The sequence below is a fragment of the Nerophis ophidion genome, linkage group LG04, assembly GCF_033978795.1.
Source record: "Nerophis ophidion isolate RoL-2023_Sa linkage group LG04, RoL_Noph_v1.0, whole genome shotgun sequence".
NCBI lineage: Eukaryota > Metazoa > Chordata > Actinopteri > Syngnathiformes > Syngnathidae > Nerophis > Nerophis ophidion.
Window position 1 is genome coordinate 56,972,515 of NC_084614.1, and position 288,358 is coordinate 57,260,872.

A 288,358-nucleotide genomic window follows, 5' to 3' on the forward strand; every position below is an offset into this window, starting at 1 on the left:
GTGATGGGTCAAATGATTTGATTTGTGCAGTCCTTTGAGACATTTGTGATTTGGGGCTATATAAATAAACATTGATTGATTGATTGAAATGCAGAGAATAATTTCGCCACACCAAGAGTGTGTGTGACAATCATTGGTACTTTAACTTTAACTTTAAATGAAAGAAAGCAAATGTGAGTAAAACCCAAACAAATCAAGTTTTGACCAGCAATCATAAATGAAGCTTTCAGTACATAAACAACGTTCAAATCTATATACAATCTGATAAAGACAGAGGAAAATGTGCATACTCGTAAATTTTCCTGAAGGAATCAATAAAGTACTATCTATCTATCTTTGGCACGTGCAACAACAACAACAACAACAACAAAGCAGCAAACCTGGCTGTAGACGCGATGTTAAATCAGGAAATGCAACCTTACTCCAGCAAAAACAATGCATATTTATCTGGGAGTCTTGACACCAATTTCCTCAACGCCGCCACACATAAAGGAGTTGTAGACCTCCATGCTTTTCCAAGTTTTCATTAGTTTGGCCGTGTAGAATGATATCTAGAGCAACAGATAATTCGACATGTCTGGGAACGCGACCAACGTTTAAGCTTTCAAATCACTCGACAAATCTTATTCTTATAACATATGGACATATACTCCATTGCGTAGTTTGCATTCTTTGCTCGTATCTGCTTTTATCTGGATAGTTTGCACTGTGTTTGCTGCAAAGTAGCCCACCACCTCGTTGACTTCAAAATTCACATGTCCGAATACAATCTTGCCTTGTTCCAAATTTCCTCCAAACAAGGTGTTCGGAATATTGAGACTTTCGTGACATATTTTACGCCAGCAGATATCTCCATATATGGTAGAGGTTTACCCGAAGAGCTTTGCACAAGTTTGCTCATTCGTAATTGTAGTCACTAAGTTCCTTATTTTTCTCCATCCTTTTGCTTTGGGGCGGACTGGCTCGTACATACACATGCATGTTAAAATCAATTTCCAACAAAAAGTAGCGTATAGTTCTGTCAGTAGACTCGCTTTGGAAGTTGAAGGGCGCTTGGCCTGGAGGAAGCCCACAAAACAACGCATCATGAAGAGACTATCAAAAAGTGGATTAAAGATGGTCTGTAAAACATAAATAAATTTGGACCAAAGCACCCCAATTACATGCTATGTAAACCGCAAGGAAGTGCTCTAAATGTAGGGGTAAACAATCTGATATGATCCCTTTAGGGTTACAAGGATCACTTATAACAGGGGCGTCAAACGTAATGATCAGGTTTTATACGGCCAGCGGGATGAGTTTGCTAACTATAGAAATGATCCGAAGTTTTGAATGAAAGAAACTGCTGTTCTAAATGTGTCCACTAGATGTCACAATAGCAATTATTTGTATCTATGTAGATTATGCTACATATGTAGAAGAAAAAAATAAACCATATGACGTTAGTGCATCACTCAAGGAAAATGATCAAACTACATAAATAACACCCTGTAATTTGATTTGGATATAATTTTTTTTATCTTGATAAATTGAAAATTAACACCAATGAGTTGACAGATGAACAATATCACATAATTTATTCAGAAAGTATAAATAATGACAAATTAAGGTAGAATACTATACCCACAACGTGTAAGTGTTAAAAAAGAAACATTTTTAGACTGTGCTTGTTCTATTTTTTAACAAGGAAAACAATCTGAAGTTGTCTTTATTTTTAAGTTATCGTGCTGTGATTTTACCAGTCCGGCCCACTTGGGAGTAGATTTTTCTTCATGTGGCCCCCCATCTAAAATGAGTTTGAAACCCCTGACTTAAAACATTGACAACACATTCGTAAAATCCCAAGTTGATTCAATGTTATTGAAAAATATGTCTCAACTAAAACTTCATCTTTCTGAAAAAGCTGCCGCAAATTCAGACATTTTAGGCCATAAATATCACAACAACAAAAAAATCCTGGAGGGACTGATGAAGGTTTAAAAAAAACTTGCAAAATGAGTAGTGATATTTTGGAAATAACACTCCATCTATTTTGTTCTGGCATCTTGAGTAAATAAGATGAAATTAGAGCACTTACCTCCATGTGTGGAGTTAGGGGGTGAAGGGACAGCGGACTTCTCTGGCAAGATTAAAACAGTCAACAAGGAAGCACATTGAAATAATTGGAATGTTGTCGCCTGTGAGGTTGTACCTGCGATGTATTTGCAGATAAAGTTGTGCTTAGTTTCACAGTTGTCGTCATTCCACTGGAACATGTAGAGACCTCCCATCCCAGGCGGTGCAGACGGCTGGTGATACATCACCACGCACACCTCATAGCCGCATGATGGCTCATCCCAGTGCCAGTTCCTGCACACATGGAGCCACAGTCATTTATCTCAATGCTGCCTCCACTACATATACACGCCCGTTTATTGAGTTTGCTTAAAAAAAAAACAATGTGGCCCTGTAATAAATCTTTCTATCGCGAGGATTCTAATGTTCACTTTTACTGTAATTGTTTAAGAGAGAGCGGCATTGATCTTTTTCTAAAGCATTTTGGAGGCTAGCCTTTTTACAGTAAGTAGCACAGTGTCATAATAACTTATAGTGAGAAGTCTGTATAAAAGTAGGTTTTGCAATTCCCTGAGGCCCTGGAAAAATAAATTAATTTAGGACTTTAACATCATTGAATTCATCACAACAAATCATAGCTAACTACAGAGAGGGCAATAACATAAGTAGAAGATTTTGTCCAGGCCATAGCTTGTTCTCACCATTTTGCTTGTGGAAAAGGCAAACTATAATGGAATTATGCATTATAAGTAGGGCTGTCAAAAATAAAGAGTGATTAATCACAACAAACTGACACATTCATCATGTTTATATACAGATAAATCACATCATTTATTCTGGCTCCTTTACCTTTACCGCGAATGGTTGCCTGAAAGATGTGTGTTATTCGATCAGTGATCAGGGCAATTCATACGTCAGTGCAAAGATGAGTGAGGAGACTTCCAAATATAACCTGATGGGACTGTAGATAAAAGTGTTACCAACATTTTCAGCAATTAGATACGGTGCATTCAAGTAACACATTTGGAAAATGTTTCTGTATGACATTCTGACAATGGCACAATTGCCTCCCTGCTTGGCACTCAAGGGTTGTAATTGGGGCTTAAATCACCAAATGGTTCCCGAGCGTGGCCACCGCTGCTGCCCACTGCTCCCCTCCTCTTCCAGGGGGTGAACATGGGGATGGGTCAAATGCAGGGGATCATTTCATTACACATAGTGTGTGTGTGACTCGTTGGGATTTTAACTTAACTTTAAATATCGGGGTCTTTTAGTTATTTTAAATTATGCAAGTGATTAATAACCTATGATTAATCATTTAAAAAGGTATCATTTGACAGCGCTACTTGTAAGCATCATATTTCCCAAAATTGTGGCCTCTACTCCTCTGCTTGAATGAACTAAAAGAGTTCTGATGCTAATTTTAAAAACATTTAACATAGCCCTCGTCCACTTTTGGGGACAAAACTACTGCTGTTGTTTTTAGTATAAAATTAGACTATTTCAACTTTTACTTGATTGATTGTATTTTTCTGGGCCAAGCTTTGGATCACAAAAGACTGTACTGTATATCCTTGTGATATTCAGTGTGCCTTCTAGAAGGTATTGTCTATACGTGACGTCAGGGGCGCCAAAAAGGGGGGGCAAAGGAGACGGATTCTAGGGGCCCATGATGATGAAATTTTAATGAAAGTATGTGTTGGGGGCCCTGTAAAGATTCTTTTCATGGGGCCCAAAATCCCTAGCGGCGCCTCTGCGTGACGTGATCCCACCACCACCCACCTAAAAGTGGACTTGCTGCCATCCAGCCAGCGGTACTGCGATGAGCATTCACTGCTGCTGCTGCTGCTGTCCTCGTCTCCGTGGTTACGCTTCAGCCCGATCCAGAAGTCGCCATCGGTCGGCCGCAACTCCGTGATGAGCTGCTCGATGATCTTCTGCTCGGACGCCGACTCCACGCTCAGCAGCTGCCCGCCGTCCCGGCGACACGCAAGCTCAGCCTCCCCGAAGTTCAATCTCCGCCGCACCTCGGAGAAATAGGCCAGCTTGTAACACGGCCTGCCTTTGCCCGCCTTGCACACACGCTGACCTGCGCACAAGTGCACAATTGATCTCTGGGTGTATGATGAAGCTCACTATAAAATAGTATGTTTTTCCAAATGAAAAATTATGTCAGCTTCCAAAAAATGCCTGTAAATAAATTAGTGTCTACAGTTTAGTATTCATATTAGAACAACACACAAGCCTGCAGCTAGGTGGCAGCAGTGATCCATATGACCAATAGTTCTACTCAGTAGAAGTAGGAAGTACAAAGGACCACGTGTAGAGGGGTAAAAGACGCAAAGAGATGGATTAGTTTGAAAGGAAAAGAGGAGCCCTTGTCAGCGGCACTCATAAAGAATGTAACTTGCACGGCGCGTTGTACAGATAAAGTAATACATGTCACAAGTTCTCAATAGTAATCAAATTTAGGGGGGTTGTTCGAAAATAATCTGTCCCCCCTGAGGGGAAAAATATTGATCATAGTTTTTTACCACTTTAAACTTGTCAGTCTTTGAAAACATATTTACCCTCATTTTGTTAGCCTTTTAAAGATTAATATGCTGTAGTGCTCCGTTGTTTTTGTCATATCCATCCATTTATCTATTTTCTACCGCTTGTCCCTGTCGGGATTGCGGGGGTGCTGGAGCTTATCCCAGCTGCATTCAGGCAGAAGGCGGCGTACACCCTGGACAAGTCGCTACCTCAATACAGGGCCAACACAGATAGATAACATTCACCCTCACATTATATATATATTAGGGGTGTAACGGTACACAAAAATTTCAGTTCGGTACGTACCTCGGTTTAGAGGTCACGGTTCGGTTCATTTTCGGTACAGTAAGAAAACAACCAAATATACATTTTTTGCTTATTTATTTACCAAATTTGTAAACGATGGCTTTATCCTTTTAACATTGGGAACACTATAATAATTCTGCCCATGTTAATCCACATTAAACTGCCTTAAGTTGTTGCTTTGATTAAATAAAATTACAAAACCTTTCTTCTACATATAAAAAGTGCAACATTAAACAGTTTCAAGTCAACTCATCATGCTTAATTTATTACAGCGTTTGGGAAGCCTGTAGTTGACTTTTATTATGTAAATGTTATATTTTTGTCAACATGTGGTAGCAGGCACCCTGCCATTCAAAACTAGGCTGCTACATTACTAATGATTAATGTAACTATTGCTGAAAAATAGTACAATTGCAATAGGAGAGACCCTGAAATCTATGGAGTTCATGTTAGTTCATGTGAAATAACAGACAGACAGGGCTTTGCTGCCCCTAACACACACACACACACACACACACACGCACGCACGCACGCACACACACAGCAAAATGAGCTAACGTAACGTTAAAAGCTAATTAGCCTTCACATCACCTCAAGCCAGAACTGTGAGCGAGCTGAACTGCAGTTTAAGTTTCTAGAATGTCAAAGGACTCATAGTGATGTTTGTAATAGTTGTGACTGGAAAGTGTTTTTTTATAATTTGAGGAGGGTACGATGTCCGCTGCTAAACACATGTCTGATCGACAATGAAGCATTTATGCGTTCTGAATACGCACTGCTGATTGGCTGTTACATCGCTCTGAATACGCACTGCTGATTGGCTGTTTCTTCGCTCTGAATACGCACTGCTGATTGGCTTTGTATGTAACCAATCAGATGGTTGTGTGGGCGGGACAATGCTGGGTGCTCACTGCTCAGACAGGCAGAAAGCAGAGCAGCTTGTTAAGACTTTAGATAACAAACTCGTTCGATACACCCTCGTACCGAACCAAAATCCCCGTACCGAAACGGTTCAATGCAAATACACGTACCGTTACACCCCTAATAAATATATGTGTGTATATATGTATATATATATATATATATATATATATATATATATACATATATATATATATATATATATATATATATATATATATATATATAATGCAGACACTTGTTACTTTTTTCAAACAAAAAATCCAACATTAATAACAACACATACTTAATATTTCAAAAGACAGTTTAAAAAAATGCTGCATGCTTTGAATGTATATATATATATATATATATATATATATATATATATATATATATATATATATATATTTATTTATGTCTATCTGTGTTGGCCCTGCGATGAGGTGGCGACTTGTCCAGGGTGTACACGCCTTCCGCCCGGTTGTGTGTGTGTGTGTGTGTGTGTGTGTGTGTGTGTGTGTGTGTGTGTGTGTGTGTGTGTGTGCTTGTGCGGGTGCGTTTGTGCGTGTGTGTGTGTTTATGTGTGTATATATATATGAATATATATGTACCCGGCCTACCACTGGAATGCAGCTCAACCCCCGCGACCCTGAAAGGGACAAGCGGTAGTAAATGGATGGATGGATGTATATACAGTATACTGTCTTTACACGTTAGTATTTGAAAACCAATAGTTAAATCGAAATCTTCACATAAATTACTGCTTTGTTTAATGTTAAGTCAAAAAATAATATTATGATCAAATATCAAATAAATAGATCTCATCAAGTTTTTCGACTGTAATTCAATTCGAGGGGCTGGCAGCAATTTCTGTCCCCTGGGATACTTCAGAAGCACTGTACTAAGAGTGGTTTTAAAACATGTCAATCTAACAAATATTAAATATGGTTTAGCCCAGTATGTTCACATTGCTCCACTGTTTTTTTTCATTGGAAAAAAATAAAATATACAGTATAAATATATATATATATTATGCACGGTGCAGACACTTATTACTTTTTAACATACAGTCCATATCTAAAATTAAGAACGACACATACTTAGAATTTCAGTCAGAAAACAGTAGAGCAAATTATGCATGCTTTGAATTGGCAAACATAGCACCACACACTGGACATGTATTTACATCATTCATCACCAAACGGCACTTCAAACGTGGCTTCACCATTTTATAATTTTTTCAAGCAGATTATACAATACTTTTGCCCTAAATAAATTTTTCTTTTAACATAAAAATGGCTTAATGAGCTAAAAATATCAGTGCTACAGTAGTATTGGCAACGAAATGAGACCAAACCAGTCAAATCCCACTGTTCAGTATGGTGGCCACTGATTGGCTCAGCCTCGGTTAACGGTACTAATTTGGATTAAATGGTGTAGAGGTGACTAAAGAGAATTTTATTTCAAGTGTGAAAGGTTTTCTCCATGTTGAAAAATGTATTTAGAAGGTAGGTTTCATGCTCTAGCAATGAAAATAGTTGATTTATAATTAATGATTCCTACTTTTTGGAGACGTATATATATTAAAGTTAAAGTTAAAGTACCAATGATTGTCACACACACTCTAGGTGTGGCGAAATTATTCTCTGCATTTGACCCATCACCCTTGATCACCCCCTGGGAAGTGAGGGGAGCAGTAGGCAGCAGCGGTGCCGCGCCCGGGAATCATTTATGTTGATTTAACGCCCAATTCCAAACCTTGATGCTGAGTGCCAAGCAGGGAGGCAATGGGTCCCATTTTTGTATAGTCTTTGGTATGACTCGGCCGGGGTTTGAACTCACAACCTACCTATCTCAGGGAGGACACTCTAACCACTAGGCCACTGAGTAGGTGCGATAGATTGCGATATATATATATTGCGATAATTGAATAATTACTGTAAATAAAAAAAATCACTAGTGCATTAGTTTATGTAAATTTTGAGAAGGTTAATGAACGAAGGATTTAAAAAGAATTCTGAAAAATATACTCTGGTAAATTAGACCTAATATTTTCAACACAGCGTAAAATCACCTGAAAGTTAAAAACTGAACGGCACAAAATGTTCCTAAGGGCTTTAATGATTCTCGGACAGAGTCAAACCAAACTCATTTAAAAATCTATATGACATTATAATACCAGTGCATAACAGCACATAGTCACACTTACCTTTAGCTTCAAATACATCTGCTTTAGGTGTGTGAGCCCGGCAGCCAAGAAGAAGTCCCAAAAAGAGATCCACAATCAGTTGTAGTAGAAGCGGGTGTAGTTTTTGAAAGTGTGTGTGTGTGTTGAGGCTTACCTGTCAAGATGCTGGTGGCTGCCGTTGGATGAAAACATAAAAACAGGAGCTGACAAAAGATGGCAAGGCGGTCCATCACTGTCAGGTGAGTGACTTTTACTAGAGTTTTAGTTGTTCATGTCACCTCCAGTGAAAGTTGATGAAAATGTATTTCAAATGATGGAATAAAAAGCTGCTTCTTGTGTGTGTTGCACACAGAAAAAAAATGTGTGTGTGAGAGAGAGCGATGGAAGGAGGAGCAAGAAGAAAAGAAGGTGGGGAATGGGCCACGTGTTTAGGAGGGGGCCTGTAATCTGTTAAGAGCAAGTCTTTAATGATCGGCAGAAGAGGCGGCATTGATCGCAGAGACATCTAATCACGCAAGTGCTTCTCATTGTAAACGCTGACACCGGGCAGATTTCCCTCCTGCCTGTATAACAGGCGTTTTAGAGGATTATCATTATAAAGGTGTTACATGAAAATGATCTGCTGTAACCTAATCAGGATTTTTTTTTTCAGGTGGTGTTCTTCCCGTAATGTGTTATAGTCCTTATTGTCACACAGTTTGGACAGTTTGTTAAGTTTTCTGTTTGAACGTGCTTTGCATGAGTGCTGCCGGCGCAAGGGAACTGCGGTTCAGTGAGTTGAAACATGATTCCCATGGGAAACGGCAAAATGTCAGTTTCATATAATGATAACATTAGAACCTACATTTTCAGGGTTTAGTTCAGTTCAGTTTCAGTTTATTTCAAACATGCATACACGTACGAATTGTGTGATACATACACATTTCAAACTTGTTTCATTACAGCATGTACGAAAAGGAGTAAGAAGAAGCAGAGCTTATTTAATCCTACCGCTTTTCATACCATAGCAATTTTATCCAATTTCCTTGTTCTCTGTAACAGAACAGTGAACACAAATAAATAATAAATACATAATATACCATAGTAAGCAAAAAAATATTAAATACATAAATAATCTTTGTCTCAATAAAAAAAAGGGGAAAAAAAGGGTCCAAGATGTTCATCATAATTCTTGTTCTGTATACTTTGTGAACACATGTAGTTTGAACTTAAACTGAATCATATTGGTGCTTTGTTTGATTTCTTTAGTTAATCCATTCCATAATTTCATTCCACATACTGATATGCGAAAAGTTTTAAGTGTTGTACAAGCATACACATGTTTTAAATGAGATTTTCCTCTAAGGTACTATTTCTCCTCTTTTGTTGAGAAGAATTGTAGTACATTCTTGGGTAGCAGGTTAGAGTTTGCTTTATACATAATTTTAGCTGTTTGCAAATGCACAAAATCGTCAAATTTCAATAATTGTGAATGTGAGTGTGAATGTGAATGTTGCCTGTCTATCTGTGTTGGCCCTGTGATGAGGTGGCGGCTTGTCCAGGGTGTACGTCACCTTCCGCACGATTGTAACTGAGATAGGCTCCAGCGCCCCCCGCAATGTCGAAGGGAAGAAGCAGTAGAAAATGGATGGATGCATCATTTAATAAATAATAAGGGTCTCAATGGGTTATGGAGAAAAATAATAATAACAATTGTAATATTTTGACAAATTAATTCCTAATTTTACTGGGTATTATTACCTTTTTTTAAATGCTGGTTTTTATACAACTCCTATATTGTTTGTTACAGCCTTACATTTTCTTCATATCATTTTAATGTGCTATTTCTCTTCATTGAAAAACATTTAAATGTTCTAGCTTTGAATTCGGCCACATGCAATAGGGGTCTGACCCATAATTATCAAAATCAGTGTAATAATAATATTTTTTTTATATTAAAAATAACTTAGATTTATTTATAGAACCACCCAAATACACTACAAATTACATGTATGAAAGACAGCCTTATTTAAATTATTCATAATTTAAATAACGTTAATTATCTAGTGATATTTTTTTAAATATAAGTTTAAAGGCACACCTTTTTAATCAAGAGATTGCTATTAGTACTACTTTTTGACTCACTATTTCATGTTTTTATTTATTTATTAATGTATTGTTTGTCAGCCTTCCCGGTAAGGTTTATTCAGGTGTACTGGAGAGGAGGCTTCGCCGGATAGTCGAACCTCGGATTCAGGAGGAACAGTGTGGTTTTCGTCCTGGTCGTGGAACTGTGGACCAGCTCTATACTCTCGGCAGGGTTCTTGAGGGTGCATGGGAGTTTGCCCAACCAGTCTACATGTGCTTTGTGGACTTGGAGAAGGCATTCGACCGTGTCCCTCGGGAAGTCCTGTGGGGAGTGCTCAGAGAGTATGGGGTATCGGAATGTCTTATTGTGGCAGTCCGCTCCCTGTATGATCAGTGTCAGAGCTTGGTCCGCATTGCTGGCAGTAAGTCGGACACGTTTCCAGTGAAGGTTGGACTCCGCCAAGGCTGTCCTTTGTCACCGATTCTGTTCATAACTTTTATGGACAGAATTTCTAGGCGCAGTCAAGGCGTTGAGGGGTTCCGGTTTGGTGGCCACGGGATTAGGTCTCTGCTTTTTGCAGATGATGTAGTCCTGATGGCTTCATCTGGCCGGGATCTTCAGCTCTCACTGGATCGGTTCGCAGCCGAGTGTGAAGCGACTGGAATGAGAATCAGCACCTCCAAGTCCGAGTCCATGGTTCTCGCCCGGAAAAGGGTGGAGTGCCATCTCCGGGTTGGGGAGGAGACCCTGCCCCAAGTGGAGGAGTTCAAGTACCTAGGAGTCTTGTTCACGAGTGGGGGAAGAGTGGATCGTGAGATCGACAGGCGGATCGGTGCGGCGTCTTCAGTAATGCGGACGTTGTATCGATCCGTTGTGGTGAAGAAGGAGCTGAGCCGGAAGGCAAAGCTCTCAATTTACCGGTCGATCTACGTTCCCATCCTCACCTATGGTCATGAGCTTTGGGTCATGACCGAAAGGATAAGATCATGGGTACAAGCGGCCGAAATGAGTTTCCTCCGCCGGGTGGCGGGGCTCTCCCTTAGAGATAGGGTGAGAAGCTCTGCCATCCGGGAGGAGCTCAACGTAAAGCCGCTGCTCCTCCACATCGAGAGGAGCCAGATGAGGTGGTTCGGGCATCTGGTCAGGATGCCATCCGAACGCCTCCCTAGGGATGTGTTTAGGGCACGTCCAGCTGGTAGGAGGCCACGGGGAAGACCCAGGAACCGTTGGAAAGACTATGTCTCCCGGCTGGCCTGGGAACGCCTCGGGATCCCCCGGGAAGAGCTAGACGAAGTGGCTGGAGATAGGGAAGTCTGGGCTTCCCTGCTTAGGCTGCTGCCCCCGCGACCCGACCTCGGATAAGCGGAAGATGATGGATGGATGGATGGATGGTATTGTTTGTATTACATTTTTGCGGACGTTCTCCCGAAATGTGTTTGTCATTCTTGTTTGGTGTGGTTTCACAGTGTGACGCATATTTGTAACAGTGTTAAAGTTGTTTATACGGCCACCCTCAGTGTGACCTGTATGGCTGTTGATCAAGTATGCCTTGCATTCACTTGTGTGTGTGAAAAGCCATGGATATTATGTGATTGGGTTGGCACACAAAGGCAGCACCTCTAAGGTTTATTAGCGCTCTGTACTTCTCCCTATGCCCGTGTACCACTCCGTACAGCGGTGTTTAAAAGGTCATACATTTTACTTTTTGAAACCAATACAGATAATTTCCGGTATTACATTTTAAAGCATTTATCGGCTGATAATATCGTCAGTCCGATATTATCGGACATCTCTAGTTTTTATTCTAATTCGACGTTGTCGTCAATCAGCTCCTTCATTACCTCCTCTTTTTGTGGGGCAAACAAGCTCGTACATGCACATGCATCCTTCACTGTTGCCATTTTGTAACGTATAGTTCGAACTTATATCTGCCAGTATACTCCAAATGGAAGCGCTAAAAAGTACAAGATGGCTGACGGGGAGAAGACGACAGCCGCACAAAACGGCACATCCTGAAGAGACGGTCAGAAAGTGGCTTGAAAACTGTGTAACATAATCTGTGCAGAATTTTGACCAAATAACCGTCCATACATGTAATGTAGACCACAAGGAAGTGTTGTGATTACATGGCCCCTTTAATTTTGAGAGAATTCCCTAAAAACTGTCAATGTTAACAATGCTAACATGCTTATAGCAAACACACTATCAACTGCTGTAGCAATGAGTGGCAAGGTTTTTCTTTTTCGTCTTGAAGAAAATTGTGTTTTGTCTGGGTCTTTTGTCCTGTTAATACAATTTTAGGCCTTTTGGCAATATCTGTAAGTCAGATGTTGTGAAAACAAAAAGCTAACCCGCTAATGAACATGTTACATTAGAGCAGGGGTGTCAAACTCAGGGGCCACATGGAGGAAAATCTGTGCACATGCGAGCCGGACTATTAAAATCCATCCATCAATTAATTTTTTTACCGCTTGTCACTTTTAGGGTCGCAGGGGGTCCTGGAGCCTATCTTAGCTGCATTCAGGCGGAAGGTGGTGTACACCTTGGACAAATCATGGCATTAAAAATATAAAAACAACTTCAGTTTGTTTTCTTTGTCTTGTTTTGGCCAAAAATAGAACAAACACATTCTGAAAATGTTACAATAAAAATATAGAAAACAATACCGGCAGTGGTAAAATTTAGACCCGTGAAGGAGAGAAGAAAGTAAATTAATGTTTATAACTGAATACATTTACATATGCATAAAAATGTGTTTTTTTCGTATTATTTTTTTTAAATGAATTAAGTAACGTTCATGACAACCTTTTTCCAAAACACAATATAGAATGTCATTCATTCATTCATTCATTTTCTACCGCTTATTCCCTTTTGGGGTCGCGGGGGGCGCTGGCGCCTATCTCAGCTACAATCGGGCGGAAGGCGGGGTACACACTGGACAAGTCGCCACCTCATCGCAGGGCCAACACAGATAGACGGACAACATTCACACTCACATTCACACACTAGGGCCAATTTAGTGTTGCCAATCAACCTATCCCCAGGTGCATGATATTGTGACAGCCTTCTGTCATGGGGTTCTTCTCAGGACTAACAAACTGCGCCAGGCGTTTTGCCAAGTGTACAATTTTTAATTTGGAACGTGCAAACAGTTTTTTCTTTCGTCTTTTTCCGCCACTGGTTTCCTCCTGGCTTTTCAGCCCCGTTTGTGGTCACCAACGCTGCTAATAAAGAGACAGTTGATTAGATAACTCGTTCCAGATGAGGTATCCACTCACCTGTCATCTGCTTCCAGCCGGCTCCTGCGCATGTCCTGCCCACAGATATATAGGGCGGTATAGCTTGGTTGGTAGAGTGGACGTGCCAGCAACTTGAGGGTTCCAGGTTTGGTCCCCGCTTCCGCCGTCCCAGTCACTGCCGTTGTGTCCTTGGGCAAGACACTTTACCCACCTGCTCCCAGTGCCACCCACACTGGTTTAAATTCAACTTAGATATTGGGTTTCACTATGTAAAGCGCTTTGAGTCACTAGAGAAAAGCGCTATATAAATATAATTCACTTCACTTCACATATAACAGGATAATGCATACATATATCATTTGTTTTAAAAATGGCTACAAATAAGTGGGACCCCATTTTTATTTTTATGGATTTTGAAAATTCCCAGCGCCAACACTGATGGAGTATTGGTGCGTGCAAAACAGCAGCAGGCGGCTGTGGCCTGCGGGCCGGTTCCAATACTAATCAAATATCATCCCGGGGGCCATAGATAATTCATTCGCAGGCCGGATCTGGCCCGCGGGCCTTGACTTTGACACATAGGCAATCAGAGATTTCAAATGGCATATCCAGCCACTATACAGAAGTTCATGGGCTCAATAAAAAATTTACGCAAGCGCAATCTTCCTTTTCTTTTAAGACTTTAAGCTCATAAACTTCCATCCATCATTCCGATTTTGCCAGTTTCCTCTCTATTCCATCTGTACATTGATGTCCGATAATAACCAGAATCAGCAGCTACAGCGATGCACACTCACACTATCAGTAACGGCACAAGTGGAGAAAAAGTGAGCGTGTGCACTTCCTGATGGTAGTAATTTCTAAAATGGCCTATAAGGTTGATTTAAGACTCGCAAAGAGACAGATCAGGGAGTTTAGTCAGTCGGATGCCTCATCAGGAATTATGCGCTACAGCAAGGAATATAGGGAGTGAGTGTGGTCTAATCCTGTAATGTTCCATTGATTGATTGGGATTTAGCTGGGGTTTACATAGGAGGTGTAATTTTGAGGTTAGCAGGTGGACAAGGAGGGGTAACTGAATCCTCTTTGTTTACAGCAGCTGAGAGCAGGAAGAGCTTTCATTCAATTAGGACTCTCATTGGTCCTGCTTTGTCTCGGCCATCCCGCTGACCCCCTTCCTCCATCACAATCAGTTGAAGGGAATCCAGATGAATGCCCCCATGGGCCGGCCGTACCTCACAAACACCCGTAGCAGGTGGGTGTGGCAGAGTGTCAAAATAACTCAGAAGTACTACATGGTCCGCATGGAAAATTGATAAGTGGACTTTTCCCCCTCAGCATGACAGAGGAGTGGTCAGCTGATCAAGTCAAATAAGCTCATCTGGAGCCATAAATTGGCCCTTGGCAACCGTCATGCATCCTTTTGTAATCGACAAGACAGAACTTTATGGCGCACTTTCCTCTAAATTGGATTTGAATAATGTGAGCTGGCTCGCCACCAGATGCGCTAGTCCGCATTGCGCCGTTAAGCTGGAACTGAGGCGCCACTCGGTGACGCCGAAGGAGAGTCACAGCGCTCCATCAGCAGACGTTAAAAGGCTTTTAATCGAGATTTCTTAGTAACTCTACAAAGCATTTGGCGTGTGACCAACGATCAAGGGAAATTGTCGAATATGATGACCACAGTATGTTGCAGTGCACACCACAGGTGTCGAACTCAAAGCCCAGGGGCCAGATATGGCCCCCCACGTCGTTTTATGTGACCCCAGAACAGTGTGGAAAATAAGGGCTTTAATCAAGCAATTCGTCTTTTTTACTAAGCAAGACGAATTGCTTGATTAAAGCCCTTATTTTCCTCAGGGGTATCCAAACTTTCTCCCCCCCAAAAAAATAAAAAAATGTAAACTTTTGAATGTACTGTGTACATGTGGTGTTCCTCAAGGGTCTATTTTAGGTCCTATTATTTTTACTATTTACATGATTCTTATTGGCATCACGAAACATGGAATTCATTTCCACAATTATGATGATGACACATCATACCCATGTCTCCTGATGACACAAAACTAATTGCTACTCTTTAAATGCATTTTCAATATTCAACCTAAGATAGCAGATAACTTTTTACAGCCGAAACAGGACAAAACTGAAGTTTTAGTCGTTGGTCCAGAGGCTCTGAGAAACACATATCTTAACTACAAGAATTGTCTTGGACACCATTACTACGAGTAAAAAATGGCCCCCAGGCCACACTTTCGGTACCTATGTAATTTTTCTTTTAATTTTGACAGAGACAATGTATGTACTGCATGCAGTTAAATACCTTCTAACTGTAACATTATCTGATCGTGCAACAAACATTATATTATCATATGCCAAACATCTTCTTGTTAAAAACAAAAAAAACAAAAAAAAAACATAATTATCTCCTTGTGACCCTGACTTATGATTTCAAAGCAAGTTATGTATCAATTTGTACAAAAATAGAATCAAATGCATACTGTTACAATGAAACAAACATTAGACCGCCCTGTTCTTCAGTGTAAAAAGATTGTGGATGCGTATGTCTTTAAAAAGGACTGTACAGTATTAACCCAACTTACCAGCTTAATTTAATTTGTGCATGTAACATGCCTTATAAAAAGCAATGCTGAGTTTTAGAGAATATATTTGTATACAAATAATTCAATAACAATTACAATAGATTTATGAAGTACTGTAATAATAATATTATACAGCATTTACCATGGAGGGTGGACTTATACTGTATGTCCTTAATAAACGAAGGTGATATTGTGAACCAAATATTAGACACAGCTCTTAGTATGATGCATCACATTTCTACACAGCTAAGTGTGCGTTAAATGAACTGTCATCTGTGTCTGTAATCCTGTGACAAGTCGCTAAACTCCACACCTTAGACCACAGGTGTCAATCTCAAGGCCTGGGGCCCAGATCTGGCCCGGGGCCCTCGAACACTTGGAAATAATATGTGTCAATAAAGTACCTTATCTTATCTTAATAAATGTGTTCATTCTTTCCATTGTGACAGAAAAAAATATATGTATTGCTTGAAGTTGCATACATTTTAAACTTTGATTTTACCCAATATTGCAAGAAATAACAATTAAAATGTGTTCTAGTTGAAATACAAATATATAAATATCTGCCTGACTTATGATTTCAAGTTATCCATCAAATTTTAAAAAATACATGTATTTGTGTTATTTTATTGCAAATTACTTTAAATATTTAATCTACATAATTATTAATATATATATATAAAAAATATATATTAAAAAAGTCTACTACTACTGCCAGTTTTTTTTTACCGTAAAATCTACTGTTGTTATTTTTACAGCGTATTGGAAAAACAGTACCCCAGTTGTGTTTTTACAGTAAACTGACAGCTCAGTTGCCAGATTTTTTAAAAATGTGGTACCATTTTCCCACTTCTAGTAATATGTTGTAAAAACCACTGTAAATTTTACGTTAAATTTTGGTGACTAAGCTGCCTTTTTTTTACTGTAAAAAACTGTAGTACTGCTTTTTCATTTAATTACACACACACGCACACACACACACACACACACACACACGCACACAGACACACACAGACACACACACACACACACACACGCACGCACGCACGCACGCACGCACACACACACACACACACACACACACATACACACACACACACACACTTTTTATAGGTAAAATTCCGGTGACTGAGTTTCTAGTTTTTTAACTGGAATCTACAGATAATGTGTTTTACAGTGACGTAAAAATATATACAGGAAATGCATAGGCAAATGTACTATTCGCTGTTTCAAACGGCCCTCAAAGGACAGCCATAACTGTGATGTGGCCCTTAATTATAACGAGTTTGACACAAATGCCTTAGACCCTCGACTCCACCCAAAACTAATAATCTACGCTTATTCGACAGCTAAAAATGGAAGTGTAGGAGAGCATGTCTATTGACACAAAGATCAAAACCACCATTTTCACTTTAAGACCTTCTTCAGCTTCATGTTAAAAAAATACATGCAAAGGTGTATTGTTTCTGATTATGGTAGCATTCCATTCATAGTACAGGCTTTTAGTTGTTCAAGAACTGCAGTGGTGCATATATATTCTGTGTGTTGTTTCCGAGTATGGATTCAAGGAAAGGCATGACCCTGAAGAGGTTGATGTGGAAATCTCGGGAGTCCTTCGCAGACTCTACGACACCGCCGCCTTGGCACAAATTTTTGCTACCCCAGCTGACCACACCAATCTAGAGGAGAGAAAAAAGTCGCTTTAAACACTTAGCTCATATTACTAACTGTGTTCATATATTCATAAACAGTGGGACCTCTAATGGACACTGATCCGCCTGCAGTCTTATATATATATATATTTTAAATTGTAGATAAAATGCTTTAAGTAACATTTCAACATTCTAAATTCTGTAAAAAAGGAATTACCGTATTTCCTTGGATTGCCGCCGGGCATATAGTATGCGCCCGCCTTGAATTACTGCCGGGTCAAACTCGCTTTGCAAAATAATTAGCGCATGCCTGGTATTACCGCCGGGTCAAACTCGTTACGTCACGAGTAACACTTCCCCTGTCATCATTTTCAAAATGGAGGAGGCTGATTTCAATAATTTGAAATCGCATAAAGGGAAGAAGATTAAGAGCTTTTCAGTAGGATTTAAGGTCCAAGCTACTGAATACCGGTATGCTAAAAAGAACAGTAAGCAGCTATATTTTATTAATATACCTGTGGAGCCGACGGTCCGACAGACAGGCAGGGCATGCTGTAGCCCGGCCCAAGATGGCGGCGAGGAGACGCCGAGCGAGCGGAGAGGAGGAGCGAAAGAGCGACCTGGACTGAGGTTTTATTGAAAAATAAACAAAGTCAAACTGCTCAAGCCATGTCCTTCCTTTGTGGTCCTGGGAACCCGTATGACGACGGCTTGAGACAGTAACAATACCGTAGGTGCGTCTGTTAAATATGAGTCATTAAATGACTCCCGCCTCCTGGTGGTAGAGGGCGCTAGTGATCTTTCTTGTGACTATTCGGCTGCAGAAGAAGTGAAATGAGTGATGTGATTGTGCTGGGACAGATATGACGTGGCGGGTGCACGACGGACCTTTGCTGGCTATGTAAGCAACCGGGCTGAAATAAAGCATGTTCAAGTCCTAAATACCCAGTGTTATTTATACAATAACACTTCATGGTGGCAGCGGTGGGATAAAGAGATCACCCACAGATCAGAACGGGGGGGGGGAATTGTCAGAGGATAATTCTGTCGTCGCCCGCACTCGAGGAGCCAAGCTAACTGATAGCAGCGGTCTGATAGCAGTTTTCTAAACTGGACTTTCAATCGAAGCAGGAGGTAATAATGGAAGATCTCCATCGAGACAGAGACACTTTTAAAACTGAAGAACGATAAGGAAGACTTCTATAAATAAGTTGTCGATGCTTTTGATCAGAAGCAGCTGGCATGGACTTCATTTATAAGTAAAGGTAAGACCATAATAACGTTTTTTTTTTTTATTAAATGTGCTTTTCATGATGGTATCCTTACATCACACTCAATTTTTTACTACATACCTTTGGTAAGTGCCAGAGTGAGAAGAGGTTTTAAAATAAATAGTGCATGCTTACTTTTACGGCATGCCTTTGGTAAGCGCAGGAGTGAGAAGAGGTTTCAAATTAATTAGCGCCCCGGCGGCAATTCAAAGAAATACGGTAACCACAAATGTCCCGTAAAAAGCAACAAGGACATGCCTTGGATACTGTGTTTTAATGCATATAGCAGCAGGTATTAGGAGGTATGTATTAGGGTGGCGCAATATAGACGATGTACGATATAAATATTATACATCTATAGAGCTTTTAATACGACCGTTATAGTGTTGTGTATTGATGACACATCCTACCTGTATCCCCCAAATTTGACAGCGACAAGCAAACTGCCGCGTCTTTAGACTTAGAAAAACTTGTATTATTGATTCACAAGGGAAATTGTTTAACGTGTCTAACGCAATGTAGCGTCCTCGTTACCGAACTAGCGGCTGACATCCTTCCCAAAGCAAAGCCAGCAATCCTCGGTGGCCAATAAACTATGTTTCACTGGAAGAAGAACGCTAACCAAACATGCTACACCACATACTGTAGGAGGATACAATTAGCTGTGCTAACTGGCGCTAACAGCTAAGCTAGAGCGCATCGATAACAATATTAACAATAACTATACCAAGTATAGAATCAGTATATGGTCATTACCACAATGGTTAAATACATTTTTTTATTAGCACAAAATATTTTATAGTTTTTTGTTTTTTTTTAATAATAATTGATATTTTATCACCCGTTGTGTTTTTAATAGAATTGTAGATAGAACCATGTTACAACAGGGAGAAACCAGATATTACCAATAAATTATCAAGTAGATTAATAATAGTTTAGAAAAAATAATACAACTGGAAATGACACAAAATGGTACTGCATACGTCAACAGCCATATTGGGAGCTGTTTTAACACATTTAGAAATGTATATCATTTATATACCAAATAATAAATTGTGACATTTGTTGTTATCGCCGTAGGCTGCAATATATATTGCGATATAGATTTTAGCCCATATCATCCATCCCTACTCTGAAGGCACATTTTTTCCCCCAAAAAATTTATTGTGTTTTTTTTTCTTTAATTGGAAGACCTTTGAAGAGTTGAGCTTCTGTATTAGAAAAACAGGAAAGTTCACCTGCACTGTGCGGTTCTCGTAGTTTTTGAACACAGCTCCTCCAGAGTCACCTGTCATCCCCCCAAAAACACACCTCTGTGAAAATTGCAGCTTGGGAAAATTATTTTTGATAATGAGAAAAGTGGAGGGGTGAACCAACCTGTACAGGCAATATGATCTCTGAAAGGAATCAGACCACCTGTGCACAGAAAGTTGTCAGTCACAGCAACTTTGGGATCCTTTGTGGTAATTCCCGGGGCCGTTAGTGCATGTTGAATGCATTCATCCCTCTGTGTCACATCATCAGAAAGGTGACCAACAGCTTAGTGGGTTAAACAAGAGGGTGAATCCAATGCAACTTACGTTATTGCCAAGCTTAGCGTAGACTTCTTTCTTATCCACCAAGTTGTCTGTCTGAGTCAAGAATTTAAGGCTCTCCATATGAGTTTTTAACAGGCGCTCCTCTGTTATTTGAAGTGAGGGAAACGTTAGTCCTACAACAACAATTATGTTCACGTCTTCACGTCATTTGTGACACCATTTTTGGCGTTACTGGTACCGTTCTTTGACGGCAACCCGAAGAACACTAACCATGACTTTAAGTCTCATGAGAGTTAACATGTATTGTTTGTTTGACATTTGACAAGAACATACACCTTTTTATTCAGTTATTTATTGTCAAACACTGTAAATGCTCCAATTAAAGATTCTATACAATTAACTGCTGAGGCTTGAGGTTCGTGCACTACAAAAGTCTGTCTCTAATTAGTACTGTGTCGTAAAATACTGTAATGATGGCGACAGCTTTGGCTGTAAGCAACTTCTTGATGCAGCTTGTACAACTCCACAAGATGGCAGTAGCTGCATTAGAAGTACCCATGCGGATGTCACATTTGTACTTTGCTGCAAGTTTTTTCTTGAAATCAAGTGTGCTAAGAGTTAGCTTATATGTATGTCAAGTACCAAGTTGAGTCTGAGGTGCAAAAATTCAAAATTTGAATAAATATGTGTAAAAATGTGCATAAAAAAGGTGCCATGCTAACACTTAGTATGTATCAAGTGCAATGTTATATGATTTTGAGGTTAACGGCTAAAAAATTAGCAGAGAAAAAGTGTAAAATTTGCTAAAAGAAATGTTAGCATGCTAACATAGTATTTGTCAAGTATAAAGTTTCTCTGAGGTGTACTCCAGCAAAATTAACTAAAAAAAGTTAGCATGTTAACGTTAGCTTGCTAGCATTGTAACTTTTACCACGTTTGAAGCAAGTTGTACAGTATGACTTAGGTGTATGCCTCCAGAAATTATCTTAAAAAGTACAAATTTGTGCAAAAGAGGATAGCAAGCTAATGTTAGCAGGCTAACAGTCAACATGTATCAATCACCAAGTCTGAGGTTTATGCTTTCAAAATTAACTTGAAAAGTTAGCATGCTAACGTTAGCAAATTTTAGTACAAAATACTATGTTGTGTGAATATTGCTTTTCAGAATTCACACAATTAGCGCATTTATGACAACAATAGTAATCACAGGTTGTCACTGAATCTTCACAGTAGAATAAAAATGTAAAAAAAAAGAAAAACAAGTAATAATAACTAATCCAAAATCATTTAGGGCAGGAGAGTTAGTCACCTTGTTTCTGGCATGTGGATTCACCAACCAGTTTTAGAGCATTGTTGGTCTCCTCGGTGCATGGTATGCAAATTGGTCTAAACAAGACAAGAGCAGCACAATGTTCTTGTTGATATTTTAACCAGATTAAGTTGAATGTGATTGTGGTGGAGTACCTGACAAAAGTGGATATTTTCACATAGTCCATCAGTTGAATTAGAGCTACATCGTAGTCATAGAACTCCTCTACGCCCAAGTCGACTTTAGCCTTGACGTTAAATTGTGGATGTAAAAAGAAATTTCGGACCTTTTTTGCTGTCGGACAACGTTTGTCAAAGTGAGTTATCAAGTGAACCCAAACAATCATACAGGACAGTATTGCACTCTGGCAAATTTTACTTCTTCTGCCGTTCTGGTCGTCGATGTCGACTGTGACGTGCTGGGGTAGATCTCCAAAGGTGAAGCAGTGAGCCGCAGTCAGGACGAACATGGGTGTCACCAGAGAGCCCAGACACTTCATGACTCTGTTTTTGTTCTTAAGAAGTCCATGGGAAACAAATTATTTATTTACAAAAAAAGAATGCCATGACAAGCATAGAAAAAAATTACATATATTAAGTATTCACCTGAATGACAATAAATGCCACCCAGGGATAGTTTTCCCTTCTATCTGTGGTCTTGTAGTCCTTGTGAAGACCACATAAGCCTTTGACTTCGTCTTCATCTGCAAGAAAAACGCCACAAAACAGCATTAATAGTAATAGTAGTAGGTAAAATACCCCAACCTTGGGGTCCCCAAACTACGGCCTGCGGGCCAGATCCGTTATACTCAATCATGACATTCTAGCTGTGTCCCACACATTTGACAGGGACCATCATTTCTCACAAGTATCATCAATGGCGGAAGAGGAAGCACTTTTTTTTAATCAGCCTCCTAAGGCTGCTATCAGCTAGAAAATTATAAAAGGATGTTGCTGAATAGACAATATGTGTAATATTTTTTACTTCTGACCGTCCAAAATGTTGACACACACCCACACACGCAAGTAAGACGTAGGATTCTCGTTTGTCCATTGTCTGTCCTTGCAGCGTGAGCGCTGATCCTGAAGCCATGTGTGGAACCCTGTCAGTTTGCAAATCTTCTCACAGGTGCTTTATAAATAGTGCGATAAGTGTTGATAAATCACATTGTGTGCCTTCAAAAAAATATTTGCTAAAATATATTTGCATCTTTTCCTCCCAAGATTGTTGGCGTTTTGATGATCAGTTTATAATTTGCATATTAATGAAGAATGGATTGCGTATGGAGCCAGAACACTGCCGGTAAGATTAGGTATCCCAAAAAAAAAGAAGTAGTATTGGCAATGAAACAAGTTTTGAGAACAAATAAATACAAACATTTTAAAAATACAATATTTTTGGTGGATGTTTTTGATGCCAATATTCATATTTTTGTTCACTTTTATTGTTTTTTTGTGTTACAAAAGTTTTCATGATCGCTTCTCTTTTTTATGATTTTGTTTGTTCTTTTTCAAGCTCTCTTCTGTTTTTTACATTATGAAAATAATGGCAGTGTTTTAGGTGGTACAAACATTGTTTATGTATTTTCAAATTACCGTATTTCCTTGAATTGCCGCTGGGGCGCTAATTAATTTAAAACCTCTTCTCACTCCTGCGCTTACCAAAGGCATGCAGTAAAAGCAAGCATGCGCTTATTATGTTAAAACCTCTTCTCACTCTGGCACTTACCAAAGGCATGCAGTAAAAAAATTAGTGTGATGTAAGGATAAAATCATGAAAAGCGCATTTAATAAAAAAAAACGTTAATATGGTCTTACCTTTACTTATAAATGAAGTCCATGCCAGCTCCTTCTGAACAAAAGCATCGATGACTTTTTTTTATACAAGTCTACCTTATCTTTCTTCAGTTTTAAAAGTCTCTCTGTCTCGATGGAGAGCTTCCTTTATTACCTCCTGCTTCGATTGAAAGTCCAGTTTAGAAAACTGCTATCAGACCACTGCTATCAGTTAGCATGGCTCCTCAAGTGCGGGCGACGACATAATTACCCTCGGACAACTCCCCCTCCCGTTCTGCTCCGTGGGTGATCTCTTTATCCCACCGCTGCCACCATGAAGTGTTATTGTATAAATAATACACTGAGTATTTAGGACTGGAACTTGCTTTATTTTAGCTCGGATGTTTACTTAGCCAGCATAGGAGTGTTACATCCTAAAAGGTCCGTCGTGCACACCCCACGTCATATCCGTCCCAGCACATATCACGTCACTCATTGTCACTTCTTCTGCAGCCAAGTAGTCGCAAGAAGAAATCACTAGCGCCCTCTACCACCAGGAGGCGGGAGCCATTTAATGACTCATATTTGACACACACAGCTACGGTATATTAATAAAACATAGCTGCTTACTGTTCTTTTTAGCTAGGACCTTAAATCCTACTGAATAGCTCTTAATCTTCTTCCCTTTATGCAATATCAAATTACCGGTATTGAAATCAGCCTCCTCCATTTTGAAAATGATGACAGGGGAAATGTCACTCGTGACGTCACGAGTTTGACCCGGCGGTAATACTAAGCATGCGCTAATTATTTTGCGAAGCGAATTTGACTCGGCAGTAATTCAAGGCAGGTGCATACTATATGCCCGGCGGCAATTCAAAGAAATACGGTATCCATGTTTGTCTTGATACAGCCGTGATATCTGGTGAAACTCCGTATGGAACATACGTTGTTACATTTCCACACGGAGAGAAAAGAGCAACTTTAAAATTTATGTGCAGCTGTATTTATTTATTTAAAACATTTCACACCAGACATGTAAAACTTGGTGTGACATGAGTAACCAATTTGTGTTAAAATACGAGACTTCGACTATTGTAATGTTGAGCGACCTCCGGCGGTTCTTCCTCTTGTTCCCCCGGGAGTGAGCCAATCATATCCAGACTATGGAGATTACTTCATGCACGGAACTTTTTCAGCGTTTGGAAGTTAAACACTGTCTACGGGGGGACGGCATGGCGCAGTTGGGAGAGTGGCTGTGCCAGCAATCCTAGGGTTACTGGTTCAATCCCCACCTTTTCCCATCCTAGTCATGTCCATTGTGTCCTTGAGCAGTGTGTGAATGGGTGAATGTGGAAATATTGTCAAAGTGCTTTGAGTTCCTTGAAAAAAAAGGTAGATAAGCGCTGTACAAGTACAACCCATTTACCATTCTATCTTTGCCTTTCTATGTTTACACCTAAATAGGTGGACTTATGTGTTTTTGTGTTTCTTACTGTATTGTATTGTCAAGTATTATTTTAACTTTTACAAACAATGTGCTGAAAAGTATATCGCAGTTTCATTTCTATAGTCTTATATCATTGCTAAAGTGTGAGATATCGCCTCTAAGTCCAATGACATGTTTGAGTTAGAGTGTATTTTGAACATGCAAGCATACAACATGATACATCACAATTTACAGTTTCTCTATTCAACATGTTCGAAAAGGAGTAGGAAGAAGTCTTTTCCTTTACATAGCAGTTGCTAACCATTACTATGAATTGATTAACGTGGACCCCGACTTAAACAAGTTGAAAAACCTTTTTGGGTGCTACCATTTAGTGGTCAATTGTAAGGAATATGTACTGTATTGTGCAATCTACTTATAAAAGTTTTAATCAATCAATCAAAAAATACTTTTGTTCACTTTCTGTTCTCAATTTATTAACAATATACTCCATAAGCAATAATATTAAAAATAAATAATAATTAGTGAAGTAAGTTATATTTCATATGGTGGGATAAATAGGAGTATCTAGAAAATGAATGGATGGATAAAATAAATTCAGAATGTCTATCATGGTTCTTCTTCTTTGTACTTTGTAGACATTTTAGGTTTGAAGAGTTTCTTGACTTGGATCATGTTAGTACATTGTTTGATTTATTTGCTTAATCCATTCCATAATTTAATTACACATACTGATATACAGAAGGTTTTAATTGTTGTACATGCGTACAAATGTTTAAAATTATATTTTTCTCTAAAATTATATTGTTGGGAAAAATTGTATATTTCTGGCCAAAAGATAGTGCATAATTTTAGCTGTTTGCAAATACACTATGTTGTGGAATTTCAGTATTTCAACATTATTTACTACTGTTACTGATCTTTCTTTCTTTTCTTAGTTTATTTCAAACATGACATACCTACATACCTGTAACACGGTTGGAGATGAACTGTTGGGTCAACAAATCTTTTAATGGCAGTCTTTTTAAAGTTAAAGTACCACTGATAGTCACATACACACTAGGTGTGGTGAAATTTCCCCTCTGCGTTTGACCCACCCCCCTGTTCCACCCCCTGGGAAGTGATGGCTGTGCTTGGGAATCATTTTGGTGATTTTAGCCCCAATTCCAACCCTTGATGCTGAGTGCCAAGCACGGAGGTAATGGGTCTCATTTTTATAGTCTTTGGTATGACTCTGCCGGTGTTTGGACTCACGACCTACGACACTCTAACCACGAGGGCACTGAGCAGGTTATGTAGAAGGGGAAATGTGAAAAACTCACCAATAATATCATCAAATGTCTTCTGCAAAGTACGAATCGTATTCATCCTGAAATAATGTTCGCCGCCCGTGCCCACTACAAGAGGCAATAAGTCATCGTCGAAGATCTGGGCGCCAATAGCAAAAATGTAAATGTCTGAAATGAAGAAGCAACAGGAAAGGGGAGCTTATTCGTTTGGACTGTGGTTGAATTCAATAGACTCACCTAGATAATCTTCTCTTATTGGTTTTTGGTTCCTGGCAGTTTGGTCAATGTAGACCATGTTTTTAATTTTTTCCACTGTTGGCTCAGGTGTACCACCCATGTTGTAAGCACCTGCAATCAAAGAAGACAGAAACAAAAGCACTTTACGCTTTAGATAAATGATAAATGGGTTGTACTTGTATAGCGCTTTTCTACCTTCAAGGTACTCAAAGCGCTTTGACACTACTTCCACATTCACCCATTCACACACACATTCACACACTGATGGAGGGAGCTGCCATGCAAGGCGCTAACCAGCACCCATCAGGAGCAAGGGTGAAGTGTCTTGCTCAGGACACAACGGACGTGACGAGGTTGGTTCTAGGTGGGATTTGAACCAGTGATCCTCGGGTTGCGCACGGCCACTATCCCACTGCGCCACGCCGTCCCTATAGACATGTTCTGCCTCCAAAGTAGCTCCTAATGTCAATTAAGACAGCATTCATATACTGTACTCAATCATCATTATCATCAAAATAGTATTAGAAGCGTAACACTTTTTCCAGCAGTGAGCGAGGCACTGTGTCACTAAGACACATGACTTCACCACAACAAATGCTGCAAAAACTAAAATCCAAGCAAAATTAAATCAATTGAAGCTGTTTTACTTGTTAGACCGATTTGCACGTATCGTATGAACTCTACAAAAACTTAAGATGGACTAGAATAATCTATTTATTTTCAATATATTGATATTTTTGATCAGACTTGGTTCAAGTGGCAAATCATTTTTTCTGTTATTATTTTGTTTATTCTAAGTCATATACCTCCAATTTTAGATATTAATTTATATGAGCAAATATTACTAACATAATAAGAAAAAGTATGTGTTTTTGATATTGTTTATTATTTTTATTTTGATTATTATCTGATTATTGGTTATAAATATTGTCTTGCCATTTTTTTGCACCTCGCAATTTCAAAGCTGTCTGTTTGTTTAATTAAAGGTAATATATTTAAACAGATTTTTTTATTTTTATTGATGCCATTCTAAAAGTCATATGCCATATCAGTAAGGATGCTTAAAAAAATTAATAACATCCGAATTACAATTAATTTTGATTCCAAAGCGATTAATAATTTTCATGAATCCAATAAACAGTTTAAACATTTTTTGGGAGACCAGGTTAATAATTTAATTGGCCATCTCACATCATTAATCAGCTGCCAAGAGGAGATTTTGTCACCTGTAACCTGTTTGAAAATGTTTTATTATAAATTTTAGAGGTTTCTGCGATTCAGCAATTTTTCTCTTTGTCTTTATGTGCTTCACTTGTTAAAAAAAAAAATCAAATAAATAATGATAATTATATTGGTCTAGGGTAGGAGTCAGCAACCTGCGGCTCTAGAGCCGCATGTGGCTCTGTAGCGCTGCCCAGTGGCTCCCTGGATCTATTTCAGAAATGTGTGAAATTGGAAAAAGATGAAGAAAAAAAAAAATTTTTTGTTTTAATATATTTTCTGTAGGACAAACATGACACGAACCTTCCTAACTGTTAGAAATACCACTGTTTACAATGATCATGCTTCACTGATGGGAGTATTTCAGCAATCCTGGAACTCATCGTAGTTTGTTTACGTGTACAACTTTCTCAGACGCTGCCACAAAAAGATGTATTCTATGCCATTTCCTCTTTGTCTCATTTTGTTCACCGAATGTTTTATTCTGTGCTTGAATGCACAAAGGTGCGCTTTGTTGATATTGTTGACTTGTGTGGAGTGCTAATCAGGCATATTTGGTCAATCCATAACTGTAAGCTAATCGATGCTAACATGCTATTTAGGCTGGCTGTATGTACACATTGCATCATTATGCCTCGTTTGTAGGTATATTTGAGCTAATTTAATTTCCTTTATGTCCTGTGTGTATTCAATCTAAATTTGCATGTCTCATGACACATTATCTGTATGTAATATTGGCTGCATTTCTCATAGTTGTTTGTGTGCCATGTTGTTCCAGACCACAGCAAACGTTACCCAGCTCGCAAAGATTGTAAAAAAAAAAACATTAAAAGAAGACAGCCTGCCGTTACCTTTAGCTTGGACACACACATCTATACATTTGACCATTCTAAGACAGTCATTACCAGGAGGTATCTCACCCCCTGAGAAGTTTTAAAAATGTTTTCCAATGTTGAAAAAATCGATCCATCCATCAATTTTTTACCGCTTGTCCCTTTCGGGGTCGGGGGGGGGCTGGAGCCTAGCTCAGGTGTAGAATAAATATTAAATTTCTGTTAACAAAGATTTACTTCAGCCTGCAACACAGTCACTTTGATAGTAGGCTACTATAGCTAGTTAGCCACTTACATCATGTGTTTCCATCATTATAGCACGTATATAAGTCTTTTAATTGTTTGCGGCTCCAGACCGAATAATCTTTTGTATTTGTGGTCCGATATGGCTCTTTAAACATTTTGGGTTTCTGACCGCTAGTCTAGGATTACATTACAGTTACCAAAAAACAACTGGATGCGATTGTAGTTACTCCAGTAAGTGAAATTTGTGAATTTGATAGATTATACAGATTGAAGGACATTTCTGACGCACATCAGACATGAATTGAAGTTACCGTCTGTAAAAAGAATGATGGCGTGACGATGCTCCTTAAATTTCTCCTGCCCTATCCGTTGCTTTATCAACGCCATGCGCTCCAAGATGGTCATAAAGACACGGTTGAGGTCAGTTCCGGCGGTGTCTCGGTCTGCCAGGGCATGGAACGCAACACTTTCAAGTAATTTAGGATCCAAATCAACCAGCATTTCCAGCAATATGACTCACAGCCTATTTGAAAATTCTCCAGTTCAGTTTTCACTGTGCTCAGTTGGGTCTTGCCGTCCAGGAAATCGACAATGTTGACGACTTCAAATACATCCGAAGAGAAAAACAGGACCTCATAGTTTGGAGAGACAGAAAAGGATGAAATCTGTGGAGAGAAAGGGGGCAGGGGGGTGCACTTAAGTTCTGTAATGAGCAGACAAGCACATGCAAATTGCAGTGAAAAGGCTGCTCAGACTTATTTCATGCGACTTATTTTTGAAATGACACATTTATCATCCAAAACAACATCAGGCCGCCTGCTTTAAAAACATGCCAAGGGACTCGGGCCAACTAAAGAGCATCAGTCAAGACTATGATGTGTAATTCATAATGAAATGCACTTGTAATAGGACGCTATCCTGACAGCTAAATGGTATGAGACCATTAACTTTAAGCTAAATGTGCTCCTAAAGGTGAACCAAACACTTCAATGCTGCACACCAAACATACTGTAAAATATAACTGCATATACACTTCACTGTAAGTATTAAATTGCTTCAATTTTAACATATTTCCAAGGCACTGGTCATTGATAGAAAATACACTTTTGTATTTTGTTCACATTAAGACCTTTAAAAATGTGTCTAGATACTGTCACTTATTTGTCTGTAATAACAAAAAAGCTGCTGTAAAAATGTGTTTTTTATATTTTTTTTATTATTATTAATATTATTGTTATCATTATCATTAGGCATTAAGAAGTGAATGATAGGCACCGTGATTGATTTGCCACGCCTTGTTTCTTTTTCTACAATGTCCGATTTAAAACGAAAACTCACACATAGGTACAAATTACAAAACATGTTTGCTTCCCAAAAGCTGCTGTAAAAATATTACTTGGCATTACTATTAATATTGTTATTATTATTATTGTTAATATTATTATTGATATCATCATCATCATTATTCAAAGTTTCATTCAAAGTTTATTTATATAGCCCTTAATCACATGTGTCTCAAAGGGCTGCACAAGCCACAACGAGGCATTAAGAAGTAAAAGAGTGGCATCAAGATTGATTTGCACCCTGTTTCTTTTTCGACAATGTCCGATTTAAAACAAAAATATACTTTATGTACAAATGGCAAAAAAGTCCCATTTCCCAAACCTGCTGTAAAAATATTACTTATTATTTTTCAAATTGTTATTGTTATCATTATTGTTAGGCATTAGGAAGAAAATGAGAGGCACCAAGATTAGAACCAAAACTCACACGAGGTACAAAGTACAAAAAAATGACAGCTTCCCCAAAACTGCGACAGATATTTTATGCAGTATCCATCCATCCATTTTCTACCGCTTATTCCCTTTGGGGTCGCGGGGGGCGCTGGTGCCTATCTCAGCTACAATCGGGCGGGTACACCCTGGACAAGTGGCCACCTCATCGCAGGGCCAACACAGATAGACAGACAACATTCACACTCACATTCACACACTAGGGCCAATTGAGTGTTGCCAATCAACCTATCCCCAGGTGCATGTTTTTGGAAGTGGGAAGAATCCGGAGTCCCCGTAGGGAACCCACGCAGTCACGGGGAGAACATGCAAACTCCACAAAGAATGATCCCGAGCCCGGCATTGAACCCAGGACTACTCAGGACCTTTGTATTTTGAGGCAGACGCACTAACCCCTCTTCTACCGTGCTGCCCATTTTATGCAGTATATTAGTCTTTTTTCTTTTCATAAAATAGTAAATCTTTTAAAATTACTTACAACATATGATTTGTAGTTTCATATTTAACCTTTTAGAGACCGGTATGTTTCATAACAACACTGTTTTATTGATAATAAAATAAATGTCATAAAATACATTAAGGAGTATTTGCTTTGTTTAAAAAATATTATTATCAATATTATTATTAATCTCACTCGAGATCCCATAGGACGAAAAATTTCATCTTCTGAAAAATGTATACAAATATTTTAGATAGCAACATTTGTTTCGACTTAAAAAAACTCCTTTTTTAAAAGCTATTCATGTATACAAGTAGTAAACACTGTATATTTTGGGGATTTTAGTACAGTATGTATATAGGAACACAAACTTTACAGGACTGCGTATGGCACCCTTGCAGAAAACAAAAGAAGATGTGAAATTTTGGTGCATGCTTTGAATGGGTGAAAGTTGAAATCCTACTAAGAATTGCACTAGTTTAAAACAATCGGGAATGTGTCACATTTTGAGTTGCTTTGACATTTTAGGCTAATGTAGGGAATTATCATTTATTGTGATCTACAGGCTACATAAGAAAGTCATCCATCTATCGATTTTCTTCCGCTTATCCCCTTTTTTGGGGTCGCGGGGGGCGCTGGCGCCCATCTCAGCTAATATCGGGAAGAAGGCGGGGTACACCCCGGACAAGTCGCCACCTCATCGCAGGGCCAACACAGATAGACAGACAACATTCACACTCACATTCAAACACTAGGGCCAATTTAGTGTTGCCAATCAACCTATCCCCAGGTGCATGTCTTTGGAGGTGGGAGGGAGCCGGAGTACCCGGAGGGAACCCACGCATTCACGGGGAGAACATGAAAACTCCACACTGAAAGATCCCGAGCCTGGATTTGAACCCAGGACTGCAGGAAATTCATATTGTGAGGCAGACGCGCCAACCCCTCTTCCACCGTGAAGCCCGCCATAAGAAAGTCAATTATACAAAATATCCTTAGAATGGTGTTGAAGGTAGACAATTATTAATCTTCTAATTGTTTCACATCACAAATTCCTGGAAGAGGAAAGTTCCCGAGTAAATGAGGAGGAGATGTCATGACCAATACGAGTCAAAGGTAAAATTGTAGTCTTCGTAACGTGGACTCATCGATTAAATGTGGTCACTAAATCATTTTGTAAGTCAGCATATTTGGGGCCAACAACATCCATAAGCAGAAGCATCTCCATGTCAACAACAATTGGCCAAGCGAGTCAGTCCAACTTGCATCTCAGCACATTTGCTGACTCTTCAAGTTAAAAAAAAAGAAACTGTGAATCTCCATCAAGGAAAATCAGTGGTCTTCAATTTAAGAGTGCCCCAACTTAAGTGCCTCAGCGAGATAACAGCTGTCTCACGTCTAATTGTTAGAAGTTGCAAGCCAAAATCTGAGTTACAAGCACCAGCATCCCTATATATATATATATAAATATATATATATAATATATATATATATATATATATATATATATATATATATATATATATATATATATATATATAGATATGTATATATATATATATGTATATATATATACATATATATATATATATATATATATATATATATATATATATATATATGTGTGTGTATTTATACATACACATTTATGTGTGTGTGTATTTATATATACACAGTTATGTGTGTGTATATATACATGCAGTATGTGTATATATATATATATATATATATATATATGAGGTGGCGACTTGTCCAGGGTGTACCCCGCCTTCCGCCCGATTGTAGCTGAGATAGGCGCCAGCGCCCCCCGCGACCCCGAAAGGGAATAAGCGGTAGAAAATGGATGGGATGGATATATATATATATATATATATATATATATATATATATATATATATATACATATACATGTAAATATAGTTCCTATATACTTCTATTTTCTAAGAAAGCACAGCTTGTAGTTTCAATGTGCTCAATGTAATATATCCGGTGTTCATACAGCAATGTATTTATATAGGTTTAGATAAGTGTATGACGTTAATCTGTCTTGTATTTATGTTAAACATCAAAGCTACCTAGTGATTAGCCTGTTAGCTTCTTCTCTATAAAATGAGCAATATCACAGTAAGTTTATCAAAATGCGGTAATCAATCACGGTTTTTATATTTTAAATGTTTAACTGGAATGCTAACCATACTTTTGATGTTAATCCCTCGTTTTCAGAGCAGCACCAGGCAAAATGTATTCTATTTGGAGCACCCCCACACCCTCTTTCACATTACTAAATTTTTTCACACATATTTATTTGGCACTATGTGCTTTTAATAGTTTTCTAATCAAACGTAATTTTAATTTGATGCTTGTTTTGTACCAAAATGAATTAATGGGAACATTCATGGTATATACATTGTTCAATAATGATTTTTTTTGTGTGAAAAATAACAATTATAACATTGTTGAAACATGAATTTATAGACATTGCTGCCTCATATCCGACCGTGATCGAAACCCATTACTTTCTACCTTTGTGTGCGCCATGAGGGCCTCTACATATATGAGGGGAAATCTGACATTATATTATGTTTTTTGTAGAAAAAAAAAAAAAAAAGGAATATTTTCATATTAATTGCCCTGTTCTTCATTATTTGACATTTTACAGGCACTTTTTCGCGCAAACTGTGGCCCCCATTCGGATCTTGGGGCCCATCGCACAGCACGTGTTTTGGCGTCTCTGTCCGGTGGAAGAGCATTCAATTGTTCTTCCTGTCACTGCACGTTGCTGGCATTGACAGGTGCACAAATATTACATAAACATTAATCATAGCAAATAAATAATCTTCAGACGAATCAAGTGAAATTGGATGATTTGCAGATGCTCTCCCATGGCACACTTAAGGTATGTGACGCAGTGTTACCTTGGTGATGAGTTGTAATACGGCAGATTTGGCGCCAAGGAAATGTTCCTCTTCAATACTCTCAGAAATGTCCACTGCAATGTAGAGGTTGAGTGTGTCGGTTTTGGAAATTTTGATTTTCCTCCCCTCCTGTGTGTCATCTGTTTAATTGACAGGAAAAAAAAAACATTAACAAAGCATTTTGAGCAGGGCCGCTCACACTTTTTCTGCAGGCGAGCTACTTTTCAATTGACCAAGTCGAGGAGATCTACCTCATTCCTATTTATAATTTATATTTATTTATTTATAAAAGAGACATTTTTGTTAACAAGTTAATGGTGTTTAATTATAATACAAGCATGTTTAACACACATAGATTCCTTTCTTTCATGAAGACAAGAATATAAGTTGGTGTATTTGATTCTGATGACTTGCATTGATTGGAATCAGACAGTGGTGCTGATAACGTCCGCATTTTCAAATGGAGGGAAAAAAAAGTCCTCCTTTCTGTCCAATACCATATAAAAGTGGTTGGATTTGGCATCTCATTTGTCCAACTTGCATACTCGTTTTTAAACACTTTGTTATGAGAGTAGCATATGTGTGTGGCCCTTTAATGTCTGGCAGCAGGTGAGTGACGTCAGTGACAGTGCGGGTGGGCAAGCAAGTGAGAAAGCGGTCGCTGAGGGCGGGGGAGAAATACATTGGCATCAAACTCCATAGCTTGCTAGCTTGTGCACGCTAGCTTTCTGAGACTCTTATTTTGTTAGCACAGGCAGGATGAAACAGGTCTTTTATGGTGAAGACAGGAACTGTGCTGTCGGTCTTTAGAGTTTTGACAGTAGGTACGGAGTCTCTAGAAATAAAATGTGTTTCTCTGCGTCCGCCCTGTTAGTGATTTTTTTCTTAAATATGAGCTCGCAGCAGCCAGCGTCATCTCACAAGATCCTCGGGTGCCGAAAATGTCAAACAACTGACGAAAGTGAAGTCTTGGTATGATTGATGATTGCTCATTTTTATGTCTATTTTTTAATGCCTGGCTTGAGATCGACTGACACACTCTCCGAGATCGACGTAATGGGCACCCCTGATTTTGAGGGTGTAATTGCCACATTTCAGTTTGAGGATGATGATGATAACTTAGCAATATAGTTAATTATTACAGCACATCCAGAAAGTAATTAAGCGCTTCACTTTTTCCATATTTTATTATATTACAGCCTTATTTCAAAATGGAATATATTCATTTTTGGCCTCCAAATACTACACACAACACCCCATAGTGACATTGGAAAAACATTGTTTAGAATTTTTTGTAATTGTATTAAAAATGAAAAAATAAAACATCACATGTACATACTGCAAGTATTCACAGACTTCGCTCAATACTTTGTTGATGCGCCTTTGGCAGAAATTACAGCCTCAAATATTTTTGAATAAGATGCCACAAGCTTGGCAACACCTATATTTGGGCAGTCTCACCCATTTCTCTTTGCAGCACCTTTTAACCGCATCAGGTTGGATGGGAAGCATTGGTGAACAGTCATTTTCAGATCGCTCCAGAGATGTTCAATCTTATTCATGTCTGGGCTCTGGCTGGGTCAATCAAGGACATTTACAGAGTTGTCCTGAAGCCATTTTTTGATATCTTGGCTGTGTGCTTAGGATCGCTGTCCTGCTGAAAGATTAACCGTTGCCCGAGCCTGAATTCAAGAGCGCTCTTGAGCATGTTTTTATCCAGGATGTCCCTGTACATTGCTGTATTAATATGTTCCTCTATCCTGACGAGTTTCCTAGTTCCTGCAGCTAAAAAACATCCCCACAGCATGATGCTGCCACCACTGTGCTTCACTGTAGGGATATGGTATTGGCCCGGTGATTAGCAGTGCCTGGTTTCATCCAATTTTGATGCCAGGCATTCACACCAAAGAGTTCAATCTTCGTCTCATCAGACCAGGAAATTTTGTTTCTCATGGTCTGAGAGTCTTTCGTGTACATTTTGGCAAACTTTTACAAAGGGAATGTCTTCCATCTGGCCACTCTGCAGTGATGGTTGTCCTTCTGGAAGATTCTGTTCTCTCCACAGAGGAATGCTGTAGCTCTGACAGAGTGACCATCGGGTTCTTGGTTACCTACCTGATTAGGGCCCTTCTCCCCAGATCGCTCAGCTTAGACGGTCGGCCAGTTCGAGGAAGAGTCCTGGTGATTCCAAACGTCTTCCATTTACAAATGAGCACAGTGGTCTCACAAATGTGTGCCTTGAAACAATTCTGTCTTGGAGGTCTACAGACAATTAATTTTACTTCATGCTTAGTATGTGCTCTGCCATACACTGTCAAATGTGGGACCTTATACTTTATATAGAAAGGTGTGTGCATTTTCAAATCAGGTCTATTCAACTTAATTTACAACAGGTGGACTCCTATTAAACTGTAGGAACATGTTAAGGATGGTCAGTTGAAACAGGATGCCTATGAGCTCTCTTTTGAGCTTCAAGACAAAGGCTGGGAATATGTATGTACCGGTACATGTCATTTCTTAGTTTTTTAATTTGAATACATTTGCAAAAATCTTTAAAAAAAAACTAAATTTTCACTTGTGGGTAAAAAATAAAGGACAAAATGTATATATTCCATTTTGGAATAAGGCTGTAATGTAACAGAATGTGGAAAAAGTGAAGCACCTTGGATCTTTCTGGATGCATTGTATTTAATAAGCTATCTCTTTATCTATTTATTTATCTATGCATTTATTCATAAACAATACAATTTTTAGGGCAGTTTTTTTAAAAGTTTATTACAATTGTCTGTATTTTATTTAATTTTTTTCTTTTAACTCTTTTTTTTCTTTTTCTGTCATAAGTGTATAGTCTATTGCCACTCCGGATGGTCCAACACGGCACTCGGTATTGGTACGGGTCCAACACTGACACATTTAGTAGATGGTGTGAAGTAAACCCTGGAAATTGAATTATTTTGTCATTTGTTTTATGACAGAGATTTCATATTTTGTCGAAAGTTTCACTTAATTCAAGTGTATTTTCAATTTTTAAAAGGTGCTGCTTGGTCTGGTGACCAATCAAAAAATATTGGGAAATAATAGAGATACAATTATTTTTTGATGCAATACCGCATTGCATAACTAGAGTCATGCTGTGTTCAAAGCCTATCTTTTAAACTTGATAATTATCTAATATTGCAACACATATTACATCGTCATACATTCCGAACATGTTTTGTTAAAGGCAATAAAGACTTGACTTATTATTCCAAAGCAAGTTATCTTAAAAATTGTATACTGTAAAAATGACAATACATTTTACAGTAAAAAAAAACCTGGTAGCTCAGTTGCCAGAATTTTTGGGTTAAAAAAACGGTATTGTTTTCCCTATTATAAGTAATACACTCTAAAGACATAAACTGTATATTTAACGATTTAAAAAATTGGCACAATTTCATTGTAAAAAACAGTAGTATTGTTTTTCAATTGACAGTAAATCGCGGTAAAAAAAACAGCGTAAATTCTTCGCCAAAATCCTGACGACTGAGCTGCCAGTTTTTAACTGCAAAATTAGTAGATTTTTTTTTTTTTTTTACATTATACATAAAACATACATTATATAATGAGCAAATGCATAGGCAAATGTGTAATAATATCATGAGGCGAATCCTTATATATGTAAATTCTTATATTATTCACTGTTGGCAACCATAACTGCAATGTGGCCCTCAATGAAAATGAGTTTGACACTCCTACTATGGCCAATTAGAACACTTTATTAAGCTAATCACATGAAGTGAAAAAAATATTGGTAATTTCTAAGACATGAAATAACGGGTAGCGTTACCATAAATAAGTTCTTTTTTTTCGTACTCCTTTTGGGACATGTAGTTCCAGTGACTTACCTGTAGGCTCCAAAGGGGTGAGGCTGGCTTTGATTGCGCTGCCAAAGGCCTCGGAAACCTCCACTGGAGTGTCATACGTGTATTTGTCTGACGGTGCAAACAAAGACCACATTATTGACAACATTATATAGCCAAGTTAAGCCAAAATAAAATTCACACAAATACTAATAGATCTAACTAAGTAGCTGATGACTCACTGGCTTGATGACTTGTTTACTTATTAAGCACATGGATGAGGTCATTATCAAGTTCCTGGTGAAGCAAGCTTACTCAGAATGTCTTCATGTGTCATTAAGTCTCACACAAAGACATAATGTGAAAACATTGTGTGCTCCCTAAAGTAAACATACATATGACTGGAAAAGCAAAGGCCTGTCGACATTAACCATTTGGATTATTTGTGGCCCCTTTAACTGTTTACAAAACTTTAATCCTGCCATTTTTATGAAGAAAACAGGGAAAATATTACCTTTTAGCACTCACCAGTCTTGGGTTACAGTTATTTTGTATTTGTTAAATGGCTGGGAAAAACACAATACTGTAAGATGTCTTAATAATAACAAAAATAAGTATTATCATTAAATTTATTGCTAATTTAAAAAGTTTAATTATAGGCCAAAGTGTTTGTTTTTTTTGACTCATCTGCAAAAAGGACTGAGTTACAGTCGACCCTCATCTATCGTTGACCCTGGTAAATATATTTCTTCAAAGTAGGAATTCAATCCATTTTATACCGCATGGACAACACATTCACACTCGCATTACGGCCAATTTAGTGGTGCCAATCGAATACGAATTATTCATTATATATCATATATTTTTATATCTAAAGAATAAAAAAAATATATATATATTACGGCCTTCTAAACATGTTTATTACATAGCCCTCTAGAGATGAAATAACACCCTAAAGTCACCTTTACACTCTTGTAATCCAATTTAGTAGACATAATAATAGACAATGAGACATTTTCTGTACCGACGGTGCCATGGTCGAAACTACTGTAGTGTTGATATTGCTTTCTCCATTTAGTCATTTTGTAAAAAAAAAAAGAAGCTTATTTTAGGCCAATAATACGGAGACTATGCTTTAAAACATTTAAAAAAAATCAGCGATAGAATGAAGTGGGCAAGTTCAAAGAGTGATGTGGCGGGAGACGACTGTTATTTCCCAAATGTGAAAACTCATACTATATGTAAAAAAAAAAACATATTTTATTTGAATTTAAAGTTTTCGAGGATTTTTTTCCCATTGAATTGAATATGAGAATCATTAAACTTTCATATTTCTACATTTCTCAACCAATTAAAATCATTCCACCATCAACTCACTCCAGTCGTTTTGGACATTCAAACTATTTATTTATAAACCCTGTTTCCATATGAGTTGAGAAATTATGTTAGATGTAAATATAAACGAATACAATGATTTGCAAATCATTTTCAACCCATATTCAGTTGAATATGCTACAAAGACAACATATTTAATGTTAAAACTGATAAAAAAAAATTTTTTTTTGCAAATAATACTTAACTTTAGAACTTGATTAAGTTGAGGAATGCTCATCAAACACTTATTTGGAAAATTCCACAGGTGTGCAGTCTAATTGGGAACAGGTGGGTGCCATGATTGGGTATAAAAGCAGCTTCCATGAAATGTTAAGTAATTCAAAAACAAGGATGGGGTGAGGGTCACCAATTTGTAAGCAAATTGTCAAACAGTTTTAGAACAACATTTCTCAACGAGCTATTGCAAGGAATTAAGGGATTTCACCATCTACGCTCCGTAAAATCATCAAAAGGTTCAGAGAATCTGGAGAAATCACTGCACGTAAGTGATGATATAACGGACCTTTGATCCCTCAGGCGGTACTGCATCAAAAACCGACATCAGTGTGTAAAGGATATCACCACATGGGCTCAGGAACACTTCATGAAACCACTGTCAGTAACTACAGTTGGTCGCTACATCTGTAAGTGCAAGTTAAAACTTTACTATGCCAAGCGAAAGCCATTTATCAACAACACCTAGGAACGCCGCCAGCTTCGCTGGGCCCGAGATCATCTAAGATGGACTGATGCAAAGTGGAAAAGTGTTCTGTGGTCTGATGAGTCCATATTTCAAATTATATTTGGAAACTGTGGACGTGGTGTCCTCAGGAACAAAGAGGAAAATAACCATTCGGATTGTTATAGGCGCAAAGTTCAAAAGCCAGCATCTGTGATGGTATGGGGGTGTATTAGTGCCCAAGGCATGGGTAACTTACACATCTGTGAAGGCACCATTAATGCTGAATGGTCCATTCAGGTTTTGGAGCAACATTTGTTGTCATCCAAGCAACGTTATCATGGACGCTCCTGCTTATTTCAGCAAAACAATGCCAAGCCACGTGTTACAACAGTGTGGCTTTGTAGTAAAAGAGTGCGGGTACTTTCCTGGCCCGCCTGCAGTACAGACATGTCTCCCATCGAAAATGCGTGGCGCATTATGAAGCGTAAAATACGACAACAAGACTATTGAACAACTTAAGCTGTACATCAAGAAAGAATGGTAAAGAATTCCACTTTCAAAGCCTCAACAAATAGTTTCCTCAGTCCCCAAACGTTTATTGAGTGTTGTTAAAAGAAAATGTGATGTAACACAGTGGTGAACATGCCCTTTCCCAACTACTTTGGCACGTGTTGCAGCCATGAAATTTTAAGTTAATTATTATTTGCAAAAAAAAACAAAGTTTATGAGTTTGAACATCAAATATCTTGTCTTTGTAGTGCATTCAATTGAATATGGGTTGAAAAGGATGTTCAAATCATTGTATTTCGTTTATATTTACATCCAACACAATTTCCCAACTCATGTGGGAACGGGGTTTGTATATAGCTCCTATTGACAAGTGTCTCAAAGGGATTCACAAACTCACAACAACGTCCCCTGATCGAAACCCAAATCAGGGCAAGGAATTAGTCAAAACTATTAGCATGCTTACTGTTAGCATTTAAGCATGTTATGTATTTTAACCGACTTTACAGGTGTACACCTCAGTCATATAACTTGGTACTTGACGCATGCTAACTGTTTGCATGCTTATTTGATGTCATTTGGCTATCGTGCTCCCTGTAAGCATTTCAGTTCAGCTTCAGCTTTTTCGCATTCACATGCAATTTCTCCTGACGTTGCACATTCTAGTTAATGATTTTGAGAGCATGAGAAAGTGTATAGGAAATCGTACCTCCAAATAGTTGTTGAATTTATAGGACATTATTACACGTATTTTGCGAAACACGTGCACAAACGGAACCCATCCATCCATCCATTTTCTACCGCTTATTCCCTTTTGGGGTCGCGGGGGGTGCTGGCGCCTATCTCAGCTACAATCGGGCGGAAGGCGGGGTACACCCTGGACAAGTCGCCACCTCATCGCAGGGCCAACACAGATAGACAGACAACATTCACACTCACATTCACACACTAGGGCCAATTTAGTGTTGCCAATCAATCTATCCCCAGGTGCATGTCTTTGGAAGTGGGAGGAAGCCGGAGTACCCGGAGGGAACCCACGCATTCACGGGGAGAACATGCAAACTCCACACAGAAAGATCCCGAGCCTGGATTTGAACCCAGGACTGCAGGAACTTCGTATTGTGAGGCAGATGCACTAACCCCTCTGCCACCGTGAAGCCCCAATTTGAACCAATGTCATAATGGTGAGGAGCAAACTTCTCAGTCAGCATTAATACCGTTGATGAGTTTTACGACAAGTCTAACATGCGTGATTTTCACAGCAACGGCTAAGTAGCGCAACCACAATTTTGGAGCATGTGTTGAGATAGATAAAGCTGATGGATACTTCAAATGCAGCTACTGCCATCATGGGGTGTAAATAAAAACTACATCAGGAGGTTGCCTACAGCCACAACCGGCAATGCCAATGTTTGTTATGGTAAAATTCCTATTTCAATTGTATCTTTTTAAACTACAAACACACAAATCTAAGTGCTTCAGTGTGTTGCGTCGTCTTGTCTACATCGGCCTGTTTTATTGTTGAAGATAAGACGCTTTTATGGCCCTGTTAATTCCTGAAGTGTGGTGGAGATGTCTCCAAACCTCCACTTTCTCAAAATATAGAACTAAGAGTGCTTTGATGTTCAAAGATGACTAGTTCATAATTATATCTTTTGGTGAAAGGCAACTTTTTAAAAGGGTCTCTTTAGTGATTATTACCTTTCCATGTTTCACCAAAACATTCCTGTTTTTGCTGATTTCACAATCAGATTAAGTGTGTTTTGCTCATCTACCTCTCTGTTCTTCCACCTCGCAGGAGACATACTATTTATTTCACCCCAATACCTCTTTTCTCATTCCCAAAAGGTATGAAGATCTGGAAGATTTCTTTGGGTGTCTCTCCCTCTCTCACTACCTCGCTTGCTTTTTTCTTTCTTTCTCTTAGCAGCATAAAACATTCTTTTATATAAGTTGATTTTACCTCAAGCTCAAATGATTATTTAAAAAACATTAGCTTTTTTTGTACATTTCTTTGTTGAATAGGAAAAATTCCAAAACAGTAGACTGTTAGTTGCTATTGTAGACCACACATGCGGTATTATTAGACAATTTTGAGGTAAGGCATCTCTTTTGCACCATTTTATAGCTTCCTACTAAGTTATTTTCTGTATTAATGAGTTAATTAAGTGTGAGTGGTGTACGGGTGGTTACTGGCTTACAGTAGCATGCTGGTTCTGTGCCAGTCCACTGGCCGTTCTCCAGGCACGTTCTCTCGCTGGAGCCCACCAGAAAAAGGCCGTTTTTGCAGCTGTATTTCACTTTGTCGTCCATTCGGAATGAATTCCCCCTTCTAGAGGCGCCAGCTGGGATGCCGGGATCAGCACAATCGTTTCCTGCTGTGGTAAGTTTAGATACAAAAAGTCATTAGAAAGAAAATAAAGGGGAAAAGCAAACATTGATCAATTAAATACTGTAAAGAGTGGACTCACAGTCCCGGCTGCAGATGGGAGTGGATCCACTCCACTTGCCATTGGGATAGCAGACTCTCCTGGATGAGCCTCGCATCAGGTACCCAGAGTAGCACTCGTATGTCGTCACATTGTCAACAAAGTATCTCAGCTGAGCAGGGATGACAATTCCGTTCATCAGCACATTGGGGTCGGGGCATTCAACCACTATTAAGACAAGAAACGTGGAATGTATCATGCAGCAGTGGAGGATAACGGGGGTGAAAGGTCCCCGTCATTATGACTCGACTCACTCCTGCATGTCTGAGGTTTAGAGCTTGTGGAGTCTTGGCTCCATCTGTCGTTGAGCTGGCACACACGCTTCTGGACCGGGTAGGGATAGTAACCCTCAATACAGTGGTAGGTCAGAAGGCTGCCTGTCTGAAGACCCTTGGTCAGATTGTAATAACCCCCCTCGATTTGCACATTGTCCTCTGGACAGTCACACCACACTTCTCCAGCTTGAAAGAGAAAGTGACGCAGGTTAGCTTTCAGTACAAACAAGTAAAGCAGCAGCAACTTGCAAAACATGAGCCTTTTTTTACAGTAAATATGGGAAGAACGGTTAAACAAGCCTTATTTAAATAAGCCGTATTTTAAATATCTGCACTCATTTGTACCAAATGACAAAAACTATATACATCTTGGTATAAATTCCATTATTGTTATCACAAACATTGTATACAGTAATATATTATAAAATATATATTATATACTTTCATATAATATAAACAAAAATATCTCAAATGTTATATGACTTTAAGTGAGTCACTCTTCAAGCAGCTTTAAATGATCACAATAGTTTATGTGGTTTTTTTGATATACAATTTTATTAAGTATGCTTACATGATTCCATATTTTATTTAAAAAGATTTAATTTCCATAATATGTTGTACATGTATTAGGGATGTGAATCTTACAACAACTCTCGATTTGATTCCGATTCTTGAGGTGAAGATTCGATTCAAACATGATTCTCCTAATATATTATTTGATATAAAAATCGTACTAGTACCTTTCAAAACAGGTCATTGGTTATAAAAACCCCTCTTGGCTGCTGACGTATGACGTAAACAGGCAGCGAGTAAGTTGTTGTTTGCCTAAAAATACAAATTTTCAGAAATATATTCTTTAAATTAAAATAGAAAAATGTTTTATCTATTTTTTTAAATTGTGAAGTGTAATAAATAAGAACATCCCTAATATATAATATTGTAGTATAATGCATTGTTTTTTTTTTACAAGAACATAATTAAAACCAAAAATTTCACCTTTCCCAAAACGGCTGTTAATATTAAATATATTTTTTTTTTTACATTTTATTTCGAAATTACTTTTGACTGTAATGTTCCCCTTCAAATGCCAGTTTCTTTACGCACAATCTTGCTTGTTTTGGATTTCCAATTATTTCCAGTAGCCAAAATCCAAAGCTGCGTGCTTGATTAAAAAAAGTAGCACTCTCTGGTGTACAAATGCGGTAAATTTGATCATTTTGTTTGTGATGAGATCAATTTGAGATAAAAAAAAATACATAAATAAATAAACACAATTTCACTGGTTTTAAATTGGAAATGTGTTAATTGGAACAAGTGTATCATTTTTTGTGCAGCTTTGCCAGTTTGAACTAGTTTAAAGAAAAACAATGACACTTTAAAACATGTGTAGGAAATAATATATTCTTTTCAATTCTACCTATTTTCAACACAGTCAAAATTACTTAAAAACAAACAACCATCTGCTCCCAGTGACAACCACTCTGGTTTAAATGTAGCTTAAAGATGTAGATAATGAGTTTCACCATGTAAAGCACTTTGAATCTCCAGAGAAAAGGCGCTATATGAATATATTCCCCTTTACTTCTTTCCTACAAAGGCAATTTGTAATTAAAAATATGAGCTCACCCATTAGGAGACATGAAAGGGCAGCTGCCAGCCCAATCCAGTGGACAGAAAGTCGCATGTTTGGAACTTCAGCTAAGACAACAAATCAACTGAGATGTTTTACAGGAAAATTACTTTTATCAACTCAGACAATGATGCTCACCAAGAGGCATTGGACAGCCCTAAATCAAGTTATTTATTAACTTCTGGACAAATAAAAAAAAGATCAATAGTATGAGTCAGAGAAAACACCTAAAATATTGAAATACCTCTTATGATTAGGTTACAGTGGGCAAAACTGAAATGAAAGAGAAAGTTTTCAGTAATTTTTGATGGGATAGTGATCAATCGAATAGTGTTGCTCTCTTAAGCATAAACATAAGGTACAGTATATTCCAGTATTCAAAATACACCGTTGAATGGTGCAAGACGTAATATTATAGTGGTCATGATTATCATATTAGTAAGGTGAATTTCCCAAAATGTGATTACTTTCCCAAGCAAGTCAAAAGTACACTTGCCTCGTCATTTCCCAAAAACGGACGCACAATTGTTGACATTTTGCTGTGGGTATTGATCGTCCACCACACGGGTTCAACTAACCTTTCAGGGGACTTCCCACGCCACTCCTCCTAAAGTGGGCTGTAAAATAAAACATGTACACTGCAAAAAAAGAGCTGATAATATGTGAACGAAAAAGACTAGATCCTAGGAAAAAAAATAGTAAAAACCTGTGAAATTATCTTTCCATGCAGTCTGTTGATTTTACATGATAATAAATCCTTAATCAAAATGTGTTTATCTCAAAATTAGCATGACTTTTGAGATCAAAATAAGTATTTTATTCTGAAAACAAGCATTATTCAACTTGCAACTCTTAGATTAAGCATCCTCGAGATGTTGCAGAATCTTTAAACAAGATTTTCTATGTGAGTGAAAGACCAAAATACCTTAATTGAATATATATTTTCTCAGTTTTATTTTTTTTTAACTAAAATAGACATCATATAGGTATGAATGCAAAAATGAAGGTTATAATGTTATGTCAATGACTAAAAATAAGTAACTATCTCTAAAAACTACAGACATTTCTAGAAATAAATGTTTTAATCTTGGCAAGTGGCAAATAAATTGCAGTGTACAAAACACTGACTGACCTGTTCAAAAAACAAACAGAAATGACGGGCGAGAAGTCTAGAGGTTTTGGTATCAATCCAATACTAAGTACTGTATTGTCGATATTTGTATTTATGTTCAATATTGAAAAGATAATCAATTACAGTGAAACATCACCCAATTATTGTAAATCACGTGATTTTGACCTTAAATTTTGTTGATCATGATTATAATCTGAATTTTTCCCCAAAATTACCACAATTCCTATCCATCCCTTTATTTCATGAGATTGTAGACAATATCACAATGTTTTGAACAATTCAAGAAAAAACACACAGGGGTTTATGAAAATATATTGATGTCATCAAAATAGTATTGATCAGATCATACCAATACTAAACTGCTATCGATAATATCCATATTTGGATACATTGCACTCACCTTCGAAGTTCAAAGATCAGGTCCATACTAAAGCTGTGACGTTGGCAAACGAACCGAGTGATTTGAACAGTTCTTTAAGTGAACAATGAGAAAATGATTGTCAACAATAATTCCTACCATTAGAGTAATATTGGTATGAATTGAAATTATTTTGATCCACATCCTATCTGATAACTTCTACAAGCGATTGTTACCGTAGTAAAAAAATAAAGTAACAAAAAAAACATAAATGTATACAGTGTTTTCCTAAGCATAGGCCTGGGCCTGTTGTTGGGCCACGACAGCCACATTGAGAACCGCCTAAAAATATTTATTTCTCAGCTGCGGTCCATATGGGCGGCAGCAGTACTCAAATGTAATAAACTTTTCCATCAACTGTGGCAGTAAATAAATCTAAAACAAACAGAAGAAGTCTGGAGCTAAAGTCATAGAGAAGTTTCTTAAGCGCCAAAATTATGACTAAAGTGGTTAAGCTTCTTTTTTTTTTTTTGCACTTAATTTTTAGTGACAGTTTTTTTAAGAAACATACTTATCATTCTTATTGATTACTAATTCAGTTAGAATGTATTCATTTTGACACTCTGTAATTGTACACAAATACATTTTTCTCCAGTTTTTTTTTATGAGTCTCTTTTTTTGGAGCATATTTGATTAGTATCTATTTGTAACCAGGCTGAAATAAGCCTTGATAGTATTTTTTGTTCACGAGTGGGGGAAGAGTGGATCGTGAGATCGACAGGCGGATCGGTGCGGCGTCTTCAGTAATGCGGACGTTGTATCGATCCGTTGTGGTGAAGAAGGAGCTGAGCCGGAAGGCAAAGCTCTCAATTTACCGGTTGATCTACGTTCCCATCCTCACTTATGGTCATGAGCTTTGGGTCATGACCGAAAGGATAAGATCACGGGTACAAGCAGTCGAAATGAGATTCCTCCGCCGGGTGGCGGGGCTCTCCCTTAGCGATAGGGTGAGAAGCTCTGCCATCCAGGAGGAGCTCAAAATAAAGCCGCTGCTCCTCCACATCGAGAGGAGCCAGATGAGGTGGCTCGGGCATCTGGTCAGGATGCCACCCGAATGCCTCCCTAGGGAGGTGTTTAGGGCACGTCCAACCGGTAGGCAGCCACGGGGAAGACCCAGGACACGTTGGGAAGACTATGTCTCCCGGCTGGCCTGGGAATGACTAGGGATCCCCCGGGAAGAGCTAGACGAAGTGTCTGGGGAGAGGGAAGTCTGGGCTTCCCTGCTTAGGCTGCTGCCCCCGTGACCCGACCTCGGATGAGCGGAAGATGATGGATGGATGGATGGATGGATGGATAGATGGATGGATGGATGGATGGATGGATAGTATTTTTTACATTAACACATGCTTTCATAACTGAAAAGGTTTATCCTATTAAACTGTAAGTAAGTTAGAAATAATGATTGAATACCATTAAAATCCAGAGTGAGATAACTAATTCAGTGTTATTTTTTCTGTTAGCCTTGAGTCCCTCTGTAGAGGAAAAGTTGGGCTCTGAGGTAAAAAAGGTCAAGAACCACGGAACCATAATAACGAGCCAGTCTTTTGAACCGTTCTTTGAAAGGAAATGCTCCTCAAGATTCGGGTAAGCCATAAATATAATATGGACGATATTATACTGCTACTGTGTGTAAATGGCTTTAAAACTATTTTAGTTAAATTTGAATGTGGACTAATGTTATTTTTTCAAACATGTTGATAGGAATTGTAATGTATAGTGTCACTGTTATTTCGGTCTGAAATTAAGGTAAAACCTCACAAATACATTAGGTTGTTGTATTCATACGACAACTTTAATATAAAATATAACTGGTTTTCGCTGTGATTCTAAACAAATTAGTTCTCATTTTCAAAACGTTTGACAAACAAATGCGACGTCAGATGTATAAACCGGAAGTACGCCGGAAAGAGAAAACACGGAAAAGGAAGTGACACTGAACCGGAAGTTGGCGCAAAAAAACAGCGCGCCAATTTCATGCATACTTCGCTACTGTCTTTGTGTCAGTCACTTTGGCAAAACTATTTTAGCTTTGGAGAAAACTGCTGCTAAGGAGGATTTGCAGGTACGTGGCTACTATTAACAGAGCACTTTGGTTGTCATTTGGAATTACTGAACATTTGCACGTTGCTGGCCAGGCTGCGTTGACAAAGAGGATTAGAGAAGAGATTGATTGATTGAAACTTTTATTAGTAGATTGCACAGTACAGTACATATTTCGTACAATTGATCACTAAATGGTAACACCCGAATAAGTTTTACAACTTGTTTAAGTCTGGGTCCACGTTAATCAATTCATGGTACAAATATATATTATCAGCATAATATTGTCATCAAACAAGTTAATCATCATAGTATATATATTGAATTATTTACATTATTTACAATCCGGGGGGTGGGATGAGGAGCTTTGGTTGATATCAGTACTTCAGTCATCAACAATTGCATCAACAGAGAAATGGACATTGAAACAGTGTAGGTCTGACTTAGTCGGAAATGTACAGTGAGCAGAGAACATATTGAGTTCAGATAGCATAAGAACAAGTATATACCTTAGAAATACATTTGATTATTTACATTAGGTTATTTACAATCCGGGGAGATGGAATGTGAATGGAGGAGGGTAATAGTAAAGGGTTGAAGTTGCCTGAAGGTGTTATTTTAGAGCGGTTTTGAAAGAGGATAGAATAGCTGAAAGTATGTTATAATTTGTGCGTCTGTTTTTTTTTAAGCATGGCAGTGCCCTTTGTGGAGGACTGGGACCTCGTTCAGACACTTGGTGAAGGAGCTTATGGAGAGTATGAGTTCTTTATTATTTTCACATCTACAATATATAACAATACATATGCTGGGACTCGATTGTGTTTATTGTTTGCAGGATTAACAATAGTCGTGCATGTACATTAAAACCTATGCACATAAGTCTTCCTATTTATTACATAATTATCTTTGTAAAGTCTCAGCAGTCAAGTCAGCCAGCCATAATAAATCAGACAAACAGTATACAAATATGTTTTCACTGGACAACATAAATCTTTTTTTTTTTCATTTTGATTGTCTATATGTTCTTCCTATATGTTTTAACCTTCCCCAATGTGCTCAGAGTGAGGCTGCTGGTGAACAGACAGACTGAGGAGGCGGTTGCAGTCAAAGTGATTGACACCTCTCAAGCCAAAGAATGTGCAGAGAATGTCAAGAAGGAAATCTGCGTACACAAGGCAAGATGCCGTCTTTAATTTGAAAACTGATGTGCGGAAGATTACTTTAAGTAAATAAAGAATAATCGAGTACTCAACTTGGATACACTTTAGTAGTCAGTCTACAGTTTATACTATAGAAGTACAAGTAAGTCAACACACGGCCTTTTTTTATCTAAGTAACTTGGAATACAACTGTGTTATTATTTAGTACGAGTACCTTTTTATTACCGAGCACTGCCAAAACCCAAATGGTTGTTGAAATGTAAGGTTTGTAGTCACCTTTGTGAGAAACTGTAAATAGTGATTTGCACTATTTCGTTTAGATCTTGAACCACGAAAACATTGTGCGTTTTTTCGGCCATCGTAAGGAAGGACCTACTGTGTATCTTTTTTTGGAGTACTGCACGGGAGGAGAGCTGTTCGATCGAATTGGTGAGACATACATGCTCATTTATTAAGATCCAATACTAGAATTGTGTAAAAATAGATTTTTCTAAAGATAACAGTGCCCACTTTGGAATAATTGAATATTTGGTAGCAGTTTGCAGTGGTGTAAGACTGCACCAATATGTGTTCCTAATATTTACTTGTTTTGAATTGGATGCCACTGATTTCTACACGTGTACCTAATAAATACGATTTAAGAAATGTTTTTCCGTAGAGCCTGACTTGGGGATGGCGGAGAACGATGCTCACAAATTTTTCCAGCAGCTTATAGCCGCAGTGGTGAGATAAAAAAAGTTAAGATTTTGTACTTGCTTATATTCGATTAGTCACTGCATGCCTCTTACAGGAGTACCTCCACAATCTGGGCATCACTCACAGAGACATAAAGCCAGAGAACATTTTGCTGGACAACAATGGTGAGAAGATTTTGGCAACGACATACTGTAAACATGTCGCGTATCTAAACTTTTAGTCAGCTGCCCTTTCACTTTCCAGACAACCTCAAGCTGACGGATTTTGGCCTTGCGACCATGTTTCGCTTCAAAGGACGAGAGAGACCAATGTACCGACTCTGCGGGACTCTTCCTTATGTTGCCCCTGAGCTGTTGAACCAGACTGAGTACAATGCTCAGCCGGCAGATATCTGGGCTTGTGGGATTGTGCTGACTGCAATGCTGGCTGGAGGTAAATAAACACTGGTCAAGATCCTATCCTGGTCTGCACTTTTGACATACATTTATCATTTACTGTCAAGAAAAAAAAAACAGGACAGTGTTTCAGTCTATTTGATGTTAGAGTCTCTTAAAGTGTCTAGGACCAGAAAGTCGCCATTCCCATCGTAATGTGTTTGGAGGACCAATAGGCAGGGCCAAACCTATTTGTGGATGGCTTCTGGAAAAGGTTTTTATCAAATTAGCCAAAAACAGCTAATATTAAGATAATGGTGATCAATAAAGCAGAGCAAAACTGTTAAGTGGCTTAAAAAAATTGGTCTTGGAAAAAGAGCGATTGTGTTATTCGCTAGTCGTGTCAACTATTGATTATTTTAGTAATCTATTGATAATTTTGTTTGATTAATCAAGTAATCAGATAAAACACACAACAGTTTTTTTCAATGCATATTTTAGGATAAATAGTTAAAATAAACATTACCATTTACTTTTTTTTTTTTTTTTTTTGATAAATGCACATCACCAGCATTCAAATTGCACTTTTAAAATCTGTGCATTAAGAAAAAAATTCTCCACTGTTTGCTGCCACGCCGATTACTTTACCCACACACCCAAGCTCTCTTCTGTTCTTTTGCAGCTGCTGTGTGGAAACTGTTAGAGTATTTAAACTTCCAGGTTGTCGCAGATTTTTTTAGTTTTAATAGTCACTCATTAAACTAAAAATAAAAAGCAACAGAATATAAATAAAAAAAAAAATTCTAATCTATTAATTGCTGCAGCCCTAATATTTGCCACAGTCTAGTAAAAATCGTCTCCACTTTTTTCCACATTTAAAACATTTCCTTGTAGTCTACATAACATGTAATGGTGGTTCTTTGGTCAGCATTTTGCATAGATTATGTTTTACAGACCATCTTCAAGCTGCTTTCTAACTGTCTATTCAGGATGCAGTTTTGTGGACGTTCTTATTTACGTGCCTCCACTGCGACTGCGTCTTCCCCGTCATCCATGTTGTTGTTTTTAGCGCTTCCATATGGAGTCTATTGACAGATATAGGTTAGAACGATATCCATCTTTTGTATTATAAATAGAAACAGCGGAAGATGCCACTGCATGTACGACCCAGTCTGCCCCACAACAAGAGGATAGAAAAAATAATATTATCATTGACTACAGCTACAACGGCGGACTTGGCAAAGGTCTTCGGGTAAATTTTGACCATAGCTGGAGATACCCGCTGACATCACAATTGGGAAAACATCATAAATTTAGGCAACTTCCAAACAGCTCGTTTGGAGGAATTAATGTAAGCAAGATTGTTTTATAAATGATGCCAATGGTTGGATTTCAAATTTTTGGGACTAATGCACATCCCAAATACACAAAAAACAGGAAGCAATAGGTAAAAAAAGTTGGTTTTGCATTATTGGTCCCCTTTAAAAACACCTCAGTTTTACTAAATGCATCAGTGCTGAAAATGTTGATTATTTTAGTAATTGTGTAATCTACCGGTGAGTTTGTTTGATTTATCGAGTAATCGGATAAAACACATTTTATAGACTAAATGCATATTTTAGGGGAAAATTTAAGTAAATAAAAATATTTGTTTGCCATAACCATCTTTCTTTTAAAAATGAAATGTAAATAATCAACATTTTGTCTACCTGTGTTGGCCCTGCGATGAAGTGGCGACTTTTTCCTTATGAATGCAGCTGGGATAGGCTCCAGCTAACCCCGCAACCCCGAGAGGGACAAGCAGTACAAAATGGATGGATGGATGGATAGATTGATGAAATAAAGTAAAAAAAAACACCATTTACTATTTGTCACCACACTGATCACCAGCACCCACATACCACCACTCTGGATAAACTGGATTTAATTATTTTTTATTTACTCTCATTCAACAAATAATCAAAGCAACAGAATATATACAAACATTTTTTTAATCGATTAATCATTGCAGCCCAAAAAAATGCGTGGTGCTGTCTGCAATTGAGTTAAATACCGTCAAGAAAGAGTGTTTGAGGTAATTTGCTGACATGCGATGTTGAGTCATTATTTTACATCAAATATGCCACCACCTTTTAACTTTAACTTTTGTCAAGTACGCAACTGAGTTTATCGGCAATCATTCATATGATTGCCGGTATGGCGTAGTGGGTAGAGCGCCCGGCCAGAAACCTGAGGGTTGCAGGTTTGCTTCCCACCTATTGACATCCAAAAAATTGCTGCTGTTGTATTCTTGGGCAGGACACTTCACCCTTTGCCCCCGGTGCCGCTCACACTGGTGAATAAATGATGGATGAATGATAGGTGGTGGTCGGAGGGGCCATTGGCACAAACTGGCAGCCACGCTTCCGTCAATCTACTCAAGGGCAGCTGTGGCTACTGATGTAGCTTACCACCACCAGGTGTGAATGAATGTTGAGTCCCACTTCTCTGTGAGCGCTTTGAGTGTTTAGAAATGCGCGATATAAATCTAAGTTATTATTATTATTATTATTCACTCAGCCTACACAGTTTGAAAGATGCCAAGTCATGTTTGCGTAACCCAAATCAGCCATGGGCTTTTTTAAATGTTCTAGCAGGTTTTGTTCCAAGCGTGTGTCTCGTGTGACTTTTCCAGAGTTGCCGTGGGACCAGCCTTCTGAAATCTGTCAGGAATATTCAGATTGGCTTCAGAGGAAAACCTACCTGGCTCCTTGGAAGAAAATACAACCAATGCCTCTTTGTAAGTTTTCAATGCGTAAATAGTGTGAATGTCTCTCTTTGTGTTTATTTACTTCATGTTTTTGGCAGGTTTGTTGTCCAAGTTATTGCTGGCAAATCCTGATGCACGAATCACCATTGCAGACATTCAGAAAGACCGCTGGTTTGCTCAAGGAAAGTCGTCATAGCAGTGCACATGAGCGTTGTGTAATTATTGATAAAGGTGTTTTTGTGCAGGTGTGAAGCAACCATCAGGTTCCCTAAACTGCGGTTCTATAAAACACCTTCGAGCTGATGGTGCAGTGATATCTCGAGCCAACAGGTAGTTCTAATGTTATTTGTTTTTTTTTGTGTAATGAGATCATTACATGTTTGCCTCTCTCCCTGCAGTGATGACAAAATGGAGTTCTCCAGCTCCCAACCGGACCTGGCAGTAGGAGGCTGGGAAGCCATGCTGCTCATCAGCCAGATGAACGGTCAGGTCAGCTTCTCCCAGCCGGCCAAACCTGAGCACATGCTACTGGGGAGTCAGCTGTTCGGCACGCCGGGAACCAGTCAGGTCACACACTCGGTTTTTCCTTCTTTGAACGTCTGAACAAAGTGGATGATGTTAACAATCTCTCCTCACTGTTTGGACACAGACGCCGTTGCAGAGATTGGTGCGCAGAATGACACGCTTCTTCACCACCGTCAGCGCTGAAGCCTCGCTGGCTTCCCTTAAAGATGTCTGTGACGCTCTAGCATTCGGCTACAAACTCACTTGCACCAAACAGGTATGTGCTGATTCAAGGTGTCCAGGACTTTCATTATTTCCATTCACCATTTTCATTGATTAGAATTTTGCCAATCCTGTGTTGTGGATTGGCTGCCAGCTCTATAAGCATCTGCTGGGTTGCATATGACTTCACATCCGTCTCCCGTCCGGCTCATTAAATATGCGTAGTAGTCAAGCCTGCGTCTGTCCTAAACAGGTCCTAGGCACCATTTAGCTTTTCTAGAAGAAAAATGCCCTATGATTGTGTTGTTTTCAGCTGTAAAAATGTCAAATTGCAAAAAGAATAAACGTTTCTTCAGAGTTCCTCGAGAGGTATTCAAGAAGGGCGGAAGGTTGAAATATTTTATGAAACGACGACGAGAAAAATGGAACGCGCCTCAGTTCAAGGGTGCAGAGTCAAAGAATGCATAAGTTTGCTGTTACCACTTTGTTAAAGGTTTGTGTGATATACTTTTAACGATTAGTGTTTCCCATTTAAATATTATCTTGATATTATTTGTATTTCTTAAAACACATTTTTGCTACAAGTGTTTTGAAAAGCACCAACCCGATGAGTCTAAATAAAATAAATCAAATGTGAGCAAAACCTAAAGATTAAGCTTTTACCTAAAGGCAGCAGTCATAAATGAAGCTCTCAGCACATACACCATGTTGACGTCTATAGTTATATTTTGATATAACTATAGAAAACACGCGTACTTGTAAATGGCGCAAGCGACCAACATTGATGTAAATGCGAAATAAAAAAATGAAATGCAACCTTACCCAAGAAAAAAACAATGCATATTTACCAGGGAGAGTCTTGATAACATTTTCCTTGGCCCTACCATACACAAAGAAGTTGTCGATCTCCATGCTTTTCCAAGTTTGGAAATAATAAAACATGTAATCTTTTTTGTTAAATGCATTTAAATTTGGACAGAAAAAAATCTTTACTGAATCTGGTTTCATTATTTGAGGCAACAAGCTAACACAATTTTTTCTGTCATCATAACAAAAAGTGGAAATCTTTGGCCACTCTACAGTTCAAATATGATTAAGGGGCTAAGATTTTATTATAAATAGATTGTTTATGCATATTTAATAATATAATGTATGTAAATAGTATAGAATTTATCATTGATGTATTGTACTACATATTATCACTGTATAATGTTTATTATTAATATGCATATTAGGCTCCTCTCTTAGCTACTACTCGGCAACTGTGTCATTCTCCGTTTTTGGATATTTGGGCAAAACATTTTAATAGTGTAAACAACTCACAAATTGATGTTTGGCTTCGCTGGCTTCAAATACCTTTTCTGGGTGACAGTTTATAAGGTGGCGACTTGTCCATGGTGTATCGTGCCCTCCGCCCAAGTGCGGCTGGATAGGTTCCAGTCCCCCCGCGACATGGAGAGAGACAAGCAGAGGGAAATGGATAGATGGATTGAGGATTTATTGAGTAGCTTTTCAGTTTGCTCCTATTTACCACGGTGTACAGTTAACAAAACAGACAATACTTGGTGAATGGCAAGAGAAGAAACACACTGAAGCACTGACAAATAGTGACCGAGTAATGGACTGCGTAAACAGGATGTTAAGTAGGGAGCTTTGCTTCTTCAAAATGGCCATGTCCTGTACTGTACTGCACAGGAAATGATATCATCAAAATGACCATGGCCTAAGGCTTCCAGCGGCACACAAAATGAAGTGTTTGTACACAAAGACATGGTTTGCACACAGAGGCATATTTGGCGCCATCTAAAGGTTCGTAAACCGAAACGTTCACAATTAAGAAGTGTTTCTTAAATGCAGGTTCCACTGTACACTGTATATGGAAGACTATAGATACTTGAGAACTGTACTGAGAAATTTTAGTGATCAAAAAAATGATCGTCCCTACTTGGCGAAATAAATTTTGATGCCTTCCAAAACCACAGAATGTTCAGACACTTAGGCCCTGCAGTGTTGCCGGCCGGCGGCCACAATGATTGATATTGTCTCTCCTGTTTTATTAATCTACTTGTTAATTTCCTCTTCTTAGCTGGTTACTCTCTGCTATGCCACAGTTCCTATTGTCCTTCTGTTGAAGTGTACACAGTGTTTTTCTTGATTTACTATTTCACATTCAAGCTAGCTTAGCGGCGGAGTTAGCTTGTTTTCCTTCCCTCCTCCCTTCTCCGGTGTGTTCACTCGATCTGCATTTAGAGTACGTTTTATTTCATTTATGTAAATAATCGATATTTGGACATTCCATCGATTCAACAATGTCGTCTTTCTAATTGTGATACATCAGGGAATTGATCATTTTTACCACCTCTTATTGTAACCCTTTTTGGAATCAATTCTACAGTAGCTGAACTTCGATATCTGCCTGTCACCTGACTTGCGATCCTTAAGAAGGGTAGTTTTTTAACAAATAATCAAATGAAGGGGCACTTGTTTAATGTCATCTATTTTGTATTTGTATGGTTACGTTATATATGTTTCACAGTTACAAACGGCCCTCTGACTGGAGCCGTAACTATGATGGGGCCCATGATGAAAATGAGTTTGCTAGAAGATTTCACTACTTGGTAGGAGCCAGCAGAGGGTGTAATTAGATTGCTGCTTGATAAAATGTTTTTCCACAGAAATCAAAAAGGGAAAGAGTAAAATTGGGAAATTTGTCACAACACGCTTACCTATGTGGAGTTTATGTTTGTGTGTTTTTAGTCACCTCCCTCGACTTTGTTGGTTTTTAGCTTAGCAATGTAATTTAAGTTTACATATTTAATACTTAAAGTGGAAGTGCACTTTTTTGTTGTCTGTCATTCACAATCCTAATGTAAGACAAGAACACATCAGTTTTTATTTTTTTTGTAACACTAACTCGTAAATAAACGTTAGCAAAAGTCAGCTAACAATGGAGCCAGAGGCACCTGCCCTATTCTGCCTATAAAAGCTCTCTAAAAAAACATCCAAACGCTTCCATCAATGTTTATATACAGTATATGCTGTAAGTACAGTATGTATGTAACAGGCTTATTCATAATAACATGTAATGTACGTATTTTGCTAATTTTAAGCATACAACTGTGTATTCATTTAGACGCGTCACAAAGTCAGCTTATCTTTTCCACAACAACTAATACAACTAATCATGGCAGACTTCATGAGAGCCAACAAAGACTACTTTGGGACAAGTGATGATCCAGAACCTTATATTTTTGAGTCAAGAAAAATGAGCTACCAGTTTTAGAAGCTATGTGCTAAACGGATCCAGCTCTAGTGAAACACAAGCTATAGCAGCCATATTGCTGAGTGCTGAACTTGATATATGCGAACTACGAACATATTAATACAATCACTTACTGTACAATGTATGCTACCACTGGGATGCCAACTGATGGAATGTTCACATTCTCCCGTTTTAAAAAAAATGTGGCGGTTTTTTTTGTGTCTTTCTTGCCATCTCCGGGTGTAAGTTGAATGTCAAAGTTGAAAAACTTTTCGGTTTGTGCCGACATCTTTCTGCTATCCAGGTGAGAGGCATGATTTATAATCTAGAATTAAATTTTATAAGCTCAGGCAATGCAGCAGCTCACTGGCTCAATATAGCAGCATAAGCTTGTTCGCTCTCTGTGATCACGGCGCGGCATACATAGTTGGTCTGTGTTAGCACTTATAATATTATCGATAACATTTGGTTTACATTCAGGTCAGGAGATGCACATGGAGTATCATTGCCACTTTGTGGACGTTTTTAGGGGGCCTTATGGGCGAGTAGTGTACTCCCATTAGATGCATTTTTTCGTCACCTGAAATATGCCGTATTTTACAAATTAGAATGCATAAAAAAGAATATATGTGTCCTTTTCTTACATAGGAATAAGTAATGAAAGGCAAAATACCAATAAAAGGTGTAGTTCTACTTTTAAAAATGCAAAATTTGGAGCTATGCCTACAATGTCCCAAAAGTTGAACAATTTAAGGACTTCAAACAAAGTGTTTCTATGTCTTGTTGAACAGTTTAAGAGTCAACTCCCAACTGTATTGCGTCTTTTGAATGTTTTACTGAATTATACTAACTAGTGATGGCAACAAGGGAAAGGTGTGGCGATAAATAAAAGAGTAAGTGGAACTTATTACAACAGGCTGGCTGCTTTTTATTAATGGCATATACAGTACAATTATTACACACTTTGACAATATTGATTAAACGTCACTATAATGCAACAGTATAATATGTCAGACAGGTTTCTAATCAAATTGAACCCTCCAAAGCTCTAAATGTCACTAGTCATTGGAAATATAAACATTGTGCATGTAAATTGATTTGATTGGATTTCAGGCATTTAAACTTTTTTTTTTTTTTTTGCTTGTGTTTGTCCCTCAGGTGACTGTGAACACACTGGACAAGCGCAATAACAAACTCATATTCAAAGTCCACTTGCTGGAAATGGACCAAAGAGTGCTGTTAGACTTCAGACTGTCCAAGGTGACTTTTTAGTATCTGTTTGTATTTTAATAAAGCTGTTAAGACACGCTCGTCCTTTTCATCCCCTTTCATTTTGTGTGTTTGTTTTTTCAGGGCGACGGTCTGGAGTTCAAACGGCTCTTCTTGAATATAAGGCAGAAGCTGTGTGACATCGTCAGCACGCAGAAGATTTCCCTTCCTGTCATATGACCTCACTGGTGAATATTAACAAATGTGAACTGATGCCGCAGGTGGGAAGAAGCTGCATATATTTATCTGTTCTAATAATGTTTAAATTGTTGTCTTGTTTGTACTGTTTTAGTATTCCATTGTTACACACATTCTCTATGGCAGGGGTGTCATAACTTTTTGTATGAGGTCTTTTTGATATACTTTCCATTTAATTGATTTAGCACGCTAATATCGATCCAATATGGGTCAAGATATGCTAAGCACTTAAATAGATTACTACTAATAGGTGAAATTGAGGACCTCTTGAAATTGTTTATTTATTCTCATTCTTTATGACAAATTATTGCAGGAATTAAAGTTGCTTTTTTTACTTCAAAACTACACTGGTAAAAAACAGCCCTGTAACGCCCCTGGCAGTATCAGAAATACCTGCCATAGTACTGGTGTACCTCATTCGGGGGTCCTCTGCTCTTTAAGGAGACTGACAAATTCTTATGTTACTCACCACACAATGTGAAATAAATTATTTAAAACAAAACAGAAAGATGTTTCTATGCCATACAATTTGCTGTAAGTGAAGTAGGGAACTTGAAATTTTGCAATGTTTGGAAACGACTGGACGATCTGGCCAGTAATTCCATGCCTTTAGGAGCCGGTCGCATTGACGGTGATGGTGACATTGACGGGTTCGTTGTCTCCTGTGGGAGGGGCTTGTCCGGCATTTGGGGAGGTGGTCAAGGGGGAAGACGCCCTGGGTAAAGCCAGTGTTGGACCTGGAGGAAGGAATCACATTCACGAGTAAAGCAATTAATGGGATGCTTAAATGTCATAGTGTTTTTTTGTTTTTGTTATTTGAACATAGCATCCTTTATCTGAACGTGTATCCGTCTTGCCTTGGCTAGACGAGCTTGCTATTTGCCCTTCCGTTCCGTTGACCAACTCATCCTCTGGGAAGTTGATGTTTTCCCTGGACTGACTGTGTTGCCTGAAAAGTGAATCATTTGAATTCCTCAACACACCTCAAATGAAAGGGGGCTATTATGCTTACAGTATCTTGCAAAAGTGAGTACAGCCATCACATTTCAGCAACCAGGGTCAATACGGAAAGAATCAAACTTGAATATACTTTAGTTTAGAGTAGTCAATGTACAAATTGTGTGGCAGTATTGGACTCAATATACAGCCATTGTCTAAAAACCGGGCAACTAAAAATGTGATTAAAAGTTAAAAGCCACTTCTGAATCAGCAATCCTAGCCTCCATGGTGGCGAAAATAAACTAAGTTTCTTACAAGTATTATCCCAAGAAGATTAGCTAAACATGCTACACTACACATCTAAGCTAGGATGGAGCGCTTCAATTTAAACAAAGTAGTGTGGATCAATACAAATATCGACTAACGATATCAATTATAATATCAGTAAATAGTGGGTACCACAGTGGTTAGACCGATATTTTCTGTTAACACAAAATCTTTTGTTGGTTTTGTTATTGTTTACAAATTCAGGAGAAACGTCGCTCTACACAGGAGGGCTTTAAGGGCAAAAACCAAATGATTTAAATCAAAGCAATAGTAGGAAATGATTGAAATATTTAATTTATATTGTTACACTGCCATTCTGTGTTTTTGTGGTTGTGCAGCATTGTAATGACCAATACTGTCTCTGCAACTACTTGGTATTGGATCGATGTAGTGTTGCACAAAACTAATGTGAAGCATAATGGAAAATATTAAAATAACAAGAAAATATGTTTCAACAGCAGTTTAGATATGAAACATGTTGAAACAGAACAGCAACAGTAACCAGATAGTATCAGTAGAATAACAATGGACAAAATGATACAACGCGTAATGACGCAATATGTTACCTCGGCAGCTAAATTAGAAGCTTTTTTAACCTGTTTTTAATACTTCTATTATCCATCAATCCATTGTCTACCGCTTGTCCCTTTTTGGGGTTGCAGGGGGTGCTGGAGCCTATCTCAGCTGCATTCGGGTAGAAGGCGGGGTACACCCTGGACAAGTCGCCACCTCATCACAGGGCCAACACAGATAGACAGGCAACATTCACACTCACATTCACACACTAGGGCCAATTTAGTGTTGCCAATCGACCTATCCCCAAGTGCATGTCTTTTGAGGAGGGAGGAAGCCGGAGTACCCGGAGGGAACCCACTCAGTCACAGGTAGAACATGCAAACTCCACACAGAAAGATCCTGAGTATATACAAGTTCATCTTGTAAAGTAGTTGCTGATTTGTCATATCGCCTCACTTTTATTGCATACTTTAATTTGTACTCACAAGCCAAACAGCATGTCATGTAGTCCTGCGTGGGGAGACAACGGAAAGCCTTTAAATGCTGTGTGTTCACGAGATTGTGTGTGTGTTTGTGAGACTCACGAGGGTTGTTGTTGCGGTTGCGGATTATGTAGACGAGCAGCAGCACTGTGACGATTGCTGCAAAGAGCATCCCCCCCACTGCTGCGCCGATCACAGCAGGGTAGTTAGTGGAGCGCGGCTCGGCTGCAACACATCACAGTTACACATTGCAACAACGCTACACAACATAGTGTATACTTTAAATATTTGGTCTTTAAACTTGAGAAATTGATTGAAATAGGCAGCTGATCTTTCCAGACCCCTGAGTACTAGTGTGCATTTTTAAAGTTAGGACACCTGCCATGGGAATTAACGGGAAAAATGCAAGTTAGTGTCTAAGAGTATACTTACAAGTTATGCACTGTCATGCCTTCATCACACTTGTTATACAACTAAATTCAATCTGGCAGCCTGCATGTCTTTTGCATTTCCGCATGGCATGGATCGCAAAATTTTAAAGGTTTGCATGCTGAAAGCTCATTACGGCATTTGAGCAAAACATGTAGTGTAACATTATGCCATGAATTTATATTGTACATATTAATGAAAAAATACCAGCCATAAATAAATATTAAGATGTTTTTGTTTGTATTGAACTGGTTGTATTTACTGTACAAATAATAATAATAATAATAATAATGGATTAGATTTATATTGCGCTTTTCTATTGTTAGATACTCAAAGCGCTCACAGAGAAGTTGGAACCCATCATTCATTCACACCTGGTGGTGATAAGCTACATCTGTAGCCACAGCTGTCCTGGGGTAGACTGACGGAAGCGTGGCTGCCAGTTCGTGCCTACGGCCCCTCCGACCAACACCAAACATTCATTCATCATTCATTCACCAGTGTGAGCGGCACCGGGGGCAAGGGTGAAGTGTCCTGCCCAAGGACACAACGGCAGCGATTTGGATTTCAATAGGTGGGAAGCGAACCTGCAAATGACCAGTTAATTCCCATAAAATGTTATTCTGATGTCCAACTTCAAATCTGCCCCGCAGCTATCTACTATATGACCCTCAAGCTTCTGTCAGCTGATAGATGTGCCCAGTATGCATGGAAAAAGAACAAGCACACAGAGAAAGTGGAGAGAAAGGAGGCAGGAAAGGATACAAATAGGGTTGTGTTTGTTTGTGAACTAGGGTGGAGTCTTTTCACCTGAATAGATAAAAAAGAAGCAATGTTAAGTCGTTAGTAGGATTATCAGATTTGCTCTATATTTTTTTCATCTGGACTATATTTTGTGCCATTCCAGTCTATTTAACCTTCCTCTCATATTTGTACCTGGCGTTATTGCAGCAGAGGGGTGTCCCATGGTTCTGTGGTTGAAAGGTGTGACCCGGAACTGGTATTTAGCTGTGGGTGTCAACATCCCTACTGTTTGAATCCTGACATCAGGGTCATGGATAATACTGTGGTGCCAAACCGAGGCACCGATCCTCTCTTGCTTTGAATCGTCTCCACTTGTTCTCCTCCCCGGGTGTTCGTTCACCCACTTGTGCTGCACGATGAATCCAGTCCAGCCTTGTCGGGCTTCGCCCTCCATCTTCCACTCCAGCTCCACCTCGTTGAGCTGCCGGCTGATGTACGTCACCCTGAGTAGGGTGGCGTTGGGGGGCATGGGGTGCTCTGAAATTTAGAACAATTCTTAGCATCAGCCAAACTAGTTGCTTTACAAAGATACTCTTTGAAGTCTTACTCTTGACCACCAATGTGATGTTGATGTCAGCTCCTCCCACAGCGTTGGAGGAGGAGCACCTGTACTCGCCGCTGTCTCGAGTGTGATCCGTGTCTCGCACGGTCAGGTTAGCCCACGCTGATGTTCGTAGCAGCATATACTTGGACGTGTCCTGAACGTCCAAACCGTGATTGTTGAACCAAGTTATGTCACTGGTGGGCAGGTAGTTGGCCCTCAGGCTGCAGGAGAGTAGCACGTCGGCCCCCTCGTACACAGACACTACGCTGCGCTGCGTTAGTAACACAGGAGCCTCTGCAAGTGAAATAAACTATATTTACTGTATTTCCCCACATTGTAGCTGCGGGCATTTATTTACTTGCTTGCAGAGTGTTCCAGACTGAAGGGTTTTTTGTCCAGGGTGTACTCCGCCTTCCGCCCGATTGTAGCTGAGATAGGCGCCAGCGCCCCCCGCGACCCCAAAAGGGAATAAGCGGTTGAAAATGGATGGATGGATGGATGAATGGATATTTCATAATGCTGCTGTTTAACAGCCCCACAGAATTAATAATTAAAGTTAGCTGTTAATTAAATAGTTATGTTTATGGCTAATTAACTATGAAGGAGATGTTATATTTAATAAAACAAGCATCATTTGTATTTGTGGCCTTAGTTATGCATTTTCAAGCAGAAAAAAAAGGCTAAATAAGCTTAAAATATCAGTAATACAGTGAGTAGTATTGATCACTGGATGAGACCAAACGCCTCAAAGCATTGTTCAGTATGAAGGCCACCGACTGCCTTAGACTCAGACAGCATTACTAAATTGGATTAAACGAGTGTAAAGGTGACTATTACATATATAGAGGGCTCTGCATAATGTTAAAAACGTATTTAGTTATGTTAAAACACGCAGGTTTTTTATGCACTAGCAATGAATATATCCATCTAGCTATCCATTTTCTACCGCTTGTTTTTTTTTCTGTTGCGGGGGAAGCTGGAGCATAACCCAGGTGCATCCGTGCGGAAAGCAGGTTACACCCTGGACAAGTCGCCCCCTCATCACCGGGCCAACACCAATAGACAATCATTTACACGCACATTCACATAATTAGTGTTGCAAATCATGGGAAGTCCTCACAGAAAGACCTTGATCCTGGGAATGGAACCCACAACCTACTTATTGCGAGGTACAAGCACTAACCACTGGGCCACTGTACTGCCCTGCAACGAAAATATTAAATTCATAATTATTTCCTATATTGCGGACATTCATTTACCACTGTCAACAATTAACATCAATAAACGAGGGTTTACTTACTGTATAAACCAAAACATTATAATTAAATGACAAGAAATTAATATCTTGAAATAAATGGGTTTATTTAAAAAACTGACGGTTGGATTTTTTAATAACAATTTAGCATATTATTTTAATAATCTTGAATATTATTTCACTTTCTGTTTATCTTCTACATATAAGTTGCAGCACAAAAAACCCTCTAAACCAAGCGTTTATTATCCAATGTTTTTTCTGATTATATTGCATAATATGTCAATTTTGCATAAATAGTACATTTTGATTAAAAAAAGATATATTATTTAGATTAACTACATAATTGTTTCTTTCAACTGACAATTGTATTAATAAATTAACAATGAAAAAAATATTTTTCATTTTAAATATGTCAATTATGTACCGGTATTTAACTTTGTATTCATTTTGTACATATAAAATTTGGCACAAAAAACCCTCCATACCACGCTTCTCTTACGGATTAAAGGGGAACATTATCACCAGACCTATGTAAGCGTCAATATATACCTTGATGGTGCAGAAAAAAGAACATTTTTTTTTAACCGATTTCCGAACTCTAAATGGGTGGATTTGGCGAATTAAACGCCTTTCTGTGTATTGCTCTGGTGGCGATGACGTCAGAACGTGACGTCACCAAGGTAATACAGCCGCCATTTTCATTTTCTATACATTACACACACGGGTCTCAGCTCTGTTATTTTCCGTTTTTTCGACTATTTTTTGGAACCTTGGAGACATCATGCCTCGTCGGTGTGTTGTCGGAGGGTGTAACAACACTAACAACACTATTTTTTTTAAAAGCTTCTCACTGCATACAGCAGTGCTCAACACGCCTGTTTAACTTTACAGATGCCATGTCTCCTCTTAAGGCAGTGTATGTGTGTTTTATGTGGTGTACTGTCATACATGGTTGTATCAGTCATAAGTTAATAAAAAAAATTACCAACTAGGAAATTACCACTTGCCTAGTCCTTATTGTCTGTGTTCAAGTGGTCGTTTTTCGCACTTGGAGGCCTATCATGGCAATTACAAGGGCAACCATAAAGTATGTCCCCGAGTGTCTGTGAGCATTTGTGAACCAATAAGATTAAGTAGCATTGCTTTGAACGCTCTCCTCTGAGCACTGACCCAGTGTGAGCCTGCAGGTCTTAGTTTGGACCAGAAGCGGATGTTTAGCGTGGCAGGTATAAGGTTTCCCGCTTTGAGCTGTTCCGTAGCGAAGGATCAGGACGTTGGAGTTCTCTTCCCCAGGTTTGCCATGACCACTTGGGCCTTCCCACCACACCAGAGCGTTGGGGGCCCCTCCGTCCCAAGAGCACGACAACATGAGGTACTGCCTGTTGGTTGTCACGTAGGCTAAACACACCAGTTCTGAAGCTGGTAGATCTGGGGGAGGAGAGGAGGCTCAAGGCTTGGATAGCAAAGTTTTATACCCAGCAATGTGTACTCACGTGCACGCGTGCTGCACTCCACTGGTTGTTTGAGTGCTGGGTGGGAGCCCGTGCACGTAAACAAGCTGCTGTTTGAAGCCAGTTGTTCGGAAGGCAGCAAGATGCCGTTAGTGTGCCCCTCGTCGACCTCGTCTTGCCCTGCACGTGTCAAGTGTTCAGCCCAATAAACGGAGGCGGACGGGAAGCCGCCTGTCCAGGAGCAGCGGAGTCTCAGGGAGGTGTAATTCAGGGCTGGCTCCATGGAGCAGGAAGGGGAAGCATCTGGTGGGTCTGTTGGTGAGAAGAGGCAGCGTAACAAGGCGATGGATGATATGATCCCAGGAAGTTGTTAAACTACAGTTTGGTATAAGGGTTCACTCACGCTAGTCAGATTGTTTGGTACCAGTCAATTTCACCATACTCAAGCACACTTGGAAAAGGGGGACTTGGGCTATTACTGAAAATCAGTACTATGTATGTAAAATGCTCCAATAAATGTTTCTATTCAATGAACAGCAGTCTCCTATGGTGGCTGGGTGCACGGTCTCCATAAGCAAATGACCATAGAGGTCTCTAGTTAGTGATACGTCCAGAAACATAGGCTGTATATAAACCTCCTGACGTTGTTCGTATCAACTCCACGAAATAGCAGTAGCTGTATTGGAAATAGCGCAAGTTGTCCGCTTTATCTAACTCTGCATGCATTCTTGAATTTGTGTGGAAAACTCAAACTTGAGAAACGGTATGTACAGCTAAAGAAGCAGAAACCAATAGAATGCCAAGTGCTGGTCTTTGTAACTGACCATTGCTTGCCATGGCTGTCACACGACAGCAAGCACTGTACCTGCCAGAGAGTCCCATCAAATTTCCCGATGGTCCAAACGGAAGAACCGGTCTGGAGGGCTTCCACACTCTGCTGTGTGTTTGTGTTGAAGTGTGTTTAGGGAGGAAAAACAGATGACAGAGGTCTTCCAATAAAGACAGAGAACAGAATTGGAAAATCAGGGTTGATAAAGACTAAAGATAGTGTTGGATTTGATCCGTTAATGGGGATTATCCATTGACAAATCAAAGACAGAAGACCCAAATTCTTGACGTGTAGCCCAAGAAGGTGTCACAAAGTTCACACTCACAGTAGACAGTCAGGCTGATGGTCTTTTTGGAGCGCGTGTTGAGGTAGGTGTTCTGCGCCAGGCAGGCGTAGTCGCCCGTGTGCATCCGGAGCACCTTGGTGATGGTGAACTGCGGCCCGCTGTACACCTGAGAGTTGTTGTAGAACCACACGTACTGACTGGGAGGGTTGGACTGGGCTTGACACTGCAGGGACACTGTCTCTCTCTCCAGGGCCGAGTAGCCTCGCTCCGTCAGCGTGTACGGCGTCACCTCAATCTGGGGGATATCCGGGCCAACTGGAAAGACATTTTTCAGGGGGACATACAAAGGGCTCTTCTATTTCATTTTGCAAATGTTACTTAAAGGACGGGATGTCTAATTAATTACTGTATCTAGCGTAATTATACATATTGCTGTCTTTATCATCTAAAACATGCATTCAATGGATCTCCTGTTGTTCAAGCTCGTGGAACCTTGCGAAAATTCTGCTTCTTAGACGCTACATTACTTACGAGACGTTACTTGTACAATATCTCTGTCAAGCACTGGTTGCAAGTGGTTGAGTCTGCGTTCATTTAGAACCAATGTAAGGCACCGATATCTACTTCTTTTTTGGTCTGGTTACTACCGTTTATGTTGGCACCGGTGCCATTATGGAACTGGGTTTTGGTGCCCTTCCCTACGATATTGTGATGGATGATTTGGAACAAAGCGAATCTACAAAGTCAAATTCTTTGCGTGTTAAACATACTTAGCCAATACATCTGATTCTGTTTCTGATTGTGATATTCTACAAACTTTACTGATACATTTAAAATGCGTCTTAAACTACAAGTTCCATATATGTACACTAAATGACAGTATTTTTTTTTTAATTATTAGCTTTTGTTTTGGTGCCTTACCTTTTTAACTTTATTCAAATCAAAGTAGTCAAATGAAAAAAATTAAGCAAATTCGAAACAACCAAACCGTGACAAAATCACCCAACAATGCACATCTTAAGTCTACAGTACAGTAGATACTATTAGCGGTTTTCGGTGTTTGTAATACATTCCACTCACAGATAATATCCAGCCATATCCGATCCGAGCGCTCACTGTTGACGGCGTTACTGGCCATACATCGGTACCATCCGGTGTGGTTGCGGTTCACCGCCGTCACGTTGACCACGCTGGTGTTGCCCTGAGCAAACGCTGAGATGTTTCCTTGGTGGCTTTCTTGTTGCCACACGTACTGGATGGGCCCCGTCCCGTTGTCCAGATTACATCGCAGCCATATTGTCGTACCTTCCACTGGAGACACGTCGCTCGCCAATAGGTGCGGCTTTGTGACTGGAACTGATTTAAGGTAAGCGATATTTGTATGAGTCAACCAGATCAAACTATTATGTCATACTTGTTCTTTCTTCTAGGACCTACTTCTGACGGCAAGATGCACGTAGTAGTAGTACACCTTGGGCTCGCTTTCTAGGTCATAGAATGCCTGGCAGGTGTACAGACCCTGGGCCGCCACGGGCAGCTTGTCGATACTGACGTCGGCACTTTTGGAGATGACCGTTAGCTCCCCGAGAGCCTGGGCCAGCTTTTGGATCTTAGGACCTTGGCCCAAGTCGTACACCACCGCCTTGATGGCTTCAGTGCCGGGACTGGTGAAGCTCCATATGTACATGTCAGGTATGGTACTACCGCATTCCAGGATGACGGCCTTGTTCACCACGCCGTACATAGTGTTGTCACGGTAGACCACCTCACCATTGATGCTCTGCGCTGAAGTAAGAGGGGACACACACCCATCCCAGTATGTGTGTAGGAAAGGAAGACAGAGGTGTTGTATATCACGCTTGTGTTCACTTACAAGATTCATTGCATTGTAGGTCACGGTACAACTTATATCTTAAAGGTCCCATGTTGTCACTATTTTTCAACCTTTCTAGATAACATGTCCCACGTGAATGTATTGGCCAAAATCTAGCCTTGATGCTGGAATTTAATCATTTTGAAAGTGCTTTTACAAACCCCATTTCCATATGAGTTTGGAAATTGTGTAAGATGAAAATATAAACGGAATACAATGAATTGCAAATAATTTTCAACCCATATTCAGTTGAATATGCTTCAAAGACAACATATTTGATGTTAAAACTGATAAACACTCTTTTTTTGCAAATAATCACTAATTTTAGAATTTGATGCCAGCAACACGTGACAAAGAAGTTGAGAAAGGTGGCAGTAAATACTGATAAAGTTGAGGAATGCTCATCAAACACTTATTTTGAACATCCTACAGGTGTGCAGGCTAATTGGGAAAAGGTGGGTGCCTTGATTGGGTATAAAAGCAGTAATTCACAAACAAGGATGGGGCGTGGGTCACCAATATGTAAGCAAATCGTCGAACAGTTTTAGAACAACATTTCTTAACAAGCTATTGCAAGGAATTTAGGGATTTTACCATCTACGGTCCGTAAAATCATCAAAAGGTTCAGAGAATCTGGGGGCATCGTGAGCGATGATATTACGGACCTTTGATCCCTCAGGTGGCACTGCATCAAAAACTTACATCAGTGTGTAAAGGATATCACCACATGGGCTCAGGAACACTTCATAAAACCACTGTCAGTAACTACAGTTGGTTGCTACATCTTCACTGGGCCCGAGCTCATCTAAGATGGACTGATGCAAAGTGGAAAAATGTTCAGGGGTCTGACGAGTCTACATTTCAAATTATATTTGGAAACTGTGGACGTGGTGTCCTCCAGAACAAAGAGGAAAATAACCATCCGGATTGTTATAGGCGCAAAGTTCAAAAGCCAGCATCTGTGATGGTGTGGGGGTGTATTAGTGCCCAAGGCATGGGTAATTTACACATCTGGGAAGGCACCATTAATGCTGAATGGTCCATACAGGTTTTGGAGCAATATATGTTGTCATCCAAGCAACGTTATCATGGACGCCCCTGCTTATTGCAGAATAAAAACAATGCCAAGCCACGTGTTACAACAGCCTGGCTTCGTAGTAAAAGAATGCGGGTACTTTCCTAGCCTGCCTGCAGTCTAGACCTGTCTCCCATCGAAAATGTGTGGCGCGTTATGAAGCGTAAAATACAACAGCGGAGACCCTGGACTGTTGAACGACTAAAGCTCTACATAAAACAAGAATGGGAAAATAATTCCACTTTCAAAGCTTCAACAATTAGTTACCTTAGTTCCCAAATGTTTATTGAGTGTTCTTAAAAGAAAATGAGATGTAACACAGTGGTGAACATGCCCTTTCCTAACTACTATGCATGTGTTGCAGCCATGAAATTGTAAGTTGATTATTATTTGCAAAAAAAATCAAGTTTATGAGTTTGAACATCAAATATCTCGTCTTTGTAGTGCATTCAATTGAATATGGGTTGTAAAGAATTTGCAAATCATTGTATTCCGTTTATATTTACATCTAACACAATTTCCCAACTCATATGGAAACAGGGTTTGTAGTAAGCCTTACTTGAACACACTGTTTTGTGTGTTTGTAGCTTTAATGCTATTGAGCTATGTTTGTCTACGCCTGTCACTTTTTTTTTTTACATACACTATAACTCTGCGCTTTTCCAACATGATAGATACCATATGTCACATACAACTACTTTCAAGAGTGGGACAGGAGGAAGCATATGTTAGCAACACTGGAATAGCTATGTGAGCGCTTCAGCGCTAACGTCGCAGTTATAACAACAACGTCATGGTGGGTTAGCGTATTCCCTATAGAAAAACACATGGATCCCACATCTTTAGCTGAATGACGTATAGTTAGTCGATTTTTAGGATGTGTAGTGAAGCCTACTTTAATACACTTCATCTAGCTAGGGGCAGGTATCATGTCCACAAGGAACATCTTTTTTTCTCATGGTGGCATAAAATGGCAAATCGGTTATATTTTTATAGCGCTTTTCTACTTTTTTAAAGGGGAACATTATCAGAATTTCAAAAGGGTTAAAAACAATAAAAATCAGTTCCAGTGGCTTGATTTGTTTTTCGAAGTTTTTTTCAAAATTTTACACCTCCCGGAATATCCCTAAAAAAAGCTTTAAAGTTCTTGATTTTCGCTATTTGCAAAGCGACTGTCCATTTCCCTGTGACGTCATACAGGGCTGCCAATACAAACAACGTGGCGGTTACCACAGCAAGATATAGCGACATTAGCTCGGATTCAGACTCGGATTTCAGCGGCTTAAGCGTTTGGGGATAATGTTCCCCTTTAAGGAACTTAAAGGGCTTTGACACTATTTCTACATTCACCCATTCACACACACAAGGCGTTAACTAGGACCCAGCAGGAGCAAGGGTGAAGTGTCTTGCTCAAGGACACAACAGACGTGACTAGTATGGTAGAAGGTGGGGATTGAACCAGTAACCCTGAGATTGCGGACACGGCAACTCTCCCAACTTCACCACGCCGTCCCTAAAAACCTCAATCCAACTGTTTAAACCCCTCTTCTCTAGTGAAGGGTATGATCGGTAAACAGGCTCTAGGGCAGGGGTGTCAAACAAATTTTAGCTCAGGGGCCGCATGGATGAAAATCTATTCCTACATGGGCCAGACAACTAAAATTATGGCATAATAACTTAAGAATACAACTACGACAACTTCAGATTATTTTCTTTGTTTTACTTCGGCCCAAAAAAGAACAAGCCCATTCTGAAAATGTACATATCGCATACACTCCTCTTGACAAAAAAGTGTGAAAACAGTTGGTAATGGAGAGTGAGGAGGCTTCCAAACACAATTCTACTTAGGGCCACAATTTGAGGCAGTGCTGCATTATAATGCTTCTAGTGAAGTTTTGGGCTTTGCTTAATAGAACACATCTAAAACTACTTCCAGTTTCAATGCCATGACCATAACTCAAAGTTTTGTGGTACTTACATCTCACAGAGTGAAGCAGGAGTAGAAAGACCAGCCCTAGCAGTTGGGCCACCATGGTATCATCATGACCTTTAATCCCACAACTTCCACAAATAAGGTCTATTTCCCAAAAACAAAAAGGTGAGTGCTTCTCCCTGCGTCCTTTGCTGCCATCCAGAAGGTCCCTGCAGAATTCCGTTGCAGGCACTGACTTTGAGCAGGAAGAGATGAAGTCAACTGATTTGGCCTCCATTATTCATGCTGTCCGTCTTTCGCGTTTAGAATAACATCAGTGATACTTTTTTCTCATTCATTATGCAAGACAAGCCCAGGTTAGCATGACTGGCATTAAGAATGGCCGTCATTCAGGGTCTTTCTAATGTGGATGTTTCACCACAGAAGCATCACAGGGGCGACCCCAATCTGTACACAATGAGGATTAAAGAGGATTTATAGGTTTGATTTTATTTGCTCTTTTTTTGTTACCGGACAAGAGGGGGTAAAACACAAACAAAAATGATAAGACAATAATCTGCTCAATGGGATCGCTTTCTCGCTGCTTTAATCCTCCTTGGGGAATTGTACAAATAAGTTTTGGAGATTTTAATTTCCAGGGTTGTCGGGTCACCGCAGACTGATGAGATTTGGATTTGGATGGATATGTTTTTTTTGGGGGTCGGGGGGGGGGTTGATAGACATTTGGCATCTTGCAGCCGTGCTTGGTTTTGTACGAAGCATGCACATACAATAGATGAAATCTGGCCTTGCAGGAATTACTCTTAAAAGATCATAAGTAGAAGACGAGCGGTTTGGGAGGGCCCCTATTGAGTACGTAACAGGAGACGTGTGCTTTGAGTGAATGTAGGCCGCTGATCAGTTTCAGCCTCTTGGCAGAGGACGACATGCCGGACACGTCATTAGGAACACTTGCACAATCTAGGATATCAGATACATGACTGTATATTGTATCAAATGTTTAGACTTTGTAAGTGTAATATTGCTCACTTTTGTCATTCATTAGTGTTTTTGTTATTGTTGTTATAATTTGCACTATAATATTAGCCTGAAAAAGAAATTATTGCTGCTTGAAATGAGCGCAAATGTTAACCCCTTTTACAAGATAGGAAAATATTATTGCTCAAGTTAAAACACAACTATGTTAATTTTTATGTTGTTCTATTAATAACGGTTGTTTACTTTGTAATTTATGTTTTACATATACATTACAATATTAAAATGAGATTAAAACAATTTTTCTTTATTAGGTATGAGCACTGTACCATATTATCATGATATTATCATTTTCCAGTATATGGAAAAACCCATATACCGGTAATTCCCAACACTTTACAGGGCTCGAATTTTAACGTTTTAAGGTCAAGGCAAGTGTTGCCTTAAAGGAGGGCTTATATTTTAGGGCACCAAGTTGGAAGGGCACCAATGCAAACATTATTTTATTTTCGAGGCAGGGTGTCTAAAGCGCACATATGTGTGTGTGTAGCTATTTTAAGCACACAATAAATTAAAAAAATATATTTATTTTGCTATTTTTTAAAATAAATTATATTTACATATTTACTACCTACAATATTTGTTTCATTATTTGTAGTAATTATTATTATTTTATTTATATATTTTTTTATTTTGTGATATATTATTTAGTTGGATTGGCTGAGGAATTGTTTATGTTACACAATTTTTTGCTTTGGAAAGACACACATTTAAAAACAAAAAAAACGATTTCCATATTCAAACACGTGATATAAATGTGATATTAATACAATTTAAAGCCATATTTAATCATAATTTTTTTATGTATTTGTATTTTATTTAAATTATGTGTAGTAAAAGTTTGACGTTGGCCCAGTATCTTTTAAAATATGCAACACAACAGATACAAGCTTATTTTTTTATTTTAAATGCTAAAAATTCAACTTTCATTCAACATCCAGTGTCAATGAATACTAGGAGATACAACAGATATAAACACATTTTTTATATAAATGTCAACAACAAAAACAATCCCCAGTAAATAAAAATATCTTGTCAATAGACAAACACAATAAATGAGCACAAAAAAGGTAAAGCATTGTGGTCATAGTGCAGGATCAAACTGATTATGAGATATAATTTATGAAATACAATAATTTATCTTTCTTACAAAACAACCCTATTAATTCACCATTATTGAGCGGTAACGTACAAGAAATTAGGTTTGGAATATTCCCTTTTTAGAAAAAATATAAAATAAAATATGGGACAGAAGGAGTGAGAAAATGTCTTATGAGATTGGTGCAGACAGTCAAACAAAGAAATAGTTCAAAGTGAGAGTCCTTCTTCCTCTTGGGAAAAGTTCCAACTGAGTCGTGTGCAACAAACATGCTGCTTCAGACATACTGCTCTTTGGGGAAAGTGTACGGCCCCACCCCTGGTGGAGGGGGAGACAGGCCTGAGGGGTACTTAAAGATGGCGGAGGTGTGTGAGGGTGGCGAGAAGGTGTTTTTGGACGTGCTTGTGCTACAGCTGCTGAAGCTGGTGCACATGGTGGCTTGTGGGGAGTGGTAGGGGTGCTGTGGCAGGAAAGACAGAGGAGGATTGATGGGGGGCGAGTACGGCTCGGGGTAGTCCTCCTTGTTACAGGCGAGTCTGTAGCTCACGTAGTCCGCCGTGTTTGGAAGCTCCTCGTAGAAACGACCGGAATGCTGTAAGAAGAGATTGCAGGAGAAGATTGCTCTTTGTCTTTTATTGTGGTGGTGTGGAATCTATTTTATTTATGAATACATCTGTGACACGTCATTCAAAACAATGTCATTTAAAATTGTGAAGGTACATAATAATTATAAGTGGATCATTTACGGTAGTATGTACCTGAATATCTTCTGCAGCTCTTTTCCGTATTGGCTGAGACAGTTTTGTTGATGGAGAGTCATCTCTGAGCAAAAACAAAATAAAAAATAGGATCAATTATCATCAATAGTAGTAAATAGTAGGAGTGTACATTGTATGAATGTCAATATTGGCTGTGAATAATTGAGTAGTATGTAATACTTTGCATAATAAAACCTGGCCCAAGGGTGGCAGTGGCTTTGCTATCACTTATTACATTTTACAAAGGGCTTTATATTTTATTGTATTTATTATTTTATTGTATTTATTATTTTGCGCAACTTCAACCAAAACAAATATAAAATAAAATAACAGTTTTTTATTTTTGGTTGCCGTTTTAGTGTTGATGTTTTACTATACATATAGCATACACATTTTATATATTATATATATGTATATATAGAATTTGTACTTTTTAAGGTCAAGGCAAGTGCTATCTTAAAGGAGGGTCCATATATATATATATATGTATATACAGTATATATATGTATGTATATATATATATATATATATATATATATATATATATACATATATATATATATATATATATATATATGGACAAGCGATAAAAAATGGATGGATGGATGGAATTTTGAAAGATGGCAGCTGATGACCATAAGACGTAACTGCACTTGTCCATATAGATAAAAATAGTGTTCATGTATGAGATCTAGCGCTGCCAATTATGACCAAAAGTGATAATTAAGATAATTGTTATCAATATTGAAATCATGTTTACTGATTTGGGGTGTGAACGTATTACCATCATGTAATTTGTATTGTTTATTAAAAATGCTATGGATAAACGTTATCAATATATCAAAAGACAAATATTACTTTTTTTATTCTTTAATAATATCAACTTGTCAGCTTTTTGTCATTACATGATGCCTTTATTTCTATTTGGAAGGATGTATTTTTTTTCTTAAAGTTATGCACATTTATATGTACGTGTAGATGCTGTATCAGGGCATATCCATTAAGAGTTTGAGCCGAAATATGTCTTATAGGAATTATCTATACAGAATAAAACATGAATAAAATGCTGTGTGACATGAATGTTTTTTAAATTAATACCTTTGTGAATTAAAAAAAAACCCAAGTAAGGTAAAAAAAAACATGGTGTTCACTTTTTTATATCAATATAAAACTCAAAGCAGTTTGGCTAATGAAGATGACGTCTAATTAACAAGCTTTGTTCTTCTCCAAAGCCTCCTTGTAGTTCAGTACAACAGTTTGGCCAACAAAAAAAAAACAGGAGTGACACCTCTCACATCGAATACACAATCTTCACAGCCTGCGCTCAGTTCAATTGAGATGACCAAACATTTGAGTTAGTTTTGATTCTATCTGAAGAGTGAACACTGACACAGTTTACAGTTAAATAAAGGACGAGTGAACATCCCAGTCAACAAACTAAAGACTTTTATAAACAAGTTGTGACAACATTCACAACAAATCGCCTGCTGCATGTCTCCTCATGTTAAATCTCAGTCACAGCAGCTGAAGGACGTTGTATTGACAAAATGAAAGCAACATCAAATAGTTTTTCTTTTTTACTGTGTACTTTTAGTGTGGGATCAGATGAGTCCGTCTCCAATATTGTCCACACATATCGCCATCTAACAGCAGTGCACTCTTAAACGTACGCCGGGAAGAGAGGGAAAAATGACGTTAAACTGAAATCTCTTCGGCCATGATTATCAAGCCTAATGACGTTGGTGCGCATGCGCCTGACTTTGTGATACCTAAAATGCATTAACAAATGATGTTTTTTCGGTAGGTTAAAAAGACGGTGTTACTAATTATCATTATACTGTTTATTGTTACATACCTTTCCCATTAACAAGTAAAAAGTCAAGGGCGGTCATGGCATGTTCTTGCCGCAGATGCTGGTCAATTTGTTAGGCCAGTACGGCAAATGAAGAGGGCGGTCGTGGCACGTGCCACGGTTGCCGTGGTTAAGTTTGAGCTCTGTATATACAGTATATATACATACATACATATACATACATACATATATATATCTATATGTGTATGTATATATATATATATATATATATTTTAGTTTAACTTTTATTTAAATACATTTCTATGATACAATACGTTATCATTACAAAACAAGTTGTATTATTGTGAAGTCCAGTTTAATTCGGAGATGACCCAGAATGTATTCATCCATTTTCTACCGCTGACCCAGAATGTAAATGTGTCTAAAATGTAAGCAAAGTATCCTGTTATAGGTATTGTTGTCCTTGATTTCAGATATCTACTCTTAGATTTGACTTTGACAGAAATGTTTACATACGAGCCGTCATCTTTCCTGCTCCTGATCTTGAGCACCAGCACGGTGATAGTTATTCCCATCAACACTCCTGCCGCCAGCAACAAGGCTACCACGCTGATGACATCACCCGTGGCGATCTGCGGTAGAGGCTTCTCTGCAAACACACCACCAACATTAGGCTGACGCTGTAGTACTTTATATGCACTGCATGCTAAGATGTTTCCTCACCAATGACGCTGACCTCCACAAAGCCTGACCTGGTCCCGATGCTGTTGGTGGCATCGCACACATATGTCCCCTGTAGATCATATGTGACCGGCCCTTTGAAGATGAGGGCGTTGTCTTGGATCTCAGCGTTGCTCGGTATGGAGCCGTTAATCCTGTGGAAGAGAAACTTAACATCTAGCGGGTTTTCTGAATAAACTTTCTTCTTAACTTACAGCCTCCATTGGTAGAGCGAAACGGCTGGGTTGGCATCGGCTTGGCAGGTCAGTTGGACGTTCTCTCTGTTCAGATACCAGTTTCCGTCGTAGCCATCCACTAAAACATCTGGTTCATCTGGAGCACACAGAAAATGAGGATTCTCAAGCTACTGCGTAACGTAAACAACATATCGCTGAGGACTTACATTGAATATCCAGGGTGACGCTGTCAGTGAACACCTCATCGTTGTACAAGGTGACGCAAGTGAGCGTCTCCTTGTGTGTTTCTCTGCTGGGCACCAGAATGTAGTCGCTCTGAATGGTAAACGTCCCGTCAGAGTTTTTGTACTCACGGGTGCTCACTTCGCCCGGCACCCTTGTCTCCCACCTGTGCATGGAACAAGGGTTTATTTGTTATAGTTGCATTAAGGAACATCACATGGTTATATTTACAAAACACAAAATGCTTTCTGTGCGTTTGAGTTTGTCCATTACTTTATAGTGCGGTATTCTTTACCCTCTCAAATGTCACAAAAAGCTTCTAATATATCGTTAAATGAATGCAGAACACTCCACCTCGCACTAACCGATGGAGACAAGCATTTACTGTAAATACCCTGATATAAGATGGTAGTTTCTTCCTCACAGAAAAGTCTGAAAATGATGTAAAGCATGTAGATGTGTACATGTAAACCAGCAGGTGGTGTCAGAGCTTTTCTTCCTGTCACTCATGCAAGCTATTGATTTGGGGCCTCACGTATTCAAATCCAGAAAACTTGGTATGCAAAAAAAAAAATTCAGATGTATTAAAGTCTAATCCATACACATTTCTTTGTGACATTCTAATCAACATGGAATTGACCGCCCTCTTATAAATACGTTAATCATATTGAAAAAATTAGCAATGCCTGAGATCTGCATGCTCTGCCCAATCAAAATTCAGTAAAAGTCAGAGGGAGGGGCTTCTTTATCGTGGTTTTAGAGAATGACAGAGGAGTGGAATTGTGAGCCTGTGCTCCGAGTTCTGGAGGCTGAAATTAAAAAAAAATGTTTCAGTAAGGATGAAGCTGAAAAAGGAGATGGATGTGCACAGCCAAAACTGACGAGGCGACCGTAGATAAATTAGTGCTGCACCCCATCAATCTATTTTCTAGCGCTTATCCCTCGCGGGGTCACGGGGGTGCTGGAGCCTATCCCAGCTGCATTCGTTTGAAAAAATAGTCGCTGCACTGATACGTAAAACTTAAGAGCTTGGTGACAGATTACCCCCAATATATATATAATTTATGTAACTTTCAGCAAAAATTTGTTTGTACAGTAGCCTGCTTACAGCCAGATTTGAGATTCATGTAAAAAATTTGTAATATTTATTTTGCAATCTTTTAAATTAAAAAATGCTAGCGCTATCAAAAAGGATACGAAATATTTGGACTCTTGTTTAATTGCTCAATGTATTATTTTCACACAGGAGAGCTACTTGCTGTAACACCTGTACATGACACAAAGGCGGCCAATTCCTCCACCCTACCCAGTGCAATTTGTGCTGCAACCCCCAGCTGCAGCTGTCTGTCCGAGTGGACAAGCACAGGTGCTGGAGTCATGTCCTCATGAATATGAAGCATTGAATGCATTGGCTACAATTGGGCGGAGGGCCCACGACCCCAAAGGGAATAAGCGGTAAGAAATGGATGGATGGAATGCATTGGCGAAAAAGTGGATTTTGTTGCCTTGCTTTGTTTACATTGTTGAAATCAAGTGTTGGCAAAGCCCGATCGGCCACGTCTGCGTGTCGCCAAAGTATCCACAGCCTGGAGAAATGTGCGGTCGCCAGCCATGAAGTTGGCTTAAGGCCGCGCACACTTCCACGTTCATTTCACTCTCAATACATCTCAACCTTGCTGTAAAAAAGTGCGTACAGCAGGTTTTTGTGCGTATTTAAACTAAATACATGAGGCCCCTGGAGAGATGCATCTGTGACACCTGCTAGAAAGAAAGTATCTCTCTAGTTACCAAACAGAGGAATGGTGATCAATGCCGTAGAATTGTCACATAACATTACAGCAGCTAGGAAATATGATAGTTGTTACTTACTGATATTAAAACCATGATTTTAAAATAAGCATTTTGTCCTTGGCTTCAAAAAAGTTATCATTTTATATTTGGGTCAACACAGTATCTGTCAAGTCTCCACATTGCCCCATTTTAGTTTGGATCTGTTTCCATAACAATAATCAAAAGATAATTTATCATGAATTTCCTTGGCAAAATATTTTATGCTGTTAAAAATTACTGAACAAAGACATTTTCTAACGCAACACTTAAAGGTTCCTATAAAACACACCTTATGACACCAGGTGGTTTTCCGTTGGCGGAGATGCAGGTTGCCACCGGCGTCTTCAGGTTGGACGCACGAGCCACCAATGTGGGCGTAGACAGAGTCATCTGTGTGGTGGGACGCACTAAACAAGGACGTCAACAGGACAAAAATGTAGTTAGTTAAAGGACATTTGTAGCGAGATGAAGGAAAATTTCTTTTTTTTTATTTTGCCCATAAGTGAGACAAGAACACACTCATTCCCTTTTCGGTGTGTTTGAAATAGTAAAAAACTGTTAGTACGAGGTGACTAACAATGCGGGTGATTGAGATTTATATATTCCGCCTATAAAGCACACTGCAAACATCCAAAAAAACGCCAACAACGCTCCATTGTCATGTCATGTCCTGCATATTAACAAAGCTATTGTCTTTTATTCATTCGTTTTGACCAAGCTATAGCAAGATTTTTATTGTAAGAGCTAACTACATTTGTATACCGGTACTAAATAATTGGAATGCCTTGATGAGGTGGCGACTCATCCAAGGTGTAACCCGCCTTTGCCCGACTGCAGCTGAGATAGGCTCCAGCACCCCCCGCGGCCTCAAAAGGGACAAGCAGTAGAAAATGCAAGGGATGGATGGATGTTTCAATGTTACACTTTCAAGCCTATAGGAGAAGTTAGTGGCACTAAGCCGAGAAGTTGGTCAACTTTGAAAACCCACACTATACCAACTTGATACTATGTGGCTTTCAACAAATGGAACGCTGCTTAAGACCATCGTAACATCACTGGGAAGCCTTTTTTCTAACCAGAGGAGTGAGTATTATGCTGAATTGACAGCCCAAGGAAAGGACAGGTGCTGAAAGATACAACAATCCCTTCAGTCAGCATCCCAGTGAGAGCGAAAATTTAAAGTCAATGTTTTTATGTTCCTGTTAAAATAATTTAGCAATAGTGGTATGATAACGATCCAAGGCTCTCACAAATTCTGCCATTTATTGGTACCCAACACGGAAAATGCTCTCTTTGCTGTTGTTGTTGACGGATGTAGTGTGTGTTACATACACTTAGTGAAATTAATGTGCTCACGAAATAAGTTGTAGCAATGCTTAAAATGACCAAAATACTCTAAACATTACATGTTATCATGAATGTGCCTGTTACTATATTACCGGTCCATACTGTAAAATATATTTGCAGCATGAATCTAAAACAGTGTTGGACATTTTTGGATGTTTTTAGTTGGCTTTCTCAGTGGAATGGATTCATCTACATTGATAGTTGCTGCAGTCATAACAGTATTTTTTCACTGTTTAAAGCGCACTGAAAAGGGAAAGACGTGTGTTCTTGTGTCACATAAGGATTGTGGATGATGGGCAACATTTAAAAAAAAATAGTGCAGTATTTCCTTCAAGTACAAAAACAACAAAGTTAAGTACAGTCTGTCAATAGTTTGGAAACCCTTTCTCGTGTATTTCATTTAGATTTTAGAAGGTGTGTGGAAACGTTTGACTGGTCCTGCATAGTAGCGGTTATAGCTTTAATGGTATCTTATGCAAGGCAACCCCCACTCCTCTTTCCGTTACCCCCGTTTGGTAATATCACATTAACAGCCAAGTAACAATAGCATATTTACATATTTATATTATCACATCCATTACTTAATATGGGATACTAAAAGTGATACATTAATATTTGGGATGTTTCGCCTCTTCTTTCCTCCGGATGGCTTTGATGTTCTTTTACATTATGTTTTGTTGACACTTTTTTTTTTTTTTTAAATAATGTCCCACCCAACTCCTATGCACTCACAATTTGCTCGTGTGCATGTTCATAGTATTGTAGTGTGTTGGGGAAGTGTGTTCATGGGCTTTCCAGCATGTCTTGCGTTGGTGTTGATAGCACCATGAGTGCGATAGTGGCTTGAGGTAATGACCCTCTGCTCTTTTGCGCTGTGGTAGTGAGTATTACTTGCTAAGCTGTTCATGTGAGCGGTATGCTGGCGCCAGCATCCCGCCTGCACATAAATTTACTGACCAAATGAGTGCGAAGCACAAATAAATATGAATCTCCTTTTACCCCCTCCTCCTTGCGACACCCTCTACAGCAGCAGTGTTCCTCAGACTTGTTACAATATGTCAATAATGAATAAAGCAAAATATGTTCTGGACCAAAAATCACTCCATATTCTATATCTTGCTCGCTAATGTTACCATACCTGAGTTATTGTGCCGAAGTATGGGGAATTAAGTACAAAAGTACACTTATTCACTTGCTATTTTACAGAAAGTAAAGATCAGTTACAACAATACACAATGAGTCATACCTACAGTGATTACAAATACATAGGGGCAGCCACCACAGTTGACATACTTCATACAAAAGTCCAAATGTCTCCACGATTGTTGGTCCAAAGCTAATGAAGATTTTGGCAAAATGAGGCTATTAAGTTTTTTTTTTTTTTTAGTCCTTCTGTGTATTTTTTACAACCCCCGTTTCCGTATGAGTTGGGAAATTGTGTTAGACGTAAATATAAACGGAATACAATTATTTGCAAATAATTTTCAACCTATATTCAATTGAATGCACTCCAAAGACAACATATTTGATGTTCAAACTCATTAACTTTATTTTTTTTTGCAAATAATAATTCACTTAGAATTTCATGGCTGCAACACGTGCCAAAGTAGTTGGGAAAGGGCATGTTCACCACTGTGTTTCATCACCTTTTCTTTTAACAACACTCAATAAACATTTGGGAACTGAAGAAACTAATTGTTGAAGCTTTGAAAGTGGAATTCTTTCCCATTCTTGTATTATATAGAGCTTCAGTCGTTCAACAGTCTTCGGTGTCGTAATTTACGCTTCATAATGCGCCACACATTTTTGATGGAAGAATGGTCTGGACTGCAGGCGGGCCAGGAGAGTACCCACACTCTTTTTTTACAAAGCCACGCTGTTGTAACACGTGCTGAATGTGGCTTGGCATTGTCTTGCTGAATATAAGCAGGGGCGTCCATGAAAAGGCAGCGCTTATATGGCAGCATATGTTGTTTCAAAACCTGTATGTACCTTTCAGCATTAATGGTGCCTTCACAGATGTGTAAGTTACCCATGCCTTGGGCATTAATGCACCCCCATACCATCACAGATGCTGGCTTTTGAACTTTGCGTCGATAACAGTCTGGATGGTTCGCTTCCCCTTTGGTCCGGATGACACGATGTCGAATATTTCCAAAAACAATTTGAAACGTGGACTCGTCAGACCACAGAACACTTTTCCACTTTGCATTAGTCCATCTTAGATGATCTCGGGCCCAGAGAAGCCGGCGGCATTTCAGGATGTTGTTGATAAATGGCTTTCGCTTTGCATAGTGGAGCTTTAACTTGCACTTACAGATGTAGCGACAAACTGTATTTAGTGACAGTGGTTTTCTGAAGTGTTCCTGAGCCCATGTGGTGATATCCTTTAGAGATTGATGTTGGTTTTTGATACAGTGCCGTCTGAGGGATCAAGGGTCAAGGTCATTCAATGTTAGTCTCCAGCCATGCCGCTTACGTAGAGTGATTTCTCCAGATTCTCTGAACCTTTTGATGATATTATGGAACGTAGATGTTGAAATCCCTAAATTTCTTGCAATTACACTTTGGGAAACGTTGTTCTTAAACTGTTTTGACTATTTTCTCATGCAGTTGCTGACAAAGGGGTGTACCTTGCCCCATCCTTTCTTGTAAAAGACTGAGCAGATTTTGGGAAGCTGTTTTTATACCCAATCATGGCACCCACCTGTTCCCAATTAGCCTGCACACCTGTGGGACGTTCCACATAAGTGTTTGATGAGCATTCCTCAACTTTATCAGTATTTATTGCCACCTTTCCCAACTTTTTTGTCACGTGTGGCTGGCATCACATTCTAAAGTTAATGATTGATTATTTGCAACAACAAAAAAAAAATGTTTATCAGTTTGAACATCAAATATGTTGTCTTTGTAGCATATTCAACTGAATATGGGTTGAAATTGATTTACAAATCATTGTATTCCGTTTATATTTACATCCAACACAATTTCCCAACTCATATGGAAATGGTGTTTGCATATATATATATATATATATATATATATATATATATATATATATATATATATATATATATATATATATATATATATATATATCCATCTAACCATTTTATACCTCTTATTCCCTTTTGGGGTTGCGGGGGGCGCTGGCGCCTTTTTATAGACGTATTATTTTGGTTTATTTCTTCAGAAAAACTAACGTCAAAACGACAACAATTGCACGCATCCGGTCACAACCACACACGTCCTTGGTAGCAGTCATGGCGCCTGTTGTTTAGTTTGCCATACTCTCTTTATACACCACTCTGACTATTGGTACACGTGCCACATAATCACTGATCACTTCTAGAAGATGCCACCCTGGGCAATTGGCCTACAGCTACTATATTTTGTGTAAGAATGCAACCCGTATTAGTAACATTTCAGCATTTTCTCAGTTATAAGGATCTAAAATCTAAAATGTTCTTGTTACACAAACAATCATTGTGTGACCAGTTGGAAGTAACAAGTAGTGTTTTCCAACTGGAACCATATTTGGCTCCAATCTGAATCTTTTTATGTGTTAAATTGACAAAGATGATCATCTTACCGTAGACAGTCAGGTTGACCTTGTTCTCTCGGTTGCCCGCAGGGAAGGTGGTGTATTCACAGATGTAGGTGGCCTCGTCGGACAGGCGCAGCGGGGAGAAGGTGATGGTGGTGTCTTCAAGAGTCGGGGTGCGCCGCCTCACCGCGCCGTTCTTGAAGGCAATGCGGTCCTTGTAGGGCGGGGCCACAGACACTCCGAGGGAGGGGTTGGCAATGGCCAAGTTCTGCTTGGTGCCGTTCACCAGTTTCTGCCATGTCACCTTGAAGGGGATTCAAAGAAGAAGTGTGGGTCAGCGCCTGAGAAAGATATTTTATTGAGTTAACAAAGAGTAATAATGCTTTTATTGTTTATTCAAGGCCTACTGTCTGTTGCCAAGCTGCTGAAGTGGAGCAGTACCTGCGAGATTTTGACGGGCGGCGAACTGTTGATGAACCGACAGAGAAGATCCACCTTGGAACCCAGGTACCCTGATTTCCCATCATCCATTTCTACAGTTTGGCCCCTACCTCCTGTGTCGCACAACAGAAAGAGAGGCAACATGTTTTCTTCTTTCTCGGGGGCTTAATAGAACATAACTGAGAAGCACTGTACCACAATAACTCCTGCCAACAAACAAAATCCTGAAAAATGTCAAAAATGGTTTATGCATTGGCCAATAACTGTCAGTGCAAACCGAGATAAAGGTGCACATCCCTTTGCCCCACTTTTGTGTGTATTGCAGAATAACGATTTTTTTTTTTCAGGTTCCTTTATTTTCACTTGGCTAGAAAAATGTATTCCAACATAAAACTGCACAAATAAACATTTTAATAGTAAAAATAGATCAATTCAAATAAAATGGATACGGTAAATAAATGATAGACATGTTTTTTGTTTTTTTTAAACTAGCGTATAATCAACAGTGAAACTTTCCAAAATGTTTGTAATGGCAGATGGACTGTTAAATTTTGGCACGTATTTGGATGAAAGTGAATTAGATATGTTTTTCCAAGCTTTTTAGTTGACATTTCAGAATAATAGATGCATGTACTGTGATAACACCAGGCACATGTTAAATGAGTCTATCCAGACCATATATGTGTCAGTGGATTTACACGTCTGGCTCCGTGTTTTTAATGCGCACAGCTTATGAAGTGATGCGTCAAAGGCGATACAGTTGAACAGCGATCGAGAGACGAGCTGAGGTCAAAGGTCACGGATTACAGCGAGGTATAAATAAGCGTGATTTCCCCACTAGTACACTTACTGATCCGCTGCAACAAATCCACAACAGAGCCCCTCCCAACGTACACAGGCTTCAGTCACGTGCGTTTTTGTTTGTGCTAAGTAGACACGCTGAAGAGAGCGAGAGGTGCCATTGGAGCAGCCAGGCGGGTATAAAACACGACGTGACAACGCTAATTAGTCCGAAAGCTGACAGACGGTCTATTATGACAGACCAAAAAATGGCTGCAACGAAGGTTGCTCTCATTCTCCCACACTACATAGCATTACAAACAACATTGTGTATATAATCTGCTGGAATATTTTCAAATTGCCTTTCATTTTAAGTATAATAGGTATATAAATTACTTTTCTTGTTTCAGATAACAAATGATACACCTGACAAAACCAGTGAAAAAAACAATATTAGGTTCTATCCAAAGGGAAAACAAGGCAACTTAGAACACAATTTAAGTAACAAGAATGATTATAGCTGTCAAATGATAATTTTCTAAATCAGATTAATCACATTTTGGAATGTGGATTAATCATGATTCATCACAGGTGATTACTCCCTTGCATGATTGAAATTATCTTAAGTAAAGACCCCAATATTTGTAGACAAAAACAATTTTATTGTTAACATGTCATCCAGGAACGTTTTCAAATGTTTTACCTAAAGCACGTATTTTATTTGTACAAAACTTGGTATCAATTATATCTAAAGTTCTTGTGAATTTACCAGCGAGTCGGTGTCTCCCCACTAATTAATGTTTGCATTGATCTGATCACTGACCGTATAGTGGCTAAGGTAGAAAATCTTGTGCATTTCAAATAATGCGCATGATTCATCTAAGTCAGACATGGACAATTTTTCATATATATATATATATATATATATATATAGTCTATGTGTATGTATATACATGTGTATACATATATATATTTATTTGTGTGTGTATGTATATATACATATGTATATGTATTATTAGATGTGGGGGAAATAATCGATTTTTAGATCAATCGCAATTCGGACATGGACGATTATAAAATCGATTACTATTCGTTGAAAATCGATTTATTTATTGTAAATAATGTAATGCAGTTCGTTTCTAAAAATGTGTCTGACTGCAGCGAGCCACCTTACTAAGAGATCCGACCAGCTCCCTTATTTTAGGACACTTATGTTCCAGTTTTAGACACATTTAATACAACATAATAAATGTGATGGAAGCCATTTTTCAGCTACTCCGTAAACCTAAGTGCAGTCTCCAAAAACAGACAAAAGATATAAACATGGTAGATTTTACAAAGAAAATTACTTTTAAATTATAAATATCTCCATATCAATAGGAACAACGGAATTGGCAGTGTTGTATATTCCGAGATTGCTGATTCCCTCATTTTGCTGTCAATCAAACAGGGATTCCCAAACAGCTCATCCAATCATCATGCGGAAGCACGGCCACCCCCTTTCGATCACTCCTATCACGTCGCTCAACGTCCGTGGGCGCTACAAAGTCGAACATTTATTCAATGATTGTCTGTTTAGCTGCAGCACTGTGACGCTACCACTTCAAAGAAAAAAGTCGTGCCAACTGTTGCCAAAGTAGATGAATCCAAACAAAAGTTTTAAACGCATCCTAACGCATTTACTCAATGAAATGAAAACACAAAAGAACGTACTTGACCACTTTTATTTGGGGAGGCTGAACTTCGCTTGCATCCGTCCATCCATTTTCTACCGTTTGTCCTTTTTTTTAGGTAGCGGGGGGTGCTGGAGCCTATCTGAGCTACATTCGGGCGGAATGAGGGGTACATCGTGGACAAGTCGCCAGCGCATCACAGGGTCCAACTAGGGCTGGGCTATATGGCCTTTTTTTAATATCTCGATATTTTGCCTTAGCCTTGAATGAACACTTGATACATATAATCACAGCAGCACGATGATTTTATGTGTCTACATTAAAACATTCTTCTTCATACTGTATTATATGCTACTTTTAAACTTTCATGCAGAGAGGGAAGTCATAACCAAGTCAATTGACCAAAACTGTATTTATTAAACAGTTATTAAGCAGTGGCACAAACATTCATGTCATTTCAAAACAGAAATGGCAAGATTGTCAAAGACATTTTAAGTGTCAAATATAAATGAGCTGCATAATAGGAAATCAAATAGTATTCGTCCTTCGCTATGTGGTAGTTTACTACGGACGTTATGAAATTCTCTTTATTCTCGAGCAGGTGACTTTTCAAATGATACTACATATTAGCAGTGATGCTACTTTTTATAGCAACGCTTGTGCCGCATGCTTGACTTATTACGGTTGTCTGTTCGACATATTCCCACTTGAAGCCAAACCACCGCCAGACGATGGACCCCATGCTGTTTTTTTGGGAATTAATTCTTCCTTCATTCGCACCTTCTTTCTCTCGTATTACCACTTGCACGGCTCTGCTAGCCTCACAGCTAACATTAACCACGCTGCTACCTCTCTGCTCCGCGAGGACGTATATGTATGTGACGTATGACGTGACAGTATGTAACGTATGTAAGAAGTTGCGCCTGCTTGTCTGTGAGAAGGAGAGACAGGAAAGAGCAAAAAGAGCCTGTATTGTGATGCTGCAGATAAAAGCAACTGCGTGAGAACGTATATTCGAATATCACGATATGGTCATTTTCTATATCGCACAGAGAACAAACCCGCGATATATCGCGTATATCGATATATCGCCCAGCCCTAGGGTCAACACAGATAGACAGACAACATTCACACACTAGGGCCAATTTAGTGTTGCCAATCAACCTATCACCAGGTGCATGTCTTTGGAAGTGGGAGGAAGCCGGAGTACCCGGAGGGAACCCACGCAGTCACAGGGAGAACATGCAAACTCCACACTTCGCTTAGTAATTGCCACTGCTGTATATATATGGCATCACATGTGTTGGAGCCAAATGTCCTTATTTTTTTATATTGTTTTTATTTTATTTTCTCTAATTAATTGCTGGCCTCAGTTCATGTTCAGTTTCCTTTTCCGCAGATTGCTCCGCCCACTTCCTTTTGAGAACCAGGAAGTGTCAACAGGGGTGGAACTGTTGCAATGGTGTGGTTACCATGGTAGCCTATTTAAATTGGGTCCAGGTGTGAGCACACAGGGCGATTGGAAGACAAACAGTTTTCGACCTTGTCGTGTCGTGCCTTGCCGTGACATGACGTGAGTTGTTGTGACAATGCTGTATCAATATGCCAGCCAAGGTCAGCATACTTTCTTTTACAACCTACATTTGATTTAATTTGATAGCTCAAAAATAAACGGATTGTCATATCCAAACACAAAACCACAATACTGGACATTCTATCATCACGCAGGGAAGGTGTTCAGCCCTAGGCCGGGCTGTTTCGCCTCGTTTGGACCAGGAGACGGGAGGACAGTGGACGGGATCGTTTCGGGCCAGGAGCAACGCAGCGGCAGGCAGACAGAGGATGCCGCGCTGATCGAACAAAAGCCACGGCGGCTGCGGCCCTCACCGTTTTGAATGACAGCTGAGCAGCGCTGGGACACGCAACGCTGTTTGAAGTTTTGTACTCTTTTTGAAGATATTGAACTCTTTTGGAAGAAAATCTTTTGAAGACAATAACAGAGTCACGGGCCAGCATCAAGTAAAGGTATGTAGCGCGCTACAGGGGTTAATATATGGCCATATAACAGTGTGTGCACACAGACAAGCAACAAAAAAATCCAATGCATTGGTGGTTAATATTTATTGTTATTGAACCCGTTAGTGGGTATTTTCTATGAGGTTTTGTGCATGATTGCAACCCGTTGGTGGGTACATTTCAAATACATGGTGGTGTTTTATGATACCATGTGCAAGCCCGTTCGTGGGTGAGGTTTTGGTTTGAACAAATGCAAATGAACAATTGCGGTTTTTGATGTTTGTGTTTTGAGTGACATTACAAGGTTTCCATATATTTTATTTGATTTTGAATTGTGGGTTGTGTATAAACATGGATCCTGGGAAAGGAAAATATGATGCTTTGGAAATGCATGATCATGCGTTAATGGAGTCAAAAATAACACATTCTATTGGTGACACAATTAAAAGTCAAATGGAATCCTCACAGGCTGAACTGTCAGAGATGATTGAAAATCAGTCACAGCCTGCAGAGATGGAAAAATAGGTGGACACATATCAAACACCTGATGTAAAAAAAAACGCACAGTGAAAATGACACCAAAAGGCCTAATGCACAGAATTGAAACACTTCAGAAGGAGAGAAGATCCAAATTAAACAAGGCAAGCAACATGCAGAAACATATCATGGAAATGATGGAAAATGGAGCGGACAAAATGGAAGTGCAATCTGCTTTCACCAAATATCTCAATGTTAAAAAGGAAGCTGCAAGTGCACACCAATCCCTCCTACCAATTCCACCTACAGAGGACAAAATCAAACACGAAAAACGGTACAAAGCCAAATTAATCAGTGTACATGAATTTATTGAGCATGTTAACACCTGGATAAAAACACCAACCCTGGAAAATATTGAGGATTTGGAAAATGAAATGTATCCAAATGATAGCATTAGTAATGTTATGAGTCACAAATCACATGGGCGTCACACACACTCTGGTTCTAGTAGATCAAGCACCTCCTCAGCTCGCAGACTGGCAGAGGCTGAAAGGGCTGCCCTTGCTGTCCGCTCTGCAGCTCTAAAAGAAAAACATGCTTTCGAAGAGGAGGAAGAAAAGATCAAAAAGAAATTGGAAGAGGAGAGGGAAAGAATCAGAAAAAAAAAATGATGGACCTGGATGCTCAATTGGCAGATGCTGATGCAAAATTAGCAGTTTTAAAAGCTTCCAGCCTTCATTCTTCCTCTCATACAGCCTTTGATGGCATGAAATCCTACTTAAAGAGAAGCAAGGAACCACCAGTCCCTCTTAACCCTCTGGCTACAGACTATCAACCCCCCACACTGCAGCAGTTAAGCCAAGCTTCACCACCAACTCCACCACTGTTTTTACACCATCCATCCGAGCAACAACAATTAACAGCATGGCAACTACAATATAGGACACCACCTCCCATTCAACGACCCACATTTTGGCAAGAGCAACACTCATTGCTTTCACACCCTAAACCCATACAGGTACAACTGCAACCACCACCTTCTTTACCAAAACAGCAGCAAGTCTATTGGAATACAGTGCAGGACCATAGCCCTACAACCCACATGGACCCCCCCTTGTACAGCAATCAAGAAAAACTAACATTTCCCCTCCAATCAATGGCACCCCTTCAGTACTTGATTTATTGCACAGGCAAAATGGGATTGCAACATTGCAAATGTCGTTGCAAACTTCTCATCTACTCCCACCAAAAAAAAAACAACTTAGATTTATATCGCGCTTTTCTAAACACTCAAAGCGCTCACAGAGAAGTGGGACTCAACGTTCATTCACACCTGGTGGTGGTAAGTTACATCAGTAGCCACAGCTGCCCAGGGGTAGACTGACGGAAGCGTGGCTGCCAGTTTGCGCCTACGGCCCCTCCGACCACCACCTATCATTCATTCATTATTCATTCACCAGTGTGAGCGGCACCAGGGGCAAAGGGTGAAGTGTCCAGCCCAAGGACACAATGGCAGCGATTTTTTGGATGCCAATAGGTGGGAAGCGAACCTGCAACCCTCAGGTTTCTGGCTGGCCGCTCTACCCACTACACCAAGCCGCCCACCAAGGCAAATTCCCTATTTTGATGGTGATCCATTACTATACAGGACCTTTGTCAGAGCATTTGTTCAATGCATTGAGAAAAACGCAAGCAACAAAGGAGACTGTTGGTACTATTTGGAAATGTACACCAGGGGTCAACCTAAAGAACTGGTGCGTAGCTATCAACACATGCCCCCAGATAGAGGCTATGAGATGGCAAAGTATTTGTTGGAAAAACACTTTGGTGACCAATACCAGATTACAGCAGTTTACATGAAGAAAGTGTTTAACTGGCCTTTGGTGAAGTCTGAAGATGTACGAGCTCTGCAAGCCTACTCTCTTTATCTTCGAGAATGTTGCGCAGCCATGGAAAACGTGCAGTACATGCAGGAACTAAATATACCAGCTAACGTGAAAACTGTGATCTTAAAGCTGCCATACAAGCTGCGAGAAAGCTGGAGAGTCTCTGCATGCAACATATTGGAAAACCACCATCGCAGACCTCAGTTTTCAGACATTGTAGCATTCATTGAGCGACAGGTGAAAATTGTCTCTGACACAGTCTTTGGAGACATACAGAATACATGACAGAGTACAGGAAGTAAACCTGTGACCGGAATAAAATCACAAAGTACACCCAAATTCTAAGGTAGCAGTCTTGCCACAACCATTATCGAAACCCCTGATGCAGAAGACCAAACCAGATTCAAACCTGCTTGAAAGAAAAGTGCATCTACTCATACCCCAAACGCCTGTATTTGCTGCTCTAAAAATCACCCTCTTGACCAGTGTCCTTAGTTGGAGGAGAAGACCCACAAGGAGAAGATAACTTTCATAAGACAGAAAGGAATCTGTTTTGGGTGTCTTCATGTTGGACATCTTAACAGGCATTGTGACAAGCGCTTGACCTGCAAGGTATGCAAGCTAAACCATCCAGGTCTGCTTCATATTGGTGAGAAGGAAAGAGCAAGCAACATCATTCCAACCCAAAATAAGGCAAGGGAACAATCTGTGATTAATGCACAAGTATCTGTACAAACATGTGGACAAACGGGGGCTGGTAACAGAAATGAAATTCTGTCAATTCTGCCTGTACAGATAAAGGTAAGCAAAGAAGAGACAGTCGTACAAACCTATGCATTCCTGGATCCGGGAAGCACAGATACATTTTGTTCTGAAAGCTCGATGACAAAGCTCAACTTGAAAGGAAGAAAAACTCAAATCAATATCTTAACCATGGGCCCCAAAACATTAGTTTCCAGTTACATGCTGACAGACTTAAAGATTTCAAGCCTCACTGGGCAACAGTTTTACGACCTTCCCAATGTCTACACTCAAAAAAGGATGCCCGTAACTACAAACAACCTCATCAATAAAGAAGAGTTGGCTAAATGGCCATACTTGGATGGCGTCACTCTTCCTCGTATTCAAGCCGATGTAGAGCTATTGGTTGGAACCAATGCATCTAAACTGCTTGTACCCTGGGAAGTGTTCAACAGATATGGAAATGGACCGTATGCCGTTAAGACCCTATTGGGGTGGGTCATTAATGGCCTTCCTGATTACAGTAAGAAGAGGAGTAAGATTGGCTGCTCCACTACTACTGTCAACAGGATCTCCATAACAAAGCTGGAGGAGCAGCTGCACAATAAATACAACCATGATTTTAACAACAGGTCATCAGAAAACAAAGACATTTCTAGAGATGACAAGTTCATAAAGGTCATGACTGATACATGCAAACTTCAAGACATAAACTACATTTTGGAATTGCCCTTTAAAAGGAAGGAAGATGTATCGTTTTCCGACAATCAGGGTGTTGCTAGGCAACGCATATTTGGTCGGAAAAGCAGGTTTGGGAAAGATGATAAAAGATTTCAAACATCTGTCACACAATGGCGATACATTAAGCCCACTCAAAATCCCGCAGACAAAGCCTCAACAGGAGTTAAATTGGATGAGTTACTGACTCACAAAAGATGGACAGAAGGCCCTGAGTTTCGGAAAAAAACGAGAAAGAGTGGCCAGCTGACATCTTGGGAGTATGGGATTGCAGCGGAGGACCCCAAGGTAAAAAAGGACCTCAGCACCAATGCAGCGATTGATACTCTAAATGTTACTTTCCAACTGATCACTTACTTCTCCGATTAGAAACGGTTGAAGATGGTCATTTACCTGGATCTTGAAAATAAGGACTCAACTGGAGATGAGTCAAAAGAGGAAAGTGATACAAAGTGGATCAGGAAATAGTGCGCATTAAAGCTGCACTGAAAACCCAAACTCAAAGATGATTATTTGTTAATATTTATGGCTCCATTGTTATTATTATTTTGAATTGTTCATGGCATAGTGCCTTTCTCAATTGGGGGCCGGAATTTGGAGCCACATGTTCTTATTTGTTTATATTGTTTTTATTTTATCTTCTCTAATTAATTGCTGGCCTCAGTTCATGTTCAGGTTCCTTTTCGGCGGATTGCTCTGCCCATTTCCCGTTGAGAACCAAGAAGTGTTGACAGGGGTGGAACTGTTGCTATGGTGTGGTTACCAATTTAAATTGGCTACCATGGAAGACAAACAGTTTTCGACCGTGTCGTGTCGTGCCGTGGCATGACGTGAGTTGTTGTGACAATGTTGTATCAATATGCCAGATAAGGTCAGCATACTTTATTTTATATAACTTACATTTGATTTAATATGATATCTTAAAAATAGATGGATTGTCATATTCAAACACTACAGTACTGGACATTCTATCGTTTACACGTGTCAAACTGTTCAACAGAGTCACCCTCAGTATCAGCCCAGAGGTAAGGACTGTACAACATGTTAAAACAATGCGATTAAGAGAAGTCAGCAAGCTGGATACATAACTTCAGAACAAGGATTGGCGCTGAGGGCTGGGTGGGTCTGGCTGGAGTGCAAAGTGGGGCTGTGTGCGCCCCGTCGCTCGGGAGCTGCCGCCCTATCGCCCAAACCGCCGGAGCAAAGGTGCGGCAAAGTGGCAGCGCTTTGTCTTACCACCGAGGCACCAGACACTCGTGTGTGTCTTGCTTTCTTTTGATCAACATTTTTCAGGGACTGCGTGGGTTCCCTCCGAGTACTCTGGCTTCCTCCCACCTCCAAAAACGTGCACCCGGGGATAGGTTGACTGGCAACACTAAATGGGCCCTGGTGTGTGAGTGTGAATGTGAATGTTGGCTGCCTATCTGTGTTGGCCCTGTGATGAAGTGGCGACTTGTCCAGGGTGTACACCGCCTTCCGCCTGAGTGCAGCTGGAATAGGCTCCAGCACCCCCGCGGCTCAGAGAAGGATAAAAGCTGTAAAAAGTTGATGGATTTTTGAGTTATTTTATTTGTATATTTTACCCTTGCATAGTCAGTGTATTACTTAAATGTCAAATTTTTAATTTAATAATAATCATTGATAATAATAATAATCTTGACTTGAATGTGTTTTTATTTTACTTCATATAACAAACAATAACGATAATTATTATTCTATTCAGCGTCACGTGTGAGCAACAGCCTAACCCAGTGAGCTTGAGCCTATCCCGACTGACAAATCGCAGTATAAACCAAATTACGCTACACACTGTAACACACCATGCTCCTTTATTATTTCCATTATATTAATGGGGGAATATTGATTTTTTTTTTTGCTCTTATCTCTCTGGCATATTGACATCAGTTAAAAACCACCCCAGGCTGACATTGCAGCCATACTGTAAATCTGCAAACCACAGGATAACTACAATATCCTTTTAGTACCCTTATAGGCTACGCAAGAGGAGCAAAATAAACAGCTCTCAGTGTAATACAGTACCATGCATGCGATGTCACACTAATTACTCAAAGCGTACAAGTGGACTACAGCCTTTATGAATATTCAAATCTGTATCAGCTAAGAGAATATATGTTAATAATATGATTGTGTGTGACCTAATTCCACACTGGTTGAAACAACAGCCTTGGTTGTTTCAGTTTAGTAACTCATGCAGGAGCGAAGCACACAGCGAGAAGGTTAACCGTCTCTCCTACGCAACCAAAACCAAGCACAATCACACACTGAAAGTTAGAAATAGAGGAAGAGCAGCAAGTCCACAGTACCTCTGCTCTGCATGTGCCTCTCATCCACCTTCCTGTTCTGTGAGCCCCATTCATTCATTCTGCCATTGTTTAAAAGGATGGGAAATGACCTCATCATTGCACGCCACAATGACCTAAAAACAGCAGCAGCGGCATGGGAAAAAACACAACAATGGAAATGTTGTTTTACCCTTGCAGCACACATGCGAACTAGTTGAAATGATTCCTGAATGGACTACTGGTATCATCCAGTTAAAACACAATTTTGGGATATATTTAGCTTTTATTGAATCACCATAAATGATGTAATTGTAGTCTGTGGCATTTTCTTATGTATTTTTTATATTACACTAAAAGCACAGGAAGTATGGCTATTATTACTTATTTAAATATTATTTTAACAGATGTATTTTTACTTGAATAATGATTTGGGTTACATAAAAAAGTGGAAAGGAAAATGTTAAATTAACTCACCAGTATATTCCACAATGTAACAGCAGTAAGCTTAGTCAGCATAAATAAATTGATAAGTGTAATAACCACATGACAAGTCAAAAATGTGTGTGTTTTGCACCAAGTTTAACACATGCAGAGGAAGATAAAGCCACGCGATACTTCAAATGTTGCTTCTGCCATCTGGCAGAGTTCATAAAAAAAACATGAGGTCTGCCCCAAAGCTTTTTTTTCTATAAAAGACTTTGGCAATGATTTGCTTTTGTAGAACACAGGCAGACATACAAAACTCTGCCATGAATATATGTTGATTAGAGCATTTACAGTATGTATATTATATTTACACATACATGGTTACTCAACTGCAGAGAGTACCAAGCAGGTATGGGGGGTAAGTAGGGGTGTAACGGTACGTGTATTTGTATTGAACCGTTTCGGTACGGGGGTTTCGGTTCGGCATGCGGGCGTACTGAACGAGTTTGGAAGCAGAAGTCTTCACAAGCTGCTCTGCTTTCTACCTCTGTGGCTCTGTCTCAGCAGCAAGCATTGTCCCGCCCACACAACCATCTGATTGGTTACATACAAAGCCAGTCAGCAGTGCGTATTCAGAACGCATGTTGTCAATGCTTCAGCGTCGAGCAGAGATATTCGTTTAGTAGGGGAGCAGCGCACTCCACCCAAATTATACTTAACACTTCCCAGTCACAACTATTACTAACATCACTATGAGCTTGTTGACCTATTAAAAACTTAAACTGCAGCTCAGCTAGCTCACAGTATAGGCTTGAGGTGAGGGCTAATTAGCTTTTAGCGTAACGTTAGCTCATTTTGCTCTGTGTGTGTGTGCGTGTATGTGTGTGTGAGTGAGTGCGTGTGCGTGTCTTAGGGGCAGCAAAGCCCTGTCTGTCTGTTATTTCATTGAACTCCATTGTGTTTAGGGATGAATAGTCTCTCCTATTGCAATTGTACTATTTTTTCAGTTATAGTTACATGAATCATTAGTAATGTAGCAGCCTAGTTTTGAATAGCAGGGTCCCTGCTATCACATGTTGATAAAAATACAACATTTACATAATAAAAGTCAACTACAGGTTTCCCAAATGCTGTAATAAATTAAGCATGATGAGTTGACATTAAACAGTTTTAATAGAAACTGTTTAATGTTTAATGTGGAGTAACGTGGGCAGAATTATTATAGTGTTCCCAATGTTAAAAGGATAAAGCCATTGTTTACAAATTTGGTAAATAATTAACCAAAAAATTTACATTTTGTTGTTTTCTTACTGTACCGAAAATGAACCGAACCGTGACCTCTAAACCGAGGTACGTACCGAACCGAAATTGTTGTGTACCGTTACACCCCTAGAGGTAAGGCATTTTACAGTATAAGGGAAAGGCGTTAATTGTAATGTTTTAAGTAATATTTCTTAAGTGTTTTCCACAAGTGAATAATAATGCACAATACAAATGAGTCCTGTTGAAATATGGTTTGTACTTTGGAGCTCTTAACTCAAAACACTTGTATCTCAAATCAACGTCTCCCAGTGAAATGAATTGGAATCCATGTATTTGGTGCTTGGCCCATTTGGTTTTATGAAGTAGTGTAATAATAATGTACAGCATTTATCTTGGAGAGTGGGCCTTCTACGGCCTTCCAGCTGATTCTCCGTCAAACACACCATCAACATTTGCCATATTTCATGGATAAATGTCCACCGTTTATATATTATTTTAACATTGTTCAAAGTAGAACTAGCCGTTATCAGTAAAAACATTTATTATAATTTCCTGACATTGCGAAACTGTGCTTCACCCTCATGGAATTATCCCACTCAAAAAAATGTTCTTTTGAAACACCACAATAAATGTCAGCTTTACAGAAGCTATGTGTCTTTTTAATGGTGCTGAGTGTCTATCACTACAAACCTGTCATACCTGTTTGTTTTTTTACATGCAGGGAGAATAGGTGGGTTACAGTCGACCCTCGTTTATCGCTGTTAATTGGTACTGGACATGACTGCGATGAATGAATTTCTGCAAAGTAGTAATCATTAATTATAAAGCAAATATTTTCATAACTAGAGGATAGAAACCCTTTTTATGACTCTCTAAATACATTATTCAACATAATGCGAGCCCTCTAGACATGAAATAACACTCTTTGATCATCTTTACACAATTTTAATGTAATTTATTAATGCATCCGAGGCTGAACCAATGTGATGGTTTTTTCAAGTGGCTAATAAAACCGTTTTATTAAATGTTTGGTTTATGAGAATGGAAGAAGCTGGAAGCAAACCAGTAAGGCTACTATTTGCGGAAATTTAAAACATGAACATTAAAGGCCTACTGAAACCCACTCCTACCGACCACGCAGTCTGATAGTTTATTTATCAATGATAAAATATTAACATTGCAACACATGCCAATACGGCCTTTTTAGTTTACTAAATTGCAATTTCAAATTTCCCGCGAGTTTCTTGTTGAAAACGTCGCGGAATGATGACACGTACGCGTGACGTCCCTGACTCTAAGGAAATATTAGCACTGCACCACTAGCGGCTAAAAGTTGTCTGCTTTAATTGCATAATTACACAGTATTTTGGACATCTGTATTGCTGAATCTTTTGCAATTTGTTCATTTAATAATGGAGACTATAAAGAACAATGCTGTTGGTGGAAAGCGGTGGATTGCAGCTGCCTTTAGCACCGAGACACAGCCGGTGTTTCTTTGTTTGTTGTGAAGCAGAGCGGTCAAGCAAACATGTTTTCTCTACGTCAACCAGCATGTTTTTGGATGGGGAAATTGTGATATATATCTTACCGGAGACATCGGTGGATTATTCGTCGTCCTGTAGCAGCTATCAAAAAAGGCAGCTGTGAGCTTGGCTCCTCGGCTTCTCTCTGAGACACTGCGTGTTCACAGCAGCCATCCGACCTCGAGGTATGTCTTTACAATCTTTAAAATCTCACTAAAACACTATTAAAACAATAAGCAGATAAGGCATCTTCCAGAGTTATCCTAGTAAATGTGTCTAATTACATCTGAAACGCTCACAATGCCGCCGCTTTTTTTTTTTTTCCTAGTCCTTCACTATCAATATCCTAATTCACGAATCTTTCATCCTCGCTCAAATTAATGGGGAAAATGTCGCTTTCTCTGTCCGAATTGCTCTTACTGCTGGTGGCTCCCAATATAAACAATGTGAATATGTCTGGAGCCCTGCAACTCGTGAGGTCACGCGCACATACTTGCGGTAAAGGCAGGGCTTTTCTATTAGCGACCAAAAGTTGTGAACTTTATCGTCGATCTTCTCTACTAAATCCTTTCAGCAAAAATATGGCAATATCGCGAAATGATCAAGTATGACACATAGAATGGACCTGCTATTCCCGTTTGAACAAGAAAATCTCTTTTCAGTCGGCCTTTAAACGAAGAGTTAAAAACCCACTTTAAAAATTACATACATCAGAAAATGAGAGATTACATGGTAAAAGGGTTATACATGTATAGCGCTTTTCTACCTTCAAGGTACTCAAACCGCTTTGACACTATTTCCACATTCATCCATTCACACACACATTCACACACTGATGGCGAGACCTGCCATGCACGACCCATCAGGGGCAAGGGTGAAGTGTTTTGCTCAAGGACACAACGGAGGTGACTAGGTTGGTAGAAGCTGGGGATCAAACCAGGAACCCTCAGGTTGCTGGCACGGCCACTCTCCCAACTGCGCCATGCCGTCCCACCGAGATCTTATTAGACACCTAGAACAGGGGCGTCACTAGACCTAATACTGTACTGGGGCACACCTGGGGCACAAAAAGTTCATGTGAGCGTGCAAAGCGCACAAGCAAAAACATTTTTAGCACTTATTTATCATAAAAAATACATAAATAGTGCTTTAAACTATGAAATCATATCAGATTATGTTGTATGGATCTTTGATTAACCACCTGAAGTTAACTAATGTATTTGACCTACTTGTGCACTTTTTTACTCCAGACTTCTAAACTGCTACTGGTAAAAGCAAAAAGGAAGAGCAATGAATCTTTTTGAAATATATATTGCAGTAATCATCTGCAAATTTAACATCTACAAAAGTAAAACAAAAAATAAAGCACCCCTACATCTCTGGATTCTTTTATATTATTTAATTTCCATTTATGGCAATGTGGCTAATCCTATTTCAGATACACAAAACTATAAAATATACACAAAACAATAAAGCCACAGTAGTAGAATAAATGAACAATCATTTTCTGAGAAGTAAACTGTAACGTCTCCTTTTCATTTTTGCAAAGTGGTCAATCACTCTGGACAGACATGGTTGACCAGTGGTTCCCAACTGCTGGGTGTGACATAAAAGTGGATTGTGTGTCATTTTCAGTATGTCACAATCAGATGTGTGCATGAAAAAAAAAAGTTTAGGGAGAAAAAAATCAAATTGTGGCAACAAAACCAGATTATTTCAGCCTTTTTTCTAGTGACTATTAGTGAGTATTTTAGCAGAAGGCAAACCGACTAACAAGTTGGAGGAGGACTCAGGACAGACATGGAAATATATTTTTAAAAAAAGAAAAATGGGTCAACAAAACCCGATATTTTTAGCCATCTTTCTGAAAACAAATACAGAAATGTTACTATTTTTTCTGGAAACAAAACCAGATGCTTTAGCTGTAGCCATTTTTCTGGTGACAAAACAAGATTATTTTAGTCAAAGTCACACCGATTAACAAGACAAGTTAATGTGCTATTTTTCTGTGAAATAAACTTGAATGATTTAAAAATTTGGCTCACGACTTGATGATTTGGAAAAATGTTTTTCTTCCTGAAGATAAATCATTTGAGAAGCACTCAACTCACACATGCTTACTCCAAATCATCATTGATGCAGAACCAGCAGACAATAACCAACATTATGTTTCATGTTGATTGGAAATACCCCCGACAGCTCGTACAGCAAATGAATGTTTGTCTTGATACAAGGATGAACGTTAGCTAACTTAGCATCAACTTAAACAATGATGTTGCCTAGCTAGCTAGGACTTCACTTACATCTCTCATTCCTGCTGCGGGCGAAGAACTTTCTGATATCCATCTAGGACAGGGGTGCCCACACTTTTTCTGCAGGCAAGCTACTTTTCAATTGACCAACTCGAGGGGATCTACCTCATTTATATATATCATTTATATTTATTTATTTATGAAAGAGACATTTTTGTAAACAAGTTAAATGTGTTTAATGATAATACAAGCATGTGTAACACATATAGATGTCTTTCTTTCACAAAGACAAGAATATAAGTTGGTGTATTACCTGATTCTGATGACTTGCATTGATTGGAATCAGACAGTAATGATGATAACGCCCACATTTTCAAATGGGAGAAAAAAAGTTGTCCTTTCTGTACAATACCACATGAAAGTGGTTGGTTTTTGGCATCTAATTCATCCAGCTTCCATACACTTTACAAGAAAAACATTGGCGGCAAATTCCTTAGCTTGCTTGATTGACATTCACGGCACCAAGGGTCTTGTGAGATGACGCTGGCTGCTGCCAGTTCATTATTATGAAAAAATGACAGAGAGGAAGGCGAGAAACACTTTTTATTTCAACAGACTTTCGCGCCGTCCCTTCTGTCAAAACTCTAAAGGCCGACTGCACATTTCCTATCTTCACAATAAAAGCCCTGCTTCATGCTGCCTGCGCTAACAAAATAAGAGTCTCGGAAAGCTGACGTGCACAAGTGATGTGCACGCCAGCTTTCTGAGGGATCGCTTGTGCACGCCAGTTTTCCGAGACTCTGTATTTAGTTAGCGCAGGCAGCATGAAGCAGGGCTTTTATTGTGAAGATAGGAAATGTGCAGTCGGCCTTTAGAGTTTTGACGGAAGGTACGGCGCGAGAGTCTGTTGAAATAAAAAGTGTTTCTCGCCTTCCTCTCGGTCATATTTTCATAATAATGATCTTGCAGCAGCCAGCGTCATCTCACAAGACCCTCCGGTACCTTGAATGTCATTTAAGTGACGTCTTGGTGAATATTGATGATCACTAATTTTTAGGTCTATTTTTTTTAAAAGCCTGGCTGGAGATCGACTGACACACCCCCGCGGTCGACTGGTAGCTCGCGATCGACGTAATGGGCACCCCTGATCTAGGAGTTACAGTTTGAGTCAAATCAAAATCAAAATAATGTAATTAAATTGTTGTTGGCTAACGTCACCTACCTCACGCAGTGATTCGCAGCCCCTCTCCCTCTCTCTCTCTCTCTCTCTCTCTCTCTCAACCAAGTCTCGATCCACATGTGAATAAATTACCATATTAACTAGCCATGTGCTCATTGTTAGTGGAGTGAATACAGTAGCAATCAATTGCCATACTAAGTAGTATGTGCGCTGTTGTCTATGTTATGTAGACTTAAAACTCTGAAGCGTTTTTTTTTTATTGGTGAAATTTTTACTGGGGCACTGCAGATAAACAGTGGGGCACGTGCCCCAGTGAAATATGTCTGGCGACGACCCTGACCTAGAAAGGGTTATGAGGCAACGCCGTGACATCATCGCTTGTAGAGGAAAATGGAATAATCTCTCGCTAAATATCCCATCATTCCTCCGTCAAATTATTTTCCAAGCAAGATCTTTCTCGCTCGCTTCGAAAACGACAAAATGAAACACAGCAAGAGCGCATATTAACTCTTTAATCCCCGTGCCATCAAATCTGTGATTGATCAGGGATTAGGCCTGTGTTTCTGTGGGTATGTACTAGAAATTTGACACACATCTGACACACACGGCTCCTCCTCCAGTATGTTTGGTTTGTCACATGACTCGTGTTGTCCTGTTGATCCCACAAAAGCAACAGATTGCACGTCTTTACCGACAATAGAAAAGCGTTCCTGACATCCACTCTGCTAGATGACATCCCCGTTTTAACTGATTGAAATACTTGGTCCGTAATGATAATAACAAAAATATATACATATGCACATAATCTGCCATTGTGCAGGTCTGCGTGGGCATGTTTGCATGTCATCTGTGCAGCAGCGTGGAGTGTGCACTTGGCCTGTGTTCAGCGGCGGCTCGCGGGATTATCATGACTCTTTTTTGTTGCTGTTTGGGGACATGAGGGAACAGGAGCAGCTGAGGAGACGTGATCAGTTTAAAACGTCAAGAGAGGTATATATCAAGTCATCCTTTCAGTGTAGTATCCCCTGGTAGGTTGCACACTTTAAAACGAGTGCAGCGGGCATGAGTATGCACAAAGCGGGTGAAGACATCGTAGTCTGGGATTTGGCAGCGATCGTGTTGTCTCACCCTCAGTTCTAATCCCCGTCCTTCAACACAGCGCCCACACACTTACACACACACACACACACACACACACACACACACACACACACACACACACACAGAGGAGCATGTACGCATGTAAGGCCACCAGCAAATTACTGCTCAGCTGGCATGGATTGGGCTCTATCAGCGCCTGAGTGAAAAAAGCAATCAGAGCAGATGTCAGGAGCGGCTCAACACATCCGTATGCCGCCACTATTGTCGTTACACAACAAGCCCCGCCCCCTAATTTTCTGGACTCTGACACAGGTTTGACACCAGCCTGTCATCGGTCGCAGCAGCTGTTATTGAGTCCACAATGGGACTTTAAAGGATTGAAATTGTAATGATCAACGCATCACAGAAACTCAGAGCAAAGTTGAAGAAAACCTTTTAAAAATGGCCTCTAAAGTTGACGTTTCAATTTTCAGCACCAAAGGATTGACTCTGCACCTTGCCTTTTCTTTGGCTTTTTCTGTCCCCTTTTTGCATAACTCCATGTGTTACAATAGGAAAATTAGTTTCTGAATAAAAAGACGGGCCTCGTGGTGTCGAAAGTTAAAATCGGGACTCATTTGCAGCTCGCAGTGCGTTGCTCATTGGCCCACGCCATTGTTGTATACATAAAGTTTGCTGCAACAGAACGTTGCCAAAGAGGCTTAGGGCCACATTAGAAATGAATAAATCAAAATGTAATGGAATTGTGTATGTAGTATCCATCTGTATTAAGTTATGGTTAAGATTTATTTGTTTCAGTCATGTTTAACAAGTTACATTAAGGGACTTCATGCATTTGCACATTTCAACATACCTAAAAAGGAGAATGAAGAAGCAAAGTGTACCCCTTCTCCACGTCTTTCACTGATAGTTCATTAGCCCCAGACATGGGAAAAATACGACTCGTTAAGATTATCAATGCGACCCCCGGACGTTTGTAAATAATTATTTTCGACCTTGAACATCTGAACTTTAGCCGCCATTAGGATTTGCAATGCTGTTTTCAAATTACTATAAGTCTTGAACTATAGAAAGTATATATATATATGTATATATATATATATATATATATATACACATACATATAATGTGAGCGTGAATGTTGTCTGTCCATCTGTGTTGGGTCTGTGATGAGGTGGCGGCTTGTGCCTGAATGCAGGTGGGGTAGGTTCCAGCACCCCCGCGACCCTAAGAGGGACAAGCGGTATAAAATGGATGGATATATATATATATATATATATATATATATATATATATATATATATATATATATATATATGTAGGTGTGGGAAAAATCACAAGACTACTTCATCTCTACAGAACTGTTTCATGAGGGGTTCCCTCAATCATCAGGAGATTTTAAAATCTACATCTGTAAGTGCAAGTTAAAACTCTACTATGTAAAGCCAAAGCCATTTATCAACAACACCCAGAAATTCCGCCCTCCCGAAGACGTTGCTCTCATCACTCCCTTTTTGTGTTGATTTATTGGCGTCCCGCTGCTTCTTTCTCACCGCGAGCTTCAAAAGCTCGCCGTTACAAGACGTGAATGTTTGCGTCTCCTTTTGCTGCCCCATTGTCCGGGTTAGTGATGAAGAATAAGCAACACGAGGAGCGCGGCACATTAGAACGTCAGCATCATAATTGGACCTTACATGGTCCCTCAGTGCAACAAATACTGCTGTTTAGCTAACGTGATTTAATGTGGCGGAACATGTCTGCGCTTGCCAACGCTTTAATGAGCAACTTCTGATATCCATCACAGTTGCACTGTGGGTACTCATTTTTAAAGCCAAATAGGTTTATCTAAGGACGGATCTCATCCATGGCTGCCTTATTCTAATAAGCTCTGTTAATGACGGCCATTTATCATTTTTCAATAACGGCGCATTCAAACGAAGTCTGGTTGAGCATCAACGACGGATGCAAATGAAATGCACAAGGACATCAGCGAAAGCGGCCGGTGATTTATATCATTTGTGTTTTACTTGACATTCACCGCCGAGTGTTTACAGGAAGTGCAGGGGGAGAGGGATGGAAAAAAGGAGAGGGAGAAAGCTGACAATTAGAGGGTGCAATGATGCGGGAGCTTTGTTTCGCTGCTAAAGTGAGCGCCGCCGCTTTTTGGGTGGCTGGCGTCCGACTGCGGCGCGAGGAAAACGAGAGGAAGTGATAAACATGCAAGAATGCAACTTGGCCTCCGTCGGTTTAGTCGGAGTTCACAGTGGGCGCTTTTTATAAAACGCAAAAAAAAATAAAAAATCCTGGATGGAGCGGAATATATGAATACAAGACGGCACATTTTTACAAACATTTGCATGAAAAGACGACATTAACCTTGTCAAAATAGCTAACTTTTGACGTTCCTTAGCTTTTTTATTATAATTGCAATTTATAAGTAGGAGATAAGTGCCGCAGGATCTCAGGGCTAATGAAGGTTCGTAAGGTAAAAGAAAATCTGTTCCTAACTTTTATGGACAGAATTTCTAGGCGCAGTCAGGGCGTTGAGGCGATCCGGTTTTGTGGCTGTGGGATTCGGTCTCTGCTTTTTGCAGATGATGTGGTCCTGATGGCTTCATCCGGCCGGGATCTTCAGCTCTCACTGGATCGGTTCGCAGCAGAGTGTGAAGCAACGGGGATGAGAATCAGCACCTCCAAGTCTGAGTCCATGGTTCTTGCCCGGAAAAGGGTGGAGCGCCATCTCCAGGTTGGGGAGGAGACCCAATGGAGGAGTTCAAGTATCTCAGAGTCTTGTTCACGAGTGGGGGAAGAGTGGATCGTGAGATCGACAGGCGGATCAATGCGCAAGATTTTAAAATCTCCTGATGATTGAGGGAACCCCTCATGAAACAGTTCTGTAGAGATGAAGTAGTCTTGTGATTTTTCCCACACCTACATATTGCGCTCTACCACGGTATCGAGCACTATTCTCTGGATAATCCAATCAAGACATATATATATATATATATATATATATATATATATATATATATATATATATATATATATATATATATATATATACAAACACACACACACATATATATATACACTTATGTGTGTGTGTGTGTCTGTGTATATATGTGTATATATTGTGTGTGTACATATACATATATATATATATATATATATATATATATATATATATATATATATGTGTGTGGGTGTGCGCGAATACTTTTAAAATGTGCACTTAATGCTTATTGTACTTAATGTCACCAAGTTTTCAGCAAATCAATGACTTGCAGTTCAGTAAAACATTTTTAAAAACGTTTCTGTATGACATTCTGACTACCAAATTGCATTTTTATCCAAATATTGGGGTATGTCCGGAAGCTAATTTTATTTAAGCAAGAAATTATTCACCTGTGATAAATCATGATCAATCACAATTTAAGAGTGTTATTAAAAAAATGAATCACTTGAAAGAAATATATATTACTATGTATGGTTAAAAAAAATAGATATAACAAATAAATATATATGTGTGTGTGTGTTTGTATGTATGTGTGTATTTATATGTATGTATATATATATATATATATGTATATGTATGTATATATGTGTGTATGTGTATGTATATATACATCTGTACATATGTGTGTAGATATATGCATGTATATCTGTGTGTGCTTATATATATATAAATATATATATATATATATATATGTATGTATATATATATATATATATATATATATATACAATGTGTATAGATATAGATACGTGTAGGTATATGTGCGTGCGTGTGTGTATATACATACATATATATATATATTAGGGCTGGGCAACGATTAAAAATTTTAATCGAAGTTAATCGCACTATTTCCCCGATTAATTGCGATTAACTGCATTGTATACGCAAAGCCCAATAATGAATTCAAAAGTAGTGTGTAATGCACCTTTATTGGAATATTCTCCTACATTTGTTGTGCAAACACAATTTAAATCAGTCCTTGTTAAACAGTAGCAGTTAAACAGCATATTTTATGAAAATCAACTCAAAAAAAGGAAAAAAAACATTTAAGCTTATTGCCACTGCCAGGGTATTTAAATTATCCTGTTTGTTATGGAAAATAAATATAATCTACATACAAATCTCTGAGCCACAATCATAACATCTGAACAGGCAATTTCTGAGGTAACAGCAGAAACATTTTTTTTTTATCGGGTCTCATGTTTAAAAAAAACTATATTATAGGTAGTGGGCTGTTTTAGGGAATTTTTGATCAAATTATCCGTAGTAGCAATATTAATAATGTTGTGTTTATTTTGCGTAGTGCACTTAAAATAATTATGACCATATCTAGGAATTGATATGATGGGAATTTTCCGATTGTTTGCTTGGTGCTTTGATAAACTGAACGCATCATATACATGGTACTATATTGTGATGTTATGAGCCAGGGAAAAAAAGAACTACCCTACCCAGCATGCAACAGGAGTGACGAGCAAGCAACCCCCCCGTACCAGAAAGCACTTGATGAAAGTGGATACAACTTCACCCTCACCTACGAACCCACGCCAGGAAACCAGCCAAAAAAGAGCAAAAAACAAAACATCATCTGGTACAACCCACCATACAGCAAAAAGGTCTCAACTAATATTGGCCACAAGTTCCTCACTCTGATCAACAAACACTTCCCCAAAGGCAACACCCTAAGAAAATTATTCAACAAGAACAACATCAAATTGAGCTACAGCTGTATGAATAACATGCAACAAATCATTTCAAATCACAATAAAGCAATTGCTAAAGGACTGCCTGCCCCCAGGCTGAACGACTTCGAAACCATTAAGGAATGCAACTGCAGCAGGAAACCTGATTGCCCTCTCAACGGGGGGTGCTTACAAACATCAGTCGTTTACCAAGCAAAAGTAATACGCAAGGACATTAACACATCCGACACGTACGTAGGATTAACTGAAGGAGAGTTTAAAACCAGATGGAATAATCACAAGGCCTCCTTTAGAAACCAGACCCTGCGGAATTCTACAGAATTCAGCAAGCACATTTGGAACCTCAAAGACAATAATGTTGAATATTCAGAAACATGGCAAATTATTGCATCCAGCACACCTTACAACAGTGGTAATAAAAGATGCAACCTATGCTTAAAAGAGAAACTGTTTATTATATATCGCCCAGACCTGTCATCTCTCAACAAGCTCAGCAAAATCATATCAACGTGTCCTCACAGACGGAAACACCTAGGCAACACATGAGCCAATCACCACACCCCTACGCCTGCCTGTACCTACCCACTCTGTGCCCTATATAAACCATTGTATGTGAATGCTTCCATTAAAAACTCCTGACGATTGAGGGAACCACTCATGAAACAGTTCTTGTGATTTTTCCCACACATACATATTGCGCTCTACCACGGTATCGAGCACTATTCTCTGGATAATCCAATTAAGACAATTATAATCCAATTATATATATATATATTATTATATAAATATTATATATATATATATATATATATATTATATATATATATATATATATATATATGTATATATAATGTGTATTGATGTATACATGTGTAGGTATATATACATTTATAATCTATGGCAAGTTCTTCTCCAGACAAGAAAATACTATTTTATCTTCAATTGCTGTGAGTTGACATCATTGGAGCGAACTGATGTGCTATATGGCGAAAAGGAGCTTCACGTCTGTGTTTACATTAGATTTGAGTGTGTTAATAACATGAAATGTAGATTGTTTCTCTTACTGCTTTAGTAAGATTGAATAAATGCTCAGCTGAAAAAAGACAGTGAGATGTCTAGACCCACTTTTAATCGGAGACTTTCGTTGAAACAAGTCTAGACACCTTCTCATACCAATCACACACTTCAGCCTTCCGGTCTTACTACCAAAACAATGAAAACTTGTCTTACATTATGATCATGCATTGTCAAATATGTTTTGTAATGTAATATATAATCCTACCTAAATAAATGTTTGATGGCAGATTGAAATAAAGTATATATACTTTGATAACCTGTTGTGATTGATAGTCCGCAATTACAGAATGTTTAGCAAGATGAATATTACACTTTATTAATAAATAGAAAAGGATAAAACATTGTCATTCAGACACATGAATACTATTAACATGTACAAAATCTCAGAAACATTTGTACATCAAATATGTTGTCTTTGCAGCATATTCAACTGACTATGGGTTGAAAATGATTTGCAAATCATTGTATTCCGTTTATATTTACATCTAACACAATTTTCCAACTCCTATGGAAACGGAGTTTGTATATATATATATACTACGTATATATATATATGTATATATATATATATATATATATATATATATATATATATATACACACACATACATATATATATATATATATATATTTATACACACACACATACACATATATATATATATATATATATATATATATATATATATATATACAGTGGGTGAAAAAGTATTTAGTCAGCCACCGATTGTGCAAGTTCTCCCACTTAAAATGATGACAGAGGTCTGTAATTTTCATCATAGGTACACTTCAACTGTGAGAGACAGAATGTGAAAAAAAATCCAGGAATTCATATTGTAGGAATTTTATAGAATTTATTTGTAAACTATGGTGGAAAATAAGTATTTGGTCAACCATTCAAAGTGCTCACCTTTGGAAGGAGGTTTTGGCTCAAAATCTCACGATACATGGCCCCATTCATTCTTCTTCCTCCAAACACGACGAGTTGAGTTTATACCAAAATGGATACATGGATGATAGAGCAGAGGATTGGGAGAATGTCATGTGGTCAGATGAAACCAAAATAGAACTTTTTGGTAGTCAAACAGTTTAAGAACAACGTTTCTCGAAGTGCAATTGCAAGAAATTTAGGGATTTCATCATCTACGGTCCATAATATCATCAAAAGGTTCAGAGAATCTGGAGAAATCACTCCACGTAAGCGGCATGGCCGGAAACCAACATTGAATGACCATGACCTTCGATCCCTCAGACGGCATTGTATCAAAAACTGACATCAATCTCTAAAGGATATCACCACTTGGGCTCAGGAACACTTCAGAAAACCACTGGCACCAAATACAGTTTGTCGCTACATCTGTAAGTGCAAGTTGAAGCTCTACTATGCAAAGCGAAAGCCATTTATCAACAACATCCAGAAACGCGGCAGGCTTCTCTGGGCCCGAGATTATCTAAGATGGACTGATGCAAAGTGGAAAAGTTGTCTGTGGTCTGACGAATCTACATTCCAAATAGTTTTTTGGAAATATTCGACATTGTGTCATCCGGACCAAAGGGGAAGCGAACCATCCAGACTGTTTTCGACGCAAAGTTCAAAAGCCAGCATCTGTGATGGTATGGGGGTGCATTAGTGCCGAAGGCATGTTTTTTTTTTTTTGATTGATTGATACTTTTATTAGTAGATTACACAGTTCAGTATATATTCTGTACAACTGACCAGTAAATGGTAACACCCGAATAGGTTTTTCAACTTGTTTAAGTCGGGGTCCACGTTAATCAATTCATGGTAAATTACACATCTGTGAAGGCACCATTAAAGCTGAAACGTACATACAGGTTTTGGAACAACATATGCTGCCATCTAAGCGCTGTCTTTTTCATGGACGCCCCTGCTTATTTCACCAAGACAATGCCAAGCCACATTCAGCACGTGTTACAACAGCGTGGCTTCATACAAAAAAGAGAGCAGGTACTTTCCTGGCCCGCCTGCAGTTCAGACCTGTCTCCCATCAAAAATGTGTGGCGCATTATGAAGCATAAAATACGACAGCGGATACCCCGGACTGTTGAACGACTGAAGCTCTACATAAAACAAGATTGGGAAAGAATTCCACTTTCAAAGCTTCAACAATTAGTTTCCTCAGTTCCCAAATGTTTATTGAGTGTTGTTAAAAGAAAAGGTGATGTAACACACTGGTGAACATGCACTTTCCCAACTACTTTGGCACGTGTTGCAGCAATGAAATTCCAAGTTAATTATTATTTGCAAAAAAATTAAAAATAAAGTTTATGAGTTTGAACATCAAATATCTTGTGTTTGTAGTGCATTCAATTGAATATGGGTTGAAATGGATTTGCAAATCATTGTATTCCGTTTATATTTACATCCAACACCATTTCCCAACTCATATGGAAACAGGGTTTGTATACAGTATATATATGTATTAGGTCTGTGAAACTTTGGGTGTCCCACGATTCGATTCAATATCGATTCTTGGGGTCACGATTCGATAATATATCGATATTTTCGATTCGATTCGATTCTCGATTCAAAAACGATAATTTTCCGATTCAAAACGATTCTGTATTCATTCAATACATAGGATTTCAGCAGGATCTACCCCAGTCTGCTGACATGCCAGCAGAGTAGTAGATTTTAAAAAAAAAAAAGCTTTCATAATTGTAAAGGACAATGTTTTATCTAATGATTGCAATAATGTAAATTTGTTTTAACCATTAAATGAACCAAAAATATGACTTATTTTATCTTTGTGAAAACATTGGACACAGTGTGTTGTCAAGTTTGTGGGATGCGATGCAAGTCTAAGCCACTGTGACACTATTGTTCTTTTTTATTATTTTTATAAATGTCTAATGATAATGTCAATGATATGGTATGTCAGACTTAGCCCTGTCTTGGTTTAACTCTTATCTTACTGATAGGATGCAGTGTGTCTCCCATAACAATGTGACCTCGGACTACGTTAAGGTAACGTGTGGAGTTCCCCAGGGTTCGGTCCTTGGCCCTGCACTCTTCAGCATCTACATGCTGCCGCTAGGTGACATCATACGCAAATACGGTGTTAGCTTTCACTGTTATGCTGATGACACCCAACTCTACATGCCCCTAAAGCTGACCAACATTCCGGATTGTAGTCAGCTGGAGGCGTGTCTTAATGAAATTAAACAATGGATGTCCGCTAACTTTTTGCAACTCAACGCCAAAAAAACGGAAATGCTGATTATCGGTCCTGCTAGACACCAAACTCTATTTAATGATACAACTCTAACATTTGACAACCAAACAATTAAACAAGGCGACACGGTAAAGAATCTGGGTATTATCTTCGACCCAACTCTCTCCTTTGAGGCACACATTAAAAGCGTTACTAAAACGGCCTTCTTTCATCTCCGCAATATCGCTAAAATTCGCTCCATTCTGTCCACTAAAGACGCTGAGATCATTATCCATGCGTTTGTTACGTCTCGCCTCGACTACTGTAACGTATTATTTTCGGGTCTCCCCATGTCTAGCATTAAAAGATTACAGTTGGTACAAAATGCGGCTGCTAGACTTTTGACAAGAACAAGAAAGTTTGATCACATTACGCCTGTACTGGCTCACCTGCACTGGCTTCCTGTGCACTTAAGATGTGACTTTAAGGTTTTACTACTTACGTATAAAATACTACACGGTCTAGCTCCATCCTATCTTGCCGATTGTATTGTACCATATGTCCCGGCAAGAAATCTGCGTTCAAAGGACTCCGGCTTATTAGTGATCCCCAAAGCCCAAAAAAAGTCTGCGGGCTGTAGAGCTTTTTCATTTCGGGCTCCAGTACTCTGGAATGCCCTCCCGGTAACAGTTCGAGATGCCACCTCAGTAGAAGCATTTAAGTCTCACCTTAAAACTCATTTGTATACTCTAGCCTTTAAATAGACTCCCTTTTTAGACCAGTTGATCTGCCGTTTCTCTTCTTTTTCTTCTATGTCCCACTCTCCTTTGTGGAGGGAGTCCGGTCCGATCCGGTGGCCATGTACTGCTTGCCTTTGTATCGGCTGGGGACATCTCTGCGCTGCTGATCAGCCTCCGCTTGGGATGGTTTCCTACTGGCTCCGCTGTGAACGGGACTCTCGCTGCTGTGTTGGATCCGCTTTCGACTGGACTCTCGCGACTGTGTTGGATCCATTATGGACTGGACTCTCGCGACTGTGTTGGATCCATTATGGATTGATCTTTCACAGTATCATGTTCTCATATGTTCTCATATGTTCTCATAGTCATCAGTATCATCAGTATCACAGTATCATGTTCTCATAGTCATCATTGTCACCGACGTCCCACTGGGTCATTATTGTCACCGATGTCCCACTGGGTGTGAGTTTTCCTTGCCCTTATGTGGGCCTACCGAGGATGTCGTAGTGGTTTGTGCAGCCCTTTGAGACACTAGTGATTTAGGGCTATATAAGTAAACATTGATTGATTGATTGATTGAATGAGGGATTTTTAATCACTGCTATGCTGAAATTATAATTAATATTGATACTGTTGATAATATTAATTTTTGTTTCATTACTTTTGGTTTGTTCTGTGTCGTGTTTGTCTCCTCTCAATTGCTGTTTATTGCAGTTCTGAGTGTTGCTGGGTCAGGTTTAGTTTTGGAATTGGATTGCATTGTTATGGTATTGCTGTGTAGTGGTTTGTTGGATTGATTTTAAAAAAATAATAATAATTTTTAAATCCCCCCCCAAAAAATCGATTTTTTAAAAATGAGAATCGATTCTGAATCGCACAACGTAAGCGATTCGATTCGCGTTCGAATCAATTTTTCCCCACACCCCTAATATATATATATATATATATATATATATATATATATGGTTGGTTTCCTGGAGTGGGTTCATAGGTGAGGGTGAAGTTGTTGGGAACTCGTTGGGAGTTTCCTCCTCTCCCAGCTTGCTAGCCTCAACCTGAGCCTTGGTATTTACCGTGATGACGGACTGGCAGTGTGCTGCACCTCGCCAAGGAGCAGCGAGAACACCAAGAAGCGCATATGCCAAATCTTCAAAGAAAACGGCCTACGGATCACGATTGAAGCCAACAAGCAAACCGTCAACTTCCTTGACGTCACTTTCAACCTGAGAAATAACAGCTACCAACCATTCACGAAACCCAACACAACACTCCAATACGTGCACCATGACAGCAACCACCCACCCACTACCACGAAAAGAATACCTACCGGAATTAATAAAAGGCTATCGATGCTATCATCCAGCAAAGCTGAATTCGACCAAGCAACCCCCCCGTCCCAGAAAACACTTGATGAAAGCGGATACAACTTCACCCTCACTTATGAACCCACTCCAGGAAACCAACCAAAAAAGAGCAGAAAACGAAACAACATCATCTGGTACAATCCGCCATTCAGCAAAAACGTCTCAACCAATATCGGCCACAAGTTCCTCACTCTGATCGACAAACACTTCCCCAAAGGCAACACCCTAAGAAAAATATTCAACAAGAACAACATTAAATTGAGCTACAGCTGTATGAATAACATACAACAAATCATTTCAAACCACAACAAAGCAATTGCAAAAGGACTGCCCACCCCCAGACTATACGACTCTGAAACCAATAAGGAATGTAACTGTCGCAAGAAACCTGATTGCCCTCTCAACGGAGGGTGCTTACAGACATCAGTCGTTTACCAAGCAAAGGTAACACGCAAGGACATTAACACATCCGACACGTACGTAGGATTAACCGAAGGAGCGTTCAAAACAAGATGGAATAATCACAACGCCTCCTTTAGAAACCAAACTTTGCGGAATTCTACAGAACTCAGCAAACACATTTGGAACCTCAAAGACAATAATGTTGAATATTCAATAACATGGCAAATTCTCTCATCCAGCACACCTTACAACAGTGGTAAGAAAAGATGCAACCTATGCTTAAAAGAGAAACTGTTTATTATATATCATCCAGATCTATCATCCCTCAATAAGCGCAGTGAAATCATTTCAACATGCCGCCACAGACGGAAACGCCTCCTAGGTAACACATGAGCCAATCACCACGCCCCTACGCCTGCCTGTACCCACTCTGTGCCCTATATAAACCATTGTATGTGAATGCTTCCATTAAAATCCCCTGATGATTGAGGGAACCCCTCATGAAACAGTTCTAGTCTTGTGATTTTTCCCACACCTACATATATATATATGTATACATCTATACATATATATATACATATATATATATATGTATACATATATACATATATATATATACATACACATGTATATATATATATATATATATACTGCATGTATATATAAATAAATATACTTTATATATATATATATACTTTATATATATATATATATATATATATATACACTTATATGAGATAGCGACTTGTCCAGGGTGTACGCCGCCTTCCGCCCATGTGCAGCTGGGATAGGTTCCAGCAACCCCCCGCGACCCCAAAAGGGACAAGCGGTAGAAAATGGATGGATGGATAGATATATCTATCAATCTATATCATCCAGCTGTGTTGTATATATGTTTATATATATGTATATGTATTTGTATGTATGTACGGATATACAAAAATGTCAAATAAATGTACACATATATTCATCCATCCAGCTGTACTGTGTGTGTATATACACACACACACACACATACATATATATATATATATATATATATATATATATATATATATATATATATATATATATATATATATAGGGGCTTCACGGTGGCAGAGGGATTAGTGCGTCTGCCTCACAATACGAAGGTCCTGCAGTCCTGGGTTCAAATCCAGGCCCGGGATCTTTCTGTGTGGAGTTTGCATGTTCTCCCCGTGAATGCGTGGGTTCCCTCCGGGTACTCCGGCTTCCTCCCACCTCCAAAGACATGCACCTGGGGATAGGTTGATTGGCAACACTAAATTGGTCCTAGTGTGTGAATGTGAGTGTGAATGTTGTATGTCTATTTGTGTTGGCCCTGCGACGAGGTGGCGACTTGTCCAGGGTGTACCCTGCCTTCCGCCCGATTGTAGCTGAGATAGGCGCCAGCGCCCCCCGTGACCCCAAAAGGGAATAAGCGGTAGAAAATGGATGGATGGATGGATATATATATACTTTATATATATATATATATATATATATATATATACACTTATATGAGATAGCGACTTGTCCAGGGTGTACCCCGCCTTCCGCCCATGTGCAGCTGGGATAGGTTCCAGCAACCCCCCGCGACCCCAAAAGGGACAAGCGGTAGAAAATGGATGGATGGATAGATATATCTATCAATCTATATCATCCAGCTGTGTTGTATATATGTTTATATATATGTATATGTATTTGTATGTATGTACGGATATACAAAAATGTCAAATAAATGTACACATATATTCATCCATCCAGCTGTACTGTGTGTGTATACACACACACACACATACACACATATATATATATATATATATATATATATATATATATATATATATATATATATATATATATATAGGGGCTTCACGGTGGCAGAGGGGTTAGTGCGTCTGCCTCACAATACGAAGGTCCTGCAATCCTGGGTAGAAAATGGATGGATGGATGGATATATATATATATATATATATATATATATATATATATAATATATATATCTATGCAACTGAGGGTACAGGATGCATAACTATAATGGACACTCACTGCAGCCCACATTATAAGTTACACTTGAACAATCTAATAAAATCAAACACTTGTATTTAGAAATAATTTATGTAATCCATCCATCCATTTCCTACCGCTTATTCCCTGTTGGGGTCGCGGGGGGCGCTGGCGCCTATCTCAGCTACAATCGGGCGGAAGGCGGGTTACACCCTGGACAAGTCGCCACCTCATCGCAGGGCCAACACAGATAGACAGACAACATTCACACACTAGGGCCAATTTAGTGTTGCCAATCAACCTATCCCCAGGTGCATGTCTTTGGAGGTGGGAGGAAGCCGGAGTACCCGGAGGGAACCCACGCATTCACGGGGAGAACATGCAAACTCCACACAGAAAGATCTCGAGCCTGGGATTGAACCCAGGACTGCAGGACCTTCGTATTGTGAGGCAGACGCACTAACCCCTCTGTCACCGTGAAGCCTAATTTATGTAATTTGATTTTAAATTGAGAAGAGGAAGTGAACATGTGTGTGTAATTGCTATGAAGTGGAAAAGGCGTATGATTAAATAAGCTTTGTCTCTCCCTATTTCTTTTCAGGCATGTTGTAAGGACAGATGAGAAATATGTGATATATCATATCGTAACTGTATACATGTTCAAAATACATTTGAACTAACCAAGAGTTGTACATACGATTTGTATTTATAATATAAAATATATGATTTGGACAGATTTTGTGCTGGTGTATTTCAATTAATTTCATCAGAAATATTTATTTTGCCAAATATGAAATATTCGATTCTGATATTTGCAGTATTGTACTATTGCAGCATTTGATTCCCTAATGCAACTTTGTATGAGACCATATCTGGATCTGCATGTTTGCATATTTTTTTACATTTGGGTGTCTTTAACCCCACATTTTTTATAGTAAAATAATAGGTGATCTTACCTGACAAAACGTAAGTAGTTATCAAGAATATCCAAAGTGTAATATGTTCCATGCCCAAACAACCGTTGCCAGTTTCCCACTGTTCGATTCTCAGTGTGCACTGGTGTTCTGCTTCAGTCAACTGCAAACTAAATTATTTTTTCCTTTTCTTTTCCTCCAAAAACCGATGAATTATCCAACTTGGTGCTTTGTTTTTGGTTCTTCCTGTTCTTCCTCCACTCGTGTTGTCTGTCCTGGTTCAGGCTCGGCTCGGCGGAGATAAAGCAGCTTAACGCGCGGGCAGATTATTTCCCAGATAGACTTGCACTAGTCCCCACCGGTTACAACTATCTGTCACTGTGTGCCACTGAAGTGGAAAACTTAAATGAGCACACTCTACAGATGCTGTCAAGGGGCGTGGCTTGGGCTTCCAGAGTCCCACAAGCAGTACACACAGCAACTGTTTGCTCTTAAAGTTTAAATGACATAAAATCAATACAATTATTTGAAATAAAACCATTCCCTAGGGATGTGACGTTCACGATCGAATTGTCTCTTTTGAACGGCTGGCTCTTTTACGGTGCTGTTTGGGACTTCCTCACAAAGCAAAAATTATAAAAAGAACACCATCCATCCATCCATTTCCTACCGCCGCTTATTCCCTTTGGGTCGCGGGGGGCGCTGGTGCCTATCTCAGCTACAATCGGGCAGAAGGCGGCGTACACCCCGGACAGGTCGCCACCTCATCGCAGGGCCTAACAAGAACACCAATAGTTACTATTAGTGGTTTAACAAACACTTATGTTTGAAAATTGTCGATATTTTTTAACAATTACACAGTTTATATAATAAAGACATTTTACCAGCCCGAATAAAAATGATTGGTGTTTATAGCGGTCAATACATAGTTGCAGGGAACACGCACACATACAAAAGCAGACCAAGAGAAGCAATGAACAATACGCAGTCATGTTGTTGTTATGATCGAATATACATTCAATGACAGCTAACACTAGCTGTCTAAATGGCCATTATTAGCTAACAACACCTAAAGTTAAATGGTAAATGGTTGTACTTGTATAGAGCTTTTCTACCCCTTTTTAAGCAGCCCAAAGCGCTTTGACAGTATTTCCACATTCACCCATTCACACACACATTCACACAGTGATGGTGGGAGCTGCCATACAAGGCGCTAACCAGAACCCATCAGGAGCAAGGGTGAAGTGTCTTGCCGAAGGACACAACGGACGTGACTAAAATGGTAGAAGGTGGGGATTGAACCAGTAACCCTCAGATTGCTGGCACGACCACTCTCCCAACTTTGCCATGCCGTCCCCAACACTAGCTGTCTAAATGGCCATTATTAGCTAACAACGCCTAAAGTTAATAGGGCAGCATGGTGACACAGGGGTTAGTACGTGTCCCTCACAATACGAAAGTCCTGGGTTCAATCCCGGGCACGGGACCTTTCTGTGTGGAGTTTGCATGTTCTCCCTGTGACCGCATGAGATCCCTCCGGGTACTCCGGTTCTTCCCACCTACAAAGACATGCACCTGCTCAGTGGCCTAGTGGTTAGAGTGTCTGGCCTGAGGTCGGTAGGTTGTGAGTTCAAACCCCGACCGAGTCATACCAAAGACTATTAAAATGGTACCCATTACCTCCCTGCTTGGCACTCAGCATCAAGGGTTGGAATTGGGGGTTAAATTACCAAAAAATGATCACCGGGCGCGACCACCGCTGCTGCCCACTGCTCCTCTTGGAGAAACATATACTGTGTAAAATACATTGGTAAGTTGGCATCCTGTAGGTATTTGTATAAATGTTGCAAACAGCCCCTTTTTAAGTGAATGATGAGAACCGATTCCTGGTTATGAGCCGTTTGTTTCGACCTGTTTTTAATGCACATGCAAACTTAGAAAGGAAATTGCCACCTGACTGGCAAATGGACTTGAAAATGAGTCAGAGTTAAGGTAACTGAAATAATTTGAATAACATTCTTTGAAATTAAAAAAATATATATATTCTTTTATATGTAAAATATAGAAATAAATATGTTTTCCTTATTATTTTTAATTGCATTTATTTATTTTATTTTTTATTTTATTTGGATTTGCACTTCTGGTTTCTTATTGAAGGGTAACAGTTCAAGCGTCGACGCACCTGGTATGGCGGTCCAATTTTGTACTCACACTTTTATTATGTCCTAATTTTTATTGTAGTTTTATTTATACTTTTTATTTCCATTAATGCATTTTATTCCTACTTATTATTTGTGTTGGTTCTCTATATTGTTAAAACGCTATTATTTTTTTAGGTGAGGTAAAATTCTAACTATAGCATAGAAATATGGAACCGCATTATCATGACAGCACAACAAAAAATAAAATAATAGCCAATATTGCAGAATAATTATAGAATAATTACAGAATAATAATCCCACCAATTGAGTATCATTCAATCAAAGTTTACTTATATAGCCCTTAATCACAAATGTCTCAAAGGGCTGGTCAAGCCACAACATCATCCTGTTTAAATTAAATTGTTCTCATTTACATTTTATCGTATAAGTGATACTTTTGATTATTTCCCTGATAAAAAAAAAGTACCTATAATAATGAGCCAGTCTTTTGAACAGCTATTCAAGAGGCTCCCTTTAAAGAGCCATAAATGTCATTTATGCCGTTCACTAAATTGTCTCATTAGCTTGTAAGGCTTGTCCTAATGGTTCCATGTGTTGAATTACACTACGGTGTCCTTTCGGGGACAAAAAGTGTTTCATTATCCATTCATCCATCCATTTACTACCACTTGTCCTGTTCGGGGTCGCGGGGGATGCTGGAGCCTATCTCAGCTGCTCATCGCAGGGCCAACACCGATAGACAGACAACATTCACACTCACATTCACACACTAGGGCCAATTTAGTGTTGCCAATCAACCTATCCCCAGGTGCATATCTTTGGAGATTAGTTGTCATTAATATAATGACCAAATCATTTATTGACAACATCCATCCATTTTCTACCGCTTGTCCTGTTCAGCGTCACAGGGGTGCTGCAGCCTATCAAAGACATAAGTAGTGGTCCCTTGTTTATTGCTTTTGATTAGACATGGAATAACACTCTTTAGTCATCTTTACACTCTTTTAATCCAATATAGTCATTTTGCATGAGGCTGAACCTATCAGTGGCCATGATACTGAACAGTGGGCTCTGGTTGGTCTTCAGTAGTAGGTCTTTAGTAGCCAATGCTACTGTAGTAGTTATATTTTTAGATGATTTAGCCATTTTATGCTTGACAAGGATTAATTAAGGACCAAAACTTGTAGAAAAAATGTTTTTTTTAAAAATCCGCAAAATTTGAAGCGCGTTATAGCGGGAACCGACTTTGCCCTTGTCAAAGGTAGTAGATGCTAAATATAACATATAACAAAAATATGAGCAACACAAGCATAGCTATTTTTTTTGTTTTAGTCATATTCTAACAGCAACATCATGCTAGGTTAGCCGATAGACTAAAAAAAAAAAAAAAAATTCAAACTCTCTGCTCCCGTGATAACAGTTCACTGACGGATAGTTGTCAGAACTTAAGGATTGTTTTAAGATGTGGAGTGAAGGTTGTTGTTTTTTTTAACAAAACTGTCCTGTATGAATAATCAATTGGTATCTTTGAAAGTATTTTGGCATGGTCTATTTGAATGTTCTCAACTCCTGTTTCTAACGACACACTATTTCACAACATGATTAAAAGGCAATTTTGCTCAATAGCTAACAAACCCTATCCAACCTGTTTATAAACAATAATGTTTTTTTTTTGTTTGTTTGTTTTTTTGCACACTGCAACAGACCCTATAGCTAATTGGGTTTATTTTTGAAAGAAATCTAAATCTGGGTTTATGGAGCAAGTACGTTTGGTTTAACATATTCCAAAAATATTTTTGAAGATATATTGCAGTTAAAAAAAAAACGTTTTTATTTTAAAATAATTGTTGTTTTGATCATGAATAATTGCTAAATTCTTTACGATATTAGTATTGTAACACTGGGACCAAGAACCCTGGAATATTAAATGTAGATTCACTGCTGTAGGGTGGTGTACTGAAGAGTGTGACCACTAGAGGACGTGTGTTACGTGTTTGTCATTTTGGTTCTTTTGGGTATGAATACAATTTTTGACACATGATAACGAGGGTGGCAAGTGTTAAAAATAAATTACTAACACTTACATTTTTCATACTGTAATAATAAAAATATTTTAAATTTACGCTTTGATGAAAATGTCAGTCATGTGACCAACCAGCTGACCGTCCGACTTCCTTAAAGAGTCGGCGGGACTCAGCAGTGGAACACAAACCTAACAGTTTGTTGTTCGACGCCTTTTAAGGACTCTTAGCTGGGTTAAAACACGAGGAAGAGTGGCGTCTTACCCGGGTCAGAGGAGGACGAAGCACCGCCGTCTGCATTGACTCAGGTACTGGCTCAAAGTTAGCTTTTAGATGATCATACCCTTTCGTTTTCGAATAAAGCAGCCATTTTCAAAGGAGACGTTAAAACTTCTCACCTGACACCACTTTTCTTGTATCGACATTTAATTAAAGGCTGCCACAAGGACCATGACACAGCTGCCGTCACTGCAGCCCTTCTTTGGGCTACTGCTGACCTGCGCGCTGTTGTTCGTGCTGCCGCAGTCCGGCTCCTGTCACCCGGCACTGATCTCGGGTCAGCCCGACCTAGTAATAGAACGGCTCAGCTTGCCAAGGTTTAAATTCAATTGGACCAACATCTCTTGCCGTGTGTGCCAAGGTCTCTTCATCATCCTGGATGTGGCTCTGCTGGTAATCCTATTTTCTTAATTACACTTCTTTCTTCTCATTTGAATCATAAATGTTTTTAAATTAAAAACTGAAACTGAACTGAACTGAACTGAAAGCGGATGACTTACCATCCAAGCCATGCACCGCTTTTTAGTGGTACTACACTTTCTTTTGTAGTTCTAATACCGTTTCTAACGTTTCATTTTCTTTTTTACAGTACTTAACTATAAGAAGTATTTTTAGTTTACTGCATCCATTTTCAAAGTGTGAGGCTTTCGGTGGAGAGGTGTAGCAGCTTGAGAAAGATAAAGAAAACATTTCAAACCTGCTAATGTTGTAAGCACAATACCAATGGGTGCATATTTTGCAAATCAATGGGTGCAATTTGTATAATGCACAATCTTTTTGGCAATTTTGGCAGCTATATATTGATTGTGTTGGAAGTTCTGGCTACTAACCCTAACCCTTGATGCTATCTACGCAGTGTTGGGAGACTGTTTTGCTGTTCTTCTGTTCGATGTAGCTTTCTGTGGAGAATTCCGCAAATTCTTCTTAAACTGTCCTCAAGCCATCCATTGGCACGGTCGGGCCATTTTCAAACAAAATCACGTCTTAAATCTCGTTTTGCGATATGCAAATTGCTTGCGCACAATCAATCAATCAATCAATCAATGTTTACTTATATAGCCCTAAATCACTAGTGTCTCAAAGGGCTGCACAAACCACTACGACATCCTCGGTAGGCCCACATAAGGGCAAGGAAAACTCACACCCAGTGGGACATCGGTGACAATAATGACCCAGTGGGACGTCGGTGACAATGATGACTATGAGAACATGATACTGTGATACTGATGATACTGATGACTATGAGAACATATGAGAACATGATACTGTGAATGATCAATCCATAATGGATCCAACACAGTCGCGAGAGTCCAGTCCAAAGCGGATCCAACACAGCAGCGAGAGTCCCGTTCACAGCGGAGCCAGCAGGAAACCATCCCAAGCGGAGGCTGATCAGCAGCGCAGAGATGTCCCCAGCCGATACACAGGCGAGCAGTACATGGCCACCGGATCGGACCGGACTCCCTCCACAAAGGAGAGTGGGACATAGAAGAAAAAGAAAAGAAACGGCAGATCAACTGGTCTAAAAAGGGAGTCTATTTAAAGGCTAGAGTATACAAATGAGTTTTAAGGTGAGACTTAAATGCTTCTACTGAGGTAGCATCTCGAACTGTTACCGGGAGGGCATTCCAGAGTACTGGAGCCCGAAATGAAAAAGCTCTATAGCCCGCAGACTTTTTTTGGGCTTTGGGGATCACTAATAAGCCGGAGTCCTTTGAACGCAGATTTCTTGCCGGGACATATGGTACAATACAATCGGCAAGATAGGATGGAGCTAGACCGTGTAGTATTTTATACATAAGTAGTAAAACCTTAAAGTCACATCTTAAGTGCACAGGAAGCCAGTGCAGGTGAGCCAGTACAGGCGTAATGTGATCAAACTTTCTTGTTCTTGTCAAAAGTCTAGCAGCCGCATTTTGTACCAACTGTAATCTTTTAATGCTAGACATGGGGAGACCCGAAAATAATACGTTACAGTAGTCGAGGCGAGACGTAACAAACGCATGGATAATGATCTCAGCGTCTTTAGTGGACAGAATGGAGCGAATTTTAGCGATATTGCGGAGATGAAAGAAGGCCGTTTTAGTAACGCTTTTAATGTGTGCCTCAAAGGAGAGAGTTGGGTCGAAGATAATACCCAGATTCTTTACCGTGTCGCCTTGTTTAATTGTTTGGTTGTCAAATGTTAGAGTTGTATTATTAAATAGAGTTTGGTGTCTAGCAGGACCGATAATCAGCATTTCCGTTTTTTTGGCGTTGAGTTGCAAAAAGTTAGCGGACATCCATTGTTTAATTTCATTAAGACACGCCTCCAGCTGACTACAATCCGGCATGTTGGTCAGCTTTAGGGGCATGTAGAGTTGGGTGTCATCAGCATAACAGTGAAAGCTAATACCGTATTTGCGTATGATGTCACCTAGCGGCAGCATGTAGATGCTGAAGAGTGCAGGGCCAAGGACCGAACCCTGGGGAACTCCACACGTTACCTTAACGTAGTCCGAGGTCACATTGTTATGGGAGACACACTGCATCCTATCAGTAATATAAGAGTTAAACCAAGACAGGGCTAAGTCTGACATACCAATTCGTGTTTTGATACGTTCTAATAAAATATTATGATCGACAGTATCGAAAGCAGCGCTAAGATCGAGGAGCAGCAACATAGATGACGCATCAGAATCCATCGTTAGCAATAGATCATTAGTCATTTTTGCGAGGGCTGTCTCCGTCGAGTGATTTGCCCTGAAACCGGATTGAAAGGTTTCACATAGATTGTTAGACGCTAAGTGTTCATTTAACTGCTCCGCAACAATTTTTTCAAGGATTTTTTAAATAAAGGGAAGGTGAGACACCGGTCGGTAGTTTACCATGAGGTCAGGATCGAGGTTAGGTCTTTTAAGAAGAGGATGAATAACCACTTTTTTGAATGCTAGGGGGAACAGTGCCCGAGGAAAGTGATAAGTTTATAATATTTAGCACTGATGGACCTAATAATACAAAGAGCTCCTTGATCAGTTTCCCAGGAAGAGGGTCAAGTAAACATGTTGTTTGTTTTATTCCATTTACACGTTGTAACAATTCCTCTAATGTTATTTCCTCAAAACGAGAGAAACTATTTTGGAGGGCAGTATCCGCCGTATATACAATCGTGTCAGTGTTAATAGAACCCCGTTGTAGCTGGGACGCATTGTCTTTAATCTCCTTTCTAATGACTTCAATTTTCTTACTAAAGAATTGCATAAAGTCATCAGCTGAGTGGGTGGAGCTACTGGAAGGAGTCCCTTGTTGGGTTAGCGATGCTACCGTACTAAACAAAAATTTAGGATTGTTTTTATTACGGTGGATGAGATTTGAGTAATAATTAGCTTTAGCTAAGGTAAGCATGCGTTTATAAGTTATTAAACCATCACTCCATGCTTGATGGTGCACCTCAAGTTTAGTCGTGCGCCATTTGCATTCCAGCTTTCTGCATAATAATTTCTGAGCTCTAGTTTCTTCTGTAAACCACGGGGTGCGCTTTTTTGGAGCCTTTTTTAACTTTAGCGGTGCTATGTTATAAATGGTTTCGCGCAGGGCGTCGTTAAAGTTGTTAGTGAGGTTATCAATAGAGCCCACATATTTTGGGATTGGTGCCATTACCGAGGGCAGTAGGTCAGCAAGAGTTGTCGTTGTGGCTGTATTAATGTTGCGGCTGCTATAGCAGTTATTATTATTATTAGTTTGCCGAACATGCGTCTGAACCTCGAATTTTATAAGGTAATGATCGGACAATACTTTAGTATACGGGAGTATCGTAACTTTGGAAGCGGTGATACCCCTGACAAGCACTAGGTCTATCGTATTACCGTTGCGATGCGTGGGTTCATTTATTATTTGTGTGAGACCACAGCTATCAATTATAGCCTGGAGCGCCACGCACGGTGGGTCCGATGGGGTATTCATATGGATATTAAAGTCCCTCATGATTATATTATCGGCGTGTGTCACTAGATCAGCAACGAACTCTGAGAATTCATTGATAAAGTCCGAATAGGGCCCTGGGGGGCGGTAGATAACAGCCAGGTGTAGAGGCAGCGGTGTGACAGACCTCATAGTAAGCACCTCAAACGATTTATATTTATTATTTACGACCATATCTAGGAATTGATACAACGGGAATGTTCCGATTGTTTGATTGTTGCTTTGATAAACTGCACGCATCATGGATAGCCTCCTCAGTAACGGGGATTTTGCGATTGTTTGTTTGTTGCTTTGATAAACTGCACGCATCATAGTTAGCCACCTCAGTAAAACACATGTCCAACTCTGAAACACTCAAAGCAGAAAAAACTTGTTCTAATTTAACAGACTCCTTACCCAGACCAGTAGTCTCGCATCTTTCATCTAAATCCGTCTTCAGGATGGAGGGAAGTGGTGTTCTGTGGGGATTAGCCTTCTGCTTTGTTTTAAGCCCCGCTCGGCATCCGCGTTTCCGATCACACCGCTGGCGTCTGCTCCGTAGACGGCCCCCGCTGCTACTAGACTCCGCTGCTTCACAGGCCGCTGGATGTAGCCGCCGACGTATTCCCATGCTAGTTAGCATGTTTAGCACGCACGCGTCTTATCAGTCCAAAACGGCCCGATATGTCCATATCCAGAAGTGTCTGGCGGTCGTACGTGATCACGGAGTGACCACGATGCGAGCCAGCCATAAAGTTTGTGGAATTGTCCGGTATTTCTGCCAAATGTTCCATCTTTAGCAAGAGCACCGCAGTGTCGCAGCCCGCCCGGGCGCCGCCATCTTGCTAAAATCCTAGATATGGTCGTAATTATACTAAATGCACTGGGCATAATAAACACAACATTATTAATATTGCTACTACGGATAATTTGATCAAAAATTCCCTAAAACAGCCCACTACCTATGATATAGGTTTTTTAAACATAAGATCATTGTCTCCCAAAACGTTGTTAGTTAATGATATTATCAGAGACAACAATCTTAACGTCATCGGTCTCAGTGAAACCTGGCTTAAACCAAACAACTTTTTTGCGCTAAATGAGGCATGTCCTCCTAACTTTACACATGCGCATATTGCCCGTCCGCTTAAAAGGGGTGGGGGGGTCGCACTAATATACAACGAAAACTTTAACCTTAGTCCTAACATAAATAATAAATATAAATCGTTTGAGGTGCTTACTATGAGGTCTGTCACACCGCTGCAATGGAAATGACGTATAATTTGCGAAATGCGCGAGATTGGTGAAATGCTTACAACACTAACTGTTATGTTTCAAGGCAAACTGGATTGGGTTTGAGTTTGTTTCTAGTTACTGTATTTGTTTATTTTAAACATGCATACAGTTACAGTATGGTACAGCACCTTTTTCCAGTTTGTCTTTAGAACATGTCAAAAAAGGAGTAGGATGAATTAGAGCATTTCTGATTAAACACAATTGTTTGTACTCAATCTGTAACTGTATCTGGATAAATGGGTAAATGTTACAGTTTCTATTAACACATAGTTAAAGTTGTGATTCACACAATGAGATGAATAAGATAAAAAAAAATTATATCAACATTTTTTTCATTGCATGTTGTAAACAGAGTTTGAACAATTTCTTGTAATTAGTATTATTAGTACTTTGACTTCTTTGCTTAACCCATTACATAATTGAATTCCACATACTGATACACTCAAGGTTTTACGTTTTGTACGTGCACACAAATGTTTTAAGTAAACTTTTTCCCTTGGACGAAGCAAAGGTTATTATTAATCCTGCCCCTTCTTGTATGTTACTGATAGTTCATTTCCATATTTTACATTTTTACAATTAGTTAACTTCCTCTTTGAAATAAATTTATGTTGGGTGGAAATTAATAAGTAATAACTTATTGTTGATAATCAATGGATGTTGAATATATTGTAGAATGTTATTGTCATTCGCTGTCATATATAAGTAAACATTGATTGATTGATTGATTGATATGAATCAAGTCTTTCAGTTGTCTTTTATGTCCTTGTAGTGAGCATGATGCCATCCTTAGTATTTGTCCAGTTCTTGATGTCTTCTTCCTGTCTTCATCTACCGTAATGTAGATTTTACAGTTTGTGCTCTGTTTTCCACTGCTTTCTCAACTTGCGTGTCTTTTTGGGGATGTCAGCGTTGCGTTATGCCGTTGTGCTCATTGATGTAGACCAGGGGTGTCAAACTCATTTAGCTCAAAGGCCACATGACGGAAAATCTATTCCCCTGTAGCCGGACTGGTAAAATCATGGCATGATAGGTTAAAAGTAAAGACAACTTGAGATTTTAATTTTTACTTTGGCCAAAAATGGAATAAGCACATTTTGAAAATGTCCGAATCACAAAATTCTCTTGACAGAACACTTCAAGTTAGTTGAAAATTCTAAAGAAGAAGAATTGTGCCGTTTCAAAAACACAATGACTTTAGACTTTGTCTCAGTGTATCTACAAAGCCATCAAACCTTTTGGTCACACAGCCTGTCTGAGCTCGAACAAAATGAATAAATAAAAACTGACTCATTTGTCATATCCACAAATTAATCCTGTGCTAACTCAACAAACCGGTAGAAAAAATTTAACTGAGTTGAGTTACTCTGTGTTCACTTTTCTTGTTTTTGACAGACATTTTGTGGCAATAACTATGTTTTCAAAGCAGAAGACTTAAAACGTCAGGTTTTATTTGGCCTTGAGGGGGAGGAGCCACAGCCACGCTTTACTGTCCGCTTGGCCCCGGTATAAACAGTTTGCTTGCCTAACAGAATTGCTATTGTGACATTTAGTGGACAAATTGAATAAAGCAGTTTATTTCATAAAAAATATAAGCACATTTTCATACTTGGCCAACTCAAGATGTTGGACATTGGATTGCAAAAGTTGTCTACCTGTACCAGTCATAATCACATTGTTCATGCAGACAGACTCTTGTACTTGTTGAATCTGACACATCTTTTGAGAGATGTGATCCTTCTCCTCAGTTTGCTTCCTTAAAACAATCACTTTCTCAAGTCCAGTCCCTTTTCCTCCATTCCACCAATTTATTTCAGTTTTGCAGTATCATCACAAAGTGTAGCAGTACCCGCACGCCTTCCTTTACTTCCTTAATTCTTTTTTGACAAGTAGTTTATGTCGTGTGGTCTATCAAGCCTAGCTTCCATATTATGTAACTTGGAGACTACCTGATTCTGAACACTGTTCCTCTTCCTCTACATGTGTTGCGGTAGAAGCCTTTTCTTCTCATGTTTGGGTTTGATGGCTTTGAAGCTTCCCCCGCGACCCCAGGGAATAATGAGTAGAAAATGGATGGATGAAGGGCTTTGATAGAAGTGTCTTGCGCGATCGGTAGTTAGTTGCTCCCCCCAGAAGGTGGTCAAGCCATTGTTATCCGAAAACAGATCTGGAATTACGGTAGGGCCGGGCTATATATCGATATACTCGATATATCACGGGTTTGTCTCTGTGCGATATAGAAAATGACTATATCGTAATATTTGAGTATACGTTCTCACGTAGTTGCTTTTTAGCTGCTGGCATTACATTGCATGCGTTTCCCACTCTTTGTTGTCTCTCCTCGCAGACAGCAAGCGCACCTTCTTACATACTGTCACGCCATACGTCACATACGTATACGCCCTCGCGGAGCAAAGAAGTAGCAGCATGGGTAACGTTAGCTGTGATGCTAGTGGTAATACGAGAGAAAGAAGGTGCGAATCTCGTAACAAATGAAGGAAGAAATAATTCCCAAGAAAAACAGAATGGGGTTCCATGGTCTGGCGGTGGTTTGGCTTCAAGTGGGAATATGTCAAACAGACAATCGTAATTTGTCAAGTATACGGCAAAAGCGTTGCTACCAAAAGTAGCATTACTGATAGTATGTGGCATCATTTGAAAAGTCACCTGCTAAAGAATGAAGAGTGATTACTCCGCATTGCAACATGCGGAGTAATCGAATTAATGTGGTGCCACTCGCCCACACATCAAAATGCCGAGGCAAACATTTCCACATCAGCTCCGTCTGAAAAAAATAGTCAACAACAAAAGGAGATAATGTCCGCTGTAACCTACCACACAGCAAAGGACGAACACTATTTGATTTCTTATTACGCAGCTCATTTTTATTTGACACTTATTGAAATATCTTGTGACATCATGCACAAATGTGCTCTTTGTTTGTTTTAAACTATTGTAGTGGCGTTCTGTACAAAAAGTGCACTTTAATTTAGTGTTGTTTTGATATGTCATCTTAGTGACATCATGCACAAATGTGCACTTATAGCTTGTTTTAAAATGTCTCTGACAAGCTTGCACTTTCTGTTTTGAAATTACATGAATGTTTTTGCCACTGCTTAATAACTTTTTAATAAATACAGTTTTGTTCAATTGACCTAGTTGGGATTTCCCTCTCTAAATGAAAGTTTAAAATGAGCATATATTAATGTAGTATGAACAAGAATGTTGTAATGTCGACACATAGAATCATCATACTGCTGTGATTATATGTATCAAGTGATAATTCAAGGCTAAGGTAAAATATCGATATATATCGTGTATCGTGACATGGCCTAAAGATATTGAGATATTGAAGGCCATATCGCCCAATTGCGGTCAAAATCTGGGGTCCAGAAGAGTATAAAAATGGTGCAAAAAACCTTCAAACACTACAGAGCTTTTTCTTTCCATTTTTTTGTATTTGAAATTTAGTTGTAATTGGTGCTTTGCACCCCCTAACCGCACACTTTTAACCTTTTTTATTGTAAAAAATAATTTAAAAAAAAAAAGGTTTTGGTAAATGTTTTGGAAAAAATGTCCTACAGTGGGCCTGGGTTACTTTTTGCTTCATACTTCACTTAACGCGTGAGTGAAGACTGTGTGAAGAATGCACTACTAACCTGAAAAAAGTAAAAAAGAGATAATACAGTATTATCTGCTCAAAGCTAATACCTGGTGGTTGAGCACACTTAAGCTAGTCCTGCATAGACCCACTCCTTAATTCAACAGTCACATGCAGGATTCTTACAGGAATGAGTCAAAAATACAACCCTACCAGCTGTATAACTACAATAGTTTAATGAAGTATGTAGTAATGATAATGTACAGTACATCCTTCCAGCTGCTCAATATTTTAATGTAATATATTTGCTATTTAGATATTAACATTCTTCTCTGGTGTTAAACTCCTTCTGACATGGTCGGCCATGTTTCTGATTCCTTTTTTTGTTTGTTTTTTAATTCAATTAATATAATCCACTTCCCAGCACTGTTCTCCACATTCTTCAACTGTGGTTGGAAAATGTTTCAAGTAAAGTTCTAGCCATAAGCTAATGCTGGCAAGCAAGACTGCGCCTTTTATGGTAGATGCTAAGGGGTTCACTGTCATTTTCTACGCCAACTAATGGCGGGTGTGACTTGGGTATGCATGCAAGTCCAATTTTTGCTTGCTACTTAAAGCATAACAATTAGCTGAGAGACTGCTTTCATCTAAAAAATACAGCAAGTCAGTGCTTGCTTACGTGCGGGCAAGTGTACATCAATGTACAGTCAGTCTATGTTTCACTAGGTTGACCAAAATGTGCAGGAATGCTGCTTAATGTGTCCTTAAGTGCACATGGCCCAAACACATGTAAGGCTTGATCAGTAAATTTGCTGCAAAAAATTTGTATTTTTAGTTGAGTAGAAGAGGCTCACTGGACACACTTTGAAAACCCTTGGACTGTAAATTAATCATTTACAAGCTTGCCAAACAAACTAAACCACCACCATGTTTGTCATCTGTCAAGTCACGGGGAATGTCGATTTTTAAACATTTAACAATACTCATTAACTTCTAATCTCTACTGTAGGGTCACTTTAGGTTCTAAAGTCTTCCTCATCTGTTTTTTTATGGCAGGTTTCGCTCCAGGAATCATATGATCTCTTTTTCTGACCTCAATTGTGTTCTTCCTTACACTGATGGTATGCATGTGGCTCCGAAATGACAACACAGGCACGGGTTCTTAAAGACTGGCTCTTTACTTGGGTTTATGCCGTGAAAACCTGTGGCCGCCTGCCACTTCGGAGGTTCTTGGGCAGCAAATATTTCAGTCTTGTGCATACTTGGTCAGCTAGCTAAATGTTCTTGCTGCTGCTGATGGCTCGCTCAGTCTTTTGCATGTCTGGGCGAATGCAGGTCTCGCAACCCCTAATACTAAGAATAGCGGTGTAACAAAGGAAATAATTTGCCCTTTTTATAGTAAACAAAATGTCAGATGAATTCACAACCATAATAATTTTCAACAAAAAATATTAGCCCTTAAACAAAAAAAATAAGTGTAAGTTTAAACAACCCTTACACTCTTACCAAAATCACTCATTGTCTCTCAATGCGATTTTCTAAGAAGTGTCCTGGTTAGTCTGTTTTACTGTGTAAGTCAGTCTCAAGTAGGGTCACGACTTTTTGAATAGGTCTTTCTAGGTATATCAGTCTCGTCAGTGGTTTCCCTTTGTCAAAAGTGGTTTCACTGGTCTTCAACTTCACCTTTCGAACTTTGCCGTCTGGGCTTTCCAAAGTCTCTATCCCTCGAGCTAGTTTCCATTTACATCTTGGAGCGTTGTGATCCTGTATTATCACAATATCATTTACTTGCAGGTTTATTGAAACTTTCTGCCATTTCTGTCGCTGTTGGAGATTCAAGAAATATTCTTGCCTCCATCTTTGCCAAAATTCATTTGCTAGAAATTGCACCCCTTTCCATCTTTTGTTAAAGTACAAATCATCTTTGCAAAACTGTCCTGGAAGGGGAAAAATAACTGAAGATTTCAACGTTAATATGTGATTGGGAGTAAGTGGTTCTGGACCCGTGGGATCATTTAGATATTCAACACTTAAGGGTCTACTGTTGATGATTGCGATTGTCTCGTAAAGTAGTGTTCTTAGACTAGTTTTATCGAGTCTGTTTGAGTACTTGTCAAGCATTGCTGTAAGTATGCTTCGCACTGTTCGAATTTGGCGTTCCCAGGTACCTCCCATGTAGCTTGCTGATGGAACGTTCATCACAAATTCGCAACCAATGACTCTTTATGGTTCTTGTTCCACGTCTTTCATTAACTCCGAAAACTCTCTCCTAGCATCCATAATGTTTGTCCCTTGGTCGCACCTTAAAGGCCTACTGAAACCCACTACTACCGACCACGCAGTTTGATAGTTTATATATCAATGATGAAATTTTAACATTGCGACACATGCCAATACGGCCGGTTTAGTTTACTAAATTGCAATTTTAAATTTCCTGTTGAAAACGTCGCGGAATGATGACGCTTATGTTGACACGGGCTTGTGACGTTATTGGTCGGAGCGGACATTTTATCCCAGCACCACTCACGGCTAAAAGTCGTCTGCTTTAATAGCATAACTACACAGTATTTTGGACATCTGTGTTTCTGAATCTTTTGCAATTTGTTCAATTAATAATGGAGACTATAAAGAAGAATGCTGTTGGTGGAAAGCGGTGGATTGCAGCTGCCTTTAGCAACCAAAACACAGCCGGTGTTTCTTTGTTGTGAAGCTTTAATATGGAAGAGAGCGGTCATGCGAACATGGTTCTCGACCACATGGCAATCGGTAGGTTTCGGTGAGAAAATTGTGGTAATAAGTCGGCTCTTATCGGAGACATGAGCGGAGCTTGCGTCCTCCTGCTGCAGCTGTCAAAGAGGCGACTTTCTTTGGCTTCCGCGCTGGCGGTCACCACACCCCTCCGACTTTTAGGTATGACTATTTAATCTCACTAAAACACAAGTAACACATTAAGCAGATAAGGGATTTTCCAGAATTATCCTTGTAAATGTGTCTAATAACATCTGAATCGCTCCCACTGCTGTCACCTCTTTATATATATATTTTTTTTTCTGTAGTGCTTCACTCTAACTTTCCTCATCCACAAATCTTCCATCCTCGCTCAAATTAATGGGGAAATTGTCACTTTCTCGGTCCGAATCACTCTTGCTGCTGGTGGCTATGATTATAAACAATGTGAGCATGTGAGGAGCCCTACAACCCGTGATGCCACGCGCACATCGTTTGCTACATCCGGTACAGGCAAGGCTTTTTTATTAGCGACCAAAAGTTGCGAACTTTATCGTCGATGTTCTCTACTAAATCCTTTCAGCAAAAATATGGCAATATTGCGAAATGATCAAGTATGACACATAGAATGGACCTGCTATCCCCGTTTAAATAAGAAAATCTCATTTCAGTAGGCCTTTAATTGTCGGACAGTACCTCTTATGGCGATCAAAGGGCATTCATGAAAGCATCTGTCGATAAGTTATTGAGTGTTTTCAACGTGCACAGCTCACGAACTTAAGCATGTGAACAAAAGTACATATCTTTTGACTTCTTTTCTTTCATCCTTTTAAAACAGTCGATGCTGCAGTAGGTAAAAGGGGGCGCTGTTTCCGTTCTCACTTCTGGCAAATCTGCCATCTGTTGGACATTTGCAGCTTTTCTGTATTTTCTGCACTTAACGCAGCGGTAGATGTGCGATGAAACATTTCCACATCCTAAGATCCATATTCCATTTGCACGCAATTCATTTGTAGTTATGCCTCTTCCTTGGTGATGTAAACGTTCATGGTAGTGTTTGACGAATAGGGCTGAGTCGTGAGATTCTTTGGGAAGAATTGCGGGGTTCAATTCTAGATGTAAGGCTGATAGTGATAATCTTCCTCACACCCTGAGAACGTCTGACTTGTCCAGGAAAGCGTTCAACTGTATTAGTCTGTTGTGCTTGTGTAGAGAATTTTCCTTTTGAGATTTGATTTTATTTATTTCCTCAGGAAAAGCTTCTCTTTGCACTAGCTTGATGATGAACACTTCTGCATCCTTTCTCTCTTAAAGATCAGTGACTTTGTTCGTTCTTTGTTGGATACCTTTTATATTCTTTGATAGACTAGAATAGAGTTTTATTTTCATTATTGCAATGTACAGGTTCAAAGAACAACGAAATTGGAGCAGATCCTCCTAAGGTACATATACAATATGGTAGTATAAATAGTAAAAAAAAAGATAAAGATGACAGATGTATCTAATGTATATGTATATATATCCACACAAATGCATATCTGCATGCATATGAATATATATATTCATATAACATTATTGCACATTGTAGTCCGAAAAGATAGAATAAAAATTAAACATTACACATGAGGACATGATGGACTCTGATGAATCTCTTGAGTCTGGCAATGACCTTTATTGCTCTAGAGCACTCATGTCAAACATGCGGGCCAATTGCGGCCCGCACTTTGATATGACAATTTAATGTAGGTGCGGCCCGCGAGTTTAATATGAACGGAGCTTGACAGCATCATACTGGCCAACGTTCCCAATTTTCCCAGGAGTCCCCTTAATTTCAGGGTATTCATTTTCTAGGAATCCCTGCCGATTTTTTTACCCAATCAACAATACTAAGGGGGTGCCATAATAGCACTGCTTTTAGCGCCCTCTACATCCTGTACAAACAGCGTGAAAGCCCATTTATTTGTTGCATCTGACTGTGCAGTACACACGTGTGATGTTGCAAGACATATTTGATCAAAAGCTACACAGGTCACACTGAGGGTGGCCATAAAAAAAACTTTAACACTGTTACAAATATGTGGCAGATTGTGAAACCACACCAAACAAGAATGACAAAATGACAAAAAACATTTCAGGAGAACATCCGCACCGTAATACAACATAAACACAACACAACAAATATCCAGAATCCCATGCAGCCCTAACTCTTCTGGGTGACAATATACACCCCCGCATCGTTGGTTATGTTTGCCAATACAACTTGTGAATCTGAACAATAATATTCCTTGAGATTTTCAATTTCCAGTTCTCGCTTGACTACATCTGTGTTGCGGACTGAAGTCACGGCTGATGATGGTTCGAGTCTTGGGATGGTGTTTGTTTAGTTGGTGTAGCTCTCGCTTTACCCATGACTAGTGAACAACTGATTTTTTCTTCTTTACTTATTGCTCTGAGGTATGAACATGCGCCATAACCTTCGAGGTTTGCGTCTGAGAAGTTATGTAACTCGTACTGTACAACATTGATGTTTTGTGAGTAGCTTCGTGGGATCTTCAGGGCTGCCAGTTTGGGCAGGTCTCTCAACCATGCTCCCCACCGCGGTAGAATGTGGTCTGGGAGATCGTCGTCCCAATTTACTTTGTCTTTGCACAACGTTTGGAGTATTTGCTTTCCAATCAGTATGAATGGGGCGACAAACCTAAGGGGGTCATAGACTGATGCAACTGTCGAGAGCAACCCTCTCCTTGTCAACGGGTTGTCTTTGACTTGGACTCTGAATTGGAATTCATCTGCCTCGATACACCATTGTATTCCGAGTGCGCGTTCAACGTGGGGTTCGCCAAGAGCCGGGTCTTGGTCTTTGGCTTGAGCTTGTTTTTCTTGGGGAATTGCTTCGGGCACTTCTTTATTGTTTGACACAAACTTATGCAAATGGAGTTTGCCTGTCTTGCAAAGTGCTCTTGACTCTTTGACCAGCTTTATGGCTTCGGCGGCTGACGTTACACTAGCAAGTCCATCATCAACGTAAAAACCTCTTTGGATGAACTTTACAGTCTCTTTGCTGAACTTGTCTTTACCTTGAGATGCGAGATGTTTGAGTCCGAAGTTACAGCATCCGAGAGAGGAAGCTGCCCCGAGAAGGTGCACTTTCATCCTGTACACTGAAGGTTCGGAGTTCAAATCATCTTTGTCCCACCAGAGAAATTTCAGGTCGTCTTGATGTTCCTGGACAACATGGAACTGATGGAACATTCTCTCCACGTCACACATGAAGGCGATGGGAACCTTTCTGAAGAGGCATAACACTCCGACCAGTGCGTTGGTCAGGTCTGGTCCTGTCAGAAGATGATCGTTGAGAGATGTTTCCTGGAAACGGGCAGAACAATCAAAAACTACACAGATCTTTGTAGGTTTATGGGGGTGATAAACTCCGTGGTGAGGGATGTACCACGCTGTCGTGTTATCCAGCTTCTTGTACTGGGACTCTTTCTGCGTCTCCGCGGGTTATGTCATCCACAAACTTTACATAATCTTTGTAGCATTTCTTGTCCCTTTTTTGAGTCTACGTTCCAATGAAGACATTCTGTGCTCAGCGTATTGTTTGTTGTTTGGAAGATTTGGATTGTCTGTTTTGAATGGTAGTGGAAGTTCGTAGTGACCATCTTCCTTTTGTCGTATGCCTTTTTGTCACCTTTTGTCATGAACAAAATGTCTTCTTGAGAAATTCGATTGTCGTCTGTTGCATGCTCAGAGAAGTCAGATTCAAAAGCCTTTATCACATCAATTGGACTGACTTCCTTTTACTTGAGTTCTGCATACAAAACGCACTTCTTGTTTGAGTTCAACTTCTGGTTGTGACACAAAAGTTACTTCACGCACAATGATACTGTAACTTGTGCCGATGGCATCATTGTGATTGTGGAATTGAGACGAGCAACCAACGAGATCGGTTAGCTGTGCGTAGAGTTGGTTTTCTTTGCCTGGTAGAAGGGCTTGTTGACAGCTATAGCCGATAAGCAGACGAACTTCACATTCGAGCATTGCTTGGCTGGGCGAGGTTTCACTTTGGCTCCGAAATGACAGCACAGGCACGGCTTCTTAAAGACGGGCTCTTTACTTGGGTTTTTGCCGTGAAAACTCGTGGTCGCCTGCCACTTTGGAGCTCTTGGGCAGCAAATATTTCTGTCTTGTGCATACTTGTTCAGCTAGCTAAATGTTCTTGCTGCTGCTGATGGCTCGCTCAAAGTCTTTTGCATGTCTGGGTGAATGCAGGTCTCGCAACCCCTAATAATACTAAACCAAAACCTCGGGAGAATCGCGGTGTAACAAAGGAAATAAATTGCCCTTTCTATCATAAACAAAATGTCTTTACAAAAAATGTAACATGAATTCACAACCATAATAATTTTCAACAAAAAATATTAACCATTTATAGACGTGAGCACATCACCCTTATATTAGTGTCCCTTCACTGGCTCCTTGTGCGTTACCGAATCAATTTTAAACTCCTCCTATTTGTTTTTAAATGTCTAAACAACCTCGCGCCAACATATATCTCCGACCTCTTTCAGCCTAACTGCCCTACCCGATCCCTAAGATCAGCCGATCAGCTGTTACTGATGGTCCCTGACACAAGGATGAAACTTAGAGGTAACAGAGCATTCACCGCTGCTGCTCCCAAGCTCTGAAACGACCTACCTCTGAGTGTTGGACAAGCCTCCTCTCTTCCTGTTTTTAAATCTCTCTTAAAAACATACTTTTATTCCATGGCTTTTAACACTGATATCCATCCTGCAATGGCGCCCCATTATACACCTGCTGTGAACCTGTTTTTATGTTTTATTTATTTTATTTTACTTTTTTTTTTTTTTTTTATCAAGTTCTGTTTGTGTTGTGTTGTGTTGTGTTTGCTCGGTTCTCGTTTTTAACTTGCCCATTGTACAGCACTTTGGCTACCCCTGTGGTAAATTTCAAATGTGCTATATAAATAAAGTTGATTTGATTTAAAACAAAAATATTAAGTGTAACTTTCAAAAACGCTTACAATGCAGACTTGACACCAGATTTGTTTTTTCTTCAAGTAAAATGTAGAAAAAATGAATTAGTGTGTATACATTAAAATGTATAAAATGATGCAAATCAACTACAACATTTGCTGAAATGTTAAATATTTTAAATATTAAATCACTAGTTTTTAATACTGATGATTATGATGATTGTTTCTTCTCAGACACCACAAGGCAATCACTTGTTAGAACAACACATGTTTAAAGCTAAACCATGATGGTTAGTGGTGGTAACAAACGGAGGTACTTGTATAAAAAAAAAAAAAAAATACTTTTTTTAGGATGAATCAAATTTGAATAATACATTTTTTATTTTATTTTATTTTTTTTTTTAAAGGAGAGGGGATGTTATCCAGACTTTTTCCACTGAGAGCCGCACATTGAAAAAAGGATGCTAGGGCAATTTTGATATTTTTTGAATTTTCAACAACAACAACTTTGCAGGGGTTTATTGTTGTCCGAGTACCAATATTTTGGTGTCAGTACCAACATATATTTCGATACTAATCTAAATACAGGGGACCACCAAAAATGTTATTGGCTTTATTTTACCAAACAATCTTACAGTACATAAACATTTCATTGCATTCAAATAACAAGTTTAACCTTAAATAAGAGTGAACATTCTAGACAACTTATCTTTTAGTAGTGAGTAAGCCAACACAAACTCCTAATTTGGCTGACGTATGCAGTACCATTGTCATTTCCCATTCTATTATTGTGTCAATATTTTGAGGGACAATCTGTACCGAATTGATTTGTAATCTACTTGTTCATTTACTGTTAATACTTGCCAGGGGCGTCGCCAGACATATTTCACTGGGGCATGTGCCTCACTGTTGATCTGCAGTGCCCCAGTAAAAATTTCACCAATAAAAAAAAAAAAAACGCTTCAGAGTTTTAAGTCTACATAACATAGATAACAGTGCACATGCTACTTAGTATGGTAATTGATTGACAATTGACAATGAGCACATGGCTAATTAATATGGTTATTTATTCACGTGTGCATCGAGACTTCGGTTGAGAGAGAGCGAGAGGGGCTGCGAATCACTGCGTGAGGTAGGTAACGTTAGCCAACAACAATTTGTTAATTACATTATTTTGATTTTTATTTGACTCAAACTGTAACTCCTAGAAGGATTTAAGAAAGTTATTCGCCCGCAACAGAAAATAAGCTGCAGGAATGAGAGATGTAAGTGAAGTCCTAGCTAGCTAGGCAACATCATTGTCTTAAGTTGATGCTAAGTTAGCTAACGTTATTCCTTGTAGCAAGACAAACATTCATTTGCTGTACGAGCTGTCGGGGGAATTTCCAATGAACATGAAACATAATGTTGGTTATTGTCTGCTGGTTCTGCATCAATGAGGATTTGGAGTAAGCATGTGTGAGTTGAGTGCTTCTCAAATGGTTTATCTTCAGGAAGAAGAACATTTTTCCATATCATCAAATCGTGAGCCAAATGTTTAAATCATTCAAGTTTATTTCACAGAAAAATAGCACAGTAGACTTGTCTTGTTAATCGGTGTGACTTTGACAAAAATAATCTTGTTTTGTCACCAGAAAAATGGCTACAGCTAAAGCATCTGGTTTTGTTTCCAGAAAAAATAGTAACATTTCTGTATTTGTTTTCAGAAAGATGGCTGAAAATATCAGGTTTTGTTGCTCCATTTAGATTGAAAAAAATATATATTTCCATGTCTGTCCTGAGTCCTCCTCCAACTTGTTAGTCGGTTTGCCTTTTGCTAAAATACTCACTAATAGTCACTTGAAAAATGGCTAAAATAATCTGGTTTTGTTACCACAATTTGATTTTTTTCTCCTTAAACTTTTTTTTTTTCATGCACACATCTGACTGCGACTCACTGAAAATGACACACAATCCACTTTTATGTCACGAGCCAGCAGTTGGGAACCACTGGTCAACTGTATAACAGTTACTGTAATATTTCCATGTCTGTCCAGAGTGATTGACCACTTTGCAAAAATGAAAAGGAGACGTTACAGTTTACTTCTCAGAAAATGATTGTTCATTTATTCTACTACTGTGGCTTTATTGTTTTGTGTATATTTTATAGTTTTGTGTATCTGAAATAGGATTAGCCACATTGCCATAAATGGAAATTCCATCCATCCATTTTCTACCGCTTATTCCCTTTTGGGGTCGCGTGGGGCGCTGGCGCCTATCTCAGCTACAATCGGGCGGAATGCGGTGTACACCCTGGACAAGTTGCCACCTCATCGCAGGGCCAACACAGATAGTCAGACAACATTCACATTCACACACGAGGGACCATTTAGTGTTGCCAATCAACCTATCCCCAGGTGCATATCTTTGGAAGTGGGAGGAAGCCGGAGTACCCGGAGGGAGAACCCAGACATGTAGGGGTGCTTTATTTTTTGTTTTACTTTTGTAGATGTTAAATTTGCAGATGATTACTGCAATATATATTTCAAAAAGATGAATTGCTCTTCGTTTTTGCTTTTACCAGTAGCAGTTTAGAAGTCTGGAGTAAAAAAGTGCACAAGTAGGTCAAATGCATTAGTTAATTTCAGGTGGTTAATCAAAGATCCATACAACATAATCTGATATGATTTTATAGTTTAAAGCACTATTTATGTATTTTTTATGATAAATAAGTGCTAAAAAAGTTTTTGCTTGCGCGCTTTGCACGCTCACATGAATTATTTGTGCCCCAGGTGTGCCCCAGTACAGTATTAGGTCTAGTGACGCCCCTGATACTTGCATACATTCTGTTAACATGTTCTATCTACATTTCTGTTAAAATGTAATAAGCACTTATTATTTTGTTTTGATAATTTACATACATTTTGTGTATTTAATACTACACATTTTGGTATCAATCCAATAGCAAGTAGGTCATATTTAGAGTCCTCATGTGTCCATGTTCCCATTTTCTGAGTTTGTAAACAAAAGGAGAAAGAAAAAGGCAAAATATATTTTTTATTAAAAAAATCTCAATGTAATCATTTGTAGTGTTGACAAGGTACAACTCTTGTATTGTTGCATACAATATCTGTGTAGACCTACCCTTTTTGTTTACATTCTGGACTGTTTGCTGTTAGCTATTGTATCCTCCTATGTTGTGTAGTGAAGCATGTTTTGTTATTCCTTGTCCAGCAGGGATGATACTTGTAAGACATGTACTTTATTTGTCGCCATGGAAACGAAGATTAGGGATTTAGAAGTGGATAAAACATTGCCGACTGCAGATGGATGTTAGCCGCTAGCTAGCCATGTCTAAAACACCTCTTGCTGAGCATCCTAACACGCTCCTCTGCTCGTAAAACCAGTGATGTCACGTAAAAAAAGGTTCCTTTATTTTTCAGAGGCGGTATAGTACCGTTTTTGATTATGACTGTGGCACTTTATTATACCGTATAACCTTACTGAGGTCTTCAACAATTTCCAGACAAGGACCAGCAAACTGTAAAATTGTGTTTATAAATGAACTGAAGGTACTTTGTTGTTGTGCAAAACTACAATATTCAAAGTACAGTGCCACTAATTGCCAGCTGGCAACTAATGCACTAAAAGCTAATCATTTATTCACGTTTTGACCGTTAAATGATATTAAAACGCAATTGTACTATGATGTGTTGATGTGCATTTAAATTGTGTACATATTGAGGGTATTTAAAGTGTAATCAACCAGAAGTTCAGTTGTTGAACTGTGCCACATTTTGCATTAAATTGCCACATCTTTTTGTTTCCTCTTTCAGAGTGACGCAAATGAAGAGCGAGTGGCGCGCGCCGTAGGCGAAGCTTGCATTCGCCTCCACCTGGCCGACGAGCAGGTGTGTCACGAAATAACCGAGCTTTTCCGGAGCGACTTCATCCGGGCCCTGGAACAGTCCCTGCTGTGGCCCAAGGAAGCTTGCGCCCTGCTGGTGGGGCCCTCCTGCGGCAAGTTTGACATCTACGCGCCATGGAACATCACCTTGCCAAAGACACCCAAGCCTCCTGTTAAGCCGCTTGCAACTCCCACTCCTGGTTCTCCACAGAGCAGGGTGCTGTTTCTGACTGACATCCACTGGGACAAAGTAAGGGACTCGACTGTGTGAATGATTCTTAAAGCAATTAAGGCTAAATGGAGTGCACTATTTTGTGGTCTAAAGAAGCAATAAGAGATATAGGAAGTTGAGCTACACCCACACAGACCTGCTAGGGTACAACATCTTCAGGGAGCATTCATTTGATCAGTATCACAAAAAACTGCAAGGCCCCTACCAAACAAACATTATTACAATAATGCAGTGTTTTAACACCACACAAATCAGAAGTGCAAACGGAAAACCAAGTGAGTGCTCTTATTTAAAAACAACATTCTTTTTGAATTTATCTTTTATTTGAGTTACATGATTTTAATTGTCTGACTATCCTCTTTTAATCCCCATTTAATGTTGTGCTTGTTTTAGTCCCAAAGATCATGATTTCACACATTTTTGACGTCTGTTTTACGTCAAACACTCCCAATAAATGTTTATTAGGCCATGTCCACACTGATGCATGAGGTTTTAAAGGACCAATGTTTCACTAACAAGTTTTTTTTGTTTTTTTTTTTGCTCCTGAATATCGCTTTGTTTTTGAGACTCAATATGCCGCATCGTTGTGATGTCTCCTACAGAACTGGAGCCCATTTTCCTGCATAGACAGTTTGGCTAAAGACATGTAAAACGATATTTTAAACACTGAATTTCATGTTTTTGTCATTCTGATCCATGATTACTTCAAACTAAAATGGGTAACATTATGAGCAAAATTGTAAAATCTCCATATTCGGACTTCCTTGCTTTTGCATGGACACCCTTGCCTGTGTTTCTTCATGCTTTTTCAGCAGTTTGTCAAGAATCTTGAGGAAAACATGAGTAGAAGAGGACGCAAAATACAATATAAGTGGCTTACCTTTTTTGTTTTGTTGTTCCGCAGGTTATGACTTAGTCTTTCTCCTTAAGGGTAATCCTGATTATCGGGATCACATTTGGTTTGAGTCTTTTACATTTTTTACACCCAAACTCTTACCACAACGCTTCTTCTTTAAAGTCAGAATCATTAAACGATTGCTGCAATTTACACTCTTTTTTTTCCTCTTGATCCGTCCTATTTTGCGCGAATCAATTTGCCTGGGGAGGTCCATACCTTCCTCAAATTTACATCATTAAGAAATATGTATTTCTGCAACCTGTAACATTTCATCTGGCAGATGTATTCGCTAATTCCTTCAAATTCTGTGTGAAAATATTATGATTAGTGATGAAGAGTTTACCAAAACACATACTACGCAATATACAATTGGCTGCAGTCTTCTGTAGGTGAAATATGCAGGTCCGCCAACATGCTGGAGCTAAAAGTGGCCGTTCCAAGATGTGCTGAAACTCGTAAAACAATCTTAAAGTCACTGCTGTGTCAATTTTGGGGGGGATTTGCCTTTGCCTGTCTGTATCATTTTTAGGTGAACTATAAAATAAATACCAATGTTGTCAGCATTAGATGGGCTTTTTTAAAAGCCAAATTAAAATTAGTCGTTTCTGCATTCAACTCCCTTCCATGAGGGAGTGAATGTCCTTTGTGAAGACACTTCTCCCTTGCTCCTGATGGGTCATGGTTAGGGCCTTTCATGGCAGCTCCCGCCATCAGTGTGTGAATGTGGAAATAGTTTCAAAGCACTTTGAAGGTAGAAAAGCGCTATACAAGTATAACCCATTTACCATTTAATCCATTCCATGTCAGGAATATCTCAACGGTACTGCAGCCGACTGTAAGGAGCCTCTGTGCTGCCGTAATGACTCAAATGCCTCCTTGTGGCGGCGGAGGGAGGCGGGTTACTGGGGCACGTACAGCAAGTGTGACCTGCCGCTCAGGACGGTGGAGAACCTTCTGGAAAACGTCGCCAGGACCGGGCCCTGGGACTGGGTCTACTGGACCGGAGACATACCTGCACACAACGTGTGGTCTCAAACCAGGAAACAGCAGCTGTCGGAACTTAGGGTCATCACCAGGCTCATTCAGAAGTAATGGAGTGGATTCTGATGAAACTTCTCGAATGTTTTAGCTGTGGATTACATTCTTGTTTTACCGGCAGACACCTGGGGCGTAACGTGACGGTCTACCCCGCTATCGGGAACCACGAGAGCACGCCAGTGAACAGCTTCCCTCCGCCTTTTGTTCATGGCAACAGGTCCTCCGCCTGGCTCTACGACGCCATGGCTGACGAGTGGGCGCCATGGCTGCCACAACACGCTTTGAAGACTCTGAGGTGGACATTACTTACATGTTTGCTTAAATAATGGGTGGGACAACTTCAGGAAGGAGCAGGACTTTCTTCATATTAATACAATTTTGGTACGGTATATACTTTTAACTAAACTGCAACGCAGATAAGGATAATTTGTTTGTTTTTTATATTTACATTTAAAAAAAAAAATATATATATATATATATATAACTGTATATATATGTAATTTTTTTTATTTTTTTAATTAGATACTTTCTCAAGCCGAGTGTGAAGCGGCCGGAATGAGAATCAGCACCTCCAAATCCGAGTCCATGGTTCTCTCCCGGAAAAGGGCGGAGTGCCATCTCCGGGTTGGGGAGGAGACCCTGCCCCAAGTGGAGGAGTTCAAGTACCTAGGAGTCTTGTTCACGAGTGAGGGAAGAGTGGATCGTGAGATCGACAGGCGGATCGGTGCGGCGTCTTCAGTAATGCGGACGTTGTACCGATCTGTTGTGGTGAAGAAGGAGCTGAGCCGGAAGGCAAAGCTGTCAATTTACCGGTCGATCTACGTTCCCATCCTCACCTATGGTCATGAGCTTTGGGTCATGACCGAAAGGATAAGATTGCGGGTACAAGCGGCCGAAATGAGTTTCCTCCGCCGTGTGGCGTGGCTCTCCCTTAGAGATAGGGTGAGAAGCTCTGTCATCCGGGAGGAACTCAAAGTAAAGCCGCTGCTCCTCCACATCGAGAGGAGCCAGATGAGGTGGTTCGGGCATCTGGTCAGGATGCCACCCGAACGCCTCCCGAGGGAGGTGTTTAGGGCACGTCCAACCGGTAGGAGGCCACGGGGAAGACCCAGGACACGTTGGGAAGACTGTCTCCCGGCTGGCCTGGGAACGCCTCGGGATACCCCGGGAAGAGCTAGACGAAGTGGCTGGGGAGAGGGAAGTCTGGGCTTCCCTGCTTAGGCTGCTGCCCACGCGACCCGACCTCGGATAAGCGGAAGAAGATGGATGGATGGACTTTCTCATGTACTTTAAATAAGTTTATAAACAGTACAGCAAGTGGAACATGAGTTTCACACCAACAGGAGTTTTTCATGCAAAGATAAAGCTGTTGGATTCTGACTATTATACAGCCATCTTGTGTAGTCAAAAATCAGGAGGTAGCCTAAAGCCACAGCTGTTTTTTGTTTTTTTAACTTGGTGCTAATTCTAAACCCTAGCAGTTATTTGCTTCTGTAGACTAGTGTTAGCGAGTTAATTGCTGTATAATTTGAACATGTTCCAGGTATGGAGGATTTTACACCGTGGAGATCCAGCCGGGCCTGCGGGTAGTATCTCTCAACATGAACTTCTGCGCTCGTGAGAACTTCTGGCTCATGGTGAACGCCACCGACCCTGCCAACCAGCTGCTGTGGCTGGTCCATGTTCTTCAGACCAGCGAAGACAAAGGAGAGAAGGTGAAGACGTCGTAACATATCATACCGTTTCTTTTTTTCTTATAATAAAAGGACAACGTCTTTGAATGACTTATCTTTATGAATGTGATGGTCTTGTGTGCAGGTACACATCATTGGTCACATCCCACCTGGTCTGTGTTTGGGCAGCTGGAGCTGGAACTACTATCATATTCTCAACAGGTACACTGATTTTTAGCAATTGGTTTTTTTTCTGGCAGTTATCTAGATTTTAATTTCAAGATAAAGCATTTTGCATGCAGCCATCATTTGATTTTGTTGATATGTTCAATGTAGTTTGCAGCAGTGCATAACTTCTGCATCATAATACTAGATGTTTTGATACAGTATTGACTTTCATGGGAGGCCTACATCAGGGGTCTGCAATCCGTGACTATGTAGCGTCCTCTGCCTCCTCCTTGTGGCTCTCTCAGATGTATTCATTTTATTTTTTTAAGCCCCAGAGTGTGCAAGGTTTCCATTTTTAAAGAGTTCTATAAGTTCCAAATGTCAGTGAAGTCGTGAATGCACACAAGCTGAGTCCTGAGGCACAAGAAAGGCAAGTGCTCAGTTAACCCTTTGGGTAAACTAACCATGAAAACTTGCCAAAATGCAAATTTAGTGCTTTTAGGTTTGCCCTCTGTCATTAACCAATTATAACGGGTAGCGATCATACTGTGGTGTCCACTCAGCATTAGCATGCTCGCTTTTTTTGGCTAATTTTGCAGGTATACGCGTACTTTAGCACTAGGCGTGTGTTAATGTTAGTATGTGTGCCAGCCTTTTGAGCTATTTTTGCAGGTATAAAAGTCAGTATTTGAGTTAACATGGTATATTTTCCCCCAGATATGAGAGCACAATTACTGGTCAGTTTTTTGGCCACACCCACTTTGATGAGTTCCAGATGTTTTATGATGGGGAGACCATGACCCGCCCAGTGGGGGTTGCCTTTATTGCTCCCAGCGTGACCACCTACATCAATTTAAACCCAAGTGAGTCCATCAAGTAGCTGGTCTTGCAGTAAACCAAAATGGAGCTGACCAAGTCTTGTATTTGTGTCCCAGGTTACCGCGTGTACTACGTTGACGGGAACTACCCAAACAGTTCTCGTCTGGTTCTGGATCACGAAACCTACATCCTCAACCTGACCGAGGCCAACCACAAAGCAGGAGAGCCTGGCAGACCAGAACAGAACCCCAAATGGACTCTGCTTTACCGTGCCACTAAGGCATATGGCCTCGCCAGTCTGTTCCCCTCCGACTGGGAAGGCCTCATCCGCACCTTCATAACCGAAGATCGCTTATTCCAGAAGTTCTGGTACTTCCGACACAAGGGCCACGTGTCCGCACCGTGCAAGGATACGTGCAAGACAACGATCTTGTGTTTCTTGCGAAGTGGCAGATCTGACTTCCTGAAGCAGTGCGACCTCCTGAACGGCGTTAACAGAGGAAGCAAAGTGAGGAAAACGCTGTGTTGAAAATCCACGACATTGAACGGGAACTTTGCTCTCCACTGCTGATTTTCAGCTACAATTCCACCGTCACCTTGTCGGACTAAAGTCATCGTAAGACCTTTCTCCCCAATTAGAAATCTGTTTACTTGAAATGTCAGGTTTGTCGTTAGTCCTTTTTTTTCCTCGTCAGCACTTTAATGGTTTTTGGTTGCAAATATGAACTTCATCTGCACACCAAGCCAAGAGGTGTAGGTGAGCATGAGGCTTATCTACATGACGCCAAAATAATGTAGCCTGTTATTTGTTTGTATATTGTAGATAACATGTCATAAGTAAAGTTCAAACCAGTTGTATGTCTTTTTCTTTGTCTCATTACTTTGTGCCAGCGGTAATAAACCTCAATTATGTCTGTAAAGAACTTGAGCAGGTTTATCTGGTTGCAGTGAGATTTCAATGAAATGTAAAAGTTAAATCACTCACCCTTGCTTCGCCATCTTGCAGACATGAGTATGTCAGGTCTATGATCGATTATGATATGAATGATCCTGACCGCAGCAATTTACTTGAATGACCCAATGCAAAAACCCTCCCCTAGTAATGGTGCCAACAAATCGAACACAAAATGCCAACAGACATGGTCACACTTAACACACTTTTTGGATATAAAAAAAAAAAGTCAATGCACCCTTCAGGTGCCAGTCTTTTGAATGATTCTTGAGAAAGGAATGTCTCAAGATCTGTCTCCCTTCAAAGAGCCATGTCATCTCTAATTGACAAATGACCGCAGTGAGTATGCAGCTCTATTGATCCTGCATTGATACTAGATTAAAGTTCCTACATTTGACCTGCAAATGTGATTTGACCAACAAAATTCTCAATTGACCTCGCTGTGCTCTAAAAGTAACACAGAATATACGCAACTCTGGTAATGCGTTCAATAGCAAACAAGAAAAGATCTTAGTGCTATAAAATCTAAAAAATCCCACACTCGGGATTTTGTTTTTAGTTTTCTTTTAGTTCCATTTAGATGTGATGGTGGCGGTGACAAAAAATGTAAAATGTGGCACTCAGACTTCATTTAAAGCGAGCGGTCATAAGCACTACCTGATAAAAAGTTTGGCGCTTTGCATACAAATGACATAGCAGATGTTTAGGTGTAAAAGTGGCATTATCAACCCTGGTGTTTCATGTAATGCTTGGGCATCATTTGACCAGTGGTGTGCCGTCAGGGCCAGCAAGGCCTTCTCTGCTTGCCTAACATAACCATAAATCACGATCATAATTAAAAGTAATTTTTAATTGACTTTCCCTAAATATCTAAAAAGTAATTCATATTCTCTTCATCTCATATTATGCTCCTTCCAGCGCTTTTTTTTTTGGTTATAGAGTTTTTATCCAATCAGAATTCAGCTTGCTTATGTTGCCGTGCTGTACCAAATCTGCCGCAGGCCTTCAGAACTGTAAGTGACTGCACTGTATGTGAACGGACACAAACATTTGACAGAAAGTAGCGATAGACAAATGGATCACGAGTTGTCAGTAAGGCCTTGTAGATGGCCTAAAGCAGACATATTGTGATGTAATGAGCCAGGTAACATCAGAACTTCATTACCCAGCATGCACAGTAGACCCGTTTAGCCATGCCAGCAGCGAGATGTGTTTGATTAGCACGCTGTGGAGTTAACTTTAAGAAGTCAGCCAACACGCCTCGTCTGTATCTTTTATTATTGGAAGACAACACATATTTACAAGGCCATTTTCAAGAAGGATATTCAAGGAGAAACTACATCTTGTCGGCTAACACTGGAAGCTCGAATGGATTCTACAAATTGTGAGTTCAGAAATTGTATTTCTTTTTTTTTTCAGTTAGTTTTTTTGCTACTTTAATTTTGACAGTACCACATACGATATGTTTAATTGCTGATGCGGGTTTATTGATTTTTGAATCAATAAGCCCTTTGAGACACTTGTGATTTAGGGCTATATAAAAAAACAAACTGATTGATTGATAAATGCGCCAGAATATAACCCGTTTTGTACACTGTTGGTGGTAATTCAATGCCCAGTAAATGTGTTTTTTGTATAGTATTTCTCCAGCAATGGTCATGTGGTGACATAAATGATGGTATTTTGTGAGGTAATCAGACATAACTGAAGGCCTAGGTGGGATAGCACAGCCCACCACTGCATTGACTCAGTGGATACCTTTAGGAACATTTAAGACTGAATTTCTAATACGAGAACACATTGAACAGGTTTATTAATAGTCTGGACAAGTAGGTGTTGTGTATTTGCATCAAACTTTTAATTCACAAAAACTGAGTCCATGCTTTTATAGAAATTTCATTTTACATATGTGCTCAAATTACTTTCTCTTGGTTGATTTGTAGTGACAAGTCTCACTCACACAACCCCATAACCACCCTACCTTATACATTTATTATGATTATCAGTTGTCTGAGAAAGACACAGTGATACCAAAGCCCTCCTTGTACAAGTCCCAGGTTTTGGGTTTGTGGGGGTTGTCCACTTCCTCTCTGGATAAAAACAGCCTGAAGAAACAAATCAGCCAACAATAAATAATTTTTACACTCCACATGAATACAAAATACTGCTGTAGGTGAGGAGACGCACTTGTTGTCTGTTATGAAGGAAGTATTAAACCAGAAGTAGAAGGGGACGTCTTCGTATCCTTTAGGAATACCCTGAGAAGGAAACCATAAATAAACAGCTTCAGAAGCAATGTCATATTTACAAGATTTACTATTTAATTTCAATGACTGATATTATACTAGCTTTTGTACCTACCTACGATATATCATACAATGCACATTTCATTAAATTTTTACCATTGTATTGTTAAAAAAAACTAAATGGATTTTATATATTATTGTATGTCTTGATAAATTGTATTTATTTTCATATTTATAATAATTTAAATACAAAAAACTTTTCTGAAGTTGATTTCTTTTTTAATATTGTTAAAGATGAGGTGGCGACTTGTCCAGGGTGTACACCGCCTTCCGCCCGATTGTAGCTGAGATAGAAACCAGCGCCCCCCGCGAAGGGAATAAACGGGAGAAAATGGATGGATGTAAAATACAGTGTTAGGGAATACAGTAAACATGGTTGGTTATATAAATTACAAAACCAATTAAGGAAGCAAATTTTTAACCACATTTATACTGTTGTATGGTGATTAAAAAACGTTACATATTTGATGTCTTATTTTCATCATAGTTATAATTCTAAATATTTCAGTACCCAACAGGTATGAAAATGACCCGATTTAAAATGTGTTGCATATAATAATAATAAAAGCATTAAAATATTTAAAATTGTACTGCATGATAAGATCAATCTGTCTTCAAGGGGAATTATGATGTATATGTAAATGTATGATACAAATCATACATTTAAATACAGTTTAATAATATATACTGTCCCTATTTTTTTTTAAATACACTTAAATACAATATAAGACAGCCCTGTGATGAGGTGGCGACTTGTCCAGGGTGTACACCGCCTTCCGCCCGATTGTAGCTGAGATAGGCACCAGCGGCCCCCCACTACCCCAAAGGGAATAAGCGGTGGAAAATGGATGGATGGGTAATGTAAGACATATGCGTATATTTAAGTCATTCTTATCCATTCATCTTCTTCCTTTTATCCGAGATCCAGACGCAGAGGCAGCAACTTAAGCAGCAACTTAAAATACTTTTTTCCCCCACTGTGTGTATCCAGTGTTCATTCAAGGCTAAGGCAAAATACCCTTTTTTTGGGCAAGGACTAAGGAACTATTTTAATCGCAGTCACTTCAAATTTAGCTGCAAACCGATCCTGGCCAGATTAAGCCATCAGGACCACATCGTCCACAAAAAGCAGAGACGTAATCCTGCACACACCAAACCAGATCCCCTCAACGCCCTGACCGCACCTAGAAATTCTGTCCATTAAAAGTTGTAAACTGAATCGGTGACAAAAGGGCAGCATTGGCGGAGTCCAACCCTCACTAAAAACGGGTCCCAGTTCCAGCCGGCAATACGGACCAAGCTCTGACACTGATCATACAGGGAGCGGACCGTCACAATCAGACAGTCCGATACCCAATACTCTCTGAGCACTCCCAACAGGCCTATCCGAGGAACATGGTTAAAGCCCTTCTCAAAGCCCACAAAGCACATGTAGACTGGTTGGGTGGCCTCCCACAGTATAGAGCTGGTCCACAGTTCCACGACAGAGAAGAAAACAACACTGCTCCACCTGAATCTACAGTTTGACTCTACGGCGTAGCCTCCTCTCCAGTACACCTGAAGAGATCTTACCGGGAAGGCTGAGGAGTGTGATCCCAGATCCCCTTCTTAAAAAGGGGAACCACCACCCTGGTCTGACAATCCAGAGGCACCGCCACCGAATGTCCACACAATGCTGCAGTCTTGTGAACCAAGACAGCCCCAAGCATCCAGAGGCTTGAGGAACTCCGGGCAGATCCCATCTACCCCGGGGCCTTGCCACCGTGGAGCTTCTTTGACTACCTCGGCAAACTCATCCCCAGAAATAGGAGAGCCCACCACAAAGTCCCCAGACACTGCTTCCTCATTGGAGGAAATGTTAGTGGTATTGAGGAGGTCTTCGAAGCATTTCCTTCCACTGATCTACAACAGAGGCCAGCGGCACACCATCCCCACCATACACGGTGTTGACAGTGCACCGCTTCTCTCAGTGCACTGCGGATGGTGGCGCTCTCAAGAAGACTGGTTCCAGAGTCCTTGCTGTGTGTCGAAGCAAGGCCGACTAGATCCAGCCGGAACTTCTCTACCTTGCGCACCAACTCAGGCTCTTTCCCCCCCGGCAAGGTGGTGTTCCACATCCCAAGAGCTAGCTTTTGCAGCCGAGGATCGGACCGCCAAGGGCCCTGTCTTGGGCTTCCGCCCAGCTCACATTGCACCCGACTTCAATGGCCAATCCTATGGGTGGTGAATCCATTGGAGGGAGGACCCACGTTGCCTCTTCGGGCTGTGCCCGGCCAGGTGGTTGTTTCGGACCTTACCTCCAGAGTGGGGCCCCGGTGACTCGTGTTTGGACGAGGGAAACCTTGGTCCTTGCTTTTGTCTTTTCATAGACGTCTTTCAGCTGCACTTTGTCCGGTCCCTCACCTAGGACCTGTTTGTCATGGGAGACCCTACCAGGGGCATAGAGGCCCCGGACAACATGGCTCTAAGGATCATTGGGACACGCAAACCCCTCCACCACAACAAGGTGGCAGTATTGTTATTGTTGTATTCATATATACTGTAATATACTGCTAAAACTCTTGTGTATGATAAATAAAAATAAATAAAAGCACTCACAGCAGTGGACTCAAACATGACCTTGACATCTCCTTGCACCACAGGGCCATCATGGAGGCTGATAACTGCTGCGTTGCTGCCCATGTCAGGAAAGACCTACAAAAAAAAAAAAAAAAAAAAAAAAAAAAAGGTAAAAAATTGTTCTGTCTGCACCTTTTTTTTTTTTTTTTTTTTTTTTTTAAAAAAGACTTACCGAGCAGTTGTTTTGTGTGGCGCACGCACACTGAAACACAAGCTCCTTCCTCACCACGATCTTCACCTTCAGGTCGCTGCCGTCCCCTCGACCCACACCTGACAAGGAGAGTAAAGATGGCGCCTCTCAGACATAATCGTCATAGCATCATGGTCGCTAAGGTTTATGGACCTGCTATGGAGTGGATGCGGATGCTTTTGATCCTCAGGCTTTTTGGAGGAGGAAGCTGCCGGTTGAATTTAGTCTTCAAGACCTCGTAATACCCCACGTATCTGCTCTGTAGTACACATAAAAGACATCACTTTTTTCTACTACTTCATGTGCATAGAGGATCACAATCTATTTGTAGCATAAATGTTCAACTAACTACTCAGCAGTCACACAGTTAACATTGCTAAATGGCATGCTTTCTATATAGCAATGTTTGGAGGTAAACATCTCCGAATTATACAGTATAGTACATGACACATGCCAACTGTTAGCAAGCTAGCTTTTTTTTGGGCAAATTTTACAGGTATCAGAATCAGAAATACTTTAATAATCCCCGAGGGGAAATTAAGATTTTCATCTACACCTCAGTCATATATGTTGGTACTTGAAGCATATTATATTGTCAAAATGTTAATGTTAGCGTGTTAACTTTGTAGCTGTTTTTACAGGTATACATTTCAGTCATATTTTATCCCTTAACGGATGTTAACTGTTTGCATGTGAGCATGCAAACATTAACTAACATGCTAGTTTTTGCCAAATTTTGCAAGTATATATCTCAGTCATATATTTTGGTACTTTGATTTATGCTTCCTGTTAGAATACTGCTATTACTAATACTAATGTTAGCATGTCAGCATTATTTAACTATTTTTTTTAAACTATTTTGCAGGTGTACATCTCAGTTATATACATTGGTACTTGACACATGCTAACTGTTGGCATGCTAACATTTCATTCATAGTTATATACTGTACCTACAAGTCATATTTTTTGTTACTTAGTGTCTAGCATTTTAGTTATTTTTTTTAGCATTCGTATTCAATTTCAACTGAAATAACCTGTCAAAAACTTTAACATTGTCAAAATAAAAATGTTTGCATAGCTCAGCAACAGAAACAATGTAACAGCCATGAGGAACAAACTGCCTAGTCAGCATTAATACAAAGCATCCGGAAAGTAGTCACTTTTTCCACATTTTGTTGTCCTTAAAATTCAACACAAAATACCCCATGGTGACAGTTATTTTTTTGTTTATTTATTAAAAAGAAAAACATCAACAAAATAATATCATGTACATAAGTATTCAGATCCCTTGCTCAATACTTTTTTTTTCTTTAAAAAAAAATGTAATTAACATAAAAAAAACACAAGATACACTTTCAATTAGTGCATCAACCCCCAAAAAAACCTCCCTCCCCCATTCACACTCCTCCACACCCACTCACACAAAAGGGGATGTTTCTTTCTGCTACCAATATTCTGGTTCCCACAACATGGACAATACAGTCTGCTAGGGACACAATCCCTGAAGCACACATCACTGTGTGTGCCGCTGATCCACTAACATTTTCATTAATTACCATTTTTTTATCTAATTGTTTTTATATTGTTTTACTGTCTTTTATATCCAAGAAAATGTATTTATATGTTATTTTATTTTATTTATTTAAAAAAAGACCTTATCTTCACCAGACCAGGTTGTTAATGAAATTAGATTTGTTTAAATGGGTTTTTAAAACCAGGCCGAGTCCAGTCCTTGCTCAATACTTTGTTGATGCACCTTTCCCAGCAATTACAGTCTCAAGTACATTTGAATAAGATGTCACAAGCTTTGCACATCTATCTTTGGGCAGTGTTGCCCATTCCTCTTTGCAGCACCTCTCAGGATCTATCAGGTTGGATGAGAAGTGTTGGTTTTCATCCAGGATGTGTCTGTACATTGCTGCATTCATCTTTTCCTCTATACTGACTTGTTTCTCAGTTCCTGTCACTGAAAAACATCCCCACAGCATGATGCTGCCACTTCCATGTTTCACTATAGGGATGGTATGGTGATGTCAAAGAGTTCAAACTTTGTCTCATCAGACCAGATCATTTTGTTTCTCATGGTCTGAGAGTCTTTCAGATCCATTTTGGCAAACATTTTACAAAGAAATGGCTTCCCTGCGGCCACTCTTCCATACAGGCCTGATTGGTGAGTTGCTGCAGAGATAGTTGTCCTTCTGGAAGATTCTCTGTAGCTGTAGCTCTGACAGAGTGACCATCGGGTTCTTGGTCACCACCATAACTAGACTAAAATAACTGCAGCAATGTACAGAGACATCCTGGATGAAAACCAACACTTCTCATCCAACCTGATGAAGCTTGAGAGGTGCTGCTAAGAAAAATGGGCGACACTGCCCAAAGATAAGTGTGCCAAGCTTGTGGCGTCGAATTCAAAAATACTTGAGGCTGTAATTTCTGCCAAAGGTGCATCAAAAAAGTATTGAGCAAGGAGTCTGAATACTTACGTACATGTGATTTTGTTTTTGTTTTTAATTTTTTTTTAAATAGCATAAAAACAAAACAATTGTCACTGTATTTTTTTTTAGTTTGAACACGTGCAAACAATTATTTAAAAAAATATATATATTTCACATTGTCATTATAGGGTATTATGTGTAAAATTTATAGGACAATAATGAATTTGTTCCATTTTGGCATAAGACTGTAATATAATAAAGTGTGGAAAAAATGAAGTGCTGTGAATACTTTCCGGCTGCACTGTAGCACAAATGAGTTCATTGTAAATTGCAGTTTCTCGCCAGTAGCTGAATAGCAACATTTTATAGCGCATGCCGAGGTAGTAATGTTGTTAGTGACATGATCAGGCAGCACTGGTGCCGCCTGTCTGCTTTTTGTTGCAGTGACTGGTTTCTCGGTCACTAGGCGGAGACATCTGTACGCACACCTGATACTACAGTCCCTGCATTCAGCAACATTAGACTCTCGATGATTCACCCTTCCAGTTGTGTTCATCTCCTCTGTGTTGGCTTCACTCACGCTTCTCATTCCTGTGGGTCAGTCCCAGCGCTACCATGTAGTGGCAGCCGTTTCCTCTCTCTACACCTTTTATGTGCGTTTTTGGTTTCTCCACACCTTTTGTGTGTATCCTTAGTTGTTTTTCCTTCATCCTTTTTATTTGCTTTATGTTCTTATATTCTTATCATTTCTTCTCTTCAGCTAAAGCCAATCTTGACAGTTGGATTCTTCAAAATGCCGCAACCTTGGGGTTGCCTGCAGCCAATTTTGCACAAGGCTGTAATGTATAATTTTTCTGTGGTACAGTAAAACAATTTTGGCTTCAAGTGTCATGAAAAAAGATGTCTGAACAGAAACAAAACAGTCTTACCTGAGAGGGAGTCTCCACTCCTTGAAACTTGGAGCTTCGACTCTTGTCCGTCCTCCTTTCCCCAAAATAATCCAGACTGTCCTGGTAAAGAATGAAGAGATTTCAGCAGATTAAAGATGTCAAATTTGAACATGCAAGTGTATACCTGCGCATTCTCAAACTGGTCGCTGTCAATGAGCCAGGTGCACACCAGAGTACCAGTACGGCCTGTAGAGCAGAGACAGCACAACTTTCTTTCTGCACACAAAAACAAGCCTAAAATGAGAAATTACCTTTCCCTCCTTTGCAGTGAATGGCGATGACGTTTTTGGGGTCAGCTGACATCCACTCTCTCACGCTGGCCGTATATTTCAACATGTCCCTGAAGCGCACACAAACACACACAAGCACGCACACAATCAGAACTAGCATTGTCTTGTCATTTGTAAAGCTCAATAAACGTCCTCCACCTTGCATATGTTCTGTTATATTTTGACATCTGCAAAAAAACATACTTTATTACATTTTTACACATCCAGAATACCAATTATATCAAATAAAATGGTGGATTAGTTTAAAAAATAATATATCGTATAATTTTGTTCATTGCTCTGCTTCATTGAACGACATGTATTTTTAAATTGTTGTTTAAGACACTTTAAATTTATTTGTGTGAGTGATAGGAAGAAAAGCTCTGGCTCGGTTGGAGAAAACTAATTTTGCAGCAAATATTTTTTGTTGTAGTCTTTTTTTTTTAGCGTAACGTTGCATGATAGTTATGGTATTAGTTCATTACGTTACAATGTTACTTCAGATAGTTCCAGTTTATCATTGCAACATGTCAGAACATGTGTAGGTGGAATAATTTATTCAACTCTACCCCTTATTATTTTCATAGCGATTTCTAACGCATTTATTTGTTCACTACCTGTACTCAGTCTGGAACACACATGGTTCATCGTTTGAGTTTATTTTGAATATGCATACTATTACAACATGATACATCACATTTCAAGTTTCTCTTTTCAACATGTTCAAAAAGGAATAGGAATAAGCTACACTTTTTCCATTACATAGCAATTGCTAACACTAATGTTCACTTTCTGTTCTCAATTTGTTCACAATATATTGCATGGATAATTAAATGCAATTAAAAAAATATATAATAACAATAAATAGTTAAATAAATTGTATTCCATATAGTGGGATGAATAAGATTATCAAAAAATGTTTATCATGGTTCTTCTTGGTATTTTATAAATACTAAGTTTGAACAGTTTCTTAAATTGGATCATATAAGAACATTGTTTGATTTCTTTACTTAAACTATTCCATAATTTAATTTAAATTACTGATGTACTAAAGGTTTTAACTGTTGTACATGCATTCAAATGTTTTAAGTTAAATTTTTCTCTGAGGTCACATATCTCTTATCTTGTTAATTGTTGTAAGTTCTTGGGTACCAGGTTATAGTTTGTTTTGTGCATAATTTAAGCTGTTTGTAAATCCACTATATTGTTGAATTTTAATATTTTTATTCAATCAATAAAGGGTTTGTATGTTCTCTATATTCAAAATGTGTTATTCTAACTGAGCTCTCTTGTAACATGACTGAAGCTTAATTTTGTAGTTATCTTTACAAACAAATAAATCAAATGATGGAAAACAAACTTCTTTAAAAAGGTTGTGATTCATATAATAAGATGCGCAAAGTTGTCTCATTAGAAAGAGATAAAGATTTTTAAACAAATTCTTAGCTTTTACGATGCAATTTAAAGGGGACCTATTATGCATAACCACCTGTTTTTACCTATCAGTACCTGCTGATGTGTCTTTGGGATCTACATAAGTTCTAAGAATTTGAAATCAAACCGTGGAGGCATTGTGAAGATATTTATAAAACAATCTTGCCTTGCTTCATACTTGGCAAAAACGTCACACAAAGGAGGACATTCCAAACAAGTTATTTGCATTGTGTGAAGTCTGCAGATTATCTATAGATTATAGAAATGTACCCAGAATGCATCACACGTGTTGACCATTGTAGTCCGCGCTATAGTCAATAAGCTCCTCAGTTTTCTCTATCCTCCTGTTGTGGGGCAGACTGGCTCGTACATGCACATCCATCCTTCACTATTGCCATTTCTAATACAAAGTAGCATACAGTTCTAACGCTAGTAAACTAAAACCTGCAACAAAGATAGCGGGGAAAGAGGCAGTCGAAGTGGAGGCACGTAAATAAGACCGCCCACAAAACAGAGCATCCTGAAGAGACGGTCAGAAAGCGGCTTGTAAATGGTCTGTAAAACATAATATATGTAACATTTTGACCAAAGAACCACTATTACATGTTATGTAGACCACAAAGAAGTGTTTTAAATGTAGGGGGAAAAAATCATAAATATGACCCCTTTAAAAGTCTCTCACTCTAAAGAAGGTACGTTGTGGTCATCTATGAACACTCGTTCCACCCTGTAGTGGAAGAACTGAGGGTCGTAGCCTTTCTCACCTGACAAAACAAGCATACAAAACACGATTAGAGGGGTCTGTTTCCCACACTTCTAGTTTTTTTTTCATCAGATTTCTTCAGTGTTTGTGTGAAAGATGCCTGCTGGGACACACTGTGGTTGTCTATGACCATGCAGTTCTCGTTTTGTCTGCGTGGGACAACAAGTGATGCAAACTTACTGCAAAGGTTGTAGACTCTGTAATGGCCGTCATGTTTTGTGTCCAGGAACCTCGCCACTTCCTGTGGGCAAAAATCAAAGCCTGGAATCCCTTTTTTACTGACAAATTGCTCTTTGCTGAACTTCAGCAGCCTGTAAAAGTCTGCATTTAAACGCCTTTTGTCTTTATGTGCCATTCACACAGAACTAGAGCAAATGGACAAACCTGAAACCCACGACTGCAATTTCCCAGCTTTGGCTGCAGCAACAGAGTCGTGGGTATCAAAAGTAGTACTTTTTAGGTACTGACCTAATTCTGTTGGTCCGAAAGAGTACCGATAAACATAAAATCAACTGGTACCACATTTGGATACCTTTGTGACTTCCGGTTGCAGACTCGGCACCTGGCAGATAAACCGGCATATTCATAGCGGACTGCTTCTAAGTAATTTGACTATTTTCCATGCCAACAAAACAAGTATGCCTGATATAAAGCGCTCAAAAGTATGGCTCCACTTTTCAATATGCACTACCTCAATGCTAACTTACATTGGCTTTGCCATACACATGCTACTGATAAGCATTACAGATATTACATGGCAATTTTAACACCTCCAAATTTGGTAATGAAAACTACAACTAAAATTCCTGTTACAATCAAACATCAGGTATGTAATAAGTACAATACTTACTGTACAAACACTTTGTAGGGCTCATTAAAAGACAAGAGGGGCACATCCAACTTAAAGGCAAAGACTACTTTCTGAGTATGACAAAACCGAAAAAAACTGACATGAATGCATACTTGCAATGTGTACGAAAGCCAGATATAACTGGACATTTCAGTTATATCCGGCTTTCGTACACTTCAGTTAATTGTTAACTACAATTTGGATTTTATTATACAACAAGCATAAGAATAGCACTGAAGCACCAATTTTGTGGAGACTGTGAAAGAGGCTTCGTTTTCACCCAAGGGTGCATATTTTACGCAACTGGACTGCGCAGGTTGTCTTAGAAAGTGTCTCGCCTCCAGTTCATCACTTCACGCTCGTAGACTTAGATTGGACAGTTCTAGTCCAGGGTGTACCCCGCCTTCCGCCCGTGTGCAGCTGAGATAGGCTCCAGCAACCCCTGCGACCCCGAACGGGACAAGCGGTAGAAAAAGGATAAATGGATGGAGTTCTAGTCTGAGGGGAAGGTGTTGGATCCAATGTATTTATCCTGCAACATAACGGTATCCCCCAATAATCGCTAAAGTACACTTAGGAATACTTGTTGAGGGTGGAGCAAGACACACTAATGTTTGTTGAATAATCGATAATGACAAAAGTAGAATTCCAAGTGCGGTTTCTGCAATGTTTTACTGTTTCAGACTGTTCTATGGTGAACTGAATTGGAAAATTATGGTATAATCCACGGTATTACTGTAAATCCCAGACTGTAAGCCGCTACTTTGTTCCTACATTTTGAACCCTGCGGCTTATAAAGCGGTGCGGCTAATTTATGTTGACGGTCATAATAAAAAAAGTATTAAAAAAACAAAACACGCAAATGCACAGAGAAAGTGTGTTAATGTTTGTGCCATGGCGCCATCTTTCGGACTAGTTTGCTCACATCAGGTGCTGCAGTGTCCCTTCATTTAGTGCCTTCAAGTTACCGGAAGTAGAGTGCAGTACAGTCTTCTAGCCATCCATAGCATTCTACTCATATGGATTCTTTATTTATTACTAAAACCAACATTTGTAAGTTTAATAATAGAACTGTTCATACTTACTAAACCGCCCCATGTATGATGTCTGTAGGAGTGTTTTCATGCATATTTGTACGTGCTATCGTAATGTAATGACGCCAGCATTGTTAGCATTTTATGCAAACACGTTTTCGAGTGTCTGTGTTAGTTACTATTAACTTCCAACAGCAATCTTTTTGCATTGTTTCAGTTTCACAAATTCCTCGTTAAACTCACCGAGACATCACTTTGGGGTTATTGAGTCTGTTTAACTAATTGGAGAGCTAGCTTCAACAGCTAGTGGGTCTGACGATGACTTCCGTTTTGTTTGATCAGCCGTTTGGATACAAAGGTATGCAATTAAACATATTTTTGTGTAAATAAATAATTTCTCAACATATATATGTGCTGCTAGTATATGGAAAAATATACTTTTTCCCTAAAATTTAGTGGGTGAGGCTGATATACTGGTGTGCTCTCTAGTCCGGAAAATAAGGTAGGTTATGGATTATTTTGACCATAGAACCACGATCAGCAGAAATAAGGCGGAACTGTCATACCTTGATTGGGTTCCTGTAGAAGGACTGCTTCCCAGACGAAGGGAAAGACATGGCAATGACTCGGTCTAAGACGACAAGAGGAAGCGTGAGACAGAACGTCAATGAGCTGCATGCAAAGCTACGTTGGTCCTACCTGTGACATAGGTGAGGTCGAGGTCAAAACCGTCCTTCTGATAGCGCCGCTTGTTCTCCGAGACCTAAAAAAGAGGTACACAATGTCCTCTACATTGAGTCTACTCACTCTATATCTCTATTTACTCATTCTATATCTGCTCACTCATGCTTACCATCCTCCTTGTGACTTTCTCCAACTCTTTCTTCTGGGCCGCAAGCCTGAACAGTCTCACCAGAATTATAATTCTCAAGAAGCGCAGAAAGCTGACCACCCTGGAGGACGAAATGACAAAGAAAATGTAGACCTTTTATGATGAAATAAAGCACTTGAAAACAAGAATGTAAGCAAAGCTTTAGTTTCAAGACCGGTTGGAGAAAGAATATTTTTAGGACAAAAAACAAACAAAGAAACTGAGGCGTCTCTCTCTGTTGTGACTACATTGCTAAGAACACTGCTGTAAGTGACAGGAAGAAAAACGGCAACTCACTTGGGAAAAAAAATCACTACCTGTTGGTTTGCATGCATAAATGTCTAGACCTCACAATCAATAGTTTTTAATATTTGCACCTTGAAAATGAATATTTGAACCTAACCCCCTGGATATGGTATTATTGGCATCATGATGCAGTTTTCCGAGCTTCTCCAATAGCTTTCAGCTACTCGGTTACACTTTAGTAGTATTGGTTTTACTAAGTATCATTCGTTACGACAAAGAGTCTTTTTAATGTGTTACATACAGAAGTGAATTTTTTCCTATTCATATTTTACACTAATATAAATTTTTAAATTTAAATCTTTTTTTATGTACATTATAGATTCAATTTTTTTATTTTAAAAGGAAAAATGTTGACCACTTCAAAGCGTTATTAAATTTGGATTATAATTAATCAATAAATAAAATATTTATTACTTCAAACTATAATGAAAATGTTTTAAGTGAAAATACTAAAACTGAATAAATAATTCACAAAGTCAAATCATCACAGGTCTGAGCATGCACAAAAGCAAAATCAAAACGGAGCGTTATTATCGTTGTAAAATAAAGGATTTTGGGTACACATCTTTGTTTTGGTGCGGGTATATCTAAGGAAGTGTCCAGTGTGTGTTTTTCCACTAATAATGGCATAAACTAAATCAATGGAGTTATTTTGATTGGTGTACCTGGGAATGAGGTTGGCCCCTGACAGGTCAGTGAAGGTGTAGCTTATGGTGACCACCAGCGTGACGACCACAACACAGGCGTCAATGATGTTCAGCTTGGAGCCAAAATACACTTTAAACCTTTCAAATCAGTAGGGGAAAAAAGTTAAATGTCTTTTTAAAAAGTCTCCAATTCCTGTAACATTTAACAGCAGATTCCTGGAGGAGATTTCATTTCCTGCACAACTTCCTCATTCGTAACTTCCTCTTCAACAGCCAATCAGAAGCGCTCATACAGTTCATCTACTTGACTACTTTACCCTTCCACGTAGAGCCTGAGGAGAACATCGGCCAGGAAGAAGAAGGAGATGACGAGGGACACCGTCTCCAGAGAGTTTCCAACCCCTCTGCTCCTGGCCGGCAGGGAAATGTCCACAATGACCAGTACGATGTCAACGAGGATCAGTACTACTCCAAATACACTGAGGAAGAATGAAAAGACTTCATATTACCCTTCGAAATTAGACAGTACTATTTCAAAAGTTCCAAAAGACACTCACCGGAATCCAAAGGACATAACAAAGGGAGTAATCTTCTTCCGGATATTGCTGCAAAATTAGATAAAATCCTCATTATTAGCATTTTACCATTAAAATTTCCAAAGTCAAAAAGAATCTGTTCTGTTTAACATTTTATTATGAGAAAACTAAAATTCTGAAAATGTCATGTTCTTGTGTTTTTTCATAATTAAGCTCAATAAAACAAAACAAAAATACTTCCTGCAGGTGCTGAAATGATAGATTGTTTTTTATGTTTTAAACAACAAATACATAATAAAAACATCTGGTAACCTCCCCCTTCACTATTCTTCACTTTTTTATTTGTGTCTTTTAACCTTAGTAAATGATTAATATAATCATGTAAGAAAGTGAAACAAAAGCAATATGTTTATGGTAGTTAAACAACCTCTACCGTATGTGAGGGCTCCGTAGACATACTGCAAAAACAAGAGTCAAAGATCCTCTATATGACAGCTGATGTTTTCAAGAACAGACTGAAAAAATGTCTGTCAAAGATTATCTAAACAAAAGCACACTTCTATTTTTAAAAGCTCTACATTAAAAAGGTAAGTAAAAGATTGTTTATTTGACAGGACGACTTTGTTGTTATTAAATAGCCGACTCCAAAAAAAATGTCTGTTGAAAAGCCTCTACAGAACAGAATCGCACTCTTTTTTTTTTAAAGGACTTACACCTATCAATAGATCCTATATTACAGGAACACTTTGCTGTTTGTGAGAACCAACTGAAAACATATCTGACAAAGACTCTTTATATTGGAGAAGCACTGCGGTTTTTAAAGACGCACTGCAAAAATGCATGTCAAAGATCTTACAACAACTCTGTTTTTAATAACTGACTAAAAAGTGTTTGTCACAGATTATTCATGAGAGAGAAGCACACTTATATTTTCAAAGGACCTAATGCAAAAATGTGTGTCAAAGATCCTCTTTATGACCGGACCATCCATCCATCCCTTTTCTACCGCTTGTCCCTTTTGTGATCGCGGGTGGTGCTGGAGCCTATCTCAGCTGCATTCAGGCGGAAGGCGGTGTACACTCTGGACAAGTCATCACCTAATCGCAGGGCCAACACAGATAGACAGACAATCTGCTGTTTTTAACAACAGACTCAACTAAGTGTCAAAAATTATCAAAGGGAGAGAAGCATACAGTAGGTAAGTGATTAATTTGGCCACACATAAATGGGTTATAAATGGGTTGTACTTGTATAGCGCTTTCCTACCTTCAAGGTACTCAAAGCGCTTTGACACTACTTCCACATTTACCCATTCACACACACATTCACACACTGATGGAGGGAGCTGCCATGCAAGGCGCCAACCAGCACCCATCAGGAGCAAGGGTGAAGTGTCTTGCTCAGGACACAACGGACGTGACAAGGTTGGTTCTAGGTGGGATTTGAACCAGTGACCCTCGGGTTGCGCACGGCCACTCTCCCACTGCGCCACGCCGTCCCTGAGTTCATGAGTTCATGAGTTCATGAGTTCCGGGTTGGAACACACGTGAGAGGAAATACGGGTGGGTTATTCATTTTAAAATGCAGTCTACTGAACATTATGTAAAGCGCCACTCTACATAGCAACTGACGCTGTGGTCAACGTTGGAATTAAAACTTAAACATTTTAAGATAATCAACACTCTACTAGGGTAATAAGTGCAAACCCCCAATTTGTCACGTTTCATGTGTCAGGTAAACTGTGACGAATGGGGTCATACAAATCCCCTTCGTACTGTACTTGTATTTTTTTTAAAAGGACCTACTAGACAAAAGTGAGTCAAAGAACCTAAACGACGGGACCATTCTGCTGTTTTTATAACACGCCACGCCCCCAACAAATGGTCCATTTAAAAGATACTTTATATGGGAGAAGTACTCTGCTCTTTTTAAGAACAGACCAATCAAAATGTCCGTCAAAGGTCCTTTATATTAGTGGTCCCCAACCACCGGGCTCGATTTGTACCGGGCCGCAAAATAATTTTTTATGAATTTTTATTTACATTTTTTATTTGTATTAAGATACACTTACAATTAGTGCACCAACCCTAAAAACGTCCCTTTTTCATGACAAAAACCTCCCTTTTTCATGAAAAAAAAAAAAAAAAAGATCCTTCCCCCGCCGCGGGACAAATTATCAAGCGTTGACCGGTCCGCAGGTACAAAAAGGTTGGGGACCACTGCTTTATATGACAGGAACATTTAGCTGTTTTTAAAAACAGACTCAAAAACTGTCCGTCAAAAATTCTCTATGAGAGAGAAGCACTTTTCGGCACACTACTGATAAAAACACAGGTCAAAGATCCTTTATATCAGTGGTCCCCAACCACTTGGCCGCGGCCCGATACCTGGCCGCAGAAGAATTTTTTATTAATTTTTATTCATTTGTTTTTATTAAATCAACATAAAAAAACACAAGATACACTTACAATTAGTGCACCAACACAAAAAAACTCCCTTTTTCATGACAAAATCCTCCATTTTTCATAACAAAGGGAAAAAAAATAATAATAAAGGCCTTGAATGAACACTTGATACGTATAATCACAGCAGTATGATGATTCTACGTGTCTACATTAAAACATTCTTCATACTACATTAATATCTGCTCATTTTAAACTTTCATGCACAGAAGGAAATCACAACTAAGTCAATTGACCAAAACTGTATTTATTAAACAGTTGTTAAGTATTGACACAAACATAATTTCCAAAACAGAAAGTGCAAGATTGTCAGAGACATTTTAAGTGTCAAATAAAAATGACCTGCATAATAGAAAATCAAATTGTGTCCGTCCTTCGCGATGTGGTAGGTTATTATGGACGTAATTAAATTATGTTGTTGACTATTTTTTTCATACAGTGTTGATGTGGAAATGTTTGCCTCGACATTTTGATGGTGCGGGCGTGTGGCACCGAACGGATATGTTGAAATGCGAAGTAAGCACTCTTCTTCATAGCAGGAGACTTTTCAAATGATGCTACATATTAGCAGTAATGCTACTTTTGGTAGCAAAGCTTTTGGCCCACACTTGACAAATTACGGTTGTCGGTTCAACATATTCCCACTTGAAGCCAAACCCCCGCCAGATGACGGACCCCCTGCTGTTTTTCTTGTGAATTAATTCTTCCGTCATTCGCACATTCTTTCTCTCGTATTACCACTCGCACGGCTCTGCTAGCATCACAGCTAACGTTACCCATGCTGCTACCTCTCTGCTCCGCGAGGGCGTCTACGTATGTGATGTGTGACGTGACAGTATGTAACGTATGTAAGAAGACGCGCTTGTTGTCTGTGAGAAGGAGAGACAAGAAAGAGTGGGAAGAGCCTGTAGTGTAATGCCCGCAGCTAAAAGCAACTGCATGAGAACGTATACTCGAATATCACGATATAGTCATTTTCTATATCGCACAGAGACAACCCCGCGATATATCGTGTATATCGATATATCGCCCAGCCCTAATTGCATTATTTCATAAAACTACTATAATTGTTCGTAGTACTTTCTATTTTGTTTTTTATACAATGTTTCTTATCTAAAAGTTTTTTTTTTTAAAAGGCATGTTACATGAGAAAATAATTCAAACAACAATTACCGTATTTTTCGGAGTATCAATCGCTCCGGAGTATAAGTCGCACCTGCCCAAATGCATAATAAAGAAGGAAAAAAACATATATAAGTCGCACTGGAGTATAAGTCGCATTTTGGGGGGAAATTTATTTGATAAAACCCAACACCAAGAATAGACATTTGAAAGGCTATTTAAAATAAATAAAGAATAGTGAACAACAGGCTGAATAAGTGTACGTTACATAACGCATAAATAACCCACTGAGAGGGTTATTTATGCGTTTTTTTTTTGTTAATCTTGCACTTTCTGTTTTGGAAATGACGTTTGTGCCAATGCTTAACTGTTTATGGTAAGAGTCGTTCAATATTATGGTAAGAGTCATTCAAATAACTATAACATGCTATACATTTACCAAACAATCTGTTTGATTGATTGAAACTTTTATTATTAGATCGCATAGTTCAGTACATATTCCGTACAATTGACCACTAAATGGTAACACCTAAATAAGTTTTTCAACTCGGGGTCCACGTTAATCAATTCACTCCTAATTGCTAAATCCGATGAAATCTTATACGTCTAGTCTCTTACGTGAATGTGCTAAATAATATTATTTGATATTTAACGGTAATGTGACGGGGTGGAACAGTGGGAGAGTGGCCGTGCGCAACCCCAGGGTCCCTGGTTCAATCCCCACCGAGTACCAACCTCGTCACGTCCGTTGTGTCCTGAGCAAGACACTTCACCCTTGCTCCTGATGGGTGCTGGTTAGCGCCTTGCATGGCCGCTCCCTCCATCAGTGTGTGAATGTGTGTGTAAATGGGTAAATGTGGAAGTAGTGTCAAAGCGCTTTGAGTACCTTGAAGGTAGAAAAGCGCTGTACAAGTACAACCCATGTATCATTTATTTTATCATTTATAATTTCACACATAAGTTGCTCCTGAGTATAAGTCGCACCCCCGGCCAAACTATGAAAAAAAACTGCGACTTACAGTCCTGAAAATAAGGTAAATTGATTTCAATTAATTTGAGGTACAAGTGTTTTGGGTTAAGAGCTCCATCACAAGACCAATTAAACTCGTAAATTGAGATAATACTGGATTTAAAAAAAAGTGTTTTGTATATGAAATAGAATATGACATATTGTACTCACTGGTAGATGGTGTCAGGTGCCACTGCATCATCCCTCCCATCATCAATCTCCACTTTAGCATCATCCATCCTTGCAACACTCCTAAAAATCAATAAAAAAAGAAAAAAAAAACATTCAAAAAGTCCCACACAAAAGGGTTGAACGCTCAAACAGTACAGTGGAAAAAAGACACAGGCATGAATAAATAGGTTAATGTTTCCCGTGTAAGGTCAGTGTTCTCACCCATTCACACCTGAATCCGAACCCGGGCTGAAGTGGACCGACATGACTTAAAAAGTAGTTTGCTGTGGACGTCAAGTGTCTACAAGAGCAGCGTGCAAAGATGTATTTACAAAAAAAGTACAAAGTTGCAGCGAAAAAGGAGTACAACGTCACGTTAAGCGGCACAAATGTTAATTATAAGGAAAAGTGGGGGGGAAAGAGAGGAATTAATCAGCATGCGGAATAAAGTGGAATTATTCTTCCTCCTCGGCTGCTTACCGTTGGCGCTGACATTCGGCACAATTAGCACCGGGAATCAGTCTTGTGACTTCTCACCGAGACAAAGGAAGACGGTTCAAAGGTTAAACGGACGGTTTGTGTTCTCTTCATCCACTCCTCTTTTTTTCTGCAAACGTAGCGGGTTTTTTTGTGTCTGGGACTTCCTGGATTTTTTTTTTCTCTCCTCATCTTGTGCAGTAAAAAAAAAAAAAAAAAGGCAGCTCCTCCTCTTCTTTTGCACATCTGGTTCTAATTACTACACAGAAATGTTTTTTTAAAACGCTTGAATTTTTACCAAAGTCTTTCGTTTTACTGCATTTAGTATAGCCTTGTTTTTTATTATGTATTTGTTTGTTTATTCAAAAGTGGGAAATGTTTGTGGCCATCTTTTAATTTACTTATTAGTACATTTGAATATAAGTGGACACACCATGTTTACTTTATTTAAATTTTATTCAGACATCTGCATTAGTGTGACTAAATGTAGACCCACCATTTGTATTTTAATTATTTAAATACATGTAAATTCCCTCTTTTTTTTAATCTAATTAAATTCATTTTATGGTATTTACTAATTGGCAGATTCAGATGAATGTGTATATAAGTGGACCCATCATTTTTAGTCTATTTTTTATTTCAGATCTGGGGAGTGGTCAGGGCACTTAAGTATTTCAAACATATCCATTTTATCTGAGTTTTTTCTTCAAATCTGCAAATGTGTCATTAATTATAGTTTGTTTTCATTTGCTTATTTGTGGTAAAACAGCATACAGCACCACCCCCCCTCCCCTTTTTTTAAAGCATATCCTAACTGTCTGCCCTAAATTGAGCATTTTCAAGTATAAAAATAGATAAATATTAGGGTTGTGGGGAAAAATCCTAATATTTAAACACATCACCCCAAAAATAGATCAATTCTCTTTTTTTAATCGTTTTTTTTTTAATTAAAATTTTATTTTTTATTTAAATGTTTTATTTATCAATCCAACAAACTAATACACAGCAATGCCATAACAATGCAATCTAATTCCAAAACCAAACCTGACCCAGCAACACTCAGAACTGCAATAAACAGAGCAATTGAGAGAAGACACGATCACGACACAGAACAAACCAAAAGTAGTGAAACAAAAATGAATATCATCAACAACAGTATCAATGTTAGTTATAATTTCAGTATAGCAGTGGATAAAAATCCCTCATTGACATTATCATTAGACATTTATAAAAAATATAGAACAATAGTGTCACAGTGGCTTACACTTGCATCGCATCTCATAAGCTTGACAACACACTGTGTCCAATGTTTTCACAAAGATAAAATAAGTCATATTTTTGCTTTGTTTAATAGTTAAAACAAATTTACATTATTTCAATCAGTTGATAAAACATTGTACCTTACAATTATAAAAGCATTTTTTTTTTAATCTACTACTCTGCCAGCATGTCAGCATAATGGGGTTGATCCTGTTGAAATCCTATGTATTTAATGAATACAGAATCGTTTTGATCGGAAAAATATCGTTTTTGAATCGAGAATCGCGTTGAATCGAAAAAATCGATATTAAATCGAATCGCAACCCCAAGAATCGATATTGAATCGATTCGTGGGACACCCAAAGATTCGCAGTCCTACTAAATATACTATATCAAGAGATTAATATCAATAATGATGAGACCACACCAATCAGAGCATGCTATTCAGTATTGTTGCGACTGATTGACTCAGCCTCAGGCAGCAGTGCTATATCAGATTAAAAGACTATAAAGATCCAGAACCAATTAACAGCGATAAATGAGAGATTACCGCATTTCTCCTGCATGAAGAAGTACATGTAAAATGTCAAATTATAAATGACAGGGCGCTTAATATGAAATTTTACCACAAAACTATCGCCTTCCTGCTCCATCACTGATAGAAATATAATGTCAAATTTTACAGGAAATTGTCCCCGGTAGTGTGCATCACTATAGTGCTGGGTTGAAAAACAGTCCTATTGTTATTTGGTAATACCATATGTATGTTTTATTTATTTTAAATGTGGTATTTTGCACAAAAAATATATTGGACGAGTTGATTCTCATGAATTAGTTTTAGTATAAAATATGCATCCAATTGATTTTAAGTTTGATTTTAAAAAGTATAAAAATTGTGTCAGTTAAATAAAAAAGCGTAAACTCTGCTTAGCCAATTTAGCCATGAGCGGCCCTGTATGGACACATTATATATTAACATTGTGGTGTCGAATGAAATTTGGATTAATGTACTTTTGTACATGTATCAGAATACATAGTTTTTATATCCATTCAACTTATTTGTTTGCTGATTTGGGGGAAAGTGTTGTCTCGTAATTTTTATTTTACTTGTTTACTTAATAATCTGCAGATAAAGATACATGTGGCGGACCCATCCATCCATCCATCCATCATCTTCCGCTTATCCGAGGTCGGGTCGCGGGGGCAAGAGCCTAAGCAGGGAAGCCCAGACTTCCCTCTCCCCAGCCACTTCGTCTAGCTCTTCCCGGGGGATCCCGAGGCGTTCCAAGGCCAGCCGGGAGACATAGTCTTCCCAACGTGTCCTGGGTCTTCCCCGTGGCCTCCTACCGGTTGGACGTGCCCTAAACACCTCCCTAGGGAGGCGTTCGGGTGGCATCCTGACCAGATGCCCGAACCACCTCATCTGGCTCCTCTCGATGTGAAGGAGCAGCGGCTTTATTTTGAGCCCCTTCCGGATGGCAGAGCTTCTCACCCTATCTCTAAGGGAGAGCCCCGCCACACGGCGGAGGAAACTCATTTCGGCCGCTTGTACCCGTGATCTTATCCTTTCGGTCATGACCCAAAGCTCATGACCATAGGTGAGGATGGGAATGTAGATCGACCGGTAAATTGAGAGCTCTGCCTTCCGGCTCAGCTCCTTCTTCACCACAACGGATCGGTACAACGTCCGCATTACTGAAGACGCCGCACCGATCCGCCTGTCGATCTCACGATCCACTCTTCCCTCACTCGTGAACAAGACTCCTAGGTACTTGAACTCCTCCACTTGGGGCAGGGTCTCCTCCCCAACCCGGAGATGGCACTCCACCCTTTTCCGGGCGAGAACCATGGACTCGGACTTGGAGGTGCTGATTCTCATTCTGGTCGCTTCACACTCGGCTGCGAACCGATCCAGCGAGAGCTGAAGATCCCGGTCAGATGAAGCCATCAGGACCACATCGTCTGCAAAAAGCAGAGACCTAATCCTGCGGTTACCAAACTGGAACCCCTCAACGCCTTGACTGCGCATAGAAATTCTGTCCATAAAAGTTATGAACAGAATCGGTGACAAAGGACAGCCTTGGCGGAGTCCAACCCTCACTGGAAATGTGTTCGACTTACTGCCGGCAATGCGGACCAAGCTCTGGCACTGATCGTACAGGGAACGGACCGCCACAATAAGCACTCCCCACAGGACTTCCCGAGGGACACGGTCGAATGCCTTCTCCAAGTCCACAAAGCACATGTAGACTGGTTGGGCAAACTCCCATGCACCCTCAAGAACCCTGCCGAGAGTATAGAACTGGTCCACAGTTCCACGACCAGGACGAAAACCACACTGTTCCTCCTGAATCCGAGGTTCGACTATCCGACGTAGCCTCCTCTCCAGTACACCTGAATAAACCTTACCGGGAAGGCTGAGGAGTGTGATCCCACGATAGTTGGAACACACCCTCCGGTCCCCCTTCTTAAAGAGAGGAACCACCACCCCGGTCTGCCAATCCAGAGGTACCGCCCCCGATGTCCACGCTATGATGGAAAGTCTTGTCAACCAAGACAGCCCCACAGCATCCAGAGCCTTAAGGAACTCCGGGCGGATCTCGTTAACCCCTGGGGCCTTGCCACCGAGGAGCTTTTTAACTACCTCAGCGACCTCAGCCCCAGAAATAGGAGAGTCCACCACAGATTCCCCAGGCACTGCTTCCTCATAGGAAGACGTGTTGATGGGATTGAGGAGGTCTTCGAAGTATTCCTTCCACCTATCCACAACATCCGCAGTCGAGGTCAGCAGAACACCATCCGCACCATACACGGTGTTGATAGTGCACTGCTTCCCCTTCCTGAGGCGGCGGACGGTGGTCCAGAATCGCTTCGAAGCCGTCCGGAAGTCGTTTTCCATGGCTTCCCCGAACTCTTCCCATGTCCGAGTTTTTGCCTCCGTGACCGCTGAAGCTGCACACCGCTTGGCCTGTCGATACCTGTCCACTGCCTCCGGAGTCCTATGAGCCAAAAGGACCCGATAGGACTCCTTCTTCAGCTTGACAGCATCCCTCACCGCTGGTGTCCACCAAGGGGTTTTAGGATTGCCGCCCCGACAGGCACCAACTACCTTGCGGCCACAGCTCCGATCTGCCGCCTCGACAATAGAGGTGCGGAACATGGTCCACTCGGACTCAATGTCCAGCATCTCCCTCGTGATATGTTCAAAGTTCTTCCGGAGGTGGGAATTGAAACTTTGTCTGACAGGAGACTCTGCCAGACGTTCCCAACAGACCCTCACAATGCGTTTGGGCCTCCCAGGTCTGTCCGGCATCCTCCCCCACCATCGCAGCCAACTCACCACCAGGTGGTGATCGGTAGAAAGCTCCGCCCCTCTCTTCACCCGAGTGTCCAAAACATGAGGCCGCAAATCCAATGACACAACTACAAAGTCGATCATGGAACTGCGGCCTAGGGTGTCCTGGTCCCAAGTGCACATATGGACACCCTTATGTTTGAACATGGTGTTTGTTATGGACAAACTGTGACGAGCACAAAACTCCAATAACAAAACACCACTCGGGTTCAGATCCGAGCGGCCATTCTTCCCAATCACGCCTCTCCAGGTTTCACTGTCGTTGCCAACGTGAGTGTTGAAGTCTCCCAGTAGGACAAGGGAATCAACCGGGGGAGCACTTTCCAGTACTCCCTCGAGTGTTCCCAAAAAGGGTGGGTACTCTGAACTGCTGTTTGGTGCATAAGCACAAACAACAGTCAGGAACCGTCCCCCGACCCGAAGGCGGAGGGGGGCTACCCTTTCGTCCACCGGGTTGAACTCCAACGTACAGGCTTTGAGCCGGGGGGAAACAAGAATTGCCACCCCAGCCCGTCGCCTCTCCCTGCCGGCAACGCCAGAGTGGAAGAGGGTCCAATCCCTCTCGAGAGAAGTGGTTCCAGAGCCCTTGCTGTGCGTCGAAGTGAGTCCGACTATATCCAGCCGGAATTTCTCGACTTCGCGCACTAGCTCAGGCTCTTTCCCCCCCAGTGACGTGACGTTCCACGTCCCAAGAGCTAGCTTCTGTAGCCGAGGATCGGACCGCCAAGTGCCCTGCCTTCGGCTGTCGCCCAGCTCACAATGCACCCGACCTCTATGGCCCCTGCTATGGGTGGTGAGCCCATTGGAGGGGTGACCCACGTTGCCTCTTCGGGCTGTGCCCGGCCGGGCCCCATGGGAACAGGCCCGGCCACCAGGCGCTCGCCATCGTGCCCCACCTCCGGGCCTGGCTCCAGAGGGGGGCCCCGGTGACCCGCGTCCGGGCGAGGGAAATCTGGGTCCATGATTTTTCTTCTTCATAATTCTTCCGTCATTCGCACATTCTTTCTCTCGTATTACCACTCGCACGGCTCTGCTAGAATCACAGCTAACGTTACCCATGCTGCTAATGTGGCGGACCCATTAAATCAATTCTATTTCATTATATTTTATATATTTTTTATAAACATGACAAAAATATTGTATATATTTTTAAGTAGAACAGGTAAAATAAAAATAGCTGGTTAACAATGCCAGATAAGTTAAATGTCCCCCTAAATAGCTCAGTTAATGACTGAACCTATTTTTTTTTCAAGACAAATGCCCAGTATGTTGCAATGCTAGGTAGTAAAAAGCAAAAAGGCTGGGGTTCAGAATTTTGCAAGGTATTTCTTCTAATGTGGACCATGCAGAACCAACCCAACCCTGCCATAAATAAATACTGACAAAACCTTGTGGGGAACAGAACACAGTGTGTGCAGACAACAGGGGAACATTGCAGAAGGAAGGTAGGATATTTACTATTCAGCTCAAAATATTGTACAGTATTTTTTTTACTTTATGTACTTTTTGATCATTTCAGAACTAAAGGCATGTTGATGTTTGTATTGTTCATCCTTCTCCTAAGCGAGACTTCATCATCAAACCAGTTCTCAGTAGGTTTAATCTTATTGGTAGATGGATAATATACATGTATGTTTCAAAAGCTGTTGTGCATGTTTCCCTATTGAAAGGGATGTGGACCAGAGGTACCAGCTCTAAAGCGGAGCATCAAGAAACTGGAAAACAAACTCCTTATCGGAGCTTGGCAGGTTGAATACTTGCAGAGGCACAGATACTTCCGTCCAATTACACCCGTAAATGTGTCAACTTCCGCTCCACACACGGATTCAAACGACAACAACAGCAGCGTGGGTGCGTTGGACAGCTCTAACATGACAACACTTCCACCAGCAGGAAGCTTGATCATCTATGACAGAGGTACAAAATACTGTAGTGTAGAGATCTTCAACTAAACTGTTTTGGGGGCCACATTTCCGGACTTCTCCCTTCACTAATGATCTAATTGTGTATGCTCTGGAGAACCACAGTTATTTAGATTTTAATCTATTTATTTTGTCAGAGATAAAATACCGATCTGCTGTTTATAAGGACCGTCTGCAGAAAAGCTAGTCAAAGATCATCTCTATGACAGCGCTTTATGCTGCAAAAATGCGAGTATCTCGCAAGTTTTGAACTGAACTTGAATAGCCCAGGTGAATAGCCCTAATGATGAAAAAGAAAAGACCTAAAATACAACCTTAAGAAACACCACTAAAATAACTAAAAAAGTTGACCTGACTGCGTCTGAAGTAAACAAGCTACAGCAACACCTTAGTTGCAAAAATCAAATTACGAAAAAAAAGGAGAGGACTTAAAGCGATGTCTTGAAGAACCCTAAAATATGTAAATCAAAAGTTTGAACCCTAGTGTTTTTTGTTTGCTAGCAAGGTTAAAAAAATGTCAATGCAAGGATCCGCCAATGGGTTTATTGTAGTTCAAGTTCCTTTATAAAACAGAAGCACTCTAGTGTGAATTTTCTGTAGAAAAGTTTCTTTCCCAAATTTTGAACTGAACCTGGGGGCCGTTATGTTTTCATTCCCATGCCTGATTTGGCCCTGAAGCCACTACTTGAATAGCCCTGCTGTAATGACTCAAAAACCACATATCAATATTAATCAGAATATGTCATGTTTTTAGACTGTTCCGAGCTGTTCGACAGAATGAAACCACCAAGTGGTTTTTACCGAATCAGGCCCAAATCACACCAGGAGCCATTCTTGGTCTACTGTGATATGGATGACGGCGGCGGATGGACGGTTTTCCAGAGACGCCGCCATGGAAAAGTTGACTTTGACAGGTTATAAAAGAACTATGAGCATCATGATATTATAGCAAAATGTATAATAATGTGTTCTTCAGAGACTGGGTGGACTACAGGGACGGATTTGGAGACTTCAAACTATGGAATGACGAGTTTTGGTTGGGAAATGAACACATGTATTCTCTGCTCTCGGAAGGTAAATAATAAAACTTCATGTATGAGCAAAAGTGTTGGAACATATGGTCATTAGATTGTGGTCTTTTGATGGGTCGAGGTCAGGACACCGAACACACAAAGAGGGTCTCTTACCCCAAATGGTTCTCACAATGTAGGAATTGCCTAAAAATAAGATCATGCAGAACTGTGAGGTATTGCTCAAAATCTGTTTGCATAATAACCAATGATGATCATTTGTGTGTCCAAGGTAAGAACCTGGTGAAGATCGACCTAATGGACTGGGAAGGAAAGAGAAGTCATGCTTTTTATGACAACTTCTATGTCACCAACGAGGCTGTATGTAACACATTTCAACCAAGGCCAGCTCCTGGCATAATTACTCTATGGCTGTGTTTTTTTTTTACAATTTATTAAGCATCTCTAGCACATATGAATAAATATTGTTTCTTTTCTAAGGAATATCAATTTTGTGGAACTTCTAAGACACTTTAAATTCCGATTTCAGGATCGATATCGCCTTCAGTACGGGATGTACAGCGGCCGAGCTGGGGATGCCCTGGCAGGTGGTGGAGGCATGGTAGAGCAGTGGTCCGCCTGCCTTAGTGGCATGCAGTTCAGCACCAGGGATCAGGTTAGTGCATCGATTCATGTCGTCATAAAGTGATGTTCAACTGATGTTTCTACGGTCATTACCAGGACAATGACCGCTACATTCAGGGCAACTGTGCACAGGAGAATAATGCTGGTTGGTGGTACAACAGGTGAGACCCTATTAATACACTATTTAGTGGCTTGGTACTCAACTGCAGAAACTTCTATTTATTAGGGGTGAGGCGTGTCTAATGGAGGAATCTTTTCTTTGTAAAAATCAGCTATTTGGGTTAAAAGGAAGGCATCTACTTGAGGAACTGTAGTCCTAAACGTTCACTACTGATTTGTACCGACCTGCACAATTCTAGAAAAACAAAACAAAATGTTGCTTCTGAGGCATTTATTGTTCAAAGAATGTTGTATTGACAAATTGTTGTTTTCTAATCCACAGATGCCACGTCGCCAACCTGAACGGGAAGTTCTACCGCAGAGGGAAGTACAAGGGTCAATATGACAATGGCGTGGTGTGGGGCACATGGAGGGGTCTTTGGTATTCGCTGAGACACACAAGCATGAAGGTGCGCCCTCTGCTTTTCCTGGACGCCATGGGCAGTGGCGGCGGGGACGTTTAAATACGCAAAGCATCACATACGTCATTCACCTTGATGACAGACTACTGTTTTTATTACTCTTTTTGTGCGTTCAAATAATCACCTAATACCAAAATGTAATGTAACTCATAATAAAAACAAATTGCATCTCATTCACAACTTATGTTTATGCCTTCAAAACCTAGTTATAGCAGAGCTTTATTGTTACAAAAGAGTGGGAAGAATTAAATCAAACATGACACAATTACAAATTAATGATCTAAATTAAAAAATAACCAAACATATTACTTTCTTTCTTGCAAGAAAGACACTACCATGATTTCATACATCTAAAATAGGACCAGAATAAGAAGGAATAAGTCCTTACATTTAGGGAGTGTCTATTTTTCTCTTTTTAGTAACATCGATTTCAAATAAAATATAAAGCTGTTTTATAAATTCTACCAAATAGTACAGTGCTTACTATAAAATCCTGAGAACAAATAATCACAGATATAAGAGACAACATTAATTTCCACCACCTTTGTGTGCTGTGGAAAGGTCGAGGTCCGTCATCCCCTTCTCTGTCTCACTCTGCCTGTCGGCAGAGAGTTCAGTGCTGGTGTAGGCTCCAGCCCCAGGCAACGAGTGGCACTGGTCTTTCCTGTGCTCTGATGACGACACACTGAAGGTGGAGCTGCGTTGACGCCCTCTGACTCCAGAGCAGGACTGAGCCTCCTTTAGTTTTCTGGCCAACATGTTCCTCTGTATAGGTGACGGACCACGTCTGTTCCAGTTCTGCTCGGCGCGTTCCACATTGAGATGGTTTACTACTTGTGGCCTTACGGGACTTGTGGCTGCACCACCAATTCCTAAGATTCCCATCTGCCTGTCTGTGGTGCCACTGCAGTCCAGATGTTCCTCAGAAGTGTTGGTTCCTGTGTGTTTTACTTCATTAATATGTGGAGGAATGGAGGTTTCTATCCATGCCTTCCTCTCATCGCATCCCTGGGCTCTGGAATTGCTCCAGTGTGGGCTGCCATGCTCTGGAATGGGGTAGGAGCTAAATGATGACCTCTCTCTTCTATCTTTGGTCCAAGAGTTTCCTTCAGGGAGAGTCCGAGATCCCACCTGAACAGGAAATAAGAACATTAATGTGCTAAAACAGACACAACATACTTAAAGTTAAAGGAGCCATATTATCATTTGTTTTTTCTACATTTAAAGCACTTCCTTGTGGTCTACATCAGTGTTTCTGACCCCTTAGGGCCAGGGCCCATTTTTGGGCCACGAGCGCCCCTTAGAGGGCTGCTAAAATATATTTTCTTCAGTTGTAATACACTTTTCCACCACTTGTGGCAGTAGTTACAATCTCAAACAAACAGAAGAAGTCTGGAGCTTAAGTCCATCCATCCATCCATTTTCTACCGCTTATTCCCTTTGGGGTCGCGGGGGGCACTGGTGCCTATCTCAGCTACAATTGGGCGGAAGGCGTTGTACACCCTGGACAAGTCCCCCCTCATCTCAGGGCCAACACAGATAGACAGACAACACTCACATTCACACACTAGAGACCATTTGTGTTGCCAATCAAGCTATCCCCAGGTGCATGTCTTTGCCTAAGTCATAGAGAAGTTTCTTAAGCTCAAGAATTATGACTAAAGTAGTGAAGCTGTATTTTATTTAATAACAAACTATATATATAATTCATAACATTATTATGTATTATTCATTTGATTAGAATGTATTTATTTTAGCACTGTGTAATGGTATATTAATTTATTTTTCATCAGCTTTTATGAGTATCTTCTTTTGCAGTTGTATTCTATTTACTTTTTTTTTTTTTACCAGCCTGATCTAAGCTTTGATTAAAATGTTTGTGACTAACACATATTTGCATATCATTTGACAAGGTTGTAAATTGTAAGTAGGTTAAATAGAATTGTTGAATATGATTAAAATCAAGAATAAGATTATTAAATCAATTTTAATGTCACACGGGCCACAGCATTCGCCGTAGTGGAAAAGTTGGGCAAAAAGGTTAAGAACCCCTGGTGTACATTACATTTAATGGTGGTGCTTTGGTCCAAATGTTGCATGGATTTTGTTTTACAGACCATCTTCAAGCCGCTTTCTGACTACCATTTTGTGGGCAGTCTTATATACGTGCTGAAGCCCTCATCCAGGCCAAGCCATGTTGTAGTTATTAGTGCTTACATATTGAGCCTACTGACATATAGACATTAGATATATTGTCTACTTTGTATTCAAAATGGCAACAGCGCAGGATTTTAGCATGCATGTGCATGTACAATCCAGTCTGCCCTACAAAAAGACGATAGAGAAAAAAATTGAACTTTGTGACTACGTCAGAAAAGAACTGAATAAAAATGGCAGACTCGCGCAAAGCTTTTCAGGTAAACTGCTACTATATACAGTATGTAGATATCCGCTGACGTAAAAAAGACGAATTACATCAAAATTGTTGTGAATTAGAGAAACAAGAGTGTTTCATGTATATCTCTGCCATGCCTCCATGATTCTGATTGACATTTTCAAGAGTTACGTGTAACCCAAATACACAAAAACAGGCGCCAACAGTTAAGAAAAGTGTTTTTTGCATATTATGACTCCTTTAACTGTCATAGCTAACCTGCGTCATGCTGCGTTCTCTGAAGGGCCTGCAGTGTCCTGAAGATGAAATTTGAGGTTTCGCGTCCGTAAAACTGGACGTCCGGCGGAAATTTTGATTCTTATGATAAGCACTTCCCACTAATCCACTCCTCTCTACCATCTCCACCCAGTCAGCAGTGCGGTTGAGCCACTTGGAGGTGCCACCGCTCGCATGAGTAGAAACCAGGGGACCCAGGACGAGCTCCACCTTGGGACTCAGTCGGTCCGATGTGATCCTGGACGCCTGCAACGGGAGCTCAGAAAAGGAATGTTTGCGTTCCTCCTGTGTCGGAATGACGGAGCCACGAGGTGACACGGACGTCCCTAGCAGGGTGTCCTGAACTGGGCTTGAGGACACATGGTAGAGCTGGGTGGCCTCCTTTAAGCCCTTCTTCTTCATTTCTTTCAGCTGCTGCTGAGCTAAGCGATAGCTAGGGAGACATTGCACATTTTACATCAATACGACAACAAATGTGCCGCAAAATGACGAATGAGTCAAATACGCACCCAAAAATGGGTGGCAACACCTTTTGAGCTGTGGGAGACAACCTCTCTGGATCCTGTGAAGGATGCATCTCCATCGTTTGAGAAAGAGGCCCGCTGTCCATCTGGGTCGAACCGACGCCAGCTGGAGGCCCTCGGGTATCGGCAAAGCCCGGCCTCTGAAGGCTGTTACCGCAAATGGAAGCTTCATCTGAGCGTTTGCGCCCGCCGGGGGATTGCATGGAGCCTCTGCGCACAGAGCTGCATGGAGGAGTCCGACATAGTTTCCTCCACACAGTGATGACCACAGTGGCCAGAATGACAGCAAGGCAGAGGGATATACCGGCTACCACCACCAGATGACCACCCAGGGGTGCAACTCCTGCGAGGACCGGGGGGAGTGATGATGACGGAGCCGGAAACACTGCAAAGGAGAAAGGCAGGCAACAGAGAATTCAGTACAAGTCTTAATATTCAGCTTTTTTGGAAACGCAAACTCACACTACTTTATCCTACTCAGTGGCCTAGTGGTTAGAGCGTCTGCCCTGAGATCTTGTAAGTTGTGAGTTCAAACCCTGGCTGAGTCACACCTAAGACAATAAAAATGGGACTCATTACCTCCCTGCTTGCCACTCACTTGGCTGACATTAGACTCATTTTGCGTCAGTATGGTACAGACTAGCAATGACACGCTTCAATTGCTTAACCAAGTTGGCTACACACTCGAGCATGTTCTTGATTATTTTTTTCTTTAATTAAAAAAAATATCATCTACTTCTCCTCAAAACTGTCCATCACACTCACTGCCTTTCTTACCATACTTGGAAAAACAAAGGTATGTCCATCTCTACCTCTAAGCTAATGCTAACGAGTGAGACCGGACGTTTTAGTCGAATCTTACGGGGTTCAGTGAGGCATTAGCTCACTAACAGCTATGGTGTTTGAAGTGAAGTGAACTATATTTATATAGCGCTTTTCTCTAGTGACTCAAAGCGCTTTACATAGTGAAACCCAATATCTAATTTACATTTAAACCAGTGTGGGCGGCACTGGGAGCAGGAGGGTAAAGTGTCTTTCCCAAGGACACAACGGCAGATACTCGGATGGCTGAAGCTGGGATCGAACCTCGAACCCTCAAGTTGCTGGCACAGCTACTCTACCAACCGAACTATACCGCCCCAAATTTGTAAGTACAATTTTTGCTTACAAAAAGGGACAGCTCTTATCTCAAAACACTTTAGTTTCCATTATTTCTTACTGCATGTTGAAAATTGTTTTGGCAACCGAACAAAGGTGGTTTTGTGTTCAATCTTTAAGGTTCCACTGCATTTTTTTTAATTCCACTGCCTCAAAGAGCATTTTAACAATGTATGTACTAGACTGGATTGGGTTTTGACCTTTTTACAATATCAAAAATATCACAATGGCAACTTTAGATTTTTAATTACATGAAACACAGACAGAGAAGTGCAAAGTGGAAAACAGACTGACCTGCACAGTTTTCCAAGGAGCAGATAGACTGTTCCTTTACCATGCCCGTGCATTGCTTGCCTTCCACGCCAGAGGGCAGCAAACACTCTCGCACACGTTCCCTGACGCCTTCACCACAGCTCACACTGCACACAGTCCACTGCTTCCATGGCCCCCAAGACTCTTTACCAGAAAGCATGACCAAAATGTGCCGAATAGCAAATTTGAAACATAATAATTAGGGGTCTAACGATTTATCGATGAATCGATTTTTATTCCTAAATTTCAAGCATATCTATCTGGTTTGTTTAAGTTTGTCTTCCGAAAGATAGTTATCGATCTGAGCTCGTTTTAAAAGGGAATCGATTGATTTTTATCGATACTAGAAAAAGGCAAACACTGGGTTTAAGAACGGCAGACTTATATAAAGTTCAGCACTGGTATACATATAATGAAGACGTTTAGTCTAGTTTCCCGCCTAAGGCCTCATCAAAACAAAGGTGGCAGATAACTTTCGTGGTCGGGAAAGGTCATGACAAAAGCAAACGCCACAAGACAATATCTGTGATATGCACGTGTGTGCCTTCAAAAGGTGGTACTGTTGTGTGTGACATGCAAAAGCCAAAACAAATACAAACTACACAACCCAATGATAAAACACAAAAGCACCAACAGACAAAACAGAAGTAATAGCACAGCAAGTTACGGCGATGCACCAACTTCAACACAAGGAGAAATTATTTTATCAAAATCCAAGAGATGGTTAAAGGAGGTTATGTAAATTAGGACGTGAGGGGCCAACACAATCAGCAGAGATGAGGGGGCATATATGCTTTTGCACACCTGGGATGCTGTCTTTAAAGGGCGAGGCCAGGCCGGAAAAAAGATACTGTATGGCCGGGTCGAGGAAATGTATTTAGCAGGTAAATCTACTGTTAAAATGTCGGTGACTGTAGTTTTAGTGAAAATATCTTGACTATTGAAAATTTGAGCCAAAAAGGATTCCTCTTGTTTATTCAACCTAATGTGTTGGTTGCACTTTATTCAAATAAGATGTGAATGCATTGGCCATTAATTGTTATTTACTTGCTTGTTTGAAGCCATAATTAATTTATACATGATTCCCTTACAAGAAAAAAAAAGGAATATAGGACACTTCACCCCCAGTGTCCAGTATCCACTAGTTATTTCACAGTCACACTGCTGTTCTTTGTTGCTAAAAACTTACTGAATAAATTTCAACTCACTGAAACTTTTCGGACCGTATCTTTCTAAAAATGTATTTGTTCCTGAATCGCATCGGCAACCACAAATATCGAATCGAATTGTTGTTAAAAGGAATCGTTACACCCCTCATAATGATGTCAAGATGTGCTAGGTTACCCACCTTCACTCCTGTGCACCACCAGGCAGGTCTGAGCAGGACTTGGAGAGCGGCTGTAGTTAAACACAAAGCGGAAGCAGTACTTACTCCTTCCAGGGTAAAAAACCGAGCAGTTAAATTCTGTCTCATTCTCTCCCTTAGTGAGCCAGTTGAACGCCAGCGGAAGAGATGACGGCTCTTCCTTCCTGAATTCTATCCCTGCCGTTCCCCCTGCTCCCATCCCGGAGGAGACGGCAACACCTCTTCCAACGACGGCGTCTTTATACAGCAACACTTTCCCATTAACGTGAGCGCAAGGTGGCGATACTAGCTTCACACTCACAGCGCCCTCGCAACCGCTCCTGTAGGCATTTGCGTTTTCCACCAGCAGCTTATAGGAGAATATGTGGGACAGGTAAAGAGGTCCGGAGCTCTTCACCTCCTGCGCAGAGTGTAGGGAGCGTAGGGACACTTGGACAAAGTCTCGTTCCGTGAAAGGGAAGGCACAGGGCAGCTTGATCAATTGGGAACGGAGAGGTTTGATTGGATGTCGTGTGCGGGCTTGCACCTTGTTGATGCCCTTTCGTCCTATCTGGTTGTACTCCATGTAGCTGACCTCTAACAGGAGAGCGGGGTCCAGGGTGGCCGAACAAGGCTGGAAGTATTCATTGGTGGACATTCCAATCTGGAGAGACAAAGAGGAGTGTAACATTTGCGTTGAAATCATAGTTTCAGGTTGTTTGTCCTTACCTGAAAAGATCTCGAGTCGTTTGCGTCCCGCTCGACAGCCATGTGAAACGTTGGCCACTGCACCCGCAGTTCTGAACTCCACCACCAGGTGCTCTCCAAGCGCCCCGTCGCATTGGAGTGCACCTCCATTGAGGCGCTGGTCTGCCTCAACAGGAAGCGAAAAGTTCCCGCATACAGGAAGCAGGAACAGTTGAACTCCACCCGACCCGCAGACTGGTTGTTAGGGAGAGTCCTGGTCAGGAGGGTGGCGTTGGTGTCCATGTTGATGAGAGACAGGCTCATTTGGCGAATGAGGCTGCTGTTACTTTTTGTGCTGAAGTCCACAAACACGCTGGCGTTGCTAAGGGCAACATGGAAGGAGGGCCAGATGTTGAGCCCCGCCAAAGCTAAATGTGAATGCACACAAATATCAAATTGTTGAGATATGTCTTATTTATTCTACCATTGTGACAATATTTATTAAATTTCTTCTAATTTCTTGTACAAAAATTAGATAGCATTATATTTCTGTCCTATTTTTGACAGTGGTCCTTTAAGATACCATTGTAAGTCCATTGATTCCCTAGTAAGTCAAGATCAACTGAAATATATGTTGACAGTATATTATTCTGCTCAATGAAACTCAATGATCATAATACACACAGCACACTTGTACTTTTAAGTTGATACGGTCAGTGTGACACATACCGTATCCGATGAGGCCCAACAACAAGGAGAGCAGCGAGACAGTCTGTGGCATTCCGATGTTTTGTTTTGCTCTTACGCCGCATGGTCCTCTTCTTCTACCATCCTTGACTTCTACAAATCAGACGTGCATCACAATTTCTATGGTCTCACGTCATCCAAAACAGACAGTAACGAGCAATACACAAAAGCAGGATTGTGCAATACGCGGCCAGAGGGCCTTTGTTGGCCAAGCGTCACATTTTGAACCTACAAAAACAATATAAATAATGGGGAATGCTAAAAAAGAATGTTTATGCCATTAACGCAGAGCTTGCATGTGTTTTATCTTTAAACTCATATTACTTCTTAAAGGGGCTGTGTGCAACCTTTGTGCCGACGCCTGGAGGGCACTAACTTGAAAGTAAAAACAGTGCATTGTGGGTCTTGCAGGCCTATGTGCTGAAGTTGTGTTCTTTTCTTTATAAAGGTCAAAACATGGCATGAACGTCATGGACTGCCACAATCGAAACCACAATCGCATCAGAATTTTTTAAATTTCCACGGTTAAAGCAAAGCCACGGAACTCTAAATAAAGAGATGGAAAACAGCCTGGATAGCAGCCGTGAGACGATCAAACGTCACTTTTAACGCCATCACCTGGTACATGTCGATGTGTTCAGTGCTTTTAATGTCGGGTACGTTCAAATCAAAAGCATGTTTTATTCAGTTTCACACATAGCCTTTTGTAAGATGTTAGCATTAGCCAAGCTAGCTGCGGACTACGAATAACATACATCATTTTGGAAGAAAAGCAGGTTGACTTTTAGTCATGGGTAAGCACAAAAATGAATGAGTATTATTTTCAGGAGAAGTAGCGCAGTGATCAAAGTATTTAAAAGTAATATTTGGCTGTTTTTTTTTCCCAGGGAACTTGCTTATGAAATGAGGCTGGGCCCTCTCATTCCATCTCGAACACATAATAGACGAAAACCATACATCACACGTAATTTGAATGGAGGACAATGAGCCTCAACAGACTTTGCATTCTGAAATTCTTCATCGCTTTAAATACTGATTCCCTTGACGAGATATAGGCAAGTTTGGCTTGAACAGTAGCAGCCTCTTACTTCAAAGTGCTCATATGGATCAATTCCATACATTTTATTTATTCTTTTGAGGTAGCGAGCCTTTAGAATAGGGTACTGTTTGTCTCCGCTTGGTCCCTTGGTTTTTTTATTTAATTTTGTACGATCCATTTTAATTCAGTTTGTTGCTCTCGCTTTGCCCACATTACCACAGGAACAGTACAGCCATGTAAACAAAAGCTTTAGCCAACAACAATGGCTACCTTGGCACCACAATGCATGTGTTGTAAGCATTATAAACAACCCATTACGACTTTCAGCACGTAATAACGTAGCTTTGCTTGTGCATAACACACACACACGCACTAGTTTTGTGTGTTGTTAGCTAATTATAGCGGTTTGGCTTGTTAACATTAGCTATCATTGAATGAAAAGCATCAATATAATTTGTAATTGTGAAAAATATAGACACATAAAAAATGTATATGTTTTGGTAATCCACTAATGATAACATAAGCTAGCCGGCGGTGTTCTCATTTATTACATATTTTAGTTTGAGAAATGAACTTTGAACAATTTTAAACAGCAATTTAACATTTTGCATTGTTTTAGCCCCGGGGTAAGCAACCCGTGGCTCTAGAGTCACATGCAGCTCTTTAGCGGTGCCCTGGTGGCTCCATGGAGCTTTTTCAAAAATGTATGGAAATGGAAAAAAAATATGGTGAAAAATATGTTTTTTGTTGTAATACGGTGTCTGTAGGAGGACAGACACAACACAAACCTTCCTAATTGTTAGAAAGCCCATTGTTTAATATAAATGATACATGGGTTGTACTTGTATAGCGCTTTTCTACATTCAAGGTACTCAAAGCGCTTTGACACTACTTCCACATTTACCCATTCACACACACATTCACACACTGATGGAGGGAGCTGCCATGCAAGGCGCCAACCAGCACCCATCAGGAGCAAGGGTGAAGTGTCTTGCTCAGGACACAACAGACGTGACGAGGTTGGTACTAGGTGGGATTTGAACCAGGGACCCTCGGGTTGCGCACGGCCACTCTCCCACTGCGCCACGCCACGCTGTCCCTGTTTGTGTTTATGCTTCACTGGAGAGAGTATTTGGTGAGCGCCGTTTTGTCCTACTAATTCCAGCGGCCCTTGAACTAACCATTATGTGGACTGTGACTTAACAGGTTGTTTTACATGTGCAACTTTCTGCGATGCACCCACAGAAAGATGTGTTTTATGCCACACCTTCTTTGTCTCATTTTGTCCACCAAACGTTTTATGCTGTGCGTGAATGCACATGGGTAAGCTTTGTTGATGTTATCTTTTTTGCTGAGTGCTAATCAGGCATATTTGGTCACTACATGACTGCAAGCTAATCGATGCTAGGTTAGCTGTATGTACATATTGCATCATTATGCCTCATTTGTAGCTATATTTGAGGTTATTTAATTTCCTTTACTTATGTGTAATTAGTTCATTTTCCATGTTTTATGACACATTATCTGTATGTTGTATTGACTGCATTTGTGATAGTTGTTTGTGTGACACATTGTTCCAGACCACAGCAAATGTTACCCAGCTTGCAAAGATTGTAATACATCCATTAGAAGAAGACAGTCTGTCGTTTCCTTTAACTTGGACACACATCTATTCCTTTGGCCATTCAAACACAGTCACTTCCTGGAGTTATCTAACCCTCTCAGAAGGTTTACTAATGTTTTTCAATGTGTAGAATAAATATTACATTTCAACATTTGTGTCAACGAAGATTTACGTCAGCCTGCAACACATGGTCATTTTGATAGTAGGCTAATTAGCCACTTACATCATGTGTTGCCATCATTATGACCATCCATCCATCCATTTTCTACCGCTTATTCCCTCTCAGAGTCGCGGGGGGCGCTGGCGCCTATCTCAGCTACAATCGGGCGGAAGACAGGGTACACCCTGGACAAGTCGCCACCTCATAGATAGACAGCATGACATCATGTCTTTTATTTTTTTGTATTTGCGATACAATATGGCTCTTTCAACATATTGGGTTGCCGGACCCTTGTGTTAGCCTATAATTACAAAAATTAAAATGTTGTTTTTAGTATGCAGCACTCATGGAATTAAATTAGACACACCTGCATTGAGGCAAATACCACTTCACTTACTCGATTAATTATTTGAATAATTAATCAATCAGAGGAAGATGGCTTTCACTTTGTGGTTGTCCTGCCAATTCCTGGGCATATAAATATTCTATAAACCTTTCAAAAGGCTTCCTAGAAAAATTAAGATTATATACTTGAAAATAGGAGATCACCTCTTAACTCTACTGCCATACTTTTTTTAAATCTAATTTCCGTTTTTAATGTCATGGGGAGGTACTTTATAGAATTAACAGCACTTCCCTCCGCTGAAAAGGACATTATTATTATTATTACCAATTTTAAATCTCACTGAAACTAATTTTCCCCAAATACGTATTAGTTGTTAATTCGGGCTATTTTTGTTGAAGAAGAGGAGGTTAACTAATCTAGATATATCCTCATAAAGCCTTCCTTTAAAATAAAAATAAAAAAGTCGTGCACGCGCAAATCAGGAAAACTTGACGTTCGTTTAACAAAACCTTGAAACACTTGGTACTTACCTCTCCTGATTCATTACAGCAACATTAATCCACTTTTCTCGGGGTTTTTGGTCCATTTTGAGAGGATTTTTTTCTTGAAAAAAAGTTTGTTTTTATCCTTCAAAAGTATCTCGTGCGTGGAGGTGCTCCCTCCCACACACGCACGCGCAGTGTTGCGCGCTGCTGTCGTGCGCGTGAGTGACAAAAATGACGTCATTTATGCTATTGTATAAGTCTGTTGGTTTTTATGCCTCTTTTCTAATTGTTTTGTTGCCTATTGTTATTTTACTCCCTGTGTTATTTACTTCCCTGACTTTAGGAAAAAAAACTACAACTTACATCAGGGGTCAGCAACGCGGTGCCCGCAGGCACCAGGTAGCTCGTAAGGACCAGATGAGTCGCCCGCTGGCCTGTTCTAAAAATAGCTCAAATAGCAGCACTTACCAGTGAGCTGCTTCTATTTTTTAAATTGTATTTATTTACTAGCAAGCTGGTCTCGCTTTGCTCGACATTTTTAATTCTAAGAGAGACAAAACTCAAACAGAATTTGAAAATCCCAAAAATATTTTAAAGACTTGGTCTTCACTTATTTAAATAAATTAATTTATTTTTTGTACTATGCTTCTTATAACGTTCAGAAAGACAATTTTAGAGAAAAAATACAACCTTAAAAATGATTTTAGGATTTTTAAACACATATACCTTTTTACCTGTTAGATTCCTTCCTCTTCTTTCCTGACAATTTAAATCAATGTTCAAGTTAATTTTTTTTATTGTAAAGAATAATAAATACATTTTATCTTAATTCTTAATTTTAGCTTCTGTTTTTTCTAGAAAGAATATTTGTGAAATATTTCTTCAAACTTATTATGATTAAAATTAAAAAAAAAATTATTCTGGCAAATCTAGAAAATCTTTAGAATCAAATTTAAATCTTATTTCAAAGTCTTTTGAATTTCTTTAAACATTTTTGTTCTGGAAAATCTAGAAGAAATAATGATTTGTCTTTGTTAGAAATATAGCTTGGTCCAATTTGTTATATATTCTAACAAAGTGCAGATTGGATTTTAACCAATTCAAAACATGTCATCAAAATTCTAAAAGTAATCTTAATCAGGAAAAATTACTAATGATGTTCCATAAATTCTTTTTTAAAAATTTTTCAAAAAGATTCGAATTAGCTAGTTTTTCTCTTCTTTTTTTCAGGTGTATTTTGAATTTTAAAGAGTCGAAATTGAAGATAAACGATGTTTTAAAATTGTATTTTCATCTTTTTCTTGTTTTCTCCTCTTTCAAACCGGTCTATTAAGTGTTTTTTTCATCATTTATTCTCTACAAAAAACCTTCCGCAAAAGGAAAAGGAAAAAAAATGTACGACGGAATGACAGAAATACCCATTAAAATATATATATACATATATATATGTATATATATATATATATATATATATATATATATATATATATATATATATATATATATATATATGTATATATATATATATATATATATATATATATATATATATAAATGATAAAAGGGTTGTACTTGTACAGCGCTTTTCTACCTTCAAGGTACTCAAAGCGCTTTGACACTACTTCCACATTTACCCATTCACACACACATTCACACACTGATGCAGGGAGCTGCCATGCAAGGCGCTAACCAGCACCCATCAGGAGCAAGGGTGAAGTGTCTTGCTCAGGACACAAAGGACGTGACGAGGTTGTATATATATATATATATATATATATATATATATATATATATATATATATATATATATATATATATATATATATATATATATATAATATATATATATATATATATATACATATATATATATAGAAGTTAAATTGAGCAAATTGCCATTTCTGGCAATTTATTTAAGTGGTAGCCCTTCGCATTAATCAGTACCCAAGAAGTAGCTCTTGGTTTCAAAAAGGTTGGTGACCCCTGACCTAATGCTAACTGTAAGAATGTGATTGTTAGCATAGTACTGTTAGCTTGCTAGCCTTTTTTTTTTAATTTTTTTTAGCTCATATTCTTGTTTCCTGACGCTATCTGGCCAGCATGCTAAATGTTAGTGTTTTAGATCTTCAGCATTCACATGAAACGTCTACTGAAGTTGCATCTTCTACTTCTTTGGGGAAAAAAAATCTATATGTTGTAGTTTTTCAAGGTAAATACTACAACACTGGCCCCCGCATCCTTTGATTTGTCAGTCTGTGGCCCTCAGTGGAAAAAGTTTGGGCACCCTTGGTCTTCGGCATTTACAGAATTACACACACAAACGCACTCTTAACTGTAGAACAATCCAAATAGTATTATTGCATTACTTTGCTGAGCTAATACAATAAAATGCAACACTAAACAATGCCCTTGTGAGGAAATCCGTTAATATGGTTAAAAAACAGGAACTATTTTGCCTATAAATTAGTTACGCTACAGTTAATGTTCAATCAAGCCCCATCAAGATGACTTGCTTTGTCTCATTTCAGCTCGCAATTGAGTTAATTAAAATGACTGAACCATGTGGCAGGTTCATCGAATCAAAGAGTGGTCCACGGACATTTACAAACCCCGTTTCCATACGAGTTGGGAAATTGAGTTAGATGTAAATATAAACGGAATACAATGATTTCCAAATCATTTTCAACCCATATTCAGTTGAATATGCTACAAAGACAACATATTTGATGTTCAAACTGATAAACATTTTTTTTTTGCAAATAATCATTAACTTTAGAATTTGATGCCAGCAACACGTGACAAAGGAGTTGGGAAAGGTGGCAATAAATACTGATAAAGTTGAGGGATGCTCATCAAACACTTATTTGGAACATCCCACAGGTGTGCAGGTTAATTGGGAACAGGTGGGTGCCATGATTGGGTATAAAAACAGTTTCCCAAAAAATGCTCAGTCTTTCACAAGAAAGGATGGGGCGAGGTACACCCCTTTGTCAACAACTGCGTGAGCAAAATAGTCAAACAGTTTAAGAACAACGTTTCTCAAAGTGCAATTGCAAGAAATTTAGGGATTTCAACATCTGCGGTCCATAATATCATCAAAAGGTTCATAGAATCTGGAGAAATCACTCCGCGTAAGCGGCATGGCCGGAAACCAACATTGAATGACCGTGACCTTAGGTCCCTTAGACGGCTTTGTATAAAAAACCTACATCAATCTCTAAAGGATATCACCACATGGGTTCAGGAACACTTCAGAAAACCACTGTCACTAGATACAGTTTGTCGCTACATCTGTAAGTGCAAGTTAAAGTTCTACTATGCAACGCAAAAGCCATTTATCAACAACATCCAGAAACGCCGCCGGCTTTTCTTGGCCCGAGATCATGTAAGATGGACTGATGCAAAGTGGAAAAGTGTTCTAGAATAGAATAGAATAGAGTTTTATCGTCATTATTGCAATGAACAGGTTCAAAGAACAACGAAATTGGAGCAGCTCCTCCTAAGGTGCATATACAATATGGTAGTATAAATAGTAAAAAAAAAAGATAGAGATGACAGATGTATCTATGTATATGTATATGTATCCACACAGATGCATATCTGCATGCATATGAATACATATACACACATACATAAAACATTATTGCACATTGTAGTCCGAAAAAATAGAAAAACATTTAAACATTACACATGAGGACAGGATGGACATATTGTGCTCACTCAGTGCCTGTTTAGTGCTACTATGGCTCTTGGGTAAAAGCTATTTTTTAGTCTATTGGTGCTCGCTTTTAGCACCCTGTAGCGTCTGCCTGAGGTTAGCAGTTCCAGGTGGCTGTGCCCAGGTTGGAATCGGCCTTCAGGATGCTCTGTGCTTTCCTGAGACAGCGGGAGCTGTACAGGTCAGCCAGGGGGGGAGGGGGCATCCGATTAACTTCTGGGCGGACTTTATGACTCTCTGGAGCGCCGTTCTCTCTGCGGCCGTGCAGCTGCTGAACCACACGCAGATGCAGTAGGTCAGGATGCTCTCAATGAAGCACCGGTAGAAGGACACCAGCAGTTCCTGTGAGTGGTGGTTGTTCCTGAGTATTCTCAGGAAGTGCAGTCTCTGGTGTGCCTTCTTGATGGTAGCCGTGGTGTTGGTGCTCCAGGATAGGTCGTCGGCCAGGTGGACTCCCAGGGAGCGGAAGTCGGAGACCCTCTCCACACAGTCACCACTGATGATCAGGGGCAGGATGTCCGTTTTTTTCCTCCTGAAGTCTATGACCAGCTCCTTGGTCTTGGAGGTGTTCAGGGCCAGGTTGTTGACTTTGCACCAATCCGACAGCTTCTCCACCTCATCCCGATATGCAGCCTCGTCTCCCTCCGAGATGAGCCCCACTACGGTGGTGTCATCCGCAAATTTGATGATGGTGTTGCTGGAGTGGGCAGGTGTTCTGTGGTCTGACGAGTCACATTTCAAATTGTTTTTGGAAATATTCGACATCGTGTTATCCGGACCGAAGGGAAGCGAACCATCCAGACAGTTATCAACGCAAAGTTCAAAAGCCAGCATCTGTGATGGTATGGGGGTGAATTAGCGCCCTAGGCATGGGTAACTTACACATCTGTGAAGGCACCATTAATGCTGAAAGATACATACGGGTTTTGGAAAAACATATCATGCCATCTAAGCGCCGTCTTTTTCATGGACGCCCCTGCTTATTTCAGCAAGACACTGCCAAGCCACATTCAGCACGTGTTACCACAGCGTGGCTTCATAAAAAAAGAGTGTGGGTATTTTCCTGGCCCGCCTGCAGTCCAGACCTGTCTCCCATCGAAAATATGTGGCGGATTATGAAGCGTAAAATATGATAGCGGAGACCCCGGACTGTTGAACGACTGAAACTCTACATAAAACAAGAATGGGAAAGAATTCCACTTTCAAAGCTTCAACAATTAGTTTCCTCAGTTCCCAAACGTTTATTGAGTGTTGTTAAGAGAAAAGGTGATGTAACACAGTGGTGAACATGCCCTTTCCCAACTACTTTGGCACGTGTTGCAGCCATGAATTTTTAAGTTAATTATTTGCAAAAAAAAAAAAAAATTAGTTTATGAGTTTGAACATCAAATATCCTGTCTTTGTAGTGCATTCAATTGAATATGGGTTGAAAAGGCTTTGCAAATCATTGTATTCTGTTTTTATTTACCTCTAACACAATTTCCCAACTCAAATGGAAACAGGTTTTGTATTTTACCTTCTAAAACGGCAATCCTTGTTCTGAAAAAAGCCTAAAGCAGTCAATACACAAAGACTAAAAGTGGCTTTTATTAACATGATTTTTCACACACATTCCAAGTCCTGATACATTGTGAATATGTATTTATCACAATTTTATTGCAAACTCCAGGTGGAAGAAAAGGTGCTTTCGACATGATAAAAGGAAGAGAGCGCAGTCAATTTCTGATACATTGCTATCTAATAATACATGATTAGGGATGGGTAACTTTCACATTTGAATCAACACGGTGTCATACTCAGCGTTGCTCATTTTCGGTACCTTTCTGTGTTCAAATGTGTTAATAAATTTTAATTGCTATTTTTGTAAATTAAAAATGTAACAACGAGCTGTGCTGTCCTGGGATCGGACCTGGAACCCTAATGTTGCTGGCACGGTCGCTCTACCGACCCAGCCACGCTGCCCAAGTAGTAAGTGTACACTTTGCATTCAGTTGCAATTCCAAGATGCTAGATGGCAGTAAGTAATGTATACACTATGTTGTGTTGCTTTGGTCAGGAAGTAGTCTTTGCCATTAAGATGAATGAACCAATGTATTTGTATTTTGTTGAGCCCTACAAAGTGTTTATACTGCAAGTATTGCATTTATTACACACCAGCTATTTGATGTAGTTTTGATCAACAAATTTGAAGGAGTTAAGATCTCCATAAAAACATGCTAATGCTAATTAGCAGCATGTCTATGGCAAATCCAAAGTAAATTAGCAATGAGCTAGTACACTTTGTTGGCATGGAAAATTGTAACATTACCTAGAGGCAGTCTGGCTGAGGCGGCTCTGAGTGCTGCTTGACTGCTTGTTTCCCTGCCAAGTCGTCCCGAGACTGCAACCGGACTTTATGTGACGTGCAACCAAAGGTATCGACATATAACACCGCTTGATTTAACATGAATTGGTACCCGGTAATACCGATAGACTTTTGTCGGTACGTACGAAAGTATCGAATTTGGGACCCATCCCTATCCATAATGGAGACAAACAGCTCAAAAGAGGTTGGAATAGAACCTCAAACCCTCTACCGAATCATCTCGACACAGGTGGCCCATCTTCTCAGCCAGGAGCAACCTGTAGGAGCAGCAATGAAGAGAATGAAGAGAACAAACATGTTATATAAATCAAAATAATAACAAAAAAATACATTGGAACCCTCTGAAGGCTCAAACTATTTACCATCATCTTAGTGCATAAAAAAACATTGTAATATGTTACAACAACTCCTAAATTGAACAAATGAAGACGACTGCCTATTTGGCCTATTTAGCAGCTAACGTTAGTGGTTGATTTTGCATTATAAAGACTGTTATTTTTGTTTCACGGTTAGCACCTTTTGTTGAGACTGCTCCCTTTTTGGGAATAGATCTTGCCAAAACTCTCCCCTAAAAAGCAGAATTTAATCTTTTACAAGACAGGAATAAGAACGGCAAATAATATTACTCCCCATCGTAAATAACGGAAAATTAATTAATGTGTTCTATATTAAGTCTAAAAACAGTTAATCACTATTACTAAAATGTTAAAACAGATTCCTTACTTTAAAAACAAAAAAAAAGGTTTTGATATGCACTAGGCTTGTACAGTATATTGGCACTAATAAAGTACTAATGAATTAAAAACGGTTATATACTGCCTATAAAAAAATACCTGTACTTTTTTGAACGGACATTACGGCGCACCGCCAACACGTCGTGACATTGCTGTTAATAAGAGCACATGGTAGGCAATGCACACGAATGGCGTACTTACAAGCAGAAACAGCAAGATTAATAATCCATTTTCTACCGCTTGTGCCTCGTAATTTTGACAAAATAATACTTTGATTGCTTGATTGATTGATACTTTTATTAGTAGATTGCACAGTTCAGTACATATTCCGTACAATTGACCACTAAATGGTAACACCCGAATAAGTTTTTCAACTTGTTTAAGTCGGGGTCCACGTTAATCAATTCATGGTAATACAATGGGGAATGACACAAATAGTTACTGCATACGTCAGCAGCCATATTAGGAGCCTTTGTTTGCCTACTTACTACTAAAAGAGAAGTTCTCCAATATGTTCGCTATTTTTTTAAATGCCAAAATTGTTCTTTGATTTCAAAAAGAAGCATATGTTTAATGTGTCATAAGATTTTCAGTTAAAATAAAGACAATAATTAATTTTTTTGTGGTCCCCCTTATTTTGAAATAAATTGAAAAGTATCGAAATACATTTGGTAACGGTACGGAAATATTGGTATCGGGACCACCCGAGTATGTACCGTGGAAGTGGTAAAATACGCTAACAAGTGATAATGCATAGCCAGTAGCGGTTTTATAAATGAGCCGGGGAGGCATTCTGTAAGGGGCGCTACAAGGATGAGGCGGAAACATTAATATTGTAAGGTCCTGCTTGTGTTTATGTTGATGTTCACAATTTCGATGTTTGTAAACGTGCCCTGCTGTGAGTGTGATTGGTGCAGAATGAGGAAGTGTTGACTGTTGGTTTGAGAAAGCAATGGAATAACATGTGTGCGAGTAGGTTTGGAGAGTATTATTTAAAGGGCCCCTTTATAACTGGCAACATTGGCACTTATTTTATGATTCTGGATTAAAAATTATGTCAACAAGTAAAATTCCTACCAAAATAGACAGCAGTGATTTTAGGCTTTTAGCACATTTTAAGAAGGCCCACTTTCAGCTCCAATGTGTGGGCGGGCCTGCATCAGCCTGCTGACATCACCTACAGAAGACTGTAAGCAATTTTATATTTCATACCAGTATGTGTTGTGGTAGTAGCATCTTCACTCCGAATCACGATATTTTCACGCAGGATTTAAGAATCAAATTTGTCCGCCACATGCATTGTTGCAGACTGTAGCAATACAACTAAAGAAGGAGTCAGCCTGCATACGATTCCAAATGATGGGAAAATGAGGAAAGTATTGACCTCTACAGGCAAATAGACCCATGCAAAATAGGGCGGACCAAGCGAGGGGAGTGTAATTTGCAGCGATCATTTGAATGATTCTGACTGCCAAGAATGATGCGGAAAAAGAAAATAAGGAATGCCGATTTATTTTTGTGTCCTCTTCTACTGATGTTTTCTTCAAGATGCATAAGTAAATGCTGAAAGAGCATGAGGAAGCACAGGCTAAGGTGTCTGGAAAAGGGACATGGAAGAGCAGGGAAGTAAGTAAAAGGGGCCATTATTGTTATATTTCTTTTTTGCACAATAATGTTAAACTCGTCGGTTTGGAAGTAATCATGGACCAGGAGTGAACAAAACATGGAATTAAGTGATCAAAATAATAGTTTTACATGCCTTTATCCACACTATATACGTGGGAAAATAGGATTCAGTTCCGTACATGACATAAAACACCAAGAGAGTGCGCCATATTGAGTCTGGCGATGGAAAGCGGACGTTATAAGTTCAGTTAGCTTACCATGCTATCTATTATTCAAATAATAAATTTGTTATCATGGGAAATGACTGCCTGGTTCATTTTCAGGAGCAAAAAAATACATAAAGAGAACCTGTTAGTGACAGTTTGATCATCTGTACGCTTATGGGTCCTTAAAGATACAGACACTCCTGCCACTGGCTATCAAAGGTTAACAGCTGACTTCACTTTAAGACTTGTCAATTTTTTGGAAGTGTCGCAAAAAAGCCCAAGAAATAGCAAAACGTGCGCAGAGTTAATTTTTTGATGCTTGCTGAGCTGAAGTCTAGTGATTTTTTCCGAATTGTACAACTTTTGAGTTGTACATTCGACACTCACCGCTCTTTAGACAGAAGAACTGATAGCCCCAACAGTTTTGCAAACTCCTCTGCTGTTAAAGAACCTTTCTCTGACACCTGCAGATTGAGAAACAGCATGGGGAGGAGTTCAATGTGCAGCTTGACTCCTGTCCACATATCTTGTGGAGCTTACATTGTCCAGCGCTGAGGCGATCATTTCCTCTTCGCTGTGAGACTGCAGCTGCACCACCATCACGCCGCTGTCAAACACACGCAGCCTACACACAACACAAGTCTCAAGCTGGAAATGGTTTGAAACTTTTTTATCATGGTAAAAAATAGTACAAGACAAACAAAGGGAGCGTTTAGTGCAACATTGTGAGAAGCGACAGGAAGTGAGCAACACTTCCAAAAACAGGAAGCGAGGCAGGAAAAGTCTGGCTGGTTCTCTAACCCTGCCCCTATATTTTAGCAATACACATCCTTTAAGGTACATAGAACAATTTTTAACTCACCTCAGTGGCAGTGACAAGGATTCAAACATCTTGCATGCGTTCAACAAATCTTCCGGGGATAAAAGCTGCAGAAAAGGGGATAATGAAATATCTATAGGTTTAAACTCCATTCGGTATTTGTTGAGATGATAGCCTTTTACCTCCATGCCTCGAGCTCTGTTGACCATACAGTAGACCTCTGTGAGTGCCATCATGCCTCCACGCTCCTGAGAAAGTAATGTGATTAATTGAGTAAAGTCTGAGATAAGAGGAGCGTCCCATGCGTACCTCCAAAGGGGCCTGGAGCATATCTCCTAGTTGTTTAGCCAGCTGCAAGTGGTAATGTGTGCCAGAGCCGTGGGTTTCCCTGGTGACAGGGTTGGCGATACCCATGCTCAGCAGGTAGGACTTGAAGCGGATCGTCTATAAAGCAGGAAATAATATACAATTATGGTGCGTGTGCATCGTACATGCAACTTCATTGGTTATCTCCAGTTCTAACCTCATCCTCTGTTATGTCCCCTTGTTTGTCTTTTATCTTGTTTGCAATAGATTTGGACAGCTCCACCATCTCTTTGGCCTAAAACACAGCAACAGAGGCAAGGAAACATAACATAAAACAAATCATTAAAACATACATACTGTATGTTTTTACCTCAAATGTAAGGAAACCTCACACTTATTTTACTTTCTCAAGTAACAACATTACAGTGATTAATACACTACAGAGTAGTCTGTTTACAGCTAGTATAGCAGTGGAGGTGCCAGGAAAAAATAGAGTCACAATTTTCAAAAATCAATTTAAAATACACACAAAAAAAAGTTTTTTTTTAAGAATAAATTTTTAAAAAGCAATCAATCAATCAATCAATGTTAATTTATATAGCCCTAAAAGTGTCTCAAAGGGCTGCACAAGCCACAACGACATCTGCGGTACAGAGCCCACACAAGGGCAAGGAAAAACTCACCCTAGTGGGACGTCGATGACAATGACTATGAAAAATCTTGGAGAGGACCGCATGTGGGCAACCCCCCCATCTAGGGGAAAATATGTTTTTAGGGCATCTGTGCACTTTCTCACTGTGCGTACATGTCATATGTCAGAAGCCAAGAGAAGCTTTTGTAACATGTAACCTGTTTTGGAAGGTTGTTGTAAAAAAATCTATACCAAATATACTGCGTGAATCAGTTTGAACCAAAAATCGAGTCGTCACCCCAAGAATCAGAATTAAATTGAATCGCGAGTTTTACATTGCACATCCTGTCGTAGCGATGTAGATTTACTATCCTCTGCAAATGACTCGCTAAACAAAGGAAGGCGCAATTCAAAAGTGAAATTCAAGTTTCCCTCAACTAACTGCAGCTTCCCAGTGCCTGCAACACTCATGTAGCTCCAGACCATGTTTGACTGTAAACACAATCATACTGGTAATCACTTGTGTTGTCACATATTTGGTAAATTATGTGAACCATATAGTAATTATACATTCATGTGGACTTAATTGATATTTATTTATTTATTAATGTATTTATTGTGTTTAAGATTGAAAAAGGAAGTGAACAATTGTGTTAGAAATTATTTCTAGACGGAAAAGGGGTAGGATAAATAATCTCAGCTTTTTCCTACTCTTTTAGAATGTGAAACTGAAAACATGTGATGTAAACATTGTAACTGTATATGCAGGCGCTAAACTGGCAGCCTCGTTTCTATCAGTCTAGCCCAGGGCAGGTGTGGCTACAAATGTAGCTTACCACCACCAGGTGTGAATAAATGATGGGTTCCCACTTCTCTGTGAGCGCTTTGAGTATCTAATAATAGAAAATTGCGATATAAAATTTAACCCATTATTATTATTATTATGTTAGAAACACATTACTGTCATGAACTGGAAGCTCTGTTGCCGCCGGTCTGCTTTTTGTTGAAGGGCCTGGTTTTTGGGTCAAGAGGCGGAGCCACCTTTGCACACACCTGATACCCGTTTCCTCCTGACTTCTTAAGCTCTCCAGTACATTCACTCGGCACCAGTAGATTCCTGATGGTTCACCCTTCCAGTCGTGTTCATCTCCTTCATGTAGTTCTGAGTTTAGTGTCAACTGTTTCTTCTCTACACCTTGTGTGTGCATTTTCCCTTCCTCAACACCTTTTGTGTGCATTCTTAGTTGTTTGTCCTCACTCCTTTTTGAGTGACCTTTTTATGTTATTTTTTCTCTGCGTTGGAGTCATACTCTGGCAGAAGCCGATCAGGACAATCACTACTTACTATTTTCAATTTCTTTGGTTGTTTTTTTTTTGTTAAAGAAATACAAATACATATACAATAAATTAGTATTTACAATAATATGAGACAATGACAAACCCCTTAGTAAATCCATATTGCTATTCAAGCTGTACACAGACTATAAATGATATCCAACATTCATTTTTGTAGTATGCTGGCTGAAAACTTTTGTGACATGCCGTAATAGACAAATGTAACATTATTTACCTTGACCATCAGCTTGCTCAGATCCTCAAAGGCCTAAAAACAATCAAATGAATATGTAACTAGCACAAAATAACCATAATTTATTAAAAAGCTAAAGTAACTTGTAAAATGTTTTTTTAGTGCCAATACCTGTGGTTTATAGTGATAATAATAAGATGAATTCACGTGGTGTATATTCTGAACTTTGATGATAACAGTGGACTAGTCCTTTCCTTTTACAGTACCTCTGAGATGTTTTTGTCCGTTTCTTTCCTCCTCTCCTCTATCTTACGCTCAATGCCAACAATCCCCACTGCGCGAGTCCTTCCTGACTGCATCACAATGCAACAGGGGGAAGAAAAGGAAACAAGAAGGGAACAAGTTGTTGTCAGTGGTTAAACATGTGCAAAGACATTTTCTGTTAAATTTATATTGAGACATGTCCATCCATCCATCCATTTTCTACTGCTTATTCCCTTTGGGGTCGCTGGTGCCTATCTCAGCTACAATCGGGCGGAAGGCGGTGTACACCCTGGACAAGTCGCCACCTCATCGCAGGGCCAACACAGATAGACAGACAACATTCACACTCACATTCACACACTAGGGCCCATTTAGTGTTGCCAATCAACCTATCCCAGGTGCATGTCTTTGGAAATGGAAGGAAGCCGGAGTACCCGGAGGGAACCCACGCATTCATGGGGAGAACATGGAAACTCCACACAGAAAGATCCTGAACCCCAGACTACTCAGGACCTTCGTATTGTGAGGCAGACGCACTAACCCCTCTGACATCGTGAAGCCCGAGACACATGTCAATAAATATAATCTAAATATAAACAAAGTACATAATTGTTGATTAGTGGATGATGGTGTATTACACCAAAAATAGTTTAAATCTCAACCAAACTATGCTACAAATATCAATAATTGGACAAAAGACTGGCTTGGACAGGAGTAAAAAAAACAAAAAAAGAACTATCCTTAGTTTAAGTCAGTATATACAGGAGAAGCAACACTGCCATCCTGTGGGATATCGCATAAATTGAATGATGAGCCATATATGACTACCTTCAGTAGAGTAGGGTAGGTTAGAGTAGGTTAGGATAGGATAGGATTTACGTGGTTGATCTCCAAAATGTCTACAAAAAAAGGATTAAAAAACCCACACGGTGACAAGATGATGGCATGGGAGCACTGCAGATGCCACTGTGGTGTACAGTATGTGGGTGGTAAAATGTTTTTTGTTATATTTTGTTGTTTGTCTATGCATGGCGTGATCGTATATGTGCAATATGTTTTATTTAATGCAAATGTATGAGTGTTTTACTTTTGTAGCTGTATGTAGAAATGGTTCCTGTGAAGTGGCAGCTGGTTGCATCAGCACAGGAACAGACCGAACAAAGCAACTACGAGAATCGACTCCATCCCAGGCTGCCCACTAGCTCTGGGCCACTGTCCAGAACGTGCGGATGAGCGAGGCGGGTAACGCTAGCGCTGCAACCCCACGTATTTTCTTCCGCATCTCCCACGTTTTTTCCACGTGGACTACGGTGGCAGAGAGCCAGCAGCTTGTCTCCAACACAAACATGGCCATGGCCGAAAATCTCCCCAGGCAACTCCAAAAGTTCCCAAAAAAGGACCGAAACACACCGCTGAAGTAACGGAAGTGCTATTACCCCTTGTTGCGCAGTCCTAAAAGGGCCCTAACCAAAAGGCAAAATCATCTCCATCCATCCATTTTCTACTGCTTGTCCCTTTTTCGGGTCTGGTGGGTGGGAATTTCAGCTGCATTTGGGCAGAAGGCGGCGTACACCCTGGACAAGTCGCCACCTCATCGCAGGGCCAACACAGATAGACAGACAACATTCACACTCACATTCACACACTAGGGCCCATTTAGTGTTGCCAATCAACCTATCCCTAGGTGCATGTCTTTGGAAGTGGGAGGAAGCCGGAGTACCCACGCAGTCACGGGGAGAACATGCAAACTCCACACAGAAAAATCCAGAGCCTGGAATTGACTCAGGACAACTCAGGAACTTCGTAATGTGAGGCACATGCACTCACCCCCGTTCCACCGTGCTGCCGGCAAAAAAACCCAAAACATCTCTAATATTTAATTAAACAGTGAACAAATTAAAAGTTCTAACCTGTGAGGCAGTTCCTGTTGAGATGGGTTGAGAAGCAGGAGTGTTTTCCCATCTTTTCTGAGTCATCTCCTCTGTTAGCCTCCTAAAAAACTGTACATAAATAGCATCATGGCTGTTTACACTGGGAAAATATAGATGGAAACAGTGTAGGGCTACCTCAATCTGTCCATGTTCTTTAAAGGAGAGCTTGATGTAGGGAAACTTGCTGTGTTGATAGGGACCTTGTTCCTTGTTGGGTGGTGGAGGGTGCAGATGAATAACAATTTTTGCACTGCAACACATGATAGTGAAGTAGTCACAATAAGTGCTTAAATGTATTATACTTCAAACGCAATACCAATTGACTTCATTTACCTCTTCCCTATTCCCGCAGCCTGTTCTTCAAAAAAGACAATCTGCGACAGTGGCATTGAAATGCAGCATTCCTGAGAAAAGTAACGACATTCAAGAGCAGGTTTATTTGCACGGTACAGCATGTTTACATTTTTACTTTTATGGACAGAATTTCTAGGCGCAGTCAGGGCGTTGAGGGGATCGGATTTGGTGGTTGCAGGATTAGGTCTCTGCTTTTTGCAGATGATGTGGTCCTGATGGATTCATCTGGCCAGGATATTCAGCTCTCAGTGAATTCGTTCGCAGCCGAGTGTGAAGCGACCGGGATGAGAATCAGCACCTCCAAGTACGAGTCCATGGTTCTCGCCCGGAAAAGGGTGGAGTGCCATCTCTTGGTTGGGGAGGAGACCCTGCCCCAAGTGGAGGAGTTCAAGTACCTAGGAGTCTTGTTCACGAGTGAGGGAAGAGTGGAGATCGACAGGCGGATCGGTGCGGCGTCTTCAGTAATGTGGACGTTGTACCGAGCCGTTGTGGTGAAGAAAGAGCTGAGCCGGAAGGCAAAGCTCTCAATTTACCGGTCGATCTACGTTCCCATCCTCACCTATGGTCATGAGCTTTGGGTTATGACCGAAAGGATAAGATTACGGGTACAAGCGGCCGAAATGAGTTTCCTCCACCGTGTGGCGGGGCTCTCCATTAGAGATAGGGTGAGAAGCTCTGCCATCCGGGGGGAGCTCAAAGTAAAGCCGCTGCTCCTCCACATGGAGAGGAGCCAGATGAGGTGGTTCGGGCATCTGGTCAGGATGCCACCCAAATGCTTCACTCGGGAAGTGTTTAGGGCACGTCCAACTGGTAGGATGCCACGGGGAAGACCCAGGACACATTGGGAAGACTATGTCTCCCGGCTGGCCTGGGAATGCCTTGGGATCCCCTGGCAAGGGCTGGACGAAGTGGCTGGGGAGAGGGAAGTCTGGGCTTCCCTGCTTAGGCTGCTGCCCCCGCGACCCGACCTTGGAAAAGCGGATGAACACACAATTCAACCAACATACTTACATGATTTTTGGCGTCCCTCCAAATCAAGTGATGGGTGCTCAATAGGACAATTCCAACGTCCAGTTTAGCCTGTAGACATGCAGAAAAACGATTAATAACACGCCATATTTGACTTTAAATCCCTGTTTAACGTGGCTGCCAATAATTGTGTTAAGACTGATCATTCGGAAAACAGATAAACTTTACCTTTTCGTCCCCGTCATACAATCTGACTCCTCGCTGTTGTATCACCAACGTCTCGTTAATTTCTAAAAGGCCATTTGACCAGGAAAAGCGATCCATTTTTATGATATTGAGATCTGATCGTTCCCTTCGAAAAGACACTGGGGCGTCTCATCCTATGTTTACTTCCTGTATGCAGTCTCGAAATGGCCAAGACACTGCCTGTCTGAAAAAAAACCCTCTAAAATCAGCACATAAAATGGGCTTTCCACTTTTCTCAATATAAATGTCTCTGTATACGTATTATTTCATAAATTGTATTTTATTATTATTATTTTTTTAAATATATCTGGCGTTCTATATCTGGCGTTCTTTCTGATGTACTCCTGCGAGGTCCTCGCAGTGTTGACGTTACGAGCGCCAGCTGTCACTACAGCTAGCATCGTCGCCGCGTTTTTGTTATTTTTCCCGTTTTTTATCCAATTATTTAAACAACCCCGGGTTATGGGTTTCACAAGGGCACCTATAGAACAGAAAGGAAAACCAATACTCCCGACATTGTTGCGCAATTGCACTCATTGCGGTCGTTATTGAGGCAGCTAAAGTTAACTAGCTTGTTGTTAGCGATGTGATCACCGTGGCTTCTTTTGGGAAGTCATTGTTCAACTGCAGGCACGTTCGGCGCGGAAAACTACTATAAAGAGCCTCTATTGACGGATTAAGAACATGCCTTCTACTAGTAGTGTATTCTGGCCAGCAAATTTAGGCCATACATACTTTAAATCGTCTTGAGATTGTCAAGTTATTGCAAATGACAGTATAAGCTGTACTGTGAATGGTGGATTTACCTGTGCGGTACACTTGCAGACACAGGTAACATTTGTTTCAGCCATCATGGACAAAAAGTCATTTGACATCGTCTTGGATGAAATTAGGAAGGTAAGGCTTGATTTGAATTAATTATGTGAAATAAGGGATTTTAATGTGTCACATTGTTTCAGTGTGTCTTGACTGATCAACGCCTAAAAGCCATTGAGCAAGTTCATGGCTATTTCTCCACTGAGCAGGTAAGACTGATTTATAACTGTATGTTACAGAAGCAAAACCTCACTGATATTGTCCGCTGAAACATCTGCAGGTGATGGACATATTGAAATACTTCTCATGGGCAGAACCTCAGATTAAAGCAGTAAAAGCTCTTCAGCATGTAAGTTATACGTATAATTATTTTACTTGAGTGTCTAGTCCAGGGGTCGGGAACCTTTTTGGCTGAGAGAGCCATACAAGCCAAATATTTTAAAAAGTATTTGCGTGAGAGCCATATAATATTTTTTTCAAGACTGAATACAACTAAATGCGTGAATTTTTAAGTAAGACCAACATTTTTAGAGTATATCTTATTCTTTTTAATAACATTGTTATTCTGAAGCTTACCAACAATAAATAAAATACTTCTTGCCAATAATGCGACTTCTTAAAAAGGTGCGGTAGAAACCGGATGGATGGATTAAAATGCATAAGAATATTTTATATTTTCAACGTTATTTATGACACTGTGATTACCAGCGGAATTATTCTTTACTTACCTTATTAAGCAATGTCGGCTAAGATTTATCTGAGAGCCAGGTGCAGTCATCAAAAGAGCCACATCTGGCTCTATAGCCATAGGTTCCTTACCCCTGGTCTAGTCGATAGACACTCATTGTCATCCCACTGTGTTGAGTTTTTCCTTGCCCTGATTTGGGATCTAAACCAAGGATGTCATTGTGGCTTGTGCAGCCCTTTGAGACACTTGTAATTTACCTGATTTAGGGTTATATAAATAAACATTGATTAATTGATATTATTATTATGATGAACTATTGTGTCATCGTCATGTTTTTCCCCTACTGCTTTTAGAAAATGGTCGCAATACCCACAACCAAAGTGGCAAACATTCTGAATTGCTTCACCTTTTCAAAAGACAGACTGATCGTCTTGGAGCTGATTGCTTTGTGAGTGAACTTTAAAACCTCAATTCACTGGGTGTACTATAATATCATCCTCTTTGGGATATTCAGGTGTGAAATTGTTCAGTTTGTTTGTATTCCCTGTAAGCGTTTTGTTTTCTTGGCCTTACAGGAACATTTCAGATGCTCAAAATTACCGCCCTGTGGAAGATTTGTTTCGTATTCACTTGTCAGAGAAGAAACGGGCTCGCAGGATCCTGGAACAGGTATTTTTAGCGGCACAAATTTTAGCGCTGGATGATTATGGCCAAAATAATAATCATAATTATGTTGATTGATAATCATGATTATATTGATTGATGGGCTTCACTGTGGAAGAGGGGTTAGTGTGTCTGCCTCACAATACGAAGGTCCTGAGTAGTCCTGGGTTCAATCCCAGGCTCGGGATCTTTCTGTGTGGAGTTTGCATGTCCTCCCCGTGAATGCGTGGGTTCCCTCCGGGTACTCCAGCTTCCTCCCACTTCAAAAGACATGCACCTGGGGATAGGTTGATTGGCAACACTAAATTGGCCCTAGTGTGTGAATGTGAGTGTGAATGTTGTCTGTCCATCTGTGTTGGCCCTGCGATGAGGTGGCAACTTGTCCAGGGTGTACGCCGCATTCCGACCGATTGTAGCTGAGATAGGCACCAGCGACCCCAAAGGGAATAAGTGGTAGAAAATGGATGGATGGATGGATGTTGATTCATATTGAAATCACGATTAATAACTTTAATAATCCCTGATTTGAAAACATGAGTATTTATTGCACCACCAAAATTCAACTTTAAATGTAATTTAAAATAACCAGAAATAAATTAGATGCTAAAATTCTCACATTTATTAGCGCAATACCTCTTCGGACAAATCATAATAAATAAATATAATAAATAAACATTATTTTTCCAACCAAATGTTTCTTATCCTTACAATGACAGCATTCACGTCACACTTATGTAAATTTCCCTAATATTCTGCGTTTAACAGCGGATTCTGTTTTTACTGGCCAATTCTGTGATTTTGTCCGCGGTTACGTGAACGAGTAAATCATATGGCCTTACTTTTTTGTTGAGTTTAGTGATTGTTAGGCGTATTTCCGCTGTGTCAAATAAAAACAAGCAACCATGGTCAGATCCCACATTTCTAGTAGATGTGGTCTTGTTTTCACTCGTTGGCTCTTCACTTGTTTCATCGTTACTGGCTCAGGAAACTGCATGCACGTTGCCTATTAATTGTCATTGTTTTACTTTATTAATTTTGTGATTGTTACGAGCCAAAATCTAATTTGTAATTAAAATTAATTTAGTTGTCCAGTCCTGACACACATGGACATGTTAATTGAAACATTTGCAGTAGACAATATTTTAATGTGTTGTGTTTTAGGTATGTAAAGTTGGTTGCAAGGCGCCTGTAGCCATGATCTCATCCTGCGGTATGATACCAGGAAATCCATACCCAAAAGGAAGACCCAGTCTAGTTGCTGGCACATTTCCGGTCTGTATATGCACTTGTGTGATTCATTTATCATTGTTTCAGATTTCTTTCGATGACTGTTAAAGTTGCAACCTGTATGTGGTTTACTCATTTTCACAGGGAATCCCTCCAGTTAAAAAAGAAGGAGAGAAGAAAGATGACCCAGCTAACAGTATGGAGGGGAAAGGGATTGCCTCCCGAATAATTGGACCCTTCAAACCTGTAAGGCTCTATTAGAAATGGGATGGCGATCAATTGTAGCCTGTCTAATGTTTCAGCCTTCAGCTGCTTCATTTTGGTGTATTCTCTTCCAGTTTCCTTCAAGGTACAACCCACATCGCCCTGTGCCGTACCCCATCCCCCCCTGCAGACCTCACGCTACAATTGCGCCAAGTAAGAAACACCCTAAGACGTGTATTGGAACACAATAGAAAAAAAAAATACAGGTTTAGGACAGTATAGTTTTAGAACAGGAGTCGGCAGCCTACATTGTCAAAAAAGCGTTATTGCCCCATCTTACGCTAAAAAAACACTGGTACTCTATACCCGCAAAACATAACGCAGTTTAGTAACGTTTGAGTTATGTGTTGTTTTTTTACTTTATCTGTTACAACAATTGAATACACCATACAGAAGACGTGCATAATGTGTATGAATGCCAGCTATTGGTGCTGTTCCGTAGTATGTTCAGGGTTGCCTCCCCTAAACACAGATCACACGCTGTGCTCAGCCCCGTTTGGGGCTTCATTTTGCATGAATATGCACATGTAAATTAATAAATCAATTAATGAATGACTGGGAGCTTCATATACAATTTATACCCCACATGTATTCCTCGCCTTTTCCTGCTCTGTCATTGATAAGAATAAAATGGCAAATTTCTCAATGAGTGATGGTGTGTGATCTTAGCGCTGCAGTGTGCAGGAAGTGCTTGTTTTGAAAGTGCCTTTTTAACTTTACATTATTTTTGTAAACGCACAGCCTAGCTTACTGCAGAGGTCCAAGAAGCCTACTATCTTTCATGTCCGACAGTACCTCCTACTTTTTCTCGCTTTTCACACCAGTCAGAATTAAGCATGGATGCACGTTCACTGCCTTGAAATAAGTCAGAAAATGAAAGCACATTTCAGGTGCTAAAATAAAATCTACCATGGAGGCTCGGGTTACCGACCCCTGTTCTGAAATGTACTGTATGCGAGTGTGTGTGAGTGAGACCATGGTGGATATTGACAATATTTGCAACTGCTACTCAGGTGCGTACAACAATGCAGGCCTTGTTTCAGTGGGTGGGGTCATAACAGCCAATGTGGCCCCTCCTCCCTACCGCTCAACCCACAAAGTAGCAGGTATGGTTCCACATAGATGCAACTGTGTGTGAGCAAATGGAAATCTCCAAACGCTTGCTGACAAAGAAGTTGGCATGCTGCTTACTTGCGCTTCTGCAACTTTAACAATGCATATTGAGCTACTTTTTTTTTTTTTTACCTTCAGGTGCACTGAATGACCAGAAAATTACAACTCTTGGTACATTTAAGACCTAAACTATGTCCTTTGTTTTTGCATAATCATAATAAAGTTAAATAAAGCATTCAAGGGAAAAAATGGAGGTCTACTACTTAAAGTGTAGCACCATTATTTGAAGAAATATGGTAATTGCACTGCTGTGATGTTTTCTGGTCAGTCAGTGTTGATACTAATTGAATTGAAGTGAGCAATGGGTCTTCGTGTTGCTTAATCTGCAAATAGTTTCAGACTAATGCTATAACTGGTCCTCTTATAGGTGCTTGCCGCTCATGAAGGGAAATGAAACTTGCTTCACTTTGATTGCTCACTTGAAATTTAGGGCCTTTGAGGGAGTCACGTAGTCGGACACACAAACACAATCTATTTTCATTGGCCTTCTAAATGTCAACAAAGACTGATAAAGCAAAGTATTAGATCATAAGACAAATCCCTCAAAGGTAAAGTTGCACGTGGGACACCTACTTTCACAAATTATTTGTTGTCAAACTTATCAAGTGTGATCGTGTCTGGCGACAAAAGAATGATAGTCTTCTTGATGTCTTCCCAATGCCAGGTTATACCAAACCAGGCAACCACCAGAACACTACGCCAGGTGTCAACAGTGGGCCGCTGCTAATTCCTCACGGATCTACACCGTCCACCCCCCTCCAACATCAGGCTTCTCCCGCCCAGCCACCTCCCACAACCCCCATCACACCTGTTTTCCCTGGCATGGTGCCCTCTCACAACACCAATGCCCATTCTTCGTCCCCGGCACCATCTCCATCCGTCATCAGATCAGGTCCTCAGACCCCCACCGGCCACGCCACACCATCCTCCGTCACCAAAGCCCATACGCCCTCAGGAACCCCTTGTGGAACTCCTGTTCCTGGTGCCGGGGGCGTTCCTTCGTCCCCTTTCCGGTCTGTTTCCCGACCTGGCACCCCTTCCACCTCCCGCAGCAGTTCTGATGTACTGTCTCAGATGAACTCCATGGGATCCATTCAGCAGAGAGCTTTCTCCCAGTCTACCGACCATCAGGCAGTAACTCCATTTCATAGCATAACCCCACAAGCAGGTAAACCCTCCGGCTCTGTGATTCGTAGCTACACCCCCAATGGAACGCCGTCTACCACCCCAGGTATTCCAAGTTGTTCCACCCCAGGCCCAAGCCCCAAACCCTTCCATGCCCATTCTGCCCAGACTCAGGCTGCCAGTGGACCACGTGGAGTCCTTACGCCCGAGCAGCAGCAGCAGCAGCACCGTGCAGCTCTCAGCAGACACACAGGAGGTGGAGGTAGTGGCAGTAACAGCCCGGTGCCTTCTGCTTTCAAGGGGACGTCTCGTTCTGGAACGCCATCTGTGAGCCCTCTGGTGGTACCTGGATCGGCGCAGGCTGCCTTAGCACGTTCTTTAGGGCTGGTACATCCCTCAGGCTCTCCTCAAGTCTCCCTCCCTAGTCCTGTTGCCATCACCGGCCTCCAGGCATTGTCAGCCAGCCCAGGAGCACCTCACTATCCTGGCCTGTCCCCTTACCCCGCTCTGTCTTCCTCTCTCCCTCCGAGCTCCATCCCCTCATCAATATCCGCTATGCCGCCTTCGACCAACGTCTCTAACCCCTCATCAGCTTCCATCTACCCTGGCCTGGCTCCTGGGGCGGCACCTAATGCAACCTCTGCTTTCGGCCTAGGACTCACGTCCGCTGCCGCTATATTCCCAGCCCTGCCGCCTGGTCCAAGTCCTGCTGCTTACTCAGGTTTGGGTGTTTCAGGAGGCCACGGCGCAGGGAGCCCAGTGTTGCCTTCTTTCATAGGACTACCAGGAGCAGCACCGTCGTCTGTTGCGTCTGTGGCACCACTGCAGGCGGCTGCCGCAGCAGCAGCAGCTGCATCGCCGGTTTTACCCGGTTTTGCTTCCGCCTTCAGCTCCAATTTCCAGCCTGGGTATGTCAGAATATTTTATACTGATAATTGAAGGTACCATATACAGGAGTGGTCTTAAACTAGCAGTTCTCAGGCCCATTGTTTGTGACCCTATAGTTAACTTCATAGTTAAGTGTAAGGATAGGATAGAATAGACATGTATATATCCCACAATGGGGAAATTACATAGTTGCGGTGCGGGTTTTTACACACAGTAACAGAAGTCAAATGTAATGAAAGACAATTTTTTTAAAATAAATACTACATATTGTGCACTAATATGTATAGATTAAAATATTTAAATAAAAAGAAAAGACACTGCAATATGTAATGCACACAAAAAAAAAGGTCAGAGTAATCACATAAGTGCGTGCTTAAGTCTTTTGGCTGTGGATAGAAAGGACTCTTTCTTGCACAATGGATGTTACAGTCTAATCCTGAAGGAGCTACTCAAGGCCTCCAAAGTGCCGTGCATGGGGTAAGGGCGATTTGACATCATGGATGTCAACTTTGTCAATATTGTCTATTGAGCAGCCCCTAGGATGTAGTCAGCTCTCTTAATCAGTTTATTAAGTCTGTTCCTATATCGTGCACTCTGGCCGGCTAATATTTTATTATTCATCTATTATTACATACAACATTTTCAGCCAAAATAAGTTGATAATACACAACAGCTATACAAAATCAAAAATGATCTTTTACGCATTAAAATAATTTTTGCCCTCGGACTCCTCTGTTCAATAACTTATTCTCTGAATAGTTAAACGTGAAGAAAAACATTTAAACAAATAAAATTATAGAAAAATATATGATTTAATATACCTTATAACTCAGGTATCAATCATATCCTGATATTACCCTTAGTGTCGACACCAGAAATGTATGGATCTACCCTCCCTACATGGGTTTGGCAGTGCTGGCATACCCACAGTTATATTATTCTGTCTCTCTAGACACTCATTATTAAATCTAATTGTCAATTTCCTGTTAATATCTGCTTGCTTTCTGCTGTAGCGTGGTTCCTTCTACACTTCTCAAACTTTACTAAGCTCTTTATTCTTGATGGTTCAAGCTCGCTTAACAGCTAGCTATCTTAACGAGCATGCCTGCTCCTACTTGTCTTAATGTGTAACATGTTTAACGCAGTCCTAATACTTGATAATAGTACTTAGACTGCATTTAATTAGTGTCCTATTTGCTGTAATGGAGATTAAAAATCATGAAAATTAAAATCGCCTGATACGGACTTATGGCCACATCCCTAGCAATAATATTTTACCATCATTTTGAAAATGTATGAGATGCAACAATTGTATGATTGAATTGTGTTGTCTAAAATCTAGCCTTGATGCTGGACCTCAGACAATTTAAAAGTGAGTTTATAGTCAGCCCTACCATGAACACAAAGTTTTGAGGGCCTATAGCTTTAAATTTGTCATTTGATTTTCTTTCCTACATTTCAAATACTTCCTTGTGGTCTACATAACATGTAATGGTGTTTTTTTTGGTCAAAATTTTGCATAGATTATGTTTTAGAGCCCTTCTTCAAGCCGCTTTCTGACCATCTCTTTAGGATGTGTCATTTTGTGGGTGGTCTTATTTATGCGCATCCACTGAGTCTTGTCCCTGCCAGCCATGTTTTAGTAATTAGCGATTTCATATCAAGTTTACTGACAGATATGCTTTTGAACTATACTCTACTTTGTATTAGAAATGGCAACAGCGGAGGATGGACGTGCATGTATGAGCCAGTCTGTCCCACAACAAGAGGATAGAGAAAATGGAGTTTGTAGAAAGTATAAAGGAAGGCAAGCTCCATCCATCCATTTTCTACCGCTTATTTCCTTTGGGGTCAACATAGTAGATGCCACATATCACATTAAACAATGTAACGTTAGGGAGTGAAACAGGTGTAGACCATAGTTAACAACACTAGTGTAGCTGTGTGCGATACACTGCTAAAACTATCCATCCATTTCCTACCGCTTATCCCATTCAAGGTCGCGGGGGGTGCTGGAGCCTATCCATACATCCATTTTCTACCGCTTGTCCCTTCTGGGGTTGCAGGCGCCTATCTCAGCTACAATCGGGCGGAATGCAGAGTACACCCTGGACAAGTCGCCAACTCATCGCGGGGCCAACACAGATAGACAGACAACATTCACACTCACATTCACACACTAGGGCCAATGTAGTGTTGTTGCCAATCAACCTATCCCCAGGTGCAGGTCACATCTTAATAGTAACATAATGCCAGGTTGGCCTATTTATTGAAGTAAAATGTTCAAAGTTACAGCTCCCATGTCTGATGGATAGTTGGCTGACCTTCAGGTTTTATTTTTGATATGTGCAGCAAAGCCGTTTTTTTTTTCAAAGCATTGTCTGTGAAATGCTGTGTGTATACACAGTTTGGGCTCATCTAGAAGGGGCAAGTCAGAGGCGGTGTCATGTTTTTTTTCTCTCCATGATGTCATGAAAACCGTAAACTTCAAAAGCAAGCAGTTTTCTCAAAAGTGGCGCAAAAACAAATAGACCTAGACTTAGACAAACATTAATGATCCACAAGGGAAATTGTTCCACACAGTGGCTCAGTTACAAAGGATGGAAAGGATAATGCACACAAGGGCACAAAAGGAGGGCGAAAACAAAGGCATACAGTAGACTAAAAATGTACCATAGTAGCAATATAAAATAAAATATATATGTAATATTCCATCCATCCATCCATTTTCTACCGCTTATTCCCTTTCGGGGTCGCGGGGGGTGCTGGCGCCTAATATTTAAATATTAAATATACAGTAAATAATATATACTGATATATTATAATTGTATGTAATATATACAATATATAACACATCCCAATTACTATATGCACAATATTACAGATGAATGAAGTTATAAAAGAGATGTGAGATTTACAGATAGAGCAGGCTCTAGGGACACGTATTTGTGTTTGGGATATAACGATGAACAGAACTAATGATAACTGCGGTAAAACTCACAACGGTTAGTATTACCCATCCATCCATTTCTACCGCTTATTCCCTTTGGGGTCGCTGATGTCTATCTCAGCTACAATCGGGCAAAATAGTGCTTTTTTATTAACAGTGTGTCGACTTTTTTAGCGCATTCAACATTACCACAATAATAATAACCGTGATCTTTTTGGTCACGATAATAGTGATCTGAAAATTTCACTTTGTTCCCTAATTAGTGTTGTGAAATCATTGGAAAGTGGAAAAATACTTTATTGTCCTTAAGCCAATAGCTTTATGATACAAATAAACGTGTCATGGAATTAGGTCAACTACCTTAAGATTTTTTTTCCAGTATGGAAAATTGTTGTAAAGAAAAAAAAAAAAGGCATCCTCATTTTCAGTCATTAGCATGTGTCTTAAGTACTAGTTAGTACACTCTGCTCTGATTGCAGCATGTGGACTTTGACTCAAACAGTTTACAAGCGCTATTTCAAGCCACACCTTCATGAAATACACAGCCATGTTTCCCCGAGGTCCCCAAACCATTTTAATGTCATCCACGTCTTCAAAACGGAGTCCTCTTGATGACCTCCTTGAGCTGCGGAACGGAAAAATTAAATACATCGAACCGTATTAACCCTGCCGCAACTCTCGCCTCTTCGCCCACTGAATGACGCAAGTGCCACAGGGTCTTTTTGTAGATGCGCTAGTTGGGCCTCTAGTCCTGTGGATGTTGTCCCTCACCTTCCTACAGTACTCAAATTTTTCTACACACCTTGTGTGTATAAAAAAATATGTGTATGTTCCCACCGTGTAGCACTGCAAGTAAGTGTGTTTATTCCAGGTTGAGCAGTGGCCTCCAGGCTCCGGCAGGCGGCGGATTCCCCGGGTTGTTGTCCTTTCCGGGCGTCCCTGGCTTCTCTCCTTCTGCCTCTCCTGCTGCTCTCGGTGGTCTACACAATCCAACATTGCAACCTGGTCTGCTGCAGGTACACACACACACACACGCATGCGCACGTGCACGCGTGCACACACACACACGCACGCACTCATTCACTCACTCACTCACTCACACACTCTCTCTCTCTCTCTCTCTCTCTCTCTCTCTCTCTCACACACACTCACACTCTTTTAGTTTGCTAAAAGCTCTGTATGTCCCAGGCTCATCCTACGTCTGCTTTGGAAGGCTTCGCTCCTCAGCCCAACTCTTTCACCAACTACCCAGGCCCAGGAACCCCATTCCCCCTCCAACCAGGCCTGCACCCCCAGCTGGGTTGGCAGTGAAACCTGCCGTACGTTTTCTTATTGTGCTATAAGATTCCATGTTTTTAAACGCCCTCACTGACCCTTTATATGAAATATTTTTGCCCCAGATGCAAAAGACTGTGAATTCATAAGCCATGAAATCAGTAAAAAATAGTATATGTGTGTTATTTCTAGATGTACATATTAGTATTAGTTAAGTAGTTCTTCTTAATATTGTCTTGTCTTTTACCGAAGTGAATGATGTAAAAATGAATTGCCAGCCTAAATGTAATGAAATGACCATATTCATGTCTTGTTGTTGAATTAAATCAAATACTGTAATTTACTATCAAACTGACACAAGATGACTTCTGTGCTTGTATTTTTGCAGGCCATTCAATGTGTAACAATTATTTTTATTGGTCAAACACTATTTGCTGCCATTAGTCTCTTATTTCCTGTTACTTTTGTTACACTGTCTTTAGTTTCATTGTCTTTTCCTATGTATTTTTTTCCCAGTGTGCCAAGCCTGTACCATAAATGACTCATGCTAGATTAAAATGCCCTCTATAAACCATTAGACTGGGAAAGGTTTTTTCTTCTGGTCAACCAATCTTGCGATCATATAACATTGATGCATTAAATTGGCTATTTATTTTTACAGCATATGATATAATATCACAGCTTTATATATGTAACCAACAATGCTACCTTCTTACTATCCCTTTTACTAACTACTGACGGGTTATCGGGTCACACTCAAGGCTGTGCTTAACACAAACGTCACTGATTGTGTCACACTTAGGGGATCAGTCATCAAACATGTGACTAAGGCATGCATCATCTAACACAGTCATCATGCAATGGAAATATAAATGTTCCATTTAATTTCCTAAAATATGTCTTTTTATGTATCCATCCATCCATTTTCTAATGCCATTCAGGATGCAGGGAAGATGGAGCATCACAAAATGATAATTGAATGTATTTTTTGTGTCGGCCCAACACAAACAAATAATTCAATATTCTATATATTTACACAAGTCAGGAGATTAGACAACTTGATGTCAATAAATGAGGTGTGTGCAAAATTTTAAAACATTTTTTGTATAACCTGGATAATTTAATTGATTATACAAAAAATATCAAATGTAAAAAATAGTTTGTTCATGTCTTAAAACTTCATATTATTGAAGTACTGTATGTTTTTAATTCATAACTATACATACTGTACTATGCATCTGTAAACAGAAAAGCACCTTTTGATAGTAAAAAAAAATTAATCCAGGCAAAAAAAATATTTTTGAGCTTTCTATTGAATGAAAGAATTGGAGGGGAGCTTCCTGTCAGTCACCCCCTCCCTTTGTCTCTGTGGGTGGAGGTGAGAACGCTAGCCTACACACGCAGACACACACAAAAGTTGAAACTTGTAATCTGTAAATTTACCAACATCCACCGGCAAGCTTACAATTGATAGATACAAACAAGGCAGCCTTAAGCTTTCCTCGACTGAAGCCCAGGGGCCCGCCCCGTATAGGGCAGCATATGGGGTTCACAGGCTCATAGTTCAATCAGTTGTTGCTGTTACTGTATGTTTTTGTTGACAGTTGGTGATGCTTACGTTGAAGTTAATTTCAATTTCAATATAGGTTAAGGCGGTCTTGTATACAAACCTCAAGAAATGTTTTTTTAAAGACAACAAATAATAATTGCAAAACCGCAAAACATAGGATTCAGTGACCTCTACAGTCAGTATACCATTTATTATTATTTGCACAAAATGTGCATTAAAGCAGTGATCACCAACCACCGGTCTGTGAAGCATTTGCTACCTGTCCGCAAATAAACATTAAATAATTTATAAAGGACTGCATTTTCTCCGACTTAACTTTAGCCTGTCCCACTAGACCAGGGGTGTCAAACTTGTATTCATTGAGGGCCACACTGCAGTCATGGCTGCCATTAGGGGGCCGCTTGTAACAGTAAATAATTCATGAATTTGCTTATGAATTAAAATATTTTTGTTTTTTTAACGTAAAGCGTAAAAAAAAAAAAAAATCTGCGGATTTTGGCACTGTTTTTTTTACAGAAAAAAAAAATGGGCAGCTCAGTTGCCAGACTTTTACTGTAAAATATATGGTGTTTTTTTATTCTATTATTATTATTGTCACAACACATTATTGTACATATAAATACAGTAGTGCTGTTTAATTTTATTTTGGCAACTTAGCTGCCAGTTGTTTACCATAATAAACCGTGGATTTTACAGTAAAAAAACTGACTGCTAAGTTGACAGAATTTTACTGTAAAAAAAACGCCAAAAAACATTGGTTGTTTTTTTTCAACTTAGCAGTGATATGCTGTAAAAAAAACCTCCCTAAATTTTACAGTAAAATTTATTGGTTATTTTTCCAGTGTACAATTTGATGGATAACTGACTTTGAAATCATAAGTTGAGCAATTATTTGAGTATTTATTTGGATTTTGACAAACAAAGTTAGATAATATAATATTTGTTGCAATATGGACACTATTTTCCCCCCTGTCATACTAGAAGAAAAAAAATGAATACCTTTAGTAAGAAAATAAAGAAAGAAAATATGAGGTATTTTATTGACATATATTATTTGTAGGCTTTTGCGCGCCATGTAAAATGACGTGGAGGGCCAGATCTGGCCCGCGGGCCTTGAGTTTGACTCCTGTGCACTAGACCAGTGGTTCTCAAATGGGGGTACGCGTACCCCTGGGGGTACTTGAAGGTATGCCAAGGAGTACGTGAGATTTTTTTTTAAATATTCTAAAAATAGCAACAATTCAAAAATCCTTTATAAATATATTTGTTGAATAATACTTCAACAAAATTTGAATGTATGTTTATAAACTGTGAAAAGAAATGCAACAATGCAATATTCAGTGTTGAAAGCTTGATTTTTTGTGGACATGATCCATAAATATTGATGTTAAAGATTTATTTTTTTGAAGAAATGTTTAGAATTAAGTTCATGAATCGAGATGGATCTCTATTACAATCCCCAAAGAGGGCACTTTAAGTTGATGATTACCTCTATGAGTAGAAATATTTATTTATAATTGAATCACTTGTTTATTTTTCAACAGGTTTTTAGTTATTTTTAGATCTTTTTTTCCAAATAGTTAAAAAAAGACCACTACAAATGAGAAATATTTTGCTCTGTTATACAATTTAATAAATCAGAAACTGGTGAAATAGTGCTGTATTTTACTTATTTATCTCTTTTTTTCAACCAAAAATGCTTTGCTCTGATTAGGGGGTACTTGAATTTAAAAAAAGGAAAAAGGTTGAGAACCACTGCGCTAGACACACCAATGAGATTGTTTATAGACGTACAATACAACTCCTCATAGGAAGTTGCCATTTGTTCTAACTTTGTGACATGATACCATGCACATTAATGAACATCCATCCATTTTCTACCGCTTGACCCTTTTGGGGTTATCAAATATAAAAGTGGCAGATTGTAACCAAAGGCTAATCTCCATCTGCATCTCATTGCAAAGAAGCAAGCCCAAGGCTCCCACTAATTCAGCGTTACAGTGAGTTGTATTTTTCATGCCCTTTATTCTTGCTGTATTTATCTGGCACGAGTGGAAAGCCCGTGCTTGAAAATAATGCCGACATTAAACCGGTCCGTGTAACAAAAAAGGTTTTCACATGGTGAGTGTGTCTCATGTACAGGGCCGCCTAATGGACAGGCTGGAGCCCAGGGGCACCCACCCGATCAGGGGCCACCGATTTTGACGGTGGAATGCATTGATTGGTGTTCATGGCTGTCATTTACAGACAAGCTCTGATTCGTGTAGCCATTGTGGAAAAAATAAAAAACGTCTCGTTGTTCCTTCCTACTTTTTTGAGCGCCGAACCAAGGTCGCCCGGGTGAGAGGCGAGCGTACTGACCACTGAGCTGAAAATGCAGGCAGTCTCAGAGATCGCCAGCACTGTTCTTGAAGTGGACTGACCCCGGCTGTACATGCGCCCTGAGGTTTATTCATGAACAACATTTTTTGGCGGGGGTATGTCCTGGGCGTGTTGAGGTTTGGGAGGTGTCAGTTTCAAACACTGATGACATCTATTAAACAGACAAGAAGCAAGGAATCATGCAGAGACAGAGTTCAATTTAGCTCATGAGGAGACATGTGTTTTGGGCTGTATTCTAGTGACAGATCCAAACTACTTTCTAAAAGTCCAGCCCGTGTGCTTCCTGTATTTATTTGGGAGGTCCCTGTTTACGTCACTGAAGCTGTCGCTAAGGGAAGGGGGTAATCTCGACAACTCCAGTTAGACACAATATATGATTATACAAGAAATGCAAATGTGTTGACACTGGTGATATTGCCTTGTCTCTGCTCTGTCTGCGTCACGGCGGTGTTCGGCTTTGCCAGTCAGCAGGCCGTTCCTGGACACAAACACTGATACCAGACTGGCTTGCTATCTTTTGGATTGCCAGCTTTGCACAGACAAAGAAAAATACCACTTCAGCACAATTGACGATTATTGTAGCAACGGCCCTTAAGCATAAATGTTGTGTGATGATATATACATATTTATTCTAACAGGAGGGCCCCCTGGGGAATTAGAGTAAAAAGTGTCAAAATAGCTATAAAAAAAAGTTAGCGCACTAACAGTTAAAAAGGGTCACATACCAAGTTGTATGATTGTAGGGTAAACGGTTGCAAAATTAGCTCAAAAAGCTAGCATGTTAACGTAAACATGCATACAGTTAGTATGTTGTAAATATCAAGCTATATGACTGTAAGGTGTATGGCTGCGTAATCAGACAAAAAAAGCATAAAAAAATGCCAAAAAAAGTTAGCGTGCTAGCATGCTAAAGTTAGCACTTTTGCAGTTAACAGCTGTCACATACCAAGTTGTATGACTCTCGGGTAAACGGTAGCAAAATTAGCTCAAAACGCTAGCACTTAAATGTTAGCAGGCTGGCATGGTAGTGTGTGTGTGTGTGTGTGTGTGTGTGTGTGTGTGTGTTCGTGTGTGTGTGTGCGCGTGTGTGTGTGTGCGTGTGTGGCATGTCTATGCTTACTGTATTTGAGCAGCACAAATCTGTTTTGTTCTTTGAATCTCACTTCCTTCAACATAAATTGAAATATCCACGTGTCCCACGACACGAAAATCATAGTTAGCTTTGCCAGAATTTAATTATTACTTATTAACACCAAACCATATCTTAATACATTTATTTGCAATCACCTCTAACACATTTTTAACATTTTGTCCTGCCATTAAGCTGCATGCCACCCCATTTGAAATCAAACTCCAGCAGGTGTTTGATTTCATTGTGAAAGTGGTTACAGTCATCTCTTTGGTTTGTTGGTATGGAACATGCATTTCCTCTATTGTTTGTGGTTGGATCGCATGCACAGGACTCTTTGCAAAAACACTCAGAGTGCAAGAACGTCCCTTGTGCACAGTGGCGGTTTTGTAGATGAGAAAGTGAAGTGAAGTGAATTATATTTATATAGCGCTTTTCTCAATTGACTCAAAGCGCTTTACATAGTGATAACCAATATCTAAGTTACATTTAAACCAGTGTGGGTGGCACTGGGAGCAGGTGGGTAAAGTGTCTTGCCCAAGGACACAAAGGGAGTGACTAAGATGGAGGAAGCGGGTATCGAATCTGCGACCCTGAAGTTGCTGGCACGGCCGCTCTACTAACCGAGCTAGAGTTGTGATCAAAATGATTCAACCCCCACACAATTTTGGTATTTTAGCAAGTTGGACATTTATTCCGTATTTTGTTTATAGTCATATCAAATAAAGATGCATTAAATAGAAAAATGCAACTTAAATTGTAACACTGTATTTTACAAAATACCAAAAAAGGACATTTTTCTTAATATCTCATTGACAAAATGATTCAACCCCCTAGTTACATGCATCTTTAGTCCTAAGTAGAATACCCTTTGGCAGTAATTACATCCTTCAAACGTGATACATAACCGGACACAAGCTTCTTGCAACGATCTACAGGTATTTTAGCCCATTCCTCTTGGGCAAAGGCCTCCATTTCATTCATATTTTTGGGCGTGCGTGCTGCAACTGCCTTCCTCAAGTCCTACCACAGGTTTTTTATAGGATTTAGGTCTGGCGACTGTGAAGGCCACTCCAGAGTCCTCCAGCCCTTCTTCTGCAACCACTCTGATGTTGAGTTGGAGGTATGCTTGGGATCGTTGTCCTGTTGGAAGGTCCAACGTCTCCCAAGCTTCAGCTTCGTCACTGACTTCATGACATTTGCAGCTGGTAGCAAATAGAATTCATAATGCCTTGAACGCGCTGGAGATTCCCGGTACCTGAGGCAGAGAAACAACCCCAGAGCATGATTGACCCCCCACCATGCTTAACAGTAGGCAAGGTGTTCTTCTCTTTGTAAGCTTCAGTTTTTCTCCTCCAGACATAACGTTGATTCATAGGCCCAAAGACATCCATAGAACAGTTTCCCAAAACCTTTGGGGTTTGTCCAAATGATATTTGGCATACTGGAGTCTATTTTTCTTGTGTCTGGTAGTCAGAATTGGCCTGCGCCTGGGAGTTCTGGCATGGAGCCCTTCATCTCGTAGTGCGCGCCTTATAGTTTGGGACAAAACCTGCGTTTTCCCCTCTGCAATGTCCTGTTGTAGTTCCTCAGCTGTTTTTCACCACTGTACGCTTCAAATACCGGACAGCAGTTGCACACAGCATCCAGGGTACTCGGGTCTTACCCAAGTACCCTGGGCAAGACCAAATTTAAGTGACACCTCAATTGTCCTGGCAGTTACAGTTGCAATAACCTTTTAGAGAAATGTTGCTGTAATTTGGCCCTAAATTTTGTTTTGTGGATTTTTTTAAAATTCAGTTTCAGTTTATTTCGAACAATCATACAATACAATGTAATGCATCACATATTGTCAATTGTTTCAATATAGCACACCCAAAAAAGAATAGGAAGAAGCAGAGTTTATTTAATACTTCTTCCTTTTCATATGATGGTCATGATCCGTGGTCCGAATCATGTTTTGTGTTTTCTGTTTGTTTTGGACTCCATTAAGACATGCACCTGGGGATAGGTTGATTGGCAACACTAAATTGGCCCTCTGTGAATGTGAGTGTGAATGTTGTCTGTCTATCTGTCTTGGCCCTGCGATGAGATGGTGACTTGTCCAGGGTGTACTCTGCCTTCCACCCGAATGCAGCTGAGGAAGGCTCCAGCGACCCCCTGCTACCCCAAAAGAGACAAGCGATAGAAAATTGGATGGATGGATAGTTCCTGTTGTTGTGCACCCTTGAGTTTTTTTAGTCACCATGGTTACTTATGATCTTCACCTCTCCCGTCCAATGGCAAAACATAGTAACTCCCTTCTAGCTGATTTTGAGAAAACAAAGGAAAACCAATCTATTTTGATACAAAGATCTACTAAGTCATCAAACGTATAGATGTTTTCTTGAGCTTTCATTTTCTTGCCGATTGAGCCATGGATTGAATATGCTCTCATGAACGTGCGCCCTTTCTCCAGATATTTAATCACAATCTCGGGTGGGCCCCATTCTGCGTTTGCACATTGGGCAAGAGACGTGTACAGCGTCCAGTTTTTATTTTGACCTCCACAGTTATCTGCCCAAAAGAGTATGCAAGGGGAAGAATCAAGAACAATTCATTTAATGAAGGTACTTGCAACGTCCTGGGCCAATCTTCCAAATATCCCCCCGTGTCATAATATCACATAATCAGGTTGACCGTCGGCCCCCATTCGTGCAAATGTCTCATTAAAGACAATAAGGCGACTGACAAAGAAGCTCCGATTGGTCCCTTGAGATTGTAGGTTTTTCTGTTGTATCTACGCGGTTATGTGGTAGTTGCTAGGTCCTGCCATGCGCGTAACAGCTTACTTACGGAACAAATTACAATATCGCATACACTAATGTAAAGCATATCACCTAGGAACTCCAAAATTATTATCAGCTCAGTTTTGACCAAAATTGAGTTACTGGGTTTTGCCTTTGGACGGGAGACCTGCCTCTGTTGTTCGGGATACTCACATGTTGGTAATCAAGAGACACTATATAGGCCTGCCTTTTTTGATCACTCGTCCTGGTTTCTTTGTTTGCTTCACGCTAATGTCCCGTAAGATTTGTTTGCCTCCTAGCCCCGCAAAGTATCTAGGTTCAAGTGCTATCGGCACCTTGTTCTGTTGGATGTTTTCTGTTTTGTACCTCTTTGAGTTTTTCGAAAAATTTAGATATGTTCATACCTTCAAGTCCTGTCCGGAATCGTCTGTTCGCATCCCGGGAGATGAGGCAAACCACGCAGCAAGCTGCGTAAACCCAGCCGTGACAACGATAGCAATTTTATTCCATTATTGTGTTCTCTGTTTGTAACAGAACAGTGAATAAATAATAATGTACCACGAGTAAGTAAACAATTATTAAATACCTAGATAATCATTATCTAAAAAAAAGGTTCAAGATGTTCATAATAATTGTTCTACTTTGTGAACACTTGAAGTTTGAACAGTTTCTTAAACTGAATCACATTGGTGCTTTGTTTAATTTATTTGCTTAATCCGTTCCATAATTGAATTCCTCATACGAGTATGCTAAATGTTTTAAGTGTTGTACGTGCATATACATTTTTTTAATTAGATTTTCTTCTGAGGTTATAATTCTCCTTTTTTGTTGAGAAGAAATGTTGTACATTCTTGGGTGGCAGGTTATAGTTTGCTTCGTATATAATTTTAGCTGTTTGCAAATGCACCAAAATGTTAAATTTGTATATATTTGATCCAATAAATAAAGGGTTTGTATGTTCTCTATATCTAACATGATGTAATATTATAATTGATCTTTTTTTTTTATAACACCGTTAGTGAATGAAGCTCACATTTGTAGTTGGATCCCCATATTTCTACACAACGCAGATATGGTAACACTAGTGAGGAGTAGAGAATATGAAGTGATTTTGGGTCCAGAACATGTTTTACTTTATTCATTATTTACATGTTTCTTGCTACTTTATGTTTTATATTTTTAAAATCAGGTTTTCAGTGCATTTTATCATCTACTATTACCCAAAAATGTGTTTTCTTTTACCCTTTGAATGTCTCCTACCGAATAGCATTATTTTAGTTTTACGAAGACTCAAATAGTCTGTTTTTGGAAAATTATCTTTTTAATTTGTTAATTTCTTCTGTTATTATTTGTATTAGCTTCTGTGTGTTCCTGAACAAAACCCAGTTGTATCATCTGCAAATAGGAAAACTTTTTTGTAACTTTACAAATTATGTTTATGAAAGATTGAACAATTTTGTTCCCAGTAATGATCACTAAGGTATGCCACAAGATATTTGCAGCTCTGTAGACGCGTGTACGCTTAACTTCATAATTGCTTCCTGTTGGTTTATCGGCCTAAAACTACAAGCTTTAGTCTGAGCAGCCTTTTTCCGCCTGGCGCTAGTGTTTGACATGACTCCAATTCAATAGCATGAGGTTATCTTTGAATGGTAAAATGTGCATGAGAGAAAATATTCCTTTAGAAAAAGTGCAAGGGACATGTGTCCCCTCAAATTACATCCATGGTCACATAAGGATTGCGGATGATGGGCAAAATTACCCATAATAGTGCAGTTCCCTTTTAAATGGGACCTTTTATTTAAAGCCAATTTTTCTCACCTACTGGTACCTGTTTTTGCGTATTTCATTTGAAATCATACCTTGCAGGCATGGCGAAGATATTTAAAAAACAATCTTGCAGTCTTTCATACTTCCTCTAAATAAGCCGTTTGAAATGGCCCAATTTGGAAAAAAATTTCCAAGTGTAATGTCATCGGATATCTCCATAAATGGTAGAAATGTATCCAAAGTACTTTGTGCGAGTCTGCCATTGTAGTCCGACACTGTAGTCAATAAGCTCCTTCTTTTTCTCTGTCCTCTGTGGGGCAGACTGACTTGTACATACACATGCATCTTCCAGCGTATAGTTTGAACTTATATCTGTCAATAGACTTGATATTGTCACGCCCCAAGCGCAATCCTTCATGCCATCTGCTGCAAGCTCTGCCGGCAGTTCCCGCGCCTGGGAGACGCCCGTGCTCACGCTTCCCGCATTGCGGCCACATGCCTGCACAGCTGCAGGCAATCAGCAATCAGCGCGCTTGTTTAAGGGATTATATTATAGTACCTCAGTTTTGGTTGATAATCTCTAACAAAAAGTCAGACAAAAAACGAATCGTACGAAAACCAAACCAACTTTTCCTAAATGTAAACACATTTCATGTAGACTAATTGTAGTTTTACATGCAGAAAACAGTATGATGAATTAAATCTCTTTTATTTAAGACAGTTGTTGGCGAAAAAACTGACTATTTGTTATGCGCAGTGTTTAACTACATGACAAATGACACGGTGTAGGAAAACCAGGGCGAAAACCGAATCATACGAAACATGGGGCATACAAAAACCGAGGTGTCACTGTAATTTACATTTTACCTTCCACCTGACGCACATAGCCTTACCAGTTAATCGTTCGAGTATAGATAAATATGATATTTTTGGGGCGTCCGCCTTATGTGGGCCATGTCAAAAGCTGTATGTTTCAGTTGGATTTAGGTCCGAATTCTGGTTCTTTTTTAGCTTTTGAAGTCTTTGTACCAAAATAAACTGCTATTTGCTAACGTTACAAGTTGCCACTTGTATGAAATAAAATTGTGACATGCGAAGTAAAGCCTGAAGACGGTTCTGACTCTGCTGAACTCTGTTGATGATCAACAAAGAGGAGCCACACCTCCATCACTTGATCGCTGCTTCACATTTAGACTGCAGCTTTAAAAGGCTGGATGACTTCCTATTGGACACACTTCTCCTTTTTCCTCGCAGTCAAGTGATTTCCTGGCTTCACTTTCACTCGGCGTATGGAAATGGAGGACCAAATGGAGAGCCAGAAGAGACGGGAGGCCAGCAAAGACACTTTAATATGTAATCCTTGCTTCCTTTTTCTATGTTGTGTGATGTTGTGTGATAGTGCTGTTTGTTATAGCTGTGGTGAACAAATATTGTTCTGTTCTCTGCTTGAAGTGTGTATTTGTACCTTCACCTGTGCAGGTGACGCTGCAGGGTAGTCGTCATAGGGACACCGTGACATACAGAGTCCCAATAGCATGTGACTGGGAGTGTCTCTGTGTCAATATCCATGGGGCTTGTTTTTCTATGATTAATATGCTTCTAAACTTCAAAATAACCTTTTTATTTTTTTAAATAATACTGAGTTATGCTATGGTTCTTTACTATACATACTGTATATAATGTGGAGACGTGTTTACTTTAATTTGATCAAATTGAATGTGTTTTTAAAAAGAAATACAACAAATAATGAGATGCAAGGTATGATGTACTGGATCATGATTTTTAATACATGGTATAACATACTACATGGTATAAAAATAGTAGCAGTACTAAATCTTCTTCATTTCAATTGTATTATTAATAGGGAAATACAATTAATACAAAATATTATTGATCAAATAAAAACAAGATTTTACCCATAACAACATTGATGCAGTATTTTAATTACTAAGAATAATCTATAATAGGTAGCCATTGCGACCCCGAAGGGAATAAGCGGTAGAAAATGGATAGATGGATGGATTGTTACAAACAGTGAAGTCTAAACAATAATCTGCATATGTTCAAGATACATATATATATATATATATATATATATATATATATATATATATATATATATATATATATATACTGTATATATGAATACAATAAAGAATGAATGACCAGTTAATTTACCAGCTAAGCTAATGTTTGTCAACTAGTTGATCTATACAATATTAATACAAAAACAATAAAGAATAAAACAATAAAGTAACAATAATAAAACATTTATAAAGATATATTTGTATGTAATAGTGACATTTCAAAATTATTAAAAATAACATTATTAATAAAAAAGTGAGTATACGTGTAATATGCATTAGTATGTAATATGCAACTCTTAATTCATAGAAAATAAAAAATGTTAATAACATGTTAATAATGAACTAACAAATAAATTACATCTTTTAAATTAATTAAAATTAAGATACATTTTATAAAGTAAAATACTATTTAATTTAAGTAGGTAATATCAAATAGTATTACCATTAAATTGAATACAATAGATTAGATTCAATTAAATTACATTAAATTAAATCACAACTCTTGTATTAGATCTTCAAGGTAACTAAAATATGACAAGAAACACATTAAACAATATAGTTGTTTTTTTGGAATTGTAACAAGATCCTTAATTTTAAAGCACATCTACCATATAAGACTCTTAATTAACAGAAAATAAAACCTATTAACGATTACAAACATATATATATGTAGACACATAAACCATATAAAAATAAGATAAATACAAAGCACAAATATATAAGAAATGACATAGTCAGTGCTCCTATATTGTCATCAGCTTAACTTTGATTTCTCTCTTAGTGATTCCGCTCAGTCATGTGAAGAAGTGTTGCAATGGGTCTGTGAGATATGTAATCATGTTCCCTCTTTACTGCCACAATAAAAAAATAAAAACTTCACTTCTTCCACAGGAAACTGACAGTCTTGTGGTTTGACCGCAAAGACAATAATGGTGATTATGCGCGGTAAAAAGGCACATGATAAAAGGCCAGGAAAATTGATACTTTGTGCTTGTCACAGGGTATCTGCAGGTTTCAGCAAGTCAAATTTAAGACTTTTTAAGACCTTTTTAATGCCACCTTGAATGAAATTTAAGACCAAAAGAAATAATAAAAAATCTATAAATATAAGCGATGGTTGGGGATCCCACTGTACTACAACCTCAATGACAATCAGTCAATTTAACTTTTTGCATGTTTACTAATAAACAAACTGATAAGCACCACTCTGCCAAACAGCTTATCAAAAATCTTGAGGGATCCAAAAACTTTGACATCCTAAACAAACAAACCAACACCAACGCCAGTAAAAACATTATAACCGAGGTGAGGGTAAAAATAAATGACATTTCATTAACATACCGAGTCCCGTTGACTTGGTCGAAGAGCAGGTTTTGGATGTGAGGTGCTAATCCGTGTCTCGTAATATATAGTGTTTTATCCTTTCTGCAGGAAAATGTATTAGCAACCCGAGAATCAGGAAACATCACACGAAAAAGATCGCCAATCCCGTCATTTGAGGTGTAGGATTGATGTTTCACCACAGTGTGCAAGATCTATAACACCTCGAATTTTAATGTTGCTGTCCCGCCGAAGATTAGTGTCAGGTCAGTGCTGCTAGCGGCAGTTGTTGCTAGCTGGGGGTGCGTTGGTGCTGGACCCACGCAGAACTGAGAGATGCCCGGTGTTTGTTTTTGTCTCTCTGCCGCGATTTTATGCTTACCACACTGCATGTGCGATTCGACCGCTCTAATTCCCATGGTGCCAAGTTTGAAATCCCTTTTACAAAGTATGCACCTGGCCTCCTCGGGATTGGCAACAGGCTTAAGCCAGCTTTTAAACCGGTTGTCCTCCAGCCACCGCTCGTAAGACTGAAAGGCGGGACGCGAAGAAGAAAGGAAGGAGTCTGCGCGCGACCCGACTATGCGCGCGACTGACACTGAAATCACTCACTTTTACTCAAAGACGTGCCGTATTACTCAAAAATGTGCCCAGAAAAAAATAAAAACGGGCCCGACAATTTAAGACCATTGCGTACTGAATTTAAGACCATCTTAGGAATTTCTAATAAATGTAATACTTTTTAAGGCCTTAATTTTGGACACATGAATTTAAGACTTTTTAAGACTTTTTAAGAATCCGCGGATACCCTGTGTCAGAATCCGAATCCGAATCCGAATCAGGCCAAGTATACTTGCATATCCAAGGAATTTGTCTTCGGCAGTTGTTTGCTCTCTAAACATACAGCAAATAGACAAGTATACATTCACTGAGCAAGCAAGTACTCTAGGTGCATACTTTACAGAAAGACATATACTAGTCATCTATCAACATTACTGTATATACAAGTAAGACTTTACAATATTTAGTGCAAAGTACAAATATATACATAAGAGAAAGTAAAAATGTTGTTAACACCCTTTTAGTTGCTGTTATGTTAGACATACTGTACGTTTAACACTTTGAAGGGTGAAACAGAAAATATCCAGGTGGATTGCGGAGAAAATACATATGCTCTGCTTCTTCCTACTCCTTTTCGGACGTTTGATTGTGCAGGTACAAGCATGTGACATACTTTAATGTAAAATAAACCATGCAGTAGAAATGATGTTGCGTATTGACAAACAGGACCTTCCATCGCTTACTTGTTCCATGTATGATCAGAGCAGAGATCATATTGCTTGTGTCAACAGTTTACTGTTGGCCTCGTCTTTTGTCTCAACAACAATGCATTACAGAAGATTACCACATTTTAATTAAACATCATACAGGCATGCCATTGTCCTATTGTCTGTCTGTTGATGTGACGGACAATCCAGCAGTGGAATATTCATTTTATTCCATAACAAACAACAAAACTTGTCGTCTCTCCTTGCAGCTGACCAGACTGGATCCTTGGGATGTGCAGGATGGTTCATCGTCATATTGGTTGGCTTGTTTACAATTTGCCTTTTCCCCATCACTATTTGGTTCTGTCTGAAGGTGGGTTGACTGAAACGTTTGAAACTTGAACTTCTACTCATGCACTTTTCGTCTTGCAGATAGTTCAAGAGTACGAGCGTGCAGTCATCTTCAGACTAGGCCGGATCACAGATAGGAAGGCAAAAGGACCAGGTATACTGTGAAAACATGCTCGGTTTTCTCTGTCCTCATTTAAAGGATTCCCCTGACCAATTCTGCTTTATGTTAGGAATCTTCTTCATTTTACCCTGTACTGATTCGTTTCTCAAAGTGGATTTGAGGACAGTTTCATTTGACATCCCTCCTCAAGAAGTAAGCTTTTTTTTTTCATCCATGCCTATACAAACACAATAAAGATGTTTTTTTCTTTTTTTACAATAGGTTTTAAAGAGGTTTAAATGTAATAGTATGTTAATTGTTGTGACTGTACGCTGTTTAGATTAGATAGTACTTTATTTATTTGCAGTGGCGTACATTTCCACTGCATCTATATCTCAGAATTATTCATTAGTTTTAAATGTAATTGAATCAAAATGTAATTCGTTGAATTCAATTGAATTCAAAATGTTGAAATTAAATTCAGTTAAATTAAATTCAATTTAACTGATGATGAAATTGAATTGAATTGAAATTGACTTTATTAAATTAATACATGTAAAAATTGTCAAGTTAATAATTCTCAGTGATAACAGTTAAAATTAAATTAAATTAAATTAAATGTAATTAAATTAACGCACCCCTGGGACTCCTAGAGGGACAGGTGGTAATTTAATTAAATACAATTAAATTGAAATTCAGTTTAACTGGATGTAATTCATGGTAATTACATGTAATTTAATATAATTGATTTAATTTAATTAATCAAATTGAAATGAACTAATTGGAATTCAGTTGGAATTTGATTTGATACAATGAAATTTAATGGAATTGAATTGTGTTAATAAACAGTGTTAAGTTAATGTTTCTCAATTGAAACATTTTTTTTATGAAATTCAGTTCAATTGAAATCAATGAAATGGATTGAAATGCAATTGTATTGAAGTAAATTTAATTAAATGAAATTGAATTAACGTAATGCAGTGAATTAATTTAATTAAATGGAGTTGAAATAATATATTTGATGTAAGTTAATATTTTTCAGTGAAATTTTTTTTTTAAATAAAAAAAAAAGATAAAATAAAATAAAATAGGGTAAATCCAAACAAAAACTAAACTAACAGAAACGAAATGAACGAAATGAAACAAAACAGGACAGGACAGGACAAGACAAGACAATACAAGACAAGACAGAAAAAAACAGGACCAATCAGAACTAAACTGCGATCTATAAAGTACCGGTAATTTAAATAATAAGTCAATGTTTTTTTTACCCAACAAATTTAATTCAATGTAATTTCTACTTTACAAATGTGTATACAGGGCCAGTCATAAGGTTGGACACACTTTCTCATCTTATTCAATTGAATGGTGAGTCAATGAAGAAAAAAAGTTTTTGGACCCAGAGTCATGTATTGTTGTTGAGCCCAGATTCTGACCAAGGACTCAGTGACAGTGAGCGTGGACGGCGTGGTCTACTTCCGCGTCAGTGACCCCATCGCTTCCGTGGCCAATGTGAGCAACGCTGACTTTGCCACCCGTTTGCTAGCTCAGACCACCCTCAGAAACGTCTTGGGGACCAAGAACCTGGCTGAGGTCCTGTCTGACCGCGAAGGCATTGCTCACAGCATGCAGGTAGATTTTTTTTCACCTGACTGAAATTGACATTTGTGGCACCCCCCATGGCTTGTGTTCAAAATGCTTTGGACTACATGTCGGCATACAGTACACATTGTACAGATATCATTGTTTTATAGTCATTACACAACTGGCCACTTAGTGGCTCAGTCTTAAGTCAAGTCCCAAGTCCTGCATTTTGAGACCTTTCAAGTCATTTTAACCACAAACTAATATATTTACACAGATTGTGTATGCTTTTAAAATGGTGTATTTATTTATTAAAACAAGTGCTTTATAAATTGCAGGAAAAAAATAGTGCTGACATTGCACTTCATAATAGCACTATTAAAAGCCTACTGAAATGAGATTTTCTTATTTAAACGGGAATAGCGGGTCCATTCTATGTGTCATACTTGATCATTTCGCGATATTGCCATATTTTTGCTGAAAGGATTTAGTAGAGAAAATCGACGATAAAGTTCGCCCATTTTGGTACTTCCTGAAAAAGCCTCGCCTTTACCGGAAGTCGCAGACGATGATGTCACATGTTAATGGCTCCTCACATATTCACAGTGATTTTAATGGGAGTCTCCAACAAAAACAGTTATTCGGGCGGAGAAAACGACAATTTCCCCATTAATTTGAGCGAGGATGAAAAATTTGTGTTTGAGGATATTGATAGCGACGGACTCGAAAAAAAAATTCCGATGTTTTTAAAGACATTTACTACGATAATTCTGGGAAATCCCTTATCTTTCTATTGTGTTGCTAGTGTTTTAGTGAGTTAAATAGTACCTGATAGTCGGAAAGGTGTTCCACTGCCGTATGTTGACACGCAGTATTTTAGGCGAGTCGACGGCACAAGCTCAGCTTTTATCCAGTAAGAACTGACTTTTTAACCACAATTTTCTCACCGAAACCTGCTGGTTGACATTTGGTCTGGATCCATGTCTGCTTGACAGCGCTGTGATTCATAGTGAATTTTCACCTCCGGGAATTTTAAACAAGGAAACACCGTGTGTTTGTGTGGCTAAAGGCTAAAGCTTCCCAACTCCATCTTTCAACTGTGACTTCTCCATTATTAATTGAACAAATTGCAAAAGATTCAGCAACACAGATGTACAAAATACTGTGTAATTATGCCGTTAAAGCAGATGACTTTTACCTTTACACTTCCTAAAACCCTGTGACGTCATGCGTACACATCATCATTACACGACGTTTTCAAGACGAAACTCCCGGGAAATTTAAAATTGTAATTTAGTATATTAAGAAAGCCGTATTGGCATGTGTTGCAATGTTAATATTTCATCATTGATGTATAAACTATCAGACTGCGTGGTGGGTAGTAGTGGGTTTCAGTAGGCCTTTAACCAGTCATTTTAAAGATTTAACTAATTCCTTTACAGAATAAACATGTTTGAAAAAACAAGTGCAACTGAACTTATTTGCACCAAAGTGTTAACATTGTATTTCAATGGCATATTGCATTGTCACTAGTTCCACAGCCATTTCTATCCTGTTCTTACCTTGTCTTATTGATCTCATCTCATACTGAATGTGTGTTGATATGTGCGTACACATGAAAAACATAACAAATACATAAACATAACAATGAACAGAATTATACTTTTTAGATGTCAGGGCCCTATGCAATATGTACACATAATATAGTATACATTTTAACTGACCTTTATTTGACTATGTTTGTCTTTTTGTAGGTGGGTAAAATACAAGGTGTTGCTGACCGCCGTCTAACGTTACATTTCTGTGTGTGATACATTGACTAACGTAACGTTATGTGTAGGTACCTCATGCAACCCTGCTTGAAAAAAATCCCTTGACAAAAAGTATGAATAAGGTAGTGAACTGCAGTGGACGCAACAGATTGTAGTGTTTGCAAGGACGTTATAACCATAGACAACTTATAAGTAGACACAGCATTGGCTGCTGTGACGCGATAAATCCGGACGCCATCTTGAAGTATTGATGAGGAGCCGGCAAGCAGCCTATACTGACAGTTGAGAGGTAGACAACAAAGGTGTTTTTTGGTGTTCAGCGTTTTCCTGCTCAAATGAGCGGACGGTTGCAAATGGGAATCAGGGGATTACTTTTCACAAGTAAGATTTAACATTACCCTACTAATGATTGTATTTTGTGAAAAGAATATTACCACAAAGTTGAGAAGGAGCAAAGATCTTCAATATTTGTATGTGAAAATCACAAACAAATATTCTGGGGACGGATGACGCTCCTACAGGTATTTGGCTTACAAACTTTCAATCCCACCTAAAACAAAATTCACCAGCCACCACTGATTATGATGCATTCTCATTTCAGGCAAAGTATAAGACAATACTTCCTTAACGGCATAATTGTAACCAGGAATAAGTTTTCAAGTAACAATATTCAAATAGAAACCCCGTTTCCATATGAGTTGGGAAATTGTGTTAGATGTAAATATAAACGGAATACAATGATTTGCAAATCCTTTTCAACCCATATTTAATTGAATGCACTACAAAGACAAGATATTTGATGTTTAAACTCATTAACTTTATTTTTTTTTTGCAAAAAATAATCAACTTAGAATTTCATGGCTGCAACATTTGCCAAAGTAGTTGGGAAATGGCATGTTCACCACTGTGTTACATCACCTTTTCTTTTAACAACACTCAGTAATTTGTAAACCAAATAAATTAATTGTTGAAGCCTTCAAAGTGGAATTCTTTCCCATTCTTGTTTTATGTAGAGCTTCAGTCGTTCAACAGTCCGGGGTCTCCGCTGTCGTATTTTACGCTTCATAATGCTCCACACATTTTCAATGGGAGACAGGTCTGGACTGCAGGCGGGCCAGGAAAGTACCTGCACTCTTTTTTTTACAAAGCCACGCTGTTGTAACACATGCTAAATGCTGTTTTTATACTCAATCATGGAACCCACCTGTTTGATGAGCATTCCTCAACTTTATCAGTATTTATTGCCACCTTTTTAACTTCATTGTCACGTGTTGCTGCATCAAATTCTAAAGTTAATGATTATTTGCAAAAAAAAAAAGTTTATCAGTTTGAACATCAAATATTTTGTCTTTGTAGCATATTCAACTGAATATGGGTTGAAAATTATTTGCAAATCATTGTATTCCGATTATATTTATATCTAACACAATTTCCCAACTCATATAGAACCGGGGTTTGTACTAACATTGTTGGGTAAAACAGAATTTGGTTTTATTCTGAATCCAGTGAAACTGATTGGTGGTTTTAGCTGATATAAAGACTTTCAGGTGTTTATATATGTTTATGTTTAAGTATTTGGCAGACACTTTTATCCAAAGCGACATACATAAAAAATACATACAAAACAATTACTGTAAACATGATAATTTAAGGGAAGAATGTAATACAACATATCAATACAAAGTGTCAAGACAGAATAAACTATTTGCTGCTGCAGCAACACAGATAGTCTATAGGTCCCTAAGATATATAGATATCTAATGTATTCATACATTGTTGATGTAGGATATACACATGTATATTTAACCTAATCATATTGTTTCTTCAACTTAAAAATAGCTGACCGTTTTTCCCCCTTCTCTGGGATTATATTCCCAGTATTGATCGCAGACGCCTGGTCACTTATAGCATATACAAATATTCTATTACTTTTAAGCAAACTATGGATAAATTAAACATGTGTCCTTCATGCTACACGTATGACATAAAAAAACGTGTGAAAATCAGTGGTATTCAGTGAGGTAAAATTAATTAAATGCGCTGACAGTTCATTGTTCCTGGAAATGAATTGCAATGAGTGGAGTGGATCACCACTCCAAGATGGCGGCCCCGCTTCTCGTCAGCGCCAGTAGGGAGTAGCGGTTGATGCTGCGTCTACTTATAAGATGTCTATGGTTATAACGTTAGCAGTGAGTTTACAGCCTCACTGATTTAACAACACATCAAATAAAAGTTAAATTACTTAGCCAATAAATGTTAGCTTACATCCAAAATTTACCGTTCTTTGTGCAACTTCAAATGTCGAACGAAGTTGAACGTTGTTGCGGTTCCGTCTGTAATCTTCGAACCACATGTTTTGCATACTGCAATTAGTTTTTTGTTGACCAACTCGTAGTTGTAATACCCCAACAAAACTATTTTAGGCATAATGTTTCCTCACTGACACGTTGTTTGACGGCTCTTCTTCGTTGGTTGTCCTGCAATTTGATTGGATGAATGCTGTGGGACAAAAACAAGGTGGATCTCATTTGATTGACTGTTGTACTGACAGCACACCCGCTGACAGACAAAGACGTACACAATGAAAGATACGGAGCGCTCCTGAATAACTTTTTAATCTTTGGGTTTTGGGGAAAGTAGCAAGTCTTGTTAAGTCAAAAGGCTCAAGTCCAAGTGAAGTCACAAGTCATTGATGTTAAAGTCTAAGTCGAGTTGCAAGTCTCCTTACATTTTGTCAAGTCGAGTCTAAAGTCATCAAATTCATGACTCGTGTCTGACTCAAGTCCAAGTGAAGTGAAGTTAATTATATTTATATAGCGCTTTTTCTCGAGTGACTCAAAGCGCTTTACAAAGTGAAACCCAATAACTGCTTTTTACATTTAAACCAGTGTGGGTGGCACTGGGAGCAGGTGGGTAAAGTGTCTTGCCCAAGGACACAACAGCAGTGACTAGGATGGCAGAAGCGGGGATCGAACCTGCAACCCTCAAGTTGCTGGCACGGCCGCTTTACCAACCAAGCTATACCGCCCCAGTCATGTAACTCAAGTGCACACCTCTGATGGCAGCCATGTGTTTTTAACAAAAAAATGCTCGCATTTTAAAGCTGTGTGCTTGTCAGCCTAGCTGTAACACACCATATTCATCGCAAAAGATTGTGTGTTTTTAGTCCAACTTGGATGAAGCTACCGACAACTGGGGTATCAAGGTGGAACGCGTGGAAATTAAAGACGTGAAACTGCCCCATCAGCTGCAGAGAGCAATGGCGGCAGAGGCTGAGGCTGCACGAGAGGCCAGGGCAAAGGTCAGCACAGACATAATTTGCATACAGTCTGGTTTGTAAAAGGCACGCTTAACACCACTTCCTGATTTCCTCCTACAGGTGATAGCTGCCGAGGGTGAGATGAACGCATCCCGCGCCCTCAAGGAGGCTTCTCTCGTCATCGCTGAGTCTCCATCAGCTCTACAGCTTCGTTACCTGCAGACCCTCAACACCATTGCAGCTGAGAAAAACTCCACCATCATCTTCCCCTTGCCTATGGACATCATCTCCCACTTCATGCGGAAGTGACCCTTGTTTGCATGACACTTGATTTAAATGCCTACATATATTTCATCCACAACAAAAGGACATATTTTATTTTTATTTGTTTATCATTGTAGTGCATGCTTTGACACATCAAATTTATAAACTTTCACGGTAACCGTTGCAACCAAATAGTGCGTGTCATTTGTTGAGTAATTCATAACCTGTTACAAATGGTACACAATTACAAAAATACATTTTCTATAATAACTTAAATGTCCCAATAGCTAACTAGAATTGGAAATAAATGTATGTAAGTGTAATTAAAGGTGTCATTAATTTAATTGATGTAAAATTACATGTGACTGACTCTTGCTGTCGTGCGGGTTCCACTGACCACCAAGGAAGGACATTTTGCTCGAGCAGGTTTGACTGTTGTTTATTCTTTCAATAAATCAAGTCTTTTGCCGGGTTGCTTTTCAGCTCCTCTGCTGCTCGCTCTTCGGTCGCTTTCGTCATCGCTTTCGTCATCGCCGTCTTCTCCCTGTCACTCTTGCGCTGCATGTGCCGCGGACTCTCCAACTCCTTCTCCCTGTTCTCTCCTCCTTCGCCCCTTTTACACATTGTCAGGAGAAATGTTAATAATTTCCAGGAGATTTCTCAGGAGAAATCTCCTGATGATTGAGGGAACCCCTCATGAAACAGTTCTGTAGAGATGAAGTAGTCTTGTGATTTTTCCCACACCTACATATATATATATATATATACATATATATATATATATACATATATATACATAAATACATATATACGTACATACATACGTACATACATACGTACATACATACATACATACATACATACATACATATATATATATATATATATATATATATATATATATATATATATATATATATATATATATATATATATATATATATATATACATATATATATATACATACATATATATATATATATATATATATATATATATATATATATATATATATATATATATATATATATATATATATATATATATATATATTAGGGCTGCAAATCTTTGGGTGTCCCATGATTCGATTCAATATCGATTCTTGGGGTCACGATTCGATAATATATCGATTTTTTCGATTCAACACGATTCTCGATTCAAAAACGATATCTTTCCGATTCAAAACGATTCTGTATTTATTCAATACATAGGATTCCAGCAGGATCTACCCTAGTCTGCTGACATGCTAGCAGAGTAGTAGTTTTTTTTAAAAAGCTTTTATATTTGTAAAGGACAATGTTTTATCAACTGATTGCAATGTTGTAAATTTGTTTTAACTATTAAACGAACCAAAAATATGACTTATTTTATCTTTGTGAAAACATTGGACACAGTATGTTGTCAAGCTTATGAGATGCGATGCAAGTGTAAGCCACTGAGACACTATGGTTCTTTTTTTTTTCTTTTTTTAATAAATGAGGGCTTTTTAATCACTGCGATGCTGAAATTATAACTAATATTGATACTGTTGTTGATAATATTCATTTTTGTTTCATTACTTTTGGTTTGTTCTGTGTCGTGTTTGTGTCTCCTCAATTGCTCTGTTTATTGCAGTTCTGAGTGTTGCTGGGTCAGGTTTGGTTTTGGAATTGGATTGCATTGTTATGGTATTGCTGTGTAGTGTTTTGTTTGATTGATAAAAAAATGACCCCAAAAATTAAATTAGATTAAAAAAAAAAAAGGGAATCGAATCTGAATCGCAAAACGTATTCGATTCGATTCATACTCGAATCGATTTTTTCCCACACCCCTAATATATATATATATAGTATATGTATTTACATTCAGTACAATCAGTGCCAAGACAAACACATTCATTCCCTCTGGACCAATATATATATATATATATATATATATATATATATATATATATATATATATATATATATATATATATATATATATATATATATATATATATATGTATATATATATACATATATATATATATATATATATATATATATATATACATATATATATATATATACATATATATATATATATACATATATATATATATATATATATATATATATATATATATACATATATATATATACATACCCAAAGTATGTGGGCTCTATTGATAACGTCACTAACAACTTTAACGACACCCTGCGCGAAACCATTGATAACATAGCACCGCTAAAGTTAAAAAAGGCTCCAAAAAAGCGCACCCCGTGGTTTACAGAAGAAACTAGAGCTCAGAAATTATTATGTAGAAAGCTGGAACGCAAATGGCGCACGACTAAACTTGAGGTGCAGCATCAAGCATGGAGTGATGGTTTAATAACTTATAAACGCATGCTTACCTTAGCTAAAGCTAATTATTACTCAAATCTCATCCACCGTAATAAAAACGATCCTAAATTTTTGTTTAGTACGGTAGCATCGCTAACCCAACAAGGGACTCCTTCCAGTAGCTCCACCCACTCAGCTGATGACTTTATGCAATTCTTTAGTAAGAAAATTGAAGTCATTAGAAAGGAGATTAAAGACAATGCGTCCCAGCTACAACGGGGTTCTATTAACACTGACACGATTGTATATACGGCGGGTACTGCCCTCCAAAATAGTTTCTCTCGTTTTGAGGAAATAACATTAGAGGAATTGTTACAACGTGTAAATGGAATAAAACAAACAACATGTTTACTTGACCCTCTTCCTGGGAAACTGATCAAGGAGCTCTTTGTATTATTAGGTCCATCAGTGCTAAATATTATAAACTTATCACTTTCCTCGGGCACTGTTCCCCTAGCATTCAAAAAAGCGGTTATTCATCCTCTTCTTAAAAGACCTAACCTCGATCCTGACCTCATGGTAAACTACCGACCGGTGTCTCACCTTCCCTTTATTTCAAAAATCCTTGAAAAAATTGTTGCGGAGCAGTTAAATGAACACTTAGCGTCTAACAATCTATGTGAAACCTTTCAATCCGGTTTCAGGGCAAATCACTCGACGGAGACAGCCCTCGCAAAAATGACTAATGATCTATTGCTAACGATGGATTCTGATGCGTCATCTATGTTGCTGCTCCTCGATCTTAGCGCTGCTTTCGATACTGTCGATCATAATATTTTATTAGAACGTATCAAAACACGAATTGGTATGTCAGACTTAACCCTGTCTTGGTTTAACTCTTATCTTACTGATAGGATGCAGTGTGTCTCCCATAACAATGTGACCTCGGACTACGTTAAGGTAACGTGTGGAGTTCCCCAGGGTTCGGTCCTTGGCCCTGCACTCTTCAGCATCTACATGCTGCCGCTAGGTGACATCATACGCAAATACGGTGTTAGCTTTCACTGTTATGCTGATGACACCCAACTCTAAATGCCCCTAAAGCTGACCAACACGCCGGATTGTAGTCAGCTGGAGGCGTGTCTTAATGAAATTAAACAATGGATGTCCGCTAACTTTTTGCAACTCAACGCAAAAAAAACGGAAATGCTGATTATCGGTCCTGCTAGACACCGAACTCTATTTAATAATACAACTCTAACATTTGACAACCAAACAATTAAACAAGGCGACACGGTAAAGAATCTGGGTATTATCTTCGACCCAACTCTCTCCTTTGAGGCACACATTAAAAGCGTTACTAAAACGGCCTTCTTTCATCTCCGCAATATCGCTAAAATTCGCTCCATTCTGTCCACTAAAGACGCTGAGATCATTATCCATGCGTTTGATACGTCTCTCCTCGACTACTGTAACGTATTATTTTCGGGTCTCCCCATGTCTAGCATTAAAAGATTACAGTTGGTACAAAATGCGGCTGCTAGACTTTTGACAAGAACAAGAAAGTTTGATCACATTACGCCTGTACTGGCTCACCTGCACTGGCTTCCTGTGCACTTAAGATGTGACTTTAAGGTTTTACTACTTACGTATAAAATACTACACGGTCTAGCTCCATCCTATCTTGCCGAGTGTATTGTACCATATGTCCCGGCAAGAAATCTGCGTTCAAAGGACTCCGGCTTATTAGTGATCCCCAAAGCCCAAAAAAAGTCTGCGGGCTGTAGAGCTTATTCATTTCGGGCTCCAGTACTCTGGAATGCCCTCCCGGTAACAGTTCGAGATGCCACCTCAGTAGAAGCATTTAAGTCTCACCTTAAAACTCATTTGTATACTCTAGCCTTTAAATAGACTCCCTTTTTAGACCAGTTGATCTGCCGTTTCTCTTCTTTTTCTTCTATGTCCCACTCTCCTTTGTGGAAGGAGTCCGGTCCGATCCGGTGGCCATGTAGTGCTCGCCTGTGTATCGGCTGGGGACATCTCTGCGCTGCTGATCAGCCTCCGCTTGGGATGGTTTCCTACTGGCTCCGCTGTGAACGGGACTCTCGCTGCTGTGTTGGACCCGCTTTGGACTGGACTCTCGCGACTGTGTTGGATCCATTATGGATTGATCTTTCACAGTATCATGTTCTCATATGTTCTCATAGTCATCATTGTCACCGACGTCCCACTGAGTGTGAGTTTTCCTTGCCCTTATGTGGGCCTACCGAGGATGTCGTAGTGGTTTGTGCAGCCCTTTGAGACACTAGTGATTTAGGGCTATATAAGTAAACATTGATTGATTGATTGATACATATATATATATATATATATATATACATATATATATATATATACATATATATATATATATATATACACACATATATATATATATATATATATATATATATATATATATATATATATATATATATATATATATATATATATATATATATATATATATATATATATATATATATATATATTGGTCCAGAGGGAATGAATGTGTTTGTCTTGGCACTGATTGTACTGTATGTCTGAATGTAAATACATATACTGTATATATATATATATATATATATATATATATATATATATATATATATATATATATATATATATATATATATGTATATATATTGGGGCTGGGCAACGACTAAAATTTTTAATCAAAGTTAATCGCACTATTTCTCCGATTAATCGCGATTAACTGCATTGTATACGCAAAGCCCAATAATGAATTCAAAAGTAGTGTGTAGTGCACCTTTATTGGAATATTCTCCCACATGAACAAAAGCGCCAAAACATTTGTTGTGCAAACACAATTTAAATCAGTCCTTGTTAAACAGTAGCAGTTAAATAGCATATTTTATGAAAATCAACTCAATAAATGTATATACAAACATTTGAGCTTATTGCCACTGCCAGGGTATTTAAGTTATCCTGTTTGTTATGGAAAATAAATATAATCTACATACAAATCTCTGAGCCACAATCATAACATCTGAACAGGTAATTTCTGAGGTAACAGCAGAAACATTTTTTTTATCAGGGATATTATGTTTAAAAAACCTATATTATAGGTAGTGGGCTATTTTAGGGAATTTTTGATCAAATTATCTATAGTAGCAATATTAATAATGTTGTGTTTATTCTGCGTAGTGCACTTAAAATAATTATGACCATATCTAGGAATTGATATGATGGGAATTTTCCGATTGTTTGCTTGGTGCTTTGATAAACTGAACGCATCATATACATGGTACTATATTGTGATGTTATGAGCCAGGGAAATAAAGAACTACCCTACCCAGCATGCAACAGGAGTGACGAGCATGCGCGGTAGCCCGGTAAAGGTTGTGTGTCGCCATGACGGCATCTTGTATGTTGTGATATGCACCCTCTGAAAGTAAACGTTAAGAACTCAGCCAAAACTCCTTGTCTGCATTATTCATAAATAGACAGACAACACATATACTCCGCTGCTTCACAGGTCGCTGGATGTAGCCGGCAAAGTATTCCCATGCTAGCTAGCCGGTCTAGCAAGCAAGCGTCATTCAGTCCAAAACGGCCCGATCTATCCACATTCAGAATTGTCTGGCGGTCGTAAGTGATCCCGGAGTGACCACGCTGTAAGCCAGCCATGAAATTTGCAGAATTGTCCGGTATTTTTGCCAAATGTTCCATCTTTACCAAGAGCTCCTCGACGCCGAAGCCCGTCCGGGCGACGCCATCTTGTTAAGAAAAGGCGTTAACAAAATAAAAGCATGTAAACAACATACGCAAATGCGCGTTAAAATAATTGTCGGCGTTAATAGATTGATGAATTAACTCGTAATTAACGCATTAATTTGCCCACCCCTAATATATATATATATATATATATATATATATATATACTATATATTATAATATGTGCCAGTGTTCTGTTCTACATGGTAGTGTGCTGGGGGGGCAGTACATCTAAGAAGGACAGCTCCAGACTTGAGAAACTGATCAGGCGGGCCGGTTCTACAATCGGAATGAAACTGGACTCACTGGTGACGGTGGCAGAGAAGAGGACTGTGGACAAACTAGTGAGCATCCTGGATGATGCCAGTCACCCTCTGCATAGCGTTATCAGTTGCCAGAGGAGCCTGTTCAGTGCTAGACTGCTTCATCCCAAGTGCAGGACTAATAGACTCAAAAACTCCTTTGTCCCACACGCCATTAGACTGTACAACTCCTCTCTGGGACGGGGGACGGGGGGTACTAGGATGACAGAGGATGCAAAACATTAACAGTGCAATACGTTTTCATAACATGGTCACTACTGCCTACTTTGTCTTGTTATATTCTTATTTTACTGTTATATTGTTATTCCCATTGTTTTTATTCTTTTTGTAATATTTCTCTATTTGTTTCCTTTTAAACCCCCATTATTTACTTTTTACTTTTTTTTTTTTTAAATTGATCTCAACTCTGTACACTGCTGCTGGAATTTTAATTTTCCTGAAGGAACTCTCCTGAAGGAATCAATGAAGTACTATCTATCTATCTATCTATCTATCTATCTATCTATCTATCTATCTATCTATCTATCTATCTATCTATCTATCTATCTATCTATCTATCTATCTATGTATGTTATAATATGTATGTATATATATATATATATATATATATATATATATATATATATATATATATATATATATATATATATATATAAGAAATACTTGACTTTCAGTGATTTTTAGCTATATATATACATACATATATATTTATTTTATATATACTGTAGATATATATATATATATATACACACACACACACAGACACACACACACACACACACATATATATATATATATATATATATATATATATAAGAAATATTTGAATTTCAGTGTTCATTTATTTAAACATTCACACACACATAACACTCATCTATTCATTGTTGAATTAAGGTTTGAATTGTCCATCCTTGTTTTTCTAACCATATGCATGTACAGTAGATGGCAGTATTGTCCTGTTTAAGAGTGTCACAACATTACTGTTTGGCAGACAAACTGCTTTACGGTAGACGAAAACGGACTGCTGTTGTTGTGTGTTGTTTTACCGGGCTGGGAGGACATTAATGAAACTGCCTAACAATAAACCCACATAAGAAACCAAGAACTCGCCCTCGATCATTCTACAGTTATAACGTCATTGGGCCGACACGCTCTTTATACATGTCACGGTCACTCAGGTCCGCATGGAGCTGGAGGGGACGTGGCCTCCAGCTCCGCCTGAATTTCGGGAAATTTTCGGGAGAAGCGTTGAATTTCGGGAGTGTCCCGGAAAATCCAGGAGGGTCAGCAAGTGCTGTCCGAAGGGAAAACTCATATTGTTCTTGAATGCAAAAAAAGCCCCGCGCTGGCCCAATGATATCTTTGGATATAAGTCACATGGTTCCGTCATCACGGAAGTGTTTCTTGCCCGTTATCATACAAATGGGCGTTAAACAGAGAAACCCCCCAATTATTCAATAAAACGGTGAATTAAACCTCTTTTATTGCTGGAAGTTGTGAATTGAAAGGTTGACAAAGGCGTAGACGTGAATTGCGAGACATAACAAACATCTGGCTGCAGGATATTTTTCTTTTTCACTGCCTGGAGTTAATATTTCCTTAGGTAAGTCAATACCAGTTCAAATATTTTTCATTTTCCAAATATAAAAAGACACAGACAGACATGATACTCAAGTAGGCTTTATTACTTGGGATGAAAATCTACTCTATAGCCTAACACAAGAGGGGCAGCACCAATTCCTAGATGAATACATTTGTCATCAAATGTCAACTTACTGACACCTGTCATTTATCTTTCTTAAACTTGTTGGCCTGCCACACTTTACCAACTACATGTTTAACCATCACAATGCAATTTGAGAGACAGCAAAGACAAAACATGCTTCTATTACTTTGTCGGTGCACTATAAGACACAACTTGTGTAAATGTATTTACATTCAGACATACAGTACAATCAGTGCCAAGACAAACACATTCATTCCCTCTGGACCAAATCCAAACGGGGTTACTTGTGTCACAAGATTCAATTTAAAAAAGGGAGCTGTAACACCATTATTTGCAATGTCTATCCTGTGGTTTTGTAGGGACTGAATGCTACATATGGACATATTAAATGACTGCTTGCTACAATACAAGAGGTCTCTTATTTTTCATCAAATCACATCAATGATATAAAATACAGTCAGTACATTTTTCACATTCAGCGCAGAGCGAGACACAGATGTCCACAGGACACATTTTTGTGTGGCATTGGTGTTATTTTCATTAATGTAACTGTATACTGTTATTTATCATGTTGCAATATTGTAAACTGTGTTTGTGTACACCTGAAGTGACCCTGAAGTGGAAGTCTAAACATTTGAAAACACAGTGACTGAGTGACTGGCAGAGTGACTGGCAGTTTTTTTCTTTTCTTTTTTATTTTTACAATTTACATTCTGAAAATCATCAAAAACAATCATAGAAACTTGTTTCAAACTTGCTTCAAACTTGCAAATGCTGTGTTGTACTGGACATTATTTTTGTTTAAGACCGTTTAACCCTGTCTACCAACCGTAGAAATAGAATAAAGAAAAACCTTGTAGTTCCATGTAATTTGCTTATCATAGCCTTCATCAAAAGTGCTGGTTATTAGCATCAACTCGAAAGTTTCTGAGGAAAAAAAGCGCAACTTGGAAATAATATTGTGTTGCTAAATGCTGTAACAGAACCCCCACAGTATATTGCCTCTTTCCTCTGTCTCTCTCGCTGATAGTGTCTAACTGTACAACATAACTGTACAACATAACCTTTCGTCTGACAATATTTATTTACATTTGCTTGTTTTCATGCAATTACATTCTTTATCAGGACACCCTTCACGTAAACCGACTGAAAATCAGGATGTCTTGGGTCAAAGCTGCTTCATGCGGACCCTGAGGCCGAAGTGTGAGTACATTACAATATTTTGTTTGTTTCTAATCTATTGCTTTTTATATAGTAGACTAAAACTAAGTGAGTTCTGCAAATAAAATATTGTTACATTTTAAAAAGTAATTCCCTGAATGTAATATGGAATAGTTTTAATCGCACAAACAAACAACATATCAATAAGAAAAACATTTTAATTAAAGTGTTATTTTAGAACGATTTTAAAATGCTGTATATTTTATTAAGAGGTAAAGGTTAACAATTGTTACCCCTTTTTTAAGTTACTGTATCTCCCAATAGTGAGTGGATCCTTCACATTTCAGCAGGCATCTTTATACAGTATGGCTTCTCAAGACACAATAATATAGAAATTAAACTTGGATATACTCTAGACCAGGGGTCTAAAACTAAATTTAAACTGCGGGCTGCTGGAGGTAGAGTCTGGGTGAGGTTGAGCCGCACAAAGTAATCACTTCAGAATCTCGTTTTAACCACGTGACTAAATGTGTTAACTACTTCTACCGGCAGCTATCGTGACCCTGATCTATTGTATTGTAGGCCTTAAGTTAGTACAAATTTAAAATGTAATGTAAAAATGCCATATGTTGGCACTGTTGAGTTCCCCAGGAGATGATGAGAGACACTTCCGCTTTCTTACTAGAATCAATTATCAATCAATCAATGTTTATTTATATAGCCCTAAATCACGAATGTCTCAAAGGAATGTACAAACCACTACGACTACGACATCCTCGGAAGAACCCACATAAGGGAAAGGAAAACTCATACCCTGTGGGCAAGGAGAACTCACACCCAGTGGAACGCCAGTGACAATGATGACTATGAGAACCTTGGAGAGGACCTCAAATGTGGGCAACCCCCCCCCCCCCTTCTAGGGGACAGGAAGCAATGGATGTTGAGCGGGTCTAACATGATACTGTGAAAGTTCAATCCATAGTGGCTCCAACACCGCCGCGAGAGTTCAGTTCAAAGCGAATCCAAGAAGTTGCTCTTTGTTTTTGTTTTGCTGTAATTTTTGTGTCTGCACCATTATTGATAAAATATATTTAACATGGGCCACAAATTCAATAACCTATTAAGTTAAGTAGAGCGCCACAAAATATTGGACTGCGTTCCGTGAGTTTGAGGCCCATGCTCCTAACTCTACGTAAAGCAGGGATATTCTACTAAATAGTTTATGGGGCCACATACAGTATAATAACCCAAATGATGAAAAAGAGAGGACCTAGACTGGAACCCTGAGGAACACTACTTGTAACACTACTTGTAAAACTAAAAAAGTTGGACAAATGACTACTGACAAAATCTGAAGTAAACAAGCTACACTTCAGTTACATATATCACATAAAAAAATTGTAACCGCCAAAAAGGACAAAAATTTAGTGCTGTGAGGAACACCTCAGTTATGTAAATCACAAGTTTGGACCGCAGGGTTCTAGGTTCGCTAACGAGGTCGAGATGTCAATGTACAATGCTCCAATGTGTTTACGGTGGTCCAAGTTTTTCAATAAAACAGGAGCACTCTAGGATTTGTAGGGATTTGCTGCGGAAATTATTATCTCCCAAGTATTAAACTGAACTTCGGTTTGGTGTCGTTCCCAGGCCGGATTTGGCACTACTTTAGAGCAGTGGTCCCCAACCAACGGGCCGATTGGTACCGGGCGGCAGAATCATTTTTTATTAATTTTTTTTAAATTATTTTTTTAAATTATATCATCATAAAAAACACAAGATACACTTACAATTAGTGCACCAACCCAAAAATCCTCCCTTTTTCATGACAAAAATAAAATAAAAAATTCCTCCGCCGGGTTGGGGTTCGTGGGGGTGAACGGGGGCAAATTATCAAGCGTTGACCGGTCCGCAACTAAAAAGGTTGGGGACCACTGCTTTAGAGTATCCCAATAGATTAGATTGCACCAAATTTGCTCCTCTGCATATTTGCAATAATAACTTCATGAGAAAGAAGTTTGATGGCACTATCCGTGGGGATAGTGCCATCAAACTAACTTCTTTAAGTTACATCCAAGTTTGATTTTTTTAGAATTGTCCTTTGAAATGTGAAGAGTGTAATCACTTTTGTGAGTTACTGTAAATAGCTTATAGGCCCTTATATCACAAGACTGTCCTCTCTACCGTCTATTTCCATCATAAAGAGCTGAATAAAGAAACAACCCACAGCGATAATAGGACTGGAAGACATTCACAGTGCATGCATGCTTCAGTAGCAAAACAAATAAGTTAAGTAAATGCAATCACATAGTAAACAGCTGTTGTAGGTTTCCCCTCAGTGTTTTGTTTAGTATTTTTTTTTTAAATTGTAGATTATAACCAAATTAAAAATGACAAATCCCTCATAAAAATGGGTGTACCTCTTTTGGTGAGATGACAGAAGTGAGGCGCTTTGTTCGGGGGGGGGATGTATCTTTTATAAAACCCAGTTTACAAACTAATCCCAGTGGGAGCGTAGGTAACGTGGTCGGTTGAGTCTTCTGAACACAAAAGCAAGGATTTTATTCTCGTGCTTTCTGTCTCTGTAAGTGACTTCATGCTCACAATACTTGTGTCACTAAATTACATTATACTGTGTATATTTAATATGACTTTATGACATGTCATTCACATTCAGTAAGGGATGAGAAGTCATCAAAGTATATAACAATTAAAATAAAAAAAACGTAGAAAGAGGTTTTATGTTTTTATCTCTGCAAAGTGAGAAAAGCTGCCGAATTGCGATTGGCTGTTGCCCTATGAGTGGGTGTGCATGGACCAGGGGAGCAATTCTGATTAGTAGCTGCTACCCTGTGATTGGGTGTCGCCGGTCCAGGGGAGTAATTATGATTAGTTTCTGCTCTGTGGGTGGGTGTGGCCGGGCCAGGGGAATAATTGTGATTGGCTGTATGGAATGGGGACGCCGACTGCGACTGCAGGGGGCAGCCCTGGCAGTGGGTGGGGGAGTGGCATCCCACAGGAGGAACAGGGGAGGACGAGAATAACGGGGATGACGGGATAGGGGAGGTGGAGAAGGAGCAGTGCAGGGGGGAGGACGAGGGAGACATCACGGGGCTGGTCTGGAGACGCCACAGCAGCTCCTCGTTGTTCCGACTGAGTCGCTTTTTCTCTGTGCTTTCTTTTTCGACGGATTCTTGGAGGTTGGCGTTCTCTTCTGACAATTTCCTGCAGGAGGAGCAACTGTTGGATAGGCATCTGCTGTACCCTAATTATTGTGCACACAGTTCAGGTCAGAGGTCACCCATCTTGGCCTTGAATGCCTTATTATTTTTGGGCTTACAGTCACGCATATCTTGTGGTGCTGAAGTTTCCAGAATGTCATTTAACATTACAAAACCGGTAACTTTTCTTTAGTGATCAAGATTGAATGCATCTGGTAGTTTCTCTTTGGTAGCATAAAAGTCTTTGTTTAAGCTCTTTTCCACTACAGGAACTTTTACAGGAACTTTACAATTTACCCTGGTAAATGAAATACGCCTTGGATTTCCATAAAAAAAAATCCCTGTGTAAAAAAGTTCTACCAGGAACTAATTTGGAGAAGTAATTTAATTGAGCTGAGCTTAGAAGCGGCGACTCCAGCTGCTCACTGGGACTCTGTGACCTTGTTATGTGAGGATATATGCCGAATTAGAGGAGGCAGTAAAATGTAGAACAAAGGTAAATCACATTATTATAAACTATTATTTTGTTATGTGCAGTAACATTACAGTAGTCAGCGACACAGAATTTGTGGAGTTATTAGCTTCAACCCCAGTGAACTGAATGCTAATGCTAAGGCTAAGTTGGATTGGATGTGTTCATGTTGGGGCAAGAGCTGAAGTGGATCATAAACACCTTTTGACATTGTGGACAAAAGCCTTGTTTTTAAATCATATCGTTTGTATCTTATTGCGTAGTATTTTATTTACCTACACTTTTGTAAAATAAATCTGACCCAATATTGTTGGTGTATTTACATTGTATCAATGTAGAAATATACTGTAACACTCATCCATACACCATCAGGCGGATTTGTATTTCTCCCCTGAACTGTGAAAAGCGGTGGAAATGCAAACCACACAGGTCTACAGGAAATTATAGTTCAGAAACTGAAGGTTCCAGGAACCTACAAAACTTTTGGTGTAAAAGGGCAAATTGACGTCACTTATTGGAAAGACCAATGGGAAAATCTAAGGAACTTCTGATTAGTGTACCATGAATAATGTTTTACCTTGATAATGTGAGGTTCATTTGGATACGAGCCTTCAGATCTTCATTTTGCTGCTGCAGGACCTGGACCTTCTCCTCCAGGTATACATTCTTTTTAGCCTGCTCAAAAGTAAAAAGCCAACCAAAGCAAAGTCATTCATTTGTTCTACATCTGTTTAGAGTGCTTATAGTTAGGTAGTTGGTGATGACGGTCTATTTGAGCCTACCACTATCTCGAGGTCGGAGATCTTTAGATCTTGCTGGTGTATTTGCTGGTTTTTCATTTCCACAACTTCCTTTAAGCTCTTTAGATCCTTGTCAATGTGCTGGTATGGAGCTAAGGCATCCTGTTGTGGAGATGAATAGACACATTTCAGGCATTGATTGTAGGACTATTGTATGAATACCACATTAAGTGGTACTCAGGAACACTACTCAGGAACACTTATACATGTACAGTGCAACCTCGATTTACAGACTCCTCTTGTAAGCACTTTTTGAATAAAAACTTTTGTGATTTCACACTGTGAGTCCACCACAGGGCGAGAGTCACTGTGTGTGTGTCGGCTGAGCGGCTGTTTAGGAAGTAGACTAGTTGCGAGTTCTTGTTTTAACTTTGTTAAATATGATGTTGCTCTTTCACCCCCTTGTTATGTTTGTTTGACGTACAGTACTGTAAAGCGCTCTATATAAAGGGTGCACGATTTTGAGAAAAACACCTTATTACGATAATGTGGAGGTCTCCCTCCAGTGGGTTCCTCGGACCACCAAACATTGCCACAAGAGCCCGGATCAGGGTTACAACTAGGGCTGGGTGATATGGCCTTTTATTAATATCTCAATTTTTTTCAAGCCATATCAAGATACACGATATATATCTCGATAATTTGCCTTAGCCTTGAATGAACACTTTATGCATATAATCACACCAGTATGATGATTCTGTGTCTACATTAAAACATTCTTGTTCATACTGTATTCATATATGCTCATTTTAAACTTTCATGTAGAGAGGGAAACCAAAATTAAGTCAACTTACAAAAACTGTATTTATCAAACAGTTATTAAGCAGTGGCACAAACATTCACGTCATTTCAAAACAGAAAGTGCAAGATTGTCAGAGACATTTTAAAACAAGCTATTAGTGCACTTTTGTGCATGATGTCACCAAGATGACATATCAAAACAACACTAAATTAAAGTGTAATTATGTGTGTCTTTGTGCAGAACGCCACTACAATAGTTTAAAACAAATAAAGTGCACTTTTGTGCATGATGTCACACAAGATATTTAAATAAGTGTCAAATAAAAATGAACTGCATAATAGGAAATCAAATAGTGTATGTCCTTTGCTATGTGGTAGGTTACTACGGATGTTATTAAATTCTGTTGTTGATTATTTTTTTCATACGATCTGGAAATGGTTGCTTTAGCATTTTGTGGGTATGGCACTGAACGGAGATGTTGACGGGCAATTTCAAGCACTCTTCATTCTCTAGCGGGGGACTTTTCGAATGATGCTACAAATTAGCAGTAGGTGCTACTTTAATGCTTTGCTCCACACTTGTTCGACATCTTGCCGCTTGAAGCCACACCACTGCCAGACGATGGACCCCCTGGTGTTTTTCTTGGGAATGAATTATTCCTTAATTTCTTACCAAATTGGCACATTCTCTCTCTCGTATTACCACTCGTACCATTCCGCTAGCATCACAGCTAATGTATGTGACGTATGTAAGAAGGTGTGCTTGTCTGTGAGAAGGAGTGACAGGAAAGAGTGATAAAAGCCTGCAGTGCAATGCCTGCAGCTAAAAGTAACTGCGTGAGAACGTATACTCGAATATCCCGATACAGTAATTTTCTAAATCGCAGAGACAAACCCATGATACATCGAGTATATCGATATATCGCCCAGGCCTAGTTTCAAGTTTCACAAGTTTATTCACAATACCTTATAACAATTACAATCGTAGCGAATATCATCATTTAAAGATGTTGGTCCGTTAAAGGGTCCCCCAATTAAGCTAGAAGAAGCTTTTGACAGGGGGTCCAGACGACAGTATATACATGGAATGATGAAATGATGAAACATGGTAGCAAGCACAACAACAAAAAACAACGCTATATAATAAACACAAGATAATAGTACTAAAGCAAGCATACACATACATACATTCATTCAACCATGCAAAACCCAACAGTAGTCTAACCCACATGAGGCATTAAAGATAGGTGGTTAATAGGTAAGTTTTCAGTTTCTTTTTGAAGTTGGAGAACGGATACAGCATCTTGAGGCTCTCATTAAGCTGGTTCCAAATCTTCGGTCCCCTGTATACAACACTTCGAGCGGTACAAGCCAGTAAACAATGTTTACCTGATATCAGATCTAAGTTAAGAGTGTTGGGTGCATGCTGGGGATGGTAGATAGGAAGCAAGCTACAGAGCCTAAGATTAAGCCTGTAAATGACTTTATAGGTTAAACAAGCATTTTGATAGATATTGAACTTTGTCAGTCTTAAGAGATTATATTTATGGAATAGATGTTGAGTGGGGGCATTAAACTTGGACCATGACAGGGTTCGTATGATTTTCTTTTGGATGGATTCTAATTTGTAGAGAAGGTGTTACACTAGATAACATTACAGTAGTTTAGATGTGGTTCAAAGATAGTTTTATAAAGGGTAAGTAGAGCATAAAGAGGAAGATAATGACGAAGATGAAAGAACAGGCCAACATTTTTGGATAATTTGTTTAACAGATGACTAATGTGACATTTGAAATTGAGGTATTCGTCAATGATGACCCCCAGGAATTTTTTGGAGTACACTCTCTGTATTTCCTGCCCATTGATGTTAGTTACAACACTGATTTATTTTTCCTCACAAGGTGTGAGGGCACCGCTTTCCGGCAAAATGTTTGTCCAGTTCGTGTGTTGTTCTCTTTCTCCAGCTCCAACAACGTGTCTTATTCCGGCTGCTGGTGACAGGTGATTAGATAACAAGGCCCATCTGGGCCATCCACTCACCTGTCGCTGTCTTTGAGGCCGGTCCTGGCACATTACGTTCCGCGGCAGGCCTGCAGGCCACGCCACCCTCCAAAGGTATTTTTTTGCAGATTTGTGATTCCGATTTGATTTACGATTATTATATTTTTCACATATAAATGCATTAAAACTGCATATAAAAATGTTTCTTTTAGACTGTCAACCAAGATATTCTTGTGTCAAGGTGTCACACATTAGAACAATATGCAATAATTTACTTAAAAAAATATTTGGCTTTATGCAGAAAGACTCAGAAAATGTTGTCTACATCATATTCTTAAACTGAAGAAATTACTGCTAAAAACTCTATAATGTAATGAAAATGTATAATAAAAGTACAATTAACTATTTAAAAGGATATAAACTTGCATTTCTTATTATTGTAGAAGTGTTTACCATTGTACTGTAATTGGAAGGTAAATAACTTTTAGTTATCCGAAATTATCAATCCAACATACAAAAAAGGACTAATTTCTGTAATCAAAAACTTACCTTAAACAAACATTGAACATCTTCAAGTGCTTTTTTTTACTACTTTGAAAAATTAGGTTGGGTTGTCTTTTTTTGTTGTTGCCATCCCGTGATCAAGGCATTCTATCTTGTTCATCTATGTTGTTGGGCTCATATTGCCCTTCCGATTTGAAGCTGACATTTTCCTACAACAGGACATTCGGCTTTGTAATTATTTTTTTCGCTCTGAATTTTTGTTACTTTGTGGAACTTCTTACTAGTGAGTTGCGAAGAGTGAGGCTCTCTGTCTGTCGTGCCCCCTGCATGAAGCGAGCGAGGTCTTGCTATTTACTAGGTCTGTGGGAAAAAATCGATTCAAATATGAATCGAATCGAATACGTTGTGCGATTCAGAATCGATTCTCATTTTTTTTAAATCGATTTATTTATTGATTGATTGATTGATTTATTTTTTTAATCAATCCAACAAACCACTACACAGCAATACCTTATTAATGCAATCCAATTCCAAAACCAAACCTGACTCAGCAACACTCAGAACTGCAATAAACAGAGCAATTGAGAGGAGACACAAACACCACACAGAACAAACCATCATTAGACATTTATAAAAATTTAAAAAAGAACAATAGTGTCACAGTGGCTTACACTTGCATCGCATCTCATAAGCTTGACAACACACTGTGTCCAATGTTTTCACAAAGATAAAATAAGTCATATTTTTGGTTCGTTTAATAGTTAAAACAAATTTACATTATTGCAATCAGTTGATAAAACATTGTCCTTTACAATTATAAAAGCTTTTTTTTTTCAAGTCTACCACTCTGCTAGCATGTCAGCTGACTGGGGTAGATCCTGCTGAAATCCTATGTATTGAATGAATAAAGAATCCTTATGAATCGGATAAAATATCGATTTTGAATCGAGAATCGCGTTGAATTGAAAAAAATCTATATATTATCGAATCGCGACCCCAAGAATCTATATTGAATCGAATCATGGGACACCCAAAGATTTGCAGCCCTACTATTTACCCACCAAGACAATGATTGTGAATGACTTAGAGGACTCACTGTTTAGTTTGTTCTCCTGTTAAATAAACATTCTCAGGTGCTGAAAGTGATGCACAGAGTGAGACCTTTTTCTCTTTCTCCCTTTTCCACAAGGAAAAAAACACAGGCGAGTATTTCAACTTCCATCCATCCATTCTCTACCGCGTATTCCTTTTTGGGGTGGCGGGGGGCGCTGGCGCCAATCTCAGTTACAATCGGGCGGAAGGCGGTTTACACCCTGGACAAGTCGCCACCTCATCGCAGAGCCAACACAGATAGACAGACAACATTCCCACTCACATTCACACACCAGGGCAGTGGTTCTTAACCTGGGTTCGAACGAACCCTAAGGGGTTCGGTGAGTCGGCCTCAGGGGTTCGACGGAGCCTCCGCCACGGAAGTATAGACACATCCGAATTATCATGTAAATAAAAACTTCTCCCTTTCGGCGTATTATGGATAACCCCAAACAATATTCCATCTAATTTTCCATCTGATTTGCAGGTTTTTTGATTGATTGATTGAAACTTTTACTAGCAGATTGCAAAGGAAGAGAATACATTATATGAAAAAGTACAGCTAACACGGTACAGTACATATTCTGTACAACTGACCACTAAATGGTAACACCCGAATAGGTTTTTCAACTTGTTTAAGTCGTGGTCCACGTCAATCAATTCATGGTAATGTGTGTAAGGTGTGTAATTTGTTGTGAAATCATGCACTGTGTTGGTTTTGTTCTGTTGAAAGGGGATGTTCATGCACGGTTCATTTTGTGCACCGATAAATAAACATAAGTTTTTCTTGAATTTGAAATAAAAACATTTTATTTTTCACTAAAGAAGGGTTTGGTGAATGCGCATATGAAACTGGTGGGGTTCGGTACCTCCAACAAGGTTAAGAACCACTGCACTAGCGCCAATTTAGTGTTGCCAATCAACCCATCCCTTAATTTTGATTTATTGTTCTGTTGATTGACCTTTTGACTATCGGCCCCAGACACCATTAAAACTTTTTACCAGGAGCAAGTGGTGTTTATTAGCCTACTAGCTGCCTCCACTGCAGTGCACACAACCTTGCTGTTTCCTTAAACATTTTTGATTGGCCATGAGACAGAGGACGAAAGACGGAATAATTCTGATTGGCGAACATGTCTCTTCACTTAAATGGTGGTGATAGCGGAGAAACAAAACCTTTCGCCTCTTGAGGTTATTTATGCTACTAATTAAAACCTTGATGTCGATTTAATGTCGATTAATCGTCCAGCCCTACTTTATATTGTATATAAAGTGTGAAAGCTATTACCAAAATATGGAATTTTGTCAAGGCTGGGACCCATTATTCATGTTTGCATTGTACTTATGGATAACTTTTCTTTAATATACAAACTTTCCTAATTACAAATCCTGTTCAAGAACCAGTTCATAAATCGACGTTCCTTTGTATAAATTAATTAACCCAGTATTCGTCAAACCTAAACCGTGATGGCAAACGGTGGTACATGCAAAGCAAAAAAATAATTAGTGGTGCTTGTTGAGAAAGATTTGAAGGTGTGAAATGTTATACTGCCACTCCTTGTGTGTTTTCTTGACGATATAAAAAAACTCACAACTATCTGTTCGTCCGTACTCTTCCTCAAAGCGTCTTCAAAGCGCTTGGCTTTGTCCCGCAAACTGTGGTTTTGAAATGTGAGTGTGTCCACTTGGTCCTGGGTGACACAAAGAAACACAGGTGTATTGTGTGTATAGGTCTCCACAAGCATTGTTCCATTGCCGGCTCATACCTGTAGAGATAGCCTTAGTTTCTCAAAATCCTCCTCAAGGAGAATCTTCTGTTGTTCGTGAGCTTTCCTTAAGTCTACGCACAAATTTGTCAAAAGGTTATTTGTATTAAATACAGTTTTTGTGTCAATTCCAAAAGTACCTCTCATGGTTCGGGCGTGCTCCTCATGCAGCGTTGCCATGGTTATATTATGCATGTCTCTGAGCTCCTGAATAGCTGCCTGGTGGTGGGCTGTCATCTCCTCCACCTAACACACAAACAAGATATTCTTATGACTAATTGAATAAATAAAACCTTTTAAGACCCACCATTCATATCATTTAGTATATGACCTGCTCTTGCTGCTGGGTCCTCAGCTCCTCCATTTCCGACTGATGCTCAGCCTTCAGGTTTTCTGTCTCCACCGAGTGACACTTCTGGAGGCTCTCCTCCAAGGTGGCCATCTCAGTGTCCTGCTTCTTCTGCAGCTCTTGCATCTCTTGCTCGAATGCCGCTTCCACCTCAGACTTTTCCACCTTGAGTCTCTCCCAGTGTTTGGAGTTGGACACTGTGTATAATAAAAAAATCAAAACAATTTCAGCTTTTCATCAAGAGTACTTCATCCAGTGGAATTGTCTTCTAAATTTGAATGGCCCTGTGAGGAGTCCGTCCATCCATCCATCCATCCATCCATTTTCTACCGCTTATTCCCTTTCGGGGTCGCGGGGGGCGCTGGCGCCTATCTCAGCTACAATCGGGCGGAAGGCACGGTACACCCTGGACAAGTCGCTACCTCATCGCGGGGCCAACACAGATAGACAGACAACATTCACACTCACATTCACACACTAGGGCCAATTTAGTGTTGCCAATCAACTTATCCCCAGGTGCATGTCTTTGGAAGTGGGAGGAAGCCGGAGTACCCGGAGAGAACCCACGCATTCACGGGGAGAACATGCAAACTCCACACAGAAAGATCCCGAGCCTGGATTTGAACCCAGGACTGCAGGAACTTCGTATTGTGAGGCAGACGCACTAACCCCTCTGCCACCGTGAAGCCCCCTGTGAGGAGTCATACTGTATAATTCTCAATCTGACCTCTGGAAAGACGGACATAATAATTCAAACTGTCATGCATGACACTAAGTTTGAGGTCAGGAAATCTTGCAAGATTGCTGGTTGAGCAATGATCAGAAGATGTATTCTTTGTGCATGTTTTTTTCCCTCTGGATATTTACAATGTTTATTTCTAAAAATTTACAAAAATAGACACTTATTTGCAAAAGCACACCCTCAACTCGAATATGAGAAGAGAATAAAAAAAACGCATACTCACCTAGTTGTTCTTTTATCGTTTGTATTTCCAAAAACAATTTAGTTTCACTATCTTCTGCATTTTGATTCTGATGGAGAAAAAAAAAATACATGTTAATATAATGCAGGTTCAGACATGCAAAAGAACACCAATAATGGGAATCCCATCATCTTTTAGTACAGGACTATAAATGTAAATGCCATACAACTTATCTCTTGTCATAGACAGCAGGGGGCGCCCAAAGCTTCCCTAATAATAAGCCCACACTTCAACTACACTCGTATTTATCTGTGCTGTGGGGCAAGTGATTGCAGCACTCAGACAGCAGCCATAAAGACGTCTGGCCACCTCGGGTTAAATCATTCCCGCAGGCTCAGGCGACTGCAGATAAAAATCTCAGTTGACACACTGAACTCTCGCAGAACCTCCCCCGCAGCCACCATCCTTGCACTCCGGGACGATGTTGTGAATCTCACCTCATGGTGTTAAATACTGTATGTGCTCTTGAGTGCATCTGCGGCCTACATTACAGTAAAGCCCTAATGAGTTATGATCAACAGAGTAAAGACACCTAGTGTAATCTTTCACCTTCAGGCAATAATGTTGAGTAGTGACAATGAAGACTTCTAGACCCAAAGAGGTCTTTCTCAGTTCTTCTTTGAGGGCTCTCAACTGCCTCTCCTGCGCCTCACAGCGTCCTCGTAGCCTCGCCACCTGATGTGACAAAGACCAGAATAGCACCAATGACTAACTCAGAGCCCTCCTATAGAATGTTTTCCTTACCTCCTCCTGTTGTTCCTCCTTTTCCCTCTCCTCTGCTTTCCTCGCTTCATCTGCCTGCTGGGATGTGTCCTTCTCTTGCTGCAGCTTCAAGGGGGGCACGCGGCTAGGGGAACCAGTGGGGCCTGCTGACCGAGTAGTCGGCCCTCCTGTTGGTCTTTGCCCTGATTGAACTATTGGGTGAAACAAAAAACTTAATTTTGTAATTTTAATAATGATTTGGTGTGCATCGTAAAGAGTAAAGGAAGATGGAGTTTTAAATGGTGAATCATTTAAGGTGTCTTATTATGCAAAACCAATCTTTCTTACCTTTTGGTACTTTCATTTGTGCACAGTATTTGGGATCTGTATAAGTCTCGAAAATTTGAAATCAAACTGTTGTGGCATAGCGGAGATATTTATAAAGCGGGGTGTATAAAATAGTCAGGGGTATCATGGATACAAAGGATTCTGGGTATTTTTTGTGTTGCGTTTATGTTGTGTTACTGTGAGGATGTTCTCCCGAAATGTGTTTGTCAATCTTGTTTGGTGTGGCTTCACAGCCTGGCGCATATTACTAAGAGTGTTAAAATTGTTTATATCACAACCATTAGTGTACTCTGTGTCACCCACTATGCCTTGCAGTCGTGTGCGTGTTGCTGCGGAAGCCACACACAACATGTTGCTGGACCGACAAGCAGATCGTACATGCTGTAGAGGGGGACAAAGTCAATGACTTCATAGCACGCCCTAATACTTATTATCTGGGTGACTGCCAGTAGTCATTCTAGAGAACATCAGCGTCTCCTATTGTCTTCTTCGCTTTGTGACACGGGTCTCAAATGGCTCTTTGAATGGCAAAGGATACCGATCCCAGAATCATGTATATAAAATATTTCCGGATTATTCAACCGCCGCCCGCCCGTATCTAATTAAAATCTATTTTTTCGTCATGTCACCCGCCCGACCCGCGGTTTATCTGCGGACTCCGCGGATGAGACCGCAAACCGCGCATCTTTAGTAGCCACCGAGCTCCTTTTTTTCCACTATCGTTTTGTTGAGGGGCAGACTGGGTTGTACATGCACATGCATGCTCCACTGATGCCATTTCTAACACAAAGTGGCGTATAGTTCTCACTTACATCTGTTAGTAGAATCTCTATGAAAGCGCTAAAGCTGCAACAAAGTGGGCAGGGAGAAGAAGCAGTCAAAGGTATTCAGTAAATAAAACCGCCCACAAAATGGCCCATTCTGAAAAGGCGGTCAGAAAGCGGCTCAAACAGTCTGTAAAACGTAATTCATGCAAAATGTTGACCGCTGAACCACCATTACATGTAATGTAGACCCTTTCTATATGTAGAAAAAAATCATCAAATTACCTTTTTAAAAACTATATTTTGCAGAACAGCAGCATCAGAACCAATGTTGTATTATCTTAGGGATTAAACTGCTCAGCAAGCTAGGTAGCATTAACACTATGATGAGTTTGTTGTAAACAACAGTATCAACGCTGAGTAGCTCAGCCAACATTTTGAAGCGCATGCAGAATTTGATACAGAACTCCAATGTTTTGGTCATTGAATGTTCTTTTCATGAATGGAAATTGAAAAACTGTTGTTATTTTTTAATTTTAATTTTTTACTACAACAAACAACAAATCTAGTAAAAACTAAATTTTCATGCCGTGATTTTTATTTCAAATAAGAAAAATGAAAATCACCAGTCAGCAGAAACACAAAACGTACCTAAAACAGATGTTTTTTTTAAATTTCGACACAAAAAAAACGAAAGTTGCTTTTTAAAAACAAAAACAGCGGAGTGTGGTGTTGAATATTGTTTTGTATGTCAATTTATTATTTTATAAAAATCAGATTAATCACACTTTTAAATTGTAATGATTATGATTAACTGCAGTTGATACAATTTTAACAGCTTATAATTTGAATTAACTTAAACAAAGACCCCAATATATGGACACAAATAGATTGTTCTTGTCCGAATGTCATACAGGAGCATTTTAAAAATGTTGTACTTGATTGTGCATCATTTATTTGCTCACAACCTAAAAATCATTTTATCCAAAGTTCGGTCATGATGTATTTTGGAGTGAAATTTTCTAGCGAGCCCACCAGTTGGAGTCTCCTCATATATCTTTACATTGACACATGAATTGACCTGATCACTGACCGTATAACAACTCACGTCGCCCTTTTAGGTAAAAATCTGTGGTTAAGGTAAAGTAGCATGTACGGTCAAAATAATGTGTGTGATTAATCTGCACATATGCATCATCATGATTAATGCAATAATTTTGTGATTAATCACATGAGTTAACTTGTTATTTTTGATAGCTGTAGTTTATATGAAAACATAATGTCATCGTCATCTGGTCTTTTTGACGCAAGATTATTCCTTTATGCCAGTCCGCAGTCTTGTCTTTAAAAAGCAATTTACGGTTTCGATGTCTGAATTAAAAAAAAACACCTGTTTTTTGCATACCGGCTGATTGGTGATTTAAATTTTTCTTATATAAAATATGAAATGAAACTCAGACCGCTTTTTGGATCTTGTTATTAATGTACGTTTTGACACAATAAAAGAAAAATGCATTCAGTTGTTTTATTTCAAAATGAACATTTTCAGTTTCCATTAATGAAAAGAAAATTCAATGACCAAAACATGCGCTGACCATACAACTACTGGATGGTGACCAGTTATGATGTACTTCAAATGCAGTTCCAACTATCCTGTGGAGTTAATTACAAGAAGGAAAGGAGGTTGTAAATGTTATTTGACCTATCGCATTGCGGCAGGTGTGTTATGCTGGCAGATTGAGCCCCTGGTATTAATTCAAATTGTCACAGACGTGTCATGGAACTTCAACCTTTTTAGTCCAACTGTATGTAGAGTAATATTGAAATATTCAACTTGTAATGAATCACCAGTCCATAATTGCATTTTTTATCCTTCAAAGAAATGCAGAGTTATAATGTATTTATGCTTTATGTTTAACCTTGCACTAAATAAAATAAAAAATGAATCAAAACGCACAGTCAAAATTAACAATCCCACACACTGCAGCACACTTTGTCTGCCTCGACCTTATCATTCAGGTCTATTGAAGCATAGGGAGCAGTCGCCATGACAACGCCAGGCTGGGGTTGGGTTGCAGGGTCCCAGACAATGAGTGAAAAAAAACAGTTTGAGGGAGGTACGGTGATAAGATGAAGAGAGGAAAGGAGCATACCTGAACAACTGGAAAGGGGAATGGGCATTTAGATGAATGCTGCTTTTATATTATTTACTGTACATTGTTCCAAGCTCTCTCTGTATGCAAACAAAAACAACATACATAATTACAACTGTGCACTGAATTACTTATTATTCGGGCTGATGGTAGGGAACAATAAACCAAGGAACAATTGGATAAATTCCCGCTTAGGGTAGCACGTTCACATTCCCACACAGTTCCGTCACACTATCCGCACAAGCAGCTTTTATATGTTCTGTCAATATCTTTAAATCCCAGTAAACCAAGGAAAATAAGGAAGTCAAACCAAATGTGTCAGCAAACTGGCAGAGTATTGTAAGCACAAGCAATTTTTGAAAAAAAAAGAATGCAAGCAAGACTTGCTGCAGAGTTGGGTTCACAGAGTTCAAACTACAGCTTGTATTAAGGAAACGTTGTGCTTTTGAGGAAATAGTCCGCCGTGTTTTATATGGTTAAAAGTTTCCAGTGACCTTTTCGCATGCGTTGTCACAATCATAAAAACATAAAAAATAAAGGAATAGATCCACTGTCTTCTATTGTTTTGCTCATTTATAAGTCATATCGGGTTTGTAAACAGGCTGAGACTATTCAAAGAGTGGGATATAGCTGTTTATCATCAGTAATAGTCTTTTTCCTAGTTAGGGGATAGATAACCAACCTGGGGACTGAGGTTTGGGAGGAACCACTGCCAGCCTTTTCGGGGAGGACGGAAGTGAGCGCGTGACTTCAGAACTCCGCTGAAACTCCTTCCTTCCAACTGTTAAACAACAAGAATTTCACTCATCAGTTAGTTTGCTATGTCTAAGGATCTGAAACAAAAGTAAAAGACACTGGTCGGAAGACAAAACGAATATTGCCAAGGATTCCAATGGTTTTGTCTAAAAAGAATATATCAATACTAACTGGACCAAGGGTGTCGAAACGTTTTCTGCCCACAGCCCCATTCAGAAAAATTTAAGGGTGTTAAAATATTTTGTATTACTGTAAATAATTTTAGGTAACACAGCAACCCACTAAATTCTTTTTGAGGGCTTTGGCAAACTCGAAACCTTTCCATGTTTTGCAAGATATTTGCAGATTTTCATCATGACAGTATGCATGGGAATCCTTAAAGACCACATACCGTAAAACAAACGGGTCATCGGCCATTTTGGTTTTCAGATCCCATTTTTGGGGGGATTTAATTTACCGCATTTACTTGAATTGCCGCTGGTGCGCTAATTAATTTAAAAACTCGTTTCACTCCTGCGCTTACCAAAGGCATGCGGTAAAAGTAAGCATGCACTAATTATTTTAAAACCTCTTCTCACTCTGGCCATTACCAAAGGTATGCAGTAAAAAATTGAGTGTGATGTAAGCTTGGACCTTAAATCCTAATGAATAGCTCTTAATTTTCTTCCCTTTATGCAATTTCAAATTACCGGTATTGAAATAAACCTCCTCCATTTTGAAAATGATGACAGGAGAAGTGTCACTCATGACGTCACAAGTTTGACCAGGCGGTAATACTAAATAAGCATGCGCTAATTGTTTTGGGAAGTGAGTTTGACCCGGCAGTAATTCAAGGCAGGCGCATACTATATGCCCTGCGGCAATTCAAGGAAATACGGTATTTTTTATTTTTTTTTGTGTTATTTTCCAATCGAAAACATGTTTATTTTATCCTTAAAATATGAGCTGCGAGCCACAAATAGCCCCCTAGCCGCATATTGGACATCACTGCACTAGTTAACACAATAAACGTGCAATTACAACAGATTGTTAAGAATGTCTAATCAAAAATCCCGTCAAAGTGTCCAAGCCATAAATTAGTTCATACTGTTTCTGTAATGAATCCAACTAAATTCTTGAAAGAACATTCCATCATATGGACAAAAAATAGTTAAACTGTCTGATAACATCCATCTATCCATGTTCTACCGCATGTCCCTTTTGATCACATAATACAGTAAATATACTTAAGTCAATTTATTGTCACATTTATTTTACTTGTAAATAAGCTCTTGTCTTGGTGACATCAGGCGCAACTAATTTGCTCACTAAATTGGCTTCCATAGAGATTAAAATGTCACATATAAAGTTGAATTACAGGCCCATTTTGATAGTGTCATGGCCATAACATGACAAATTCCAAGATGGTGTTATTCTGTGTTAAAACCATGACGAAAACATAAAGCAAAACATTAACCTTTAACAAATTGAAAGTGGAGTTCGTTTGCTATGCTAGTGCGTCTGCATTGCCCCAGCTTTTTTCTGTTTTGTATGACTACAATTGCTCAGTGTCCTGTGGGATTATGGCTCAAAGTACAAGCACAGCACACTTAGAGAATGAGCCAGCACTCGTCTGCTCTCAATGACATTACAAACTTTGCAGACAAGACAACAGTCCTAAACTGGGAATGACTCCTTCCGTCTCACGTCTTCAGTTGTATGTCACATTAGAGGCAGTGAACCAGAGTGGGTGTGATGGGTGGGTGTTGAGGAAAAGATGAATTTTGAACAGTCTACAAAAGGCTTTGAATGGAGAATAGTGAAGGGATGCGGAGGCAAACTGTGGAGAGAAGCCGATAAAGAAGTTTTCAGGAGGTTACCGGGGAGTCGAGCAGAGAGGAGAGAGCCTCCAAAAGCAACTAATTGGTTTTGTGATGTAAAAGATGCTTCTGATCTTGAACAATTCTTTATTTAGACCACCCTTGAGATATAGACACTGAGCAGGTTTGTCAGTGGGTTTTGATTATGCGAAGAGTTGTAGTTCTGCTGTCAACTACTTTTTATGCTGCAAAATAATTCAATTAGTTGCCACAGCGAGAATTTAATAGGGTTAAGCCTTGTCAAGTTAATAGAATTGTAGAACATTAGCACCACTTGTTAAAATTTTCTGAAATAATGTTTAATCATCATTATTAATCAGGTTTTTTAAAAATACATATCTGCAGCTCAACATGACTCAAAATCCCTGAAAACATCTCTTGCAACACAAGACTTCAGAACCAAACAAGTCCATATGGAAGATGTTTAAGAACAAAGAAACCCTATAACGGATCAGTCAAGGTTTTTTTTAATACCTTGTGAGGAATTTTCTTTTCACGGTAGCATTTCCATCTTAAAATAGTGATATCGTTACAGTATAACAGTTCATTTCGGTACGGTTCGGTACGCATTTCCCATCACGGTTGGGTGCTGCACGGTTCACTTGCGTAGGGTGAAAGAAGATTTGTTGTCATCCATTGATCGGTCAACAGAGAACTGAGTTACAACATGAGGGAAAAAGTTCTACTGACCTCCAGGAGAGCTTCTTGGCTGGGCGGGCAGGTATCGGCGTGGCAGCGCTGGGGTGGACGGCGGCTGAAGGCTGTTGCTGCGACACGGCACACTTCTCTGGTGGTCTGTTGACGGAGGGCCGCCGGTCACTCTGTGCAGAGGTGGCTCCTCGCTCACACTAAGACCTAGAAATGGATGAGCTTGCATCATATTTTCAATTCGATTGAAGAAGTTTAGATTTCCTAAATGCTGACACATTTGTGACATACCCTGGCCTGTGTAACCTATCAAATTGATAAACACTCTTAAACACACCGTATATCCTTTTTATCTCTATATACCCAACCGATAGTGACGCTGTCCTTGTGCTTGACACACTGGGGTAAACAAGCAACACTGATAGGATGATGAAACTGCAACCCGTCTGCTTTTGACCTAGATTGTTACATGGTTGTGCCAAGTAGCCGACACAGGATATGATGATCATGAAATAATGATGCAGGAAGCCCTTTTGTACCCTGACAGCAGCTTGTTTACCGGTAGTATATTCGGAAAACATCTGGACACAACCAATTTGTTATTGTGATTTATTTAGGCCTTTGCTATCTTTATTCCTGCCTGTTTAAATCGTGTAGGTAATAGGACTCGTCAAACTAAATCATTCCGTTGGGTGAAACCAGTAGAGGGAGGAAATAAGTTTGCTGCTTAAAGGGTCTGAAGAAGACACCAACCAGTATATAGAGGGACTGGAGTTCGGCTCTAGGAAAGAGGTCGGCAACTCTCTGCACTGGAGCCGAATGTGGCTCTTTGGCGCAGCCCTAGTGGCCCCCAGGAACTTTTTCCAAAATGTTTGGGGGGGAAAAAATATGTTTGTTTTCATATGGTTTCTGTAGGAGGACAAACATGACACAAACCTCCCTAATTGTTAGACAGCCCACTGTTAATACTTTTGTGTTTATGCTTCCCTGATGAGACTATTTGGTGAGCGCCTTTTGTCGTATTAATTTCGGCGGTACTTGAACTCACCGTAGTTGTGTGGACTGTGACGCAACAGTTTGTTTACATGTATAATTTTTTCCAACACTGCCACAGAAAGACAATGCCACTTCTTCATTGTCTCATTTTGTCCACCAAATGTTTTATACTGTGCGTGAATGCACAAAGGTGAGCTTTGTAAATGTTATTGATTTGTGTGGAGTGTTAAGCAGGCCTATTTAGTCAGTGCATGACTGCAAACTAATCGATGCTAACATGCTATGTAGGCTATCTGTTTGCACATATTGCATCATTATGCCTTGTGTGCTATGTTGTGCCAGACCACAGCAATGTTACACAGCTTGCAAAGATTGTAATAAATCCATTAGAAGACACACACATCTATACCTTTGGCCTTTCTAAACCAGTAATTTCCAGGAGTTATCTCTCCCTCTGAGAAGCCTCTGTTTTACTAATGTTTTCCAATGTTGCAAAAATGTAAAGAATTAATATTTAATTTTAACATTTCTGCCAACTAACATTTGTGTCAGCCTGTAACACGTATTCATTTAGATAGTAGGCTATAATAGACACTTATTTGACTGTCATGCGTTGCCTTCAATATATGACCTAATTAAGGCTTGTAATTTTTTGCGGCTCCAGACAAATTTGTATTTTGTATTTTTTGTCTATCAACATTTTGGGTTGCCGACCCCTGCTCTAGGAAATCTTGATACAACTAATAGGATAGGTTATAAATGTATTCATCTCTCAAGTGCAGATTTTTAGATACAGTATCAAAAGTAAAACGTAATGAAAAACTAAAAATCAGTATTAAATAATGACATGTGTTGTACATTTTTGAATTTTGCAACAAGCTGGTCAAACAATAGGAATGAGTTTCCCAACCTTGGCAATGTTAGTAAATCTACATTGAGTCAGTTTTTTCATTTTGTGTTTTTTTTTTCCAACAACTGCTGTCTCATAATTTAAACAGCCGTTATATGAACTAACTACAGTGAGTGTTTTGACATCTCTCGGCTAATTGTTTTGCTTTAAGTGGCGAGCAATGATTTGAATTACAAGCATCTCCGTCATTTGTTGGCATAGCAGTGAGATGCCGTAATGTCCTGATTTACTTGCTAGAATTGGCTTATAGCTAGAGATCGACATAACTTTGTTTTTTCAACCATGGTATGAAAGCAAGATAGTGTGAAGGATAGTTCTAAAAAGAAGAAGTGGATGATAGTCTTTGAATTAAAGAAATAAATTATTAAAAACATGACCGTGAGTGTCGCCAACTTGGCGAAGCATTATGAAATTTAAATTGAAGACTTTTAACCATGAAAATATGGAGAAGCTGCTGAAGAAAGTTAATGTTAAAGTACCACTGATAGTCACACACACACACACACGCACACACACACACGCAGACACACTAAGTGTGGTGAAATTACCCTCTGCTTTTGACCCATCCCCTGTATGTGTGTGTGTATATATATATATATGTGTGTGTGTGTATATATATATATATATAAATATACATATATACACTATATATATGTATATATATATATATATATATATATATATATACATATATACACTATATATATATATATATATATATATATATATATATATATACATATATATATATATATATATATATATATGTGTGTGTGTGTGTGTGTGTGTGTGTGTGTGTGTGTGTATGTAAATGGTAAAAGTATAACCCATTTACCATTTACCTTGGAAAGTGGAAATCCACTTTCCAAGGTAAATGGGTTATACTTGCTTTTCTACCTTCAAGGTACTCAAAGCGCTTTGACGCTATTTCCACATTCACCCATTCATACACACATTTACACACTGATGACGGGAGCTGCCATGCAAAGCCCTATCCACGACTCATCAGGAACAAGGGTAAAGTGTCTTGCTCAAGGACATAAACGTGACGAGGATGGCAGAAGCTGGGGATCAAACCAGGAACCCTCAAGTTGTTAGCATGGCCGCTTCACCAACAGTAAACGCTGTACATTATTATTATTTACTTTAAAAAAAAAAACTACAGTAGTTATTAGTATTACTTTTGTTTGAATTGTTTTCCATACACTATTTATTATCTCAAATGTTGTTTCTCTTTTTAAAAGGCATGTTACAAGCACCAATTCAATTGATTTAAATTTATTTCAATGATAGATAGACATTACAAGTATAATACTGTATATGCGAGACTTATCAAAATATAGTTTATTAGGACTGGAGCACTCTTGAAATGTCCCGCTATAACCTGCTTAGTACCTCTATATACTGTATAATATAAGAGTTTTTAAAATTAGACAAACTCAATTGATCCCCTTGGGAAATTGTTTAATATGTTAGCACCCGCCCGTGCATCATATTGACATGAAATCTTGTATGCATACAAAACATATGCTTTAAAACACGCAGGTCATTTTTCTGGGATTTGGACCATTTGCAGGGGTCGTACAAAAATGTATTTTCCCTAGGAATTTGGCCGATTAAAACCAACAAAGAACACAGTCTTTTGTAGATTTGGTATTTAATCCACAAAAATGTTCTCGTCCAATCAAAAATACAGATACCATAAGTACCAGATAAATGCAACAAAAAACTAAATTTCAGTAAGAAATAATTTTACCTTTTTGATTGTGGTTGCTTTGATTGAGGCGCACTTCAGGCATAAACAATAGCAAAACATATTTAGAATGCTGAGAGTAAGACATTATTTCATCACAAGCAGCTTTTGAGGAGCGATGTGAACCAAACAAAAGAGATCATGGGTTATATAAACAAATTGATTATGTGAAGAGTAAAGGCAAATGGATGAAGCAAGTCACCACTTGGCACAATGGCAGCAATGATGGATAAAAGCGTGCGAGGAGGATAATAAGTCAGAAGGAAGAGACCAGCTGGGAGGAATCAAACAAAGCCATGTTAAAAAAAAAAGAAGAGCTATGAAGATGTATGAGATTCAGCTCGGATGCAGCCGGTGGCAAGCTTGTGGTATTATGAAGACAAATGAAAAATAGCAAAGATATTAAAAAATGCAGTGCTCTGTTGTAGACTGCTTCAGTGGTGGTGACTGTAGGATAAGGCTGGGTGAGGTTGTGTAAGAAGAGGATCACAGTAAGAAATGTGTGACCTGATATCAGAACAGAACTGAGCACTGACTTTATGAGCTCACGGCTGTATATGAGGCACAGCAGGGTTTTTCAGACAGACGTCGGCTTCACTCTGCGCTGTTCTCCACACAAGACAGTTTGTGTAATTAAACCGGAAGATTTAATTCATCGGAGCCTGTAATTCGTTCTGCCTTTTAGTCTGAGCTTCTTGTCGTTTGTTTGAACTTTTAAATAAGCTGCCAGTCTTCATGAAATATGTTGGGAGTTCTGTTCCTGTTCAACGCTGCTCGCAGCTTTAACTTGTGTTGCCTTTTATACATACAGTTGCCAGGTTTCATGTGGAGTTGCATCTCTCAATCATTTTATTAATCAAGTAATCTATGGATTAGTTAGTTTGTTTAATCGAGTAATCAAATAAAACACATTTTATATCCTATGTATTTTAGGGAAAATAGTTGAAAGAACCTGTGATAAGGCGGCGACTTGTCCAGGGTGTACATGCCTTCCGCCCGAATGCAGCTGAGATAGGGTCCGATTTGACATTTTTATATCATGGTTATTGTTACCAAAATGATTGAGATTATCATTATCATCACAGTTTTATTGAATCTGTTTAGAAACTATTGTATCTATACACATTGAAATATTTTAACCAAGTTTGAATTAAAAAAATAAAAAATAGGCAGACGAAACATTAAATATTCTCCTGGCTTTTTAGAGTGATTTCTTTTGTTATTTTAGTGTTTAAATATGTTTATTTTCTTAATTTGTAAAGTCTTTACAGTGCGTGTTTCTTAATGACAAAGGCACAATGAATGTTGTTTGTATCAAGAAAAGACATTAATGTGTCTTGCATTAGTGCTAGAATTTAAGCTATCTGGCAATTAGCGCACTAGCTGCTTCTCTAGGAAATGAGCAGTTGATGGAATTTTAGGGGCCGTCTGGCCCAAGCTTGGTGAGATGCGTTGGTGTCGTTACCAGTAAGAAGGGGTGGAGCAGCTGTTCGCCTGTTTTGCATTTTTTTTAGAACGTTCTGGAGCGTTTGTGAATTGGAATGATGGAGGATAAACATGTTGGGACACGTGGATGGAGATGGTGTTACTCTTGTGGGGCCTGAGCGGTATTTGGTGTTTCCTCTACGGGGACAGTATTGTGGGGCTATTTATTTTGCAGCAGCTTAAAGGCCTACTGAAATTAGATTTTCTTATTTAAACGGGGATAGCAGGTCCATTCAATGTGTCATACTTGATCATTTCGCGATATTGCCATATTTTTGCTGAAAGGATTTAGTAGAGAACATCCACGATAACGTTTGAAACTTTCGGTGTTAAGAGAAAAGCCCTGCCTCTACCGGAAGTCGCAGACGATGACGTCACATGTTTGATGGCTCCTCACATATTCACATTGTTTTTAATGGGAGCCTCCAACAAAAAGTGCTATTCGGACCGAGAAAACGACAATTTCCCCATTGATTTGAACGAGGATGAAAGATTCGTGTTTGAGGATATTGATAGCGACGGACTAAGAAAAAAAAAAACGCGATTGGGACGGATTCTGATATTTTTAGACACATTTACTAGGATAATTCTGGGAAATCCCTTATCTTTCTATTGTGTTGCTAGTGTTTTAGTGAGTTTAATAGTACCTGATAGTCGGAAGGGTGTCTCCACGGGTGTCTTGACGGCAATGTCTCAGGGAAGTCGACGGCAGCTATGGACGGCCCAAGCTCAGCTTTTCTCCGGTAAGAAGCGACTTTTTAACCACAATTTTCTCATCGAAACCTGCTGGTTGACATTCCGTCTTGATTCATGTTTTCTTGACCGCGCTCTGATCAATAGTAACGTTTCACCTCTAGGAATTTTAAACAAGCAATCACCGTGTGTTTGTGTGGCTAAAGGCTAAAGCTTCCCAACTCCATCTTTCTACTGTGACTTCTCCAATATTAATTGAACAAATTGCAAAAGATTCAGCAACACAGATGTCCAAAAAACTGTATAATTATGCCCTTGAAGCAGACGACATTAAGCTGTGTGTGTGTGCAGCGCTCATACTTCCTAAAAACCCGTGACGTCTTGCGTACACGTCATCAATACACGACGTTTCCAGGAAAAAACTCCCCGGAAATTTAAAATTGCAATTTAGTAAACTAAAAAGGCCGTATTGGCATGTGTTGCAATGTTAATATTTCATCATTGATATATAAACTATCAGACTGCGTGGTGGGTAGTAGTGGGTTTCAGTAGGCCTTTAAAGTGCAGCTTTATTGGGGGATTTTTGGCGTGTGTATGGGTACTTTTTAGCGTGTGAATGGGTACTTTTTGGAGACATTGAGCGATGCTGCAGTGATGGCTGTGATCGTTTGGTCGCAGTGACTTTGTTTGGCCTTTTTTGTTTGTTGTGTGTATTTAGAGGTCCCCCGGCAGGGGCCGCAGCCTGTTTCGTTGCGTTCAATTGTGGTTTTTGTTAGTATGCGGGATTCTGCGGTCCAGGGTTGGGGTGCTAGCCTCCTGGCCGTATGTCTCGGTTGTTGTATGTCTTGTCTGTTTGTGGGCTCCCTGCTGCTACAACACACTCGCCTTAAGGATATTGAGGGATCGGCCAGTGGGGAGGAGTGATGGAGGGATAAGGAAGCCTTTCTGGGGCGTGAGTCTTCCTGACCTGTTCCCTGCTCGTCCATCCCTCAGTTTTGATTGCATCATTAGACCCCACCTGCATCCATATTTCCCTCACGCTGCAGCACACACATCAATAGAGACTGGAGTTCAGCTGTGATGGCTGACCTCCTAATTAGGGATGATGTTCGAAACCGGTTGTTCGATAAGAAAAGAACCGATTCTATGGACTCCAATCCCTTTTGAGAACCGGTTCCTGTTATCGAGGCCACTATCGTAAAGAAAAAGAGTTGGTTCTTTTTTGAATCCCTGGGAACAAATCCCGTCCCACAGGAAATGCCCTGTGGATAATCACAGGAAATGACGTAGCTCAGTCATTAGGCGGCAGATACAGAAAGCAGCAAAAATAATGGACCAGAAAAAAACGCCTCAAGGCATGGCTTCATTTTACAAAAAAATATGACGAGGAAACGGCAATATGCAATTATTGCCTGGCTTTGCTCTCGTGTAAGGGGGAAGTACAACAAGTATGTTGAAACATGTTCAGGCCGCACATAACCTGAAAGTTCGAGAACCGTGGCGTGTTTTCGACACGTAGAGAAGCAGCGACAGAGATGACGAACCATGCCCCTCTTCCTCTGCTTCTACCTGCGGCCCCAGTTCCAGTGATAGTGCCGGTGAGTAACTAACGTTAACTGTTGCAGGTTGATTTCCATATTTGCTCACTTGTAGCCTTAAGGCTAAAATACCGTTACCTCTTGTGTTAACCAGGACTGCAGTAATGTTAGCTAGACTAAAAGTTAAAGTTAAAGTACCCTAGGTGTGGTGAAATTTGTCCTCTGCATTTGACCCATCACCCTTGATCACCTCCTGGGAAGTGAGGGGAGCAGTGGGCAGCAGCAGTGCCGCGCCCGGGAATAATTTTATGGTGATTTAACCCCCAATTCCAACCCTTGATGATGACCCATTGCCTCCGACCAGGGAGGCAATGAGTCCCATTTTTTTATTGTCTTTGTTATGTCTCAGCCGGATTTGAACTCCAAACCTACCGATCTCAGGGCGGACACTTTAACCACTAGGCCACTGAGTAACGTTAGCTAAGCATAGTCAGTGGCTAACGGTAACGTTAACGTTGGCCTTTTTGTATGTGTCTGATAACGTTAAGAGTATCTTGAAGCCTACACCACGCTAAAGTTTGCAGGTCTGTCTAATAAACTAGTGCTTTCTTTCTTTCTTTCTTTCTTTCTTTTTATTTCGTACATGAACACACTTGCAGCATAACACATCACAGTTTCACATCATTTCACTTTACACCATGTCCGAAAAGGAGTAGGAAGAAGTATACCTTATTTAATCCTACCCCTTTCCCACTTCAGAGCGTTTACAAATATATACATCATTTACTGACGTTTTTATAATAAAATAACATCTGTGAATTAGTATATACAACAGTTTTGTAATATTTATTTAATTAATTCAATCATTAATATACTGAGATGATGAATATATATTTTTTAATAAGGTTGAAAGTATTTCTCATAATTCTTCTTTGTACTTTGTAAACACTATTAATTCGAACAACCTCTTAAAGTGGATCATATCAGTACAAAGTAGGGCTGGGCGATATATCGTATACGCGATATATCGCGGGTTTGTCTCTCTGTGATATAGAAAATGACTATATCGTAATATTCGAGTATACGTTCTCATGCAGTTGCTTTTAGCTGTGGGCATTACACTACAGGCTCTTCCCACTTCTTCTTGTGTCTCCTTCTCACAGACAGCGAGCGCACAAACTTACACACGTCACATACTGTCACATCATACGTCATACTGTCACGTCATACGTCACATGCTGTCACGTCATACGTCACATACTGTCACGTCATACGTCACATACTGTCACGTCATACGTCACATACTGTCACGTCATACGTCACATGCTGTCACGTCATACGTCACATACTGTCACGTCATACGTCACATACTGTCACGTCATACGTCACATACTGTCACGTCATACGTCACATGCTGTCACGTCATACGTCACATACTGTCACGTCATACGTCACATACTGTCACGTCATACGTCACATACTGTCACGTCATACGTCACATACTGTCACGTCATACGTCACATGCTGTCACGTCATACGTCACATGCTGTCACGTCATACGTCACATGCTGTCACGTCATACGTCACATACTGTCACGTCATACGTCATACTGTCACGTCATACGTCACATGCTGTCACGTCATACGTCACATACTGTCACGTCATACGTCACATACTGTCACGTCATACGTCACATACTGTCACGTCATACGTCACATACTGTCACGTCATACGTCACATACTGTCACGTCATACGTCACATACTGTCACGTCATACGTCACATGCTGTCACGTCATACGTCACATGCTGTCACGTCATACGTCACATGCTGTCACGTCATACGTCACATACTGTCACGTCATACGTCATACTGTCACGTCATACGTCACATGCTGTCACGTCATACGTCACATACTGTCACGTCATACGTCACATACTGTCACGTCATACGTCACATAACGAAACCGTGCGAGGGATAATACGAGAGAGAGAACGTGCGAATCTGGTAACAAATTAAGGAAAAATTAATTCCCAAAAAAAATAGCAAGGGGTCCATCGTCTGGCGGTGATTTGGCTTCAAGCGGAAATATGTCGAACAAACAACCGTAATTTGTCAAGTGTGGGGCACAAGCGTTGCTACCAAAAGTAACATTACTGCTAATACAGTATGTAGCAGTGTTTGAAAAGTCACTTGCTAATAACATTAATAAATACAGTTTTGGTAAATTGACTTAGTTGTGATTTCCTTCTGTGCATGACAGTTTAAAATGAGCATACATTAATGCAGTATGAACAAGAATGTTTTAATGTAGACACATAGTGCGTCTGCCTCACAATACGAAGTTCCTGCAGTCCTGGGTTGAAATCCAGGCTCGGGATCTTTCTGTGTGGAGTTTGCATGTTCTCCCCGTGAATGCATGGGTTCCCTCCGGGTACTCCGGCTTCCTCCCACTTCCAAAGACATGCACCTGGGGATAGGTTGATTGGCAACACTAAATTGGCCCTAGTGTGTGAATGTGAGTGTGAATGTTGTCTGTCTATCTGTGTTGGCCCTACGATGAGGTGGCGACTTGTCCAGGCTGTACCCCGCCTTCCGCCCGATTGTAGCTGAGATAGGCGCCAGCGCCCCCCGCAACCCCGAAAGGGAATAAGCGGTAGAAAATGGATGGATGGACATAGAATCATCATACTGCCGTGATTATATGCATCAAGTGTTCATTCAAGGCTCAGGCAAATTAATAATAATAATAATGGATTAGATTTATATTGCGCTTTTCTATTGTTAGATACTCAAAGCGCTCACAGAGAAGTGGTAACCCATCATTCATTCATACCTGGTGGTGGTAAGCTACATCAGTAGCCACAGCTGCCCTGGGGTAGACTGACGGAAGCGTGGCTGCCAGTCTGCGCCTACGGCCCCTCCGACCACCACCAATCATTCATTCATCATTCATTCACCAGTGTGAGCAGCACCGGGGACAAGGGTGAAGTGTCCTGCCCAAGGACACAACGGCAGCGATTTGGATGTCAATAGGTGGGAAGCGAACCTGCAACCCTCAGGTTTCTGGCACGGCCGCTCTACCCACTACGCCATGCCGCCCCAAAATATCGAGATATATATCGTATATCATGATATGGCCTAAAAATATTGCGATACTAAAAAAAGGCCATATCGCCCAGCCCTAGTACAATGTTTAACTTCATCACTTAATCCATTCCATCATTTAATTCAACATACTGATATGCGGCTTCACGGTGGCAGAGGGGTTAGTGTGTCTGCCTCACAATACGAAGGTCCTGCAGTCCTGGGTTCAAATCCAGGCTCGGGATCTTTCTGTGTGGAGTTTGCATGTTCTCCCCGTGAATGCGTGGGTTCCCTCCGGGTACTCCGGCTTCCTCCCACTTCCAAAGACATGCACCTGGGGATAGGTTGATTGGCAACACTAAATTGGCCCTAGTGTGTGAATGTGAGTGTGAATGTTGTCTGTCTATCTGTGTTGGCCCTACGATGAGGTGGCGACTTGTCCAGGCTGTACCCCGCCTTCCGCCCGATTGTAGCTGAGATAGGCGCCAGCGCCCCCCGCAACCCCGAAAGGGAATAAGCGGTAGAAAATGGATGGATGGACATAGAATCATCATACTGCCGTGATTATATGCATCAAGTGTTCATTCAAGGCTCAGGCAAATTAATAATAATAATAATGGATTAGATTTATATTGCGCTTTTCTATTGTTAGATACTCAAAGCGCTCACAGAGAAGTGGTAACCCATCATTCATTCATACCTGGTGGTGGTAAGCTACATCAGTAGCCACAGCTGCCCTGGGGTAGACTGACGGAAGCGTGGCTGCCAGTCTGCGCCTACGGCCCCTCCGACCACCACCAATCATTCATTCATCATTCATTCACCAGTGTGAGCAGCACCGGGGACAAGGGTGAAGTGTCCTGCCCAAGGACACAACGGCAGCGATTTGGATGTCAATAGGTGGGAAGCGAACCTGCAACCCTCAGGTTTCTGGCACGGCCGCTCTACCCACTACGCCATGCCGCCCCAAAATATCGAGATATATATCGTATATCATGATATGGCCTAAAAATATTGCGATACTAAAAAAAGGCCATATCGCCCAGCCCTAGTACAATGTTTAACTTCATCACTTAATCCATTCCATCATTTAATTCAACATACTGATATGCGGCTTCACGGTGGCAGAGGGGTTAGTGCGTCTGCCTCACAATACGAAGGTCCTGCAGTCCTGGGTTCAAATCCAGGCTCGGGATCTTTCTGTGTGGAGTTTGCATGTTCTCCCCGTGAATGCGTGGGTTCCCTCCGGGTACTCCGGCTTCCTCCCACCTCCAAAGACATGCACCTGGGGATAAGTTGATTGGCAACACTAAATTGGCCCTAGGGTGTGAATGTGAGTGTGAATGTTGTCTGTCTATCTGTGTTGGCCCTGCGATGAGGTGGCGACTTGTCCAGGCTGTACCCCGCCTTCCGCCCGATTGTAGCTGAGATAGGCGCCAGCGCCCCCCGCAACCCCGAAAGGGAATAAGCGGTAGAAAATGGATGGATGGACATAGAATCATCATACTGCCGTGATTATATGCATCAAGTGTTCATTCAAGGCTCAGGCAAATTAATAATAATAATAATGGATTAGATTTATATTGCGCTTTTCTATTGTTAGATACTCAAAGCGCTCACAGAGAAGTGGTAACCCATCATTCATTCATACCTGGTGGTGGTAAGCTACATCTGTAGCCACAGCTGCCCTGGGGTAGACTGACGGAAGCGTGGCTGCCAGTCTGCGCCTACGGCCCCTCCGACCACCACCAATCATTCATTCATCATTCATTCACCAGTGTGAGCAGCACCGGGGACAAGGGTGAAGTGTCCTGCCCAAGGACACAACGGCAGCGATTTGGATGTCAATAGGTGGGAAGCGAACCTGCAACCCTCAGGTTTCTGGCACGGCCGCTCTACCCACTACGCCATGCCGCCCCAAAATATCGAGATATATATCGTATATCATGATATGGCCTAAAAATATTGCGATACTAAAAAAAGGCCATATCGCCCAGCCCTAGTACAATGTTTAACTTCATCACTTAATCCATTCCATCATTTAATTCAACATACTGATATGCGGCTTCACGGTGGCAGAGGGGTTAGTGCGTCTGCCTCACAATACGAAGGTCCTGCAGTCCTGGGTTCAAATCCAGGCTCGGGATCTTTCTGTGTGGAGTTTGCATGTTCTCCCCGTGAATGCGTGGGTTCCCTCCGGGTACTCCGGCTTCCTCCCACCTCCAAAGACATGCACCTGGGGATAAGTTGATTGGCAACACTAAATTGGCCCTAGGGTGTGAATGTGAGTGTGAATGTTGTCTGTCTATCTGTGTTGGCCCTGCGATGAGGTGGCGACTTGTCCAGGGTGTACCCCGCCTTCCGCCCGATTGTAGCTGAGATAGGCGCCAGCGCCCCCCGCATCCCCAAAAGGGAATAAGCGGTAGAAAATGGATGGATGGATACTGATATGCTAAAGACTTAATAACAGACACCCTAGTCTTCACATTCAGCTAATTTCCCCCCTAATTCTATGCTATGTCTGTCTGTCATTTTCCCTCCAGGACAAGGACGTGCAGTCATTCCTGGAGGAGGCCACACTGATGGACACCACAAGGTTTAGATACAGACTGGAGGAGGATGTGGTTAAACCTATCTATGTGTCCAAGCTAGTTCCACGCCAAGTAAACGTGTTTTTTCCACCGCTGGCGACACGATTGGCAAAAAGAGGGTCAGACTTGATCCTGATATAGCAGACATGCTAATTTTTTGGAAGAAGAATTGTTGATTGATGACTGTGGCGTTCTTAGTGTCATAGTGTGTGTAGTTAGTATGTTCCAATAGCAGCAGAAGTGCACCTTTTGGAGAGCTGTATTATTTTAAGTTTTGTGCCCAAGGGACTGATTTTATTTAACACTATTATTATGTATACACTTATAGTGATCACAGAGACAGGATGTTTTTTGTGTTACTGTATATATTTGTTTTTCTGAAAAATCCCACTTAATATAATTTTGGTAACAACTGTCAATATTTATTTATTTTATTTTATTAGGGGGGGTAACTATAGTCAATATTTATTTATTTTATTAATTTTTTTTCTTATAAATAAAATTGAGGTTTTGTTAAAACAAATATTGTTTTTTTTTTCCATATACAACAACCTATCTGGATCCGATAAGAGAATCGATAAGGAATCGGTTCGATAAGAGGATTCCATAATTAGATTTGATTAGATTAGATTAGATTAGATTAGATGGATTAGATAGTACTTTATTTATTCCTTCAGGAGAGTTCCTTTAGGAAAATTACAATTTCCAGCACAATCCCATTCAAGATCAGACAAACATTACAAGGAGACAGAACAGAAATGCTGACGGGTCTGCCAGCTTCCAGCGGCCCTTACAAAAAAGATGAAATACAGATAAACAAGTACACAGATAGCCATAGTACACATCCCTCTTACATTACTCCTAATTTTAACTACACAATAGATACTTTGGGGGCCGTTTACACTCCCACATCACATGCACAGGTGGGATAGGGTGGGGGGTGCAGTTTGGTGGCCTGCCAATCCCATGCCGGAGGGAACCCACGCAGTCACGGGGAGAACATGCAAACTCCACACAGAAAGATCCCGAGCCCGGGATTGAACCCAGGACTACTCAGGACCTTCGTATTGTGAGGCAGACGCACTAACCCCTGTACCACCGTACTGCCGAAGTGTACGTTATATGACGCATAAATAACCAACTGAGAAGCTGCCTGGTATGTTAACGTAACATATTATGGTAAGGGTCATTCAAATAACTATAACATATAGAACATGCTATACGTTTACCAAACAATCTGTCACTCCTAATCGCTAAATCCCATGAAATCTTATACGTCTAGTCTCTTACGTGAATTAGCTAAATAATATTATTTGATATTTTACGTTAATGTGTTAATCATTTTACACATAAGTCGCTCCTGAGTATAAGTCGCACCCCTGGCCAAACTATAAAAAAACCCTGCAATTTATAGTCCCAAAAATACGGTACATTTAGTCATACTTTTTTTTTAGTACTTACTACTGATTGTTTTTTTCTTAAAACACAGACCAGGAGTGGCAACCATAAATAATAAAGCATTTAATATAATGTCAATAAAAATGTTTTATCATATTCTAACCTAATCCTTGATTATGGCAGTCTATATGTAATATGGAAAATTGTAAATTGTTCTTTGAGTGCAACAATAAAAACCCAATGTGTTTAATGCCCTTTAATTTATATTTTAACCTTCTAAAATGGTTATTTGAGTGCAATAGGAAACATAGGTTTATAGTATTGTAAGATTTTCTGTTAAAATGAAGCCAATATTGATTTTTTTTTTTAGTTTCCATTATTTTGAAAAGTAGCAAAGTATTAATATACATTTTGGTACTGGGACCAACATTCTGGTTTTGGGACAACCCTTATAAATACATACATACATACATACATACATACAAACAAATGTGCGTACACACACAGTGATTATTCTACACGCACATTCACTATACAAACATACATACATGTATATACTGAACATTCACTTACTTTATACATATAGAAACTCATGCATACAATCACATTTCATCAAGTATATATCTACCCCTCAGGTAATTTTAACCATAAAAATCTATCTTTCTTGCCCTTCTTTTGTTGCTTGTTTTTGTAATTCAAGTATTCATCATGTTTGTGTATTGTTGCATTTGAAGGAATTTTAATTTCGACAATAAAGGTAATTATTATTATTGATTATCAATTGTGTTATTTCTATTTGTATTTATACTGCTCTAGTTGTAGCGCTACAAGGTTCATTGTCATTTCTGTGTTATTACTATCTACCTCGTTAACTGGTTCTTTGTCATAATTGTTGGTATCATATTTGTATATATTGTATTTGCTGATGTTATTCTGTTTTTGTTTTTGTTGTTATCCCTCTTTTGTACCCACAATTTCTCCCTATGTCTTTTTTTTTTCCTTCTTTCTATCCCCTCCTACTCCGGTCTGGTTGCGCCGAACACTAAATATATCCATTTGATAAAGTCAAATACAAAAAAAGTATCCCACACTTCTATTTTGTAAAGCAAATCTGTACAGCAGATATGGTCATCTACATCAACAGTAAGATTTTCCTGAGAAGCTGGACAGGACATGTTAAAAAAAATGAAATTAGCATTTTCCATAGGAGTTTTTCCAAGTGCGGTAATTAATCAAGGTTTTACGATGAATACAATTTGACACAGTAATACTAATTGTCGGGAATTTTACCTTTTTATTTTATTTTAGTGTTATTCATTACATCCTTAAGCAGGGTAAAAGAAATGTAATGTAGATTGTACTGAACACATTACTTTGTGTAGGTGTGCCTAATGTTTTGTGTGATGCGTGTGGATGAGTGAGATATGCATTTCTGGACTTTGACTTTGGTCCAAACCAAGGATGATATGAAGCGTGATAAAGGAGAAGATGGATGAAATGGTGTCAGTATATGCGTCATGGCTGCCACAATAGTTTTCCTGCCTTCCCGTTGCCAAGTGGCATCCATATCCAATTGGCCAATCTGATTTGCTTCTCCACTAGCGTGTGTGCGTGCGTGGGCATGTAACTACTATATGCGCACATGCGCCATAGAAACCATCTGCTCACAGCGAGCTAGCGTGAGTCGCACACCAAAATCTGAGATCCGAGCCGTGGCATCTGGGGTGCAGCATCCACTCCCCTCTCTATTTCTCATCTCACACACTTCCTGTCTGTCCTACGCTTGATCTATTTTATCATTATTTCACTATCACTTAAACAAAAAAAGACTGATTGCGGCGATAATGCTGTGTTTGTTTTGGCTATTGAGTTTCCATCATGCACATAGGCCGTCCTCTGCAGGGTTCAACTATCTCCCCCCGCCCCCACTATGTAATGGAGTCTGTCAATCACAGTGGAATTAACAACGTATTCCCAATGTAGTTGACATGCATGCATGCTCTCACTCCCTCACACACACATTCAAGCACCTCAGGGATGTCAGCCAGAGGATCACGTTAATGGATAATCAATAGTTTATATAGTAACCTATACATCCCCAGATGCTAAAACTTAATACTTACATACAGTTTTATATGTAAACATGCAGCTCATCAACTGTATCAGATTGCTTTTCCTCCCAGTGATCTATAATGTATGTTCGACGCTAAAATTTTTGGCGCCCGAGGGCTCCCAAAGCACAGCGTTCAGCCTCTCTGACAAAACGATTTGGCGACAGATTCATACATCCGCCTTGCCACAAACAATATAGCATATAATTGTGCAGATATAAACACAAAAAGTGTCATTTAGGTGGAATTATTGTCAATTATGGCCAGTAACCAGGTTGATGAGCTATGACAGTGGGGAACTTAAACTCAAAGGACAACTTTCTAACCCACTTATACAGATGATCGGCAGACCTTGCCTCCCTATCACGCTGTTCCTTAATGATCCTTTTCGGCATGATCTGCAGCCCCAGAAGTGCCTTATTTCCAACTATTTTCCCCACTTTCTTTAATTTCAGAGGTTCTCCCCCCGAAAAGCGCTGAAAAGATGTGCGAGTACTCATCTGTCAATCTGACTGCTCTTTGATCAGATTGTGGGTTCTTCCGAGGATGTTGTAGTCGTAATGATTTGTGCAGTCCTTTGAGACATTTGTGATTTGGGGCTATATAAATAAACATTGATTGATTGATTGATTGTGGTATGTGCCAAGAGGGGAAAACTTCCCTGCAGTGATGCAGCAGTAAAAAAAAAAAAAAGGGTATCACACACACCCACACACATACACACACACACACACACACACACACACACACACACACACACACACACACACACACACACATTCTGCTCACACGCGCGCGTACTCACGCCAATAAACACGGTGTCAAGAGATAAAATAGTCTTGTCAGTTAGAAAACCAGGCTATTTTCCTGATCATAAGTGCAATGTTCTCTATCTAATTGTCAAGCAACCATCTTGCTGTAAAGCAAACCGTGTTTTTACGCAGAAGGATCTCATTATTTCCCCATAACACCTTGGGCTTCACGCAGATTTTACACTGCAATTATTTATAGGCAGAAGTGGCAGTATCTAAAATTCAAATCAGCTCAAGGCTCGAATTCCAGGGACGTTTATCTTACGTTCTCTAATTGTTCCTTGTAGTAAAAAGACATTGCTTGGATCATAATGGGTTTTGCCTTTAACAACAACAAAAAACCCAAAGAAGATACGGTAGCTCACAAAAGTGAGTACTCTCACAAGTATTATTGTCTAAATAGGTCGGCAACACCAGTGACAAGGGGTTCTCTAAAAAAAAGATTGTGATTTGTATTTATTCTGATTCTTAATCGTTTCATAATTTCCAAGAATAAATTAAGAAATAAAAATGAGAATTATCATCAACCATTGATAAACACATAACTACTATGCCACTGAAGCTATCATTGCTGTGTATTATTTTCAATCTCTGTATTTTATGGAGAAACTATATAGAGTACAGTACAGATGTGTCCAACCAGGAGCTTGTGAGCAACCGGTAGCTTGGCAAAAGGTCAAATAATTTTTTGCCTAATCGCTCAGCATTTTTATAGCTATTTATTTATTCAATTATTGACAAATTACCACAAAATAGCCTAAAAATAGTAATTATAGTGTTTGAATGGAGATATGCTTCCTAAATGAAGTACAATTTAAATATTGCCAGTCATATAATGCTAAAACACACCATTTTAAACTAGCTTTTAAATTTAAAAGTTTTTTTTTAATTCAATCCCTAGTTGTTTTCAGTTTTTACATCAATTACTGATATTTTCTGCATATTTGCTTTTTGTCCGTTGTATTAATTGTACTTTTAATAACTTTTGTAAAGTGTCTGAGATTTTAGAAAAGCACTTCTAAAACTATGTATTATTATAAAACATTACCGTAAATTGATTTTTGCCTGAGTAGCTCAAATAGTGATAAAAAAACATGCACTAAAATGTGAGTTGTGAATACAAACATGTTGTTCATACTCTGGCAAAAGAAGCATATTCCCTTTCTTTGGGTTGAAATAGCGATTAAATTAAACACTGCAAAAATAAGTAGCTCTCTTTCTTATTTTTATTTTGTAAAAGTAGCTTTCAGAAGAAAATGGTTGGGGACCCCTGCTACTGTGCATCTATATTATACAATATTATATAGGTTTATTTTGCTTTTAAGTGGGCTATCATTCAAAGTTTGTATGATTGTTCTTGTCTATCAGCCCAAATATTATAAGATATTGATAAGAAGATGAAAATGGTTTTCTATCTTATGATATGGAGATGCATGCAGAAGTGTTCTTCCCCAGTTTCACAGTTGCTAAGAAGCATTGCATCCCCCAGATTGCCACACTCTTCGTACTCAAGAATCAACCAATGGGAGGCCGAAAGTGGAGATGAAACAAGTACTCAGGGGGGAAACAGGGATGACATAACAGTGAAAGTGACGTACGCCAGAGCTGAGGAGCTTACGTCAGCTGTAACTGGGTGAGGAACAGCAAGCTATGTAGGTCACATTAAAAAAGCATGCAGTTTTATCCAAATCCAGCCAACTAACCCAACCACGTTACAATTTTGTGTACACTTGCTATTCTAATGGAGTGTTCCAGCTCTACACATTTCTGAGAAGGCAGTTATCTAATGTAAATTACTGGTATATACCAAAAGACGAAAAAGTTGGTAAGGAATGAACTGTTGGGTAGGCATTATGTTCTATTTCGTTGTTGAAGAAAAGTAATCCCTGGTTGGTACTGGTGGGTTTAATTCCAATTAGGTTTAGCAATCATGAAGCTACTGTATGTTGGAAGAAAAAAAAGGAAAGCACCTTTTGCTGTAACTGTAGCATAATGAACGTGGGTGGGGAGTGTTTATGTAAATTAAATGAGAAGGGTAAATAAAACAAGGTAATAAAAACAGTATGGTGATGACAATGACAATGTCTGGATATAGTATGTAAAATTCTCTAGTCATTAAGCAGGTTTAAAATACTGTATTAAGACTTACAGTGAACCGTCCTGCCTGGGTCGCTCCGTGCACTGTCAGCAGAGCGAATGGAGGAGACGGAGGACACACTAGAACTCCTGACAAAGCCAAACGTTGCCAGGCGGCCCACGGGCAGACGGGTGGAGCTGAAGCCAGGCGGACGTAGGCCTGACTGGTTTGCTGCTTTAGGAAGCAGAGACCTGCTGGAAGTCGCAGCCTGCTCCTGCGTTGATGCCTGTGCTTCAGGGGCAGGTGGATGATAGGTGAATACCTCATCTTCAGCTAGAGTACCAACAAAACAACACAGTTTGTCAAATCGTAGGAAGAAGACAGGAGTAAAATAATCTATCCCAGCAACGTACAGGGTGACCCATAAACATTTTATTCAAAACTACAATGGTCTAGCTGAAATTTGCTGACCTTGGACTTCAACCTGTGAACGATCATTCCCAAAGTTTCAGTTATTTTTGTTGCGTTGCATAAAAGTCATGTTTTTTCCTAAATATTCTCCAAAAGGGGTCCGTGGCATTGGAGGCAAATTTGCAGACGTCACGCAAAATGTCAATTACTTGAACATATTCCTCTTTCCCTGATTTTTACTCTGATTGCCACCTTCTGTTTACCTATTGTTTGAGGTTTGTTTTTCACATTGATGGACTGAAGGCTGCATTTACGTTTGCCTCCAATGCTGCAGATTTTATAAAAAACATGACTTTTATGCAAAGCGTCCAGGATAACTGAAACTTTGGTAAATGATCAAACACGGACTGAAGTTTAAGGTTAGTACATTTCTTGAGATTTTATAGGATTTAATGAAATTTGTATGGGTTCCTATTTTTTGGTCACTCTGGAACATTCAATCTGGTATTTCAAAAATGTATACACAACCCATATGAGCTGGATATTTACACAACAGTGTGCACTTTCACACAGCAACACGGTATCTCACAGTCAGATATTTTCAACACGACAGGGCTGGCATACCCTCACACACAGATAAGTGCTCCGTCTGTTATGGCTCTAAAACTACTTTCGAAGACATACAATTGCCATGTCTACTCTAAACGTAAATTTTCTTTCTCTAAAGGAAGGTGATTAGTTTAAAAAAATACTGTGCTCGTAAATAAAATAGAAGTGATTAGAACTTTTGCGTCTCCATTCTTCCATTCCTTACTTCTTGAACAGTAGCATGAAAGAGTCAGTGGACATATAGTCAGTCTTGTCCAGCGCCATTTTTTGTAACTGTACTATTAATTTTGGAAGTGAATAGAAGAATCTTTGACCACGGAAATGGAAATTACTGGGTGTCTGGTGGAAAAAAGGGAGGCACCTTATTTGGAAGAGTGAGCTAGGTTTTCAACAATTCTGCATAGATATGATCTTTGTTTCCTGGCGAATTGTTCATCATCTAGTGCTGTTTCTGGGCTTTCTGACACCCAACTGCTTGGGAACTCAGATTTAAAAACTACTAACACTAACACAACAGTCTGTTACCAGCTGCTTTCGACTCCATGTAGTGAGTTAATGCCTGGCACTTTATGTACTGTAATGCTAACATTGTCACAGGGTTTAAATACATAGACCACATTGAGCTGAGCTTTTTTCTCTATAAATCCTGTGGACAGCCAATCAATCAGAAGGAGTGGCGAAATGATTATTGGTGAACAAAGGGATACCAACAGCATTTTTTTTTCCCCAAGTAAAACAATAACATGGAGGGGGCCAAACAACTATATACATTCTCCATTTGCCTTGCTAGGTTTAGATCCGGGGTAAAACATTATCCCCTGCTGGCTGGCAAGATAAGGTAGGAGAGACGTTGTTTCCTCTCCACTTGGCCTAATGTGTTCTCAACTGGGTGCTGCAAAGCCTCCATCACATCAATCCAAGAATACAAACATTTTATGTGGGGAAAGAATATGAGCTGCGTTGGTCGGAAGTGAAAAAGTGGGGGCCTGAAAATGCTATCATTGCTGCTGCTTCCCTCTTCACTTATTGTGAGCCTGTGAGCCATTTGGTCTCAGTATTAGATTGGAGCTCAATGCTTGGATTTCGAAGCCCTAGATCATTAAAGATAAATGCGGCAATTTCCCTCCTGTCCCCCAGTTCTGGTTCTCCCCTTCAAAGGGCGAGGAGATTCAGACAAATATCCACTTAAAACTGAACATCACGGGCCCCCGTCTTGCTGAATGAAAACACACATTATTTAACGGAATCTGAAAGGGAAACAAGAGTTATTCAATATATCAGCGGTTTTCAAAGTGTGTCACAGTGTGCCTCTCCTCAAAAAACACATTTGGTGGACATTTACACATGGTTTACTTTATCAATAAATTAGAATCACATAATGTGCCTTTGAGGAGTTTATAGCTCACTTTGCTGGTTTGGAAATATTTAATTTTTTTATTAATTTTTCAGTTCCCAAGTATTCTGGCGTGACCGGATTCAGGTCTACCTTATACTGTACTTGAAACCCCTGCTATATTTGATAAATATTTTTACTTTGGTACATAAAATAAATGTCTTTCCCTTTTTTGAGTGCATCCAATTTAGTGAATAACTGTTCATACGAGGCAATTAACAATGCAAGTAACAAGAAAATTTGGTCCATAAAGCCCTCTAAAACATCATTAAATATATGATGTAAGTATGTATGTAATGTTCTAACATGCACATTCATGATAACATGTAATATCATTTTAAGTATTACCATAATTTATTTTCTGGGCGTATTGATTACACAGAGTGCATAATAATGAACGCTACTTCATTTAACAAAAATAGCGAAGGGGGCATTTTGTGTCTTGGCAGACTTTGTGAGAGACTTGGAGTGTTATCATGTAGCACTATTGGTAAAGGTTTCAAATAAAAACATAAAACAGTGACCTACAATGTTCACTCTCACTGCAATGCTGACTGATAGGATGGTAGTAGCTTTCAGCACTTGTGCTCTCCCACAGCTATTAAATTCAGAGCTATCTATCTATCTATCTATCTATCTATCTATCTATCCTCAGATAAAAAAAGTGATTTTTAGCAATGTTGTCTGGTTTTTATGTTGTGTTCCATTGGTAGCACGTGGATTTTCAAAGTTGACTCAACTTCTTGGCTTGGTGCCTTATTCCCCTACTATACAGGTGAAATGTATGGTTTATACCCGAGTACTAAATTTCCAAAACTCAAAATCCAGTCCAGCGGAAACAGGTTTCTTCTTCAACCAATGTGATTAGCCATTCAAGTTAACTGTTAGGTTGTAGCTGGCTACTCGCGAGTGGTCTTATGGAGCAAAGTGAGGAAGGTGATGTGTCATGAGGCCAGAAAAGTAGTACCTTGGTTAAAATGCCGGTCAAGGCATGTAAATGGAGTGTTGTTGGCAGTTTTTAGATGTCTTTTTAAAGTGCTGTATATGCTTAATAGATGAATCCCAATCACCAGCATTGTATTGAGAATGCACACTAATGCAACACAACAGTTTTGCTTGCATGCTGTGTTTATAAAAAGGTTGCAGCGGGAAGAAAGTGACATTAATTAAGAATTCATTGGAGCTCACTTCAAAAACTTATGTTTCCCAGCAGGCTGTGGAACACTAATATGTATCAACAGGGATTGTAAAAAGGAAGCTGGGGAACATTATAGCCCTTGGCAGAATTGATTTGTATGTATAATTAAGATAAAGATCTGTATATCCGAAATTATGGCAAATGCACTTCATGTTTATGTTTACCAGATCCAAGGAGAGAGCAGATTAAGTATGAAGATTGGGAATGTATTTAATTTCCTTGCATT

At 39.5% G+C, this 288,358-nt stretch overlaps 13 protein-coding genes and 2 long non-coding RNA genes across 23 annotated transcripts in view; 7 read left to right on the plus strand and 8 right to left on the minus strand.

Moving 5' to 3' along the window:
- Positions 1–8,308, minus strand: part of layna (layilin a) — a 13,314-nt gene extending 5,006 nt beyond the window's left edge. The window contains exons 1-5 of the mRNA XM_061898554.1: positions 8,142–8,308; positions 8,009–8,029; positions 3,838–4,144; positions 2,192–2,349; positions 2,078–2,119 (exon numbers count right to left, since the gene is read on the minus strand). Coding sequence (XP_061754538.1) covers positions 2,078–2,119; positions 2,192–2,349; positions 3,838–4,144; positions 8,009–8,029; positions 8,142–8,217 — 604 coding nt within the window. The 5' untranslated portion in view covers positions 8,218–8,308. The remainder of the gene's footprint in view (positions 1–2,077; positions 2,120–2,191; positions 2,350–3,837; positions 4,145–8,008; positions 8,030–8,141) is intronic.
- An 8,993-nt stretch (positions 8,309–17,301) lies between these two features.
- Positions 17,302–44,813, minus strand: LOC133551624 (complement factor B-like). Its single transcript, XM_061898555.1, has 18 exons — positions 44,658–44,813; positions 43,011–43,217; positions 42,739–42,924; positions 42,469–42,645; positions 37,750–37,836; positions 33,866–34,005; positions 29,239–29,383; positions 29,030–29,161; positions 26,419–26,529; positions 26,215–26,349; positions 22,273–22,370; positions 22,046–22,181; positions 21,823–21,961; positions 21,668–21,744; positions 20,401–20,501; positions 20,198–20,327; positions 20,059–20,108; positions 17,302–17,576 (listed from the first exon to the last, which is right to left on the minus strand). Exons 1-18 carry the CDS (start codon positions 44,713–44,715, stop codon positions 17,400–17,402), a joined length of 2,286 nt encoding a protein of 761 aa, XP_061754539.1. The 5' UTR covers positions 44,716–44,813; the 3' UTR covers positions 17,302–17,399.
- Positions 44,814–48,118: 3,305 nt separating this feature from the next.
- Positions 48,119–59,297, plus strand: chek1 (checkpoint kinase 1). The gene is made up of 14 exons (XM_061898556.1): positions 48,119–48,273; positions 48,941–49,006; positions 49,312–49,426; positions 49,732–49,840; positions 50,070–50,134; positions 50,202–50,271; positions 50,351–50,539; positions 53,156–53,260; positions 53,329–53,410; positions 53,474–53,560; positions 53,629–53,797; positions 53,880–54,011; positions 58,377–58,478; positions 58,572–59,297. Exons 2-14 carry the CDS (start codon positions 48,942–48,944, stop codon positions 58,665–58,667), a joined length of 1,386 nt encoding a protein of 461 aa, XP_061754540.1. The 5' UTR covers positions 48,119–48,273; position 48,941; the 3' UTR covers positions 58,668–59,297.
- On the minus strand, positions 57,625–71,705 carry LOC133550451 (V-set and immunoglobulin domain-containing protein 10-like 2). Its single transcript, XM_061896433.1, has 12 exons — positions 71,474–71,705; positions 67,985–68,332; positions 67,628–67,903; positions 66,587–66,862; positions 65,475–65,744; positions 65,152–65,409; positions 62,730–63,020; positions 62,315–62,659; positions 61,052–61,174; positions 60,953–60,977; positions 59,543–59,634; positions 57,625–59,422 (listed from the first exon to the last, which is right to left on the minus strand). Exons 1-12 carry the CDS (start codon positions 71,703–71,705, stop codon positions 59,295–59,297), a joined length of 2,664 nt encoding a protein of 887 aa, XP_061752417.1. The 3' UTR covers positions 57,625–59,294.
- Positions 71,706–73,426: 1,721 nt separating this feature from the next.
- nectin1a (nectin cell adhesion molecule 1a) lies at positions 73,427–122,151 on the minus strand. Of its 5 annotated transcripts, none has more exons than XM_061898562.1 (11): positions 121,780–122,151; positions 109,503–109,557; positions 84,438–84,550; positions 84,042–84,300; positions 79,392–79,509; positions 77,257–77,438; positions 77,069–77,186; positions 76,857–77,008; positions 76,650–76,782; positions 74,321–74,384; positions 73,427–74,154 (listed from the first exon to the last, which is right to left on the minus strand). In XM_061898562.1, exons 3-11 carry the CDS (start codon positions 84,525–84,527, stop codon positions 73,840–73,842), a joined length of 1,431 nt encoding a protein of 476 aa, XP_061754546.1. In that variant the 5' UTR covers positions 84,528–84,550; positions 109,503–109,557; positions 121,780–122,151; the 3' UTR covers positions 73,427–73,839. The 5 variants fall into 5 exon arrangements, with proteins under 5 accessions (XP_061754546.1, XP_061754545.1, XP_061754547.1 ...); XM_061898561.1 differs by lacking the exon at positions 109,503–109,557 and adding an exon at positions 117,869–117,974; XM_061898563.1 differs by lacking the exon at positions 109,503–109,557 and adding an exon at positions 95,073–95,185 and having other exon boundaries at positions 121,780–121,942.
- LOC133551628 (uncharacterized) lies at positions 88,195–89,172 on the plus strand. The gene is made up of 2 exons (XR_009806530.1): positions 88,195–88,504; positions 88,619–89,172. It is a non-coding gene; the product is annotated as an uncharacterized LOC133551628 (long non-coding RNA).
- Positions 121,513–147,787, plus strand: smpd1 (sphingomyelin phosphodiesterase 1). Its single transcript, XM_061898557.1, has 9 exons — positions 121,513–121,689; positions 121,817–122,053; positions 142,035–142,355; positions 144,043–144,323; positions 144,395–144,568; positions 145,817–145,988; positions 146,092–146,168; positions 146,832–146,977; positions 147,050–147,787. The coding sequence occupies exons 2-9, from the start codon at positions 121,832–121,834 to the stop codon at positions 147,460–147,462; spliced, it is 1,806 nt and encodes a 601-aa protein (XP_061754541.1). The 5' UTR covers positions 121,513–121,689; positions 121,817–121,831; the 3' UTR covers positions 147,463–147,787.
- Positions 147,788–148,947: 1,160 nt separating this feature from the next.
- On the plus strand, positions 148,948–163,334 carry LOC133551630 (uncharacterized). Its single transcript, XR_009806531.1, has 2 exons — positions 148,948–149,269; positions 162,892–163,334. It is a non-coding gene; the product is annotated as an uncharacterized LOC133551630 (long non-coding RNA).
- Positions 149,722–168,538, minus strand: tpte (transmembrane phosphatase with tensin homology). Of its 2 annotated transcripts, none has more exons than XM_061898565.1 (18): positions 168,343–168,538; positions 167,863–167,943; positions 163,120–163,167; positions 162,880–163,041; positions 162,581–162,700; positions 161,592–161,691; positions 161,438–161,501; positions 161,305–161,369; positions 159,035–159,095; positions 158,774–158,855; positions 156,640–156,728; positions 156,513–156,574; positions 156,368–156,448; positions 153,154–153,259; positions 152,983–153,080; positions 152,790–152,885; positions 150,073–150,143; positions 149,722–149,990 (listed from the first exon to the last, which is right to left on the minus strand). In XM_061898565.1, the coding sequence occupies exons 2-18, from the start codon at positions 167,928–167,930 to the stop codon at positions 149,888–149,890; spliced, it is 1,476 nt and encodes a 491-aa protein (XP_061754549.1). In that variant the 5' UTR covers positions 167,931–167,943; positions 168,343–168,538; the 3' UTR covers positions 149,722–149,887. The 2 variants fall into 2 exon arrangements, with proteins under 2 accessions (XP_061754549.1, XP_061754548.1); XM_061898564.1 differs by lacking the exon at positions 168,343–168,538 and adding an exon at positions 168,085–168,306.
- A 5,724-nt stretch (positions 168,539–174,262) lies between these two features.
- fgl1b (fibrinogen like 1B) lies at positions 174,263–177,285 on the plus strand. Its single transcript, XM_061898568.1, has 9 exons — positions 174,263–174,399; positions 174,474–174,546; positions 174,625–174,871; positions 175,631–175,790; positions 175,853–175,950; positions 176,179–176,267; positions 176,437–176,562; positions 176,628–176,692; positions 176,974–177,285. Exons 2-9 carry the CDS (start codon positions 174,484–174,486, stop codon positions 177,152–177,154), a joined length of 1,029 nt encoding a protein of 342 aa, XP_061754552.1. The 5' UTR covers positions 174,263–174,399; positions 174,474–174,483; the 3' UTR covers positions 177,155–177,285.
- On the minus strand, positions 177,189–188,406 carry LOC133551631 (thrombospondin type-1 domain-containing protein 1). 2 transcript variants are annotated; one of them, XM_061898566.1, is made up of 8 exons: positions 188,256–188,406; positions 184,539–184,649; positions 183,852–184,237; positions 183,126–183,786; positions 181,760–181,921; positions 180,293–180,692; positions 179,766–180,216; positions 177,189–178,243 (listed from the first exon to the last, which is right to left on the minus strand). In XM_061898566.1, the coding sequence occupies exons 2-8, from the start codon at positions 184,588–184,590 to the stop codon at positions 177,641–177,643; spliced, it is 2,715 nt and encodes a 904-aa protein (XP_061754550.1). In that variant the 5' UTR covers positions 184,591–184,649; positions 188,256–188,406; the 3' UTR covers positions 177,189–177,640. The 2 variants fall into 2 exon arrangements, with proteins under 2 accessions (XP_061754550.1, XP_061754551.1); XM_061898567.1 differs by lacking the exon at positions 181,760–181,921.
- A 5,091-nt stretch (positions 188,407–193,497) lies between these two features.
- Positions 193,498–204,066, minus strand: vps36 (vacuolar protein sorting 36 homolog). The gene is made up of 14 exons (XM_061898569.1): positions 203,891–204,066; positions 203,705–203,773; positions 202,673–202,743; positions 202,475–202,589; positions 202,319–202,408; positions 200,411–200,497; positions 200,187–200,219; positions 198,203–198,280; positions 197,989–198,123; positions 197,862–197,927; positions 197,722–197,786; positions 197,400–197,484; positions 197,247–197,323; positions 193,498–194,550 (listed from the first exon to the last, which is right to left on the minus strand). Exons 1-14 carry the CDS (start codon positions 203,984–203,986, stop codon positions 194,469–194,471), a joined length of 1,149 nt encoding a protein of 382 aa, XP_061754553.1. The 5' UTR covers positions 203,987–204,066; the 3' UTR covers positions 193,498–194,468.
- A 196-nt stretch (positions 204,067–204,262) lies between these two features.
- proser1 (proline and serine rich 1) lies at positions 204,263–215,554 on the plus strand. Of its 2 annotated transcripts, XM_061898571.1 has the most exons (12): positions 204,263–204,805; positions 204,868–204,933; positions 205,005–205,073; positions 205,766–205,860; positions 205,988–206,081; positions 207,237–207,347; positions 207,447–207,548; positions 207,641–207,719; positions 208,580–208,672; positions 209,404–210,772; positions 214,574–214,718; positions 214,891–215,554. In XM_061898571.1, the coding sequence occupies exons 1-12, from the start codon at positions 204,761–204,763 to the stop codon at positions 215,011–215,013; spliced, it is 2,391 nt and encodes a 796-aa protein (XP_061754555.1). In that variant the 5' UTR covers positions 204,263–204,760; the 3' UTR covers positions 215,014–215,554. The 2 variants fall into 2 exon arrangements, with proteins under 2 accessions (XP_061754555.1, XP_061754556.1); XM_061898572.1 differs by lacking the exon at positions 208,580–208,672.
- A 10,256-nt stretch (positions 215,555–225,810) lies between these two features.
- Positions 225,811–236,966, plus strand: stoml3b (stomatin (EPB72)-like 3b). Its single transcript, XM_061898573.1, has 7 exons — positions 225,811–225,970; positions 229,562–229,665; positions 229,725–229,797; positions 229,874–229,956; positions 231,172–231,375; positions 236,266–236,400; positions 236,479–236,966. Exons 1-7 carry the CDS (start codon positions 225,907–225,909, stop codon positions 236,665–236,667), a joined length of 852 nt encoding a protein of 283 aa, XP_061754557.1. The 5' UTR covers positions 225,811–225,906; the 3' UTR covers positions 236,668–236,966.
- Positions 236,967–244,670: 7,704 nt separating this feature from the next.
- Positions 244,671–288,358, minus strand: part of mtus2a (microtubule associated tumor suppressor candidate 2a) — a 78,999-nt gene continuing 35,311 nt past the window's right edge. The window contains exons 4-16 of one of the 2 annotated variants that reach the window (XM_061898575.1): positions 284,594–284,854; positions 265,113–265,277; positions 262,490–262,588; positions 258,585–258,754; positions 258,390–258,515; positions 257,823–257,889; positions 256,840–257,054; positions 256,649–256,754; positions 256,509–256,582; positions 256,335–256,433; positions 250,387–250,506; positions 250,182–250,279; positions 244,671–249,136 (exon numbers count right to left, since the gene is read on the minus strand). In XM_061898575.1, the coding sequence (XP_061754559.1) occupies positions 248,659–249,136; positions 250,182–250,279; positions 250,387–250,506; positions 256,335–256,433; positions 256,509–256,582; positions 256,649–256,754; positions 256,840–257,054; positions 257,823–257,889; positions 258,390–258,515; positions 258,585–258,754; positions 262,490–262,588; positions 265,113–265,277; positions 284,594–284,854 (2,078 nt within the window). In that variant the 3' untranslated portion in view covers positions 244,671–248,658. Of the gene's footprint in view, positions 249,137–250,181; positions 250,283–250,386; positions 250,507–256,334; positions 256,434–256,508; positions 256,583–256,648; positions 256,755–256,839; positions 257,055–257,822; positions 257,890–258,389; positions 258,516–258,584; positions 258,755–262,489; positions 262,589–265,112; positions 265,278–284,593; positions 284,855–288,358 lie in introns of both variants that reach the window. The other variant, XM_061898574.1, reaches the window with a different exon arrangement.

What these genes read in the sequence shown, in the direction of transcription:
- smpd1 (XM_061898557.1), top strand. Translation starts at nt 121,832, where the DNA reads ATGACACAGCTGCCGTCACTGCAGCCCTTCTTTGGGCTACTGCTGACC. An exon ending in CTGACATCCACTGGGACAAA is followed by an intron (nt 142,356 to 144,042) that starts GTAAGGGACTCG and finishes ATTCCATGTCAG; the next exon opens with GAATATCTCAACGGTACTGC. An exon ending in ATCACCAGGCTCATTCAGAA is followed by an intron (nt 144,324 to 144,394) that starts GTAATGGAGTGG and finishes TTTTACCGGCAG; the next exon opens with ACACCTGGGGCGTAACGTGA.
- LOC133551624 (XM_061898555.1), bottom strand. Translation starts at nt 44,715, where the DNA reads ATGCGACTTTCTGTCCACTGGATTGGGCTGGCAGCTGCCCTTTCATGT. An exon ending in CCTTTCATGTCTCCTAATGG is followed by an intron (nt 43,218 to 44,657) that starts GTGAGCTCATAT and finishes TTCTCTTTCAAG; the next exon opens with CTGGAGAAGTGTGGTGTGAC. An exon ending in TATTACAACTCATCACCAAG is followed by an intron (nt 29,384 to 33,865) that starts GTAACACTGCGT and finishes TTCTCTCCACAG; the next exon opens with ATTTCATCCTTTTCTGTCTC.
- LOC133551631 (XM_061898566.1), bottom strand. Translation starts at nt 184,590, where the DNA reads ATGCCACAGACTGTCTCGCTGCTCTCCTTGTTGTTGGGCCTCATCGGA. An exon ending in ACGACTCGAGATCTTTTCAG is followed by an intron (nt 183,787 to 183,851) that starts GTAAGGACAAAC and finishes TTGTCTCTCCAG; the next exon opens with ATTGGAATGTCCACCAATGA. An exon ending in GGTGGTGCACAGGAGTGAAG is followed by an intron (nt 181,922 to 183,125) that starts GTGGGTAACCTA and finishes TTTCTGGTAAAG; the next exon opens with AGTCTTGGGGGCCATGGAAG.
- LOC133550451 (XM_061896433.1), bottom strand. Translation starts at nt 71,705, where the DNA reads ATGGAGGCCAAATCAGTTGACTTCATCTCTTCCTGCTCAAAGTCAGTG. An exon ending in CTCTGCTGCAATAACGCCAG is followed by an intron (nt 61,175 to 62,314) that starts GTACAAATATGA and finishes GATGTGTTGCAG; the next exon opens with CCGAGCCGCGCTCCACTAAC. An exon ending in AGCAAGCTCGTCTAGCCAAG is followed by an intron (nt 59,423 to 59,542) that starts GCAAGACGGATA and finishes TCCTTCCTCCAG; the next exon opens with GTCCAACACTGGCTTTACCC.
- vps36 (XM_061898569.1), bottom strand. Translation starts at nt 203,986, where the DNA reads ATGGATCGCTTTTCCTGGTCAAATGGCCTTTTAGAAATTAACGAGACG. An exon ending in GGAGGGACGCCAAAAATCAT is followed by an intron (nt 202,744 to 203,704) that starts GTAAGTATGTTG and finishes TACTTTTCTCAG; the next exon opens with GAATGCTGCATTTCAATGCC. An exon ending in TCGCCTCAGCGCTGGACAAT is followed by an intron (nt 197,324 to 197,399) that starts GTAAGCTCCACA and finishes CTCAATCTGCAG; the next exon opens with GTGTCAGAGAAAGGTTCTTT.
- stoml3b (XM_061898573.1), top strand. Translation starts at nt 225,907, where the DNA reads ATGGAAATGGAGGACCAAATGGAGAGCCAGAAGAGACGGGAGGCCAGC. An exon ending in CAGCAAAGACACTTTAATAT is followed by an intron (nt 225,971 to 229,561) that starts GTAATCCTTGCT and finishes CTCTCCTTGCAG; the next exon opens with CTGACCAGACTGGATCCTTG. An exon ending in TAGGAAGGCAAAAGGACCAG is followed by an intron (nt 229,798 to 229,873) that starts GTATACTGTGAA and finishes GCTTTATGTTAG; the next exon opens with GAATCTTCTTCATTTTACCC.
- fgl1b (XM_061898568.1), top strand. Translation starts at nt 174,484, where the DNA reads ATGTTGATGTTTGTATTGTTCATCCTTCTCCTAAGCGAGACTTCATCA. An exon ending in CATCATCAAACCAGTTCTCA is followed by an intron (nt 174,547 to 174,624) that starts GTAGGTTTAATC and finishes CCCTATTGAAAG; the next exon opens with GGATGTGGACCAGAGGTACC. An exon ending in AGTTCAGCACCAGGGATCAG is followed by an intron (nt 176,563 to 176,627) that starts GTTAGTGCATCG and finishes GGTCATTACCAG; the next exon opens with GACAATGACCGCTACATTCA.
- nectin1a (XM_061898563.1), bottom strand. Translation starts at nt 95,169, where the DNA reads ATGATGAGGTCATTTCCCATCCTTTTAAACAATGGCAGAATGAATGAA. An exon ending in CGCCCGTCAAAATCTCGCAG is followed by an intron (nt 84,301 to 84,437) that starts GTACTGCTCCAC and finishes ATCCCCTTCAAG; the next exon opens with GTGACATGGCAGAAACTGGT. An exon ending in AAACCACCTGGTGTCATAAG is followed by an intron (nt 77,439 to 79,391) that starts GTGTGTTTTATA and finishes TTCCATGCACAG; the next exon opens with GTGGGAGACAAGGGTGCCGG.
- proser1 (XM_061898571.1), top strand. Translation starts at nt 204,761, where the DNA reads ATGGACAAAAAGTCATTTGACATCGTCTTGGATGAAATTAGGAAG. An exon ending in GCTATTTCTCCACTGAGCAG is followed by an intron (nt 204,934 to 205,004) that starts GTAAGACTGATT and finishes AAACATCTGCAG; the next exon opens with GTGATGGACATATTGAAATA. An exon ending in GTCTTGGAGCTGATTGCTTT is followed by an intron (nt 205,861 to 205,987) that starts GTGAGTGAACTT and finishes TTGGCCTTACAG; the next exon opens with GAACATTTCAGATGCTCAAA.
- tpte (XM_061898564.1), bottom strand. Translation starts at nt 168,128, where the DNA reads ATGTCGGTCCACTTCAGCCCGGGTTCGGATTCAGGTGTGAATGG. An exon ending in TCACTGCAAAGGAGGGAAAG is followed by an intron (nt 156,575 to 156,639) that starts GTAATTTCTCAT and finishes TCTGCTCTACAG; the next exon opens with GCCGTACTGGTACTCTGGTG. An exon ending in TCCTTCATAACAGACAACAA is followed by an intron (nt 149,991 to 150,072) that starts GTGCGTCTCCTC and finishes TTGTTTCTTCAG; the next exon opens with GCTGTTTTTATCCAGAGAGG.
- chek1 (XM_061898556.1), top strand. Translation starts at nt 48,942, where the DNA reads ATGGCAGTGCCCTTTGTGGAGGACTGGGACCTCGTTCAGACACTTGGT. An exon ending in GGTGAAGGAGCTTATGGAGA is followed by an intron (nt 49,007 to 49,311) that starts GTATGAGTTCTT and finishes CAATGTGCTCAG; the next exon opens with AGTGAGGCTGCTGGTGAACA. An exon ending in TAGACTTCAGACTGTCCAAG is followed by an intron (nt 58,479 to 58,571) that starts GTGACTTTTTAG and finishes TTGTTTTTTCAG; the next exon opens with GGCGACGGTCTGGAGTTCAA.